At 42.2% G+C, this 288,358-nt stretch overlaps 6 protein-coding genes, 1 long non-coding RNA gene and 1 pseudogene across 9 annotated transcripts; 2 read left to right on the top strand and 6 right to left on the bottom strand.

Moving 5' to 3' along the window:
- Positions 1-2,301: 2,301 nt before the first annotated feature.
- On the bottom strand, positions 2,302-5,133 carry LOC147571163 (testis-specific Y-encoded protein 3-like). The gene is made up of 6 exons (XM_086696568.1): positions 4,519-5,133; positions 3,748-3,825; positions 3,489-3,600; positions 3,251-3,396; positions 3,073-3,157; positions 2,302-2,523 (listed from the first exon to the last, which is right to left on the bottom strand). The coding sequence occupies exons 1-6, from the start codon at positions 5,089-5,091 to the stop codon at positions 2,495-2,497; spliced, it is 1,023 nt and encodes a 340-aa protein (XP_086552694.1). The 5' UTR covers positions 5,092-5,133; the 3' UTR covers positions 2,302-2,494.
- Positions 5,134-17,118: 11,985 nt separating this feature from the next.
- On the bottom strand, positions 17,119-19,748 carry LOC147571162 (uncharacterized). The gene is made up of 2 exons (XM_086696590.1): positions 19,614-19,748; positions 17,119-17,903 (listed from the first exon to the last, which is right to left on the bottom strand). The coding sequence occupies exon 2, from the start codon at positions 17,867-17,869 to the stop codon at positions 17,195-17,197; it is 675 nt and encodes a 224-aa protein (XP_086552716.1). The 5' UTR covers positions 17,870-17,903; positions 19,614-19,748; the 3' UTR covers positions 17,119-17,194.
- Positions 19,749-58,840: 39,092 nt separating this feature from the next.
- On the bottom strand, positions 58,841-197,686 carry LOC147571160 (cullin-4B-like). 3 transcript variants are annotated; one of them, XM_086696565.1, is made up of 20 exons: positions 197,569-197,686; positions 192,205-192,320; positions 188,295-188,398; positions 187,967-188,036; positions 185,264-185,337; positions 184,462-184,624; positions 184,271-184,360; positions 182,978-183,060; positions 182,155-182,222; positions 171,364-171,482; positions 146,778-146,970; positions 145,874-145,978; positions 145,290-145,400; positions 116,061-116,146; positions 115,375-115,473; positions 114,130-114,243; positions 94,387-94,492; positions 94,136-94,308; positions 61,011-61,163; positions 58,841-59,356 (listed from the first exon to the last, which is right to left on the bottom strand). In XM_086696565.1, exons 2-20 carry the CDS (start codon positions 192,238-192,240, stop codon positions 59,261-59,263), a joined length of 2,043 nt encoding a protein of 680 aa, XP_086552691.1. In that variant the 5' UTR covers positions 192,241-192,320; positions 197,569-197,686; the 3' UTR covers positions 58,841-59,260. The 3 variants fall into 3 exon arrangements, with proteins under 3 accessions (XP_086552691.1, XP_086552688.1, XP_086552689.1); XM_086696562.1 differs by lacking the exon at positions 197,569-197,686 and adding an exon at positions 196,000-196,220; XM_086696563.1 differs by lacking the exons at positions 187,967-188,036; positions 188,295-188,398; positions 197,569-197,686 and adding an exon at positions 196,000-196,220.
- Positions 177,616-178,711, bottom strand: LOC147571161 (cyclin-A2 pseudogene; annotated as a pseudogene).
- Positions 197,687-218,163: 20,477 nt separating the features above from the next.
- Positions 218,164-221,506, top strand: LOC147571159 (testis-specific Y-encoded protein 3-like). Its single transcript, XM_086696602.1, has 7 exons — positions 218,164-218,190; positions 218,916-219,287; positions 219,981-220,058; positions 220,206-220,317; positions 220,410-220,555; positions 220,649-220,733; positions 221,285-221,506. The coding sequence occupies exons 1-7, from the start codon at positions 218,164-218,166 to the stop codon at positions 221,311-221,313; spliced, it is 849 nt and encodes a 282-aa protein (XP_086552728.1). The 3' UTR covers positions 221,314-221,506.
- Positions 221,507-227,669: 6,163 nt separating this feature from the next.
- LOC147571158 (testis-specific Y-encoded protein 2-like) lies at positions 227,670-230,721 on the top strand. Its single transcript, XM_086696601.1, has 3 exons — positions 227,670-228,353; positions 229,580-229,720; positions 230,677-230,721. Exons 1-3 carry the CDS (start codon positions 227,670-227,672, stop codon positions 230,719-230,721), a joined length of 870 nt encoding a protein of 289 aa, XP_086552727.1.
- A 15,094-nt stretch (positions 230,722-245,815) lies between these two features.
- Positions 245,816-247,810, bottom strand: LOC147571157 (testis-specific Y-encoded protein 2-like). The gene is made up of 2 exons (XM_086696600.1): positions 247,127-247,810; positions 245,816-245,914 (listed from the first exon to the last, which is right to left on the bottom strand). Exons 1-2 carry the CDS (start codon positions 247,808-247,810, stop codon positions 245,816-245,818), a joined length of 783 nt encoding a protein of 260 aa, XP_086552726.1.
- A 7,450-nt stretch (positions 247,811-255,260) lies between these two features.
- Positions 255,261-256,123, bottom strand: LOC147571156 (uncharacterized). Its single transcript, XR_015247657.1, has 3 exons — positions 256,036-256,123; positions 255,433-255,553; positions 255,261-255,285 (listed from the first exon to the last, which is right to left on the bottom strand). It is a non-coding gene; the product is annotated as an uncharacterized LOC147571156 (long non-coding RNA).
- Positions 256,124-288,358: the final 32,235 nt, after the last annotated feature.

Below are 288,358 nucleotides of genomic sequence, written 5' to 3'. Positions count from 1 at the left end.
GCTGGTGTTGTGGTGGAAGAGGCCGCTAGGCAGCACATACAGTTGTGCAGGGGGGTTAGCAGCTCCTGGACCCTGGGGCTCCCCAGGGAGTGCTGCGGCTACGGGAGGACACCCGGGGCTGCAGGGTGTGCAGCCTGAGGGCTGTAATCCCTCGGACACAGAGCACCCAGGCCTCTGACCACGGTCCCTGGACACAAGTGTCCACATTTGAGGGTTTGGCTCTGGGGGCCCTGAGGGCTTTCCACACCCACACCTTGTCCGTACCTTCTCTTTGGGACAGGCCGGGCGGAAAAGTCAGCCTGGCCCCTCAGCAGGTATTGGCGGGAGATATGAACATGTGGGGGACCCTGTGTTCCCCCGTCCCGTGAAGTGTTCCTGCTCGGCAAGACCTGTCAAGTAACGGCCTGCTTGTGCAGAAAGATGCCCCAAAGGGCCCAGCCTCATGACCACTGAGGCCGTATTCCCACTGCAGAGTCATGGGCCATACTTTCTTTGGATGTTCACACCCAAAGACACGGGCCAGCACAGGGAGCTTTTCCAGGGTACCCCGACGTTTGCACATCAAGCAGCTGAGAAGACGTGCTTCTCCAGCCAGTGTGCAGACAGCAGCGAGAGAAAGACCTGCCTTCCCTTCTAGAGAGTGCGACAGCCTCCGCCCTGGAAGAGGTAAGGCTTGGGCGTACAGATCCCCAACTCCACAGCGTGCTGACACCCCGCTAACCATGTTGTCTGCATACTGGTAGGGGCAAGAAGCCTCCATGCATTGGGACTGCCAACGCCTTCTCTGGAATAGAGCCACTGCAGAGAAGGCTCTTGTACTGCAGAGCTGTGCCGTGGGGATCCTGGGGGGCTTGGGCAGCTTGGGAGACAGGAAGATAGTGTGGGGATGTCAGTCTCAGGCACGCTGTGCTGGGGGCCGTGTAACTTGGGGATAGAGGAGGGCCTGCGATGGACAGGGCTGAACTCTGTCTACTGCACTGCTAGCACGGTGGAGCTTTTGCCCCATCCCTAGCACAGACATCTCTGGCAAGCAGCCATCTGCTGTGGAAGGAGTACCCCAGCACTCACCTCTTCCCAGGTGAGGCTCGTCCCAGTCCTTTCTAAGCTCCAGGCCTGCCCGGGACCTCTGCACAGCATGCTAAGGCTGCACAAGTCCATCGTTCCCTATGTGGCCGAGGCAGCCTTTGTCCAGGCACTCGGGCCAAGGAACGCAGGCTGCCTGGGACGAGGCGACCTCCCTGAGGGCCTGCTGGTGTTTGCCCTTGGGAGTCTTCTCACAAGTCTCACATGGCGTGTCGGACACACGGCATAAGCCTGTGGACCCAGAGGAAGAGGAGCACCCGACTCATCACGGCTGATGATGAGAGGGCAGCGGGCACACGGGAGAGGATGGCGTGTCCGTGGCCTTTAAGAGCCCCACCTCCCCGCGACCCTCCCCTCTGTTGCCTTGCAATCTGGGCCACCCATTTGTAACCTGAGGTCATTTCAGAAACAGCGAAGTTCACACAAGGGCATCCGTACTAGGACACCTTCAGGAGTCTTGTGTGTGTGTGTGTGTGTGTGTGTGTGTGTGTGTGTGTGTGTGTGTGAATATGTGAGAGTAAGTGAAGCAGTGTGTGGGAGGCTCAGCTTCAGGAAGTGGAACCAGAAAAGTTGGCTGTGATTTTGGAGTTGCGTGAGACTGTAGTGGGCTGTTTCCTCTGCAGTGTGTACGTTCTCCCTGTCAACTCTGCCTGAAGCAGAACTTCGTCGGTCTTACCCACCCACTCTCCCTCTGGTCCCTCGGTTCCCTCCCCTGGACACCAATCCTACAGCCTGCTCACAAATCCCCCACAAGACAGTCTGCATTCGTAGACATCTGAAAACCAGAGGGTAATCAACCCTGGGAATTCCTCTCTGTGTGGCGGTTCAGTCAACATGACTGAGGATGTCACCATGCGGGATTCTGGGGGCACCATCACGGACATCCCCAAACCCTGAGTATTGGACATCCCTGGCCTGTGCTGGCCTCTCCATTTCCTTGAATTTCCTCATTTTCACAGGAAAGATATGAACCTGGGCGCTGGCCTTTCTCTCAGGTTTGTGCCCTGTCCTCCCTCACTCAACTCCCCATTGGTTCAGTCTTACTGACCTCACATGCAAACCCAATGTGTGACCCATCCCTACGGACAATGTCCTACGTCCCGCCCTTCCTTGGAACTCCAATGTGCAGCACAGAACACTTACACCTCTGGACAGCCGCATGTATACATGGACACGCCCCAGAGCGTACCTGAGCAGAAAACACACACAAACACTTCATGCTGTTTATCTCCCATTCTATATTTCTTCAGATGTATATTCTTCAAATGTATTTCTTCCAATGTATTTCTTCAAAACCCTGCGCCACGTGTCACCACCAGCCTTGTCCTTATTTCGTGGGCAGGAGAATCTTGTGGACCATCGGTGAGCATCGGAAGGGTTTCCACTGGGGTCCATGAAGTGCGATTCTCCTTCATAGTCTTCTCAAGATCGTGCATATATCTGGGATATAAGGGTACACACAGACAGAGACACACAGACACAACCACACCCACATCCATACACACACACACACACACACACACACACACACACACACACACACAGGACAGGTGAGAGTCTTATCTTGGCCCTGTTTAAGGTTGCTTGAATGTTTCCAAACGGAAGGTAAAATGGGAGGGTGTGATAAGCTGTGCCAAAGCTGACAAGTGGCTCCAGAAGCCCGACAACATGTGGGATGGTGGTAGGAGGCCTGAGGGTGGGGTTCATGGTCCTGGAGTGACCGTTGTCACCGTGCTATCTGATGAGCCAGCTTTGGATGTCCCGCTTTGCTCATTCTTGTTGTCTGGCCCACTGCCCAACTTCAGCCTCCCCAAAGGGGCAAAGCCTCTTTGACACGTTACTTCTTAAGACTCCCTGTCTCAGGCCGATGCCCTTTTGACCTGGTGTCACCTCCTGTGCCACTGTGAGTCTCGGTGCCTCCACGCAGAAGAGAATTGCGCCATGGGCCCCACGGCACACATTTCAGTGCCCACACCCTTGGCTGCTCACCTCTTTCCCTCTCAGTGCTCTCTCCTGGGGCCTCCTCCATCTTGAAATACGGCAGGGGGTTGCGCCAAAGATCCTCGATGATTATCTGGTAGGGGAGACAGGCCAGGCCTCAGGTAGCTGTCCCACGCAGTGGGGGAACCCATGAAAATCACCTCCCTTCCTTGTTACAGGGCCCCACCTCAGCAATCCTGCTAGAGCCGGCAAAGCTGTGGTCAGAGAACCAGTTGAAGAAGTTGAGGCTGCTGTTGTCATGCCTGCGTCTGTAGGCCTCCTGTCTGTACCTTGGGTACCACTGGATGGGACTGGAATGAGACGCCGTATACCCTGCAGGAAGACGAGTATGTGAGAAGGCGCCAGAGAACTGATCACAGTCAACCCTCCACCCACTGCCGCCCATGCATTCAGTGGACACTTACCAGCAAGGCCAAGGACATACTCCTTCGTAACGACTTCATTCTGGAAGTAGGAGTTCTTGCCAAAAAACAGCAGGATCTTCCGGCATTCCCTGGGAAACTTGTGTTCCTCCACCTGCCGTGGTAGGAATGTGGGGCAGAAATGTGAAATCTTGTTCCAGGAGACCCGCCCTCCCCTGAGGAAGGAACACACCACTTCTCCCCACCACCTCCCCCGCCCACACAGCCACCCACCCACACCGCCTCGCACTCCCAGGCCGACCTTCAAATTGGTCATGTGGCGAAGCATGCTTTCATCCTGCTTACTAATCAGGGCTGACATCTGAGGGTGGTTCACAAACTGCTGCAGGTCAAAGAGCCTTCAGGTGCTGGGCATGAGAGACCTGGACCCAGAGAACCGGTGTGGACCGCATCCTGGCGTCCTCCCCCAGGGACTGGCGTCCTCCCCCCGGGCCTCACGCCCTCCCCACAGGCTGCATCCAGGCCCACGGGGTCTCAGGATTCCGCAGGGCTCTGCTAGACACGCACAGGAGGCTGTGCACGCCCAGACGCCCGCATCCACGCCTAGCCTTGTGTGCTCATGAGGACACTGAGGACGCTTACTTCCACACAGCCACACAGCACACATCCGGTCTCGCGCCGACCAGTGGGCATTCGCACCGCCTTCCCCGCAGCAAGATGCTTAGCGGGACCCAGAAACGTGCCCCCGCGCGGCTTTGCGTGGGAAGAAGCCCTCGGTCATTTCCCCGTCCTGGCCTGGACCTCCACCGCCACTCCGCACTCTCCCAGCGCTGTTTCCGTGCCAGGTGCGACGTAAAGCACACGTGCCTCCACCACCCCAGCACTGCCCTCCTCCCACACTCACTGCAGAGCCAGGACCACTGGGATGGTATCATGTTTGCACCTTCCCGGCCACTGGAGCGTGGCTTAGCTCCAGTCGCTGTCCTGGGTTCCTCTAAATGTCGCCTCCCTTTCCTTCCTCTTGTGCAAGCCCAGCCCCCTCTGGACCCTCCACCAGCAGCAGGAAGGATACAGCCTTGGCCCAGAAACCACGGATGCCCTGGATAAGGGCACTTCTCTGTTCCAGATGACGCTGCCGCCTCTGCCACATCCTGAGTTTGAGTCGAGCGTGCTCCCGGCTGGCATATGTATTCAAGGGCTGCACCTCAGTCTGAAGAGCCTCGAGCAAGGACAGCAAAGGATGTAGGCTTGCACTTCTCTGCATCTCTTCCTCCTGCTTCACCGGCAGCTCCTGTGCGTTCCCCAGGCACCAGCCATCTTGCTCCTTCCACTTTGGTTCCTCCTTCTCCAGCTCCTCAGCTCCTGCTCTTCGTGCCCCAGCTCCATCTCTTCCTTCTCCTCCTTTCCCAGCTTTGCCTCTTCCTCCTCCAGCTCTTCTTGTAAATCCTGTTGCTCCTGCTCCCCCCCTCCCTGCTCCACAACTTCCCTTAACTCTTCCCCATGCTCCTCCTAATCTCTCTTCTCCTGATCCTCCCCCTTCTCTTTCTGCTCCTTTTGTAAGGCCTCCTGCTCCTCCTGCTGCTGCTGCTGCTGCCCCTGCTCCTCCTCCACCTGATCTTCGGCTTTTGACCTTCTTCCCCCTCATTCTCCTCTTACTCCTAATCCTTCTGTTCCTGTTCCTCCTCCTACTGCTCTTATGATCCTGCTCCTCCTCGTCCTCCCCCTCCTCATGAAGACCATCTTCCACATACTCATCCTCATCCTCATCCTCATCCTCCTCCCACTCCTCCCCTTCCTCCCCCTCCTCATGAAAATCATCTTCCACATACTCATCCTCATCCTCCTCCCACTCCTCCTCGTCCTCCTCCTCCTCATGAAAATCCTCATCGTCCTCCTCCCCCCATTCCTCCTCGTCCTCCTCCCCCTCTTCTTGGTCCTTATTCTCCACTTCGTCTTCCTCCTCTACATAATTATCCTCCTCCCCCTCCTGTCCCTCCTCTTCCTCATGCTTCCTCTGGTCATCCTTCTCATCTGCAAGAGCATGTATTTCTGTGGCCGCCGCCTCAACTCCCTCCTCCAGCAGGCCCAACAGCTCCGCCACCGATATTATGTTGTCCACCGGCAGCCTCAAATCCTCCCTTCGGCCGGACACCTCTCTCTCACGTCGGACCGGATATTCTTGTGCACTTCGGGGCATTCCGGCCCCGACACCATCGTCGTGTGGCGACTCAGTCGCGTCCAGGAATACTGTATGCCCTCGAGCCCCGGTCTCTTGACTACCGCCTTCCATGACGAACGCGACCGCAGTTTACGGGGCACTGCCACATTTTCCAGACACTACATCCTTCGCCATGGGGAGCTGGCCCAGGACCGCAGTTGGGGCAGATTCAAACGAAGCGGCAGGAGGGGAAAGCTCGGGCCTCCCTCAGCAGACCCAGTCAGTGGAGCCCTGACGACAAGGGCTGGCAACGCCCTCCCGCCTTCTGCCGTGGAGCAAGGGCCCAGGGGGCGCATGCGCACAGGCGCTGTACCCAGGAAGCCACGGCGGTGGCTGTCGCTGTGGTGACGCTGCTGCAGAGGCCTTTGTGGTGAGAGAAGTGCGCATGCGGCTTTGAAGCTGCGGGCGTTGCAAACCACGCCCAGACGCCCCAGCCAGGCTCCAGGACCAATCATGAGGACGGCAGTGGGCGTGGCGTCGGTGGCCCCACCTTTCAGGGCGGTGGGAATCTGCTGCCAGCGTGTTACCGCACACGGTGAGCCCGGGGCTTCGGTAGTGCAGCGCCTCCAGGGGCCTCCAACTCAGCCCTCTGTGTGCCTCTGTTTGGCCTCTGTCAATGAAAAGGGGACTTTCACATTCCCCCCCCACCTCGGCGTCCCGTATGGCCTGGGCACGAGGCTATCTACACACACGGGAAAAGGGGGACCTCCACGCTTTTCACGTTTACACCTCCACCTTTGGTCATCGTGCCCCTAGTCGGGCAAATCCACTGAGCGGATCAGCGTAGCTGTCCGTGAAACGCATTTCAGCTGTGCGCCCGCTGTCTGCACCCTGGTTTGCATCTGGTCTGCCTCCTTTGCATACTCCCTACGTCCATCCCTACTCCAAGAAGACATGTATGTCATGACAGCAGGCTAGCAGTGCACCCGCTAGGGAAGGTCGGTGACAAGAGGTGTGTGACGTGGAGAGGACGCCACCTGAGGGGAGGCTGCCTATCATGCGCGATCCCAGGAGCAAAGGGATGGCACTCTCTGAACTTTGGCACCTGAACCACCCCCGTGCGCACCAAATCAGGAAAGCCCCCAGTCTCTTTCCTTTGTTCCCCAACGGCCTACACACACGCACTCAGATACAAAGATGCACGGCCACGCGGCACGTGGACACAGACACACACACGCTGTCAGCACAAACGCAAGGTCTCACGCAAAAGTACTCAAAGGCGCTAGCCACAATACACTCACAGACACTCATCCCGCTCGCGGGGCTAGCTCCTTCCCACGACTCACACTTGCTTTCCCCGCTCACACAACACATGCGGTTGTCCTGGGGCCCAAAGCTGGCTGAACACGAGGGCAGATTCAGTATCTGCATTGGGTCAAGGAAGCTTGCATTGAGATGCAAGGAAAGAGAGCCACAACTGATACCAACCTTCCAGTACCAACAAAAGTGGAACGTGGCAGGTGGAGAAACACCAGCCACGACTAGGTTCCCAGCCTCTCGGCCCCTGCCCTTTCTTCACACCCTCTAAACACTGGGGAGTCCCTTGGGTTTCAGTACCTCCCAGCTGGCTGCAACCTACAGGGCAAGGGCCAAGGGACTGACCTTTCACGGTTCACATTGTATACCCAGCTTGTGTGGGCTGCCTGGAGGCAGTCACGGCTTAGGAGGTCTGGATGTGCTCTGACCCCTGTTACTTACGCGTCCCTTTGTGTGTTCCCTTGCAGCCCTGTGCCATCAGCAGCCTCCTATGTCCATATGGGCATGCACAGCACACGGAAACCCAGATGCACTGATACTGTCCAGGGACAGGACAGAGACAGAGAAAGAGAGACGGAGGTGGGGGAGGGAGAAAGCGTTCCCTAGAGAAAATGATCACAGAGACCAAGAGACAGACAGAGACCAGAGGGATACCGAAGGAGGCAGAGGAAGGAGAGTAAGTCACAACTGGAGATAGTCACAGACAGGAAGTGTGTTTGTGCATCTGTGTGTGTGTGTGTGTGTGTGTGTGTGTGCACGCGCGCATTTATGAATGAGTGTAAGTATCTGGGACTGAGAGAAGGGGTGTTGCTGTGATTCCTGGACCCTTGAACGCCCTCTTCCAGCAAAAGGGAGGCATGGTATTGTCAGGAATGTCAGTGTGTTTTGGACCATGACTCATCCGCTTTGGGGCCCTAGCCCAATCTCAGGCTAGGGACACAGAGCACAAGGAAAGGGAACTTGAGGCACGAGGCTCCAGACTAGGCCCACAGGTGGAGTGTCGAGGCCCAAGGCTTTTACATGCCTGCTGCCTCCTTCCGGAGCCCACTAGCATTTGGGAGGCATGCCCACGGCCCTGTGGCCCTTCGGACACTGCAGTGGCCGTGGCTGACGTGGAGTGGGGCAGAGGCAGAGGCAGAGGCAGTGAACTTTGTGACCATGTGTCCTTGAGGTGAAGGAGCTCTGCCTAGGTCAGACAGTTGGCTGCTGTTCAGGAACAATCAGCAGGAGGGCAGTGGGCGTGGCTCCAGCAATTGAGCCCCTGCCTCCCCTCCCAGGTCTGGAGCCAGTTGTCTGCCTCCCCCTCCAGGGTGGCCTCCCTTTTTGCTACATGTCCTTTTCAGGTTTGTCACCCACCAGGTCTGTCCTGTGGGATATCTGATGTTGGAGAACGGGTACTACAGATCTCACCCCTTTGGGGAGGAGCCAAGATGACAGACAGCATGGAAGCTTCTTAAGTGTCTTGTGTGCATGAAATACAGCCAGACCAACACTAAACCATCCTACACACCCAGGAACTGACTGGAGGATTAACACAACAATCTGCATAACCTGAGCCACAGAATTCAGCAGGTACGTGGCATGGAGAAGGGAACTTGGAGAGCGAGAAGGTGCAAGAAAGGAGGTGCTTTTGTGAGCTGAGAGGCGAAGGAGACTGGGCAGGTGGAAGGGGGGGGGGCGGCGCAGAGAATACAGGGAACCCACCCATCCCCAAAGCAGGTGGAGAGAATGTGGAAAATTGGATATGGCTGCACGGACTAAACTAAAATGGGAGAAAGGAGAAATGAGAGGGTTTAAATTCCATTCAGACTGTAAACAGGGTGCGCAAAGTCTGCAAATCCACAGTTCTATGCCTGGAAGTGCTGTGGTGGGAAGGGCTAATTCTCAGGAACAGCGTCGGTGTAGGAGGTTCTCAGGCCACTCAGAAAAAGGTGGTTCCACTGCTGGAAGGACATTTGGTAGGGACTGTTGAAGCCACCTGGTCCATGCACACCCCAGAAAATGGCCACATTTGCTGGTGCTGGAACAAGGTCGTTAAGCGTCGTGAAGTCTGGTGCCAGATGTGTGTTGTGGTTTTCCATAATCCCTGAAACGCTGCTGTTACACTGACTCGCAAACTTTTTGTGGGGCGGGCTGGCATTGGTCTATAGTGTCGGAGCACTGGCAGCAGCAGGGCCCAGCAAGCGTTCCTAGGTGCAGCCTACCTTCAGCCATTGCTCATTCGCCATTGCTTGGTGAGACCCTTCTGCAGAGGGACGGGACGGGACGGGTCAAAGCCGCAGTCCTTCAGAAGTAAGGGGCCAGGGAAAGCAAGCGCATCTGAGACACAACTCAGGAGAGAGATACTCCCTGGGGCCTGGTCACGGAGAATGCAAAAGTGGGCAGTGGACAGAAGCTGAAGACAGAGGACGGGTCTGTGATTGCTGATCCAGGAGAACAGACTGGGTAGCTGGGTGGCGCCAGTTTCACCGCTCTTGGGCATGTGCATACGCACCAAGGAGAGCGGCAACAATCCACCCCAGTAGGCTGGCAGTGCCATCTAGTGGAGAACAGAGCGGTTACACGGAGCCCCGCCTAACCGGGCCACCTTCGGTCTCAGCAGCACAATTCTCACACCTGGCTTAGTTTATGGACTATAAAGCGGTACATAGACTGACTTCTAGGAGAAAGAGAAATAATTTCAGTCCTACTTCAATCTGTTACCAGGTGCATCTATTCAATTTCCTTTCTTTCTTTCATTCCTTTTTTCCTTTTCTCTTTTACGCTGTTTCTTGAATACAGCAAGAGAGAAAACTCATTTTTATTTTCAATTCTCATTAAATATGTTTTCTTTAATTTTTGTTACTGTTTTGTACCTTTGTGTACCTTTTCTCAAATTCTATTTTACTCCCAATATTGTATTTTAGTGTACTTCAGTTTATTCACCTTTTCAATGTTTCAAATGATTTCCATGTTTCTTTTTCCTTTTTTCTCTTCTTCGTTTCTTTTCTTTTTCTTGATTGCAGAAGGTGAAAATTTTCATTTTCACTTTCAATTTCCTTTAAAATAATTTTTTCCACTTTTTGCTGTATGTTTTGCTTTATGTAATTTTTTCCAAATTCTATTTACTTCCATAATGTGTTTTAGTGTACTCCAGTATATTCCCATTTCAAATTTTCAAACTATTTCCTTTTTTTCCTTAGTTTAAATCTTTTTTGTCTACTTCGTTTCTTTTCTTTTTCCTGAATACAGAAAGAGAAAAGATTCATATTTTTTAATTTTTACTAATTGTCTTTAATTTTTTCTCCTTTATTCTGTAATTTTGTGTATATTTCACTAAATCTGTTTTACTCCCACCATCTCATTTTAGTCTACTTCAGTGTATTCATTCTTCAAATTCTCAAACGATTTCCCATCTTAAAATGTTTTATTATTTTTTTCTTATTTTTCTCCCCCCGTTTTTTTTTTTTTTCTCTACTGTGTCAAACCACTTTCAACACCCATACAAGACATGCCTAGACTCTAGCATCATTTTTCTACTTTTTATATTTATGTGCTTCATTTTTTAATATTAATATTTAATTTGAATTTTTTTCATTTAAGTTTTTCTACCTCATGAATTCCTTTTCTCCCTTCAAAATGACAAAAGGAAGGAATTCAGCTGAAAAGAAAGAACATGAAGAAACGACAGCCAGAGATTTAACCGACACAGATGCAAGCAAGGTGTCTGACGCAGAATTTAGAGTCACGATTGTAAGAACACTAGCCGGAGTCCAAAATAGTTTAGAGTCCCTTTGTGCAGAGAAAACATGAACTAAAAACTGGCCAGAATGAAATTAAAAATGGTATAACTGAGCTGCAATGACGGATGGATGCTGCGGTATCAAGGATGGATGAGACAGAACAGAGAATCAGCGATACGGAGGACAAACTTATGAAGAATATGGAAGCAGGAAAATGGAAGGAGATTAAGGAAAAGAACACGATTGAAGAATTAGAGAAATCAGTGACTCATGCCAAAGGAACCAGATCTGAATCCTAGGGGTACCAGAAGAGGAAGGGAGACAAATAGGGGTAGAAGGGTTATGTGAGCAATCCATAGCAGAAAACTTTGGTAACCTGGGGAAAGACACGGACATCAAAAACCAGGAATCACAGAGGACCCCCATTGGATTCAACAAAAACAACCCTCAGCAAGGTATATCACAGTCAAATTCACAAAATACTCAGGCAAGAAGAGAATCATGAAGGCAGCAAGGGAAACAAGTCCCTAAACTACAAGGGAAGACAGACCACGTTTGCAGGAAACCTATGCACAGATACTTGGCAGGCATCAGAGGAGGGGTGGGACATGTTGAAAGTGCTGAATAGGAGAAGTACGCAGCCAAGAATTCTTTATCTAGCAAGGCTGTCCTTCAAAATAGAAGGAGAGAGAAAAAGTTCCCAGACAAACAAAAATTAAAGGAGTTTCTGGCCACTAAAACAGTCCTGCATGCAATTTTAAGGGGGACACTCTGAGGGGAGACATGATGAATATGAATATATATTCAATATATTCATAATCATATAACCACCAGAAACTCCAACTCCACAAACAACATAATGGCAGTAAACTCCTATCTTTCAGTTCTCGCTCTAAATGTTAATGGACTCAATGCTCCAATCAAAAGACATAGGTTAACATAATGGATAGGAGAACAAGATCCATCAATGTGCTGTTTACAAGAGACCCAGTTTACATGTAAAGACACCTTCAGAGTGACAATAAGGGGGTGGAGATCCATCTGTCATGCTAACGGTCAACAAAAGAAAGCCAGTGTAGCCATAGTTCTATCAGACAATCAAGACATTAAAATAAAGACTGTATCAAGAGATGCAGAAGAGGCTTATATCATAATCAAGGGGTCTATCCTCGCGATAGAAGACCTCGCGATTGTAAACATTTGTGTGCCAAATGTGAGAGCACCCAAATATATAAATCAATTAATCTCAAACATTTTAACTCATCGATAGTGATACCATAATAGGAGGAGACTTCAACACCCCATTCACAGTAATGGACAGGTCATCTAATCAAACAATCAACAAGGAAACAATGTCTTTGAATGACACATTGGACCAGATGTGCTTAACACATATATTCAGAATATTTCAACCCAAAGCAGCAGAATATACTTTCTTCTCCAGTGCACATGGAACGTTCTCCAGAATAGATCATATACCGGGACACAAATCAGCCCTAAGTACGTACAAAAAGGTCGAGATCATACCGAGCATATTTTCAGACCACAACACTACGAAACTCGAAATCAACCACAAGAAACAATTCTGAAAGGGAACAAATAGGTGGAAAATGAAGAACATCCTAATAAAGAATGAATGGGCTAACCAACGGTTTAAAGAGGAAATTGAAACGTATATGGAAGTCAATGAAAATGATAGCACCACAACTCAAAACCTCTGGGATGCAGCAAAGTCAGTCAGAAGAGGAAACTATCTAGCAAGCCAGGCTTTCCTAAAGAAGGAAGAAAGATGTCAGAGACACAGCAACCGTTAGATATTCTTCATAGTTAGACCCTTTAATTATGATATACTTCCCAACTTCACCTCTTCTTATAGTCTTTGGCTTAAAATCTAGTTTGTCCAATATAAGTATGTCTACCCTAGATTTCTTTTGAGGTGCGTTAACTTGATTGTTCTCTATTTCATCACTTTCAATCTGCATGTGGCTTTACATATAAAATGAGTCTCTGGTAACCAGAATATGGATAGTTCTTACTGTTTAATCCATTCTGTTACTTTGTTTCTTTTGTTTGGGGCATTTCGTGCAGTTATAGTCAGATTACCAGTAGATATGACTTTACTGCCATTGTAATTACCTGTAAAATTGTCATTTCTGGAGGTTTCCTCTGTTCCTTTCCAGACTTTGTTGTTTGTGTTCTTTGCTTCGTCACTCAAAGAGTTCCCTTTAATATTTCCTGCAGGTCTGGTTTAGCGGTCACACCTTCATTTAGTTTTTATTAGGGGGACTCCTTATCTCTTATCAGTCCTTCTGTTATGAATAGGGTATTTTTGGTCGAATAGTTTTCCCATTTAGCAGTTGAATATATCCTGCAGCTCATTTATGGCCTACTAAGTGTCTGTGGACAGATTTGCTGTGAATTTGATTTGCCTTCCTTTGTAGCTTTAGGTGTTTTTTTGTTTGTTTTCTTGTTTGTTTGTTTGTTTGTTGTTGTTTTTGTGTTTTTTTTTCTTCCTACTTTCAGGATTCCTTCCTTGTCTGTATAGTTTATAAATCTGACTCTGAAATATCTTGGTGATGGCTCGCTTTGGTTTAATTTAATGGGACTTCTGTGTGCCTCTTGCCTTTCAATGTCTATGACCTTCCCCAGATCAGGGATGTTTTGGGCTATGATTCGCTGAAATCACATTCTGCACTTTTTTCTCTCTGCTCAACTTCTCAGACTCCAATGATATAAATTATATTACTTTATCGAGTCACTGAGTTCCTTAAGTCTACATTTGTGATTCGTTTATATTCTTTCCCCCCTTCTTTTAAGATTCATCATTTTCCATACTTTTTTATCTTTCATATCACTGATTCCTTCCCCTGATTCATCCATCCCCATTGTCATGGCATCCATTCAGGCTTGCATCTCAGTTATAGCTTTTAAAATTTCAGCCTGCCTCGACTTTAGTTCTTGTACATCTGCAGCAAGGATTCTCTGGTGTGTTTTATGCTTTTTTCAGGATAGCAAGTATCATTATGATTGTTTGTTTTATTTTTAAAAATCTGGGATGATGATGGATGAAGATGATGATGATGATAATGATGATGATGATGATGATGATGATGATGATGGTGATGAGGATGATGATGAGGCTGATGATGAGGATGACGACGATAACAATGATTTGAGAGAGAGCATGAACAGTTGGGTGAAGGGGCAGAGATAGAGGCAATGAATCTTTAGCAGCCTCAATCCTTAGTGTGGAGCTCAACATAGGGCTTGATTGTATGACGCTAGGATCATTACCTGATCCAAAATCAAGAGTCAGACATTCAACTAACTGAGCTACCCAGGCACCCTGATTGTTGTTTCAAATTCTAGTAAAGGCATCTTATACCTGCATTGATTAAATCCCTGGACATTACTTCTTCTTCCTGTTCTTTCTTTCAGGCTTCTTGCAGGATTCAGCTTCTTAATCAGTACACTTGTTTTGAGTGAGGGTTTTGTGCTGGTGTTCTGAGGGACGGTGGTTATGTTGGGCTTTATCTCATGCCTTAGTAGAGATGCACCCGTGAGGTGCACAGGGGTGAGTCCTGGTGTAAGTGGCTTTAGGAGCCACTTATTGGCACTGTTTAGCTCACCGAGGTCAGTCACTGATGATAGGTGGGGGCAGGAAATGGCATCTCCCTGGTTTGTCATCCCTGGAATGGAGAGTTGCTCCTGCCATTTTCTGGGAAGCTATCTCAGAAAAGCAAACAACCACCACTCCTGTGTACCTGACTTTCATAAGATCCTTTCCCTCACTCTGTGCCTGAGTCCATCTGCCTGCCAGGCAGCATAGTATCCCCGTGCTTTATCTCAGGGTCACGCTGGATTTCTAAACTCCAAATATTAGGGACTCCCACATCAAAGAACACTGCTTAATCTCACCACCCTTTTCCCATTTTCCAGTTCATCCCAGGAAAGTGATTGATGGCCACACAGTTTGGAGTTCGTGGCAAATTGCAGCAGAAGGCCAACAACGAAGCTTGATGGCCTCAGCCACTGTCTCCGCTTCTACATCTGGGAACAGTGTGGCATGTTGGAGCCATGAGTTTTTCTCATGAGAGAGGCCTTGCTGCCATGCCCCAATGCACTGAAGGAAGGGGAACCTTTTCTACCTGTGCGACAAAGGGGATCGTTAAGCCACGCTGTCTGCACCTGGGTCGCTGCCTTCTTCCACACAGTGAAAAAGTCAGGCAGGCATAACCCTGGTGGTGGCAGACTTCTAAACTTTCAGATTTTGTGCTTTGCTGTGTAAAGGAACTTGTGGAAATCTTTATAAGCAGGGCTCCATCCACAGCATCGACAGTTCTTCTCTGCTCCAAATCAGCTCTACGCAGCTCCTATCGTCCATGAGGTGGACATTTTTCCACTTGTTGACTTGCAGTTTTGTTCTCTTAGCTCCCAGGTTGATTTCCTGGGTGTTCGTAATGATTTGACATTTATCTAGCTCTGCTTGAAGGACAATACGAGCTTAGGGCCCCCCTGCCCCTCTGCCAACTTAACTCATCCTAGAGAGTTCACATGAATGAAATCATGACTATGCAGTCTTTTCGTGGATTTCCTACATAATCATGCTGTCTTGGAAAACTCACACTTTTGTTTCCACCTTTCCAGTCCTTATGCCTTTAATTTCTTTTCATCCTCTTTCTATTTGTCTAGTGGTTATCCTTAACATTGAGCATATATACTCAATTGTATTAAATATCAAGTTACTCAATGACTGAAAATAAACGAGCAATTAAAAAAGCATTAGTCCTAATTATTCCTCTCTTGTCTAACATGCCATATGTGACCTCCATGGTATTGATATGTTAAAATTATCATCAGTGCTGGTTAGATATTCCCATCCGTTCACCAATTTCTTTGTTTATGATTGCTTCTTGATTCAACTCCTTCATTCTGGACTCAATTACTGGCTTCCCAAAGGGCTCCTTTTCTATGTTCTTTATCTGAAAATGTCTTTGTTCTGTCCTTATTGTCAAGTGGTGGGTTAGTAGACACAGAATTGCCAATTGACCGTGATAGTCTATCAGCACCTTGAAGATAACATTTTACTGTTTTTGATCTTTGTTTTGTTGAGAGGTATGGCATTTGTTGGTCTAATTGTAGATCTTTTATCATTTAATTTCTGTTTTCTCTTCTAGTGCCATTGAAGGATTTCTCCATGGGTCTGAAGTTTCTGCATTTTCACTCGGGTAGGTGTGAATCTACTCAAGACTCAGTGTACTTTCTCATTCTGAGGTTGCCCTTACTTCATCAACCCTGGAAAAATTTCAACGTCACTTCAAATGTCAAGTTTTTCACAGTCTGTATTCCGCTGAAATGCCTGGAGACACACACAGAGCCTTCTCATTCTATTTTCAAGGCCTTGTAAGTGCTTCCATGTTTTAAATTTCTTTATCTTTATCTTCCAGGCTCCGTTTCAGGAAACTTCTTCATATTTACCCCCTATCTAGCTAGCTCCCTAACACTACCATGCAGTTTTGGACTTCAAAAATTATATTTCTTGATATTGCCAAATGTTCCATGGTGGAGGGAACAAAATCACTCCCAGTAGACCCTTGAGTTAAAGGTAATGAAAGACCCAGGATGTCATCATATACTGATCCAATACAGTCTTATTCAATATTTTCCTCAAAATCCTCCCAACATGCCATAGCATTCATTACCCAGGGCCTTTGGCAACCTGAAACCCCGAGGTTCTCAATGGGGAGGCATTTTACCCCAAGGATATTGGGAAATGTCTGGAGATTTATTATCCCAACACAAGGGGAGAGGAAGTACCCCTTGCACCAAGTGGGTAGAGGCAACAGATGCGTATACACCTCTTACAAGGTACAACATAGTCCCCCACGCCCAACAAATCTCGCCCAAAATGTCATTGGCGCTGATTTTGAGAAATCCCGTTCTATCCTAACCAATTATAATGCCTTAAAGATCTCTAAGCTCTTGACATGATTATCTTTCTATGTGTATACGGGAGCTTATTTTAAATCTAAGTTTTGGGGCGCCTGGGTGGCTCAGTCGGTTAAGCGTCCGACTTCAGCCAGGTCACAATCTCGCGGTCCGTGAGTTCGAGCCCCGCGTCAGTCTCTGGGCGGATGGCTCGGAGCCTGGAGCCTGTTTCCGATTCTGTGTCTCCCTCTCTCTCTGCCCCTTCCCCGTTCATGCTCTGTCTCTGTCTGTCCCATAAATAAATAAAAACGTTGAAAAAAAATTAAAAAAAAATAAATAAATAAATCTAAGTTTCAACTTAGAGTTTGTTGCATGCATTGTTGTTTGCACCTGAGTGTTTGCAGCATTTGAATATTTTTTCCTAACTTTATTTTTTGACAGTGTATGCACACAACGTGTTTGCCTACACATTTCAGAAACTGAAAGGCTTCAAAGAAAGGAAGTTGTCGGCAGAAAAATGTAGAAGAGGAGAATTAAACGTCAGACACACCCTGAAAAACATAGGTTTTATTTTAGATGATCACAACAATATTATATGTATCTGGGACATTTCTTCAAGGAAATTATTGGCAGCCATTGCAAACAGGAGGACCTTCACTCACACCTTTTATTGGGGGATGTTTGCGTACAGTCATGGGTTTCACTTTACTCCTCTGTTTTATGGAAAATGTTCCACAGGAGAACATGGCAGCACTTATTAGCAAGAGGGTGGCAGTTGTGATTCCTAGTGGGAATACATAGGAGAAGCGTTTCCTTATCAGCATTTCTTTTCCAATGGGAAAACTAAGTGGGAAATCAAGGGTGGTGTGGCCATAAAAATCCACAGCAAAATTCCAGCTCACTGTAATCGCAGTACAACTACAACTACAGATGAGAAAGAAGGCAGAGATGTTGTAACACAATCGAAGGAAATCTGGGTATGGGGCATGGATCCAGCGGACCACAAGTGCCACTGGACCAAAAATCAGGACGACGGAATTCAAAGAATTTACCAACAGTATCAGGCCCTGCCCATACCAGATTTCATCTGAAATGACCCAGCTTCCATTGATCCTGCCATACATAGGCCACTCAACAATTGCACCAGAGATGCTAAATTTTTGAAAGTAGAAAGCTTCCCAGAGTCCAATGTACACAATGGAAACAATGTTGCTGTTAAACTCCCACACGCGCCAGGATCTGCTGTTGGCTAGACTGATGCCCAAAGCCCAGGCCAGATAACTGAAAAACAGGCCCATCAGTTTGAGGTACAGGTGATTCAATTCCCGTTGACTGATGACAGGGTAGAGGCATCATGAAATCAAACCAGGAACACACCAAAGAGAAAAAAGAAACAGAAGGAATGAGTCACAGTTCTGAAAGTGCTCAATATTTATGTCTTGTCCTTCTGGTCTAAGAGTCATATTTAATAGTTTTATATATATATTCGCTTTCAATTATTCTATTTATTTATTTCAATTATTTATTGATTGATTGATTGATTGATTGATTGATTGATTTCAATTGTTCTAAATGTTTTATGTAAGGATAAAATGACCACGGTGACGGTATAAATTTACATGGCATTCTTGGAACACAGTGTGACATATCTCTCAACCACCAAACTGTTCAATATCTCTCGTCTAGCAACTCCAATTCCAGGACTTTTGCCAAGTTATTGCTAAGAGTTTGCAAAAATATACATAGAGAGATGTGCTTTTTTTTTCAGCACCGTTTATCAGGGAGAAAAATTGGAATTAAGTAAATGTCTACTAATAGAGGAATCATTAACTAAATTATAGTACATCAAGGATTATAGTGAAATATTACACGGCCATTACTAAGAATGAGTGAATCCATGTAAATGACCTGAAGAAACCTCCCTGGGAAAGCAAAATGAAAAATAATACATATGGCATGACAATCTGTGTCAAAAGAAAACACACAACTTTCTTTATATATCTACAAGTATAGATATGTACATACATTTTTGAAAGTTTAGAAGGATGCACACAAAAAGAGGAACCCCGATCAACTGACAGAAGTAGAGAATTTCATTCGTATTTTCATTATTTTCTATAATCTGTATGGTGCATAGTTTTAAATGGAAAACAGAATAAACATAACCTTGATGATCTGTAACATGTTGCACACAACAAATCATGCTAAGGGTGCCTGAGTGGCAGAGTCCGTTGTCGGCCTTGTGATCTCAGCTTAGGTCTTGACCTCAGGGTCATGAGAGGAAGCCCCACATGGCTCCTCCACTGGGCACAGAGCCTACTTAAAAGAAAATTCATGCCTATTTACTTTTTTTTAATCCATCCCTTGCTTAAAACTCTGCCTTTAGACGTTGGCTTCTTTTAAGGGTACAACTTAAAAATAGCTTGCTGTGTTTTGCATGAAGCAAATATCTCTTACAAAGCAAAATCTAGATTGTGGACCAACCTGTTTGCATCTGTTTCAGTTTTAATCCTTGGAGTTCGTGGCAAGGATAATCAGAAAATGATACTCCTAGGGCTTCTCCCTCTGCTGATTAGCAGAAAGAATGAGACAGATGGAATGCTCAGAGTGGAGAACATAAACAACCACCCACGTAGAAGAGTTTTAGGACCCTGCAGACTACATCTCCTTGCTATGAAGCCTGATATCCCCAACACTGTATCCTCTCTGTTCCATGATCTTCTGGGGAATGCACTTCCTCACGGCATGAAAGCAGCAGTTTTAGTAAAATTGGAAAAATGAGTTTGGAGCTGACTGCCAGTTTGATGACGTCACTCTCCAGGAATGATATTTCCTTGCCCATAGAGGTCTGAGGGAATGGTCCATAGGACCAAGGAGTTTTGACAGCATGAGGAATCAGGAAGAAGAATGTTACAAATGCAGAAAAGTATGCCAGTTCAAGGAAGTTTGGGTGCATCTGTGTGTGGAACCAGTGGAATGAGAACGTGTTTTTCCTGATGATCAAATTTTAAACACTCCCTGTATCTTATGTTAACATATTACCCATATGCCACGTAGAAGGACTCCAGTGTGCAGAAGATTAAGGAATGGTAAATATTCTTCGTAGCAGCAGGAAATTTGAAACTGGAAGGGGAAAATGTCAAGCCAACCTTAAAAGATCCACAAGGAGAGAGGAACGACCTATAGTAAAAAAAGCTACAATTAATGTAGAGTTTGGGGCTCCGAAGAAAGCCCAACATACCCTGCCTCTTACCAAATATTTATTATACATAGCTTGCATTTTGTAAAGGCCATTCCCTATTCCAGATAACTTACATTAACACATTTCAATTCTCATAGCAGCCCAATGATAGGTATAGAGTTATGACCCCCATTTTTGAAACGAGGGGCTTGAGCTCAGAGAGGTTGAGTAACTTACTCTAGGTCACACAGACATAAATGGCAAAGCCAGACTCTAGAGCTCTTGGTATTGACAGAGTTATTCATGGCTCTCCTGATACCAGATGGCATTTATTCACATCCCAAGAGAATAAAAAATACAGGTCTAGACAGCTCAATCCATGAAGCGTCTGACTCTGGATTCATCTCAGGTCATACATGATCTCACAGTTTGTGAGTTCAAGCCCCAGGTTGAGCTGTGTGCTGGCAGTGCAGAGTTCAATAGGGGATGGGAAGGGGACTTAGTGTTCAATGGGTACCGAGTTTGTTTTGGAACACGAAAAAATTCTGGAGATGGATGGTTGTGAGGGTTGCACAACAATGTGAATGTCGCCAATGCTGCAGAACACTTCAAAATGGTTGAATGAAAAATTCTTTGGATAGATATTTTATTACCATAAAAAAGTGTCACAAAAAGCAGGTATTTTATAATAAAAAAAAAAGTTGTGTTCAATCTTTCGAAGAAATGACACCCTGTGGTTTGGCAACACCGTCCCTGCATTTCTAAGTTACAAGCAGTAACGTTTACAAGTTTGCTTTCCCACAAACACACAGTCATATCACTGTGGCATGGAAAGACAGGTCTGATGGTGGGGATGCCATTACCCCATATTGTGAGTTTTCATTCATAATCAAAGTGATACTCAAATAAACTCAGTTTTCAAAGCTGACGGCATAGAGACTAGTAGGCCACGGTAAAAATGTGAAGATGCTGGGTTATGTCAAAACAACAGGGGCCTGGACTTACTTTCTTTGTTGGACCATCCAGTGAATGACATGTAAGTTCTTCACAGACAAGATGAAATGATTCAACTAAAATGACCCCCAAGATGTCTCAAGGCTCTCCTTGACCAGGGACAAAGAGAAAGCACAGTAGTTTCTCTACTGTGGAAAAAAAAAAAGCCTTTCTAAGGACACACACAGTAGTAGTAGCTGCCAAACTGTAAGGGAAATAAGCCAAATTATTCTTGGGGTGCCTGGCTTGCTCTTGATCTAGGGTTGTGAGTTCCAGCCCCACTTTGGGCCTGCAGGTGACTTACCAAACAAGCAAATGTCCTTATTTTTCCATGACTACAAGTGTGGATCTGTGAATTACGAGTGGCAGGTACATTCCAAGAGATGCTATAAAGCACCAGAGCAGTGAAACACCCCTTGGAGAGGTGACAAATGTTTCTAGAAGAGAAATTTCTTTTTGGAGGACCTACATCAAATAACCACTGCACTTCATGAGAGTCTTAAGTCGGAAAACTATAAGAAGGTCCATATTGAGTTGGAAGAAAGATGTGTCATGACGGGAGCCAAAGTTAGGGCCAACAGGAACGCACCTTCCCTAAGCTTCCGTGGACAGGGATGCATGGATAGATATTGACGTAGGTCTCATATGTGGCCTCTTTCTGTTTTGTTTCGGCTGGAAAGATCAGTTCTATTCTCCCCCCCTTTTGTTGCCAGCTATGCTTACAGTTGTAAACTTATATAATTTTAATCTAAGGCTATGGTCAAAATTATAAAAACTCACACAGTAAGCATGATGTTAAAGTGAACCAGAGCCAGAACTGTGCAGAGAGGAGACACAAGGGTAGAAAGGTTTATAGCAAATAGGGAGAGTGCAGAGAAACTTACACTATCATTTTTTATTTCTTTTTGTTTCATACTTTAGCTGCGGTGTAATTTACAAAGAGTAAAAAATACTCACCTTAAATGTTCAGCTCAGGGAAGATTTACCTATTTTCCACAGTAACTCCCATTTAAAGGAAAAGAATATTCCAGTCCCCCAAACCTCTTTCTTGACTCTTGCTAGTCAATAGCCACGGAGGCCTGCCCCCCCACCACCCATGTGTAAACAACTAATCTAGTTTCCTTTACCATAAATGTGTTTGCATATTATTGTTAAATTTTTAATGTATATTTATTTTTGAGAGAGAGACACACAGAGCGTGAGCAGGGGAGTGTCAGAGAGAGAGGGAGACACAGAATCCAAAGCAGGTTGCAGGCTCTGAGTCGTCAGCACAGAGCCCAGTGTGGGCCTCCAACCCACCAACCATGATATCATGAGCTGAGCTCAAGTTGAACGCTTAACGGACTGAGCCACCCAAGTGCCCCTGTTTGCGTATTCTTAAACTTCACATATATGGAAACACACGGAACGGAACGTATCTTTGCTGACAGCTTTCTTTTGTTTGGCATACTGTTGTTGAGATTCACCTGTGCTGTCGAATGCATCATCACTTTGTTCATTTATGTTGTTGCATAGTATTCTGCTGTTTGGCCATACCCAATTTGTGTACCCATTCTTCTGTAGACGAATATCTGGGTTGTCTCCAGTTTGGGGCTATTATGGGGAGGAGTTTGTTAATATTTTAAAAATAAAGCATGTATTTCCTTTATAAGTCAACTCATTTGCTCAAGCAGCAGTTAGGAAATCTGTGTTTTGTAGAATTAGATTTTTTTTTTTTGAGAGAGAGAGAGAGAGAGAGAGAGAGAGAGAGAGAGAGAGGGAGAGAGAGGGAGCTAGTGTGAGCTGTGGACGTGTAGAGAGTGAGTGGTAGAGGATCCAAAGCAGGGTCTGTGCTGACAGCAACAGGCCTGATGCAGGACTCAAACTCACGAACCGTGAGATCCTGAACTGAGACAAAGTCAGATGCTCAACCAACTGAATCAGCTAACTGCCCCTGCCTGTAGAGTTAGTTTTCTAAAGACATGTGGCAAGTCAGGAATCTAGACGGACTTTTAACACTTCACAGACAACCCACACCCTATTTGCTGCTCCCCTGTTTGGGGGGAGTCTTTTAGAAGAGGAGAAAGCCAGGAAAGACAGGTGGACGGAAACTTCTATTCTCCACAAGACTTGTGTCATTCTTGTAGAGAAAAAGCATATATCCTAGAGAAATATGCAGAGGACATTGAGTTGGGGTATGGAGTCTCTGATAGCACACTCAGTCATGTGAATAATAGCTTTTGGAGCATAAAAATAACTCCCCAGCAGATAATTCTATTATGGTGTCGACTCCTATGTTGGAGGACCGTCAAAAGACCTCAGATGTCATCCCAGCTCATCCTCTGACCAGTGACAAGCCACTTCGAATCTCTATATTTTGATCCCTCATGTGGAGGAGGGGAGCCACCTGCCCCACATCCTTTCTGTGCCACAGGAACTCTGTGCTTCCCGGTGCTTAGGCAATCAAGCACATTCTCCAGGGCTACCAGAAAGAGAAAGGTAAAAGTAATTCATGAACCATGAAACATCAAGTCACTGGGCATTATGATAACTGACACCTCCTGGTGTTTCCTCAGAACCTGAGCTGGGACTACTGGAGAGGATGAGGAGTTGCCAGCATTAGCCTGTGCTACCTTCCCTGCCTTGGTCAGGAAGTGCTGTCACTCTTATGTGGCTCCCTATTTCCCAGTCTCAACAACAAATATTCTGGCACTTTCGATTTCGTCTCCAGCCCAAGTGCCATATGGAATCCCTCTTGCTCCTGATTACCTTGGAAGGATATCTATGAGGGAGAAAGAATGTAAGAAATGCCCCCAGCCCTCATAGCATCCTCTGGTACCTAAGTCAGTGCTAGATACATTCTCATGTCTAATACACAGGATATATTCTTTTTGCTTATTCTTGTAAAAAATAATCGTTCCAAGAGGTAATTTAGGAGGTCTTGAAACTCATTTTTTTCCTTTTCTTCTTTTACCCATCTCCCCCAAGGCAAACCCAGCCACGGCGATCCCCTTGCTTTATGTATCTAAAGTCCTTATGATCCATTGGGTTGTTCTCTCTTGAGACTGCAGGCAAAAGGGCTTCAAACACCCACCAAACACCCACCAAAGGCGATTCAGCCACTCCCCTGTGACCAACAGGTGGCAGGTGTGTCACTCTGTTGGTGGTCACCGTCTCCTGTGAGAGAAGTGGGTTGAGGCAGGCTTTTCTCATAAGCATGTCTTCTACAACCTTACATTTTCCAAGTAACCTGTGGCATTGATCCTCCTAATTTACACAAATCCGCGTTAGAAGCCCCTATCTGTGAGGTTGGCCTTAATTAGACTTATTGCAGTGGAAGGTTTCGTTGGAGGAAACGTGATATTTACCCAGAAGCCACTGTACGAGCCATTAGTTTCCTGGAGAATATGTGGGGCTCAGGCCTAGGCCACGCTGAAAGTCTGAATGGGACTCAGACGTGCCATCATGTCTTTCCAAAGACGTGGGAAGGGAGCCAGGAACTCTTCAACTAAAGGAAAAGGATGTGATTTTCTCCCATTGCCCACTACTTGAGAGCTCAGGGTGTCATGTAAGTAATGGTCAGCAGAAAAATATTAGAATGCTATTAGAATTTTACAAAATCTCAGGGGTGACTGCGTGGCTCAGTTGGTTAAGCATAAGTAAGGCTTTTGCTCAGGTCATGACCTTGTGGTTTGTGAGCTTGAGCCCCACGCCAGGCTCTGTGACATCTCAGGGCCTGGAGCCTACTTCAGATTCTGTGTCTTTCTCTCTCTCTCTCTGCCCCTCCTCAGCTTGAACTCTGTTTCTCTCTGTCTCTCTCTGTCTCTCTGTCTCTGTCTCTCTCTTTCTCTCTCTCTCTCCTAAACATTAAAAAATGTTTTTGTTTTTCTTCCAAAATCTGCATCAAGAGGAAGAATTTGTTGCCCAGAAGCCATAATACAAAGCCTAAAGGCAAAGTGCCTGTTTAACATTCTACCAGAGCACTCAGCCCGCTTGGGTCTACAGGCAGTGTTTTTGGAAAATATATTTAAACAGCTGATAGACTTATGTTACCATGCGGAAAAATTTTCAAACACTATGCCGTCAAAGACTTAACTATTCTTTGGAAAGAAGGACATCCCATGTTAGCCCTCTGATTTCTCTTCTGTGAATTTTGCGTGGGCCATAGACTGTCGCTTTAGACTAAAATGAGTACGTCACCTTAATTTTAACGTTTAACCTATTAAAACCTTATTTTTTAGTCATTTATTTAGTTTAATTGAGGTCATTTAAGCATCTGAAGAGTGTGAATCCTATTAGCAACCAAGCAGCACAAGTAGAACGTAGAAGTCTTATATACTCGGTATCACCAAGGCTCTTGGTTAAATGTTTTGGTGGCACTTTGCATGTGAAAGATATCCAATGAATTTTTGGTGAAAGAATTCATCAGTGGGTGAAGGACTGTCTTAAGCATGATTCTGGAATGCAATCCAATAGAAGGGATTAGAAGTTACCCTGGGAGCTGAAGCTGCCTAGGCCACCTATAGAGTTTGGGAGAAGAAGTCCACAAAGGTCATACCTATTGGGGAGAGTTCTGGAAGAATATACTTAAATTTGTAGAAACAAGACCTATACTCCTAATACAACTTAAAAATAAGTATATTAACTGTTGCATTGATATCACCAAAAGAGAAGAGATCTTTCCCACCCCCAAAGCGTGCGCGCGCGCGCGCACACACACACACACACACACACACACACACACACACACACACACAAATATAAGTGCTGAATAGAAAAAGTAATTATGAACTGAACTTCTAAGAATGAGTGAGACTTAGCTTATGTCTCTTCTCCAAGTCCTACTCCAAGACATCTACTAAGAGAAAGAAAAGTGCATTCGTTCATAAATCCAAAGGCGAGTGTGTATAGTACCTACTCCATAATTGCCTCATTCTGGAAACAACTGAGTGGGGAAGAAAAACTAACTTAAACAATCCTCATAAACAAAGTAGAGGGATGTCTGGGTGGCTCAGTCAGCTGAGCACCCAACTCTTGATCCTGGATCAAGATCCCAGCATCCTGGAATCAAGCTATGCGTCAGAGCTCTGCACTGGGTGTGAAGCCTGCTGGCATACAGTTCGGGCACAAGGTGAAATCTTGTTCCAGGAGACTTGCCCCCGCCTGAATTCAGAAATACATCTCATGCCCTACCACCTTCCGTCCGCAGCCACCCATTCCCCAACACAGCCTCCAGCCCTCCAGCCAGCCTTTCAGGTTCCACAAGGAGCGCAGCGTGTCCTCAGCTGTTTCCTGTTCCATGCTGACATCTAGGGGGGTTCCCAGCCTGGCACTGCTCTCACTCGTCCTCCCCCAGGGACTCACGTCCTCCCCACAGGCTGCACCTAGGCCCACGGGGTCTCAGATTTCTGCAGGGCTCTGCTACACACCCACGGGAGGCTGTGCATGCCCAGACGCCCGCATCCACGCCTAGCCTTGTGTGCTCATGAGTACACTGAGCACGCTTACTCGCAGACAGCCAGACAGCACACACCTGGGCTCACGCTGACCACTGGGCATTCACACCACGCTCCCCGCAGCCAGATGCTTAGGGGCCCCAGAAACGTGCCCCCACGCTGTTTTGTGTGGGAAGAAGCCCCGGGTCTATGCCCCAGTCTGGCCTGGACCTCCACACCCAGTCCCCACACCCCCAGTGGTGCTTCACTGCCAGGTGGGACCTAAAGCACACATGCTTACACCGCCCCTGCACTCCCCTCCCCCCACACTCATTCCAGAGCCAGGACCATTGGATGGGATCCCCTTGGCACGTTCCTGCCCACTGGAGCGGAGGTTTCCACCACTGGCTGTACTACATTCCTGTAAATGTCACCTACCTTCCTTGCTCTTGCACAAGCCCAGTCCCATCTGGACCCTCCACCAGCAGCACCAAGGGCACAGGCGTGGCCCAGGAGCCTGGGTAAGTGCACTCATCTGTTCCCTGTGTCGCTCAGGCCTCTCCTCTGCCTACTCCTCCCCCTCCTCCTACTCCCCCTCCGCCTCTTCCTCCTTCTCCCCCACCTCTTCTGCTACTGCTCTTCCAGCCCGGGCTCTCTTTATCTCCTCCTCTTCCCTCTGCTCTCCTCCTCCTCAACTTCTTCCCCCAGCTGCTCCTGCTCCTTTGGCTCATGCTCTTCCTCCTCCTTGTCTTGGATTCTGTCCTCCTCCACTTGTTCCCTCTCCTGCACCCAGATATTCTCTCCTCCTCCTTCCCGTCCTCGTCCCCCTTCTTCTCCTCCTCTAACTCCTCCCTAACTCTTCCTCCAACTCCATCTCTGCCTCTTCCTCCTTCTGCTCCTCCTCTTCTGCTACTGCTCTTCCGGCCCTGCCTCTATATGTTCGCCTCCTCCCCTTCCCTCTGTTCTCATCCTCCTCAATATCCTCCCCGAATGCTCCTGCTCCTTTCCCTTCTGGCCTCTTCCTCCTTGTCGGGAACCTCCTCCTCCTCCACAATTTCCTTCTCTACACCCAGTCATTCACTCCTTCTTCTCCTCTTCTACACTCCTCGTTCTCCCCCCTCCACCTCCTCTCTCCTCTACCTCCTTCCCCTCCTCCTCCTAATGCTCCTCCTCTAATTCCTCCCACCCTCTTCCTTCAACTCCACCTCCTTGTCCTCCTCCTTCACCTCTTCCACCTCCCCCTCCACCTCTTCCTCCTTGGCCTCTTCATCCTTCTGCTCCCCCTCTTCAGCTACTGCTCTTCCAGCCCTGGTTCTATCTGTTCTCCTCCTCCTCTTCCCTCTTTTCACGTCCTCCTCAATTTCCTCCCCCAGCTGCTCCTGCTCTTTGGCTCGTGCTCCTCTTCATCCTTGTCCTGGACATCCTTCCTCCACTTGTTCCTACTTCTGCACCCAGTCATCCCCCCCCTCATCCTCCCCCTCCCCTTCCTCCTCCCCCTCCTGTTCCTCTTCCTCCTCCTCCTCCTCCTCCTCCTCCTCCTCCTCCTCCTCCTCTGTGGCTTCCTTATTCTCCTGCTCCTCTTCTGCTACTCCTCTTCCAGCCCTGGCTCTATCTGTTCTCCTCCTCCTCTTCCCTCTGCTCACGTCCTCCTCAATTTCCTCTCCCAGTCGCTCCTGCTCTTTGGCTCGTGCTCCTCTTCATCCTTGTTCTGGACATCCTTCCTCCACTTGTTCCTTCTTCTGCACCCAGTCATTCCCCCCCTCCTCCTCCCCCTCCTATTCCTCCTCCTCCTCCTCCTCGTCCCCCTCCTCCCCCTCCCCTCCCCCTCCCCCTCCCCTCCCCCTCCTCCTCCTCCTCCTCCTCCTCCTCCTCCTCCTCCTCCTCCTCCTCCTCCTCCTCCTCCTCTGTGTCTTCCTTATTCTCCTGCTCCTCTTCTGCTACTCCTCTTCCAGCCCTGGCTCTATCTGTTCTCCTCCTCTTCCCTCTGCTCACGTCCTCCTCAATTTCCTCCCCCAGCTGCTCCTGCTCTTTGGCTCGTGCTCCTCTTCATCCTTGTCCTGGACATCCTTCCTCCACTTGTTCCTTCTTCTGCACCCAGTCATCCCCCCCCTCATCATCCCCCTCCCCTTCCTCCTCCCCCTCCCCTTCCTCCTCCCCCTCCCGTTCCTCTTCCTCCTCCTCCTCCTCCTCCTACTCCTCCCCCTCCTCCTCTGTGTCTTCCTTATTCTCCTGCTCCTCTTCTGCTACTCCTCTTCCAGCCCTGGTTCTATCTGTTCTCCTCCTCCTCTTCCCTCTTTTCACGTCCTCCTCAATTTCCTCCCCCAGCTGCTCCTGCTCTTTGGCTCGTGCTCCTCTTCATCCTTGTCCTGGACATCCTTCCTCCACTTGTTCCTACTTCTGCACCCAGTCATCCCCCCCCTCATCCTCCCCCTCCCCTTCCTCCTCCCCCTCCTGTTCCTCTTCCTCCTCCTCCTCCTCCTCCTCCTCCTCCTCCTCCTCCTCCCCCTCCTCCTCTGTGTCTTCCTTATTCTCCTGCTCCTCTTCTGCTACTCCTCTTCCAGCCCTGGCTCTATCTGTTCTCCTCCTCCTCTTCCCTCTGCTCACGTCCTCCTCAATTCCCTCCCCCAGCTGCTCCTGCTCTTTGGCTCGTGCTCCTCTTCATCCTTGTCCTGGACATCCTTCCTCCACTTGTTCCTTCTTCTGCACCCAGTCATTCCCCCCCTCCTCCTCCCCCTCCTATTCCTCCTCCTCCTCCTCCTCGTCCCCCTCCTCCCCCTCCCCTCCCCCTCCCCCTCCCCTCCCCCTCCTCCTCCTCCTCCTCCTCCTCCTCCTCCTCCTCCTCCTCCTCTGTGTCTTCCTTATTCTCCTGCTCCTCTTCTGCTACTCCTCTTCCAGCCCTGGCTCTATCTGTTCTCCTCCTCATCTTCCCTCTGCTCACGTCCTCCTCAATTTCCTCTCCCAGCCGCTCCTGCTCTTTGGCTCGTGCTCCTCTTCAACCTTGTCCTGGACATCCTTCCTCCACTTGTTCCTTCTTCTGCACCCAGTCATCCCCCCCCTCATCCTCCCCCTCCCCTTCCTCCTCCCCCTCCCCTTCCTCCTCCCCCTCCCGTTCCTCTTCCTCCTCCTCCTCCTCCTCCTCCTCCTCCTCCTCCTCCTCCTCCTCCTCCTCCTCCTCCTACTCCTCCCCCTCCTCCTCTGTGTCTTCCTTATTCTCCTGCTCCTCTTCTGCTACTCCTCTTCCAGCCCTGGCTCTATCTGTTCTCCTCCTCCTCTTCCCTCTGCTCACGTCCTCCTCAATTTCCTCTCCCAGTCGCTCCTGCTCTTTGGCTCGTGCTCCTCTTCAACCTTGTCCTGGACATCCTTCCTCCAGTTGTTCCTTCTTCTGCACCCAGTCAGTCCCCCCCCCCCTCCTCCTCGTGCGTGTCCTCTGCTTCTGGATTTGCTTCCTTATACCTCTCCTCTCCAGCCACCTCTTCCTCCGTCACCTCCCTATCCTCTTCCTCCACCCTGATCACCACCTCAGCTGCCACCATTTCGTCACCCAATATCAGCATAGTGTGCTGGTCACAAAAGATGTATGACATCAGTGTAACCTTGAAAATGTTTAATCTTTTGTTGCTTAAAATGTTATCTATTCTAGGGGCGCCTGGGTGGCTCAGTCTGTTGGGCGTCCAACTTTGGCTCAGGTCATGATCTCACGGTCTGTGAGTTCGAGCCCCGCATCGGGCTCTGTGCTGACAGCTCAGAGCCTGGAGCCCATTTCAGATTCTGTGTCTCCCTCTCCCTCTGCCCCTCCCATGTTCATGCTCTGTCTCTGTGTCTCAAAAATAAATAAACATTAAAGAAAATTTTAAAAAGTGTTATCTTTTAAATCTTTTTAAATATTAAATATTAAATCTATATTTAAATCTTTTTAAATATTAAAAAGAAAATTTTAAAAAATAGTCTGTGTGTACTTGGACAGAATATGTGTTCTGCTGTTTTATGATGGTATTTTCTTAATATATCTGTTAACAGCATCTGGTCCAGTGTGTCATTCAAAGTCAATGTTTCCTTCTTGATTTTCTGTCCATTGTAAGGGGGATGTGAAATCCTTTACTATTATTGTGTTATTATGGATTAGTTCCATTTATGTTTGCTGTTTTGTCTTATATATTGGGTATTTCTCTGTTGGTTGCATAAATATTTACAATTGGTACGTATTCTTCTTGTATTGTTTCCTTCATTGTTATATAGTAAGCGTTTTGACTCTTGTTACAGTATTTTTTGAAAGTAAAATTTTCATGTATTAGTATTGCCACCCCAGCCTTCTTATGATCTATTTACATGATGTTTATTTGTCCTTTCACTTTTAACCTGCTGGTATCATTATGTCTAAGTGATTCTCTTGTAGGCAGCATATATGGTCTTCTTTTTATTCATTCTGTTACCCTTCCCTCAGACCACATAGCCCAATTACATTCAGTTAGTGACACATATTTATTTACTGTTTGTTTTTGTTTTTTTATTTTCTGAGTGTTTTGAAGATTTCCTCTGATCTTGCACTTCTCTAATTTGCTGATATTCCTTAGTGATAAATTTAGATTTCTCTTTTATTCTTTACATATTTATTAATGGTTACCATCGGGCTTGCATCCAATCTCTTCTGCATATAACAGTCTATATTAGGTTGGTGTCACTTATTTAAAAAAATAGTTATTTACGGGCATCTGGGTGGCTCAGTCGGTTGAGCATCCAACTTCAGCTCAGGTCATGGTCTCACAGTCTGGGAGTTTGAGCCCCATGTCAGGCTCTGTGCTGACAGCTCAGACCCTGGAGCCTGCTTCAGATTCTGTGTCTCCCTCTCTCTCTGCCCTTCCCCTACTCATTCTCTGTCTCTCTCTGTGTGAAAAATAACATTAAAATTTTTTAAATAGTTATTTATATTCTTATTAGTTAAATGTTAAGAGTGTAGTTTTGGTTTGAAGAGTAGAATTTATTCATTCATCACTTACATATAATACCCACTGTTCATCCCCAAAAGTGCCCCCCTTAAAGCAAATCACCCATTTACCCCATCCTCCACCAACCTCCCTCCAGCAACCTTCCGTTTCTTCTCTGTATTTAATAATCTCCTATGATTTGTCTCCCTGCTTGTTATCTTATGTTATTCTACATTCCCCTTCCCATATGTTCATCTGTTTTTTCCTTAAATGCTACATATGAGTGAAATCATACAGTATTTGACATTCTCTGACTGACTCGTTTCACTGAGCATAATGCACTCTAGTTCCACCCATCCATGTTGTTGCAATTGGCAAGATTTAATTCTTTGTGATCACCAAGTATTAATCCATTGTGGGGTGTGTGTGTGTGTGTGTGTGTGTGTGCGCGCGTGCGCGCGCGCGTGCTCGCGCTCTCTCGTGTGTATTCCTTTCATTATCCATTCATCAGTCAGTGAATATTTGTCTTTTGGGCTCTTTCCAGCAGTTTTAAACATTAGGGTGCCTGTACCCATTTAAATTAGCATTTTTGTATTGTTTGAATAACCTAGTAGTAAAATTTCTAGGTCATAGAATATTTCTATTTTTAATATTTTAAGGAACCTACATGCTTTGTTCTCCAGAGTGACTGTACCAGTTTGCATTACCGTCAATAGAGCAAGAGAGTTCCCTCTTGTCTGCATCCTCACCAACATCTGTTGTTTCCTGGGTTGCTCATTTTAGCCATTTTGACAGGTGTAAGGAGGTATCTCATTGTGGTTTTGATTTGTATTTCCCTGATCATTAGTGTTGTTGAGCAACTTTTCGTGTCTGTTAGCCATCTCGCTGTCTTCTTTGCAAATTGTCTACTTATGTGTTCTGCCCATTTCTTCACTGCATTGCTTGTTCTGGGGTACTGATTTTAGTAGGTTCTTTACAGATTTTAGATACTAACCCTTTATCTGATATGCCCTCTCCAATTCTGCTGTTAGTTCTGTTGATAGTTTCCTTTGCTGTGCAGAAGCTTTTTATCTTGATGAAGTCCTAATAGTTCATTTTTGCTTTCCTTTTCCTTGCCTCCAGAGGCATATTTAGCAAGAAGTTGCCAGGGCCAAAGTCAAGGAGATTGCTGCCTGTTTTCTCCTTCAGAATTTTATGGTTTTCGTATTTATGTCTTTCATCTGTGATGAATTTATTTTTGTGTATGGTGTAATAAATTGGTCCATTTTCATTCTTCTGCATGTACTTTTTGAGTTTTCCCTGTAACACAATTTGCTGAAGAGAGTTTTTTTCCCCCTGGATACTTTTGGATACTTTTTTCTGCTTTGTTGTAAATTAGTTTCCCACAATTTATGGATCCATTTTTGGGTTCTCTGTTCTATTCCGTTGATCTCTGGGTCTTATTTTGTGCCACGTACCATACTATCTTAATGATTACAGCTTGGTAATACTGCTTGAAGTTTGGAGTTGTGATGCATTCAGGTATTGCTTATTTTTTAACACAACTTTGACTATTGGGATGTTCTTTTGTTCCATACAAATTTTATGATTATTTATTCTAGCTCTGTGAACAATGCTGGCATAATTTTGATAGGGATTGCTTTGAATGTGTACACTGTTTTGTGTAATATAGACATTTTAACAGTATTTGTTTTTTAATCAACAAACATGGAATATTATTTATGTTTCCTCTTCAGTTCATTTTTCTAATATGAAATTTACTGTCAGATTGGTTTCCATACAACCCCCAGTGCTGATCTCAACAGGTTCCCTCCTCTGCCCATCACCCACCCTTCCCTCCCTCCAACCCCCACCCTTCAACCCTCAGTTTATTCTCAGTTTTTAAAAGTCTCTTATGGTTTGGCTCTCTCCCTCTGTAACTTTTTGTTGCTTCCCCTTCCCCATGGTCTTCTGTAAGTTTCAGGATCCACATAAGAGTGAAAACGTATGGTATCTGTCTTTCTCTGTATGTCTTATTTCACTTAACACTATCCAGTTGCATCCACGTTGCTACAAAGGCCATATTTCATTCTTTCTCATCGCCAAGTAGTATTCCATTGTGTATATAATCCACATCTTCTTTATCCATTTGTCAGTTGACCGACATTTATGCCCTTTCCATAATTTGGCTATTGTTTAAATGCTGCTATAAACAATGGGGTACATGTGCCCCTATGCATCAGCACTCCTGTATCCCTTGTTGGAATTCCTAGCAGTGCTATTGCTGGGTCATAGGGTAGATCTATTTTTAATTTTGTGAGGAACCTCCCCACTGTTTTCCAGAGAGGCTGCACCAGTTTGCATTCCCACCAACGGTGCAAGAGGGTTCCTGTTTCTCCGCATCCTTGCCAGCATCCATAGTCTCCTGATTTGTTCATTTTAGCCACTCTGACTGATATCTCAGTGTGGTTTTGATTTGTATTCTCCTGATGAGAAGTGACGTTGAGCATCTTTTCATTTACCTGGTGGCCATATGGATGTCTTCTTTACAGAAGTGTCTATTCACGTCTTATGGCCATTTCTTCTCTGGATTATTTGTGTTTTGGGTGTGGAGTTTGGGGAGTTATTTATAGGTTTTGGATACTAGCCTTTATTCAATATGACTTTCTAAGTGTCTTTTCCCTCTCCGTCAGTTGCCTTTTAGGTTTGTTGATTGTTTCCTTCACTGTGCAGAAGTTTTCATCTTGATGAGGTCCCAATAATTAATTTTTGCTTTTCATTCCCTAATCTTTGGATATGTGTCAAGTAAGAAATTGCTTTAGCTGAAGTCAGGGAATTTTTTCCTGCTTTCTCCTCTTGGGTGTTCATGGTGTCCTGTCTCTCACATTCAGGTCCTTTATCCATTTTGTGTTTATTTTTGTGTATGGTGTAAGAAAGTGGTCTAGTCTGATTCTTTTGCACATGACGGTCCAGTTCTACAAGCACCATTTATTAAACAGACTGTCTTTTTTTCCATTGGACACTCTTCCCTGCTTTGCCAAAGATTATTTGGCCGCACATTTGTGGGTCCGATTCTGGGGTCTGTATTCTATTCTATTGGTGTATGTGTCTGTTTTTGTGCCAATACCGTACTCTCCTGATGATTACAGCTTTGTAGAAGAGACTAAAGTTTGGGAGTGTGATGCTTCCCTCTTTGGTTTTCTTCTTAAATATTACTACTGTGACTATTCGGGCTCTTTGTGGTTCCATACAAATTTTAGGATCGTTTGTTCTACCTTTGAGAAGAATCCTGGTGCAATTGGAATCGCATTGAATGTGTAGATTGCTTTGGGTAGTATTGAAAATTTAACAATAATTGTTTTTCCAATCCGTGAGCGTGAAATGTTTTTCCCTTTCTTTGTGTCTTCTTCGAAGTCCTTCATAAGCTTTCTATAATTTCAGCATGCAGAGCTTTTACATCTTTGGTTAGGTTTATTCCAAGTATTTTATGGTTCTTGGTGCAATTGTGAATGGGACCAGTTTCTTTATTTCTCTTTCCGGTGTTTCATTATTGGTGGGGAAAAGTGTAGCCGATTTCTGTGCATTGATATTGTACCCTGCAACATTGCTAAATTCATGTATCCGTGCTAGAAGACCTTTGGTGCAGTCTGTTGGATTTTCCAAATATAGTGTCATGGCATCTGCAAAAAGTGGAAATTTGAGTTCATATTTGCAAATGATGATACCTTTAATTTCATTTACTGTCTGATTACCGATGCTAAGACTTCCAACACTATGTTAAACAACAGGGGTGAGAGTGGCCATCTCTGTCTTGTTCCTGATCTCAGCGGGGATGCTCTCAGTTTTTCCCCACTGAGAATGATATTTACTGTGGGCTTCTCATAAATGGCTTTTATGATGTTTAAGTATGTTCCTTCTATCCCAACTTTCTCGAGGGTTTTTATTATGAAAGGATGCTGCATTTTGTCAAATGCTTTTTCTGCATCTATTGACAGGATGATATGGTTCTTCTCTTTATTTTATTAATGTGATGTATCCCATTAATTGATATGCGAATATTGAACCAGCCCTACATCCCAAGATTGAATCCCACTTGATCATGTATATGCTGTTGAATTCAAATTGTTAGTGTCTTGTTGAAATTTTTGCACCCATATTCATCAGGGATATTGGCCTGTAGTTCTCTTTTTTCGCTTGGTGTCTGTCTGGTTTAGGGATCAAAGTAATGCTGGCTTCATAGAATGAGTCCGGAAGGTTTCCTTCCCTTTCTATTTGTTGGAAAAGCTTGAGAAGGATAGGTATTGTCTCTGCTTTCAGTGTCCGGTAGAATCCCCCAGGGAAGCCATCTGGTCCTGTACTCTTATTTGTTGGGAGACTTTTGATCACCGATGCCACTTCTTTGCTGGTTATGGGTCTTTTGAAGTTTTCAATTTCTTCCTGTTTGAGTTTTGCAAGTGTGTGGGTGCTTAGGAACTTGTCCATTTCTTCCAGGTTGTACAGTTTGTTGGCATACCGTTTTTCATAGCATTCCCTGATAATTGCTTGCTTGTATTTCTGAGGGATTGGTTGTAATAATTCCGTTTTCATTCATGATTGTATCTATTTGGGTTATCTCCCTTTTCTTTTTGAGAAGGCCTGGCTAGAGGTTTATCAACTTTCTTTTTTCAAAAACCAACTCTTGGTTGCATTGATCTGCCCTACAGTTTCTTGAGATTCTATATTGCTTATTTCTGCTCTGGTCTTTATTATTTCTCTTCTCCTGCTGGGTTTGGGGTGTCTTTGCTGTGCTGCTTCTAGTTCCTTTAGGTGTGCTGTTAGCTTTTTGTATTTGGGATTTTTTCTTGTTTCTTCAGATAGGCCTCGATAGCAATACTTTTTGCCTCTCAGGACTGCCTTTGTTTGCTGAATCCAAAGGGTTTGGATTGTTGTATTTTCATTTTCATTTATTTCCATATATTTTTAAATTCCTTCTCTAATTGCCTGGTTGACCCATTCATTCTTTAGTAGGGTGTTCTTTAACCTCCATGCTTCTGGAGGCTTTCCAGACTTTTTCCCTGTGGTTGATGTCAAGTTTTGTGGTCTGAACGTGTGCATGGTATGATCCCATTTCTTTCATACTTAGTAAGGGCTGTTTTGTGACCCAGTATGGGATCTATCTTGGAGAATGTTCCATGTGCACTTGAGAAGAAAGTATATTCTGTTGCTTTGGGATTTAGAGTTCTAAATATATCTGTCAAGTATATCTGATCCAATGTATCATTCAGGGCTCTTGTTTCTTTACTCATCCTGTGTAGATGATCTGTCCATTGTTGTAAGTGGAATATTAAACTCTCTTGCAATCACCACGTTCTTATCCTTAAGGTTGCTTATGTTTGTGATTCATTATTATATATACTTGTGGGCTCCTGTATTGGGCACATAGACATTTGCAATTGTTAGCTCTTCCTGATGGATAGACCCTGTAATTACTATATAACGCCCTTCTTCATCTCTTGTTACAGCCTGTAATTTAAAGTCTAGTTTGTCTGACATAAATATGGCTACTCCAGCTTTCTTTTGTCTTTCACTAGCATGATACATAGTTCTTCATCACCTCACATTCAATCTGAAGGTGTCCTCAGGCCTAAAATGGGTCTCTTGTAGACAGCAAGTAGACGGGTCCTTTTTTTTTTTTAATCCATTCTGATACCCTATGACTTTTGGTTGGAGCATTTAGTCCATTTAAATTCAGTGTTATTATTGAAAGATATGGGTTTAGAGTCATTGTGAAGTCTGTAGGCTTCATGCTTGTAGTGATGTCTCTGGTACTTTGCGGTCCTTGCAACATTTCACTCACAGAATCGCCCTTATGATCTCTTGTAGGGCTGGTTTAGTGGCGATGAATTCCTTCAGTTTTTGTTTGTTTGGGAAGACTTTTATCTTCCCTTCTATTCTGAATGACAGACTTGCTGGACAAAGGATTCTCAGGAACATATTTTTTCTGTTCATCACATTGAAGACTTGCTGTCATTCCTTTCTGGCCGGCCAAGTTTCATTAGCTAAGTCTGCCACTAGAATTATGGGTCTCCCATTATATGTTAAAGCACGTTTATCCCTAGCTGCTCTCGGAATTTCCTCTTTATCCTTGTGTTTTGCCAGTTTCACTATGATATGTCATGCAGAAGATTGATTCTAGTCATGTCTGAAGGGAGTTCTCTTGTGCCTCTTGGGTTTCAATGCATTTCAATGCATTTTTCTTTCCCCAGATCAGGGAAGTTCTCAGTTCAGACCTGAAGTCTGCCCCCAGCCCACCGCTTGGGCCATGGTCAGACTGCTGTGTTCCTTATCTTCCCCTGTGCCAGGGGTAATACTAACTGTGCACTGGTGTGGCCTCTGTATGGCCTACTTGTACACTGCCAGGCTTGTGGTGCTGGTTCCATGGGATCTGGCCAAGGGCGTATTAGCGGGGGTGGATCAACGAGATGCACAGGGGCGGGAGGGGTAGGCTTAGATGGCTTTGCCATTGGGGGTGCCCTGAGGGAGGGGCCCTGAAGCACTGGGAGGGAGGCAGGCCTGTTGGAGGGATGGATCCACAGAAGCACAGCGTTGGGCTTTCTGCACGGTGCAAGCAAGTTCAGTGATGGGAACTGGTTTCCTTTGGAATTTCGGCTGGGGAATGGGAGAGGGAAAGGGCGCTGGCCAGCGCCTTTGTTTCCATGTGAGCTGAGCTCTGTCTTCTGGGGCTCAACAACTCTCCCTCCCAGCGTCCTCTCGCCCTCCCCACTCTCTGAGAGCAGAGCTGTTGCCTTTTAACCTTCCAGATGTAAGTCTCGCTGGCTGTCAGAACTCACAGAGTTCACCCCCTCTGCTTTTGCAAGCCAGAACTCGGGGGGCTCTGCCTTGCTAGGTGGGCTGCCCTTCACCGCCCTGACTCCCTCCCGCCAGTCCGTGGAGCGTGCACCACCTCTCCGCCCTTCATACCTTCTTGTCTATGCTCAGCTCTGGAGAGTCCATTCTGCTAGTCTTCTAGCGGTTTTCTGGGTTACGTAGGCAGATGTGGGTGGAATCTAAGCGATCAGCAGGATGAGGTGAGCTCAGCATCCTCCTAGGCCGCCATCTTCCCCTCTGACCTTTTCAATTTATTTAATAAGCTTTCTATAATTTTCAGCATACAGATATTTTACAAGACTCTTTGGTAGGTTTATTTCTAGGTATCTTGCGGTTTTTTGGTGTGACTCCAAATGGGTTCCATTCCTTGATTTCTCTTCACTATTGGTATATAGAAATGCAGCCAAATTCTGTATGTTGATTTTATATCCTGTTTTTTGGTTGAGTCCTTTGGGTTTCCATTCAGAGTATCTTTTCATCTCTGTAGACTGAAACCTATCCTTCTTCCTTGCCAGTTTGGATGCCTTTGATTTCTTTTTGATTTCTGACTGCTGAGGCCAGGATTCCAGCACTATGTTGAATAACAGTGGTGAGAGTGGACATTCCTTTCATGTTCCTGATTTTAGGAGGAAATCTCTCAGTTTTCCTCCATTGAGGATGATATTAGATGTGTTGTTTTTTTTTTATATATATGGTCTTTATAATTTGAGATACATACTATCTATATTCTCTTTAGGGTTTTTATCAAGAAAGGATGTTGTATTTTGTCAGATGCTTTTTCTGCATTTATTGATAGGAACATGTGTTTCTTATCCTTTCTTTTATTAATGTGGTGCATTATGTTGATTGATTTACAGATGTTGGACCACCCTGCAGGCCATGAATAAATCCCACTTGATCTTGGTAAATAATTTTTTAATGCATTGTTTCATTTGACTTGCTAGTACCTTGTTGGGAATTTTTGCATCCAGGTTCATCATGGAAATTGGAGTTAATTGTCCTTTGTGGTTGGGACTTTGATTTTCAATTCAAGGTAAGTAATGTTGGTATCATAGAATGAATTTGGAAGGTGTACTTCCATTTTTATTTTTGTAGAACATCTTGAAAAGAATAGGCATTAAGTCTTCTTTAGATGTTTGGTAGAATTTTTCTGGGAAGCCATCTGGCTCTGGACTTTTTTGTTGGGGACATTTTTTAATGTTTAGTTTTCAGAGAGTTAGATATAGAGATAGATAGATAGATAGATAGATAGATAGATAGATAGATAGATAGATAATAGATAGATAGATAGATAGATAGATAGATAGATAGATAGATAGATGATAGATAGATAGATAGATAGATAGATAGATAGATAGATAGATAGATAGATAGATAGAGGGAGGGAGGGAGGGAGGGAGGGAGGGAGGGAGGGAGGGAGGAAGGGAAGGGAAGGGAAGGAAAGGGAAGGGAAGGGAAGGGAGAGGGAGAGGGCTATAGACGAGGCACAAAGAGAGAGGGAGGCACAGAACCTAAAGCAGACTACAGGCTCTTAACTTTCAGCACAGAGCCCAAAATGGGGCATGAATCCATGAGCTATGAGCTCATAACCTGATTTGAAGTCAGACAGGCAACTGACTGAGTCACCCAGGGGCCCAGTCCCAGTTGGGAAATTTTTAGTTACTGATTCAATTTCTTTACTGGTTATAGGTAGGTTCAAAATTTCTGTTTCTTCCTATTTTCTTTTTGGTAGTTTATATGTATCTAGGAATTATTTCTTCAAAATTGCCCATTTTGTTGGCACATAATTGCTCATAATATCCTATTATCATTTATCTTTCTGGGGTGTTGGTTGTGTTCTCTCTTCTTTCCATCGTTATGTTATAATTTGGGTCCTCTCCTTTTTCTTTTTGATAAATCTGGCTAGTGGTTATCAATCTAAGAACGACTTTGTTTCCTTGGTGTATTCTACTGCTTTTTAAATTAAATTTCAGAATTATTTATCTTTGCTCTAGTCTTTATTATTTCTTTTCTTCTGCTGATTTGGGGTTTTATTGTTCCTTTCTAGTTCCTTTAGATTAAGTTACATGTATTTGGGAACTTTCTTCCTTCTTGCGAAGCTTGCATTGCAACATAATTTCTTCTTAAGACTTCCTTTGCTGCAGCACAAAAGGTTTGGACTGGTGTGTTTTCATATTGATTGTCATCTATTTTTTTTTTTATTTCTTTTCAACTCCTTGGTTAACCCATTCATTCTTTAGTACAATGTTCTTCATTCTCCAATTATTTGTGCTATTCCCAATTTTTACTATGGCCAGTTATTGGACAGTGTGAATTTAGTGTCATTGAGTTGTGTGTAGACTGTTTGTTTTTTTTTTTAATATTCTCTGGTCTTTTCTAGTCTTTGTTGCTTTTGTACATTTTGTTTTGCTTTGTTTCTCTAAATAATCCCCCTTCAAATTTCTTGCAGGATTGCTCTAATGGTCATGGATCTCTTCAGTTTCTGTCTGGGGAAGGATTTATCTTTTCTTGTATTCCTTTAAAAAAAAATTGTAACGTTTATTTATTTTTGAGACAGAGAGAGACAGAACATGAACAGGGCGGGTCAGAGAGAGAGGGAGACACATAATCCGAAACAGGCTTTAGTCTTCAACCTGTCAGCACAGAGCCCGATGCAGGACATGAGATCATGACCTGAGGCAATCTCAGACGCTTAACTAACTGAGCCACCCAAGCGACCCATCTCTTCTTGTATTCCTAAGGAGAGCCTTGTTGGATAAAAAAATTCTTGGTTGCAGAGTTTCTCCATTCAGCACATTGAATATTTACTGATACTCTTTTTTGGCTTGCCACGCTTCTGTGGATAGATCTGCTGGTAAACTGATCTGATTTCCCATGTAGGTTAAAGACACAACTCACCCTTGCTCTCATAATTCATTCCCCATCTGTGTATTTTGTGACTTTGACGATAACATGCCTTGGAGATGGTTGGTTTTTGTTAAATTTAATGGGAGTTCTCTGTGCTTCTTGGATTTTGATGTGTTTCCTCCCCCAGATTACAGAAGTATTTGCTATTAGTTTCTCACACAAACCATCTGACCCCTTGTCTCTCCACCTTCTAGACCCCTATGATACAAATGTTATTCCTCTTTAATATGTCACTGAATGCTCTAAGTCTTGCATATGTTTTGCCTTTTTTCTCTCTCTCTCTCTCTTTTTTTTTTTTTTTTTTTGCTTCATTGTTTCGCATGATTTTACCTTCTTACCACTGATTCATTGCCTTGCTTCATCTATCCTCGCTGTCATGGCATATATTCCAGTATTCCAGATTGTATTTCGGTATTATTTTTAATTTTGGCCTGACTAGATTTTACTTTTTATCCCTAGGGATTCTCTAGTGTTCTAGGTTTTTTTTTCAATCCAAGCTAGTTATTTTTTAATCGTGGTTTTAAATTCCAGTTCAGACATCTTACTTACAACTGTGTTGATTAAATCCCTGGCTGTCATTTCTTCCTCTTATTTCATTTGGGATGAATTCCTCCATGTTATCATTTTGGAGGAAAAATAAACTCTACACATTACAATCAAACAAACAAACAAACAAACAAACAAACAAATAAATAAATAAATAATAAAAATCAAACAAAGGATACTGGATTCTCAATTTGTTTTGGTCTCCTTACTTTGTTGAGAGAAGCTTGACAGAAAAGAGCAAAAAGAGAGAAAAGAGAAATTTTAAAAATGAAAATTAAAAAATTAAAAAAAAATGGAATCTAAAGTGAAGAAACTGTATCCCAGGAATAAAAAAAGAAATATACAGAAAAACGGAAGTAAAGAAAATCAACAAATGGATAAGCAAACAAAATGAAATCCATAGGAAGCTAGATCCAGTACTGAGAACTAAAACTTTGCAGCACACTGTCTATGGTCCATATACTAAGTAAGTGAAAGAGAAATGTGCTGGTCTTCTGGGGGATGTGCATGGAGGGCGCTGGTGGGTGTAAAAGTTCCATTCTTCACTTGGTGGTGACGCTTAGCTCCCTGGGGTAAATCAGTGTGGGTGTGCTAGATGTGAAGATGGCTTCATCCTGCTCTCTAGTTTCTGGTACAGAAAATTTGTTCCCTCACAGATACGTACTCAATCACCCTTTCTTTGTCTTAGGCTTCCATCTGCCTAAGTTGGTGGTAATTTAAATTAAATTCATTCTTTATTCCTGCATTCCTTACATTTTAGATACATGTTATGTTTTGCATGTTTTATTTTGTGAGTTCCTTGATGGCTTTTTAACAAAAAGCCATGTTAACATTCTGTTAATATTTTAACAGAAATATTCCATTTTTCTAATTCTGTGTTTCCTACATTGAGACTGTCACTTCTGGTCATTCCTGTTCTCCTCAGAGTCCCCTTTAATATTTCCTGCAGGTCTGGTTTAGTGGTCATAAATTCCTTTACTTTTGTCTGTGAAACTCTCTCTCACCTATTCTAAAAGTTAGCCTTGTGGATAGAATGCTGTTGGCTGTAGATTTTTTCCATTGAGCATTTAGAATATAAGATGCCACTCCCTTATGTTTTGCCATATTTCTACTGAAAAACCCCAATAGCCTTGCTGGAATTCACTTCTACTTCTTTGGACTTGCTGCTTTAAAATTTTTCTTTATCAATATATTTTGCCAACTTAATTGTACTATTCCTTGATGCAGGTCTGCTTTTCTGAATTTTGTTGGGCATTCTTGTGCCTGTTGGATACGGATATATTTCCTTACCCAGAATAAGGAAGTCTTAAGCTTTTGATTCCTTCAAATAAATTTTGTTCCACCTTGTCTATCTCTTCTTCTGGGACTCCTATAATGTGAATATTAATGAATATTATAATATTTTGTGGAGTCACTGAGTTCCCCAAGTCTATTCTAATTCTGCATAATTTTTGTTTCAGGGTCATTTTTACTTCAATAAACACATCAAAGCACACCTCGTTGAATGTCGAAATACTCCCCACTGCAATCAAGGAGCTCTGCAGTGGACTGACAAGTGGCAAAGAGCAGACAACACACTACAGCACAGTACACACAGCAAACACCAGAAACACTTCCTGAAGTGCCGGGATCTGGACAGTGTATGTCACCTTCTAATATAGCCGTACTCTTAGATGAAGGAAACATAACAAGCTTTCAAAACATGCAAAAGACAGAATTTACTCAAAATGGCAACATGGAAGAATTCTCTCCAAAAGAAATGCCAGGAAGAAATCACAGAAGAGACTTGCTGCAAACATATAGAAACAGTATATCTGAACAAGAATTTAGAACAACAATCATAAGACTACTAGCTGGACTTGAAAAAGCATACAAGGCACCAGAGAAACCCTTGCTGCAGAGAGCAAAGATCTAAAAACTAGTCAGGATGAATGAGAAAAATAGTAGGATGGAGATGAAAAACAACTGCATCAGTCACAATGAGGATTGAAGAAGCAGAGAATAGGTGAACTAGAAGACAAAATTATGGAAAGTAATGAAGCAAAAAAGAAATCCATTAGATGTAAGGGAAGACTTAGATAACTTAGTGATTCCATGACAAAAAACAATTTCCATACCATACTAATCCCAGAAGCAGCAGCAGCAGCAGCAAGAAATGGGGGCAGAAGGCTTATTTGAAGAAATCGTAGCTGAGATCTTCACTAATCTGTGAAGGAAAAGGGATTCAAGTCAAAGAGGCACAGTGACACAGACACTTCCCTTCACAATCAATAAAAACAGGTCAACACAATGACATACAGTGAGGTTTACAAAATACAAAAATAGAAAAATTTGAAAGCAGCTAGGGACAAAAGAAGGTTAACAGAAGACCTGTCCACTGAAACTTGGCAGGCCAGAAGGGAGCGGCAGGAAATATTCAATGAGCTGAATAGGAAAAAAAAAAATATGACACCAAGAATCCTTTATCCAGCAAAGCTGTCATTCAGAATAGGAGAGGTAAGGACTTTCCCAGACAAAGGAAAACGAAAGAAGTTAATGACCACTAAAGCAGCCCTGCAAGAAATTTTAAGGGGGGCTCTCTGCATGAAGAAAAAAGACCAAAGGAACAAAGGCTACAAAGGACAGAAAACATCATCAGATACACCACAGCTACAGGTAATGCAATGGCACTGAATTCTACCTTTCAAAATCACTCAATGTAAATGGACTAAATGCTCCAATCAAAAGACACGATATATCAGAATGCATGAAAAAATATATATTCATCTATATGCCACCTATAGAAGACTCTATTTAGATCTTAAAACATCTTCAGATTCAAAGTGAGAGGATGGAGAACCATCTTTCATGCCAATGGAGATCAAAAGAAAGCCAGAGTAGCCATACTTATATTAGACATGCTAGATTTTAAAACAAAGACTGTAATAAGAGATGAAGAAGGGCATTACATCATAATAAAGGAATCAATCCATCAAGAAGAGCTAAGCATTGTAACTATACTCCCAAAGTGGAAGCAGAAAAATATATAAATCAATTAATAACAGATATAAATGACAAACTGGACTGGATGGGCTTGACTGACACATTCAGAATATTTTATCCTAAAGTAGCAGAATACACATTCTTCTCAAGTGCACATAGAACATTTTCCAGAATAGATCACATGCTGGGTCATAAATCATCCCTCAACAAGTACAACAAGATCTATATCATACCATGCATATTTATAAAACTATGCTACGAAACTTGAAATCAACCACAAGAAAAATTATACATTTATCAAAATTCTAGAGGAGAAATCAGCAAGTGACCTCTTTTACCTTGGCCACAGCAAATGTTTATTAGATGTGTTTTCAAAGGAAAAGCAAATGGAAGCAAAAATGTACGAGTGAGATCTCATCAGATAAAAATGCTTTGGCACAGCAAAGGAAACAATCAACAAAACTAAAAGGCAACTGATGGAATGGGAGACGATATTTGCAAATAAGATATCAGAAAATGGGTTAGTATCCAAAATCTGTAAGGAACTTATCAAACTCAACATTCAAAGAACAAACACCCAATGAATAAATGGGCAGAAAATATGAATAGATATTTATCCAGAGAAGACATCCAGATGGTTAACAGACACATGCAATGATGCTCAATATCACTCATCATCAAGGAAATACAAATTTCCAACAGTCAGAATGTCCCACCAGTCAGAATGGCTAAAATAACAACTGAGGACACAACAAATGTTGGCGAGGATGTGAAATTGGTATGAACATACACGGGTGCATCCCCTGTGAAGAACAAAGTAGGTAGGTTACTCAAAAATTTTTAAACAGGGGCACCTGGGTGGCTCAGTCATTTGAGCTTCTCTTTTGATTCAGATCATGTTCTCGCTCATAATTTGCAAGTTTGAACCCTATGTCGGGCTCTGTCTGTGCTGGCAGCTCAGACCCTAAAACCTGCTTTATAATCTATGCCTTCCTCTCCTTCTGCCCCTCCCCTGCTTGTGCTCTGTGTCTGTCTCTCAAAAATGAGTAAAACGTTACAAAATTTGAAAATATAACCACCCTACAATACAGCCATTGCACTTCTAGGTATTTATCTGATGGATCAAAAATGTTGATTTGAATCGATACATTGTGCCCCAGTGTTTACAGCAACACTATCCATAATGTCCAAAATATACACAGAGTCCAAATGTCTATCAACTGCTGAATGGATCAAGAAGATGTTGAATATATATATATGTGAATTCACATATATGTGAATATATATATATATATGTATATGTACACACACACATACACAATGGAATATATACGGGAGGTGTGGAATATATACTATCTCTCTCTATATATAGCATACACACAGTACTCACACACACACACACACACACACACACACACACACACACACACACACACTACTCAGTGATGAAAAATAATGAAATCATGCCTCTTGCAACAACGTTGATGGTTCTAGGTTGTTGCAAGAGGCATGGGAAGTTGCAAGGGAAGTAAGGCATAGGAAGGCATGGGAAGTTGTTGCAAGGGAAGTAAGAGACTGACAAATAGAATATGATATGATTTCACTCACATGTGGAATTTAAGAAATAAAACAGATGGACATAGGGGAAGGGAAGGAAAAATAAGATGAAAACAGATAGGAAGGCAAATCATTAAAGACCCTTAAATGCAGAGAAGAAAATGAGGATTGTGAATGGGAAGTGGGTGAGCGATGGTCTAGATGGGTGATGGTCATTAATGAGAGCCTTTGTTGGTATGAGTACTGGGTGTCATATGCAAGAGATGAATTTCTGCTCCTGATATTCTGCTCCTGAAACCAGTATTACACGGTATGTTGACTAACTTGAACTTAAATAAATTAAAAGAGAATAGAAAAAAAAAATGTCTACACTTCCCAAAGCAATCTATACATTTCATGTAATTCCTCTCAAATCACCAAAAGAATTTTCACAGAGCTAGAACAATCAATCATAAAATTTGTATAGAACTATAAAAGACCCCGAAGAGCCAAAGCAGGCTGGAAGCATCACAATTCCAGACTTCAAGTTATGTTAGAAAGCTGTCTTGATCAAGACAGAATGATGCTGGTGCAAAAATAGACACATAGATTAGTAGAAGAGAACCAAAATCCCAGAAATGAATCTACAACTATGTCGTTGTCAATTAATCTTCCACAAAGAATATCCAATAGGAAAAAGTCTCTTCAACAAATGGTGTTGGAAAACTACTCAGCAACATGCAGGAGAATGAAACTGGACCAGTTTCTTATATCACACATAAAAATAAACACAAAATGGGTTAAAAGGCCGAAATGTGAGGCTTGAAACCATAAAAAGCCTACTATAGGTGAACACAGGCAAATTTTGGAAATCCCTCAAAAACATGTAGATTAAAGAACATTCTACTAAAAATGAATGGGTTTACCAGGAAATTAAAGAAGAAATTAAACACACACACACACACACACACACACACACACACACACACACACATACAGGAACATATGAAAGCAAATGAAAATGAAAACACAACAGTCCAAACTCTTTGGATCCGGCGACATCACTCCTAAGAGAGAAGTATATTGCAATTTAGTCCTGTATCAAGATCAAGAAAGGTACTAAAAACATAACTTAACCTTACACCAAAGTAAATGAGGACCAAGGCCAGCAGAGGAAGGAAAATAATAAAGGTTAGAGCAGAAATTGTGGGGGGGGGAAGCTTAGGAATTCCCTGGGCTTACACCAATGGGTTAACAAGGCATAAAGAAGTACAAAGCCATAGGATGCTCACACTCGAGTTTGGGTAAACAAAACTAGGACCCCAGAATAGGGAGGTGCAGAGGCAGAAAGAATAGAGAGGTGGAAAGGCACCCAGTGCATAGGTATATGAAATAAACAAGATTGGGTATTCAGGGTGGAAGGGCCCCCCAATTAATACTACTGCATAAAGATGATTTCATAGGAGGGAAGGACCAAGTTAGGTAAACAGGTAAATGGGGGTACAGACTGCTGCACTGTGGGTTAAGCTGACCAGAGTGGAGCTGATTAGCAAAAGAAAAGGTGCCTTGTTAACCCTGAGGTTGTATCCTCTATCTTACCCCCTAGGCTAGCTAAGATAAACAGACATTGTGCCTCCTGTGTGCCATTAACATCCATCTGCCCATCTGCCTGGTGCCAGGATTTTGTTTTATATTGACCCAAACCACAAACACCATTTTGCCCGCAAGCCCATGAGTTCATGTTCACAGATTCATTCTCTTTCTGTGCACTCCCATCATGTTTGTAAGCATTTTGATCTTAATAAATATGGGCAAGGACCCTTATTTGGGGCAACTGTCTTTTCCTGGACATTAGTCATCTCTCATTTTTCATCCTGCAGAATACTATGAAAAATTATATGCTACCAAACGGGACAATCTGGAAGAAATGTAGAAATTACTAGAAACTCACACTCTACCAAAACTGAAACCGGAAGAAATGGAAAATTTGAACAGGCCCATAAAACCAGCAAAGAAATGAATCAGTTATCAAAAATCTCCCAACAAAGAAGAGTCCTGGGTCAGATGGCTTCCAAGTGGAATTCTACTAGACATTTAAAGAATAATAAGTATTCTTCTTAAAGCGTTCCAAAAAATAGAAGTGGAAGGAAAGCTTCCAAACTCATTCTAGAACTTGATTCCAAAACCAAAGGCCTCATTAAAAAAGAGATATTGCAGACCAATTTCCCTGATGAAACTGGATGCAAAAATGCTCAACAAGATACTTGTAAATAAAGTTCAACAGTACGTGAAAATAATAATTCATCATGATCAAGTGGGATTTATTCCTGGGCAGCAGGGCTCTTTCAATATTTGCAAATCAATCAATGCGATACACCACATTAATAACAGAAAGGACAAGAAACATATGACCCTATCAATAGATGTAAAAAAGCATTTTGTAAAATAAAGCATTGTTTTATACACACACACACACAAACACACACACGTGTGTATATATGTATATATATGTATATGTATGTATATATGTATATGTATATATGTGTATATATACATATATTATATATACATATATATACATACATATATAATATATATGTATATGTATGTGTATACATATACATATATATTATATGTGTATATATATATTATATAATATACACATTATATATTATGTGTATACATATACATATATGTGTATAGATAGATAGATAGATAGATAGATAGATAGATAGATAGATAGATAGATAGATGTGTATATATATATGTATATAGTCGAACAATCGACCGTAAAATTTGTATAGAACTATAAAAGACCCTGAATAGCCAAAGCAGGCTGGAAGCATCATAATTCCAGACTTGAAGTTATGTTAGAAGTATCTTGATCAATGGGGCGCCTGGGTGGCGCAGTCGGTTAAGCGTCCGACTTCAGCCAGGTCACGATCTCGCGGTCCGTGAGTTCGAGCCCCGCGTCAGGCTCTGGGCTGATGGCTCAGAGCCTGGAGCCTGTTTCCGATTCTGTGTCTCCCTCTCTCTCTCTGCCCCTCCCCCGTTCATGCTCTGTCTCTCTCTGTCCCCCCAAAAATAAATAAACGTTGAAAACAAAATTAAAAAAAAAAAAAAAGAAGTATCTTGATCAAGACAGAATCATGCTGGCACAAAAAACAGACACATAGATCAGTGGAAGAGGACAAAAATCCCCGAAATGAACCTAGAACTATATTGCCAATTAATCTTACACAAACCAGTGAAGAATATACAATAGGAAAAAGTCTCTTCTACAAATGGTGTTTGGAAAACTGGACAGCAACATCAGAAGAATGAAACTGGACCACTTTATTATACCACACACAAAATAAATTCAAAATGGATTAAAAGGCCCAAATGTGAAGCCTAAAAACATAAAAATCCTACAGGAGAACACAAGCAATAATCACTTAATGCAGGTTACAGCAACCTTTTTCTAAGTATGTCTCTTGGGGAAACGGAAACAAAGTAAAAATAAATTTTAGGGTTACATCAAAGTAAAAACTTGAGAGCATACTAAATAATCAACAAAACTAAAAGGCAACCTACACAATAGGAGAAAATCCTTGTAAATGGCAAATGCAGTAACGGATTTATATCCAAAATGTACAAAAACTTCTAAAACTCAACATCCAAAAACCTATTATCCATTTAAAAAGGGACATAAGTTTGGGCACACGTTTCTCCCAGAAAGACATCCAGATGGTCAAAGACACATGAAAAGATGCTCAACATCACTCATCACCAGGGAAATGCAAATCAAAAGTACAATGGTATACAACCTTACACCTGTCAGAATGCCTAAAATTAACAACACAGAAACAACGGGTTTTGGAAAGAATGTGGGGACAGAGGAACATTCCTATACTGTTGGTGAAAATGCAACTGGTGTAGTCACTCTGGAAAATAGTATGAAGATTTCTCAAGTTAAAAATAGAACTTATGATTCAGCAATGTCACTACCTTACTACGCATTTACTACTTCCTACTTACTATGTATTTACCTGAAGAATACAGAAATATTAATTTAAGGGACACATACATTCTGGATGTTTACAGCAGCATTATCAACATAGCTAAATTATAGAAAGAGACCAAGCATCCACTGACTGAAGTGGGCATGTGCGCGCGCGCACACACACACACACAGACACACAGACACACAGACACACACACACACACACACACACACACACACACACAACACACACTGATGCACAAACACATATAGAGACAATGGAATATTACTTGGGCATAAAAAAGAAATGTTGTCATTTGCAATGACACAGGTGGAGCTAGACACAATTCTAAGTGAAATAAGTCAGTCAGCGAATGACAAATACCACACGATTTCACTCCTTCGTGTAATTTAAGAAAGAAACCAATTAGGAAAAGGAAAAAAAAAAAAGATTGAGGCAAACCAAGAAAGTGACTCTGAACTATAGAGAACACACTGATGGTTAGAGGGGAGGTGGGTAGGGGGTGGGTAAATAGGTGATGGGGATTAAGGAGTGCACTTGTAATGAGCACCAGGTGTATGCAAGTGTTGAATCACTATATTGTACACCTGAAACTAATATTATAGTGTATGTTACCTAACTGGTATTTAAACAGAAACTTTTAAGAATTGTCTGTATCCCTCCAACATGGGAAAAAAATTGAGTGATATCAATATCAAAAATTATGCATTATTCACAATAGTCAAGAAATTGACACAACCTAAGCACTGCCAATTCATTAAAATATTTATTTTTAGAAAAATGTATTAATTATATAACGTATTAATTATATAGATATTGAGTACATATATGGGAATATTATTCATCCATGAGAAGGAAGGAAATCTGATATTTACAAAAATGTGGATAAAACGTAAGTGTGTGCTGGTAAGTGAATAACTTAAAGACTGTATGCTAGCACTTATATATAGCTTCTAAGAACTCACAGAAACAGAGTAGACCCCATTTTGCTACTTATTGGGTGCTCAAGAATTGAGGAACTGAGAGTGTTGGTAAATGTTTGCAAAATTCCTGTTTATATGATGCCTAAGATATGGGTGATACAAGAAGAGTACTGGGATTATAGCTGACCATAATGTATGATAGTAATCATCTTATATTGTATTATGTTATATATTATATTATCATATCTCAAGGTTGCTAAGTGTAGATACATTTTCACTACAAAAAAAGAAAGAAAAAAAAGAATTAGTTGATGTGTCGCAGCTTTAGCAAATGCTATACTGTTAATAATTTTGCAATATAGAAGTGAAACAAACACATTGTATATACCTTAAAGAGTGTTATATGTCAACTTTAATCACAGAAAAATCCCCAGGATATTAAAACATCATAAACATGATCAAGAAGAATTTATGTCTAGGATCTTTGCCAAATAAGGCACTAACTTTCACTTAAGGAGACACATGGGTTGGGAGTGAACAGATGAAAACATATTAAAAAAATATATAAGCCAAAGAGGGCACAAGCAGCTATGTTTATATAGACAAAAAGACACGAGATAATTTTTTTGAGAGACAAAGGACACGATTAAATAATTGAAAGAGCAATTCACCAGGAAATGCTAATTACAATATGTGTTACTCCAACACCCTCCCCACAGACAGGCTTGAGAAACCTGCCATGGCTGGCATCACTGGGCTGGCTTTTAAAGAAAAGAAAAACCCTAAAATTCATATGTCACCACAAAAAACATATCACAAAGCTATAATAATCTAAATAATATGGAATAGAATAGAGTTGAGAACACAATTGAGAATCCAGACAGAAACTAAAACAATGGGTTCTACAAAGGAGGTAAGAATACACATTGGTGAAAGGACAGTCTCTTCAACACATGGTGTTGAGAAGTGTATGTGAGCCTACAAAATTAATAAATTTGGCCCCACGCCATACATCAAACATAAAAATAAACTGCAAGTATATTAAATTGTGAAGTAACACTTACAACTGTGGAATCCATAAGAGGAAAATTGGGAAAGCCTCTGACAAATTATTGCTGGCAATGATTTCTTGGATTTGACACCAAATGCAGATTTGACACCAAACCAGATATAGACTGGTGGAACTACACTAATAGCATATGACGTAATGCCTTATTTTCATCAAGACATAAACCATTCTGACGGGAAATCAATAAAAAGAAAATATAAAATAAAAAAAAAATTAAACAACACATTAAACAAAATAGACTTAACAGATATATACGGAACACTACACCCAAAAGCATTCTACATATTATGCATTCTTCTCAAGTCCAACAGATCATTTCCCAGGATGAACTGAAGTAAGGCCACTAAAGAATTCTTACAAATTTAATAATACTGACATTACATCAAGCATATACCCTGACAATAGTGGTATGCAATTAGAAATCAATTACAAAAAGAAAGCTGAAAAATTCTGAAATGTGATGACTGAACACTATGCAACTGAGTATCTAGTGGGTCAAAGAAGGAAAAAAATAACTGGTTCAGGCAAATGGAAGTGTAAATACAAAATACCACAAATTATGGGATGAAGCAAAAGCAGTTCTAAGAGGAAAGTGATAAAGGCCTACATTAAGGCACAAGAAAAATCTCAAATAACCAATCTAACTCAACCTAAAGCTCAGATAGTTAGAAAAAAGAACAAAAGAAGTCCCAAGTTATTAGAAGTCCGGAAATAAAGACCAGAATAAGAAATGAATGTTATAAATACTAACATACAATAGGCAGGAAACTAGGCATGAGTGGCAGAAGGATGGACCTTAGATGTTTTGGGAACAGGACCAAGCAAGGACAGCCCAGAAGTCACCCATTCCACCCATCTGGCAGTGGGCCTTTGGACACAACATCCCCAGAGAGGAAGACTTAAATTTGTTATGTTTGTTGTACTTGTGCACAAAAGCAGTCCACTTGTTCTTATTTGACTTGTTCTTGTATCACTTTTTCTAAATTAAAGAAAATTTGCAGTTTCCTACCCATGCAGGCATTTCAAATACATCCCCCTAAAGGACATGCTTACCTGGCTAATTATTATATAACCCAGGCCTGTCAGTCAAATGTTACAAACCTATGACCACCCCGCCCCCACCTCAAAATTGACATAAGCCCAAACCCTGGAGTTCTCTGGGCCTGTCTCTTTTGACTAGTGTGCTCCTACCCTGAAGTGTATTATAATAAAACTATGCTCTGCTTTACCTGCATTTTGGTGTCCTATAATTCCCAACGGTGGCAGCAATTAAGAACCAATGCTTCTTGGGGCGCCTGGGTGGCTCGGTCAGTTGAGCGTCCAACTTCGGCTCAGATCATGATCTCCCCGTTTGTGAGTTTCAGCCCTGTGTCAGGGCTGGCGCCTGGAGCCTGTTTCAGATTCTGTGTCTCCCTCTCTTTCAGACCCTCCCCCCGTTCATACTCTGTCTCCCTCTGTCTCAAAAATAAATAAAGGTTTAAAAAAAAGATTAAAAAAAAAAAAAAGGAACCAATGCTTCCTTCCTTTCTCAGTACTTCCTTACTCTTAGTAACAGAAAGAATCAATATAATAAACTGAGCTCTGCTATTTTAAAGTCAAATCTTAAGTTTGATTCACAAAATCAAACGAATAAAAAACACAAAATAAATCGTAAATGAAAAAGGAGACACAGTTATAACTGACATCACACAAAGAATCATAAAAGTCTATTCTGAACAATTACACATGAACAATTTTGTGGACAGGAAAGAAATGATAAATACCTAAATTATACAATATATGAACAGTATCATGATAAAGCATAAAATGTGAACACCGATGAGTAATCAAAAACTCCCTGAAAAGAAAAATACAGAACCAAACAGTATCACTGCTCAAGTCTACCAAACATTGAAAGAATTAACATGACTGCTTCTCAAACTTTTCCAAAAAATACAAAGGAAGAGAGTATTTTTAAAACACTTTATAAGGTCACCATTGTCCTAAAACCAGAACTATTCATGGTTTCCACAAGATAAGAAAACTGAAGGACAACATCCCTAATGAATATAGATGCAAATATCCTGAACAAAACATTCACAAAATAAATCCAACAGCAATGGAAAAGATCACAATGTGGGATTTATTTTAGAGATACAAAAATTGTTCAACATCTGTGAATCACATAACATGACACACAACTTAAGAAAATGAGCCATACAAGTTACATAATGTTGTCTAGTTCCAGAAAAAAATGATTTAAAAAAATTCAGTGATGATTCATGATAAACACTCTCAAAAAAATGGCACAGAAGAAAGAGCCATAATAATGCCAAAGCCAACAGCTAAGATCATCTTCACTGATGAAACACTGAAAATATTTCCTTAAAAACAGGAACAAGACAAGAATGCCCACTCCCACCATCTTTATTCTTGGAAATTCTAGCTACAGCAAAGATACAAAAGAAAGAAATAACCATGTCCAGATTGAAGTAAACTATCACCACTTTCAGATGACATGATACTATGTGCAGAAAGCCCTAAAGAGTCAAGCAGAAAAACTAACAGACAAAAAATGAATTCAGTTAAGTTGCAAAAATTAATATGCAGAAACCTCTTTGTTTCTATACACTGAAAACAAACTATCAGGAAGGAAAATTAAGAAAATAACCCCATTTACAACTGCATCCAGAAAAATAGCTACAAATAAAGTTATCTGAGGTCAAAGACCTATATACTCTTATAGCTGTAAGGCACTGATGAATAAAACTGAAGCCACTACAAGCAGAATGACCTACCATCTCATAGCCTGGAGGAATAAGTATTGTAAAGTTGTTTACATTACCCAAAGAAATCTATAAATTCAGCTCAATTCCTATTAAAATGTCAGTGTCATTTTTCACTGAGCTAGAAATATTGTAAAATATATAAAATAAACATTTCTGAGTTGCCAAAGCAATACTGAGGAAAACAAAGTTGGAGGCATCACCCTTTCTCATTTCAAATAATATGACAAAGTTACAGTAATCAAGTAAGTATGACAGGATAGAAAGTCTGCAAAAATACCCACACACATTATCATCAACTGATGTACAACAAGGAATCAATAATGTGCAATGGGAACAAAATAATCTCTTCAGTAAACGGTACTAAAAAAATGAAACAGTCACTTGGAAAATGATGAAACTGGACCACTGCCTAAACATCACACATAAATATCAGTTCAAAATGGATTAGGACTTGAGCATAAGACCTGAAACCATTAACATCTAGAAAAAAACAGGCAGTACGCACCTTGAGGTCACCCTTGGTAATGAATATTTAGATGTGAACCAAAGCAGAGGCAAAAAAATAATGATAATCATAAACAAGTGGTACTAAACTAACAGGAAACAAAACCTTCAACTATAAGAGGCAAATTAGTGAATGGCAGAAAATATTTGCAAGTCAGGTGTCAGAGGAGGGGTTAGTATCTCCCCCAAATTATATACATATAATTTACATATGTATTTTAGGATATATTATACATATCCTATGCATGCAGCTCAATACTGAAAACAGAAACTATTAACAAATGAGCATAGGATCTTAGTAGACATTTTTTCCAAGGAAGACACATAGATGGCCAAGAGGTTCATGAAAAGATGCTCAACGTTACTCATCATGAGGGAAATGCAAATTAAAGCCACAATGAGATAACACCTCAAGCCTATTAGACAAACTACTACCAAAAGTCAAAAGTAACATGTGTTGGTTAGAATGTGGAGAAAAGTAAACGCTGTGAGCGGTCATTGTGAATGGGGACTCTACAGTCTTTGGGAATCAATACAGAATTTCCCAGAACCAAAAATATAACTACCCCAAGATGCAGCAATTCCCCTTCTGGCTCTGTATCTGAGGAAATAAAAGCTATATTTTATTTTATTTTCTATCTGCACCATATATCCACTGCAGCATTATTTATACTAGGCAAACTATGGAAACAACCTAGAACCCATCGACAGATAAAGAGACAGCGAAATTTGACATAAATACAAACATAAACACATACATGTATAAAAATAAATGTGCATATAAATGTACATTATATTTTACTGAGCCATACAAAAGGAAGGAAATCCTGCTTTCCGTGACAAAATGGATCAGTAGACATAACCGTGTTAAGTGAAAACAAAATGCCAATTTTTTTTTATATTTTTGTTTTATTTTATATCTAACCTCTTAAAAAGATGAAGAAAGGGAAAAAAAAAAACCCACAAACTCATACAGAAGACATTAGTGGTTGCCAAATAAAGTATTTGGGGTGGGGGATGAAATAGGTGGAGGTGGTGAAAAGGTGAAAACTTCCAGTTATAACATAAATAAGTCCTGTGGATATAATGCACACTATGGTGATTACAGTTAATTATAATATATTGTATAATTGAAGGTTGCTAATGGAATAAATATTAACAGTTCTTACCGTAAGATAAAAAGCGCTCAACATGTGATGGTGGTGAATGTCACCTACGTACCCTGGTGATTTCTAACACATACATATACCGAGAAACAAAAATAAGCTCAAAGTAAAAACTTTTCTAATAACTTAGGCAGAGACACAAAAAAGAAAAAAGGAATGAAGAAGAGTGAGGGCACCTAGGTGGCTCAGAAGGTTAAGCGTCTTAATCACGATTTTGCAATTTGTGAGTTTGAGCCCTGCGCTGGGATCTGTGCTGACAGTGCAGAGGCTGCTTGAGACTTTCTCTCCCTTCTGGGCTCTCTCTGCTCCCCCTCTATCAAAATAAATGAACAGACTTAAAAAAAAAAAAAGAAAGAAAGAAAGAAAGAAAGAAAGAAAAGGGAAGTATATCCAAAGGACTAATGGGACACAATCAAGCAGAACAAAGTATGTATTATGAAAGTCACAAAGAAGAATGTGGGTGTTGGAAGGTTTGAAGAAATGCCAAGAAATCCCCAAACATTAGAAAAATTAACATAAAATTAAAAATTTCACTGAACTCCAACCAGGATAAATCCCTAACACCTATCTATACAGATATTTATCATAAGCCAACTGTCAAAAGACACAAGAAAAAAGAAAGATCGTATCTCCAAGGCTGAAGAGAAAGGCAACCTGTCATATACAAGTGTATTCCTTTTTTTTTTTTTTTTAATGTGTACACAGAAGAGAGACAGAGCATGAGCAGGGAAGGGGCAGAGAGAGGGAAACACGGAATCTGAAGCACATCCAGACTCCAAACTGTCATCACAGAGCCCAACGTGAGGCTCGCATTCAAGAATCACGAAATCATGACCTGAGCTGAATTTGGATTCTCAATGAACTGAGTCACCCAGGCGCCCCACAGGTGTACTACTGTTAAAGTATTCATAGAATGTTCAACAGAGACCATGTAGTTTAGAGGGTGTGGGATGATATATTATGGTGTTGAAAGAAAAATGCTAACAACTAAGAACTTTATCTCTGGCAAAATAATTCTCTGAAATTCAGGAGAAGTTAATACATTTCCAGATAAAAAGCTGACATCATTCACCGCCTGACATGAACTACAAAATGATGATGGTAGTTCTTCAAATTTCTTCCAGGTTAAGTTAAACTTACAGAATATTATAATGTAAGGGTAAACCACGTTAGTCTAATACAGAACTTTAAAAAACAAAAGCATAATGCAATTAAAAATTTAGATTAATGGATCTGTATTTATAATTTTTTTTTATTTATTTTTGAGAGAGACAGAGAAAGTAAGTGGGGGAAGTGCAGAGAGAGAGAGGGAAAGAGACAGAATCCCAAGGAGGCTCCATACTGTCAGCATAGAGCCAGATGTGGGACTCAAAATCATGAACCATGAGGCTATGACTTGAGCCAAAATCAACAGTTGGATGCTTAACTGATGGAGCCACCCAGGTGACTCTAATGGATCCATGTAAAATACATAGTGAATACAGAAGTAATAAAAAGTATATAAGTCAGAAACGTGAAAGAGTATATTTTACATGTGTTTGAAGGTAAACTTGTATCAGTTAAAATAAACTAATTTTAAGATTTTTCATATAATGGAAACGGTAACCAAAAAGGCAACCTCTAAAGAATATGAAAAAGAAATGAGAAGGGAATGAAATCACGTAACTACAAAAATATACGTGAAACATGAGGGAAGGCAAAAAAAGGTGCGAAAGGACAACAAGCTGCAAGACAGAAAATCATTAAGAAAAGAGCAATAGCCATTTTATACCTGTAATTAATTAAATGTATATTACTTAAATTTCCCTAAATAAAAGTCTCCAACTATATATTACCCATAAGAAACTCATGTTTTACCTTAGGACACACACAAGCTAAAATAAAAGGATACAACACATATTACATGCAAACATGTACTAGAAACTAGCAGGGACACTAATACTACTGTCAGACAAAACAGACTACAAGCCAAAAACTGTAAATGAAAGACAATGTCATTAAAATGACAAATTTAATATTATATTTTAGTACAAATACACACACACACGTATATATATATATGTAAAAATATATATATACACACATATATATTTAGTACAAGTTTAAATATATAGCTGACATTGAGGCATCTCAGTGGCTCAGGTGGTTAAGTGCCAGACTTCACCTCAGGTCATGATCTCAGGGTTCATGGGTTTAAGCCCCTCATCATGGTTGTGCTGATAGCTCAGAGCCTGGAGCTTGCTTCTGATTCTGTGTCTCCCTCTCTCTCTGCCCATCCCCACTCACGCTCTGTTTCTCTCTCTCTCTCTCTCTCTCTCTCTCTCTCTCAAAAATAAACACTACAAAAATTTATATGGCTGAACTAAATGTTTTAAGATGTCTAAAATGATTGTTCTATTATAGGTTAAATTTTAACGTGGTTTACACATGTTAAAATTAAATTGTTATATGATTAATTTCACACCGAAAAACCAACATAAGGACAAATACACAGCAAAACCAATATAAGGACAAATAAATGGCTTTAATACTTAATTTCAAATAGAGTTTAAATCATCCAGATGTATACTTCACAGTGCGATTTTACACTTAAACAGTTATGTATATATGTTGCTTTTTATGAAACTTATTCTTTATTAAACTAATGCATACTACATGTCATCAATATATACTGAAATGAAGGACAGACAGTAAACATTACGAAAATTTCCAGGGAGTTTTAGATCATTACGTATAGTTTAATAGCAACATTAAAAATACATGTCGTTCAGAAAACGGCATACTTTAACTGAGAATGCTGATGAAAATTTAATTCTGCATTTGTATTTTAATGCACCGCTTTTATTCATGTGTCAGTGGAATATTTTAATCAATTAACAGGACTATGAGTCAACTACTATAAGTAGAAATAGTAAGGCCAGATGTTCATGCAATATACTTGTACTCGTTTGGATTTTCTTTATCTCTTTCCATGTAGTCTCTGTCAATTAAAGATTCTACTCTCGTCTTCAGATCAGAAGGCTACAAAATAAATTATTAATGTTAATAAAAATGAAATCACAGCATTTTATTTTCTACTCTCATCCCAAATACATCACATTTTGTATCTCATATTTTCATTATTCGTAATTTTCAGGAAACAATAAATTTATTAACTAAAATATTACTATAATCAAATCTGAAATACATTAGAAAGGTGCTAACTAGGAATACAGTACAACTAATACATAAAGAACAGAATAAAATGCATCTGGGATGCATCTTGGTAAAAAAAAATCATACTTTCAATTTCTTTAATAAAAAGAAGTTATACTCATTAACTATGCCACATAAGGAAGGCTCTAAAATATAGAAGACAGCCAATACCTTAGGCACAGATGTTTCTATTATGCACATGGTTAGTTATGGTGTACGGATTGAACTCACTAGAAATCACATTAAAGAAAGTAATTCTGTAATTTACTAAATAATAAGCACCCCAGTTGAGCCATGTGTAGAGCACTGCAGAGAACTCGAAGAGTTTTTTTTTTTTCTCAAGGGAAAAAACAGCTTTTAAATTTAAAAAATCAAGAGTACAACATTGATAAAGTAGCAGCTACAGCTAATAATTCCTTAGCACTTACTATATGCTTCAGGAAACTCTTTTGTCTTAGTAACATTTGAGTAAGTCGTTAATATTATCACCCTCCGTGAGGAAGTGGAGATACACACGTTATGTAAAGTTGGCAAGAGTCAGAAAATGAGAAAGATAGGACGAAGCAGGATTGAAAAAAATCATAGCTGACAGCCTTTGTGAACCAAGCCATAAACATTAGACTAGAAATCGAAGTGTTTGTAGCAATTCTATTTTGATTACTTAGGGTACACAAAACTACAATTTTCATTTTATTTTATGATGACATACGAACCAATAGCTTGACATTTTATTTTTTTATTTTTTTTATAGATGAAATTTATTGTCAAATTGGTTTCCATACAACACCCAGTGCTCATCCCAAAAGGTGCCCTCCTCAATACCCATCACCCACCCTCTCCTCCCTCCCAATAGCTTGACATTTTTAATAAGTATGGCAGAAAAAATTTATTAGAATGTCTAACCTATAAGAATCAGACAAAATAGCTACATATTGTCTTTAAAAAGACTTTTTGAAAATGGTTAAGTAAGCGGTAATTTGCCACATATTGTTAATAATTTGTCAGGTTGTAGTATGTAATAATGTCACAAAGATCAACCGTTATAAGATGTAAAAACAGAGAAAGGACTATCATAGTAAGACCAAAGGCCACTCTGCTAGGAATTCTGAAGTATTTGCTGATAAGCAGTGCAAATAAAGGCAACTTCTAACTGTATTTCATCAAGAAGATACATCAAGGAAGTGAATCTAAACCACGGAGGTACAGTGAAAATACTTAAAATGGATCATGAGACTAATTTCTTTTTCTATTTTTTTGTGTTACCTTTCAAAATGTTACAACTTTTTACTTATAAAATTGATAAAATTTAATAACCTAATACAGTAAACCATAACACAAAAAGGGACCTAAGTCCTGTGATAATCACACTCACAATTTTTACTCCGTATCACAGATACATTTTTACTTGAAATTACTTTATAAACCTATGGTTTTATTCAAAAGTACTCAACGCCACTGGATTTTTGGTAGATTTGTTTACCTGTACTGTAAATTTTAGCTGGTTATACAATTCTGAGAGAAGTACACTGTGGGTAAGTGTTTTCCTTATCTTCATAATGCGAACAATTGCAGCATCAATCTGATATCGTCGATCTTGGAAAACTCTCTGTGTGGTGATGGTACGTTCCTCTATCTAATGAAAATAATTGAAAGATAAAATGACAATACGTAAAATTTCAATAATAATTAAACTGTTATGAAAATTAAAGGTTTCAAAGGATGACTTTTTGTAAAAACAGAACAGTAACAGAAACGATACATAATTCACTTTTGCTTCTATTGGAAACCTTTTATATACTAAACTTTTTGGATTTAAGTTTGTATTAAGTCATCCTCAATTTTAGAGTCCTTTTAGCCAGAAAAGCTATTAATAGGAAAGCACTGTGCTATGGTTTGAGCAGTTCTTTTAAACAAGTTAGTTGTACGACTTCGGTGGTAATAAACACACTCTTGCAATTCTATATGTTTCAAGATACCATATTTAAATGTCATGTCATAGATACAAAGTAAAGCTTATCTTGTACATATAAAGTCACTCCATTATTAATTATTCTATTTATTCAAGCTAAAGCTTTTTTTCTATTTTACTTTACATTAAATCATATATTTCAGAGACTTTTCTTATTTTAACTTCTGGCAATTAGAAAAGGATATGTGTAACAAAGCTTTTTTTTTTTAATTTTCGTATGTATATTATTTTTTTGAATTTTTTAAAATGCTTATTTATTTTTGAGACAATGCGAGAGACAGAGTGCAAGCGGTGGTGGGCGGACAGAGGGAGACACACAGAATCTTAAGCAGGCTCCAGGCTCTGAGCTGTCAGCACAGAGCCCTATGGGGAGTTTGAACTCAGGAACCATGAGCTCATGACCTGAGCTGAAGTCAGACACTTAACGGACAGAGCCACTCAGGCACCCTATAAGTATATTCTATAAAAAAAATAAAAAATAAAAAAAAATTTTTTTTTGAACTTCTAACTGCAAATGTTTTTCATTCATATCCTAAACCTTCAACAGTGATCCTCCAAATCATCTGAGTTTCCAGGAGTATATAATCTTTCGAATTGCCTTCTGGGTTCCAAATTCCAAATAAAGCCTTCCAAAGTCTCAAAGCAAGAGCTGCTTACTTTTAATTTGTCAGTATTTTCTTTATTTTTACTACTTCGTTTTCTGTGTGTGCTTCATCATTACATTTTCTTAAATGCCCATTTCATACTTCTCATTTTTAAGATGATCTCAACTCCTGTTTTACCAGTAAAGCTTTAAATACACTATGTCTAATAAAACTATCTTAGTTTATCTTCTACCATTCATACATACATTTTTTATTGAAGTGGAATCACAAAATACAAAATTAACAATTTTAAAATGGTTTATGGGGCGCCTGGGTGGCGCAGTCGGTTAAGCGTCCGACTTCAGCCAGGTCACGATCTCGCGGTCCGGGAGTTCGAGCCCCGCGTCAGGCTCTGGGCTGATGGCTCAGAGCCTGGAGCCTGTTTCCGATTCTGTGTCTCCCTCTCTCTCTGCCCCTCCCCCGTTCATGCTCTGTCTCTCTCTGTCCCAAAAATAAATAAACGTTGAAAAAAAAAGTTAAAATGGTTTAAAAATTTTAAATATACAGTTGGAAGCATTTAAGTATACTCAAAATGTTGTGCAACCACTATTTCTCTCTAGTTTCAAAACATTTTTGCCACTCAAGAAAACACCCTGTGCACATTAAGTAATCATTCATCATTTCCCATTCACTCATGATGTGGTTACCACTACTCTTCTTAAGTATGGATTTTATGACTTTTCAAATATAATATGGAAAGAACTATACTATAACTGACCTGTTATGTCTGCCTTCGGTCACTTAGCATAAGGTTTTATACACAAAATACTTCTATACACATAAATAATGCTTTTTATACATAATGAAGGGTAATTCTTACTGAAGGATGTATTGGTACTTTGTTTCTTTTATATATATGAGTAATATTTCATTGTATGAGTACAATACAATTTACTTATCCATTTATCCAATGATGGACATCTGGGTTATTTCCATTTTGGCTACTGTAAATAATTCTGCAAGAAATTCTTGTGACAAGCTTCAGTGGACATATATTATTTTCTCTTTAATGGTTAATGAGAATAGCTGAGTCAAATGGTCACTCTGAGTTTAACTGAGAAATCTCAAACTATTTTGCACAGGTGCTGCAATACTACATATTCACACCAGAAACGCACAGGATTCATATTTCTTTTAAAAACCTCTTTGTATCTGATTTGTCGATTCAAGCCATCTGGGAGTAATGTGGAATCTCACTGTAATTTTGACTCAGGTACATTTGAAGACCAATGATGATGAGCATTCTCTCATTTGTTTGTGGACCATCTGAATAACTTCTCTCAAGAAATATCTATTCAAGTTCCTTTTCTTAACGTTTATTTATTTTTGAGACAGAGAGAGACAGAGCATGAGCAGGGGAGGGGCAGAGAGAGGGAGACACAGAATGTGAAACAGGCTCCAGGCTATGAGCTGTCAGCACAGAGCCCGACGCAGGGCTCGAACTCACGGACCGTGAGATCATGACCTGAGCCGAAGTCGGACGCTTAACTGACTGAGCCACCCAGGCGCCCCATCAAGTTCTTTGTTATCGAGATTACTTTTTATTTTTTATATTTTTTATTTTTTTATATGGTTAAGAGTCTGTGAATTGGAACATATATGCAGTTATATGCATACACATACATATGCATATATAATGTGTAGATATATATATATATATATATATATAAATACATAGATACATAAATGTAAGTACATACACACATATAGATGCATACACACATATATATTCAACTGTAAGTAAAAAACTTACAAGAGACCAAAGGATATTTACATTGATGAAATGGTCAATTCACCAGGAAAATAAAATAATCCTAAACATATATATACCAAACTAAAGGGCCACAAAATAAAATGAAACAAATGCTGACAGAATTTAAGTGAGAAAATATTTGAAAATAATTATTTGAGACTTAATACCACACTTTCAATAATACACAGAACATCTGGATAAAAGATTAATATAGACATAGGAGATGTAAACAACACTATAAGCAAATAGATTAGTAGGCTATACAAAACACCCTAAGCAACAAAATAATCCAAATGTCCATCAGTGGATTGCTGTAATATTACTCATGTATAAAAAAGGGAACAAAGTTGAGGCCACCTGGGTGGCTCAGTTGGTTAGCCACTTGACACTTGATTTCAGTTCAGGTCATGATCTTGCCTTTCACCCTGAGACTGACATTTGCTTTTGGTTCCATGCTGGATGTGGAACCTGCTTAAAATTCTCTCTCTCTCTCTCTCTTTCTGTCTACCTCGCCCCTTCCTGCTGCTTGTACTCTCTCTTAAAAAAAAGAAAAAAAAAAAAAAAAGAGGGGCGCCTGGGTGGCTCAGTCGGTTAAGCAGCCGACTTCGGCTTCGGTCATGATCTCGCGGTCTGTGAGTTCGAGCCCTGCGTTGGGCTCTCTGCTGACAGCCCAGAGCCTGGAGCCTGTTTCAGATTCTGTGTCTCCCTCTCTCTGACCCTTCCCCGTTCATGCTCTGTCTCTCTCTGTCTCAAAAATAAATAAACGTTAAAAAAATTTAAAAAAAAGGAAAGAAGTACACCAGGTAACAAAGCAATAATACAGTTTTGTGAGGTCACTTGGGATGTTTTCGAGAACAAACCATATGTTAGGACAAAAAACGTCACTTAAAATAAATTTTAGGAGAGCAAAATCACTAAAAATATTTTCTACAATCAATCAAGAAAGAAAATGACAGGGATATAAATAGCAGACCCTTAAATATCCAATAGACTAAAAACTAAATCATCAGGGGAAACAGAAGATATTTAGAAAAGAATCAGAAAGAATAGAAAGTCAAAAATAAAACTGTGGAATGCTGCATAGCAGTGCCCAAAGGGAAATTTTTTTTTTTCAACGTTTATTTATTTTTGGGACAGAGAGAGACAGAGCATGAACGGGGGAGGGGCAGAGAGAGAGGGAGACACAGAATCCGAAACAGGCTCCAGGCTCTGAGCCATCAGCCCAGAGCCTGACGCGGGGCTCGAACTCACGGACCGCGAGATCGTGACCTGGCTGAAATCGGACGCTTAACCGACTGTGCCACCCAGGCGCCCCAAGGGAAATTTAAAGCTATAAATGCACACCTAACAGAGAGAGGGGGATCTCAAATTGATAACATAAGAAACCAGAAAAAGAAAAGTAAACTCAAGCCAGTGGAAGGAAAGAAATCGTAAGATCAGAGACAAACACAATAAAGAATAAAACAGACAATCAGTGAAACAAGCTGGTTCTTTGAAAATATTTGCAAAATAGGTAAAACTTACTTTCACTACGAAAAGAGATGGATTTCTTTACCAAAGTCTTGCACAACTAGGGGAAGCTGGGCACCGTCTCATCTGGCTTCCTTTCTACCATGGTAGAGCTTTTCAGCTTTTTCTGCCTCTCATCTTGAGTGAAGAGGTGATGCTATCTGTCTTAGCCATTTCACTGCATCCAAACTTACTTTATCTTTGTTTTGCTCTACCATAGAGGTGGAATTAATGTCTCCTGTTAATCCTCGACTTCTACCAAGACTCTTCCATTCCTGGGTATCTCTCTCAATTCTTTTGTTTTCCCCCAGCAGTTTGTTTTACCCCCAGCAGTACCACTGTCATTTGTCTTACTCTTTACTTGCTAAAGCACAGCGATGGAGAAGGGATCATTCTGTTTTTCTGACTCACCGTCAAACTTAAGTTAGCCTTTTGTGCCTGTGTCTTGAAGGTAGCCCCTTTTATTCCATTTTATCCCACTGCAATTGCTAAATATCTTCAAAAGTCTTAAGAGTACAACACTTTTCTACTTCTTTATAGTTAAGAGAAGTTTTCTCTTACATTTTCCCTTTACTGTGTCAAAAGTTAAATGTTTATTGTTTCCCCCTGGTGGTTTAGGATTTTATTTGTAAAAGAAGAGTCCAGGCATTTCTTGCAGTGAAATTTGTGTGTCTCTTTAAGGCTGTTCTGTAGGGGAGAGCTCTCTCTGGTTTCTGTGTAACCTTTCCTCTGAGTTCTCACTTATTGAGATCTGTAGGATAAATCTGAACTCCTACTATGTCTTCATTTCCATATATTTTATATCTCATAGTAATTTTATCAAGCCTTTAACAATATGTTAAAATAATATCATACCCACAGGTATAGAGGTTACTTCCTTTTAGGCTAACGTGAGTCTGTACTTGTGTTTTGCCTCTCTTTAGATTTAGCTCAACTCAATAAAAGTTATATTTTGAAGACTATCCACTTGATTTTTGCTGTAAAGTTAGAGGGATTATAGGCCAATATTCCTGATGAGTACAGATATAAAAATCCTCAACAATATATTATCAAATCAAATGCAACAATACATTAAAAGAATCATAGAAAAAGATCAAGTGCGATTTATTTAAGAGATTCAGGGTGGGTGGTTCAACATCTGCATAGCAATCACTGTAACAAAACACACTGGAAATGCATGATGGGGCATGTGGGTGTCTCAGTTGGTTGAGTTAAGATTCTCTCTCTCTTCTTATATCTTCTCCCCACTCTCTCTCTCTCTCTAAAATAAATGCGATGAAAAATATTTTTAAAATGGACGACAAAGAAAAAAAGGAGTGGCAAAAATCATGATCATATCAACAAGGCTGGAAAAGCATCTGATATAATCCAAAACTTATTTGTGCCCAAAACTCTCAACAAGGTGGACAGAGAGAAATGTACCTCAACATAATAAAGACCATGAATGACAAACACACAGCTAACATCACATTGAATGGTGAAACTTATTCCTGTAAGATCAGGAATAAGACAAGAATGCCTTCTCACCACTACTACTTAACACAGTACTGGAAGTCCTAGCCATAGCAATAAGATAAGAAAAAGAAACACAGGCAATCAAATTATAAGAGAAGTAAACTATCCCTATTTACATAAACCAACACGATACTATATGGAGAAAACCCTAAGGACTCCAGTAAAATATGATTAAAACTAAGTTATGAGTTCAATCAATTTACAAGCAGGTTAAGTGTTATGTTCTATACACTATTAGTTAACTATAAAAAATAGAAAACAATCCACTGACAATTGCACACGAAGCACAAATAAAATAAATGTAAGCATGAAAAAAAAAGCAATCCATCTAAAAAGGGGGCAGAGGAACGGAACTGTAAGATTGGTAAATGAAACTGATGATGACACAAATATATTGAAAGATACACCATGCATTTGGACTGAAAAAAAAATAATATTATTAAAATATCCTGGCCACCCAAAGCAGTCTAAAGATTCAATACAATCTCTATTGAAAACAATGGCATCTTCTAGAAAACTAGGGAAAAAAAATCCTAAAATGTATATGGAACCACAAAGGACCTTGAATGATCAAAGAAATCTTGAGAAAGAAGTACAAGCTGGAGATAATCAGGCTTTCTTATTTCCAACTATACTATAAGGATGCGTTATCAAAGTAGGGTGGTACTAGCACAACAACAGATACATGGAATACACAGTCCAGGGATAAACCCATCTTAACACAGGTAAATTAGTCTTTGGCAAAGGAGGCAAGAATAAACACTGGGGAAAGACTGGCTCTTCAACAAATGTTGTTGGGAAAACTCAACAGCTACTTGCAAATAAAGTTGAAACTGGACTCCTTGCTTACATCATATACAAGATAAACTAAAGGGGGATTAATGAGTTAAATATAAGACTGGAAACTACTAGAAGAAAACCAGGTAGTGAATCCCTGACATCGGTCTCAGCAATGTGTGCGTATATACATATATTTGATCTGTCTCCTCAGAAAAGTGAACAAAAACAAAATAAACAAATGAAACCAAATCAAACTAAAAGTCTTTTCCATGGCAAAAAACAAAAAACAAAAAAACAAACAAACGAAAAAACCACCTAAAAACACAAACAACAACCAAAACCCCACCAACAAAATAAAAAGACATTGTACTGGTTCAGGAAATTTACATATTTGCAAGTGATAGAACTGTAAGGGATTAATAGCTAAAATACATAAAGAACTCACACAACTCAGTATCCACAAACATGCAAACAGTCAATCCAACTAAAAACAGGGTAGAGGGCATGAACAGATATCTCTTCAAAGAAGAAATTCAGATGGTTAAGAGACACAGGAAAAAAGGCTCAACATCAATGATCATCAGGGAAATGAAAATCAGAACCACAATGACGTATCTCCTCACACCTGTCAGAACTGCTATTATCAAAAACACCAGAAATAAAACTAGAAAATTCCCCAGATAGCCAGAGCAATCCTGAAAAAGGAAAACAAAACTGGAGGTATCACAATTCCAGATTTCAAGATTACCAAGTTTTTGTCATCAAGAGAGTATGGTACTGGCGCAAAATACAGACATGTATATCGACAAAATAGAACAGAAAACCCAGAAAGAGACCCACAATTATATGATTAACTCGTCTTTGACAAAACAGAAAAGAATGGAAAAAAGACAGTCCCTTCAACAAATGGGGTTGGGACAGCGGGAGGGGAGGGGAGGGGAGGGGAGGGGAGGGGAGGGGCAGGGAGGGGAGGGGAGGGGAGGGGAGGGGAGGGGAGGGGAGAGGAGGGCAGGGCAGGGCAGGGCAGGGCAGGGCAGGGGAGGGGAGGGGAGGGCAGGGCAGGGCAGGGAAAGGAAGGGAAGGGAAGGGAAGGGAAAGCAAACCGGAACTAATTAATGGGAGTTCATCAAGATAAAAAGGTTGTGCAGAGCAAAAGGGAACAATCAACAAAACTAAAAGGAAGCTTATGGAACCTGGGGAATAAGCTTAGGAATTCCCTGGGCTTGCACTGATGGATTAACAAGGCATAAAGAATTATAAAGCTATAGGATGCGGACACCCAAGTCTGGGTAAATAAGATTAGGTAATTAGCATAGGGAGGGTGGGGCTAAGCCCCCAGTACAGACAGGGTGAGGCAAAGGCCAAATATAGAACAAAGGTATATGAGGTAAACAAGATCAGGTATACAGGGCAGAAACGCCCCCCCCCCCCCCCCCCCAATTTAGTACTATAGCACAAAGTTGTTTTCTCAGGAAGGAAGGACCAAATTAGGTAAACTAGGTAAACAGGTAAACAGGGAGATAAATCACTGTGAGGTGAAGCTGCCCAGACCAGAGCTAATTAGCAAAACAAAGGTGCCTTGTTGACCCTGAGGTAGCATGCTCTTTCTTGTCCCCTAAGCCAGTTTAGGTAAACAGAGGCGATGTCTCATGTTTGCTGTAAACAACCTTCTGCCTGGCCACAGGACGCCAGGGTTTTGTTTTGTATTAGCCCAAACTCCTAACCCCACAGATCTTCAAAACCCCCTTTTCGTCATGTCCATAGTTAATGTTAACAGTCTCATTGTCTCTTTGTGTATGTCCATTACAAGGCTTCTAAGCCTTCAGATCCTAAAAAAACAGAGCAAGGACTCTTAATCAGGGCTCTTGTCTTCTCCCTGACATTAGCCATCTCTCATATTTTAATCCTGCATCCCGCTTTCTTGCTAGACGAGAAAGAGCTCCAGACCCAGAGTCTACAACAATGGAACAGGAGAGGATAGTTGCAAACAATGTATCTGATGAGGGTTAGTATCCAAACTCTATAAGGAAATCATCAAACTCAACACCCAAAAAACAAACAACTCAATTAAGGAAAGGGAAGAAGACATCAATACAAACTTTTCAAACATCACAACCAGAAGGTGAACAGACTCATGAAAAGATGTTCCACATCTCTCATCACCAGGGAAGTACAAATCAAAACCACAATGAGATACCACCTCACACCTGTCAGAATGGCTACAATTAACACAAGAAACAACAGGTGTTGGTGAAGATGCAGACAAAGGACTACCCTCCTGCGCTTGGTAGGACAGCAAACTTGTGTAGCCATTCTGGAGAACAGTATGGAAACTCCTCAGAAACCTAAAAATAGAACTACCCTAAAATACAGCAATTGCACTATGAGGTATTTACCCAAAGGATACAAAAATAAAAATTCAAAGGGTCCATGAAACCTAATATTTATAGCCAAGCTAATTATAAAGCCAAACTAGGGAGAAAGCCCAAGTCAGTTTCACTGACTGATGAAAGAAAGGATAAAGAAAATGTGGTACAGATGTGCCTGGATGGCTCAGTTGGTTAAGCGTCAGACTTTGGCTCAGGTCATGATCTCACAACTCGTGAGTTCAATCCCCGTGTCAGGCTCTGTGCTGACACCTTGGAGCCTGAAGATTCTGTGTCTCGTTCCGTCTCTGGCCTTCACCTGCTTGTGCACGCGCTCTCTCTCTCTCTCGCTCTCTCTCTCTGAAAAATAAACATTTAAGCTAAAAAAAAAACAAAACACAACAAACCAGATGTAGTATATATGTACAATGGAATATTACTTAGAAGGTATTATGCTAAGTGAAATAATTCTGAGAAAGACAGACCATATGATTTCACTCATATGTAGATTTTAAGTGGGAGATGGGCTAGATGGGTGATGGGTATTAAAATGGAAGTTGTGATGAGCACTGGGTGTTGTTTACAAATCGCTGAATTTTACTCCTGAAACCAATACTGCACTGCATGTTAACTAAAATTTAAATTAAAAAAATAACTTCAGTGACTGTAATTTTGGAATACTTACCAATCAAATGAGTAATCTGTGACAGATGACTGTAAAGTAAGACAGATTAAACAGGTAGTGTTTTATGCTAATTAAGTTACTGTCAACAGAATTATCTACTGTTACATCTACAAGATGTTTTATATTAGCCCATTAACTACTAATCAAAAACCCACACTAGTTTCACAAAGGAGAGAAAATCAGACACTGTAACTGTAAAAAATCACCCATTCTCAAAGGTAAGACAGTAACAGATGAAAAACGGATCAATGGTACTATAGGACTACCAGAAACAATGAACAAGATGGCATTAGTTAGTATGTATCAAGAAACAGCATATAGATGGATTGAATTTTCGAATCTACAAAGTGGAAGAGATTGAAAATAAGACCCAATTATTTTCTGCCTTCAGGAGATTCCATTCATTTTAAAGACTTAGATACAATATTAAGTGGCGTTATTCCATACACAGGAATCCAAAAGAAAGACAAAGTGGCTATATTAATATCAAGCAACACAGAATAAGCCAATATGGTCACTGTCAGATAATGATAAAGTAGACAAGTCATTACGAAGATACAACATTGATAAATATATACACATTCAAGATTGATCAGGTCATTTACATATATTATGTAAATAGAGATCTGAAGGGAAAAATTGATAATAATGGAAAACAGAGAATAAGATATAATAAATAATAATAGTGTGCACTTCAAAACCACTTCCAGCAGTGAGTAAATCATACACAAACAGAACACTGAGAGGAAAACACTGACCTTGAAAAATACATTCCATCCATTCCAGTAGTATATTACACATTTCTTTCAAATACATATAGAATATTTTTCAGGACGATATGATAGACCACAAACACATTTTAGCAAATTTAGTAAGACTGAAATATCAAGTACTTATTTGATCACAATGATTATTAACAATATATCAACAACCAGGGGCGCCTGGGTGGCGCAGTCGGTTAAGCGTCCGACTTCAGCCAGGTCACGATCTCGCGGTCCGGGAGTTTGAGCCCCGCATCGGGCTCTGGGCTGATGGCTCAGAGCCTGGAGCCTGTTTCCGATTCTGTGTCTCCCTCTCTCTCTGCCCCTCCCCCGTTCATGCTCTGTCTCTCTCTGTCCCGAAAATAAATAAAAAACGTTGAAAAAAAAAAAAACAAAAAAACAATATATCAACAACTGGAAAGCTTGCAAACTTACAAACAGATAGGAAATTAGCTACACATTCCTTAAGGGGAAAAAAAAAACAAACCAACTATGGACTAAAGAAGAAATCAAGGGGAATTTTTTTTTAAATTTTATCTGTAATTCTTTAAAATTCCAGTATAACTAACACAGTGTTAAATTAGTCTCAGGTGTATTGCATAACGATTCAACAATTCTATACACTATTCAGTGCTCATCACAGTAAGTGTACTCCTTTTCCCCTTCACTGATTTCACCCATTCTTCCACTGAACTGTTCACTGGTAACCATCAGAATATTCTCTCTGATGAAGAATCTCTTTTTTTCTTTGTTCATTTGCTTTGTATCCTGAATTCCTCATATAACTTGTGGAAATCATATGGTATTTGTCTTTCTCTTATTTCACGTTTCTCTTATTTCACGTTAACATTTTACGCTCTAGCTCTGTTTATATGGTTGCAATGGCAAAAATTTCGTTCTTTTTTATGGCAGAATAACATTCACGTGTAGGTGTTTATGTGTGTCACATCATTACCCATTCATCTATTGATGGATCCTCAAGTTGCTTCTGTATCTTGACTGTTGTAAATAATGCAGAAATAAACATAAACACAGAGGTGCATAAATCTTTCTGAATTCGTAGGGTAAAGACAACACTGGAATTCCTAGTTCATGTAGTCATTTTATTTCATTTTGTTATTTTTTAATATGAAATTTATTGTCAAATTGATTTCCATACAACACCCAGTGTTCATCCCAACAGGTGCCCTCCCCAATGCCCATCACCCACATTCCTCTCCCTTCCACCCCGATCAACCCTCAGTTTATTCTCAGTTTTTAAGAGTGTCTTATGGTTTGGCTCCCTCCCTCTCTAACTTTATTTTTCCTTCCCCTCCCCCACGGTCTTCTGTTAACTTTCTCTGGATCCACATAAGAGTGAAAACATATAGTATCTGTCTTTCCTGTATGACTTATTTCACTTAGCATAACACTCTCCAGTTCTATCGATGTTCCATGTTCTATCTCAGTTGCTACAAAAGGCCATATTTCATTCGTTCTCATTGCCATGTAGTATTCCATTGTATATATAAGCCACATATTCTTTATCCATTCATCAGTTGATGGACATTTAGGCTCTTTCAAAAATCTGGCTATTGTTGAAAGTGCTGCTATATACATTGGGGTACAAGTGCCCCTATGCATCAGCACTCCTATATCCCTTCGGTAAATTCCTAGCAGTGCTATTGCTGGATCATAGCGTAGACCTATGTTTGATTTTACGAGGAACCTCCACACTGTCTCCAGAGTGGCTGCACCAGTTTGCATTCCCCCCCACAGTGCAAGTGGGTTCCCGTTTCTCCACATCCTCTCCAGCATCTATAGTCTCCTGATTTGTTCATTTTAGCCACTCTGGTGTGAGGTGATATCTCAGTGTGGTTTTGATTTGTATTTCCCTGATGAGGAGTGATGTTAAGCATCTTCTCATGTGCCTGTTGGCCATCTGGATTTCTTCATTGGAAAAGTGTCTATTCACGTTTTCTGCCCATTTCTTCACTGGATTATTTGTTTTTTGGGTGTGGAGTTTGGTAAGTTCTTTATAGACTTAGATACTAACCCTTTATCCAACACATCATTTGCAAATATTTCCCCCTTTCTCTCGGTTGCCTTTTAGTTTTGTTGATTGTTTCCTTTGCATTGCAGAAGCTTGTTATTTTGATGAAGTCCCAATAGTTCATTTTTGCTTTTAATTCCCTTGTCTTTAGAGACATGTAGAGTAAGAAACTGCTGCAGCCGAGGTCAAAGAAGTTGTTGCCTGCTTTTTCATCCAGGGTTTTGATGGTGTCCTGTCTCACATTCAGGTCCTTCATCCAATTTGAGTTTATTTTTGTGAATGGTGTAAGAAACTGTCCTAGTTTCATACTTCTGCATGCTGCTGTCGAGTTCTCCCAGCAACATTTGTTTAAAAAACTGTCTTTTTTTCCATTGGATATTCTTTCTTGCTTTGTCAAAGATTAGTTGGCCATACTTTTTTGGGTCTAATTCTGGAGTCTCTATTGTCTTCCATTGGTCTAAGTATCTGTTTTTGTGCCAATACCATACTCTCTTGATGATTACAGCTTTGTAATAGAGGCTAAAGTCTGGGATTGTGATGGCTCCCACTTTGGTTATTTTCTTTAATATTACTATAATATTTGGGGTAATTTGTGGTTCCATACATTTTTAGGATCCTTTGTTCTAGCTTTGAGAAGAATGCTGGGGCCATTTTGATTGGGATTGCATTGAATGTGTAGATCGTTTTGGGTAGTATTGACATTTTAATAATATTTATTATACCAACCCATGAGCATGGAATGTTTTTCCATTTCTTTGTATCTTCTTCAATTTCCTTCATAAGCTTCCTGCAGTTTTCAGCATACACATCTTTTACATCTTTGGTTAGGTGTATTCCTAGATATTTTATGCTTCTTGCCACAATCGTGAATGGGATAGTTTCTTTACTTGTCGTTCTGTTGCTTCATTATTACTGTACAAGAATGCAACAGATTTCTGTACATTCATTTTGTTTCCTGCGACTTTGCTGAATTCATCTGTCAGTTCTAGGAGGCTTCTGGTGGAGTCTATCAGGTTTTCCACGTATAAAATGTCATCTGCGGAAAGTGAAAGCTTGACTTCATCTTTGCCAGTTTTGATACCTTTGATTTCTTTTTGTTGTCTGATTGCTGACGCTAGCGTTTCCAACATTACGTTAAACAACAGTGGTGAGACTGAACATCCGTGTTATGTTCCTGATCTCAGGGGGAAAAGCTCTCAGCGTTTCCCCACTGAGGATGATATTAGCTTAGGGCTTTTCATAAATGGCTTTTATGAAGTTTAAGTATGTTCCTTCTATCCCGACATTCTTGAGGGTTTGTATTAAGACAAGATGCTGAATTCTGTCAAATGCTTTTTCTGCATCGATTGACAGGATCATATGGTTCTTTTCTTTTCTTCTGTTAATGTGATGTATCACACTGATTGACTTGCAAATGTTGAACCAGTCCTGTGGCCCAGGAATGAATCCCACCTGATCATGGCAAATTCTTTTTATATGCTGTTGAATTCAACTTGCTGGTATCTTATTGAGAATTTTTGCATCCTTATTCATCAGGGATACTGGTTTGTTGTTCTCTTTTTTTTTTTTTTTTTTTTTTTGCTGGGTCTCTGGTTGGGGAATCAACGTATTGCTGGCTTTATAGAATGAGTCTGGAAGTTTTCCTTCCTTATTTTTTTGGAAAAGCTTGAGAAGGATAGGTATTATCTCTGCTTTAAATGTCTGGTTAATTCCCCAGGGAAGCCATCTGGTCCTGGATTCTTATTTGTTGGAAGATTTTTGATAACTTACCGAATTTCTTCACCGGTTATGGGTCTGTTCAAGTTTTCTATTTCTTCCCGTTTGAGTTTTGGAAGTGTGTGGGTGCTTAGGACTTTGTCTGTTCCTTCCAGGTTATCCAGTTTGTTGCCATATAATTTTTCATAGTATTCCCAGATAACTGCTTGTATTTGAAGGATTGGTTGGAATGATTCCATTTTCATTCATGATTGTATCTATTTGGGTCATCTCCCTTTTCTTTTTGAGAAGCCTGGCTAGATAGAGACTTATCAATTTTGTTTATTTTTTCAAAAACCAACTCTTGTTTGCATTGATCTGCTCTACAGTTTTTTGAGATCCTATATTGTTTATATCTGTTCTGATCTTTATACTTTCCCTTCTGCTGCTGGGTTTGGGGTGTCTTTGCTATTCTGCTTCTATTTCCTTTAGGTGTGCTATTAGACTTTGTGTTGCGGATTTTTCTTGTTTCTTGAGAGAGGCCTGGATTGCAATGTAGTTTCCTCTCAGGACTGCCTTCGCTGCATCCCAAAGCGTTGGATTGCATTTTTATTTCATTTGTTTCCATATATTTTCCAATTCCTTTTCCAATTGCCTAGTTGACCCATTCATTCTTTAGTAGGGTGTTCTTTAACCTCCATGCCTTTGGCAGTTTTCCAGACTTTCAACTGTGGTTGATGTCATGTTGCATAGCCTTGTGGTCTGAAAGTATGCATGGTATGATCTCAATTCTTTTATACTTATGAAGGGCTGTTTTGTGACCCAGTAAGTGATCTAACTTGGACAATGTTCCATGTGCATTCGAGAAGAACGTATATTCTGTTGGTTTGGAATGCAGAGATCTAAATATATCTGTCAAGTATATCTGATCCAATGTATCATTCAGGGCCCTCGTTTCTTTACTGATCCTGTGTCTAGATGATCTATCCATTGTTGTAAGTGGGGTATTAAGGTCCCCTGAAATTACCACTTTCTTATCAATAAGTTTGCTTATGTTTGTGATTCACTGTTTTATGTAATTGGGGGCTTCCAAATTCAGTCCGTAGACACTTATAATTGTTAGCTCTTCCTGATGAAGAGACCCTGTAATTATTATATAATGGCCTTCTTCTTCTCTTGTTACAGCCTTTAATTTAAAGTCTAGTTTGTCTGACATACGTATGGCTATTCCAGCTTTATTTTGTCTTCCAGTAGCATGATAGGTAGTTCTGCATCCCCTCACTTTCGATCTGGAGGTGTCCTCAGGTCTAAAATGAGTCTCTTGTAGACAGCAAATGGATGAGTCTTGTTTTTTTATCCATTCTGATACTCTATGTCTTTTTGTCGGAGCATTTAGTCCATTTACATTCAGTGTTAATCTTGAAGGATATGGGTGTAGGGTCACTGTTACGTCTGTAGGTATCATGCTTGTAGTGATGTCTCTGGGACTTTGTGGTCCTTGCTCAACATTTCACTCACAGAGTCCCCCTGAGGATCTCTTGCAGGGCTGGTTTGGTGAAGATGAGTTCCTTCAGTTTTTGTTTGCTTGGGAAAGCCTTTCTCTCTCCTTCTATTCTGAATGACAGACTTGCTGGATAACGGATTCTTGAGGCATATTTTTTCTGTTCCCCACATTGAAGATTTCCTGTCATTGCTTTCTGGCCGGCCAAGTTTCAGTAGATAGGTCTACTACTACTCTTATGTGTCTACCTTTGTATGTTAAGGCCCGTTTATCCCTAGGTGCTCTCAGAATTTTCTCTTTATCCTTGTGTTTTGCCAGTTTCACTATGATAAGTCATGCAGAAGATCAATTCAAGTTACATCTGAAGGGAGTTCTCTGTGCCTCTTGGATTTCAGTGCCTTTTTCCTTCCTCAGATCAGGGAAGTTCTCAGCTATCATTTGTTCAAGTACACCTTCAGCCCCCCCCCCCCCCCCAATCTCTCTCTTCTTCTGGAATTCCTACGAAGGGATATTGTTCCATTTGATTGCATCACTTAGTTCTCTAATTCTCCCCTCATACTCCTGGATATTTTTTTCCTCAGCTTCCACTTTTTCCATATTTTTATCTTCTAATTCACCTATTGTCTCCTCTCCAGCTTGAATCCATGCTATGGCCGCCTCCATTTTATTTTGCACCTCATTTATAGCATTTTTTAGCTCCTCAGGACTATTTCTTAGTCCCTTGATCTCTGTAGCAATAGATTCTCTGATGTACTCTATGCTTTTTTTAAGCCCAGTGATTAATTTTATGACTATTATTCTAAGTTCTTGTTCACTTATATTGCTTAAACCAGTTTTTGATCAACTTGTTAGCTGTCACTCCTTCCTGAGTTTCTTTTGAAGAGAGTACTTCCGTTTTGTCATTGTGGGTAGTTCCCGCGGTAGTTCAAAATTTCACGGAACTTACCCTGTGCTGTCCGGAGTAACTTTTGGCGGGTGGGGCCACAGTCAGACCTGAAGTCTGCCCCCAGCCCACCACTTGGGCCACGGTCAGACTGGTGTGTTCTTTATGTTCCTCTGTCCCAGGGGTAGTATTCATTGTGCAGTGGTGTGTCTTGCTACTGCCTGGGCTACTTGTCCAGTCAGCTGTCCAGCTCCTGTCTGAGCTACTTGCACACTGCCAGGCTTGTGGTGCTGGTTCCATGGAATCTGGCCAAGGATGCATTAGCGGGGGTGGATCTGCAACGTTCACAAAGAGCAGAAGGGACCGGCTAAGCTAGTTTTGCCATTGGTGGTCCCAAGAGGAGGGGCCCTGCAGCACTGGAATGGAGGCAGGCCCACTGGAGTGACGGATCCACAGAAGCACAGCGTTGGGCTTTTTGCGCGGTGCAATCAAGTTCGGTGACGCGAACTGGTTTCCTCTGGAATTTCATCTGGGGGATGGGAATAGGGAAATGGTGCTGGCCACCACCTCTGTTCTCAGGCCAAGCTCAGCTCTGTCTGCTGGGCCTCCACAACTCTCCCTCCCAGCGTCCTCTCGTCCTCCCCACTCTCCGAGAGCAGAGCTGTTGACTTTTAACATTCCAGATGTGAAGTTCCACTGGCTGTCAGAAATCACAGATTCTGACCTTCTGCTTTTGCATGGCAGACTTCGGGGGCTCTACCTCGCTGGGCGAGCTGCCCCTCCACCACCCCAGCTCCTTCCCGCCAGGCCCTGTAACGCGCACTGCCTCTCTGCCCTTCCTACCCTCTTCTGTGGGCCTCTTGTCTATTCTTGGCTCTGGCGAGGCCATTCTGCGGTCTTCTGGTGGTTTTCTGGGTTATTTGGGCAGAAATCGGTGGAATCTAAATGATCAGCAAGATGAGGTGTGCCCAGCATCCTCCTACACCATCTTCCATGCCTCCTTGAGTAATTTTATTTTTAATTTTTTGAGGAAATTCCATAATGGATGTATGTTTGCATTTCTATCAACACTGCCTGACCATTCTCTTTTTCCCACATCGTTGTCAATATTTGTTGTTTCTTGTGTGTTTGATTTTACCCATTCTGACAGGTAAGAGGTGATCTCTAATTGATTTTTCGTTTTGATGTGCACTTCCCTGATGATGACTGATGTTCAGACTTTTCATGTGTTTGTTAATCATCTGTATGTCTTCTTTGGAAAAATGTTCTTCTGCTCATTTTTTATTTGTATTATCTGCTTTTTTGGTGTTGAGTTGTAGAGTTTGAGTTGTATAATGCCTTACATACTTTTATTTTACATACTTTAGATATTAACCCCTTACTCTACATATCATTAACAAATATATGAATGTTTATAAATTACTTCTCCCAGTCAGTAGCTTTGCAAAATCTTGTTAGTTTGATGACGTCCCAATAGTTTATTTTTCCTTTTGTTCCCCTGCCTCAAAACACACATCTAGAAAAATGTTTCCAAGAAACATAGATATAAAATTCTACCCCCAATTCACCATAAAAGAGAAGTTGACTTGTGAACTCAGTTCTCACTTTTCCATTCTGTGGCCCTTACAAATAAGGCTTGTTCTCCTGAATACTAGGCTTTGATATTGTTTTTTGGCCTTGTAACACCAAACAGAGAAAGGACTCTCAAAGAGAGGCATGGGGTTTCTTCAAGCATCCTCATCCCTTGTTGGGGAAAGGGAAAATTAAACAGAACCTCTTTGGGCACAGAACACAGCTGCAGTTTTAAACAACAACTAGTTTATAACAGAGACAGCCCTAGAACCCTGCCAAATGGCAGAGGACTTGCTAAAACTCCTTCTGGGTCAGAGAAAGTGGACAGAAACATGGTTTACATCCCACTTTGAAAGTGCAAACCAGAGATGAGTAGGGATGTCATAACAAGCCTACTGCTTTAGCAAACTCCAGGTCTAAACTAGTCTATTTCCAGACATAGTCACACTTGGGTATATTAAAACACAAAAACAAAAACAAAATTAAAATCCAGTGGTTTAAAAGAGCAACAAGCACTAGAGAACCACCCTTAGAACTCCTCCAAATAGCAAGTGGACCTACTAGAATTTTCTCTGGGTAGGAGAGGTTGACAGATATGCTCTATACTCCCCCTCCATCTTGAGAGCACAGAACAGTGCTGTCAGGGTACCCTAACTAGTCTGTTGCCTGAGTGAGCCCCAGGGAAACAACCCATACCAGTCCCAGCCATCCTACAAAAGGAATATTGGAATATTCCTGGCTAATTCTTCCTACACTTCTAGACCTCATGAAAAGGTGAAACTGTATGTAGCAAAGCACCACTGAATACTCCAGGACATGCACCACTTACACTTCAAATGGATTCCAAGGGAATTACTGGTGGCGGGGGCACTCTGGGACCTCTCAGTTAATGTCCGCTACAGGTCCAGCTGTCCCATTAAGCACAAAGTGCCCCAGAACCTCAGCCTGTGCCAGCATCAGTTCCAGGCACCATAATAGTACACCGTCTGTGTGGAAAAGTCCTGGCATACTCAAGCTTACATCCACTTCAGTGATCCTGCCAAAGTACCTTCTGTGTGTAGAATATCCCCCACCCCAATTTAGTTTCAGCAATCTGACTAGGGCACCCTCTGTGCTGAGAGCTCAAGAACATCACGGCCTGCCTGTACAACGCTTTAGCTACAGCAGAACTGCGAAGGCATCCCCTGCACAGAGTTCCCTAGGACGCAATCTCAAATTCAGCTGTCTTGTGAGGGTGTATTTAATACAGAGGGTCCTCCTACATTCCAAATAACACCTACTTCACATTCAGCTATCATGCTAAGGAGCCCTCTGGCTGTAGAGCCATAGGACACCTGGCTTTGACCCACTTTAGTTTTTGCTGTTCTGTGAGGACACCCAGTGTGTGGAGAGCCGAGAGGCCACACGGATCTGTGACCAAATCAGCTACGGTAGTTCTTTTGGGGTGCCACTACAAATCATGCAAATTATAGCTCTAGCCAGCCAGCAAAAGTCACCAACTACACAGTCTACATGAGGGATAACTATACAGAAGACCATTTCTTCAAGATTAGAGGTAACTGTTCAAAAGAAAAAAAAAAAATTAAAAGAAGTGGTTGTTCCACCAAATACAAAAAACAAACACAGAAAGTCAGGCAGAATGGGAAGACAGAGAAACGTCATCCAACAGAATGAACAACAAAATTTCAGAAGAACAACCGAATGAAATGGAGAAAAGCAATATGCCTGATAAAGCATTTAAAGTAAAGATCATAAAGATTCTCATGGTGCTGCAAAAGAAGAGTGAAAGATTTCAGTGAGACTCGGTAAGGAGATAGAAAATATTAAAGAGAGGCAATCAAAAGTGAAGAATACAATAAATGAAACTAAAAAACAAAAACATGACAGGGAATCAACAGTAGATCAGAGGAGTTAGGAGAATGTATCAGTGATCTAAGAAAGTAATGGAAAACATTCAGGCTGAACAGCAAAAAGATACAGGATTTCAAAAATGAGTATAGATTAAGATACATCTTGGATGGACAATATCAAGGGACCACACATTTACATTATTGGGGCTTCAGAGAAGAATGTGAGAGAGAGGTGTATTAATCTTACTTGAGCAAAATAATACCAGAAACATTTTCTAACATAAGGAATTAAACAGGTTCCAAATCCAAAAGGCTCACACAAAGATGAACCAAAGAAGCTCTATACCACACACATAATAATTGAAATATCAAAAATTAAAGATAAGGTGAAAATGTCCAAAGCAGCAATATAGAAATGAAAAGTTACCTATAACATAGGGAAAACTAACAAGGCTAACCAGCAGATTTTTCAACAGGTTTTTCAGGCCATAAAGTAGTGGCATGATATATTCAAAGTGATGAAGGGAAATCAAAACAAAACAACTACGATCAAGAATACTTTACCCACTAAGATTATAATTTGGATTTGAAGGAGTGACAGAATTTGCCAAACAAATGAGTTTATCACCACAAAGCCAGCCATAAGAGAAACGTTAAGCAGACTTCTTTCAGTGAAAGAAACAACAGCTATAAGTAGACACTGAATTAAAACACATAACATATGACAATGTGTATAGAAAATATGCAGGATAAGTAAAAAGGTAAGAGACAGGTAAAAATAAAAAAAAATTAATGTGTTTCAACTTAAATGACTATAAAATTAATACAGACTTCTACTTACATAGGACCTTATAGGTACACCTCTTTGTAACCACAAACTACAAACCTATGAGAGATACACAAAACATAAAGAGAAAAGAAAGGCAAATATATCACTACAAAATTCGCCAATCACAAAGAGCACAAGACAAGAAAACAGAAACAGAGAAAAACAAAAAAAAAAATCAAGAAACTAATAAAAATAGCAACAGATACAAAGGTATCAATAACTTAGTTACTTAGCTCTTAAGTAAAATAGGCTTCATGCCAAGCTCAGAGACCAATGCAGGGCTTGCACTCATGACTATGTCCAAAACCTGAGAGGAGATCAAGAATCAGATATTTAAATGATTAAGCCACCCAGGTATCTCTGTCAATAATTACTTTAAATGTAAACAGTGTAAGCACTCCAATCAAAGACAAAGGGTGGCAAAATGAATTTTAAAAGGTTAGTCTATATGCTGTCTAGAAAAGATTCATTTCAATCCTAACGATACATACAGACTGTAAGTGAAGTGCTGGGAAAAAATAATTATACAAACAGAAGCAAGAATAAGCCTGGGTAGAAATACTAATATCAGATGAAATAGACTTTATTTTTTTAATCGTTTTTTATAGTTTTTTTTTTTAATGTTTGAGAGACAGAGCACAAGTGGGGGAGGGGCAGAGACAGGGAGAGAGAGGGGCGTGGGAAGCACAGAATCCAAAGCCAGCTGCAGGCTCTGAGCTGTCAATGCAGAGCCCAACGTGGGTCTCGAACCCCTGAACAGTGAGATCATGAACTGAGCCTAAGTTGGAAGATTAACTGACTGAGCCACCTGGGGTGCTCCAGACCAAACAGACTTTACACGAAGACTACAGCAAAAGAAAAAAAGTGCATTGCATAATGATAAAGGGATCAACCTAATAAGAGCATGTAACAATTAAAAACATCTATGCACCCAACAATGAAGCACTTGAATACAAAAAGCAAATATTAACAGACATAACGACAAATTGATGGCAATTCAATATAGTAGGTGACTTCAACCTACTATAGAAAGATCATCCAAGAAGAAAATCAGTAAGAAAACAATGTCAGACTGAACCAGATGGACTTTAAAAGATATATTAAGCACATTCCACCCCCAAATCACAGAGCACACCTTATTTTCAAGGGCTCATTGAACATTCTCCAGAATACACAGATGTTAGGCCACAACACACATCTCAATAAATTTAAAATGATTGAATTTACATCATGCCACTTTTCCAACCACAAGATAAAACCAGAAAGCAATCACAAGAAAAAAAAAAAAAAAAAAAACAAAACTGGAACAAGCATAAACACACAAAAGTTAAACAATAGGATACTAAATGTGTCAACAGAGTAATCAAAGAAGATATACAAAAATATGTGACAACAAATGAAAATGAAACCAAAATGATCCAAAATCATTTGAACACAGCAAAAGCTGTGTTAAGAGGGAAATATACAGCAACACAAGACAACCTCAATAAATAAGAAAAAGCTCAAATAAACACATAAAACAGACCAGAATCAGTAAAATAAAGACTATGAAAATAGCAGAAAGTTTAAATAAGTAAATCCACGCCTGGATCCTTGAAAATATAAACAAAATTGATAAACCCTTACCCAGGCTCACCAAAAAGGGAAAGAGAGCATAGGGGAGAGAAAGTGGACCCAAATATATAACATGAGAAACAAAACAGAACTTATACGACACAAATATAAAGAATTACAAGAGAATGCTATGACAAAATCCCAACAAAATGAACAACCGAGAACAAATGGATACATTCCTAAAACATACCATCTTCGAAGACTGAATCAGGAAGAAACAGAAAATCTTCACAGCCCAAGTAGTAGTAATGAAATTGATCTGTTAATTACAAGTTACCAAAAATTAAAATCCCAGGATCAGATGGCTTCACAGGGGAATTCTACCAGACATTTAAATAACAGTTAATATCTATTCTCAAACTATGCCAAAAAACAAAACATAACAAACCAAACAAAACACATAAGAGGAAGAAATGCTTCCAAATTCATCCTATGAGGCCAGGTTTACCCTGACATGCAAACCAAAGACACTCCAAAAAAAGAAAACTATAGGCCAATATACCTGATAAACAGAGAGGCAAAAACCCTCAACAAAACATTAGCAAACTACCTTCAATAAAACACTAAAAACATCATTTACTACAATTAGGAAGGATTAACTCCAGAGATGCAAGTATAGTTCAGTATTTGCAATCAGCCAATGTCATACACAACACATCAAAAAATGATCGAAAAAAATCATATGATTGCCTCAACAGATGCATAAAATCCTGACAAAATTCAATCTGTATTTATGAAAAACAACTCCCAACAAAGTCAGTTTAAAGAGAACATACTTCAATATAAAACATCATCTATGAAAAAACACAGCTATCAACACACTGAATAGGGAAAAACAAAGCTTTTCTTCTAGGCAGCTAGGAGCTCAACACGTTTAGTTAGCATAACATAAGAAATTCTAGCTGCAGCAATCACAAAAGACAGGAAAATAAGAGGCACCCAAATTGGTAATGAAGAAAGAAAATCCTAAAGCCTCCACCAAAAACGATTAGAAGTAATTAGTGAGTTAGGTTAGGTGCCAAGACACAAAATCAATACCCATAAAACTGCACTGTTTGTAACTAATAGCAAAGTAGAAGATAAATTATGAAAATAATTCAATTTACAATTGCAAACCCAAACCTATACCATACCTAAGAATAAACTTAGCCTGAAAGTCCTGAATTCTGAAAAACACAGAACAAAAAACACTAAACAGAGAACACTAAAAAAGTTGAAGAGGAGACAAAGAAATGGAAAAACATTCCACACTCATAGGACTGGAAGAATAAATATGGTTAAAATACCTTCACTACCCAAACCAATCTACAGATTTAGTGAAATCCTTATCAAAATACATTTTCACAGAGGTAGAACAAAATATCCTAAAATGTCTTCAAACCACAAAAGACCTCATATAGCTAAAGCAATCTTTAGAAAAAAAGGAAACAAAACAAAGCTATCACAATCCCAGGTTTTAAGACATGTAACAAATATGTAGAAATCAAAAGAGTGCCATACTGGGACAAAAACAGAAATACAGATCAAGAGAACAGAATCAATCCCAAAAATAAACCTATAATTATTTGGCCAATTAACATATGCCTCTAAAAGAGGCACGAACATGCGAATAGGGAAAAGACAAGTGTCTCCAATAAAACGTGCTCAAAAAACTGGGTAACTGCATGTAAAATAAAGACACTGGACCGCTTTCTTACACTATACACAAAAATACACTCAAAATGAATTAAAGAGCTAAACATGAGACCTGAAAGCATAAACATCCTAGGATGGAGCATAGGTGGTAACTTCCCTTGACATTGGCCAAAGCAACATTTTGCTAGATTTATCTCCTCTAGCAAGAGTAATATTATTATAAAGCCAAAACACTATTGGGACTACATGAAAAATTAAAAAATTGTTGCACACTGAAGGAAACCATCAACACAATGAAAAGGCAATACACTGAACAGGAAAAGAGTTATGATATATCTGATAAGGTTTTAGTATCCAAAATATATGACGAAAACAGTAAAAGAGAAACGCAATTAAAAAATGGTCAAAGGAAATGAATAGATATTTTTCCAAAGAAGACCTACAGAAGGCCAAAAGACTCATGAAAACATGCCCAAATCACTAATCATCTGGGAAATGCAAGCCAAAACCACCATAAAATATATTACACCTATCAGAAAAGACAGAAACAAAGACCAAAAGTAAGTTTTCAGTGAGATTATGTAGAAAAAGGAAACTTTGTACACTGTTGGTTGGAATATGATTTGGTACAGCCACTGTAAAAAAAAAAGCATGGATGTGCCTTTACAGGTTAAAATATTAATTCCGTATGATTTAGTATTTCTACTACAGGGTATTTATCCAAAGGAGGAAAAAAAAACCACTAATTCAAAAAGATACGTGCATTCCTATGTTTACTGCAGCATGATTTACAATAGCCAAGATATGGAGGTAACCTAAGTGTCCACTGATAGATGAATGAGTAAGAAATATGTGGTGTGTGTATGTATATAAACATATATTCAGCCATATAAAAGGATGAGTTCTTGCCATTATCAACAGGGATGGAACTAGAGGATATTATGCTGAGTATCATAAGTCACACTGAGAAAGGCAAATGTCACATGCTTTTACTCACAGGTGAAATCTAAAAATCAAATGAATTAAAAAGCAAAAAGCCAGAATCAAACCTATACATTCCACAGAGAATTCAAGGTTGTAAGAGGGTGGAGAATGGGTAGGACGGGCAAACTGCGTGAAAGGGAGCAGGACACACAGGTGTCCAGTTGTGGAATGAATAATTCATAAGAATAAAAGACACAGCGAAAGTAACACAGTCAAAGCCACTGTAATGGCATTGTATGATGTCAAACAATATCTATGCTTGTGGTGAACACAGCATAATATACGGAGTTGCAGAATTACTGAGTTGTAATTCTGAAACTAAAGTAATACTGTGTCAATTATATTCAAATTTAAAAATAATTAAAGAGTTAAATACTTACGATTAAATGGGAGATGAAAGACTTGTATACTAAGCACCAGAAAAACTCACAAAAGACATTTATGCGTCTCTGAAAAGTTAGACTTACTATTAAGATGTCCACACCACCCACAGCAACCTTCAGATTCAAAGCAATCTCTAGCAAAATCAAAATGTCACGTTTTACAGAAAGAGAAAAAAAAGCCTATTAAAAGGTATTTGAAACCACAAAGACCCAGAATATTTAAGAAATATTAAGAACACCTAGGGGCTCCTGGGTGCCTCAGTGGGTTGGATGCTGGACTTCAGCTCAGGTCATGATCTTGCAGTTTGTGAGTTCTAGCCCTGTATTGGCCTCTGTGCTGACAGCTCAGAGCCAGAAGCCTGCTTCAGATTCCGTGTCCCCCTCTCTCTCTGCCCCACCCCTGCTCTGTCTCTCTCTGTCTTTCAAAAATGAATAAAGATAAAAATTTAAAAAAATAAAAAGAACACCGAGATAACGAGTCCCTGATCAAAACATACTAAAAACTACTCTAATCAAAATAGTATGATACTGGAATTTGAGGAATAAACTTAGGAATTCCCTGGGCTCCCACCATGGCATAAAGAATTACAAAGCCGTAACATGAACACACCCAAACTTGGGTAAACAAGATTAAGACCTGAGGATAGAGCAGGGGTGGGTAAAGGCCCCCAGAATAGAGAGGGGGCAAAGCCTCCCAATACAAGGTTATATGAGTTAAACAAGATTAGGCATTCTGGGCAAAAGTGTCCCCCAATTTAGTACTACAGCAGAGAGCTGCTTTCACAGGAAAGAAGGACCAAACTGGGTAAACAGGTATATGGGGCTACAGATTCCTGCTATGCTGGTTAAGCTGCCCAAAGTGGAGCTGATTAGCAAGAGAAAAGGTGCCTTGTTAACCCTGACGTTGCATGCTCTATCTGTCTTATCCCCTCGGCTAGCTAAGATAAACAGACATGGTACCTCCTGTCTGCCATTAACATCCATCTGCCTGGCGCCATGATTTTGTTTTATACTGACCCAAACCCAAACACCGATATCTCCAAAAACCCCTTCTCCTCATGCCATGAGTTTATGTTCACAGATTCACTCTCTCTTTCTGCGTGTCCATCACTTTTGTAAGCTTTCTGATAATAATAAATACGGGGCAAGGACCCCTATTCGGGGCTCTTGTCATTTCCTGGACATTAGCCATCTCCACTTTTCATCCTGAGTCTGCTCTACTGCTGGCCAAGAGAGAACTTCAGACTTAGAGTCTACAACACTGGAATAAAAAGAGATACATGCCAACGGAATAAAACTGACAGACCACTAAATACTCTAAAGCACAAGACTATGCCAGGAGGCCAAGAAAACACAGTGGGGAAAAGGGATCTCTTCCATAACTGTTGGGAATACGGGACATCCATCTACAACAGAATAAAACTGGACCCTTAGCTCAAGTCATACACAAAATGAATTAAAATTAAAGATGTGACACACAAAACAATAAAATGTTGATAAGGAAACAGATGGGGTGGGGGTACCTGGGTACTACAGTTGGTTGAAAGTCTGACTCGACTTCAGCTCAGGTCATGTTCCCATGGCCAAGGAATCAAGTCCTGCATTAGGCTCTATGCTGAACATGGATGGAGCCTGCTTAAGATTCTATCTCTCTCCCTCTGCTCTCTCCCTGACACATGTGCTCTCTCTGTCTCTCTGTCTCTCTCTCACTTCTCTCAAAACTAAGAAAAAGGAAAAGAAAACACAGGGGAGAATCTTGTAGACAGTGGACTGAGCAGTGATATTCTGGATCTGACACTGAAGAACAGACAACGGCAAAAGTAACAAAAAATCTTCTGCACAGAAAGGAAATAACAAAACAAAGAGTAACCTATGGGATTATATAAAATATTTGCAGGCAACATATCTGATAATGGGTTCATATACAAAATATATAAGTAATTTGCATAACTCAAGAAAAATTTTACCCAATTTAAACACGGGCACAAGGACCTGAGATATTTTTCTGAAAAAGCTACAAATGGTTGAAAGTCTAACAAGGTGCTCGTAATAATTACTATCAGGAAAATAAAACTAAAAACATCAACCTGTCAGGATAATCAAAAACCAAAGGACAAATATTGGTGATGATGTGGATAAAGTGAACTCCTGAACAGTTTTGGGGGATGTAAATTGGTACTGCCACTAGGGAAAACTGAAATCTGGATCTCAAAGACATGTCTGAACTTCTACTTTATCACAGGATTATAGCCAAGATATAGAAAAACCTAATTGTCCATCGATAAGTAAATGGATTAAAATGTGGTATATGCATACAATGAAATAACAAACGTTATGCTAAGTAAAAGAAGATAGACAAATACTGAGTAACCTCTCTTGTATTTGGAATCTATGAGACTCAATCACATAGAAGATGAGAATAGAATATAGCGAGATGAGAGGGAGAAACGAGGTGTTCACCAAAAGGTAAAAAAAAAAAAGAAAAAAAGTTTTAGATATGCAAGATGAATGAGTCCTACATATTATAGAGCAATGTTAAATATACTTAACAACTGTTGTATTACATGCTTGAGATTTACTGAGAGTGTAATTTAATATTCTTACCACTAAAATCACACACACAAAAAAGTTAACATATGAGAGAGATTTAAGGATATGTCAAATTAGCCTTATTATGGCAATTATTCCACAAGGTCTAATTATGTCAAAACAGCAAGTGTACAGCACGAATCATACAAGTTTTAACTGTCAACTGTACCTTAGTAAAATGGAGAAACAAGAAATAAAGAAATGTACCACTTTCATAAGCATCAAAATTAAAAACAACAGTTATGAGTTAAACTAGTGAAGTACTGGTAAAAGACACCCACTGAACTACAAAATATTGCTAAAAGAAATACATATGACAGACATAAATGGAAATCCATCCCATATTCATCAACTAGATGAATCTTGTTAAGGTATCAATAACACCTAATCCATCTCCAGATACTTTGTAATGCCTATCAAAATTCTAAATCAAATTTTTGCAGATGCAGAAATAAAACACGATTTTAAAATCATGTGATGTTAAAAGTAAAATGAATAAGGAAAAAAGAACAAAGAAGACAAGAACAAGGAAGAACACAATGGATGACCCCCATTGTGATTTTACAAAATATTACAAAGGCTATAGTAATACAAATAGTATGGGAAAGGGGCAGAGAAATATAGACAATGAAATAGAAACAGAAGATGAAAGGAAACATACTTGCATATATGGTCAAATGATTTTGAACAATATTGAACACCACTCAATGTATAAAGGATACAAGTGTGTTCAACAAGAAAAAAAACAAACCGCTCAGTGAAACCAGGATCTTATTCTCTGAGAAGATAAACAAAATGGATCAATATCTAACCAGGCCCATAAAAAAAAAAAGCACTCAAATTAACAAAACCACAAACAACAAAGGAGATATAATAACCAACACCACAGAAACAACTGGAAGACCATATTATGAAAAATCATATGCCAGCAAATTAGACCCTGTAGAAATAACTGATAAATTACGAGAAACGTAAAATGCCAAAACTGAAATAGGATGAAATAGAAAATTTGATCAAACTGATTACTATCAATGAAATTACTCAATAATCTAAAAACTCTCAACAAAGAAAATTCCAGAACAAGACGGTTTCATAAGTGAATTCTATCAAAACAGAAGGATAATACCACCTCTTCTCAAACTATTCCATAAAATAGAAATGGAAGGAAACTTTCCCAATTCATTCTATTAAGTCCAACATTACCCTGAATCCAAAACCAAAGAAGACAACACAAAGAGAACTACAGGCCAATATCCCTGGTGGACATGGACGCAACAGTTCTCAACCAACTAACAGCAAAGAAAATTCAATAATACATAAAAAAATCGTTCACTATGATCAAGTTAAATATATTCCCAGGATGAAGGATAGTTTGATATTCCCATATCAATCAAGGGAATATGTTACACTAACAAGAGAAAATATAAAACCATACGATCATTTCAACAGATGAAGAAAAAGCATTCTCAAAGAACAACATTCATTCATGACAGAAACCCTCAACAACATAGCTTTAGAGAGAACATATAAAGGTCACCTACGAAACCTGTAACAAACTTCATACTCAATGGGGAAAAACTGAGAGTTGAGGAACAAGACAGGGATAACCCACTCTTACCACTTTGATTCAAATTAGTACTTAGAAGTCCTAGCCACAGCAATCAGACAACAACAACAACAACAAAAATAAAAGGCATACAAATTGGTAAAGAAGGAAAACTTTCACTATTTGCATATGACATGAGGTACTGTATACAGAAAACCCTAAAATCTCCATGAAAAGAAAAACTACTAAAAGTGATAAATGAATTCAGTAAAGTTGCAGGATACAAAATCAACCTACAGAAAAGGCTGCATTTAAATACATTAAAAACGAAGTCACAGAACGAGAAATTTAAGAAAATACTCCCACTTACAACTGCAGGAAAAATAATTAAGTCCCTAGGAATGAACCTGACCAAAGAGGTGAAGGACCTGTACTCTGAAAACACAAAACACTTATGAAAGAAACCGCAGATGACACAAAGAAATGGAAAAACATCCCATACTCAGAGATTGCAAGGAGAAATACTGTTAAAATTCTAAACAACCAAAGCAGTCTATACATTTAATGCAACCCTTATCAAAATACCAAGAGCATTTTTCATAGGACTGAAACCAATGATCCTAAAATCTATGTGGAGCACAAAAGACCCCAAATATGTGAAGCAATCTTGAAAAAGAAGAACGAAGTTGGAGGTATCACAATTCCAGATTTTAAGTTATATTATAAAGGTGTAATAATCAATACAGCAAGGAAATTACATAAAAGTAGACATACGAATCAGCAAAAAGAACAGAAAACCCAGAAATAAAACCATAAATACATTAATATTCAACAAAGGAAGCAAGAATATGTAAAGTCTCTTCAATACATACTGATGGAAAAACTGGTCAGGGACATGAAAAAGAATTAAAATGAACCACTTTCTTACCCAATACACAAAAATACATCCACAATGAATTAAAGACCTAAAAATGAGACTCGAAACCATAAAAATCATAGAGAGAGCATGGGCTTTCCAGATATGTCTCCTAGGTCAAGGGAAAACAAGCAAACAAACAAACAAACAAACAAACAAACTATAGGGACTACATCAAAATAAAAACCTTCTGCATACCAAAGAAAACAATTAACAAATTAAAAGACAATGTACTGAATGGCACAATAAGATCTCTGCAGATGACATAACTGATAATGGGTTAGTGTTCACAACAGGTAAAGAACTGATACAACTCAGCATCCAGAAAATAATCCAATTTAAAAATAGGCAGAAACCTTGGGCAGATATTTCTCCTAAGAGGACATCCATACGGCCAACTGACACATGAAAAGATGCTCAGTATCATACATCATCAAGGGAAATACAAATCGAAACTACAATGATATATCACCTCAAAACAGTCAATGGCTAAAACAAACAAACAAACAAACAAACAAAAAACAAAAAAAAACAAAAAAACAAAACCAGAAGAAAAAGCAGGTGCTGATAAAGATGCAGAGAAAGGGGAATTCTCTTACACTGGTGTAGCTACTTTGGAACACAGTAAGGAGATACCTCAGAAAGTCAAAAGTAGAACTACCCTATAATGCACCAATTTGGTACTTACCCCAAAATGCCAAAACACTAGCTCAAAGGGATACATGCACCCCTATTTTTTGAAGCATTATTTGCAAAAGCCAAATCAAGGAAGTCACCCAAGTGTCCAGGGAAGGATAAAGAAGATGTGATACACGCACACAACCAGAACTACTAAAAAAGAATAAAATCTTGCCATTTGCAACACGGATGGAGCTAGACAAATCCTGTATGATTTCACTCATTTGTGAAATTTGAGAAATAAAACAAACAAGTTAAGGAAAAAAAGCAAGAAACAGACTCTTAACTCTAGAGAACACACTGATGGTTTCCAGAGGACGGGTGGGTGCCTGTGGGAATCGGATATATAGGCGTTGGGAATTAAGGAGGGCACTTGGAAGAGCACTGGGTGTTGTGTGGAAGGGCTGAGTTACTATACCGTCTACGTGAAGCTAATATTCTAATGTATGTCAGCTATAATGGGATTAAAAGTTAAAATTTAATAAAAAATGGTTCGATAGATATTCACATGCAAAAGAATGAAAGTGGACATTTCACTCACACAAAAATCAAATTTAATTAAAACCAGAAAACAAAACAAAACAAAACAAAGAAGACAAATACACAAACAAAAGCTCCTCAAAGAAAACAGGGAAAAAGCTTCAAGACACTGGATTTGACAAAAAGCACAGGTAAAAGCAAAACAGACAAATGTTACTACATTAAACTTTTTTGTGCATCACCGCATAAAGTCAAGGGTTGAAAAGCATTCTACAGAATGAGAAAATATTTGTAAATCATATACATATATGTCATTAATATCTCAGAGGTTATAAATAATTCCTATAATTAAACAACAAAAATATTAAATAACTCAAAATTAAAAAAAAAAGGCAAAGTGCTTGAATACACATTTTTTTCAATGATGATATACGAATGGCCATAATGCACATAAATAGTTGTTCAAACTTATAAATTCTCGTAGAATGCAAATCAAAATGATACTATCACTTTTTTGTCCTTGCAGAATATCTACTATAAAAATATAAATACTAATACTAATACTAAGACGACGACTACTACTACCACTACTAACAATAATAATAATATCAATAGAGAAAATAAGTTTTGCCAAATATGTGGAGAAACTGGAATTCTTCTGCACTGCTGGTGGACTGTAAAACTTAGAAAATTCTATGGAATATAGTATATTGGTTCCTCAAAAGAAAGTTAAAATAAAATGGCTCTATGATCCAGCACACCCACTTCTGGCCAAATGTCCAAACAATTAAGAGCGGAGTCTCAGAGATACTTGTATCTCTGTACAGGCATGTACACTCATGTTCACAGCATCATTATTCACAACAGCCAAGAGGTGGAAGCAACCCAATGATCATCAGTGAATGAATGGATAAACAAAATGTGACATATTCATATAATGGAAGATTCAGCTGTAAATGAAAAAAAATCCTTTTACTTGCTCCTTAGCTACGTATTTAATGAAATTTGAGGACATTATGCTAAGTGAATTAAGCCAGTCACAAAAAGACACATACTTGAAATACTTATGGCTCTTCTTATATAAAGTACCAAAATTAGTCATATTCAAATAAAATAAAAAAAAATGTTATTTACCAAGGCTGGGGTAAAAAGAAAACAGAGTCTTGTTAAAACAGATTTTCTATTTTTTAAAATGAAAAAGTTCTGCATATCTGTTGCACCACAGCGTAGATATATTTAACACTACTAAACCATACACTTCAAAATGCTCATGATGGTAAAATTTTATGTTTTTTACCAAAACACAAAAAACATATTATTCTAATTACTACTGCACCAAAAACAAAACAAAACAAAAAAACAAATAAAAAACAAAAAAACAACTTCTTAAAAGGCATCAGAAAATTAAAGTGACATTAAAGTGAGAAACAAAGTACCGTTTCTTTCATCTGGATTTCATTGATCTTTATCTTGAAGAGTTTGTGTTTGAATTCCTCATTACAAAAAAATACATCACCATCTTCCACATCTCTGCCCTTGGGATTTTTGATAAGAACTCTAGCTCTGCCACAAGCTAATGACTGTAGAGTTCTTCTAAGTTCTCTATCCTCTGAATGAGAAAAAAAAAAAAAAAAAGTTTAGCATTTTTATTACAGCACAGATTTAAACAATTACAATCAATACTTACCTATTCCAGTAGCCACCTTAATTTCTTCTAAGCTGAACCGATTTCCTTCATTAAACATCAACAGCACCAATGTTTGGAAAAGGGTTACCTGAAGTTCTTTTTTGCCCTGTTAAAAGCAACATTCTATTAATTTCTTATAGAAAAATACCAATTTAATGATGATGTAGGTATGACTTTAGCTACTTAAAATCCTCTCTATTTATTATATTAAAATATTAATAGTAATTGAAACGAGTCCTGTTGAGGTCAAAATAGAGCTAAAAGTGGCAGACATTAACAGAAAAAAACAGCATTGGCTGTTTCCACAATAAATAAACATACTTTCCACTTTAGAACTAACAATACATTAGATATTTAAAAACCAGAAAAAATATTTGTGTTATCACCACTCATAATCAAGGTACTAAAAGTGGGTAAACAATTTCCCAACTGCTTCTTTCCCAACCGAAAGAAGTAACAATAAAGATTACAAAATTGTTCTCCTATTTGAGACCGTTCAAAATATTAACTTTAAATTAATTAAATATTAAAGGTGAAATCTGAAGTTTCAAGCATAAGGGGAAAACTCCATGACACTGGTCTTGACAACAACTTTTTGGATATGATACCAAAATATATGATTTGGCGTTTACGAACCCAAAGGATGAACACAGAGGAAGGGAAGGAAAAATAAGATCAAAACAGACAGGGAGACAAACCGTAAGAGACTCTTAAATACAGAGAACAAACTGGGGGTTTGTTTGTTGGGGGCAGTAGGGTGGGGGCATGGGCTAACTAGACGATGGGCAGTAAAGGTGGCAACTGTCAGGGTGAGCTATGGGTGTGATACGTAAGTGATCATTCACTGAATTCTACTCCTGAAACCAATACTATACTATTTTAACTAACTTGAATTAAAATAAATTTCAGAAATAAATAAACAAAAAACAAACAGGTGAGACCAGATCATAATGGAAGTTTTTGTGCAGGAAAGTAAATAAATGTATTCATTATTCATTTCAAGAAAATTAAAGGTAACCTATAGAATGGCAGGAAATACTTGCAAACCCGTCTATCTAATAAGGAGTAATATACAAATACATACAGTACTCATAACTACTCAACAGGAAAAAAAGATCCAAAATAAATCCAAATGAAAACAGGCATAGGGCCTGGACAGTCATTCTTCCAAACAAGATATGTGAATGACCAACTACATGAAAACTGTATAAAACATCATTAGTTAGGGAAATAGAAAATCCAAAAGGGAAGTTCGTCATAAAATTAAAAATGGAACTAACATACAATTCAGCAATTCCACTTCTAAGGATATAGTTGAAAGAAAAAAATAAAATCACTACATCAGAGAAATATGTGCACCTGCTGTTTGCAGGACTGTCTACGGTAGCCATGACATGGAAACAACTTACGTGTCAATGAACAGAAAAATGTATAGAGAAAACGTGATAGATTAGCTTACACAGACAGGTAAGATAGGTATGACCGACACACAGGTAAGATCAGTATATAGAGATATAAATAGAGTTTAAAAAAATAATAATACAGAAACAATGGAATATTATTTATCAATAAAAAAGAGAGAATTATGCCATTTCTGACAACAAAGATGGATCTTGACAGCCTAACTGTAGTGAAATAAGATACAGAAAAACAAACACCATCTCATGGAAAGGGAGAACTACAGACCAATTTCCCTGGTAAATATAGATGCAAAAATTCTCAAGATACTAGAAAACCAAATGCAACAACAGATTTAAAAAATTATTCCCCACTAGCAAGTGGATTTATTCCTGGGCTGCAGGATTGGTTTCATACTCGCAAATCAAGCAACGTGATACAACATACTAATAAAAGGAATGATGGGAACAACATGATCCTTTAAACAGGTGCAGAAAAAGCATCTGACAAAATACAGCACCCTTTGTTGACAAAAAAACAAAAAACAAACAAACAAACAAACAAACAAAACCTTAAGAAAGTAAAAATAAAAGGAACACATATCAACATCATAAAAGACTAATATCCTCAATGGGGAAAACGAGACCTTTCCCCCTACAGTCAAGACCATGACAGGAATGTCCATTCTCACCACTGCTGTTCAACACTGGGTTGGAAGTCCTAGCCTCATCAATCAGACAACAGAAGGAAATAAAAAGCGTCAAAATCAGCAAGGAAGAACTCAAACCTTCACTCTTTTACTCTACATGGAAAAATCCAAAAGACTCCACCAAAAAACTGTTAGCACTGACACATGAATTCAGCAAAGCTGTAAGATATAAAATCAATGGACAGAAATCAATGGCATTACCACACATCGACAATGAAGCAGCAGAAAGAAAAATAAAGGAAGGCCATTTATAATTGCACTAAAAACCATAAAATACCGAGGAATAAAATTAACTGAAGAGGTAAAAGATCTGTATCTTTAAAACTATAGAAACTTTATGAAAGAAATTAAAGAAGACACAAAGAAATGGAAAAGGGTTCCATGCTCATGGATTGGAAGAAAAAATGCTATTACAACGTCAATTCTATCCAAAGCAATCTACATATTCATAGAAGTCCCCATTGAAGTAGTATCAGCACACTTCACAGAGCTATAACAAACAATTCTAAAATTTGTATGGAACCAGGAAAGACTTCAAACAGCCAAAGTAATGTAAAAAAATAAAGCTAAAGCTGGAGGCATCAGAATTCTGGACATCAAGCTTTATTACAAAGTTGTAATTGTCAAGATAGTATGGTCCTGGCACAAAACCAGACACACACAGATCAATGGAACAAAACAGAGAGCCCAGATGGAAGAACTGGAAGATGGTGATGTAGGAGGACACTGGGCTTACCTCGACCTGCTGATCGCTTAGACTCTACCCACATCTGCTTAAATAACCCAGAAAACCACCAGAAGTCTAGCAGATTGGACTCTCTAGAGCCAAGGGTAGACAAGAGGCCCACGGAAAAGGGTAGGAAGGGCAGAGAGGCGGTGCGCACTACACGGACTGGTGGGAAGGAGCCGGGGCAGTGGAGGGCAGCCCGCCTGGCAAGACGAATCCACGAGTCTGGATTACAAAAGCGGAGGGGCTGGACTACGTGAGTTCTGACAGCCAGTGGCACTTAACATCTGGAATGTTAAAAGTCAACAGCTCTGCTCTCGGAGAGCAGAGAGGGCGAGAGGACACTGGGAGGGAGAGGTGTTGAGCCCCTGAAGACAGAGCTCAGCTCGGCATGGGAACAAAGGGCGCTGGCAAGCGCCATCTCCCTCTCCCACCCCCCAGCTGAAATCCCAAAGGGAACCCAGTTCCTGTCACCGAACTTGCTTGCATCTCGCAGATGCCCAACACTGTGCTTTGGTGGATCCATCCCTCCGATGGGTCTGCCTGCCTCCCTCCCAGTGCTGCAAGGCGCCTCCCGCAGGAGACCACTGACAGCAAAGCGAGCTAAGCCTGCCCCTCGTGCCCCATGCACCTTGCGGATCCACCCCGGCTAATACACCAGATCCCACTGAAGCAGCACCACAAACCTGGCAGTGTGCAAGTAGCCCAGACAGGGGCCACTCCACCCCACAGTGAGTCCTGCCCCTGGGAGAGGGGCAGGTAAGGTACACACCAGTCTGACTGTCGCCCCAGCGGCGGGCTGAGGTCAGACATCCGGTCTGACTGCGGCCCCGCCCACCAACACAAGTTACTCCACACAGCACACAGGGGAAGTGCCCTGCAGTTCTGTGCCACTCCCGGGACTATCCAAAATGACAAAACGGAAGGACTCTCTTCAAAGGACTCCAGGAAGTAACGACAGCTAACGAATTTATCAAAACCAGTTTAAGCTATATAAGTGAACAAGAATTTAGAGTAATAGTCATAAAATTAACCACTGGGCTTGAAAACAGCATAGACGACAGCAGAGAAGCTATTGCTACAGAGGTCAAGGGACTAAGAAATAGTCAGGAGGAGCTAAAAATGCTATAAATGAGGTGCAAAATAAAATGGAGGCAACCACAGCCCGGATTGAAGAGGCAGAGGGGAGAATAGGTGCATTAGAAGACAAAATTATGGAAAAAGAGGAAGCTGACAAAAAGACAGAGAAAAAAATCCGGGAGTATGAGGGGAGAATTAGAGAACTAAGTGATGCTATCAAACGTACCAATATCCATATAATAGGAATTCCAGAACAGGAAGAGAGAGAAAAGAGGCTGAAGATGTACTTGCACAAATCACAGCTGAGAACTTCCCTTATCTGGGGAAAGAAAAAGGCATTGAAATCCAAGAGGCACAGAGAACTCTCTCCAGATGTAGCTTGAATCGATCTTTTGCACAACATACCATAGCGAAACTGGCAAATACAAGGATAAAGAGAAAATTCGGAGTGCAGCTAGGGATAAACACACTCTAACATATAAAGGGAGACCCATAAGACTAGTAGCAGACTTAGCTACTGAAACTTGGAAGGTCAGAAAGGAATGACAGGAAATCTTCAATGTGATGCAGAGAAAAAATATGCCCTCGAGAATCCTTTATCCAGCAAGTCTGTCATTCAGAATAGAAGGAGAGAGAAAGGCTTTCCCAAACAAACAAAAACTGAAGGAATTCATCACCACTAAACCAGCCCTACAAGAGAGCCTAAGGGGGATTCTGTAAGTGAAATGTTGCAACGACCACAAAGTACCAGAGACATCACCACAAGCATGAGACTATAGACATCACAATGACTCTAAACGCTATCTTTCTATAGTAACACTGAATGTAAATGGACTATTTGCTCCAAACAAAAGTCATAGGGTATCAGAATGGATAAAAAAAAAAAAGACCCATCTATTTGCTGTCTACAAGAGACTCATTTTAGGCCTGAGGACACCTTCAGATTGAAATGAGACTGAAAGATGGAGAACTATCCTAGTACCAGAAGTCAAAAGAAAGGTGGAGTAGCCACACTTATATCAGACAAACTAGACTTTAAATTAAAGGTTGTAACGAGATGAAGAGGGGCATTATATAACAATTATAGGGTCTATCCATCAGGAAGAGCTAACAATTTTAAATGTCTGTGCACCAAATTCTGGAGCCCCCAAATATCTAAAACAATGAATCACAAACATAGGCAACCTTATTGATAAGAATGCAGTAATGGAAGGGGACTTTAATACTCCACTTATAACAATGGATAGATCATCTAGACACAGGATCAATAAAGAAAGAAGGGTCCTGAATGATACATTGGATCAGATAGACTTGACAGATATAGTTAGAACTCTGCATTCCAAACCAACAGAATATACGTTCTTCTCGAGTGCACATGGAACATTCTCCAAGACAGAGCACATACTGGGTCACAAAACAGCCCTTAATAAGTATAAAAGAATTGAGACCATACCAAGCACACTTTCAGACCACAAGGCTATGAAACTTGACATCAACCCCAGGAAAAAGTCTGGAAAACCACCAAAAGCATGGAGGTCAAGGAACACCCTACTAAAGAATCAATGGGTCAACCAGGCAATTAGAGAAGGAACTGAAAAATATATGGAAACAAATGAAAATGAAAATACAACAATCCAAGCGCTTTGGGATGCAGCAAAGGCAGTCCTGAGAGGAAAATACATTGCAATCCAGGCCTATGTCAAGAAACAAGAAAATCCCAAATACAAAATCTAACAGCACACCTAAAGGAACTAGAAGCAGAACAGCAAGGTCACCCCGCAGGAGAAGAGAAATAATAAAGAGCAGAGCAGAAATAAATAATATAGAATCTCAAAAAACTGTAGAGCAGATCAAGGCAACCAAGAGTTGGTTTTTGAAAAAATAAAATTGATAAACCTCTAGCCAGGCTTCTCAAAAAGAAAAGGGAGATGACCCAAATAGATAAAATCATGAATGAAAATGGAATTATGACAACCAATCCCTCAGAAATACAAGCCGTTATCAGGGAATACTATGACAAATTATATGCCAACAAACTGGACAACCTGGAAGAAATGGACAAATTCCTAAGCACCCATACACTTCCAAAACTCAAACAGGAAGAAACACAAACGGACCCATAAACAGTGAAGAAACTGAATCAGTCATCAAAAATCTCCCAACAAGTAAGAGTCCTGGACCAGATGGCTTCCCTGGGGAACTCCACCAGACATTTAAGGCAGAGAAAATACCTTTCCTTCTCAAGCTTTTCCAAAAAACAGAAAGGGAAGGAAAACTTTCAGACTTATTCTAGGAAGCCAGCATTACTTTGTTTCCTAAACCACACAGAGACCAAGCAAAAAGAGAGAACACTAGGCCAATATCCCTGATGAATATGGACACCAGCAATTTGAATTCAACAGCATTTAAAAGGATTATTCAACAAGATACCAGCAAATCAAATTCAACAGCATTTAAAAGGATTATTCACCATGATCAAGTGGGATTCATTCCTGGGCTGCAGGGCTGGTTCAACATTCTCAAGTCAATCAATGTGATACATCACATTAATAATAGAAAAGGAAAGAAAAAGAAAAAGAAAAAGAAAGAAAAAGAAAAAGAAAAAGAAAAAGAAAAAGAAAAAGAAAAAGAAAAAGAAAAGGAAAGGACCATATGATCCTGTCATTCGATGCGGAAAAAGCATTTGAGAAAATTCAGCATCCTTTCTTAATACAAACCATCGGAAAAGTTGGGATAGAAGGAACATACTTAAAACTTCATAAAAGCCATTTATGAAAAGCCCTAAGCTGATATCATTCTCAGTGGGGAAACACTGAGAGCTCTCCCCCTGGGATCAGGAACACAACACAGATGTTCACTCTCACCGCTGTTGTTCAACACAGTGTTGGAAGCTGTAGCATCAGCAATCAGACAACAAAAGGAAATCAAAGGCATCAAAATTGGCAAAGATGAAGTGAAGCTTTCACTTTTTGCAAATGACATTATATTCTACATGGAAAACCGGGAGACTCCATCAAAAGTCTATTAGAACTGATACATGAATTCAACAAAGCTGCAGGATACATAATTAATGTGCAGAAATCAGTTGCATTCTAATACACTAGTAATGAAGCAACAGAACGACAAATAAAGATACTGATCCCATTCACAACTGCACCAAGAAGCATAAAATACCGAGGAATAAACCTAACCAAAGATGTAAAAGATCTGTATGCTGAAAACTATAGAAAGCTTATGAAGGGAATTGAAGAAGATACAAAGAAATGGAAAAACATTCCATGCTCATGGATTGGAATAATAAATATTGTTAAAATGTCAATACTACCCAAAGCAATCTACACATTCAAAGCAATCCCAATCAAAATGGCCCCAGCATTCTTCTCAAAGCTAGAACAAAGGATCCTAAAAATGTATGGAACCACAAATGACCCCAAATAGCCAAAGTAATACTGAATAAGAAGACCAAAGTGGGAGGCATCACAATCCCAGACGTTAGCCTCTACTACAAGGCTATAATCATCAAGACAGTGTGGTAGTGGCACAAAAGCAGACACATGGACTAATGGAATAGGATATAGATTTCAGAACTGGACTCACAAAAGTGTGGCCAACTAATCTTTGACAAAGCAGGAAAGAAGATCCAATGGAAAAAAGACCGTCTCTTTAACAAATGCTGCTGGGAGAACTGGACAGCAACACGCAGAAGAATGAAACTAGACCTGTTTCTTACTCCACTCCCCCAAATAAACTCAAAATGGATAAAGGACCTGAATGGGAGACAGGAAACCATCAAAATCCTGGAGAAGAAAGCAGGAAAAAAAAACCTCTCTGACCTCAGCCGCAGCAATTTCTTACTTGACACACCCCCAAAGGCAAGGGAATTAAAAGCAAAAATGAACTATTGGGACCTCATGAAGATAAAAGGCTTCTGCACAGCAAAGGAAACAATCAATGAAACTAAAAGGCAACCAACGGAACGGGAAAAGATTATTGGCACATGATATATCAGACAAAGGGTCAGTATCCAAAATCTATAAAGAACTCCCCAAACTCCACACCCGAAAAACAAATAATACAGTGAAGAAATGGGAAGAAAACATGAATAAGACACCTCTCCAAAGAAGACATCCAGATAGCCAACAGGCACATGAAAAGATGCTCAACGTTGCTCCTCATCAAGGAAATACAAATCAAAACTACACTGAGATACCACCTCATGCTAGTCAGACTGGCCAAAATGAACAGCTCAGGATACTACAGATGCTGGAGAGGATGTGGAAAAACGGGAACCCTCTTGCACTGTTGGCTACAAACTGGTGGCAGCCACTCTGGAAAACAGTGTGGAGGTTCCTCACAAAATTAAAAATAGATCTACCCCATGACCCAGCAATAGCACTGCTAGGAATCTACCCAAGGGATACAGGAGTGCTGATGCATAGGGGCAATTGTACCCCAATGTTTATAGTAGCACTTTCAACAATAGTCCAATTATGGAAAGAGCCTAAACGTCCATCAACTTATGAATGGATAAAGAAGATGTGGTTTATACACACAATGGAATACTACATGGCAATGAGAAAGAATGACATATGGCCTTTTGTAGCAACATGGATGGAACTGAACAGTGTCATGGTAAGTGAAATAAGCCATACGGAGAAAGACAGATACCATATGTTTCCACTCTTATGTGGATCCTGAGAAACTTACAGAAGACCATGGGGGAGGGAAGGAAAAAAAAAGTAGAGACAGAGGGAGCCAAACCATAAGAGACTCTTAAAAACTGCGAACAAACTGAGAGTTGATGGGGGGTGGGAGGGAGGGAAGGGTAGGTGATGGGTATTGAGGAGTACACCTGTTGGGATGAACACTGGGTGTTGTATGGAAACCAATTTGACAATACATTTCATACTTAAAAAAATAGAGAACCCATAAATCAACCTACAAATGTTATGGCCTACTGATCTTTGGTAAAGCAGGAGAGAATATCCGAAGTAAAAAGACAGTGTCTTAAGCAAATGGTGACTGGAAAACTGGACAGTGACATGGAGAACAATGAGCCTACACCATGTTCTCATACCACACACAAAAATGAATTCAAACTGGATGAGACACCTAAATGTAAGACAGGAAACCATCAAAATCCTAGAGGAGAAAATAGGAAACAACCCCCCTTTTGTTTGGCTGCAGAAACTTCTTACTGGTCATTGCCAGAGGCAAGGGAAATAAAAGCAAAAATGAACTACTGGGACCTCATCAAGATAAAAGCCTTCTGCGCAGCAAAGTAAACAATCACCAAAATTAAAAGGCAACTAATGGCAGGGTGAACACCTGGGTGGCTCAGATGGTTAAGCATCCTCCTGCTGGTTTCAGCACAGGTCATGATCTTGCAATTGGTTTGTGAGATCAAGCCCCAAATTGGGCTCTGTGCTGACAGCATGGAGCTGGCTTGGGACCCCCTCCTCTCTTTCTCTGCCCCTTCTCTGCTCTTTCTCTCTCCACCCTCTCTCAAGATACATAAATAATCAGTTTTGAAAGAGGCAACCCACAGAATGGGGGGATAGTTGCAGATGACATATCAGATAAAGAGACAGTATCCAAAATCTATAAAGAAATTATCAAACTCAAAAACACATAATCCAATAAAGAAATGGACAAAAGACATGAATGGACACTTTTTTAAAGAAAACACCCAGATGGACAACACACATGAAAAAAACATTCCACAACACTCATCATCAGGGAAATACAAATCAAAACCACACTGAGATACCATCTCACCTATCAGAATGGCTAAAATGGACAACTCAGGAAACAACAGATGTAGGTGAGGATGCAGAGAAAGGGGAAGCTTTTTGCACTGATGGTGGGAATACAAACTGGTGTAGCCACTCTGTAAAACAGTATGGAGGTTCCTCAAATAAATAAAAATAGAATTACCCTACAACCCAGCAACTTCACTACTGGGTATTTATCCAAAGGACACAAAAATGCTGATCTCAAGGAGCATGTGAGCCACAATGTTTATAACAGTGCTTTCAACAATAGCCAAATTATGGAAGGAGCCCAAATGTCCATCAAGTGATAAACATTAAAACAGACTTGGTATATATGTATACATATGTACACACACACACACACACACACACACACACACACACACACACACACACACACACAATGGAACACTCCTTTGTGATGCAGAAAAAAGAATGAAATCTTGCCATTTGCCACAACTGGGATGCAACTGGTGTGTATTATGTTAAGCTAAATAAGTCAGTCAGAGAAAGATAAATATTGTATGATTTCACTTACATGTGAAACAAAACAAGGAAACATAGAGAAGGAAAAAGAAAAATAAGATAAAAACACGGAGGCAAACCATAAGAGACTCTCAGATACAGAGAACCAAACTGAGGGTTGCTGGAGGGGTGTTGTTTGGGGGAATGATCCAAATGGGTGATGGGAAATGAGGAGCACACTTGTTGGGATGAGCACTTACAGTAATATTAATTGATGGATCACTAAATTCTACTCCTGAAATCATTATTACATTATAGGTTAACTTACTTTGATTCAAGGAAAATTTAAAAATTAAAAAAAAATAATTAAAAAATTTTTAATTAAAAAAAGAAAAAAATACTCTATGATCTCATAATGTTTTCCATGGTGTGTACCACTATACATTCCCATCATTCTCAGAGCACGGTCCGTGTCCTACTAATTTCCCAATACTGAGCCTTTTTGCCCATATATGCTAACAGCTGAAGTTTTCAGTACACCTAGCTGAGCTGCCTGGTCTTCCCATGCCAAAGCTGAGGGTCTTCCCATGCCAAAACAAACCGGTGGAGTCTGTAAGAGGAAACTGCTTACTCAAATGTGTAGACAGTAATTCAAGGAATCAAGAATTATGAATAATACAGTGAACATTACACCATGAAAGGCTACTAAACAAAGCTCCAATAACTGATGTGAAAGAAATGAACTCTAAGACAAAGAATTCAGAATAATCCTGCACTATTAGAGAAGTTCACTGAACTACAAAAACATCCTGCAAGACAACAAAAGAAAATTAAGAAAACAATACATGAAACACATATGTTCCACAAAAATATAGAAACCATTAAAGAGAGAAAACAAACTCTCCAGTGGAATAACACAATGACTGATTGAATTATTCAGATTAGAGCTTCAACAGCCATCTCATCACACAGAATAAAGAATCAATGATCTAGGATTATAGGAATCCCAGAAAGAGAGGAGAAAGACACGGGGACAGAAAGTATATTTAAGTAATACGAGCTGAAAACTTCCTACACTGTGCAAGAGATCTGTACATCCAGACCCAAAGCATCCCAAATAGGTTGAACCTTTTAAGGACTATAGTAAGATTCATTAGAGTTACATTATCAAATTTCAAAAATAAAGAGACTTTTGAAACCAACAAGAGAAAAATAACTCATAATATCTAAATGAGCCCAAAAAGGAATACGAGAATTATCACCAAAATTTTGCAAGCCAGGAGAGAGTGGCATGATATACACAAAGTACTGAAATAAACTTTCAACCAAAATGCTATTATTAGCAAAGTTATTCCTTTTAATAAGGAGGACATAAAGATCTTCCTGAACAAAAGCAGAAGTGGTTCATCACCACTGCATCTACGTTATATGAAATTCTAAATGGTGTTCTTCAATCCCAAATAAAACCATGCCAATTAATACCATAAAAATGTAAGAATTTACGATATGTCCTGGTAATTGAAACTACTTTACCAAAGAAAATCCTCTACTATTGTAATGACAGTGCTTAATTTAACATTCTAAAACAAAGTTCACAAACCTGAATATTAAAAATAATAAAGATGTATTAATTTGTTCCATTGAATACACATGTAAATTGTACCTATTAATAATCCAAATGTGAGGGGAGAGACCTAAAAGTATAAAATTACCGTATGCTATCAATATGTTATCAGTTTAATACACAGTGTTAAACACCACATGGTGACCACCAAGGAAAAATATGTAGCAGATAGATAAGGCATTAGGATAAGGAATGAAAGCACCACTAAAAGACTTTATCAAACACAAAGGGCATGCAAGAAGGAAAGTAAAGAATGAAAGATCTGTAAAACATTTGGAAAACAATAAAATGGCAATAATAAGTCCTTATCAATCACTAATTACTTTACACTTACTTAAAAAACTAAATCTCCAAACTAGCAGTAATTATAATCAATATATAAACAATATAATCAATACAATGTATAATCAATAATAACAGAGAGGCGAAAAAATAAGATCCAATGATATGCTGGATACCAAAATACATTTTAGCTTTCAGAGCATATACAGAATGAGAGATAAAAGACATAAAAACATATTTCAAGCAAATGGTGACCAAAAGAAAGCAGGGTAGCTCTATTTATTTTAGACAAAATACACGTTAGGCCAAAAATGGACAGAGAGACAAAATGCTATACAACGATGGGCCAATCAGTCAAGAATGTAACAGTTTAAAATATATATGCAGTCAACACTGGAACATCTAAGTCTATTAAGCAAATAGTGACAGAACTAAAAGGAGAAATAAGTACAACACAGTAATAGTTAAGAACTTTCTTTTCATACATTGTTTCCAAAACAGAGAGTTCATCCAGACAGAAAATCAATTAGGAGACAGATTTGAAAAACAAAACAAAACAAAACAAAACAAAACTACTGAGTTAAGCATACAAAGAATCTTTTCTAGGACCGATCACGCATGCCATAAAAATAATTCTAAAACTGCAAAAAGACACAAATTATATCAAGTCTCTTTTCTGACCACAATGGTATCAAATTAGAAATCAGTGGCAAAAGAAAAATTCACAAATACATGGGAGTTGAATGACACAACCCTGCCTAACTAATGGATTACAAACTAAAAAGGAGAGAGACATTTTTAAATGACTTGAGACAAATGATAGTGGAAACAAATGTAACAAAACTAAAAGGGCTGTACCTAAAACAGAAGTTAGAGGGAACTTAATGGCCATAAATGTCTACATTAAGAAAAAGTAGGATCTCAACTTAACCTAATATTACACTGGAAGAAAGCAGAAAAACCAAAACTAAGACCAAGTTAGCAGGATATAATGGATATCAGAGCAGAAATACATGAAAGAGAATGAAAAAAAAAAAATTAAGTAACATCAGCAAAACAAAAAGCTGGTTCTTTGAAAAAGTAAAAGTGACAAACCTCTTATACACTAACAAAGAAAGAGAGAGAACACAAAATTATAGAGAAGACACTGCAACAGATACCACAGAAATACAAAGAATCACAGAGACATCTATGAACAATCATACACCAAGACATTGGACGACCTGTAAGAATCAACTGAATTTCTAGAAACATACAGCTTACCATCAAAGAAACATAAAGCAACAAAAACTTGAACAGACCGAACTAGTGGTAAGGACAGTGAATAGGTAACCAAAAACCTATCTACAAAGAAAATCCAAAACCGAACGACTTCACAAGAGGAAAACTACCCAAAGAATTAGTGCCAATTATTCTCAAACTTCTCAAACTCAAACTCTCATCTTCTCAAAAGAACTGAAGATGAGGAAACATTACCAAACTCATTTCACTAGGCCAACGTTATTACCTTTATAATAACAAGAAAGTTACAGGCCAATAGCCCTTGAATATATGTGCAAAATTTCTCAGCTAAATACCAGGTAACTGAATTTTTAACAGCTTCTTAAAAAGATTTAGGATTCATCCCTGGATTGCAAAGAGGAGTCAACATATGGAAATCGATCAGTGTCACACATCACATTAACAGAATCAAAGATGCAAATCACATGATCATCTCTAACAGTTGGGGGGAAAAAAAAAAGCACTTGAAAGTAGTTAACATCCATTCCTGACAGAACTTTTAACAAAGTGGGCTGAGGGGGAACATACCTCAACATAATAAAAGCCACAAAGGAGAAGCCCATAGTCAACATTTAACTCTACAGTTAGATGTCAGACTATAAACTTTAACTGGTTTCAACGGCCAGCTTATTTATTATATCTTGATTTCCTCCATTTTTCCCCACCAATTTTCTTTTCTTCCTGCTTCAAATTCAGATATTTCCATTCCTCCAACTTTAAGCCCTCTATGTTAAACAATTTTTTATGTTTTATAATTTTTGAGAGAGAGCAAGTGCATGCGCAAGAGGGGGAGGGGCACAGACAGAGACAGAGAATCGGAAGCAGGCTCCAGGCTTTGAGCTGTCACCACAGAGCCCAACGTGGGGTTTGAACTCACAAACTGTGAGATCATGACCTGAGCCAAAGTCAGGCGTTTAACCAACTGAGCCACCCAGAAGCCCCAAAGGCCTTTACTTTTTGTTACCTCGGTCTTCTCCATTCCCTTTTATCCCCCATTCTCCAGTGGTATCTTTCTGTCTAATGTTTTTCCATGGTCTTCAGACTTTGGTCCAAAGCAGGAATAGAGCCAGCTTTTGTGGCACGTGAATCTTACACAATTTAGAAACCACTCTCAAAGAAAATGATGAAATTTCAAAGTTATACAGCTACGTAAATATATATTGAAACAGGTAAATTATATTTATGGCTGAAAAAATAACATATGGTGATTATGTGTCAGGATCATGATTGTAACTGATTATAACTATAATTTGCATTTACTGCTAAATACTGATTAAACTTTTTTATATGTTTATTTTATGTGCTTTCATTGTTTTTTCTTTTCCATATATCAACGCATCATCAAGCTTTCAAGAAAGGTACTATTTCCTTTCAAATGTATTCAAACAAACCACGATGTAGAAACAATTTTTAATAACCTATCTTCATATTATTATATATTAATAATATCATGTATTATTCACGTTATACTGAATGCAGATTTCCACAGATATGGATATACTAAGTATGAGTTCCATCAAAAACTGCACTAGTTCCCTTTCATCCCAACCCTTGCTTATCTTGGGATGAAACTTTGAAGAAGGTAATGCGACGACTTATATATGCAACAACCTCTGCCCTACACCGAGACAGGGAGAGAAACAAATACTTTCCAATGAAAATTATTTCTCCTTGATAACAGTCTCCAGGAGAACAATAAGAATCAGAAATCTTAAAATTCTGGAACATCTCCATAATCACAATCTAAATCCTTGCTTCTGAAATATAAAATGTAACTAATTCCACACAGGTAATACTCTAGGTATACAGACATCATTTAAGTCTTAAGACTTATTCTTTGATCTAGTCTAAGCAAAATGTGTTCACAAAGCTCTAACCATGCAGAAAGTTATTTGCATTTTATCTACAGTGCCATAACTGAATTTATTTAATCTTTTAGAAGGCGATCTTTCCAACACCCTCTGAACATCGGCTCCCTATGGATTCCCTTTGTGTTTCCACAGATGGACGTCCATTCCTGTATTATAACATCTGTCTTATAATCGGTCATTATGATGCAGTACATTTCCTAAAGTTCCCAGAGAGAGAATAGATGGAAATTATATTTTTATGACTTTTTGTGCCTGATATAGGACAGTTTCAGGTATATATCTGAATAATTATTTTCTTAAGCACATAAATTGCACCTGGACATCATTTTCCTTAGAGAATTGAAGACAATGTAATCATATTCAAGTTCCTGCTACTGAGCAATCAGATGCCTTGCAGCCTCCAGTCATACATTCTATGAGTTTTAGTTTCTCACTCTCTCAAGGCTTTACAAATTTTTCTTTGTCTCTTATCTAAGATTTCATGACAATGTACTTTGATGGGGTCTAGTTTATCTTTTTTTTTTTTTAAAGTAAAATACCAGAGTAAATCTTTTTCAATGTATAAATCATATTCAATTCTGAACATTTTTTATTCAACTGCTTCTTTGTTAATCTTTCTTTCAAATACTTCATTTTCTCTATTCTTCTTTTCTCCTATCAAATATGGCTTCCTATTGAGAGCTTCTAATTTCTCATTGTTTTAAAAGAAAAAAAAAAAAGCTCAATCGTAACTTGATTTAATCTTAGGAACCCAAATCAAAATGTTAGAGAAAGGCATCTTCAGAAATTTTTGGAAAAAAAAAAAGTACTTGGAGCCAACAGTGATATGGTGCAATGAATAATTCTATAGGAAATTTCTAGAAAAAATGAATAGTATTTACTATATTCCAAGGGACATTATTTATATCATGGTAATGAAAAATAGGCTCTAGAACTACTTTCCATATTGCTCTTACAATTTCGCTGTTTACGACTCATACATATTCTTTCAGATGAACTTAAAAAAAATGTTAAGGTTTTATTGATACCAATATAGTTCACAAATTTGGTTAAGATTACATGAACTTCCAAAGTAATTAAGAAGAGCTGATTCTGTTACATCATTAGAATATTATGTAAAATGCTCTACAGTGATGAAAGGTATTTTCCTAGTAAAGAGTCAAATGTGTGTAATTTTCTATGTAAGACAAAAACAAAAACAGAACAAAACCATTATTTACATTTTTTACTGGGAAAATGTAACTCTTCTGAAAAAAATAATGTACTCACAAAATTATAAAGTAAAAATACATGTGGAATTCAAGTGGAACACTGAGGAATTTTAGGGACTTGAAACTAGTCTATATAATGCATGTCATAATACCTTGTCCAAACCCATAAAATGCCAGCCTTGAACACTAAAATAATCTATGGGATTTCAGAGATAATTATGCATCAATGGAATACTAACAACTGTAATAAATGTACTGCTCTGGTTGGAGTTGTTCATAACGAGGGACCCTGTACCTTCTGTTCAATTTTGCTAGGAATCTAACCCTGTTCAACTAGAGAGAATGTATGCGTTGTCTACGTTAGAATCTTTTTTAATAGGGGGTGAGGTGCACCTGGGTAGCCTAGTCAATTAAGAATCCGACTATTGATTTTGGCTCAGGTCATGATCACAAGGTTGGTTAGGAGATGAGTCTCCACATAAGGCTCTTTGCTGGGCATGGAGCCTGCTTAAGATTCTTTCCCTCCTTCTCTGTCTGCCCTTCTCCTTCTTGCGCTTTCTCTCTCTGTCTCTGACTCTCTCTCTGTCCTCTCTCTAAAAAAGAATCTTTCTCATGAAAAGAGGAGCTGTTTTGAAAATATGCTTTCTCAGGATTGCCCGGGTAGCTCAGACAGTCAGGCATCGGATTTATGCTGAAGTCATCACCGTGGCACATCAGTGTGAGCCCAGCACTGGGCTCTCTGCTGTCACCACAGAACCCACTTTAGATCCTCTTCCCCGCCCCCTCCCTCTCCCTTGCCCTCTCCCTCTGCCCCTCCCCTGCTTGTTCTCTCCTCCATCTCTCTCAAAATAAGTCACCTTCAAAAGAAATAGAAAATGTGCACTCTCAAAAATCAAAGCCAAAACATACATGCCTAATCACAAGAAAACGGTTTCTGTCTGGTATTATCGGCATTTAAACACTCAGGAAAATATAGTCTTTCATGATTCCCTTTTCAACTGTATTACAAACAACGCTTACTGTTCTCTAATTGGGGATTTCTACCCCTGAAGATCATTTGAAATATTAAGAAGAATTATAAGAGAGAACAATTAAAAATGGTATCTTCATAGTTTAATTAGCATAGACGCTCATGATGAATCCATTAGAGGGATAAAAAGAAGTAGCAGCGTGACATGTACACTAGTAATCTCGGTAAATAATCAGTAAAATGAGACAAAACTAAGTGTTACATGTTTGCAAAGTCACATAAAACAACATGGTTGTATATAAACTTGTTTATTCATTTCAGGATTCTGAAGTGAAAGGACTGAGATTATTTTTTATTTTTAACTACAACTCTGTACTATTTGACTTGTTCTACTGGCATATACTGAGTTTTCCACGTGTGTTAAGGGCCAAAAGTAATAAAGAATTCACACATATACATGAAAAATTAGTTATGATTAGTTATTATCTTGCTTCAATTCCTCCAGTAATATTAAATACTCAGGTGTAGCCTGAGGATTTAAATCATTTCGGCCCAACTTTACCTTGGGGGAATCAAGTGAATCTCACGTTATTCTAGAGAACCAGAAGCATCTAATTGTCATTGCTTCGGGAACATAAACATAAACATGTTTTTCTTTCCCTCTGCTCGTATCAAACTTTAGTTATTACCTTTCAGCAAGGCCACCCCCAAACTGGCAGAGGCAGAATTAAAAACAAAACCTCTTTTCTCATCCATTAATACTTGGATCACTGAGGCGCCATACTGAAGTTCGACACTAAGGAACAGGTTCAGTCTCTTCTTTGAATGCTGACTAAAACATGTTGGACACACTTATGTATAGATTGTCAGTGCCTGGGGCATCTATGAAAAAACTAAGTCACACAGTAAAGTGCATATGAGGATGTATAACTTCTTGTGGCTGCTGTAACAACTTACCACACACATCGTGGTTTAAAAAGACACAAATATGTATTCTCTCCAAGTGTGAAGGCCAGAAATTCACATCAGCATCCTTGGGGAAGAATCAAGGTGTAGCAGGACTCTAGTCTCTTCAGAGGGTTCAGAGTATCTTCTAGCCTCAGGTTCTATCTTTACATCACCCTTATCTTTCTCTTTCTTTTCTCTGTCTCTCTGTCTCGGGGGGGGGGGGGGGTGGGGCGGGGCAAAGGGGCGGGCACCCTGTATGTGGATTTCTGTGTATAAGCTTGCCAAGCCTCTCTCTCATAAGGAAAGTTGATATGGAATTTAGGGCCCATCATATAATCCAGGATGAGTTCCTCATCTCAAGGTCTTTCATCACATCTGCAAAAACCTTCTTCACAATATAGAAACGTTAGTTCCAAAGCATAGTCAGTTTACGGACTTATCTTTGGGGCCCAATTTTCAACCTACAACACAGGGTAAGAGTCAAAGGTGCTGGATACGAGGAGACATCCAGCCAATTCCTCTGTCATTATTTCAGAAGTTCCAACAATGGATGCCACTAGACACAAAGGGAGTTCATCGCCTATTATATCCCAACAGCTCCTTACACACTAGACATCAAGAAATGATCTCTGGGATATCAGTCTACATTTTTCTTCTGTGCTTCATTTATGCCATTGCATCAGAATGTTACTGTGTTTCTCCATTCCACACAACCCAGGAGCTTTTGTACTGATCTTTTTTTTTTTTTTAATCTTGAGAAATAGTTTTAATAAAACAGTTCACTCAACTATGTCATAACAACATCACACCATTGCCTCAAACTCAGTGCATGGTTCCATTAGCTATGTGAGTCCCGGGTGGTTAACATCCCAGGGCTCTAATGATGACTGATTGGGATTTTGAGACATCAGAGATCAAACAATGTGCACTGGTATCACAGAGATAAAAATGGCAAGTACTATGTTTTAAAAATTCACTTATACACAAATGATTGATCTGTCAGCATATTCCTAATACATAAACGCACCATTATTCAACAAATGAGCTTTCTCCATAAAGTATATATTAAAAATATATTTTATCAGGGACCATGGGTGGTTCGGTTGGTTAAGTGTCATCTGACTCATGATCTCACTGTTTGTAGGACAGAGACCCACATCTAGCTCTGCATTGAAAGCAAAGAGCCTGCTTGGGATTCTCTCTCCTCCTCTTATCCTCTGCCCCTCTTCCCATTCGTGCTCTCTCTCTCTCTCTCTCTCTCTCTCTCTCTCTGTCTTTCTCTCTCTCTCTCTGTCTCTCTCTCTCAAAATAAATAAAATTTAAAGTAAATATTCTTTATCAAGGTAAAATTGTTATAACTTACAAGTCTAAGTAAAATGCTATCTTAAAGATCATTTGCTTGCCTTTTTAAATTCAGCTCTAAGAACACAACGTCCAAGAGTGGACTGCCACTGAAGTTTCCGGCCACTGTGTTTGCTTAAGTAGAAATTCTGGAAATTTTTCTGAAGTCTTTCCATCTGGAGGAAAGAAATAAAGAAAAATTGATATACTGTATACCAATTAAAGTCCTACTTGCAGCCCTAGAATATTATATTTAAAAACATATGTCATGACCATGCATGGTTTCCCCAAGGATATGTAACACATTTCTGTGGAGAAAAGACTGGGTGGGGGCGAAAAAGACTTCTGAAACAAGGAAACAACCTCTGTTGATTCTTCTAGTTCAACATAGTGCATTCGGTAACTTACATATGCTCTTCAGGAAATCCACCAAGATGGCAATACAACTGTACAAATTAAATAAATCCATGGAGAAAGAAAGTAAAGGTAATGGCAACTGAGTTGCCACCAGGTCCCGGTAAGAGGAACAACCAACAGGATGGGTAATTGATTTATGGAAAAGAGACAGCTAAAACCAAAGCTGTATGGTAAGAAAGCTAAAAACCGGTAGCAGCTGGAGAGGGGTTTCCATGATTACTAAGTGGAGCAATCAATAGATACTGAGTGATTTGTTGATGACTTTTTCTACCATGTGTTTATGTGATACATGAGTAAGAGTCTTTACTGATACACAGTAAGAGAAATAGAAGTCAATACCAGTAAATGCAAAGCATAAAAGCAAAAGGAAGCCAGGCTGGTCGATTCAAAATCTACAACTGACTACATGAAAAAGACAGACTATTTAAACTATGAAAAAGACTATTTATACTACTGAATTATTTAACACTGAACTATTTTACCTGTGTGCCCCCCTAAAAAACTGTATGACTACATTTCAAAACAGAGAACAGTAAGGAGACGTTTATATGAACGTACAGTATGGCCTAAAGACTTATTAAAGATTAAAGGCCGGGGTGCCTGGGTGTCTCAGTCAGTTAAGTGTCGACTTTGGCCAGGGTCCTGATCTCATGGTTCGTGAGGTCGAGCCAAGCATTGGGCTCTGTGCTGACAGCTCAGAGCCTGGAGCCTGCTTCGGATTCTGTGTCTCTCTCTCTGCCCCTCCCCTACTCATGCTCTGCCTCTGTCTCTGTCTCTCTCTCAAAGATAATAAACATTAAAAATTTTTACAAAAAAATTAAAAAAGATTAAAAGGTACATGAAAATTAATCTACTATATAATATAATAATGTAAACAGTGAATTTCTTACATCCGGGGGTAAGTGGATCTCCTTAGGGATGTAGGCTGGCCAAAAACTCATCGTCAGAATGTTCACAGTTAAATCAATGTTTCCTGGTATATTTTGGTTCTTCATATACTGCAAAAACGTAGTGATGTAATGAATGTTAGAATTTTAAAACTCTTACATAGCTATAACTCTATGTTAGAAATGCATTACTAAAATTAATCTGAATAATAAATTACTCATTGAAAACACAACCTGCATTTAAATGAAACAGACATTTTATTTTAATAAAATGCTTGAAAAGAACCAAGAACGTGCAGTCTGGTTGCCTCAATTAATTAAACATAGAATTAAGCTTCCACTGTATTTTTTTAAAAAATCCATCTTACCTCAAACGATCTGAAGAAAATTATGAAAAAGATACACACAGAGTCACAAATACTGAACCTAAAATGTACACAGCAAAGCAATGGAAAGCCAAGTAAGAGTAAAAAAAAATAAAAATGGTTACTCAAAATATGTTGTATATAGTTCTTTAAATATGTGGTGGGAAGGTTATAAAAGTATGAACTTTCTTTCAAAAAACACAAAAAAGTGGAGTCTTACTTAAACTTCCTTTAATAGGTCTCTAACGTAAGTATAAATCTTAAGGGAACCAAACCATTCAAGAACTTTATACTACATTAAAAAATCTTTTAGGCTAGGAATACCTGTTTTAACTGAATCATGATATCTTTGGAAAGCTCCATATCTTTAAACATTCCTTGAAGTTTATTAGTGAAAGCAGTTCCACATTCTGTAAAATATTTAAAACAACCAATTATAGGTGGCATTGGAGAACACCACCAAGCAGGGAACTACAAGAGTCCTTTTCCCTGAAATAAACACTGATAAATCTTGTGAAAGTGTCAAGAATATGCCTCATCAAAGTTCTAAGAGATAGCCAAAGGTTCTTATCAACCAAGTGAATATTTAACCAGAATATAGTACATGTGCTATTTTACCTCAGTCAAATTTTACCCATTTTCCTGTTCAAAAGAAATCCTGTACATGACTGTTTGTGCTTCTACAGGGAGTTCCTGGTTCCCAAGGAATCATGTTTGGACTGGATTTAGGTAACCTAGAGTAACTGACTCAACTCTTATCAGTGTGAACATCCATACAAAGAAAGCTTGCCAAGGGGCGCCTGGGTGGCGCAGTCGGTTAAGCGTCCGACCTCAGCCAGGTCACGATCTCGCGGTCCGTGAGTTCGAGCCCCGCGTCAGGCTCTGAGCTGATGGCTCAGAGCCTGGAGCCTGTTTCCGATTCTGTGTCTCCCTCTCTCTCCGCCCCTCCCCCGTTCATGCTCTGTCTCTCTCTGTCCCAAAAATAAACAAACGTTGGGAAAAAAAAAATTAAAAAAAAATAAAAAGAAAGCTTGCCAAAAACATTCACAGACAAATAAGTACACTTTTCCTGTCTGAAACACAAATAACCGTTGGGGCAAAAATTATACATGCCGACAGACTAGGAGGTAAAGCCAGAAAGTGGAATATTCAGGAATAAGAAACATGAAAAGCACAGGCAAGTTAGGGAAATCTAGTAGGCTCACTAGGATGGCCTAGTAAGGTCACTCATAAGCCCAAGTCAGAAAGCATGTTAAGAAAAAATTGGGTCAAAACCTTACATTATCACCTCTTTAAATTCAGGCTCAGTGAAAGCAAAACAGAAAAGCCAGTAAGAAAACATTATCGTAACTGAGAGTAAAAAAAAAAAAATTACCTAACACAGAACCAATTTTAAAAGACCAATGTAAGCTTTTCTTTTTCCTTCTTTTTTCTTTCTCCTTATCCTATCTGTGTCTGTATGTGTGTGTATTTTTCTCTTTTCAAGGGTTTCAGAAAATCTGTCAGTTACCAGTACCTACTGAGATAATTCAAAGGAGCCTTCATTACCACACACCAGAGAAAATATACTCTGAAAAAATGGTAGGAAAATCACAAAACAAGCGGACAGCTTCAGCTCACAAGAGGCAACAACAAAGGCTGGGTAGAGAGAATATCTTCTTTCTAGAGTTACCATTTATTAGTAAAATATAAAATAACTAGCACTGGTCTAAACTACAGTAATAGATACTTCAGAGATATCACAAAAAAGGAATACTATTTTTATTTAAATGGAAAATTGCCATTTTTAACAACAGCTGTAAGACAGCTGTAGAAAGTACGGAAATATGGCAATTTATAAGAAAAAGAAATTAACAGAAACTCTTTGGGAGGGAGTGTAGACATTAGGCTTACAAAAATGACTTTACACCCACTCTCTTATACATAATCATGAAAACCAATCAAATAAAAGCATCCAATGTGACAATCACAAAGAAAAACAATGAAGAAAAATAAGCAGAAACTGTAACACCTCCGGACATGGGTTAAGTGTGCCAATGTATAATTAACGAATCTCAGAGATAAAATAGTGACAAATGGGAAGAAATAATACTTCACATATTACATGGCACACAATAACCTACACATGCAAGAAGCTGAATTTACTCCAAATAGGTTAAATTCAAGCAGTTCTACACTGCACCACATTATAATAAAAATGTCTAAAGACAATTTTCAAAACACCTAGATAAACATGATTTGTTCATAAAAGACCACTCAATAATATTACTGAGATCTCCAAAAAACAGGGACAGTGGGACAATATAACTAATAGAAGGGAAAAACCTCAAATACAAAATCTATATTCATAAAAAGTATTTCAAAAATGAAAGAGACAGTAAGACCAAAAATGGTGAGGGGCTGGATTCAGCTAGCTCTGTCCTACAAGAAATGACAAAGGAAGACTTTTCAAGCTTAACAGATGGTATATCAAAGGTCTAAGAAGAAATAAGGAACTCTGATAAAGGAGGCTACGTAGGTAAATATAAACCCAGCAGTATTATATTTTTGGTTTGGAACTCCTCTATTTCCTACATGATTCACTGAAGAAAGCAATATTTATCATAATATACATTACAAGTATATCCACAACTGTACATAATGTACTATATACAGCATAAACACATGCATAACATACACACAGAGTTACATTTATTACATATACACATATTTCACATACATTACATATACATTTCTACATTATTATATATTACATGGTATATTATATATGCTTTTTGCAATAATTTTCATACTATGTATTTACTACATTTACATATTGAGACATAGTTTTATAAACATATCATAAAATATACAAATATATCATAAAAGTACATATTACAAATACTACATTTATATTTACATATTATGTATATACATACATATTCTATATATGATATTGGCCACGCAATATATGAAGATAACTTTTGTAATAACATAAATACAGGACTAAAATACAGGACTAAAATTTTGGGGTAATATCAGATCTCAGTTCCTGTTAATTTGAACTACTGCACTTTGTAAGGTTAAGATACTAATTTCTTATAAAGTTTATTTACTTATTTTAAGACGGGGACCATGCAAGAGAGGGGACAGACAGAAAGAAAGGGAGAGACAGAATCTCTGGCAGGCTCTACAGACAGCCACACAGGACTCAGTGTGTGAACTGTTGAGAGTTCATGACTTGAGGCGCAAAAGAGACTTGTACACCTAACTGACCGAGCCACCCAGGTGCCCCTAAGATACTCATTTCTATTTCCAAAAGAACACTTAGGAAAATAAAAGATGTAGATAAAACGTTGTGTGAGAAAGAATTCAAAGCACAAAATGAATTCAGTTAAACACAAAATGAAACAATAAGGGAGAAACTGTGAAACAGAAGACACAAAATGCACAGAAAGTAAACATCAAATTGGCAAGATTCCTTAACAAGCAATAATTAAATTTCTCTGTCTGGTCAATTTTGTTTATTTTTTCTTTTCTCCTGCCCCTGTCACTTCTCTCTTTGTATGGGATAAGGCCTATGCCATCAACACTGCCCATTTAGTTTAGCTAGTGTTATTTCGTTGCAGCTAGTGTTTATAGTGTTTTGTTTTTGTTTATGCTTTGTTTTCATGCTTTTGCTTTGTTTCTTTTTTGTTTTTGTTTGTTATTGCTTTATGTTTCTTTTTGTTTGTTTTCCTTTCCAGGGCTACTTCAAGGAACAAAGCAAAGAAAACCTGGTGGAAGGTCCAAAACATCACTGTGAGAAGGGAGACAAAGCAACTAAAGTCACCACAACAGACAGCAAGTAACACTCTCCAAAAAACATGTCATGCAGGGCCAGGCTCTCGGCACGGTATAATCCTTCTATAATATCGTAGCGCTCACAAGTGCAGAGCACGTAACAAGTTTTTCAACCACATAAGAGACAGAAAACTAGCCGAATGATGAAACGGAAGAATTCTCCTCAAAAGAAATTCCAGGAAGAAGTGATAGCTAAACAATTTATCAAAACAGATATAAACAATATAATTGAACAACAATTTACAGTAACAATTGTAAGATTAATCTCCGGGCTTGAAAAATGCATAGAAGACACTAGACACCCATTGCTGCAGAGATGAAGGCACTAAAAAATAGACATAATGAATTAAAAATGCTGTAAATAAGGTGCAAAATAATCTAGAGGTAGTGACTAAGAGACAAAGGGAGAATAAGTGAAATGGAAGATAAAATTATGGAAAAAGATGAAACTGAGAAATACAGAGATAAAAAAAATTCTCAACCACCAGGGAAGAATTAGAGAACTAAGTGATTCAATGAAACATAATGATAACCGCATCACAGGAGTTCCAGAAGAAGAGAGAGAGAAAGGGGCCGAAGGTGTGCTTGAACAAATCATTACTGAGAAACTCCCCAATACGGGGAAGGGGACACACACTGAAATGCAGGAGGTGCAGAAAACTCCCCTCGGATAGAATAAGAATCAATTTTCTGTAGGACATATTATAGTGAAACTGTCAAAATTCAACAAAGAGAGAAAACTGAAAGCAGCTAGGAACAGATGGGCCTTAACCTACAAGGATAAACACATAAGGGTAGCAACAGACCTATCTATTACAACTTTCTAGCCCAGAAGGGAGTGGCACGACATAGTCAATGTGATGAACAAGAAAACTATGCAGCCAAAAACCCTTTATCCAGCAAACCTGTCATTCAGAATAGAGGGAGATATAAAGGTTTTCCCAGACAAACAAAAACTGAAGGAGTTCATCACCAATTAACCAGCCCTACAAGAGGACTGTGAGTGCAAAGGTGCAAAGACCACAAAGGAATAGAGACATCACTACAAGCATGAAACCTACAAATAACAGTGACTTTAAATCCATATCTTTCAAAAACAACACTTAATGTAAATGGACTAAATGCTCCAAACAGAAGACATAAAGTATCAGAATGGATAAAAAAAGAAGACCCATCCTTTTGCGGTCTACAAGACCCATCTATTTGCGGTCTACATTTTAAACCTGAGGACACCTTCAGATTGAAAGCGGGGGATGGAGAACCATCTGTCATGCTACTGGAAGACAAAGGAAAGCTGGAGTAATCATACTTATATCAGAAAAACTAGGTTTTAACTAAAGATTGTAGCAAGAAATGAGGAAACACATTATATTATAATTAAGGGGTCAAGGACGGACAATTATAAATGTTTAAGCACTGAATTCAGAAGCACACGAATATATGAAACAACTAATCACAAACTTAAGCAATCGTATTGGTAACAATGTGGTAACTGCAGGGGATTTTAACACTCCACTTACAACAAGGGACAGATCATCTAGCCAGACAATCAATAAAGAAACAATGGCCCTGAAGGATACACTGGACCAGATGTACTTCACAGATACAGTCAGAACTTTTCATCCCAAAGCAGCAGAATATACGTTCTTCTCAAGTGCACAGGGAACATTCTCCAAGATAGTTCACATAATGGGTCACAAACGGCCCTCAATAAATATAAGAGAATTGATTATCATACCAGCACATTTCAGATCACAATGCTATGAAACTTGGAATCAACCACAGCATAAAGTTTGGAAAAACCCCCACATGCGTGGAGATTAAAGAACATCCTGCTAAAGAATGAATGGGTCAAATGGACATTTAAAGAAGAAATATCTTTAAATATGGAAACAAATGAAAATGAAAATTAACAGTTCAAATGCTTTGGGATGTAGCAATGCAGTCCTAAGAGGAAAATACACCGCAATCCAGACCTATTTCAAGAAATAATAAAAACCCAAATACAAAATCTAACAGCACACATACGGGAACTAGAAGCAGAACAACAAAGAAACCCTAAATCCAACAGAAGAAGAGAAATAATAAAGATCAGAGCAGAAGTAAACAATATAGAACTCAAAAACAAAACAAAACAAAACAAAAACCCCAGATCATCTTAATTTCTTAACCAAATTAAGAGCAGATTAAAAACACAACAAAACAAAATTGATAAACCGCTATCCAGACCTCTCAAAAAGAGAGAGGATCCAAATAGATAAAACCATGAAAGAAAATGGATTTATCGCAACCAACCCCTCAGGAATACAAGCAGTTATCAGAGAATACTATAAAAAATTATATGCCAAAAAAACCGGACACTCTGGAAGAAATGGACAAATTCCTAGACACCCACATACTACAAAAACTCAAACGGGAAGAAGTAGAAAATGTGAACAGTGAAGAAATTGAATCAGTTATCAAAAACCTCCCAACAAATACAAATCCTGGACCAGATGATTTCCCTGGAGAAATCTAGCAGATATTTAAAGCACATTTAATACCTATTCTTCTCAAGGTGTCCAAAAAACAGAAACAGAAGGAAAATTTCTGGACTCATTCTATGAAGCCAGCATTACCTTATTCCCCAACCCGACAGAGACCCTACAAAAAAAGGAAAACTACAGGCTAATATCCCTGATGAACACAGATGCAAAAATTCTCAACAAGATACCAGCAAATCAAATTCAACAGCATATAAAAAGAATCATTTGCCATGATCAAGTGGAATTCATTCCTGGGCTACAGGACTCGTTCAACATTTGCCAATCAATCAATGTGACACATGACATTAATAAAAGAAACGATAATAACCATATGATCTTACCAATAGATCCAAAAAAAGCATCTGACCAAATGCAGCATACTTTCTTAACAAAAACCCTCAAGAAAGTCGGGTTTCATCATAAAAGCCATCATACAAGCCATATATGAAACCCCATAACTAGTGTCATCCTCACAGTGGGGAAAAACTGACAGCTTCTCCCCTGAGATCAGGAGTACATGGATGTACACTCTCACTACTGTTGTTTAACATAGTTTTGGAAGTCCTAGCATCAGCAATCAGACAACAAAATGAAATAAAAGGCATCAAAATTGGAGAAAAAGGAGTCAAAGTTTCACTTTTGCAGATGACATGATAACTCGACATGGAAAACCTGGAAGACTCTACCAAAAAGCTGCTAGAACTGATACATGAATTCAGAAAAATCGCAGGGTATAAAAATGTACAGAAATCATTTGCACTTCTATACAATGCCAGTAATGAAGCGACAGAAAAAATAAAAAAATTGATCCCATTTACAATTGTACCAAGATCCATAAGATGCATAAAAATAAGCCTAACCAAAGATGTAAAAAATATGTATGCTGAAAACTACTGAAAACCTATAAAGGAAACTGAAAAAGACACAAAGAGATGGAAAAATATTCCATGCTCGTGGATTGGAAGAAAACAATATTGTTAAAATTTTAATACTGCCCACAGCAATCTACACATTCAATGAAATCTCAATCAAAATTACACTGGCATTCTTATCAAAGCTAGGACAAACAATCCTAAAACTTTTACGGAACCACAAAAACTCCAAATACCCAAAGTAATGTTAAAAAAGAAAACCAAAGTGGGAGGCACAAAAATCCCAGACTTCAGCCTCTACTACAAAGCTGTAATCATCAACATAGTACAGTATTGGCACAAAAACAGACACATCGATCAATGGAGTAGAACAGAGACTCCAGAAGTGGACCTACAAATGTAGGACCAACTATCCTTTGACAAAGCAGGGGAGAGTATCCAATGGAAAAAAGACAGTTCTTTAGCAAATGGTGCTCGGAGAACTAGACAGCAATATGCAGAAGAATGAAACTGGACCACTTTCTTACATCATACACAAAAATAAACTAAAAATGGTTGAAAGACCTAAATATGAGAAATAAAACCATCAAAACCTTAGAGAGTTTGCCTTAGAGACAACAAGCTCTTTGACCTCAGCCACAGCAATTTTTTGCTCCATACATTTCCAAAGGCAAGGGAATTAAAAGCAAAAAGGACTACTGGGACATCATCAAGATAAAAAGTTTCTGCACCGAAAAGGAAACAATTAACAAAACCAAAAGGCAACTAACGGAATGGGAAAAGATGCTTGCAAATGATGTACAGGATAAAAGATTAGTATCCAAAATCTATGAGGAACTTTACCAAACTCAACGCATGAAAAACAAATAATCCAGTGCCGAAACTGGCAGTAGACATGACCAGACACTTTTTCAAAGAAGACACCAACATGGCCAACAGAAGCATGAAAAGATGCTTAGTGTCCCCCATCATCAGGGAAATGCAAATCAAAACCACACAGAGATACCACCTCACGCTGGTCAGAGTGGCTAAAATGAACAAATGAGGAAACTATAAATGCTGGTGAGGATGTGGAGAAACAGGAACCCTCTTGCACTGTTGTTGGTGGTAATGCAAATTGGTGCAGCTGCTCTGGAAAACAGTGTGGAGGTTCCTCAAACAATTAAAAATAGAACTACCACGACCCAACAATAGCACTACTAGGAATTAATCTGGAGGATACAGAAGTGTTGATTCATAGGGGCACATGTACTCCAATGTTTACAGCAGTTCTTTCAACAATAGCCAAATTATGGAAAGGGCCTAAATGTCCATCAACTGATGAGTGGACAAAGAAGATTTGGTTTATATATACAATGGCACACTACTTGGCAACGAGAAAGGATGAAATCCTGCCTTTTGCAGCAACAAGGATGGAACTGAAGGGTATTATGCTAAGTGTAATGTGTCAGTCAGAGAAAGACAGATACCAGATGTTTTCACTCATAGGTGGAACTTGAAAGGGGGAAGGGGGGCAAGGGGGGAAGGGAAGAGCAAAAATAGTTATAAACAGAAAGGGAGGGAGGCAAACCGTAAGAAACTCTTAAATACAGAGAAGAAACTAAGAGTTAATGGCCAGGGGGGAATGGGTGATGGGCTGGGCACCGAGGAGGGCACTTGTTGGGATGAGTACTGGGTGTTATATGTAAGTGATGAACCAAGGGAATCTATCCCCCAAAACCAAGAGCACACTGTACACACTGTATGTTAGCCAACTTGACAACAATTTATATTTTCAAAACCATGCTATAAATAATGTATATGTAAGTATAATAAACTCTTCAACAGACAGCAGAGACTGACAGATGCATTGAAGAAATCATCCATCAATGATGTATATAAAACACTCTTTCTGAAGAAATGTAGGTTGAAGGAAATAATGGAAAAAGGTATTTCATGCTGATAATATAGGCAAACTTGGGTGACTAACTACACTACATCCTACAGAACGGAGTTTACATAAAAAATTACAACTAGCAACAGAAAACATTATCTATTAATAACAGGCAAAGCCATTAAAACTATATAAAAATGAAAATACACACATAACCAAGAGCCACAAAATACATAATCCTAAAATTACAAAGGGACCCATCAATACTCTGCTTTCAATAATATATAGAACAATTCGATAAAAGACTACTAAAGAAGTAGAACACACACACACATACACAACAACAACAAAAAAAGAATGCAATATATCAACAAAACCAAAAGATGCAGAGATGAGTCATCAAGGAGTAGATGATAGATTCTTTCCAATGGCACTGGAATATCTTCCAGCACAGAGCACACAGTGGGTCAAAAATTGAATCTAAATACAACTTGAAATATTAAAGATACATCAGAGAGATGACAGACTAGGGATATTCAGACCACCAATTAGACACATGGACATAACAACATTCAAAACAAGATACCTTTGTAAGAACTATACAGTACAGAAGATACAACACATGAGTTAGTGGAGAATAAAGAGACCAGAAAAACGGGTAGGAAAACTCATGACATTTTCCAAATTCCTCTGCTACTAGCCAGCATGCCATGATGCAACTTCTGTGGGAACAGAGCTCCTTCTGTGGGATAAAACAAAAGTGTAAGCCATACATCTAGTATTGTGGCTGTCTGGAGGGTAAATGAGGGAGCGGTGTATGTTTCATCTGAATTAGAGTACCAAAAAGACTGTCAGTGTGGAAGTACAGTTGGAAGGTACTAAAAAGAGGCAAACACCACAGCTTAGGTATTAGTATGCTGCAGGCATACTCTGGGGGTAACAGGAAATCACAGTCTTCCAAGCAGAAAATCAACTATCAACTAGGAAATAACAGCGCTGAATGACACACTGGACCAAATGGACTTAACAAATATATTCAGAACATTTCTTCCTGAAGTATCAAAACGCACATTTTTTAAGGCACATACGAACATTCTCCTGAACGGACCACATCCTGGGTCACAAATCAGCCCCCAACGAGTACCAAAACATTAAGATCTTAGATGCAATATCATATTTTCAAACCACAACATTATAAAACTCAAAATCAACCAAATAAAAACTTTGGAAAAGTCCTCAATTATCTGGACCTTAAGGTATCATCCTACTAAGGAATGACTCGGTTAACCAGGAAATTAAAGAGGAAATTAAAAAGGAAACAGAAGTGAAAATGAAAAAACAACAATCCAAAATTTGGGATGCCGCCAAGGCAGTCATAACGGGGAAGCACATTGCAATTCATTCAGGTCTATCTCAAGAAGCGAGAAAGGTCCCATGGATACAACCTAACCTTTTCTAAAGTTGCTAGAAAAGGAGCAGCAAATAAAGCCTAAAGCCAACAGAAGGTGGGAAATAATAACTATCTGAGCAGATATAAACAATATAGAAACAAACAGAAAGAATCACAGAACAGATGAAGGACACTAAGAGCTGGTTTTCTGAAAGAATTAACGGAATCGATAAGTCCCTAGCCACTTAAATAGAAACAAGATAGGACCCAAATAAATAAAATCATGAATGAAAAGAGAGAAATCGCAACCAACACCACAAAACTACAATTATAAGAGAATATTATGAAAAATTATATGCCATTGGACTGGGCAATCTGGAACACATGGAAAAATTCCTAGAAACACATAAACTAGCAAAACTGAAACAGGAAGAGATAGAAACTTTTAACAGACCCAAAATCAACAAATAAAGTGAATTAGCGATCAAAAATCTCTCAATAAACAAGAGTCCTGGGCCAAATGCCTTCCCAGGGAAACTCTACCAGACATTTATTTTATTTTTTTTTTTTTTAAATTTTTTTTTTCAACGTTTTTTTATTTATTTTTGGGACAGAGAGAGACAGAGCATGAACGGGGGAGGGGCAGAGAGAGAGGGAGACATAGAGTCGGAAACAGGCTCCAGGCTCCGAGCCATCAGCCCAGAGCCTGACGCGGGGCTCGAACTCACGGACCGCGAGATCGTGACCTGGCTGAAGTCGGACGCTTAACCGACTGCGCCACCCAGGCGCCCCTCTACCAGACATTTAAAGAAGACTTAATACCAACTCTTCTCAAACTGTTCCAGAAAACCAAAACCAAAAAACAGAAACAGAAATGGAAGGGAAACTTTTAAACTCATTCTCTGAAGCCAGCATTACCTTGGTTCCAAAAATGACAAAGACCCCACCATCAAGGAGAATTACAGGCCAGGATCCCTGATGAACATGGATGCAACAATTCTCAACAGGATGTTACCAAATAAAATCCAACAGCACATTACAAGAGTTATTGAACACGAATTACTGGGCTGGTTCAATATCTGCAAATCAACGAACGTGATACACCACATTAACGGAAGAAAGGAAAAGAACCATATTATCCTGTCAACAGATGCAGAAAAACCATTAGACAAAATACAGCATTCTTTTGTGATAAAAACCCTCAACAAAGTAGTGACAGGTGGAACATACTTCAACATCATAAAGGCTGTATACAAAGGACCCACAGTTAATATCATCCTCAATGGGGAAAAACTGCCAACTTTTGCTGTACAGCTAGGAAAAACACAACGATATCCATCCCACCATTACTATTTCACATAGTACAGAAATCTTAGCTTCAGCAACAAGACAACAGAAAGAAATAAAAGGCATCCAAATTGGCAAGGAAGAATTCAAATTTTCACTATATGAAGACAACACGATACTTTATGTTGAAAACCCAAAGGTCTCCACCAAATGGCAGAGCTAATATACGATTCAGCAAAGTCACAGGATATAAAATAAACATGCAGAAGTCTGCTGCATTCCTCCACACCATCAGTGAAGGAGCTGAAAAAGAAATCCAAGAATTGATCCCATTTACAATGCACCAAAACCATACATAACACACCTACGAATAATTGTACCTAAGGAGGTAAAAGACCTGTACTCTGAAAACTACACAGCTCTGATGAAAAAATGGAGGATGACACAAAGAATTTGAAAAACATTCCATGCTCATGAACTGGAGAACAAACATGGTTAAAATTTCAAAGCAATCTATACAGTTAATGTAATCCCTACTAAAATATAACCAGGAATGGGGACAGCATGGAAGTGTTTTGTGTATCTCGACTCCATGAAATACAATCAGACCAACACTAAACCATTCTGCACACCTAGAAAACTGATGGGAGGATTGACACATCCATCTGAAAAACCTGAACCACAGAATTCAGCAGGAATTCACCCCAAAAGAAAGAGCACGAAGAAACGACAGCCAGGGATTTAACCAACCGATACAAGCAAGATGTCTGAACCAGAATTTAGAATCACGGTAATAAGAATACTGGCTGGAGTCAAAAACAGATTAGAAATCCTTTCTGCAGAGATAAAAGAAGCAAAAAATAGAATGAAATAAAAAATGCTATAACTGAGCTGCAATCACAGATGGATGCTGTGGCGTCAAGGATGGACAACGCAAAACACAGAATCACAGATACAGATGACAAACTTATGGAGAATAATGAAGCAGAAAAAAAGGGAGATTAGGGCAAAAGAGCACGATTGAAGAATTAGAGAAATTGGTGACTCATTAAAAAGGAACAACATCAGAACCATACGGGTCCCAGAAGAGGAAGAGAGAGAAATAGGGGTAGAAGGGTTAGGTGAGCAAATCATAGCAGAAAACTTTCCTAACCTGGGGAAAGACACAGACATCAAAATCCAGAAAGCACAGAGGACCCCCATTAGATTCAACAAAAAATGACCCTCAACAAGGCATATCATAGTCAAATTCACAAGGAGAGACAAAGGAGGAGATTCTCTGTCAGGCAAGGAGAGAATCATGAAAGCAGCAAGGGAAAAAAAAAAAGTCCCTAAACTACAAGGGAAGACAGATCAGGTTTGCAGCAAACCTATCCACAGAAACTTGGCAGGCCAGAAAGGAGTGGCAGGATATATTCAATGTGTTGAATCAGAAAAATATGCAGCCAAGAATTCTTTATCCAGCAAGGCTGTCATTCAAAATAGAAGGAGAGAGAAAAAGTTTCCCAGGCAAACAAAAATTACAGTTTGTGACCACTAAAACATCCCTGCAATAAATTTTAAGGGGGACTCTCTGAGGGAAGAAAGGATGAAAAAAAAAAAAGGACCAAAACCAACAAAGACTAGAATGGACCAGAGAACACCACCAGAAACTCCAACTCTACAAGAAACACAATGACAATAATTTCGTATCCTTCAGTAGTCACTGTAAACGTCAATGCACTCAATGCTCCAATCAGAAGACACGGGATACAAGAATAGATAAGAAAACAAGATCCATCTATGTGCTGTTTACAAGAGACCCACTTTAGACCTAAAGACACCTTCAGAATGAAAATAAGGGGATGGAGAACCATCTATCATGCTAATGTTCAACAAAAGAAAGCCGGAGTAGCCACACTTCTCAGACAATCTAGACTTTAAAATAAATCCTGTATGAAGAGATGCAGAAGGGCATTATATCATAGTCAAGGGGCCTATCCACCAAGAAGACCTAGCAATTCTAAACATTTATGCCCCAAATGTGGCAACACACAAATACATAAATTAACTGATCACAAACATAAAGACACTCATCATAATAATACCAGAACAGGAGGAGACTTCAACACCGCAATCACAGCAATGGACAAAACATCTAATCAAAACATCAATAAGGAAACAATGGCTTTGAATGACACACTGGACCAGATGGACTTCAGAACATTTCATCCTAAAGCAACAGAATATACATTCTTCTCCAGTGCACTTGGAACATTCTCCAGGGTAGAGCATATACTAGGACAAAAATCAACCCTAAGTAACTACAAAAAGACCGAGATCATGCCATGCATATTTTCAGACCACAATGCTATGACACTCTAAATCAGCCACAAGAAAAAAATTTGGAAAGGTAACAAATGCTTGGAGACTGAAGAACATCCTACTAAAGAATGAATGGGCTAACCCAGCAGTTAAAGAGGCAATTAAAAAGTATATGGAAGTCAATGAAAACGATAATACCACAACCCAAAACCTCTGGCAGGCAGCAAAGGTGGTCATAAGGAGAAAGTATACAGCAATCCAGGCCTTCCTAAAGAAGGAAGAAAGATCTCAGAGACACAACCTAACCTTACGCCTCAAGGAGCTGGAAAATGAACAGCAAATAAAACCCAAAACCAGCAGAAGACAGGAAATAATAAAGATCAGAGCAGAAGTCAATGCATTCGAAACCAAAAAAAAACAAAAAAACAAAAAAAAACAAAAAACAAAAACAAAAACAAAAACTAACAACAAACAACACAAAACAAAACAGCAAAAAAACCCTCAGTAGAACAGATCAATGAAACCAGAAGCTAGTTCTATGACATAAGTAACAAAATTGATAAACCACTAGACAGTTTGATCAAGAAGAAAAAGAAAAGAACCCAAATAAATAAAATCAAGAATGAAAGAAGAGAGATCACAACCAACACAGCAGAAATAAAAACCATAATAAGCGAATATTACGAGCAATTATATGCCAATAAAATGGGCAATCTGGAAGACGTGGACAAATTCCTAGAAACATATACACTACCAAAACTGAAACAGGAAGAAATAGAAAATTTCAACACACCCATTACCAGTAAGGAAATCGAATCAGTAATAAAAACTCTGTCGAAACCAAGAGTCCAGGGCCAGATGGCTTTCCGGGGGAATTCAACCAAACATTTAACGAAGAGTGAACACCTATTCTCTTGAAGCTGTTCCAAAACATAGAAATGGAAGGAAAACTTCCAAACTCTTCCTATGGAGTCAGCATTACCTTGATTCCAAAACCAGAGACCCCACTAAAAAGGAGAACTATAGACCAATTTCCCTGATGAACATGGACGCAAAATTCCTCACCAAGGTATTAGCCAACAATACATTAAAAATACATTAAATACATTAAAAGAATACATTAAAAAGTATGAACATGGATGCAAAACTCCTCAACAAGATAGTAGGCAACTGGATTCAACAATACGTTAAAAAAAAGTATTCACCACAACCAAGTGGGATTTATACCTGGGGTGCAGAGCTGGTTCAATATCCACAAAACAAATAATGCGAATCATCACATCAATAAAAGAAAGGACAAGACCCATACGATCCTCTCAACAGACTCAGAGAAAACATCTGACAAAATCAGCATCCTTTCTTGATAAAAACCCTCAAGAAAGTAGGGATAGAAGGAGCATACCTCGAGATCAAAAAAAAAAAAAAACAAAAACCATGGATAAACGACCCAGCGCTAATATCATTCTCAATGGGGAAAAACTGAGAGCTTTCCCCCTAAGGTCAGGAACAAGACAGGGATGCCCACTCTCACCACTGTTACTCAACATAGTATTGGAAGTCTTAGCCTCTGCCATCAGACAACACAAAGAAATAAGAGGCTTCCAATTCAGCCAGGAGGAGGTCAAAAATTCACTCTTCACAGACGACATGCTACTCTATATGGAAAACCCAAAAGATTCCACCAAAAACCTGCTAGAATCGATTCATAAATTCAGCAAAGCTGCAGGATATAAAGTCAATGTACAGAAATCGGTTGCATTCCTATCCAACAAGCATGAAGCGACAGGAAGAGGCATGAAGGGATCGATCCCATTGACAGTTGCGCAAAAACCCATAAAATACCTAGGAATAAATCGGTTAACCAAAGAGGTAGAAAATCTATACACTGAAAACAATAGAACGCTTATGAAAGAAACTGAAGACACACACACACACACACACACACACACACACACACACAAAATGGAAAAGATTCCATGCTCCATAGGAAGAACAAATATTGTTAAAATGTCAATACTACCCAAAGCAATCTATATAATCAATGCAATCCCGATCAAAATAACACCAGCATTCTTCACAGAGCTAGAACAAACAATCCTAACATTTGTATGGAACCAGAAAATACCCCAAATGGCCAAAGCAATCTTGAAAAAGAAAACCAAAGCAGGAGGCCTCACAATCCCAGACTTCAGGCTATACTACAAAGCTCTAATCATCAAGACAGTATGGTACTGGCACAAGAACAGACACTCAGATCAATGGAACAGAAAAGAGAACCCAGAAATGGACCCACAAATGAATGGCCAACTAATCTTTGACAAAGCAGGAAAGAATATCCAATGGAATAAAGAGCGTCTCTTCAGCAAGTGGTGCTGGGAAGACGGGACAGCGACATGCAGCAGAATGAACCTGGACCATTTTGTTACATCCTACACAAAAATAAACTCAAAACGGATGAAAGACCTCAATGGAAGAAAGGAAGCCATCAAAATCCTCGAGGAGAAAGCAGGAAAAAACCTCTTTGATCTTGCCCGCAGCAACTTCTTACTCAACGCAACTCCAGAGGCAAGGGACACAAAAGCAAAAATGAACCACGGGCACCTCATCAAAATAAAAAGCTTCTGCAAAGCGAAGGATACCATCAGCAAAACTAAAAGGCAACCCACAGAATGGGAGAAGATATTTGCAAATGACATATCAGATAAAGGGTTCGTATCCAAAATCTACAAAGACCTTATCAAACTCAACACCCAAAAATCAAATAATCCACTGAAGAAATGGGCATGAGTAGACATGAGTAGACACTTCTCCAAAGAAGACATCCAGATGGCCAACCAACACATGAAAAAATGCTCAACATCACTCATCATCAGGGAAATACAAATCAAAACCACAATGAGATACCACCTTACACCTGCCAGTATAGTAACGTTACCAATTCAGGCAAAAACCGATGTTGGTGAGGTAGCAGAGAAAGAGAATCACTTTCGCATTGTTGGTAGGAATGCAAGCTGGTGCAGCCACTCTGGAAAGCAGTATGGAGGTTCCTTAAAAGACTAAACATAGAACTACTGTATGACCCAGCAATTGCACTGCTAAGCATTTATCCAAGGGATACAGGTGTGCTGTTTCGAAGAGACACATGCACCCCCATGTTTACAGCCACACTGTAACAACAGCCAAAGTATGGAAAGAGCCCAAATGCCCATCGATGGATGAATGGATAAAGAAGATGTGGTATATACATAAAACGGGGTATGACACTGCCATCAAAAAGAATGAAATCTTGCCATTTGCAACTATGTGGCTAGAACTGGAGGGTATTATGCTAAGTGAAATTAGTCAGTCAGAGAAAGACAAAAATCACATGCCTTCACTCGTATGAGGGCTCTTAAGAGATAAAACAGATGAACATAAGGAAAGGGGAACAAAAATAATATAAAAACAGGGAGCGGGAGTAAACATAAGGGATTCCTAAATAAGGAGAACAAACTGAGGGTTAGGGGAGGGGCTTGGGGAGGGGGGATGGGCTAAATAGGTAAGGGGAACTAGGGATCTACTCCTGAAATCATTGTTGCACTATACACTAACTAATTTGGATGTAAATTTAAAAAATAAAAAGGAAAGGAAAGAGAACCAAAAATACTGTTAAGATGTTAAATATATATATATTTTAAAAACATATTATATAAATATAAATATAAATATAAATATAAATATAAATATAAATATAAATATAAATATAAATATAAATATAAATATAAATATAAATATAAATATAAATATAACTGTGTGTGTGTGTGTGTGTGTGTGTGTGTGTGTGTATAAACACATACATATATATACACATACATCTAAAACCAGGACTTTTCACAGAGCTAGAGCAAATATTCCTAAAATGTGTACAGTACCAAAGAAGACCCCAAACAGTCATAGAACTGGAAAAAGAAAAGAAAAGAAACGTGAAGGCATCACAATCTAGACTTCAACTTGTATTACAAACCTTTCGTCATCAGAACAGTTAAGGTCCGGGCACAAACACACACACAGATAAATGAAACACAATAGAAAACCGAGAAACAGACCCACAACCACAGTACGGTTAACTAATTTTTGACAAAGCAGGAAAGATATCCAAAGGAAAAAGTCCCTGTATCACACGGTACTGGCAAATGGGAAAGCAAGATGCAGAAGAATGAGTGTACCACTTTCTTACACTATACACAAATATAATTTCAAATGGATAAAAGAGCTAAATGTGAGACATAAACCATAAAAATTCTTGAGGAAAACATAGGCAGCAGCCACCTCTTTGACCTCAGCTGTAGCAACTTCTTTCTAGACACATTTCTGGAGGCAAGGGAGACAAAAGCAATACGCAACCACCGGGACTTCATCAAGATAGAAAACTGCATAGTGTAGGAAACAATCAACAAAACTAAAATGCAGCCTACAGAAAGGGAGGATATTTGCAAATGACATATCAGATAAAGGGTTATCTATAAAGAACTTATCGAGCTCAACATCCAAAAAAGAATATAATCTATTAAGAAATGGGTGGAGGACAAGAAGACTAAACTCTTCTTTGGAAGAAGGTATCTGGTTATCTTTTTTTGGATAAAGATGGCTAACAGACACATGAAAAGATGCTCAATGGCACCCATCACAAGGGAAATACAAATCAAACCCCAAAACGAGACACCTTCTAACACCTGTCAGAATGGCTAAGATGAACAATTCAGGAAACAGATACTGTTGATGATGTGGACAAAGGGGAACCCTCTTGCACTGAAGGTGGAAATGCAACCTGGTGCAGCCACTCTGGAAGCAATATGGAAGCTCTTCAAAAAATTAAAATTAGGGACACCTGTGTAGCTCAGCTGGGACATCTGACTTCGGCTCAGGTCATGATCTCACTGCTTATGGGTTCAATCCCCACACTGGGGGTCTGTGATGACAGCTCAGAGCTTGGACCCTGCCTTGGATTCTGTGTCTCCCTCTCTCTCTGCCCCTCGCCCGTTCATGCTCTGTCTCTCTCTGTCCCAAAAATAAAAAATAAAAACGTTGGGAAAAAAAAAAAAAAAAAAAAAGAAGGACACTTGCTGTGAGGAGCACTCACTGTGATGAGCACCATGTTGTGGTGAATCACTGAATTCTATTCCTGCAACCAATAATGCACTGTATGTTAACTACCTGGAATTTAAATAATAATTTGGGAAAAAAAGAAGTAATAGTCTGAAAAAAAATAACTAAAAAAAAAAAAAAAAGTAATCCCCCAAAACAAAACTGAAAGGAATAAAACCAACATAGCAAAGAATTTAAAATTAGTGCGATGAGCATTTATCAATGAGTTAAAAATGTAAAAACTAAAGAAAAACAAAAACAAAAGAATGCATGAAGAAAAGAAGACCGTCACCACAGAGATAGAAAAGCTAAAAATGAACTAAGAATAAACTCCCATTTCAAATATTCAGTAACTGAATTGGAAAATTCCTGGGTGGCTCATTGGTTAAGCATCTGACTGTGCTCACGTCAGGATCTCGCAGTCTGTTAAGTTCAAGCCCTGCATCAGTCTCTGTGCTGACAGCTCAGAGCCTGGACCTTACAAATTGAACAGCATTAAGAGAAACAATCTGCTCATCAATGCAATGGGAGTTCCAGAAGAAGCAGAGACGCAGAGAGGGTGCAAAGCATAAAGAAGTAATGGCCGAGAACTTCCCAAACTTTCGGAGACATCTGAATATCCAGTTAATGAAGCTGATATGCAACCCCATAATTTTAATCCAAAATGATGTCAACCAATTAATTTATACAGTATACTAATATAAATAATATAAACAGTTTTATGTATGTCATAATGTAATCTAAAGTCAAAGAAAGGAACTAATTTTAAATAAAAGAAAAATATAAAAATATGTATTTACATGTATACTTACATGTATATAATAAATAACAAGTAAAATAAAAATATAAAAATATGTATTTACATGTATACTAACATGTATATAATAATTAAAGTTTAAGCCAATTTCCGTATATTGCCAAATTTGTCAACAAAATCCTGGCAAACTGAATTCACCAACACATTTAAGGGATCAGTCACCATGACCAGTGAGATTTATCCTTGGAATGTGAAGACAGTTCCAAATAAGGAAACAATAAATGTGACACACAAATAGGATGACAAATTAAAATCATGTGTGATCATTTCAGCAGATGCGGAAAAAGCATCTGGCATATTAAGTACAGTTTACTGTGATAAGAACCCTCAACAAATTGAGTGTAGAAAGAATATGCCTCAATCTCATTAAGGCCATCTAGAAGAAACCAGAGCTCACATTCAACATTAAAATTCCTCCAAGTTTCTTTCTCTGTGTTCAGGAACAAGAAAATGGTGCCCACACTCACCACTCTTTCAATGTAGTACTGGAAGACCTAGCCAGAGCAATTAGTTAAGAGAAATTTTAGAAAGGCATCAAAATAGGAAGAAGGAAGCCAAACTGTCATTTTAAGTATATGATGTGATCTTACATACAGAAAATCCCAAACACTTCAGCAAAAAACTGTTCTACGGAGGAGCATTAAAGATGGCAGAGTAGGAGGACCCTATAGGAGGACTCATAACTCACTTCATCCCACATTTACAACTAGATGCCATCCACATCCAAGTCGATAAAGCAGACAGTGACCTGAAGACTGGACAACAAACTCCACGGCTAAATATAGACACAAAACTGCATCTGAAAGGATAGGAAGGTCAGAAAGATGGAAGGAGGCTGCCTGCAGGTAGGATGGAGCTGCATGTGCAGAGGGTAGAGAAATAGGCCTTCACACCAGGGAGCTGACATGGGGAGGACTTACCCCATAACATTTGGCTTTAAACACCAGACAGGCTGAATTCTGTCAATTTATACAAGTGGGACTTAGAGCCGGGAGCTATAGAGGTCAGATGACTCAGCACTGGGTGAACTGAGGGGATGAGTGATAGCTGGTCAATGCCCTTAAGGACAAGGCCCTTGGAGAGATCACATAAAATGGCAGTTTATACAATACTAGGGAAGCAGAAAGATCTGTTGATAGTGATTTTGGAACATGCTGGGGAATACTGAAGACAAAGGACCTGGTAGGCCCCATTTTTCTTCCATGCTCTCCAGCACAGGCACAGAGACAGGAGGCAGGGATCCACAGATACTTGTCACCTAATCCGCTAGCAGTGTCATTCCAGGAGTTTACTAAAGCCAAGTTGCGAGAACCCAAATGTTAAAAAATAATAACATAACTGAATACACTGATAACAAGACAACAACAGTAAGAGACTTTAGCAGCCCACATCAATGGACAGATCATCTAAGCAGATAATTAACAAAGAAACAATGACTTTGAATGACACACTGGACCAGATGGACTTAACATGTATACTTTTAGAACATTTCAATCTAAAACAGCACAATGCACATTCTTTTCAAGTGCCCATGAAACAGTCCCCAGAATAAATTGCATATGAGGACACAAATCAAGCCTCAATACACACAAAAAGGTTAAATGATTCTATGCATCTTTTCATGAAACTTAAAGTCAACCACAAAACAAAAATCCAGAAAGACCACAAATACATGGAGATTAAAGGACCCTCTACTAAACAATGAATTAGTCAGCCATGAAATCAAAGAAGAAATTTTAAAAAAAATACATGGAAACAAATGAAAATGAAAACATGACAGTTCAAAACCTCTGGGATGTAGAAAAGGCAGTCCTAAGAGGGAATTATATTATAAAACAGATCTACCTCAAGAAGAAATAAAAAGCTCAAATGCACAAATTAACCTTACAACTAAAGGGACGAGGGGGGAAAATGTAAAGCCTGAAGCCAGCTAAAATAATAAACATGAGACAATTAAAGCATTCAGAAATGAAAAAAACGTACATCAGATCAATTAAATGAGTTGTTGGTTCTCTGAAAAAACTAGCAAACCTTTAGCCAGACTTTACCAACCAGAGAAAGCAAGAACTCCCACAAAGAAAATTTTAAAAATTAGAAACGAGAAACAAGAAACACCACCACAGAAATCACACGCAATTATGAAACAATTATTATGAAAAACTAAAGGCCAACAAATTGTACAACCTAGATAATATGGATAAATTCCTACAAACATAAACTACCCACACTTATATACTAAGAAAAGTTGAACAGTAAGACATAGAAAACTTGCAAGGAAACTGAATCAGCAATAAAAGATCTCCCAACAAATAAACGTGCAGGACCAAATGGCTTCACTGGCAAATTCTAGCAAAAACTGAGTGAAGAGTACAAACCTATTCTCAAACTATGCCAAAAACCATAGAAGGAAGGAAAACTTCCAAATCCATTGTATGAGGCCAGTATTTTCCTGAAAACAAAACCAGAGAAAGACGCCACTGAAAAAGAGAACTATACACCAATATCCCTTACGGACACAGATGCAAAAATCTTCCTTAAAATACGAGGTAACCAAATACAACAACACATTGAAAAAAATCATTTACCACAGTCAAGGGGGATTTATTCCTGGCATTGCAAGGGTGATTCAGTATTTGCAAAACAATGTGCTACATCACATCAATAAGAGAATGGATAAGATCCATATGACTGACTCCTTTCAAAAACTACAGCATTCACTAGTGATAAAAACCCTCAACAAAGTAGATTTAGAGGAGACATACCCCAACATAATAAAGACCAATATGAAAAACCCACAGCTGCTATCTATCTCAACTGGGAAAATATGACAGCTTTTCCCATAACTCCAGGAACAGGACAAGGATATCTACTCTATCCACTTTTATTCAGCATAGTACTGAAAGTTCTAGTGAGACCAATCAAATTTAAAAAAAAGAAATAAAGTTATTCCATAAGTAAGTAATAAGTAAAACTTCCACCATTTACAGATAACATGATACACTATATGAAAAAAAAAAAACAAAACAACAACAACAACAACAAAAACCAAAAACCAAAACCAAAATGCTCCAGACCTGATTTACAAATACAGTAACACTGCAGGATACAAAATCAACACACAGAAATCAGTTGCTTTTCAAAACACCAATAATGAAAGCAACACAGAAGGAAATTAAGAAATAACTCCCATTACAATTACATCAAACATCGTAAGATACCCAGGAATAAACCGAACCAAGGAGGTGAAAGACCTGTACCCTGAAAACTGGAAAACACTGTTGAAAGAAACTAAAAATGACACAAAGAAATGACACATTACATGCTCACGGACTGGAAAACGAATATTGTTAAAATGTCTATACCACCACAGTAATCTATACTTAATGCAATTCTTATCAAAATACCAACAGCATTATTCACAGGGCTACACTAAACAATCCCAAAATATGTATGGAACCACATAAGACCGCAAACAGTAAAAGCAGTCTTGAAAAAGAAAAGCAAAGCTGGGAGAACTGAAATTGCTGAGTTACAGTCATATTACCAAGCTGTGGCAATAAAGACTGTATGGTGATGGCACAAAAACATACACTAAGATCAAGAGAACAGAAAACTCATAAATGAACCCACAACTATAAGGTCAACTAATCTTTGACAAGGCAGGAAATACTACCCAATGGGGAAAAATACCTGTCTCTTCAATAACTAGTGTTGTCAAAAATGAAATTAGACCACTTTCTTACACCATACATAAAAATAAATTCAAAACGGATGAAAGGTCTGAACATGAGACTGGAAGCCATGAAAATCCAAGAAGATAACACAGACTGTAGCCTCTCTGACCTTGGCCATAGCAACTTCTAACTAAATATATCTCTGAGACAAGAGAAACAAAAGGAAAAAGAAACTCTCTGGACTTCATGAAGACAAAAGGCTCTGCACAGCAAAGGGAATAATCAACAAAATGAACAGGCAATTTATGGATTAGAAGAAGATATTTGCAAATGACATATCTGCTCAAGGGTTAATTTTCAAAATCTATGAAGAAGTTATAAAACTCAAAACCAAAATTAACAAACCAATTAAAAAATCAGGAAACATGAAAAGACATTTTCCCAAAGCAGACATATAAATGGCCAACAGACAGAAGTAAAGATGCTCAACATCACTCATCATCAGAGCAATAAAAATCAAAACCACAATGAGATACCACCTCACATCTGTCACAATGGCTAAAATCAACAACACAAGATACAGCAGGTATTGGCAAGGATGTGGAGAAAGGGAAACCCTCTCCCATTGCTGGTGGTAATACAAACTTGGGCAGCCACTACAGAGACCAAAATAGAGGTTCCTCGAAAAAATTAAAAACAGAACTACCCTATGATCCAACAACCGCAGTACTAGGTATTGACCCAAAGGAAGCAAAAATACTGATAGAAGGGATACATGCACTCCTATCTCTGCAGCAGCACTGTCAACAGCAGTCAAATTATACAAAGAGCCCAAATGTCCATTAACTGATGAATCAATAAAGGAACAATGATATATAAATACAATGGTATAATACTCGCTCATAAAAAAGAATCACTCATTTCAGACATAAAGACACCTGCAGACTGAAAATGAAGGAATGGAGGAAAGGTTCTCATGGAAATGGATATCAAAAGAAAGTTGGAGCAGCAATACTTATGTCAGAAAAACTAGGTTTTTTTTTTAAATTTTTTCATGTTTATTTGTTTTTGAGAGAGAGAGAGAGAGAGAGAGAGAGAGAACAAGCAAGGGAGGGGCAGAGACAGGGAGACAGAAGATCCAAAACAGGTTCTGCAGGAGATCATGACCTGAGCTGAAGTCAAGAGTTGGACGCACAACGGACTGAGCCACCCAGGTGCCCCTGAAAAACTAGATTTTAAACCAAAGGTTGTTAACAAGCAATGAAAACACAGTATCATATAGACGGGCCTATTCAACAATAAGATCTAACAACTGTCAATGTTTATGCCCTCAACTGGCTCCCCCAAATATATACTCCACCTAACAGCAAACATACAGGAACTCACTGACAAAAATACAATAGTAGCAAGGGACTTTAACATCCCACTTTTACAGCAATGGACAGATCATCTATCCAGAAAATCAACAAGGAAACAATGGTTTTAAATGACACACCGAACCAGAGGAACTTAACAGATATATTCACAACATTTCATCCTAAAACAGCAGAACACACATTCCTTTTGAGTGCATATGGAACATTCTCCAGAAAAGATTCCATACTGGGGCACAAGTCAGGTCTCAACACATACAAAAAGAATGACATCATATAATGCATATTTTCCGACCATAATGCTATGACACATGAAGTCAAACATAAGAAGATATTTGGAGAGACAACAAATACATGGAGGCTAAAGAACATCCTACTAAAGAATGAATGGATTAAATAGGCAAAGGAAGGAATAAAAACATACATGGAAGCAAATGAAAATGAAACTAGGACAGTTTAGAACCTTAAAAGGAGCAAAAGCAGTCCTAACAGAACTATACTGCAATACAGGCCTATGTCAAACAGCAAAAGAAGGCTCAAATATAAAACCTAAGTTTACACCTTAAAGGAGCAAGAAAAGGAACAGCAAATAAAGGCTGAAGAATAAAGGGAATAACAAAGATTAAAGCAGAAGTAAATTATACGCAAATGAAAAAAATAAATAAATAACAACAGTAGAACAAACCGATCAATGAAACCAGGATCCGGTTCTTCTAAAAAACAATACTGATAAACCCCTAGCCAGACTTATCAAAAAGAAAAGAGAAAGGGCACAAATAAATGAAATAATCAGTGAGAGAGGAGAGATCACAAATAACACGGAAATGCAATTATAAAAAAGAGTATTATGAAAAATTAAATTCCAACCAATTGGACAATCTGGAAGAAATGGATACAGTCCTAGAAACATAAAAACTATCAAAACTGAAACATAAATTAAAAAAAAAAAAACAAAACAAAACTGAAGAGACCAATAGCCAGTGAAGAAACTGAGTAATAAAAAATCTTCCAAAAAACAAAAGTCCAGAGGCACATGGCTTTGTAAGGGAATTTTACCAAACACAGAAAGACGAGTTAGTAACTATTTTGCTCAAACTATTAAAAAAAATAGAAATGGAAGAAAACTCCTAAACTCATTGTATGAAGCCAGTGTTACCTTACTCAAAAACCAGACAAAAACTCCACTAAAAAGAGACCTATAGGCCAGTGTCCTGATGAATATAATGCAAAAAGTCTCAATAAAATACTAGCAAATGGAGTATCACAATATATTTAAAAAACCATTCACCTTGATCAAGGTGGATTTATTCGTGGGCTGCAACGGTAAGCTCATTATTCACAAATCAATCAATGTGATACACCACATTAATAAAAGAAAGTAAGAGAAGTATATGAGCTTCCCAGAAATGCATAAAAAGCATTTGACAAAATACAATACCCATTCATGTTAAAAACCCTCAACAAAGTAGGGATACATGGAACATGCCTCAATATAATAAAGGTCATACCAGAAAGACCCACAGCTAATATCATCTCAATGGGGAAAAACTGAGAGCTTTTCCTCTATAATCAGGAACAAGGCATGTCCACTGCCACCATACTTATTTAACATAGTAATGGAAGCCCTAGCGTCAGCAGTCAGACAATTCACAGCAACAAAATGAATCCAAATTGGCAAGGAAGAAGTCAAACATTCACTATTTGCACATGACATGATTCCCTACATAGAAAAACCCAAAGACTCTACCAAAACAATTGTTAGAACTGATAAATGAATTCAGTAATGTCATAGGACACAAAATCAAAGTACAGAAATCTGTTGCGTTTTCTATACGCGAATAACAAAGCTGCAAAAAGAGAGACAAAGGAATTGATCCCATTTATAACTGCACCACATACCTAGGAGTAAAGGTAACCAAAAACATAAAAGATCTGTACTCTGAAAACTATACAGCTCTGATATAAGAAACTGAAAAGGACACAAACATATGGAAAGGCATACCATGCTCATGGATTAGAAGAACAAACATTGTCATAATGTGTATACTACCCAAAGCAATATACATATTTAATGCAATCCCAATCAAAATACCACCAGCATTTTTCAGAGCCTAAACAAACAATACTAAAATTTACATGTAATCACAAAGATCCCCAAAGCCAAAGAAATCCTGACAAAGAAAAGCAAAGCTGGAGGCATCACAATTCTGGCTTCAAATTGTACTGCAAAGCCTGTAGTAATCAAGACAGCATGGTGCTGGCAACAAAACAAAACAAAACAAAACAACAATAACAACAAAAAAAAAACCCCGACACATGTATTAATGAAACACCACAGAAAACCCAGAAATATACCCCACAAGCACATGGTCAACTGTCTTTGACACAGCAGGAAATACTATCCAATGGGGAAAAAAAAACAATCTCTTCCACAAATAGTGTTGTTAAAACTGGACAGCATCAAGTAAATGAATGAGACTGGACTACTTTATTACACCATGCACAAAAATAAGTTCAAAATGGATGAAAGATCCACATGAGACATGAAACCATCAAAATCCTAGAAAAAAAAAACACAAGCAGCAAACCCTCTGACCTCAGCCATAGCAACTTCTTACTAGATATGTCTCCAGAAGTAAAGGAAACAAAAGCAAAATAAATTATTGGACCTTCATAAAGAAAAAAAAAAAAAAAACATTGTGAACAGTGAAGGGAATAATCAGCAAACTAAAAGGCAATCTATGGAATGGAAAAAATGTTAGCAAAAATACATGCATGCTAAACAGTGAGTATTCAAAATACATAAAGAACCTATACAACCCAACACCAGAAAAACAGCTCAGTGAAAAAATAGGTAAGAGACAGGAATCTACATTTTTCCAAAGATGACATCCTTATGTCTAACATACACATGAAAAGATGCTCAACATCACTCGTCATCAGGTAAATACAAAGCAAGACCACAATGAGATACCACCTCACACCAGTCATAATAGCTAAAATTAACAACTGAAAAAAAAAAAAAAAAAAAAAAAAACCAAAACAAAACCCAGCAGGTTATCGGTGAGGATGCAGAGAAAAGGGAACCCTCTCGCAGTGCTCATGGGAATGCAAACTTGTGCAGCCTATCTGGAGACTAGTGTGGAAGTTCTCAAAAACTTAAAAACAGAACTGCCTTGATCCAGCAAGTGTACTAATAGGTTTTACCCAAAGGATACAAAATTACTGATTTGAATGGCTACCTGAACCCCTATATTTATAGCATCACTATCAACAATAGCCAAATTATGGAAAGCATCCAAATGTCCACTGACAGATAAATGGACAAAGAAGATCTCTCTCTCTCTCTCTCCTTCCCTCTCTCTCTCTCCTTCTCTCCCCCACCCCCCTCTCTCCCCACCCCACTGACGTGTGTGTGTGTGTGTGGGGGGGGGGGTCTGCAATCAAAATGAATGAAATTTTGCCATTTGCAGCAACATGTACGGAGCTAGAGTGGATTATGAAGTCAGAGAATGACAAATACTGTATAATTTCACTAATGTGTGGAATTTAAGAAACAAAACAGAGAAACATAGTAGACGAAAAAAAAGATGGATGGCAAATCAGACTCTTCACTATAGAGAACACAATGATGGTTACCGGAGGGGGAGGTGGGTGCGAGATGGGTTAAATGGGTAATGCGGATTAAAAAGGACACTTATTTTGATGAGCCGTGGGTGTTGTATGGAAATTACGAATCACTAAATTGTACACCTGAAACTATTATCACACTGTATTTTAACTAACTGAAATTTAAATAAAAACCTGAAAAAAATACAAAGAAAAAAAGAAAGAAATCAGTACTTCTACAACTTATTTCAAATTCTTTAAATAATCCTGCTTCCAGGGTACAAAACAGTATCACAGACAACGTCTCCAAGGTCAAGCAAAATCTTACACCTATTAACTTTTCAGTTTAGCCTTTAGGACAGCTCTTGTGTGTTCTTCTCTGATTATTCTGATTCCCCAGCGTTTCAAATTGCTAAACTCTTTCTAGCATGGACTAACTTCTGCTATCACCATCAACATTTCTGTATCTCCACATTGTATTTCAATCATGCTTCCTTAAAGAAACTGTCCTCAATTTTCTGACTAGGTTAAATTGCCTTTTTATACATCTTCATGCTTCTCTTACTTTTTACTTATGTTTGTGGGATGATCCCACCTTATCCAGAGTTTAGCCAATGTCCTAAATTTATAAATCCAAATCTTAAAATAACCTGCCTGTGGGAACACATAAAGATGATGACAGAGCTGCCAAATGAGTGCATACACTTTTGGATAACCACATTAAACTAGTAGTTTGTAAAATGATGTGTAGAACAACAAGCTCTTGACCAAATGAGAGGTAAACAGTGAAATGAAATCATAGTTCTCCACCCAGATTCAGGAAACACAAAAGCCAAAATAAAAATATGACTGAAACAGACAATATACCTGTCAAGACACACACCTTGTTTAAGTTTGCACAGCATTGACTTTTCTGCATCAACTGAAGCACTCTTATCAAGTAAGAGACGTTTTGCTAAATCTTTTTTGTAGAAGGCTTCAAAAACATCTTTCTCTGTAACATTTAAGGAAAAACACCTTAACGTCAAAGATGGAAAATGCAAAATGGCAGAAAATTAAATGAGACACTATATTCAATACATCTGAAAATAGCAACTGAAACGGATGGTTACGTATTATCTGAATGCATTTACATAAAGTATCTCGGAACACTTAAGTTCAGATAGACAGCAGTCAAATTTTTGGTTTCCAGAAGCTGAAGGCAAGAAGGAAGTGAGAAATGACTGCTTAATGTGTATGGAGTTTATACTGAAATTTTTGAGATTAAGTAATTGTGATGGCTGCACAATCATCATGTGAACATACTTATTGCCACTGAATTGTTAGCTTTTTAAAGTTACCAGTTTTACCACCAGAAAACATTATTTGAATTCAATTTAGGTTGGGATCTGCACTTAGTGCTTTCTACTTCCACAATGTTATCATTTTTTTAAACTTTTAAATAGACATTTAAACCAAATTACTCACCATGAATAAACCTAAATAAAATTACCACTTTAGCTAATAATTCTTCAAGTTCTTCATCCGTAGCTTCTTTGTTACCTGTGCGAAGTTTTGAATCCACATACTTTGCTAAAATGTAAAAAAATAATTTTCTAAGTAATGCTATATTTTCAAATATGTATATGAACAAAAACCATTTATTCAAGCAAATACTTTCCCCCAGAGTGAGGTGCATTACTTTTCACGAAACAAAAAATGAATACGTGACTTAACGGACAGATGAGTGGCAGAAAAAGATAAATTACTTCCTGTAAGTTCTACACTGATATTTTTATATTTCTGTAACCTCAATGATCAAATATTACAATACAGTCATTTCCTCACTACCATGCCCCTAATCTATTTAAAAAAACAAAATATTGCAAGATATTGCATGAAACTGAGATTATATTAATCCCAAAGTCTTAAGGACTTATTAAGTGTTGATTATACTCATTTAAATAATTTATTGTTCTTGAAAAATCAAATTGATAATTTGTTTCAAGTTTTCTTGAACTATCAAATTGATACTGTGTTTCAAGTTTTTATGTCAGCAAAAAGATATCCCTTATAATATAAAATCATTAGGTTTCATGACAGTAAGGAAAGCTTTCATTTATTTTAAAATGAGTCTTATCTACTGATAAGAAAAACTGATAATTTTATAGGACGCTAAAGACACGTGAGCTTCCAAAGGGCTGGGTTACTATTAAACAAAGGAACCAAGTCTTGTGAACACTAAAGTTGAGAGAAATGGTTTATTACAAACATTGATAGTCAATCTGGCAATATTATGACAAATTAGGAGGTCAAACTGAACTCTTCTTACGTAATTTAAAACAACAAAATAAAAAATAAAATACGTATTTCATAAAATTGAAAACCATACCTAGAAGCTCAGCTGGTTTGTTAGGTCTTTTATTAATAAATGTTTCAAAAGCATCTTTCATAGCAACAATAATTTTCTCATTTTTCAGAAAAGACGCTTCAATAATAAAATCTATCTTATCTTTAAAATCCAGAAGCTCTTGCACCATTGTCTTATCTTTCATAGGGTTAATAACTATGCTGCTACCAAATTTCTGGAAAATAAAAGTAATTCAGGTTATTATATTTACACAGCAAGCAAAACACCTTTAAGTTAAATAGAAAATTTTACATCATTTACAAGGAAATCTCAGAAATGCAAATATGCAGTAAATTTCAAAAGAAAAATTCATTCCTACATAAAGACAAGATAATGTGGAAACGAAGCCAACATAAATACACGTAAATCAAAAGTTCATCTGAGTGGAGAATTATTTAGGAACATATCAGAAATGCAAGTCTACGGTGCCTAATAAATCAAAAAGAAGGGTGAGTATATAGAGTAACAGGGACATATAGCAGAAGAAAAGTATCTGAAAATGAACCAAAAAAAAAAAAAAAAAAAAAAAGAAGAAGAAGAATAAGAAGAAAGGAAAGTGAAAGGGATCACCAAAAATGGATTGCATTAAAAGAATCATAAAGCTATCAAAACTTGTCAGTATCAAATTTTCCAAATTTCCAAATCGGCAATAAAATCAGGAACTTAAAACTAGGGAAAACACTTAAGGAAGAAAGAAACTATGAAATAACACAACTTCTTGACATCTCACCTTCAACATCTAAATGTTCTCAGAAGCAGTTAAGGGAAGCAATTCAATGGATCCTCAATAATAATAAACCCCATTAAATGTGTGAAAGTCAAAAGGCAACAGGATAACATCTTTAAAGTGCTGGGCGGAAAAACTGTCACCAAAAATTCTATATCCAGAAAAACCATTCTTTAGTAGTGAAGAAAAATTAGGAAATAAGAAGATAAACAAATGTTGAGATAGTTCTTTGCTAGTAGACCTGCCCTCCAAGAAAAACTAACGGGATTTCTTAGTGTTGAAATAAAAGAACAACACGTAATAGTTTGAAGACATATTAAAAATGAACAAAAACATTTGTAAATATATTAGCACACATAAATATAAAGGCCAGTTTCTTCTAAGTATAGATTATAATTCCTTTTTACTATATATGATTTAGGAGACAAATGTAGTAAGCAATAAACATAAACCTATATTCATAAACATGGATGTGTAGAGATTCAATGTGAGACAAAAGCATAAAAGTGAAGGAATGGAACTGTATACAGCAGAGTTTTTGCATACTACTGAACCTAAGTCATTATTATTTCAAACTATATTTAATAACAAAGATTCTCCTTACAATCCCCAAATCAATCAATAACAAAAGAATTTTAAAATACACAGACAATTAAATCAGAGATGAATCTAAGGAGTGCACTGGAAAAAGTCAGCAGTAAAATCAGGCTGTAATGAAAGAACTTACATATACACATAAGACACATGGAAAGCAAACATTATAATGGCAGAAGGCCTTTCTTGTCAATAATTAAGTGTACATGGAATAAACTCCCCGGTTGAAAGGTAGATATTGGCGAAACAAATTTTGAGAACCTAATCTACTATTTGGACTCCCTTTTGATCCAAAGACACAAACAATATTCAAAGAAAAAGGAAGGAACAAGATAGGCACACAAGTCATACTAAAAGAGAGCTGCAGTGGCCATACCACTATTAGACAAACTTGCCTTTGTTATAGTAGAAAAAGAAAAATATTGTATTTTAAAAAGGGTCAGTTTAGAGGTGCTTGGCTGGCTTAGTCTGTAGAATAGCGGACTCTTGACCTCAGGGTTTTAGTTCAAGCCCCACAATGAGTATAGAGATTACTTTTAAAAAAGAGTCAATCTGTCAAGCAATAGAACAATTACAAATATATATACCTAAGATAGAGCTTTAAACCTTCTGAAGCGAAAATTCACACAAATGGGGGAGGAAGTTGTACAATAGTGGGATACTTTACTGGCCCACTTTAATAAACTGATATAACAAGTGGACAAACATAAAGAAAAAATAGACAACAAAACAACATTTAAACTAGACCTAACAGATATATTAATAATCCACAGAACATCAGAGTGTACATTTTTCTTAAATTCACCCAGAACACTCTCAGGATTTTAGGCCACACAACTATCTGCAATAAAATGTAAAAGACTAAAATTACACAAAGTATATTATCTCACCACAATGGGACAAAACCAGAAATGATTTTCAGAAGGAAAAAGTGGAAAATTACAATTATGTGCAAATTAAACACATTCTTTAACAGCCAAACAAGTCACGTAGGAAATTAGAAAACAGATACAAATGAAAATTACAACACCATATGCCAAAACTTATAAAACGATGCAAGAGAGAGAAATTTATATCCATATATGCTTATATGAGAAAGACCTCAAATCAAATAGCTAGCTTTATGCTTCAAGGAACCAGAAAAAGGAGAGAAAACTAAACAAAACTAGCGTGGGAAGCAGAGAAGAAACAAATCAAAAGATAAAATCAAGAAAATGAAAGGAAATGAAAACTGAAATGAAAAATCAAGAGCATAGAACCAAATGCTTCACAGCAAATATAAACAAAACCGATAAATGATAATGAAATCAGCAACACTCTGGAATAGGTGGTCCTGGACCCTAGTCTCTCCACATAAAAACACAGATTAACAACCAACAGTCTAGTGTATTCTATAGAAAAATTTGAGAGGAAAACTTGGCAACACAAGAACACACTTTTGAAAACCCTAGAACCTCTTGGGTGAGTCTGAAGTGCTCCTTTCTGCACAAAAACTGGGAAAAGCTGCATCAAACAGTAATGCCAGCAATTTCACACTGACTATACATACTGTCCTCCCCCAGGCCGGACTAGTACCACACTGAGAGATGTACTCTGGACCTAGTTTTTCCAGTGGTAAAAAGATAGTTTAAGGCTGACACTTAGCTTTGCCAGTATTCATGGGTGGCCCCAGGAAGAAAACTACTCTCTATCATTTCCTAGGGAACACTGACAGACCACCTATGGTAAAGGCTGGACCATGTGTAAGCTAGTCACAAAGAAGGACACAGAGCTCACAGTAGTCAAAGGTCAGATTATGGCAGAGGCACTGCATCCCAGACAGCACCCAGACAAGCAAATGCAACTGACTAACGAGTACAGCTGAGGTCACCAACCAGTGATTTGGTTTGGCTTGGAGCTGGGTCTGTGACCCTTCTGGGCAGAAAACCAGGCAAGCTGCCCACTGAACCACAGACTAGAACTTGAAGCCCCAGTCATCCAGGAAACTTGACCATGCAGCACAGACTTTGACTCCGCCCAATCACACCCAAAGCTAGCCACCAGCCTAAATCTAACTATCTTATCTGGGAGACTGGTCAGCCACCCTGCTGAAAAATAACACACAGTGGCTCTGGTCTAATACTCCTCTCACCTAATGCAGTGCACAATCTGAAACACCACTTCAGCCAGGTAAAAGAGCTGGTGGTCCCACTCAACCAGTGGCAAAGGTAGAGAGCCCAGCCAATGGTCTTGCCTGACAGTGGATTCCCACTTGGTGGCCTCTCCTGATCATGAAGCCCAGCATACAACGCTATCTAGCCACACAGTAAATCCAATCCTGGCAAAGGAGCACATCCTGTCTTTTGCCTAACCACAGAGGCATCTCAGCAGCCCTCAGAATAGTCAATGGATGTGCCCTGATGCAAGTCCAGCCTGTCCTCAGTGTTGGTGGTAACCCTGCCTGAGCAGAGACACCAGAAGTAGCCCTAATCACCCATGGATGTTCTACGCTGGCCTGTTCAGAAACCTCATATACATGGACTGGTAAAAACCTTCCCACCAAAGTAAACTTGTAAACCTTGTATGAGCTCATCACTTTCAAATACGCAGGTCTCACACACAACAATAAAAGAACAAGGAACAAGGGGCATGTGACAACACCACAGAAGTTTTTAATGAAGTTAAATGAAGACAGGAAAACTTACATAAATGGGAGAATCAACACAAATAGAGAAATGATTTTAAAACCAAACTAGAACACCTAGAGCTAAGGAATGCAATTACTGATTTGAAAAACTCAGCAGAGAGTTTAAACAACATATTCAATCAAGCATAAGAAAGAATCTGTGAGAGTCCTGGGAACATGGTGGAGTAGGAGGATCCCCGGCTCACCTCATCCCAAAGACACACCAAGAAAACGGCCACATCAGTGGAACTAATCTGAAAATTACACAAAGACTGGCATCAATATTTTCCACAGTTTATCACAGACGAGGCCAACGCAGAAAACACAGGAGAATGAAGACTTTATTAGGACCAAACCTCTGGTGAGACTAACCAAAAAATGGAAGAACACCATAAGCATGGAGAAGCAACAAGAGTAGGCACATACTAGGCACCCACAGCACAGGAGACCTGCACTAGAAGATAACTCACTATAACCTGTAGCTTTGAAAACCACTGGGTCTTAACTTTTAGCTACTATCTACATGGGCTTAACTCCAGGTACTTTTAAAAATCAGTCGTCTTGGGGCGCCTGGGTGGCTCGGTCGGTTAAGCGTCCGACTTCGGCTCAGGTCATGATCTCACGGTCCGTGGGTTCGAGCCCCGCGTCGGGCTCTGTGCTGACAGCTCAGAGCCTGGAGCCTGTTTCGGATTCTGTGTCTCCCTCTCTCTGTGACCCTCCCCCGTTCATGCTCTGTCTCTCTCTGTCTCAAAAATAAAAATAAACATTAAAAAAAATTAAAAAACAAATCAGTCATCTCAGTTACGGGAGAGCCAGAAAAGTAGCAATAAATTGAGTGTGCTGTGCCTTTGTGACTCAGTTGGCTGGGCATCTGACTCTTGATTTTGGCTCAGGCCATGATCTCTGAGGTCATGAGACTGAGTCCTGTGTCAGGCTCAGCACTAACTGTGGAGCCTGCTTAAATTCTCTCTCTTCCTCTGCTTCTCACCTCACTCACGCTCTCTTCTTCTCTAAGAAAGAAAGAAAGAAACTGAGTCTCTATCTTGAAGAGCAAGTATAAACAATAACCTGGATAAGATATAGCACAGAAGCAGGACTTCTGAAAGAGCCTGAGGTATATGGGAAGGAGATTTATTTACTAATCTCAGAATATGTCCTGGGAGTGGAGCAGAAATTTTAGGATGCTATGCCAAGAACGTAAATGTTAACAGATGCCATTTCTTTCCCATTCCCCGGTCGAGATACACAGACGTTTATAGGAACTAGTGTGAACACTCTGCACCTATCTTTCTATCAGAAAGAGTTCCCCTGCCTCCGAGGGAAAGAGCTCCCCTGCTTCCAAGTTCCACTGTAGATCCACTCCATCCAACCTTCCTCACGTAGCAGGCATTCCTCCAAAGCAGCTCCTACACAACACACCCTGTCTCATCCATGAAATGCAGCTACATGAACATCAAAGATGAGCATCAAACCATTTTGAACACCTAGGAAATTTATCTGAGGATTAATGCAATAGTCTGCATAATTTGAGACAGAGAACTTAGCAGGTACATTGTATGGAGAGATTAACCAGCGGAGAGATGCCACAGAGTCTCCTATGTGGAGGGAAGGGAGAAAAGAGAAAAGGGGACAGTGTAGCATATCAGGATCATGCAAGAAAACCAACCCCCACCCCCCCCCCCGCCCAAAAGTAGCTGAAGAGAAAAAAAAGAGTGAAAAAACTCAGAGAGGACTGGACAAAAATTCTGTTTCCCAAAACCACTGACGGAGAGAAACGAGAGGGTTTCAATACCACAGTATTCTATAGAGTGGAGCACAGTGTCTGAGGTTTGAAGCTTAATACCTGGCAGTGCTCTGGTGAGAACGTCCATGAGTAGACAGAGGGGTCTGATGGGTCCACGTGCCACACGGGGAAAAGTGGCACCCCAGCTTGGAGGGCATTTGGTAGAAGCCATACAGCCTCCCCAGAGGCAAAAGTCCCAGCAGACCCTGGAGAGCAGCCACATTTGCTGGTATTGCAACAAAGATACCAGAGTGCGGTGAAAACGGGCACCAGCTGTATGTCGTGAATATGCCATTAATTCTAAATATACACTGCTGCACAATCACATGGATGTCTTGTAATTGAGCCAGGGTACTGGCCATTGCTCAAAGAGAACTGCCCCAGGGAATCAGTACAAACAGACCCCAAAGGCACCAGGGTCTCTGAAATGTGGGGTTTTCAACACAGCCCCATCTGAGATAGAAGTCTGGAAGGAGACACCACCTGGCAGGCAGGTATCCTGGACTCAGAGTAGAGGTGGGGAGTGGACAAAAGCACCAGACAGAGGAAGGATGCTTGACTGTGGGACGTGAGAGCGTGAAGTTTGCCTTCCAGAGACTAGGCAACTGAATAAAGCCATTTTTCCCCTCTAGAGCATGTGAAAACTCACACACAGATCAAGCCCAGTAGGCTAAGCAGTGCCATCAAGTGGAGAACAGAGCTGTTATACCAAGCCCTGCTAACTGTGCTCTCCATATACATCCTCAAGAAGACCAGCACAAATTCCTTCTACCTTCTCATTAGACTACAGACTATAGTGTTCTGCACCAGGGAAACTAGATGTAACTTCATTCAGGTTTCTTTCTGTTTGCTGTTTCGCTTATTGGTTGACTTTCTTTCCTTCTGTTTTTGTTTGTGTTCTTTTTTCTATTTCTATATCAGAAACAAATTATTTTTTATTTTAAAAATTTTTATTCTACTCTATTATTTAATTTTTTTGAGTTTTTAATTTTTTAACTTTTTCCCTTTCTTTTTTTACTCTATTCTATTAAGCTTTTCTCAACAAGAAGGCCAAAACACACCTAAGATCTAGATCCCTTTATTTATTTCCTTTTTAAATTTTTAATTTAAATTTTTTATTTTATTACATTTTTTCTTCCTCTAAAATGACAAGACAGAGGAACTCACCCCCAAAAAAGAACAGGAAAAAAATGATGGCAGGGATTTAATCAATACAGGTATAAGTAAAATGTCTGCACTAGAATTTAAAATCATGATTATATGAATATGAGCTGAGTGGGGGAAAAAAAAAAAAAAAAAGCATGAAACACAGGAGAATCCCTTAATGCAGAAAGAAAAGCACTAAAACCTAGGCAGGCCAAAACTAAAAATTCGCTAACCAAGATGCAATCTCACATGAAAGCCGTGACAGCTGAGAATGGATGAAGCAAAACAGCATACGGAAGATAAAATTATGGAAAATAATTAAGCAGGGAAAAAAGGTAAACAAAACCAAAAGATCACTACAAAGACTTAGAGAAACCAATAACTTATTAAAAAGGAATAACATCTGAGTCAAAGGAGTCCCAGAAGATGAAGAGACAGGAAAATGGGCAGAAGGTTTATAGGAGCAAATTGTATCTGAACACTTCCCTAATCTGGAGGACAGACATAAAAATCCAAGAAGCACCGAGAACTCCCATTACATTCAAGAAAAACTGACCATAACACACGCATATCATAGTCAAAATCACAAAATATAAGACAAGAATTTGAAGGCAGCAAGGGGAAAAGTGTTTAACCTACATGGGAAGACATATCAGGTTCCCAGCAGGTATGTCACAGAAACATGGAAGACGAGAAACGAGTAAAAGGATATATTAAATGTGCTGAATACCAGATATTCTTTATACAGCAAAACTGTCATTCAGAATAGGAGAGATGCAGAGTTTCCCATAAAAACAAAAACGTAAATGACTTTGTGAACCACTAAATCAGCCCTGCAAGAAATTTTAAGGGGGGCTCTGAATGGAGAAAAAACAAACCAAAACAAAATAAAAAGACCAAATCAACAAAGACTACAAAGGCACAGAGATCGTCACAAAAATACCACTTCTATAAGTAACACTATGACACTAAATTGACACCTTTCAGTAATTATTCTAGACGTAAATGGACCAAAATGCTCCAATAAAAAGACGTATGGTATCAGAATGGGTAAAAAAACAAGACCCATCTGTATACTGCCTACAAGAGACTCACTTTGCTCCTAAAGACACCTACACGCTGAAAGAAGGGGGCTGGAGAACCATGTATCAAGCTAATGGTCATTAAAAGAAAGCTGGAGTAGGCGTACTTATGTCAAACTAGATTTTAAAACAAAAACTATGAAAAGAGATGAAGTGAATTATAATTAAGGTACCATTCATCAAGAAGACCTAACAATTGTAAATATTTACGCCACCAGTGTGACAGCACCCAAATATGTAATGTCATTTTAACGACAAATGTAAGAAACTCGTTGAGAAAAGCACCGTAATTGTAGGGGATTTTAACACTCAACCTACATCAATGGACAGATGATCTAAGCAGAAAATGAAGGAAACAATGGCTGTGAATAACACACTGGGCTAGATGGACTTAACAGATACATTCAGAATATTTCATCCTAAGGGAGCAAAATACACATTCTTTTCAAGTGCACATGGAACATTCTGTAGAACAGATTACATAATGGGTTACAAATCAGCCTTCATGAGATACAAAAAAAAAAAAAAAACAAACAAACAAAAAAACACCGAGTTAAGCCCATGCGTATTTTTCAGATCCCAACACCATGAAACACAAAATCCACCACAAGAAAAATTTGGTGCGACCACAAAACCTGGAGATTAAAGAACATCCTAAAGAATCAATGGCTTAGGGGAGGAGAGGACAACATGGTGGAGAAGTAGGCAGATCCATACTTCCTGCGACTCTCAAACAAAGAAGTGCACAAGCCGAGGGACTTTGAACGCCAAAGCCTGGAGGAAAAGAGGCTGAATCTACCAGGAAGAAAATGGGAAAGTTGGAGAAAAACATAGGTGGGTGACTGTGAACTGAGAGAGATAAAAAAGCCGACGTGGGCATGGAGGGGAGGGACCCCCTTCTGCGGAGAGACAAAGGGAAAGGAAAGAGCAGCTAGGGAAGTGTAGGACCATATCCGGACAGGAGAAAGACCTCAGACTGAGATGGAGAGGGATCTGATCTCTAAATGTGGGGTTTTCTTCGGACTGGGGCTGGCTCCCTGTTCCCGGACAGGGGGAGGAGGGCAGCCAAGGCCTGGGTGTGGTGGTTAATCAGGGGCTCAGTCCCCAGTTGGGACCAAGTGGTTCCCTCCCTGGAGGGCTGAGCGATAGTACAAAGCCTGCCTGCAGCTGCCACCCCCAGGCTCAGTGGCTAGGCTGAGGACACAGTCTGCAGTAGGAAAAGGCGGCTGTCTCCCTGGAGTGCTGTGGTAAAGACAAAGCCTGCCTGTGTCTGCCTGAGTCTGCAAGGGCGGTGGCTCAGTCCGCAGTAGGAAAAGGCAGTCCTCCCTGAAGCGTGGCGGCACAAAGCCAGCTGGAGCCACATATTGGACCACACTGAGAGGCGCTTCCCCAGTGCCAGAGCGCAGGGAAGCAGGACTTTGAATCCTAGCCAAGCACAGGGTCGGGGGAGTTAGTGGAGCAAGAAGGACCGCCCCATCTATGCCAGCGGCACAGTAAGGAGGACTCAAACAAAGTCCACTGAGTCTGGTCCCTGGAGAAGAGACTGGGGGATTGCCATTCCCCCCGCCGCCACCACCACCACCACCACCACCACCACCACCACCACCACCACCACCATCAAGGCAGGGCCTCAAGGATCACCCCTGGGGCCCATAGTGGAGGGAGGTGGGTCCAGATTATACCAAACCACACTCCTTAGCACTGGGTAACCACCAGAGCGGCACAGAGCCTGTGGAAAACTCCCCCCGACAAGCACTTCAGCACTGCCTGGATTAACTCTAGATCAATTCTGGTGATATAGATATATTCTCCCCCCACCTCCATTTCTCCTCCTTATCTCTTCCCTCCCCTAGGCTGGTTACTCTGTTTATTGGTGTGTCTAAACAGACACATTTAATCCATTGTCTTGATACATGTTCTACACCTCCTTCTTTTTACATCCCTTTCTCTCTCTCTCTGGAATAATCAAGCCATATAGTTTCTCTGTCTGGGTAACTGTATCTTCGTTTCGTTTCCCTGCCTCCTCCTTTATTTTCCTTTCTCTCTATGGATTAAGCCTTTTAGTCTCTCTGCCTAGTCAACGTTTAGTTTTTCTTCCTCCCACACTCCTATCACTTCTCTTCTTGTATGTGCTCTTCCATCATCAACGCCTCCACCCTCTAATTTATTTCTAGTGGGTCATTTTCAGTTTGTTTTTTTAGTCTTTAGTTTTTTGTTTTTATTTGTTTCTTTGTGCTGTTTGTTGGTTTCTTCTGTGCTTGAGTGGTTTTGTCTCCTGTTTGTCTGTTTTCCTTTATCGGTTACTCAAAGGAACAAATCAAAGCACGCCTGGTGTAGGGTCCAAAATATCACTATCAGTAGGGTAATAAAATAACCAAAGTCACAACAACAGAGAGCGAGTAACAATCTCCAGAAAACACCTCCTGAAGGGCCAGACCCTGGACAGTGTATGACCCTCCTTTAATATAGCAGTGCTCCCAGGTGCAGAGCACACAACAAGCTTTTAAAATGCATAAGGGACAGTAAAATACCCAAAATGAGGAAACAGAAGAATTCTCCTAAAAAGATATTCCTGGAGGTAGAGACGGCTAACGAATTGATCAAAACCGACTTAAGCAACGTAACTGAACAAGAATTTAGAATAATAGTCATAAATATTGCTAGCTTGAAAAAAGCAGAGAAGACAGCAGAGACTCTATTGTTACAGAGATCAAGGGACTAAAATATAGTCATGAGGAATTAAAAATGCCCCCTACCAATAAAAAAGGAATTAAATGAAGTGTAAAACACAAGGGAGGCAGCCAGAGAGCGGACTGAAGACAGAGGGGAGAAAAGGAGAAGTAGAAGATAAAATTACGGAAAAGGAGGAAGTTGTGAAAAAGAGAGAGAGAAAAAATCCAGGACTATGAGGGGAGAATTAGAGAACTAAGTGACGCAATCAAATGGAACAATATCCATATCATACGAATTCCAGAAGAAGAAGAAGAGAGAGAAAGGGGCTGAAGGTGTCCTTGAACAAATCATAGCTGAGACTTCCTTGCTCAGGGGAAGGAAACAGGCACTGAAATCCAAGAGGCACAGAGAACCCACTTCAGACATGACTTAAATTGATCTTCTGCGCAACATATCACAGTGAAACGGGCAAAATACAAGGATAAAGAGAAAATTCTGAAAGCAGCTAGGAATAAACATGCTCTAACATATAAAGACAGACCGATGAAACTCATGACTGATCTGTCTACTGAAACTTGGCAGGCCAGAAAGGAATGGCAGGAAATCTTCAATGTGATGAACAGAAAAAATATGCAGCCAAGAATCCTTTATCCAGAAAGTCTGTCACTCAGAATAGAAGGAGATATAAAGGTTTTCCCAAACAAACAAACAAACAAACAAACAAACAAACAAACAAAATGAAGGAATACATCACCACTAAACCAGCCCTACAAGAGATCCTAAGAGGGTAAGTGAAATGCGGCAAGGACCACAAAGGACCAGAGACACCACCACAAGCATGAAACCTACCAATAACACAATGACTCTAAACCCGTATCTTTCAAGAATAACACTGAATGTGAATGGAAACACACAGGGTATCAGAATGCTTGGGAAAAAAAAACAAAAAAACAAAAAAACAAGACCCATCTATTTGCTATCTACAAGAGACTCATTTCAGGCCTGAGGACACCTTCAGATTGAAGTGACATTGAAAGATGGAGAACTATCATGCTACTGGAAGTCAAAAGAAAGCTTGAGTAGCCATACTTATATCAGAAAAAACTAGACATTAAATTAAAACCTGTAAGAAGAAATGAAGAAGGGCATTATATAATAATTACAGGGTCTATACATAAGGAAGAGCTAACAATTATAAATGTCTATGCACCACATTCTGGAGCCCCCAAATATCTAAAACAATGAATCACAAACATAAGCAAGCTTATTGATAAGAATGTGATAATGGCAGGGGGAGTTTAATACCCCACATACAACAAAGGATTGATCATCTACACAGGATCAAAAGGAAAAAAGGGCCCTGAATGATCCATTGGACCAGACGGACTTGACAGATATATTTAGAACTCTGCATTCCAAAGCAACAGAATATACTTTCTTCTCGAGTGCACATGGAACTTTCTCCAAGATACATCACATACTGGGTCACAACACAGTCCTTAATAAGTATAAAGATCATACCATGCACACTTTCGGGTCATAATGCTAGGAAACTTGAAATCAACCATAAGAAAAAGTCTGGAAAACCACCAAAAGCATGGAGGTCAAGGAACACCCTACTAAAGAATCAATGGGTCAACCAGGCAATTAGAGAAGGAACTGAAAAATATATGGAAACAAATGAAAATGAAAATACAACAATCCAAATGCTCTGGGATGCAGTGAAGGCAGTCCTGAGAGGAAAATACATTGCAATCCAGGCCTATCTCAAGAAACAGGAAAAATCCCAAATACAAAACCTAACAGCATACCTAAAGAAACAAGAAGCAGAACAGCAAAGGCACTCCAAACCCCGCAGAAGAAGAGAAATAATAAATATCAGAGCAGAAATAAACAATATAGAACCTAAAAAACTGTAGAGCAGATCAATGCAAACAAGAGTTGTTTGTTTTTTGGAAAAAGAAACAAAACTGACAAACCTCTAGCCAGGCTTCTCAAAAAGAAAAGGGAGATGACCCAAATAGAGAAAATCATGAATGAAAATGGAATTATGACAACCAATCCCTCAGAAATACAAGCAATTATCAGGGAATACTATGAAAAATGATATGCCAACAAACTGGATACCCTGGAAGAAATGGACATATTCCTAAGCACCCACACACTTCCAACACTGAAACAGGAAGAAATAGAAAACTTGAACAGACCCGTAACCAGCAAAGAAATTGAATCAGTTATCAAAAATCTCCCAGCAAATAAGAGTCCAGGACCAGATGGCTTCCCAGGGGAATTCTACAAGACGTTTAAAGCAGAGATAATATACATCCTTCTCAAGCTGTTCCAAAAAATAGAAAGGGAAGGAAAACTTCCAGACTCATTCTATGAAGCCAGCATTACTCTGATTCCCACATGAGACAGAGATCCAGCAAAAACAAAACAAAACAAAAGAAAACAAAACAAAACAAAACTACAGGCTAATATCCCTGATGAATATGGATGCACAAATTCTCAACAAGATACTAGCAAATCAAATTCTACAGTATATAAAAATAATTATTCACCATGATCAACTGGAATTCATTCCTGGGCTGCAGGGCTGGTTGACATTCGCGTATCAATCAATGTGATACATCACATTAACAAAAGAAAACAAAAGAACCACATGATCCTGTCAACCAATGTAGAAAAAGCATCTGACAAAATTCAGCATCCTTTCTAAATAAAAACCCTCGGAAATGGCAGGATAGAAGGAACATACTTAAACATCATTAAAGCCATTTATGAAAAGCCCACAGCTAATATCATCCTCAATGGGGAAACACTGAGAGGTTTCCCCCTGAGATCAGTAACAGGACAGGGATGTTCACCCTCACCGCTGTTATTTAACGTAGTGTTGGAAGTTGTAGCATCAGCAATCAGACAACAAAAGGAAACCAAAGGCATCAAAAGTGGCAAAGTTAAAGTCAAGCTTTCACTTTTGCAGATGACATAATACTCTACATGGAAAACCCAAGAGACTCCACCAAAGGCTGCTAGAATGGATACATGAATTCAGCAAAGTCGCAGGATACAAAATCGATGTACAGACATCAAGTGCATTTTTATACACCAATAATTAACCAACATAAAGAGAAATAAAGAAACTGAACCCATTCACAATTGCACCAAGAATCATAAAATACCTAGGAATAAACCTAACCAAAGATGTAAAAGACGTGTATGCTGAAAACTATTGAAAGCTGATGAAGGAAACTGAAGAAGATACAAAGAAATGGAAACCATTCCGAGCTCATGGATTCGCAGAATACATATTGTTGAAATGTCAATACTACCCAAAGCAATACTACCCAAAGCAATCTACGCATTCAATGCAATCCCAATCCCAATCAAAATTCTTCTCGAAGCTAGAATAAGGAATCCTAAAATTTGTACGGAACCATAAAAGACCCCAAACAGCCAAAGTAATATTGAAGAAGAAGACTGAAGCGGGAGGCATCACAATCCCAGACTTTCGCCTCTACAAAGCTGTAATCGTCAAGACAGTATGGTATTGGCACAAAAACAGACACATAGACCAAGGAAATAGAATAGAAATCCCAGACCTGGACCCACAAATGCATGCTCAACTAATCTTTGACAAAGCAGGGAAGAATATCCAATGAAAAACAGACGGTCTCTCTAACAAATCGTGCTGGGAGAACTGGACAGAAACATGCAGAAGAATTAAACTAGACCATTTTCTTACACCATTCACAAAAATAAACTCAAAATGGGTGGAGGACCTGACTGTGAGACAGGAAACCATCAAAACCTTAGAGGAGAAAGCAGGAAAAAAAACCTCTCTGACCTCAGCTGCAACAATTTCTTACTCAACGCATCTCAAAAGGCAAGGGAATTAAAAGCAAAAATGAACTATTGGGACCTCGTGTAGACAGAGCGCTTCTGCACTTCAAAGGAAACAATCAACAAAAATAGAAGGCAACCAACGGAATGGGAAAAGATATTTATAATGACGTATCGGACAAAGGGCTAGTACCCAAAATCTATAATGAACTCACCAGACTCCATACCTGGAAAACAAATAATCCAGTGAAGAAATGAGCAGAAGACATGAATAGACACTTTTCTAAAGAAGACATCCATGTGGCCAACAGGCACATGAAAAGACGCTCAACATGACTCCTCACCAGGGAAATACAAATCAAAACCACACTCAGATACCACCTCTCTCCAGTCAGAGTGGCTAAAATGAGCAAATCAGGAGACTACAGATGCTGGAGAGGATGTGGAGAAATGGGAACTCTCTTGCACTGTTGGTGGGAATGCAAACTGGTGTAGCTGCTCTGGAAAACAGTGTGGAGGTTCCTCAAAAAATTAAAAACAGAACTACCCTATGACCCAACAATAGCACTGCTAGGAATTTACCCAAGGGTTACAGGAGTAATGATGCATAGGGGCACTTGTACCCCAACGTTTATAGCAGCACTTTCAACAATAGCCGCATTATGGAAAGAGCCTAAGTGTCCATCAACTGACAAATGGATAAAGAAGATGTGGTTTATATATACAATGGGATACTACTTGGCAATGAGAAAGAATGAAATCTGGCCATTTGTGGCAAGGTGGATGGAGCTGGAGAGTATTATGCTAAGTGAAATAAAGTCAGGCAGAGAAAGACAAACACCATTATGTTTCACTCATATGTGGATCCTGAGAAACTTAACAGAAGACCATGGGTGATGAGAAGGAGCAAAAAAAGTTACAGGGAGGGAAGCAGGGAAACCATGAGACTCTTAAATACTGAGAACAATCTGAGGGTTGATTGGGGGTGGGGGAGAGGGGAAAGTGGGTCATGGGCATTGACGAGGGCACCTGTTGGGATGAGCACTGGTATTGTACAGATATCAATTTAAAAATAAATTGTATACATATGTATAAATGAATATAATTATATATGTATGTATAAATAAATATAAATGTGTAAAAATATATATTTATTTTATACATAAATATATATTCACAAATACATAAAATATAAAGAGAATTCATAAATTATATATTTATAAATAGAATTCAAGTTATATATATAACTTGAGAGAGAGGGAGAGAATCAAAGGGTTAACCTAGAAATTCACGACCAAATTAAAAAGCAAATTAAAAAGTATATGGAAGCCTAAGTACATGAAAAGACAACAGTTCAAAATTCTGGGATGCAGGAAGCACATAGCAATTCAAACATTCCTAAAGACGGAAGAAACATCTCAAAAACACCTTATACCTAAAGGAGTTGGCTAAAAGAAATAATGCTCAAAATCCAGCACAGGAAGAGACATAATAAAGATTAGAGCAGAAATCAATGGTACTGAAATAACAAAAAAAGTACAACAGATCAACAAAACCAGGAACTGGTTCTCTGAAAGAATTAACACAACTGATAAAGCCCAGACTGGTCAAAAAGAAAACAGAAAGGACCCAAATACATAAAGTCACAAATAAAAGAGGAGAGATCAAAATCACAAATGAAAGAGGAGGTATCACAACCAACACCACAGACACGCAAATAATAATTAGTGACTATTATAAGAAATTATATGCCAACAAATTGGGCAATCTGGAAAAAAATGGACAAATTCCAATAAAGACACAAACTAACAACACTGAAAGAGCAATAGAAAATTTGAACCAAATCATACCCAGTAAAGACACTGAGTAAGTAATAAAAAATCTCCCAAAAAACCGGAAGTCCAAAGACAGATGGCTTCCCAAGGGCATGCTACCAACATTTCAAGAAGAGTTAATACGGAAAACGTCCATATGCATTCTATGAATCCAGCATCACCTAGATTTTAAAACCCTAAAAAACAAAAAACACTAAAAAGGAAAACTACAGATTAATTTCCCTGACGAACATGGGTGCAAAAACTCTCAACACGACACTAGGAAAACAAATGCAATAACACATTAAAAGAACTATTCACCATGATCGAGTGGAATTTATTCCTGGACTGCAAGACTGGCTCACTATCTGCAATTATCTCAATGTGATACACTCCATCAAAAAGGGAAAGGATAAGAACTACATGATCCTCTCAACAGATGCAGAAAAAGCGTTTGACCAAATACAACATCTTTTCTTAATGAAAACTCAAAAGAAAGCAGAGACAGAATTAACATTCCTCAACAATCTAAAGGCCATAAACAAAATATCCACACCTATTATCATCCTCAATGGGGAAGAACTTAGGGTATTCCCCCTAAAGTCAGGAACATGACAGGGATGTCAGCTCTCACCACTGTTGTTCAATACAGTGTTGGAAGTGCAAGCCTCAGCAATCAGACAACAGAAAAGAACAGACGGCATACAAACTGGCAAGAAAGAAGTCAAAATTCACTTTCACAGATTACATGACACTCTATGTGGAACTCTTGAAAATCTCCACCAAAAAATGTTACAACTGACTGGAATTAAGCACAGATGCCAGATATAAGTCAACGCAAAGAAACTGGCTGTATTTCTATACACCAATAATAAAGCAGAAGAGAAATCAAGGAATCAATCCCATATACAACTGCACCAGAAACCATAAAATACCTAGGAATAAACCAAACCAAATAGGTAAAATATCCAACATGATGAAAAGTATAGGAAGTTGATGAAAAGAAACAGAAAACACAAAGAAATGGAAAAATATTCCATGCTCCTGAAGTGAGAAAACAAATGTTGTTAAAATGTCGATTCTACCCAAAGCAATCTACGCAGTCAATTCAATCCCTATCAAACTAACCCCAGAAACATTCAGAGAGCTAGAACAGACAATTCTAAAATGTTTACAGGACCAGAAAAGACCCCAAATAATCAAAGTAATGTTGAAAAAGAAAACCAAAACTAGACGTATCACAACTCTGGACTTCAAGGTATACTGCCAAGCTGTAATCATCAATACAGTATGGTACTGCACAAACACAGACACACGGATCAATGGAGTAGAAAAGAAAACCCATAAGCGGACCCATAAATGTATGGCTAACTAATCTTTTACAAACAGGAAATTGTATCCAATGGAAAAAAGACAGTCTTTTCAGCAAATGGTGTTGGGAAAACTGGACAGCAACATTCAGAAGGATGAACCTGGACCTCTCTCTTACTGTAAATACATGAAAATGAACTCAAGTGGATGAAAGACCCAAATGTTAGACAGGAAGCCATCAAATCCTAGAAGAAAACGCAGGCAACAACCATTCTGACCTTGGCTGCATCAACTTCTTAGATATTTTTCCAGAGGCAAGGGAAACAAAAACAAAGCTGAACTACTGGACCTCACGAAGATAAAAATCTTCTCCACAGCGAGGGAAACAATCAACAAAACTGTAAGGAACACAGTGGAATGGAAGAAGATATTTGCAAAGGACAGAAAGGGTAATATCTAAAATGTATAAACAACATCAAACTCAACACCAAAAAAACAAATAATCCAGGGAAGAAATGGGCGAAGGACATGACAAAAGACACTTTCCCAAAGAGGCCATCCAGATGGCCCCTCCGTTTGGGAGGGGTTTGTTCTGGGAGTTTTCTGGTCAATGTCTGGGATATTTAGGATTATTTGATAATTATTTAGTTGTGTTCCTGTGTTGATGGGAGCCTGAAATAAATAAATAAATAAATAAATAAATAAATAAATAAATAAATAAATAAATAAATAAGTAACTAAATATATTTAAATATATATAAATATATTTAATACTGAAATATAAATAATACATTAAATAAAGAAGTAACTTAAAAATGAATAAGTAACTTACAAAAAGAAGAAAATCCTGCCATTTGCAAAAAACGGATGAACCTGGAAGATATATGCTAAGTTAAATAAGCCAGAGACATAAAGAAAAATACTTTACGGTATCATGTATATGTGGAACCTCACTAAAAAATAGAGCTCAAAGAAATACAGAGTAGAACGGTGATTTCCAGAAGTTGGAGTTGGAGGAAATGTAGAGATGTTGGTCAAAGAGTAAACAATTTCACAACAACAAATTAGATAACCTAGATGGACAGGGACCCATTTTGAGAAGCACAAAATCTACCAAAGTGGAAAAAGGAAATAAGCTAAACAGACCTAAAGTAAGAGATTAGTCAGTTAAAAAAAAAAAAAAAAAAAAAAAAACAACTGTAATCAAAGGAAAGCACAGGATATGCAGATGCCTTTTTCCTCCAAATACAAAAAAGACATAAGAAAAAATGAATTCCAATACATCTTCAACCTTTTCAACAAATGGAAGAAAAGGGAAAACAGCACCATGGCAATAAAATATGTTACACCTCCGTAGAAAAGAGTCTAACGATTATTCAATTACAATGTAACATAGCAATTCCACTTTTTAGACTGTGACAGAACAATTCCATTTCCAGGTATGCACAGAAAACACCATTTATTCAAACAATATCAAGAGATATTTGTAGATCTCACATAAATACAAAAGCTCCTAAGAACCTATTCCCAGTCTTGGAGGAAGACAGAAGCAGAGCAGGAGGACCTCAGGCTCCCATCAACACAGGAACACAACGAGATAATTATCAAATAATCCTAAATATCCCAGACACTGACCTGAAAACTCACAGAACAAACTCCACAACTAGAGGGAGAGAAGAGGCCACACTGAGTAAGGAGGAAAGTGCAGAGATGTGGTTTAGGGTAGACATGGAAAGAGGGTGCTACAGACGTCCTGGTCACAGAGAAGAATGAGAGAATGGAGCTGCAGAGGAAGACTCCCAAAACCACTGTCTGGGAAAATGAGGGTCTGAATTTTCTGAGTTCTTGCAACCAATGGGGCTCAAATATTAAAGGTCAGAGCAGCTGGCTGAGATGGGGCCCAGGGGTACTGCACTGCTCCTGGAGAAAGTACAGGCAAACAACTTGCAGGTAGATGGCATGGAAACAATGATTAGAAGGTCACCTGAGGCATGGGGAGGGGGGGCGCGGGCATTATTCAGTCACTGAATGGATAAAGAAATTGTGGTTTGTATACACAATGGAATACTACGAGGCAATGACAAAGAAAGAAATATGGCCTTTTGTAGCAACATGGATGGAAGTGGAGAGTGTTATGCTGAGTGAAATAAGTCATACAGAGAAAGACAGATACCATATGTTTTCACTCTTATGTGGATCCTGAGAAACTTAACAAAAGACCACGGGGGAGGGGACGAAATAAAAAAGAGGTTAGAGAGGGAGGGAGCCAAAACATAAGAGACTCTTAAAAACTGCGAACAAACCGAGGGTTGATGGGGGATGGGAGGGAGGGGGTGGTGGGAGGGAGGGAAGGGTGGGTGATGGGTATTGAGTATGAGTCCTGGGTGTTGTATGGAAACCAATTTGACAACAAATTCATATTAAAAAAATACAAAAATAAAAGAGTTAATACCTATTCTTCTCAAACTATTCCAAAACAAAGAAAAGGAAGGATAACTTCCAAACTCATACTATGAGACCAGCTTTATCTTGATTCCAAATAAGAGGAAGACTACACTGAGAAAGAACTACAGGCCACACCCCTGATGGACATGGATGCAAAACTTAGCAATAAAATACTAGCAAATATAATCCAACAATTTATTAAAATAATCATTCACCAGATTATTCCTGGGTTTCAAGGTTGGCTCAATATTCCCAAATCTACATGACACTCCACATTAATAAAGAAAAGGATAAGAACCATATAATCATCTCAACAGATACAGAAAAGCATTTGCCAAAAAAAAAAATCCACTCATGATAAAAATCCTTAATAAGACTATTTACAGGGAATATACTTCAACATAAAAAAGGACAATTGTCGGGGGCGCCTGGGTGGCGCAGTCGGTTAAGCGTCCGACTTCAGCCAGGTCACGATCTCGCGGTCCGTGAGTTCGAGCCCCGCGTCAGGCTCTGGGCTGATGGCTCGGAGCCTGGAGCCTGTTTCCGATTCTGTGTCTCCCTCTCTCTCTGCCCCTCCCCCGTTCATGCTCTGTCTCTTTCTGTCCCAAAAATAAATAAACGTTGAAAAAAAAAAGAAAAAAAAAAAGAAAAAAAAAAGGACATTTGGAAAAACACATAGCTAGCATCATCCTCAATGAAGAAAAACTGACAGGTTTCCCTTTACAAGACAGCGATGTCCACTCTCCACTAATGTTATTTAGCACGGTATTAAAAGTCATACCTCAGTAATCAAAAGGAAAGAAAAAAAAGAAAGAAAGAAAGAGAGAAAGAGAGAAAGAGAGAAAGAGAGAAAGAGAGAAAGAGAGAAAGAGAGAAAGAGAGAAAGAGAGAAAGAGAGAAAGAGAGAAAGAGGAGAAAGAGGAGAAAGAGAGAGAGAGGGAGGGAGGGGGGGAGAGAGAGAGAGAGAGTGAGAAAGAAAGAAAGAAAGAAAGAAAGAAAGAAAGAAAGAAAGAAAGAAAGAAAGAAAGAAAGAAAGAAAGAAAGAAAGAAAGAAAGAAAGAAAGAAAGAAAGAAAGAAAGAAAGAAAGAAAGAAAGAAAGAAAGAAAGAAAGAAAGAAAGAAAGAAAGAAAGAAAGAAAGAAAGAAAGAAAGAAAGAAAGAAAGAAAGAAAGAAAGAAAGAAAGAGAGGGAGAGAGAAATAAAAGGCATCCAAATCAGCAAGGAAAAAAAACAAACTTTCTCTATTTGCAGGTGACATGATAACTCTACAAAACCCAAAACATTCCACCAAAAACTGCTAAAACTGATACATGAATTCCGTAAAGTCACAAGATACAAATCAATGTACATAAATCTATTGCATTTCTATACACCAATAATGAAACAACATAAACAGAAATTAAGGAGGAAGCACTCCCATTTGCAATTGCAGTAAGATACCTAGGAATATACCTAACCAAAGAGGTGAAAGACCTGTGCTCTGAAAACTATAAAACACTGATGAAAGAAATCGAAGATAATACCAAAAAATGGGAAAAAATCCCATGCTCATGGATTGGAAGAACACATATTGTTAAAATGTCTATACTACCCAGAGAAATCTACACATTTAAAGTATTCCCTATGAAAGTACCACTAGCACTTTTCACAGTGCTGAAACAAACAATCCTAAAAAGAATGGAACCACAAAAGACCCTGAAGAGCCAAAGCCACTTTGAAAAAGAAAAGGAAAGCTAAAGACATCACAATTCCAGACATCAAGTTATACTGCAAAGCTGTAGAGATTAAAAAGTATGGAACTGGAACAAAAATAGCCACAAAGATTGTGGAGTAGAACAGAAACCCCAGAAGTGAATGCATAATTATATGGTCAATGGACTGTCCACAAAGAAGGCAAGAATCATGAATTAGTCTCTTCAACAGATGGTATTGGGAAAACTGGATATCAACATAAGAAGGATTGAAACTGGACCACTTTCTCACACCAGGTACATAAATAAATTCAAAATGGATGAAAGACCTAAACGTGAGACATGAAGCCATTAGGATCCTAGAAGATGGCACAGGCAGTAACCTCTTTGACATTAGCCTTAGCAAATTTTTTTCTAGAATGTCTTCTGAGGTAAGGTAAGAAAAGCAGAAATAAACTATTGGGAGCACCTAAAAATAAAAAGCTTCTGCACGGTGAAGGAAACAATCAATAAAACTTGAGAGCAACCTACTGGAATAGAGAAACTATCTAAAAACGACAGAACTGTTAAAGGGTAGTATATAAAGACGTTAAAACTGAAGAGCAAAACATGGGTAATCCAACTACAAATGGCAGAAAATATAAACAGACATTCTTCCAAAGACAGTAGAGGGCCAAAAGCTCAATATCAGTCATCATGAGAGAAATACAAATCAAAGCTACAATGAGCTATCACCTCACACCTGTCAGAAGGGATAAAATCAACAACACAAGAAACCCTAGGTATTTCTGATGATATGGAGAAAGAGGAAGAACTGTCTTGCACTGTTAGTGGGAATGCAAAGTGGTGAAGCCACTCTAGGAAACAGTATGCAGATTCTCAAAAAGGTAAAAATAGACTATATAACCCAGCAACTGCACTACTGGGTACCTACGCAAACAATACAAAAACACTATTTCAAAATGATGCATGCACCCCAATGTTTACACCATTTATTATTACTATTATTATGATGATGATTATGATTATTATTTATAACAGCCAAAATATGGAAACTGTCCATATGTTCACCAACTTCAAGTAAAAAAGTAGTTGTATACGTAGGGAAGCATGGGTGGCTCAGTCGGTTACACATCGGACTTTGTCTCAGGTCATGATTTCGCAATTTGTGAGTTCAAGCCCTGCATCAGGCTCTGTGCTGACAGCTCAGAGGCTGGAGCCCGCTTCAGATTCTGTCTCCCTCTCTCTCCGCCCCTCCCCAACTTGTGTTCTCTCTCTCAAAAATAAACATTAAAAAATTAAAATAATTTAATTTAATTTAATTTTTAAAAAAATTTAAATTTTAAATTTAAAAAGAATTTAAAAAATTAAAAGAATGTAGTGATCTACATACAAAATGGAATATAAGCCATAAAAAAGAATAAAATCTTGCCATTTGTAATGACATGTTTGGAGCTAGAAGCAAAATAAGTTAGTCAGAGAAAGGGAAATACCACATGATTTCAACCATATGTAGAACTTAACAAACTAAACAAATGAGCAAAGGCAGAAATGAAAGAGAAACAGACTGGAAATAGATTTCTAACTCTAGAGAATAGAAAAGAGGTGGTAAGGGAGGTAGGTATGGCTTAAATAGGTGATGGGCATTAGAAAGGTACTTGTGATGAGCACATGTATCGTACAGAAGGACTGAATCTCTATACTGTACACCTGACACTAATATTATAGTGTATGCGAACTACCTGGAAGTTATATAAAACTTTAAATTAAGAACAATTCCCAATACCTGTCCCCCCCCCCCCCCCGCCCCATAGTAAAGGTGGGAATCAAAAGGTGGAAACAATCCAAGTGTGCATCCAGTTACAAACTGATGAACAAAATGTAGTACAGATATACAGTGGAATGTTATTTTGACACTAAAAATGATAAAAGACTCCTATAACATTGATGAAAGATCATCCTATGTAAAGGAATGCAGAAACAAAAACCCACATATCACACGATTTAATTGCTAGGAAATAACCAAAACAGAAAAATCAGTATTCACAGAAAGTTGATTAGTAATTGCCAAAGCCTCCAGGGAGAAGGTAAGTAATGTGACTGCTCAATGTGTACTAGGATTCTGTAAAAAGTCATGAACATATTCCAGAGCTAAATAGGGAGGATGCTTGTGGAAACCAGCAACGCTTACGCAGCTGCTCCTTTCATTTCCCCTGTTAGCCTCTGGCATCTATTAAGCTACTTTCTGTCTGTCTCTACGTCTATTGTTTGTATCTATGAATTAACTAAATTTCACCCAATTTCCTATCTCTAAATGGTTAAAATAATAAATTTCATGTTAGTCGACCACTTACAAAGTATTAGTTAATTACTCACTGAAAGACATTGAACTTACGAGGACACTCGGCTGGTGACGACTCTCTCCCCGCTGTTTCTCTGAGACAATTTATGCTTACAGACTTTTTCAATAACAAATTCTTGTTTTGAAACAGAAGAGTAGAAATTTAAGGTGGTAAAAGAAATGTGAGGCACCAAAAGAAAATGTTACAGCAATAAATAATGTCCCCACTCTTCCCCTTCAAAAAGCAAGTATTATTTGGGGGAGAAAGACTTTACATATACAGAGAAATAAGAGTTTCAAGAAGGCTTAGAACATAGATTCTTCATCAATTTCAAGCTAAACATGTCTTAAAGATAGAAAGTTCTAAATTAAAAACAATACATCATTAAAGGGGGAAAAATTAGCCACATATAATCTAAATTACTTAATGCAGCATCTTCTTTAAATAAATACCTTGATATACTCAATCCAATGCTGGAGAAGAACTTGAAATCCACATTCTATCCTACTATATACTTGGTAGACTAAAGACAAATCCTCAATTCTGTTTTCATCAAGAAGAAAGTTTAAGCCTGAATATTAGAAACATGAAAGCAAAATTAGCAATACAAATACCCACCTCAGATATACGTTAAATGATACATTAATTTGAGATTGTTACATTCAAGACATTTACTATGGATTAAAAATGCTACAGTCCTAAACTTTGCAAGTAAGTGTAGTATCAGTAAGTGTTTATTAAGAAATAATTAGATGGATGGCAGAAAAAAGAGTGTAATTTATTCCTCTGGACTATTTGTTTTTCCACTGTCACAATGCTGTCTTGTAACACACTGTGTATTTCGTATTATTGCCGCAAAACATACATCACATAAATTTATAGTAAGTAAGTCTGTAATATAGATATTACTGTGCATGAATTAGAAAATTACACATTGTAAACAGAACTTTAATTAGAAACATTAAATATGATAAGTGCCAGATACTGATTTTTACATAAGAACAGGAAGGTATACAATATACCGAAATATACGGACACATATAATCATTCGATAAATAAATAAACAAGCATAAAAGCCCCAGAATGCCAAAGACATATGGCAGTATATTTGCTTCTAAAAAGCCACGTGTTCAGCATCAGAATACATCAATATCAACATGTTGCTTTTCTCTATTCAACATTACCTGAAGAACCCTCACCGTCCAAAGAAACTTTCTGCCAACTCTATCCTAGAAATATATATACCATACAGAACATATAAAATAAAGAAACTAAGGTTAATAAAATATCATAATTTACTAGTATCTGCCAATTTATAAATTAATAACTTTTCAGCATTCCTCAACTTCGGTGATCTAAAATCTATGCTATTGCAGTTCACCTCTCACTTCCCAGTAACTGTGGTGATAAATTCCTACATTTTAATCAATCCATACTACCAGTTTACCATTTATTATTATGGTTTACGTGAAGTATAAATCGTTTTCTGTTCAAATTTAAATTCGTTATAAAAACAGAAGATGAAAAAAGCTATGAACAGATGACATACTCGGTTGTAGATTTTTTTACTGGCATTTCTAAGCATTAAAACTGTAACGGTGAACTGAAAACTGTCAATCATTAAAAAGTTGTTCTAAACTGCACAGGGGCAATGACTGCACATTGTCATTAATATACTAAAAACCAATCAAATATGTTTGTTAAAACAGATAGATTTTATGGCATGTAAATTATATAACAATGTTTTAAAGAGATTAGGACTTTGGGTAGTGAAGTATTTCTTAAATCCAAAGATAGGACTTGAACAGAAAAATATCTTAGTTTTCTACATTCGGGGCCTCATTATGTACAAACCTCTATTTTCAATTTACATTATAAAATATTATTGTTGAGATGAACACTGAACCATCCTACACACCTAGAAAACTGATTGGAGGATTAACACAACACTCTGCACAACCTGAACCACAGAATTCAGCAGGAATTCACCCCAAAAGAAAGAGCACGAAGAAACGACAGCCAGGGATTTAACCAACACAGATACAAGCAAGATGTCTGAACCAGAATTTAGAATCACGATAATAAGAATACTGGCTGGGGTCCAAAACAGACTACAATCCCTTTGTGCAGAGAAAAAAGAAGTAAAAAATAGCCAGAGTTAAATTAAAAATGCTATAACCGAGCTGTGATCACGGATGGATGCAGGGGCAGCAAGCATGGATGAGGCAGAAAAGAGAATCAGCGATATAGACGACAAATTTACAGAGAATAAGAAAGCAGAGAAAAAGAGGGAGATTAAGGCAAAAAAGCACGATTTAAGAATTAGAGAAATCACTGATGCATTAAAAAGTAACGACATCAGATTCATAGGGGTCCCAGAGGAGGAAGAGAGAGAAACAGGGGTAGGAGGGTTAAGTGAGCAAATCACAGCAGAAAACTTTGCTAACCTGGGGAAAGACACAGACATCAAAATCCAGGAAGCACAGAGGACCCCCATGAGAGTCAATAAAAACTGACCCTCGGGGCGCCTGGGTGGCGCAGTCGGTTAAGCGTCCGACTTCAGCCAGGTCACGATCTCGCGGTCCGTGAGTTCGAGCCCCGCGTCAGGCTCTGGGCTGATGGCTCGGAGCCTGGAGCCTGCTTCCGATTCTGTGTCTCCCTCTCTCTCTGCCCCTCCCCTGCTCATGCTCTGTCTCTCTCTGTCCCAAAAATAAACAAAAAACGTTGAAAAAAAAATTTTTTTTAAAAACTGACCCTCAACAACGCATATCATAGTCAAATTCACAAAACAGTCAGGCAAGGACAGACTCATCAAAGCAGCAAGGGAAAAAGGTCCCTAAACTATAAGGGAAGACAGAACAGCTTTGCAGCAGACCTATCCACAGAAACTTGGCAGGCCAGAAAGGAGTGGCAGGATATTTTAATGTGCTGAATCAGAAAAATAGACAGCCAAGAATTCTTTATCCAGCAAGATGGTCATTCTAAATAGAAGGAAAGATAAAGATTCCCAGACAAACAAAAATTAAAGGAGCTTGTGTCCACTAAACAAGCCCTGCAAAAAAATTTAAGGGGGACTCTCCGAGTGGAGAAAAGATGAAAAAAAATGTATGTATACACACACACACACACACACACACACACACACACACACACATATACATATACACACACATATACATATATGTATACATATATACAAATATATATACACACACACGCACACATACATATGCACCCACCTACCTACCTACCTACATACATACATACATACATACATACATACCGAAAGCAAGAAAGAAAGGACCAGAGAAGATCACCAGAAACTCCAATTCTACAAGCATTACAATGGCAATAAATTTGTATCTTTCAGTACTCACTCTAAATGTCAATGTACTCAATGCTCCAATCAAAAGACATACGGTAACAGAATGGGTAAGAAAACAATTACCATCTATATGCTGTTTACAGGAGACCCACTTGAGACCTAAAGACACCTTCAGACTGAAAACAAGGGGATGGGGAACCATCTATCACGCTAATGGTCAACAAAAGAAAGCCAGAGTAGCCACACTTCTATCAGGCAATCTAGACTTTAAAATAAATAATGTATCGAGAGATGCAGAAAAGGCATTATGTCATAACCAGGGGGCTACCCACCAAGAAGACCTAACAATTGTAAACATTTATGCGCCAAATGAGGCAGCACCCAAAGATTTACTTCAATTAATCACAGACATAAAGAAACTCATTGATAGTAATACCGTTATAGTAGGAGACTTCAACACCCCAATCACAGCAATGGACAGATCGTCTAACCAAAATATCAAGAAGGACACAACGGCTTTGAATGACACACTGGACCAGATGGACTTCACAGATATATTCAGAGCATTTCATCCTATAGCAATAGAATATACATTCTTCACAGATGCACATGGAACGTTCTCCAGAAGTGACCATATACTGGGACACAAATCAGCCCTAAGTAAGTACAAAAGTATAGAGATCACACCGTGCATATTTTCAGACCACTACACTATGGAACTCAAAATCAACCACAAGAAAAAAAAATTGGAAAGGTAACAAATACTTGGAGACTGAAGAACATCCTACTAAAGAATGAATGGGCTAACCCAGCAGTTAAGAGGGAAATTAAAAAGCATATCAAAGTCAATGAAAATGATAATACCACATCCCAAAACCTCTGAGATGCAACAAAGGAGGTCATAACAGGAAAGTATACAGCAATCCAGGCCTCCCTAAAGAAGGAAGAAAGATCGCAGAGACACAACCTAACCTTACGCCTTATGGAGCTGGAAAAAGAACAGCAAATAAAACCTAAAACCAGCAGAAGACAGGAAATAATACAGATTAGAGCAGAAACTAATTGTATCGAAGACAACCAAACAAACAAACAGTAGAACAGATCAATGAAACCAGAAGCTCCTTCTTTGAAAGAATTAACACAACTGATAAACCACGAGCCAGTCTGATCAAAAAGAAAAAGGAAAGGACCCAAGTAAATAAAATCAAGAATGAAAAAGGAGAGATCACAACCAACACAGCAGAAATAAAAACCATGACAAGCGAATATTATGAGCAATTATATGCCAATAAAATGGGCAATCTGGAAGACGTGGGCAAATTCCTAGAAACATATACACTACCAAAACTGAAACAGGAAGAAATAGAAAATTTCAACACACCCATTACCAGTAAGGAAATCGAATCAGTAATAAAAACTCTGTCGAAACCAAGAGTCCAGGGCCAGATGGCTTTCCGGGGGAATTCAACCAAACATTTAACGAAGAGTGAACACCTATTCTCTTGAAGCTGTTCCAAAACATAGAAATGGAAGGAAAACTTCCAAACTCTTCCTATGGAGTCAGCATTACCTTGATTCCAAAACCAGAGACCCCACTAAAAAGGAGAACTATAGACCAATTTCCCTGATGAACATGGACGCAAAATTCCTCACCAAGATGTTAGCCAACAATACATTAAAAATACATTAAATACATTAAAAGAATACATTAAAAAGTATGAACATGGATGCAAAACTCCTCAACAAGATAGTAGGCGACTGGATTCAACAATACATTAAAAAAAAGTATTCACCACAACCAAGTGGGATTTATACCTGGGATGCAGAGCTGGTTCAATATCCACAAAACAAATAATGCGAATCATCACATCAATAAAAGAAAGGACAAGACCCATACGATCCTCTCAACAGACTCAGAGAAAACATCTGACAAAATACAGCATCGTTTCTTGATAAAAACCCTCAAGAAAGTAGGGATAGAAGGAGCATACCTCGAGATCATAAAAGTCATAAATGAATGACCCAGCACTAATATCATCCTCAATGGGGAAAAACTGAGAGCTTTCCCCCTAAGGTCAGGAACAAGACAGGGATGTCCTCTCTCGCCACTGTTACTCAACATAGTATTGGCAGTCTTAGCCTCTGCCATCAGACAACACAAAGAAATAAGAGGCTTCCAAATCAGCCAGGAGGAGGTCAAACATTCACTCTTCACAGATGACATGATACTCTACATGGAACACCCAAAAGATTCCACCAAAAACTACAAAAATTAATTCATGAATTCAACAAAGTTGCAGGATATAAAATCAACACACAGAAATCAACTGCATTCCTATACACCAACAGTGAAGCGACAGAAATAGAAATCAAGGAATTGGTCCCATCTTCAGTTGCACCAAAAACCCATAAAATACCTAGAAATACATCTAACCAAAGAGGTAGAAAATCTATACACTGAAAACAATAGAAAGCGTATGAGGCAAATTGCAGAAGACACAAAAAAATGGAAAAAGATTCCATGCTCCATAGGAAGAACAAATGTTGTTAAAATGTCAACACTACCTAAAGCAATCTACATGTTCAATGCAATCTCTATCAAAATAACACCAGCATTCTTCACAGAGCTAGAACAAACAATCCTAAAATTTGTATGGAACCAGAAAATACCCTGAATGGCCAAAGCAATCTTGGAAAAGAAAACCAAAGCAGGAGGCCTCACAATCCCAGACTTCAGGCTATACTACAAAGCTCTAATCATCAAGACAGTATGGCACTGGCACAAGAACAGACACTCAGATCAACAGAACAGAAGACAGAACCCAGACATGGACCCACAGACGTATGACCAACTCCAGGATATTAGTTCCAGTCTTTTGAACTCATTATTTAGGGCAGCTTTGTCCTGTGGCTGTGTGGAGTGTGAAATGAAAGGCTGCTCTAGTAATGGCAAGTACTTTAGGTATGGTATCTATCAAACTTAATTCTCACAGAAACATTGCTAAACTTTCAACTTTGCAGTTTGCAGACTGCTGGTGGACAGGTTATGGTGGAGAACTGATTTACTGTTGGTGCAAGTAGGTACATTTCTTCAAACTTTGAGGCTAACAGCATGGAAGTGTGCCCAGAACGTGAAGATTTCCTGCACAAACACACTGATGAAAGAAATCTATCAATAGAGTTCACAGCCAAATGCAGGGTCTCATTCTGTGCTTTGTACTATTCTCCTATTTAAACCAGTCCACAAGCACAGCCGTCAAACTGTTTATGAGGTCTTACAGATTTCTTCATGTAACACACTTGAGGCCTGCATTTAAAAAAATGTTAACATTGAATTCATTTTTGAGATACAGAGAGACAGAGCACAGGTGCAGGAGGGGCAGAGAGAGAGGGAGACACAGAATCCGAAGCGGGCTCCAGGCTCTGCTCTGTCAGGACAGAGACCTAAGCGGGTCTCGAACTAATGAACTGCAAGATTATGACCTGAGCCCAAATTGGACACTTAACGCTCCACTGACAGAGCCACCCAGGTGCCCCTTTAGGTTTACATTTAATCTCCATTTCCCTAAGGTATGTGTCAATATCCTCATGATAATCTAGGACTTCTTGAACATTCATTGGGTTTCCATCTTCTAGTACAATTGATATGTCCGTAACGTGTGGTGACTCAAAACTACTATCCATTGGATAATCAAGAGATACCAGTGGTTTTCTTGGTCAAGGTAAAGTAAAAGCTAAATTGAAAGCCAGCACATTTTCATGATTTTTTTTTTTTTTTTTTTTTAGATTCATCTGGCCTTTTTCAGTCTATTCTTGTGTTTTATCCACCTGGTAAATGGAGGATGCTTACTGTTTGCTTCCCAGGGAGGTACAGCAGCATGTTCATCATGCATAGGAAGATCCTTAAGAGGTGCAATCTGTTGTGTCTCGGGCCTTTGCTGTGACACCGCAAAGCATGGTTCCTGGCCTTCAGTACAGCCACGCCTTCCCAAGTTTATTGAGCAGGCACCACCTTCTCTTGGTTGATGTTCCTCTGGTCCTCTTGGGTTGTCATGTGCTACAGTTATCAGCAGCCCCTCTGGTTCTAGGCCTGGGCATGGAGCTGCCCAACATCACTGCTTCTGGGATCTTGGTGGGATAAGTCTGTGGTGCAAAGCAGTGTGTACTCTTTCCCGGGCCAAGAAACACTCCACCCACATCCAGCTGCCCCATCTCTAGGCAGCTTGCCCGCTAAGGATAACGCAGTACCAAGGAGGTTGCAAAAGGCATATGCAAGCACTTCCCACAGTGCGCAGGGATAAAGATGCTTCCAAGATGCAGCAAGCAGCCCACTGGAGTGGCAGCTGGCTGTTCCTGCAGTTCAGGTAGTTAATACACCAAATAACTCAATAAGGCATTTTCAGAGCCACTTGCCATATTTTCTGCACTGTAACTACATTTATATTGAAAATAGTTAACAATTTAAAATGCAAGCATCAAAATATTTAGAGTGCATTGTTTAGCTCATACACGATTCCTATTCCTAAAAGGTTCCGCAGGTGGATGGTCCTGATGGCTCCAAATATTGTGAGTGAAATTACTGCCACTGAAATGTATGCTTAAAAATAGTGAAAACGGTGAAGTTTAAGTTATGTGTGTTTACCAAAACAGGACATTTACAATCTGAAGTAACAGTACTTCACTGTTGGCTTATAAATGTATACTTCCTATACCTCTCAGACATAATTTTAGATTAATAAAACAAGGCTGCATCTTGTAGACTTTCTGGTTTGGAAAACAATTTTCTTCAGAATGTTGAAAGATTGTGCTCATTTCAGCAGCACATATCCTAGAATCTTGAAAGACTTTTATCTTTTAATTTTTGCCATTATTATGACCTCCGTGTAGATGAACTCATGGGATGGGTTTTGTTTTGTTTTGTTTTGTTTTGTTTTGTTTTCTCTGGATCCAACCATTTCTCTGAACCTTCACTTTGCAGTAAATTGTACCCTAAATATCTTCAGTCAGTATTTAGTGAATACTGAAGGTAGGGGGAGATATGGGACTTCATTTTAGCTAGAAAAAGTTACTAAAAATGCATGTATTTAATATAAATGTGGGGATCTACGTAAGACTGCACATAATTACAAATGCTTCAACTGAAACCCTGAGATACAATGGACCTATAACATTTCTAAGGAGAAATTTACTTTTAAGTAAGGAAATCCTATAAATAAGCCAAGATTTGTAAGAATATTTGTATTAAGATGATCCAGAAATCACTTCTAGTTCATAACTTCTCGGGGATACCATATGTTCTAATGGGTGATTTGTCTTCTGAAATGTCTGCCTAACATCCATGTTAGAATCAGTCTTCGTTCCCTGAGCATCAGCTTAATTATTGCGAGGACTGCAAGCCCAGAAGAGATGTAGGTATGAAAGGATACAGAGAACGTACACAATGGTTAACCCATAAATAGGCATCCATGAAGTTTACTACTATCTGGAATCCTAATAAACAAGAATTTTTCTTTCCACTAATAAGCAACAGTTCACAAATTTTCTCCAATCCAATATATGTCCATCTGTCCATTCAGCAGTGAAAAAACTATAACATTTCCTCATTCTTACTGAGAATCCTCTCCTTAATTCAGGTGCTTCACAAACTATGTGGAAAGCCTTGTAGATATGCACATTTTTCTGTTACCACAGAAACAATAATCTATTTAGTAGGTCAAACAAACAAACAAACAAACAAAAACCACTGGTTTTCAAGGACAAACACCTGTTATACCTGTAGAAACCCATCCCAAAGACGTTTCCTAGAAGAGTGAAAATGTCCGTAAGTCATATGTGGGGCTTACAGTATTACTCTATTCTAAGACCAAGATTAGAAACACAATTATTTTAATTTTATCTAATTCCATTCTATTATTGTGCAGTAAAGGGTATCTCTTGCTTAAAGAAAAGTCTGGCCTTTACACAGCTTCTGGAAGGTAATCAGTAAACTCTCTGAATACCACGCAGCAAAAAATTTTATTTACTGGGGGGGGGGGGGGCAATGGGCCATGCTACACAGTTCATGGTAAAATGTGACTCATGGTGGGGGGTTTGGGCCAGGAAATACCAGCCTGATCTCTGAAGGGACTGGACACTAAGATCAGTCATGCTGAAAGTCATCCGTGTGATGTGAGTTTCCCTACTTGGCAACACTATATGCATGCTGTCAATCACAATTTCTGGGAGAGTTAAGCTCTGTCCGTACAACCCTAGTGGGAGAAGACAACTGAAAGTTCATGCCTGGACTTTGTTCTATGATCCTCTTCTCTTTGATGATTTCAATTTACATTTTTCATCGTTATCTTTTCTGAATTCTTGGGAGTACTTTTTAGCAAATTGCTGAACTTGAGGGCGATCCTGGACACCTCACCCAGCTGCATTCATATTCCAAATAATAATAATAATAATAATAATAATAATAATAATAATAATAATAATAATAATAATGATAATAATAATACGATAGAAAAATTTTAAATTATGAGTTCTTCTGACTCTATTTCATTTTAATTTCAAAGATCTGAAATACCTTTCTGATGATATGAATTTCCTTCTAATAGAAAAATTCACCGTATTGGTGCTCTCCCCACTCTATATTTCTGTTGTCAAATAAATAGTTAGGGGTGCCTGGTTGGGTCAGTGAGCTGAACATCCAACTCTGGATTTCAGTGGCTCAGGTCACGATCCCAGGGTCATGAGACTGAGCTTGTATCAGGTTCAACAATAAGTGTAGAGCCTTCTTAGGATTCTCTCTCTCTCCCTTTGGCCCTCTCGTCAGGGTCACTCTCTCTTCAAGTGAAATGAAATGAGATTAAATGACATGGAAGGAAATGAGATGGAAAGACATGAAATAAGATAAATTAAAATCTAGTTAAGTTTTATGTATTTAAAGTTAGTTTATTTACAAGGCACTTCAAGTGATAAGGAAAAATAATAACCAAATGTATACTGTGGACAGGAATAAAACTTAAAATTATACAATACTCTGGATTAACATATGAAAAAGTCCTTTCCCAACGATAAAATTACCTTAATTAATAAGACATTCTCCCTTCTTCAACCATAAAATCAAGGCTCCGTCTCTCTAAAAAGTTACTACGATATTCTCCTACATGCTCTTTATGCTCAAAAAGATTTTAATCATATCTAGAATACAATCCAAGTTTTCAAAAGGCCAATGTGATCAACTACACTTACTCTCTCCAGTTTAAACTAACATTCACTATTCCCTAAAGCCTTGTTCAGTATACTTCAGCAACACCAGGATTCCCTGTTTATGATCACGCCTAAATCTTTTCCTTGTGGGAGGTCACTGGACACAGACTCTCCTTTCAATAATGTACTTCTTTTCAACGTCAGGTTTTAGTTTACATGCACTCATTTAATAAGGTTTTCTAAAAAAGTATGTCCTGTATGGAATCCATTTATTTTGCACCACGAAGCAAAAGCTCATCACAAATTTCTTGAACAAATGTTGCCCTTACGTGAAGAAAAGGGAAAATACCAGAAGCAAAACATGTGCTCGAGAGCCCTAACCTACAATCTAAAATTTTAAAACACCAGAAACAAAGGTAACAATACAGACTATTTTTAAAACATCAGCCAAAAATAAAGCTTTAGCACATTACTATCTCAAGGTATATGTGTAACTCTCATTTAGTATTCTTATAAAAAAATCCCTGAATATACTACATGACACAAACTGCTTTGGCAAATGAGAGAATGAGAAAAAAAATTGTATCTGGTTTTATCAATCATTTTAAAGGAAGACTTGACTTACACACAGAACGCATTAATAATTAAAATTATTTAAAAATGTAAAAAAATAAAATTATTTTCTTTCATAATGCCTTCTCAAAACATACATATTCTCATTTACCTTTCTGAAGAACTGCTGATAAGTGTTCACCTAGAAGCTGCTTTTCTAGCATAGTGATCAGTTGTTTCCTGTTTAAAAAAATGAGTTTAGAATCACTGCAAGATTCTCATAATGGAGAGTTAAAACGGTTTTCCAAAATCCTTCTGCATATCTTACTGTCATCTGTCCTGATTTCTGTTTTACATTGTTATGCATGTATGAGTGTCATAAAATTTGTAGTTTGGTCTTCAGGAGATTGAATTTCATTGCATGAACTGCTGATTTCAGAGTTATAATTATCATTACATAACTACAGGAAATTATATGATAATAATAAACACCTAGTTTACATAAAAATTACTATTTTATCTCTAATTAAACAAGACCAACAACAAATTTTCTAAAGTTTCCCACTCATCCAAAAAACTAAAAAATAAACTTATGAAGAAATTTTTATTTGTCAGGCTTTCCCATCTTTTTGATACAAATGAAGAAAGGAGAAAGGCAGGAACTAAGCAAAAAAGGTGAACTATATTATTTAAGCCCATCATACGACAATCTAAAAGTTGTTTAACATTTACTTTTGAGATACAGTGAGAGAGAGAAAGCATGCACACGATCAGGGTAGGGGCAGAGAAAGAGGGAGACACAGAATCCAAGGCAGGCTCCATGCTCTGAGTTATCAGCACAGACATGACCTGAGGCGAGGTGAAGTCAGACGCTTAACTGACTAAGCCACCCAGGTGTCCCTGATAATTTCTGATCTAAGTAAAGCAAAATCAAAGTGTATATAAATATGGCATATAGAAATTACATACACAAATACAAAATACGTAATTCTTACTGTGTGTTAAGGCATAGGTAGGTTCTAACTCCGTCTACTTCTCCTTCTAGGAGCTTCTTGATGTGGTAAAGACACCCAGGAATCTGAAAATAAAATTTTTACCTTCCTATTTTAAGAATCGTGGGACTTAAAGAACAGAAGTTACAAAGTGTTTGTAGCAAGCAAACAAAAACTTTCGTCGTTTAAATCAATTTAGTTTCATAACCTTGAAAGGCACAGCTATATGGTCAGTTTGTTTCTATCAAGTCAGAATGTCAGGAATTATTAAACTGGTTACAGCTTGTAACTGGAATCCATGGTTTGAAAATTTAATATAACCAAACAAAAATATAAAATACATAAAGCAAAGGGCTGTTATAAATGAAGAGAAACACTGAAAATTCAACAAAAGCTGATGACTTGGCTACATACAGATCTATGATGTACAGTACATACAGAACGTACACGATACATAAAAGAACATATATTATATCCAAGATAATGGATAGAGTACTCAGACAGAAACCAGCAAGTTAACGTAATACTTTAACAACACTAAACACGAAAAAGTATTTATAGAACACTCCACCCAACAACAGAATACACTTCTGCTCAAAGTGCACACAGAATATTCTGCAAGACAGACTCCATCAAGTCACAAAACAAGCAAATAAATTTTAAATGAATGAAATTATAAAAAACTGTGCTCATTCATCAAAATGGAGTGAAACAAGGGAAAATAAGAAAATTTGAGAAAGTCACAAATATGTGGCAATCATACAACACATTTCTCAATAATCAAGGTGTCAATGAAGAAATCAAAGAGAAACTACAAAGTACCTTAAAGTAGGTGAAAATGAGGCTAGAACATACCTAAATTTAATATGGCAGCTAACACATTACTTATAAGAAAATTTATGGTTATAAATAATTACATCAGAAAAACAAACACCTCAAAACAAAATAAATTAAAAAAAAAAAAACCCCTACTTTCTACCTAAAGACACTGGAAAAAGATCAAAGTAAACCTAAAGTAAATGAAGAAACAATATTTAGCATAGAATTTAATGAGAGAGAAATGAGAAAAAAACAATAGAAAAAAATTCACCATACCAAAAGTTGCTTATTTGAAAAGATCCACAAAATAGACAAATCTTTAGCATAACTGACCAAAAAAAAAAAAAAAAAAAAATTGTCAGGAAGAAAGGTTTGTCAAAATTTATAGGAATTATAAAGAAACATGGTCTTCACATTTTAATAATCTTTTCTATGGATATTGAAAGAATTTATAATTATCATCTTGATTTCAAATACCTCTTTATTTTGCACTAGCTTCCTTCCCTCTGCTGCATAGAACCTGCTTGTTTCTTCTAAGAATTTACTCTCAAAAGATTCTTGGTAAATCTAATAATGGAATATGTAAAAAAAAACTTAGTTAAATGTTATCTTTAAGATATCACATTAGAAGTCAGTTTCAATTTAATGAAAGTTAAGAAATTACTTACCCGCAAATCAGAAAGCATAGTTACAAGCCTTTGAATCAGACATCGATCAACCATTTCGCCATTTCTTTCTTTCTCAATCAACACAAGAATTCCATCTATGGTCCTGCTACGAACATTCTGATCACAAATTATGTATGATTTAAATAATTCAAGGCCCATATCCCTAAGACAAACAAAAAATCTGCCTAAATTTTGGCTTATATTTTTCCCATCAGTTACACTTCTGTGTATATAATGCATTTCCCACAGTCAAAACAAGATATAACTCGATGTTAAATTCACTTATCTACAGTTGGATAAATATTTGTTTTGTTTTTTGATGGTCTGAAATCAATAAATAAGATTTCAGTGTAAATAAGGCACAGTGGATGACATGTATAATTCAGTAATTTCTTAAAAATTAAGCAAAATTTAGGACGCTAAAGCTTCTAAACTTGCCTTAGATTTTTAGCCTTCATAATAAGCACAATGGTATTAATAATTTCGACATTAATATCAACTTAGTGACCTGCTAGTTTTTTATAACGAAGTATTTCAGACGTGATTCCGTATCCTAGATTAGATTCTAGAACTTCTATGTTTCCTATAAGACAGGTTTTTAAATTGAGGTAAATTATAAATTAACACTTAAAACTGTGTTACCATGTACTCAAATATCATTTTAAAAAAGTCAAAGTTTTATGATACAAAGAAATACACATTTTGAAAATGATTTTTCTCTTATTGTGTTTTCTCTCAGAAGATAAAGGAAGTGACTATAAATCACATGTAACAGTTTTTTAAGTAATTATTTGTATCTTACCAAATTGAAGACATCATCAAATATTGAAAAACATAAGTTCTATCTAGGAACAGAAAAATGTTCCTAATCATGCTCTGTTAGAAATAAAAAAATAAAGGTAAAACATTACGTCTCAAAGATTTTTGGTTAAATTATCATTCCATCAAACAAAAACTTAACTCTTAAGAAAAGCACGTAATTTGTAACATTCTTCTCAATCAAACATGGGCAATAATGTATTTATTTCTCTTGTAAAGATAACCTTTCAAATTTTTCACTCTTTTCTACACTGCTAGTTCTTAAATAATAAAGGGTAATAGAAATATATAAAGAAAATGTATTCATGGGTTATTTTATGTAAAAACTGCTGATATATGAATATTACTGGTAAGTATAGTTTGCTCAAGAAATCTTTGAAATCCAAACGCCTACATATATATTTTCAGCAGACTGAAAACATAAGAAATAGCCGTACCGTAAAAGAAGAGGAAATATGAAAAATTAACAGCAATACTTACGAAGACCAAGGCCGTGTACAAATATAACATTTCACCGCTTTTATTTAAAAACGCACACAGCAGGAAGAGAATTCTTTATAATGAATATACTGGTTATGTACAAACTTCTTTATTATGAATATACTGGCTGTGTACAAATTAACTGCGATGTGAGCATATACAAGAAGAGCAGTTCTCACACATTATTGTCTCAAGTCCCCTTCATATTTTTAAAAAGTATTGACGAAACCAAAGAATTATCACCAGTGTAAATATCTGCTAATACTTACCGTACTAAAAAACTAAACTGACAAAACTTTAGGTATTAAATTCAAGTTATACTACTATATTAATGAAAATGTAATTAATTTATAAAGAAATAAGGTTTTAATCATTTACATTTTAAAATAAGTTGCCAAAGGGCATGAACTTTCACTTGTAACATGAATAAATTTTGGAGATCTAATGTAAAGCATGGGGATGAAGGTAATCACCATATGTGCTGGAAAGATACTTGGCAGTTGCTAATAGAACACATACTTAACTGGTATCACCACAAAAAGTTAACGGTAATGATGAAAAGTGGTAATTGAGGTATTAGCTAATTCTACCGTAGCAATCATTTTGCAGTATACAAACGTTATCAAATCATCACACTGTACATCTTAAACTCGCACAATGTGATGACTCTATTACACCAAAAAACTTGGCAAAGAATTCATAATCTACAAAAGGAAATAGAGCATTAATGCTTTAAACACACCTTTTAAGGGCTATATTACAAACACGCTTTTAAGTGCTATAGTACAAAGAGATGGGAGAAAGCAAATGAGAAGCAAAAGAAAACTAGGGTGGAATAAAAACCAGAGTGGAATGGCCTAGAAAGCATGAAAGAAATGATCACCTTTGAACTGTATCCTAAAAGAGTAAGAATTTTCCAGGAAATATTTTTCAGAATGATTTTTACATATTGCATGGAATAATGAACATGCATGGCATATTATTTCACACACTTTTAATTTTGTGGCAAGTTCACCATCATTATAAGTGATGTAATCAACCGTGTAGGATTTAAAATATGCTTGTACAATTAACATCAGCAACAACTGTAGCCATAAGTACTATGTTTTTAGAAAATGTCTACTTTTTTTGCTTCTAACTTAAAACATTCATGGCACCTCTTTTGCTGATTCCTCTTTTAACACTACAGAGGACATCTGGAAATGTCGTGGGAAGGGGTAATTATGCTGTTGAGAGAATTTTGCCATGTTAACAGTTTTGGGGAGGTTAACAGAAATTGGTATTTGTATGGATTACAGCCCTCATTTTTAACCAAGACCCACAACTACTTTCTTAAACAAAGAAAACTAGAAAGATGGGATGTGGGAGCCATCAATGACTTAGGACACATCTTATTGGAAAGGAGTGAGAATAACAACTCCAAATACAAAGAACTAAATCAGCCAATATGATTGGCAATTCGTTAAAAACAATTAGATAAATACTTTCATATCATAATTCATGTGGGGACCTCCTTTTATATTTTAAAATTATAAACTCTTCAGTATCACTATTTTATTGAACTGAACTGTTTAGTCTATTCTAGTTTTTATTCTTTACATATGAAACTGAGAGAAATGTTTTCCATTAGTGAAGATTTAAACTCACAGCAGTTTTGTTTTTATACATTATATAAACTTTTAAATCTAATAATAGTATCAACATATCATATTATCGTATGCTTTATTCTGCCAAATAGAAAAGCAAACACAATTTACATATTTTCATTTTCAAAATATAGGCATATTTTGCGTTGAAGTATTTATAAGTTTATTTATCTTATTTAGTATAGCTTTGTTATAGCTCTGCTATACATTCCTCTGTATATTCAAAACTCAGATGATAAATTACTAATTTCACACACTATTTAGTAAGACTAAATCTGACATATATTTCGTGCCTCTTGTTTAAGCTCCTATTAATGTGAAACTCAATTACATCTAAAGTATAATTATCTGTTTGGAAAAAAACCACCTAATTGTCAGCGGATAAATAAATTAAAATTAAAACGTTAAAGAACTGAAAATTTTGGTCTACCATAAAAGTACTTCCAGAAGCTTTTAAATAAAGTATGGGCTAACTACAGTTTGAATTTTTTCATTTACAGAACCATTTAACACATTCCATGATAATTCTCTGAACTAAAAATATAATTTCTATACTCTACCATTTGTCTGCTATGATTTTGCCAGCATTTATCCATTTTCTTTAGAAAAGGGCCATTGTCCACAGAATCCATGAGGTAACGTTAAGAAAAACTTTACATTCTAACATTAACACACATTCTGCAAATGGAAGATATGACTTCTAAAAGACAGTATTTAAAACTGCTTAATGATAACCTTAGGTCCAAGGATGTCTGTCTTAAACAGAACACAAAGATAACAAAAATAACATTAATCCCATATACCAAGTAAATTATTCCACTCAACAGATACTGACATGGAAAATTTGACAAAAGACAGGAAACAACTCAAAGAGGAAAAAAAGGATATTCTCTGAATTGATGAATTTGTGCTTTGAGGTGCTGTTCACAAAGCTGCTTCAACTGTTTATACAAGTTTGCAGATAAATTGTAGGAGCAAAGGTTTTCAACACTCTGAAAAAATGAAATTTTTGTGCTTAAGTTGAAAAAATGCAAAATAAAGTTACTTTGTCTACAACTGTTGATGATATACTGACTACTGATTATGAACTTATTTTATATGATTTAATAAGTGAATAGGAATGTCATGAATATAGTCATGACTATTAAATGAGGAAAAGCTATTTCAAAATTTGCAGTATCTGAACCCAAAGAAAAAGAATTTAAAGTCTTCCATCTCAATCAGTATGTACAAACCCATTCTTTATGAGTAATTCTAAGCACCAAGACATTCATAGTAACCAGCTTTCTTTAATTTAAAAATAATTCTCTGAAATTAGCTGTTCAAACCATAAGTTAAACCATGTCTTAATTTTCAGAATTTTTAAAAGATTACGATCTTTCTTTAAAATTTTAAAATTAGAAAATAAATTTTAAAAATGTGTACGATACAATGAAACACAATTTTATTAAGTGTGACTTACAATACCTATAACAAACAATAAAACAAACCATTTGTTTACATTGAAATACACCCTACTGACCACTGCAGCGAAGTCACCAAAAATAGTGCAAAGCTCTCACTCCTCATTAAACAAAGAATTCACCTGGCAAAAATGTTCAGAACCAACCTTATAAGAGTTCTAGAGTCTAACCAAAACTTTATGACCAAAGGCACATTTAATAAAGAAAAAGGATGCTACATTTCAGTAATACAGCCTTTTGGATGCTTAATTGTCAGAGCTACATAAGTATGCCTAGGTTCTTTTTAGCGGTGAGAGGTCCACTCTCACCACTGTTGTTTAACATTGTGTTGGAAGTGCTAGCATCAGCAATCAGACAACAAAATGAAATGAAAGGCACAAAATTGTCAAAAGAGTAAGTCAAACTCACTTTTCACAGATGACATGATACTCTAACATGGAAAACCTGAAAGTCTCCACCAAAAAGTTACTTGAACTGATACATTAACCCAGCAAAGTCACAGGACACAAAATCAATGTACAGAAATCAGTTGCATTTCTATACACCAATCATGAAGCAAAAGAAAGAGAAATCAAGAAATCAATCCCATTTACAACTGCACCAAGAATCATAAAATACCCAGGAATAAACCTAACCAAAGATGTAAAAGATGTGTATGCTGAAAACTAGAAAACTTGTGAAGGGAAGTGAAGAAGACACAAAGAAATGGAAAAACATTTCATGCTTATGGACTGGAAGAATAAATATTGTCAACATGTCAATACTACCCTAATCAATCTACACGTTTAATGTAATCTCATCCAAAATCACACTGGCATTCTTCTCAAAGCTAGGACAACCAATCCTAACATGTGTATGGAACCACAAAAGACCCCAAACAGCCAGAGTAATGTTGAAAAAGAAAACCAAAGCAGGAGGCATCAAAATCCTAGACTTCAGCATTTACTACATCAAGACAGTATGGTACTGGCACAAAAACACACACACAGACACTGGAATAGAACAGAGAACCTAGAATTGGACCCAGAAATGTAGAGCCAACTAATTTTTGACAAAACAGGAAAGGGTATCCATTGGAAAAAAAGACAGTCTCTTTAGCAAATGGTGGTGGAAGAACTGGCCAGCAACATGCAGAAGAATGAAACTGGACCACTTTCTTACACCATACATTAAAAACAACAACAACAACAACAACAACTCAGAATGGATGACAAACCTAACTGTGAGACAGGAAACCATCAAAATCCTAGAGGAGAAAACAGGCAACAACCGCGCTGACCTCAGATGCTCAACAGGTCTCCAAAGCCAAGGGAATTTTTTAATAGGAAATTTATGGTCAAATTAGTTTCCATACAACACCCAGTGCTCATTCCAACAGGTGCCCTCCTCAATACCCACCACCCACCCTCCCATCCCTCCCAGCCCCCACCAACCCTCAGTTTGTTCGCAGCTTTTAAGAGTCTCTTACGTTTTGACTCCCTCCCTCTCTCTTTTTTTTTCTTTCCCCTCCCCCATGGTCTTCTGTTAAGTTTCTCAGGATCCACATAAGAGTGAAAACATACGGTCTCTCTCTTTCTCTGTATGACTTATTTCACTTAGCGTTAACACTCTCCAGTTGCATCCACGTTGCTACAAAAGGCCATATTTCATTCTTTCTCATTGCCACGTAGTATTGCATTGTGTATATAAACCACAATTTCTTTATCCAGTCACCAATTGATGGGCATTTAGGCTCTTTCCATAATTTGGCTATTGTTGAACGTGCTGCTATAAACATTGGGGTACAAGTGCCCCTATGTTTTCAGCACTCCTGTATCTCTTGGCAAGGGAATTAAAAGCAAAATTGAACTATCGAGACCTCATCAAGATAAAAAGTTTCTGCACTGCAAAGGAAACAATCAACAAAACTAAAAGGCAACCAACAGAAAGGGAAAAGATATTTGCAAACGGCATACGGGATAAAGGGTTAGTAACCAAAACCTATAAAGAACTTAGCAAACTCAACATGTGAAAAACAAGTAATCTGGAGAATTGAGGAGAATGAATGAACAGACGCTTTTCCAAAGAAGACATCCAGATGGCCATCAGACACATGAAAAGATGCTCAACATCACTCATCATCAGCTAGATACAAATCAAAACCACAGTGAGGTACCACCTCATACCAGTCACAGAGGCTAAAATCAGCAACTCAGGAAACTACAGATGCTGGCGAGGATGTGGAGAAACATGAACCCTCTTGCACTGTTGGTGGGAATGCAAACTGGTGCAGCTGCTCTGGAAAACAATGTGGTGGTTTCTCAAAAAATTAAAAATACACCTACTCTATGACCCACCAATAGCATGATTAGGAGTTTATTCAAAGGATACAGCAGTGCTGATTCATAGGGGCACATACATGTACCCCAATGTTTGTAGCAGCACTTTAAACAATAGCCAAATTATGGAAAGGGCCTAAACGTCCATCAACTGATAAATGGATAATGTAATGTAATGTAATGTAATGTAATGTAATGTAATGTAATATAATATAAATTATATATAAAAGGTTATATTATATAATAATTAATACATATTATAATAATACAATTAGTATTAATATATTAATAACATATAATACACACACACACACACACACACACACATGTTGGCAATGAGAAAGAATGAAATCCTTCCATTTGCAGCAATGTGGATGGAGCTGGAGGGTACTATGCAAAGTGCAGCAAGTCAAACTGGAGGGTATTATGCCAAGGGAAGCAAGTCAATAAGAGAAAGAGACATATATGTTTTCACTCATGTGTGGTACTTGAGAAACTAAACAGAAGACCATGGGGTAAGGGTAGGGGGAAAAATAGTTACACACTCTCTTAAATACAGAGAACAAACCTAGGGTTTATTGGGGCACTAGGGGAGAGGGGAAAATGGGTTACTGGGCACTGAGGAGGGCACTTTTTGGGATGAGCACTGGGTGCTGTACGTAAGCAATGAATCACAGGAATCTACCCCCAAAACCAAGAGCACACTGCATCCACTGTGGGTTAGCCAACTTAATCATAAATTATATTTAAAATTTAAAAATTAATAAATTAAAATAAGATACCCTGAACAATAAGAATATATACATAAAAGTACCTAATTATACACAACATAATTGTAACTAAGTAAATCAATCAAATATAAATACAGAAAGTGTACTGCATGATTGTAATCTTGGTGGATCCCATGATTACAATGCATGATGATAAAAATTATCCAAGGAATTATAATTCAATTATTACTATAAACCCTGATTCCATTATGACTGGTGAATACCTGTATCCAAAAATAACACACACCTGATAGAGTTCTTCCAAGCTGTATTTAACAGACATACTATTCTGGATAGCCTGTACAGCTTCTTTTAACTTTTGCCATGTTTCTTCAGTGTAGTTTTCCAGTGGCAGGGGTTTATCTAATAAATAAATGAAAGCTTATAGAATAACTGTTTGGGAGACAATGTCAAAATACTATAATATGTAACATATCCTCATACATTTATAATATAATGAATTTATTTTAAACAAAGCTTGTTGAGGCCATTCAGTGGGTTAAGAATAGTCACTTCAGCAAACGGTACTACGACAAGATACCCACATATGAAAGAATGAAGTCAGTGTCATCATGAAAACATAATTCAAAATGGATCGAAGACATAAATGTAAATATGAAAGCAAAATCTATAAAACTTTTAGTAGGAAACAAAGGGATAAATCTTCATGACCTTGGACCTTGCACTAAATTCACACATGACACCAAAACATAAGTGACAGAAGATAATTTATTGGGGTTCATTCAGTTAAAATGTAAAATTTTTGTGGATCAAAGGTAAGAAATAAAGAAAGCAAAACACAACCACCGGGATACAATAAAATATTTTCTAATAACTGGTAAGCAGGAAGCATCCAGAGTAAAAAACTGTTGCAGTTCATCCACAAAAAAGAGTATCAACCAATTAATAACTAGGCAACGGATTTGAATAGATTTTTTCAAGAACATATACAAGTGGCCAAGTAACCCATGAAAGGCTGCCCAACATAGTAATAGATTAATACGAGTCAAAATCATGACATACGACTTTATACTTAATAGGAAGGATATAACAAGTTTTTTAGAGGACGTGGAAAAACCAGAACCCTTCTACTTCTCTGGTAGGAACATAAAATTGTATGGAGAATGTGGAAAATTTAGCAGTTCTTCCATTAACCATAAAATTACCATATGACCCCACAATTCCCTTCCTAGTGTATATCCAAAAGAATTAAAAACAGGTATTCATAGAAAATAGTGTATATAAATGTTCACGGCACTATGTACATCCATATGATAGGATTTTACTTAAGCCATAAAAATGAAGCATTCACACATACTACAACCTGAATGAACTCCATAAACACTATGCTAACTGAACTCAGCCAGGCGCAAAAAAGATTATAGAATGAAACATCCAGAAGAGGAAAATCTATAAAGACAGAAATCAGAGAGCTGACTGCCTTGTAGACAGAAGACAGAAATGAAAGGAAAAGGAGTGGGGCAGAGAAATCATAATGCTTGTGAACACAGGTTTTCATTTTCTACCTATTAAAGTATTTCACAATTAAACTGAGGCAGTAGTTACATAATACCGTCAAGTGCTAAGTGTACAACTGTATGCTTTAAAAGTTAACGTCCAATTCATTCTTTGTGAATTTCTCCTCAGTAAAAATATCAGCACAAAATTAGTAAAAGAAAGTCTCAACAAAAAACAAGAAACTTCTATGTTTTAATTACTAAACAAAAATAATCTTGCAAATAAATGATAAGGTTATACTTAAGAAGTTGGCAAAGATAAAGGGAATCTAAGATAAGAAGAAAAATGATACAAAATTAAGCACAAATTAACTGAGGTAGAAAACAATCATAACCAAGATGTGGGCCCTTCAGAAGGGAAACTATGTAAGTTGACATATAATATATGTAAAGTTATATTATATATAATATATATTATATATTAATTATTAATATCCATTAATAATTATATATAACTAAATTTACCTTACATTTAATATAATATAATTAATATGATTAATATGATTCCATTAATCATTATATATGATATATATTAACATATTATATATTAGGGCTTATATATAATATACGCAAAGTTATGTTATATAGAATATATATTATACAATTATAATTACGTGTGTGTGTGTGTGTATATATATATATATATACACACACATACATATTAAGTTTATTTTTCTTTGTACCACATTCACTCTCTCACTCTCAAAAAAATTTACTATTATCCAAGAAGGTAACCGTTCCTTCTTCTATGCAGAATTTAATACAAACTTTACCCTGAAATAAATGAGTTATTTTAAAAATCTGAAAAGCATTATTAATCATGTCACGGAAAAAGGAATATGAGTGTTGCTTCAAATCTAGTTTACATAAAAACGTTAGCAAAAAAACCTGAAAGTCAGATATCGGATGATGACGATCTACAGAACTATTTCAATATTCCATCCCACTAAAACAGAATATTTTCTAAGTTTATTTGTAGTATTTTAATACATGAAACAGATCAGCAAATTTTGTGTATCCTTTATGTAGGAATATTAAATTTGTAGAGGCAACTGGGTGGGTCGGTTGGTTACGCTTCCAACTCTTGATTTTGGCCCAGGTCATGATTTCATGGTTCATGAATTCCAGTCCCGTGTCAGGTTCTGTGCTGATAGTGGGAAGTCTGCTTGGGATTCTCCCTCTCCCTCTCTTTCTGCCCCTTCCCTGCTTGTGCTCTCTGTCTTAAAATAAATAAACTTAAAAAAACAGTCAAAATTATTTCAATAACTTTAAGAGATATTTGATACAGCTCTGCCCTGAGTATGAGAACCCAGATCAAATTAGTAATATTGACTAAAACAATGAAAAAAATATGCATACACCAAAGCATTTCAGTTCCTTAAACTCACCCTAATGCTGAAATATACCAAAAAAGATTGGAAAAAGTAAAATTTTCAATCTATGCAACAATGCATGAGTATAACATGAATTCAAATAATTCATGCTATTTGAAATCTTACTTAGCCACTAAAATAAGATTGCTTTTTGAAACTTCAACAATCTAAAGTCAAACTTCTGCATAATAAATCTAGCATGCACTAGGTTCTGGATAAGGAGAAAAGGTAAAAAGCAAAACACCAAGGGGCAAAATGTTACAAACATTTACTTTTGAAAGTTCTAGAAAATTTGACGTCTTATTCATAAATTTTGGATTGTTTGATATTTACTTAGAAAACTATTTTTTGAGCAGAAAATAACTGAATACAAAAGTTTTTAAATAATATTAATTAAAATTTTAAAAAACTTAATTTTTTCTTGACAACTAAAGATGGCAACATGGTTGGAATATGCCCTTTAAAACCTGTAAACTAAAAAATGAGAATCTTGACAAGATATCGAAAACATTGGTTCATAAAATGCCAAAATACCATGCAAGGATTCTGTTTTATGAATTCTATATGAAAATATTATATGAAAAATTACACTAATTCTATAAAAATTGTATGAAAAAACAATGATTATCATGAGTTTTTAATTTTTATATTAATATTTTTTCAAAATTTAAAATCTACTCCTAATAAAGGATCTTATTATGGTTTCACTGTTTATGTCCAAATGCACAATTTTTTACCACCTGTTCTGTAACTTATTGAAAATTTAAATTGTTGCCTTTTGACTCCCTACATAAGAACTTTTCTCAGTAATTTTATAGATCCACTCACTAAAAAGATGGAAGACAATGTATTCTACAACGGTGTGGCAACCTAGAGTATTTCAAACAGTAAGGGAGGGCATAAATGTATTTTAGAGAGAAACAAAGTACTGAAGAGTGGAGTAATTTTCCAAAGGTCTCGAGTTACTCCATGGTTAAACTGGGGCCCAGGATTCAGGTCTTCAGACTGTAAAATCAATGTTCCCAATCTTCTAAAAATTAACTACCTCGAAAAATGTTAACTGTATCTCTCTGAATTTAAAGTAAAGAAAAGCAGCAACAGGGTATGAAAAAAGATAAAACTGAGGTCTTAAAAAAATTATCATTAAGTTACCTTTAAAGTTTTTGATTACCAACTTCTTGACAGAGCCAGTGCCAAGCATGTTACTGGCAAAACTAGACAGAGTTGTTGGGGCTTTAGTCAAGTCGTTGTTGTGACGGTCTGCAGCCACAGAGAAAACTATCAACTTTACGTTTTTAAGTTGCTCTGGTTTCTGAGAGGCAGCAGCAGCAGCTGAAGAGGATGATGAGTCTTGCTGAGGCATTTTCACATGAAGTCCTATGAGATCCGAGAAAATTCAGGTTTATAATTTTATCTAGTAGAAGACTTAAGAATGTTTTGGTGACAGGAAAAAGAAGCAAAAGGAGGTAAACACGAAGAGCATTTAGTAATATTCCTGACCCTTGTTCCTATATTTTAATCATTTTTTTCCTTAACACAACATGGAAGCAGATGCAGGGAGACCATCAGCAGGTAGTTATAATCTCTTGAGAAATAGTCAAAACACTAATGACCAGATGAGGAGATGAAATACTGTGAAAACGAAGAGAATGAAAAAATGAATAATCGTCAAAAGAAAAAGAGGAAAATAACCAAGCACAAAGGGAAAAAGTGAGACTGCTGAAATAAGAAGTGAGTTTCAGTACAGCATAGTGGCAAATGACAAAATGACTGTAGAAGTGTTTTTGGAATATGTAAGGGCAAACATGGGAAGGAAACACAAGAGATTAGAAAACAAGAGAAAACTGGGAAACAGAGGGGAAAAAAATGAAAAAGATAGAGACAGAAAGAGAACAAAATGTAAATACCAACTGCAAAAGAAAAAAAACAAAAAACAAAAACGTACAAGGCACCTATATCAGAATATTTCACAACCTCCTGCAACACAGAGCTTACCTGGGGGGGGGGGGGGGGTGGGGGGCGGGGAGACACAAACACAAACAGAAACCACAGAAACAGCTAAGAGAGAGAAATCAATCAGACAAGAAGTGAAGTACAGAAAGTCAGAAAAGCCAGAATATAATACATTTGCTTACTCTGTACCACTTTACATCACGGTTGGCTATACAGACGTTTGTAATATACAGCAAACAAGAGACAAAGCTCTGCACTCTCATGGAACATTCACTATAAAGGTCCAGAAAATCTAGCAAGTCTGATGCCCAAGGTGCTAAATGATAAAATAAATAAAAACACACACATGGGGGGAAAGAGTTAAGTTTAATGAAGGATTAAAGGTAAGAAGAAAGTAGAGGTAAGAAGAAAGTAAAAAAGGGGTATGTAAGAAAATGAAGGGCAAAGCCTGCAAAAGAAAATAAAAAGCAAGGCAAATTACGCTACATAATGACTTAGGCACAAATAAACAGGGATTTTAAAAAATCATGGATATTTTGGATATCCCTCCGAAATCACGGCAAAACATGAGAGAAGTTTAGGTGAAGAGAGAGACGCAATGGTAGCACTAGGCAACATATATTCACACATAATTCCCGTTACAAAGTCGACGCTAGAAGCCTCCTGACTGCTAGAACTAAAAACAGCAACACGGCACCCTTACGATCAAGGCATAAGAAACCAGTAATAATTTACACATTTTCTGGTTGTTTGGTGCAAAGTACTTGCCTCTCTGAAACCGGAGAAAGTACTCAGAAACGACGGTTGACGTCCCCCACAGCCTCGCCGTCTCGCGATGCGACACCTCAAGATGTCTCCACCGGAAATGACGGAGTCCAAACTTCTGATTATGATTTACGCTTGCATAGCACAAGTACCCTCTGCGCTGCCAGGTGAAAGAGAAGAGGAGCTAGAGCCATGTCCGGAGAAAGATATTGTAGAGAAATACAAGATCAATTAACACTGCGTGGAAAAACACATTTTTTTTTTTTTTTTAGCAGATTGCAGTAGATCACTTAGCCCTCAAATGTATGCAGTTATTTAAATAATCTGAATGTGGAGCATAAATGTATCAATCTTGTATATCCTTTCCTTGGGAGGCAGGTCGTCAAGCCGTTCCATCCACGGCTTTTAAAGCAATGTATAAAAGCTGTCAGAAGCTATCATTGACGATGTAGGGAAAAATAACCATTAACCAGCTTTATTAAAGCTATAACGTTCTTACGGAAGGAATTATTTTTTCTGATTAGTTTTTTTTTGTTTGTTTGTTTGTTTTTTATGCTGTAAGTCCTGGTACTTTTATTGAAATTAACCTCTATGTAGAATGCATAAAGTGAACGTTATAAATTTTGGTGTAGATGCATAGATGAAAATGAATTTCTCGGGGCGCCTGGGTGGCGCAGTCGGTTAAGCGTCCGACTTCAGCCAGGTCACGATCTCGCGGTCCGTGAGTTCGAGCCCCGCGTCGGGCTCTGGGCTGATGGCTCGGAGCCTGGAGCCTGTTTCCGATTCTGTGTCTCCCTCTCTCTCTGCCCCTCCCCCGTTCATGCTCTGTCTCTCTCTGTCCCAAAAATAAATAAATGTTGAAAAAAATTAAAAAAAAAAAAAAAAAAAGAAAATGAATTTCTCTTCTTCATCCTATTTTGCTGTAAGGCTTAGCTCATGTTCTGAGTTATTCCATTCCCCCTTGCACATCTGTGAATGGCGTTTGGTAACTGGTACTTTCACCTTTTATATTGCTACATTGTGTTGCTAAATCCTCTAAATTAATGAAAGTTAATACATTTAAACAAATCTTCACTAGACATATGTCCACTACGGACATTTACTTATCAAACATATTTCAATTACTATGAGGTACACCAGACTAATACTATACATTATATTAACTAACTGGAATCTAAATAAATTTGTAAAAAAATATTTTTGACTACCTTTTTTCACCTAACTCGTTTGTGTTTGTTTGGTTTTTGTTGTTGTTGTTGTTGTTGTTGTTTTCTTTTTTACTAACCTTAACAATTCTGTGAATTATTTAAATGCCTTCAGGCCCACTCTCCTTTGTAGCTGCAGAGGAGTTAGTATAATAAACATTAACACAGTGCCAAGTATTACATTAGTGCTTCCTTGAAGTTAGTTCGTTTAATGTTGTTGCCAATCTTATGAGGTGTAGAAACACTAATTATTTCAGTTGTTCACAAGAACTTGAGAGACGTGCAAGAAAGTTAAATAGGCTACTTTTGTTTATAGTCTGATGGAAGAAAATTTACCTGTTCTTACAATACTGTAGAAAAACCTTGATTTTTTTACAGGTAGTGATGAAAAATTATGACAGCAAAGGCAGTACGAAATATGAGATTCATAAGCACTTTTGTGCCTTCTGTTACCATGTACATACTCATTCCATAGAATACTACTTACTACAATAAATATTTGCTAAATGAAGTGAATCATTAAGCCTTAAGAAAGATGGATTGAAATACTGATCCCAATGATTCACAAAGAGTAAAAAAGGGTCAGATTGTAAAACAACTGATTTTGCTTTAAATCTACTAGAAATGTTTGGCTACTATCTTAAACCATTAATATTAATGTCCCTTAACAATGACCTATTGATCTTCTTTATGTTTAGATGATAGAGGTAGATATTAGAGAGTTCTGTAAATGAGTGTTCTCCAGAAAGATGAATTTGCAAGGTTTAAATAAAGGTTACAGCGAGTCAACAGTATTCTCCAGTCAGTGATAGACATGTTTCTATACTTGGACAATTATTGTCATATTTTCAACAATTTACCTTAACTTACTTTCAGTAAAGCAATGCATTGCTCCAAATAGTGAGCTTCATTTCTTCCCTGACCAGGTCAAAGAGAGAATAAAATGCCACTTAAACTGTCTCTTTCCTCAGAATCCAAACGAAAGAAAGACACCACCATCTTCCTCTTCTTTGTATAATTAATAAATGGTAAAACTCTCGCTTCCTCTTAACAAAATCTAAAATATGTATGTTTTCCGCTTCCAATTTTAACAGATGTTGGTAAGCTACAACATGACTTTGAGCAAGAAACAACTATACTACCTTGTACTAATTATATAGTTAGGTAGAAACTTGATTTTTCTTTCTATATGTCGTATATATGCCCATACTCTCCGGAAAGCCTACAACCAAGTTTTTAATCCTTTGGGAATCGTATCAGGTTCTTTTATCTGTTATATACTGCCACAATTACATAACCTCTTTGGCTTGCTGATATTATCAGAATATCTTTCCTCCATGCTCTGTCAGATTAACTATAATCGAATTCTCTGCCACCTAGTAATAGGATATTTTGATCCAACCTTTTTTAGTAGACCAACACAAACACCCATTCATTAATCTTTCCACTGCACTCTAGTCTTACACTCTTTGGCCACAAAAGAATCTGACAAAACAGTACTAATACTGGTTCTCGGTTTGACTTACCCAAGGTGGGAAGAGACATAGTTTGGACTATCAGCCACTCACCTAGTGTAAAAGATTCCAGAATAAGTGAACTTCATAGTCTTTATAAATGTTCCCTTGTGAATGGTCATCGGGTATCTATATCAAGGGTAACTTCAAATTATTATATATATATATATATATATATATATATATATATATATATATATATATATATATATATATATATATACGCACACACACACACACACAAACACACACACACATATATATATGTATTTTTTTTTTTTACTTTTTATCAGTTTGTAGAATTATTTTGAATGGGTACATAGGCTTTGTTTGGAATGATGAAATAACTCTGTGAATGCATAGTGGTTACTGTTGTTCAACATTTTAAATGTACTTAATGCTACAGAATTGTACATTTAAAAATGGTTAGGACTGACATCAATATCATGGCTGAATAAGTCATCTTTTGGTTTTGTTCTCTTCCCTCATTCGCAAAAAAAACTGGCATCTATCCATACACAAAAGTGCTTCTGTAAGAGACATTGGATCCAGCACCATATATCAAGGGACCCAGGAGGGTCTTAATTAACCAGGTGTCAGGCAATATGCAGACAGACCTCAGACCTGGCTATAGACCGTGTCCTGTGAACTGCTTTAGCTAAAGTTCAGGACCCTGAAAAGCACTGTCTTAGAGAAGTGATCACGGGAAAGAAACTCTTATGGACGGCGAGAGAAAAAGTTCTACCACATACTTAAACAAATGAAATACAAGTTTGGATATATTAGAGAGGGTAAGAGGAACAGATTATACCCCTTCTCCCCCAACGAGCTCAGTCTAAGACCAAGAAAAGAATGAAACCATGGGAGTATACACTCAGTTTCCCCAACTTTGTGGGGTACTGCCAAAGAGCCTCAATTCTCTTTCATCCGATCCAGAGTACTGATTCATGAGGTGTTTGGTGAGCTGTTTGGAAAAACGTTGGCAGGATGACAGAACACTGAAGGTATTAAAGTGATGTGGATTCTATTGACCACACCGTAGACTCTATCAAGAAACAATGCTCATGGGTGATGATTCACCCACAAATCGTCAACTGGCCCAAAGGAACCACCAAGCCTCTGCATACCTCACCCACACCCACCCACCACCTAGTGGCCGGCTTCTTGTGTGTGCTCCTGGTAAGAGCACCTTACGTTGCAGACAACAATTGAGTATGTGCAGAATGGAGCTCTGATTCTACAGACTTCAATGAACGAAACCACTAAGTGGAATTTAGCATCGTGCCTTTAGGAAAACAAAAAAGAAGTTTTTTTAGCCCCAAGTCTGGTTGGTGGTAGGATCAAGAAAAGGCATATAATCTTAAGAAGTCAGCCTTAGGAGGAATAGGGAAGATGGCAGCGTAGGAGGACACTCGGCTCACCTCCATCCTGCTGATCACTTAGATTCCACCCACATCGGCCTAAATAACCCACAAAACCGCCAGAAGACTAGCAGAATGGACTCTCTGGATCCAAGCATGGACAAGAGGCCCAAGGAAGAAGGTAGGAAGGGTGGAGAGGCGGTGTGCGCTACACGGACTGGTGGGAGGGAGCCCGGGCAGCGGAGGGCAGCCTGCCTGGCAAGGCATAGCCCCTGAGTCTGGTTTGCAAAAGTGGAGGGGCTGGACTGTGTGCATTCTGACAGCCAGGAGGACTTAACATCTGGAATGTTAAAAGTCAACAGCTCTGCTCTCAGAGAGCGGGGAGGGCGAGAGGGCACCAGGAAGGAGAGTTGCTGAGTCCAGGAAGACAGGGCTCAGCTCAGTGGGGAACAAAGGCACTGGCACGCACCATGTCCCTCTCCCATCCCCCAGCCGAAATTCCAAAGGGAACCAGTTTCCATCACCGCACTTGCTTGCACCCACAAATGCCCAATGTTGTGCTTCTGTGGATCCATCTCTCTGACTGGCCTGCCTCTCTTCTGGTGCTGCAGGGCCCGTCCCACAGGGAACCACTGACAGCAAAGTGCGCTAAGCCTGCCCCGCCTGCCCCTGTGCACCTCGTGGATCCACCCCAGTTAATACGCCAGCTCCCACTGAAGCCTGGCAATGTGCAAGTAGCCCAGACAGGGGCACCCCACTCCACAGTGAGTCCTGCCCCTGGGAGAGGGGAAGAGAAGGTACACACCAGTCTGACTGTGGCCCCAGAAGTGAGCTGGGGATAGACAGCGGGTCTGACTGTGGCCCCGCCCACCAATACAAGTTACTCCCGACAGCACAGGGGAAGTGCACGGCAGTTGGGAGCCACCGCAGGGACTGCCCAAAATGACAAAATGGAAGAACTCTCCTCAAAAGAAATTCCAGGAAGGAGTGACAGCTAACAAACTGATCAAAAACGATTTAAGCAATATATCGGACAGTGAATTTAGAATAATAGTCATAACATTAATCACGGGGCTTGAAAAAAGCGTAGAGGATAGCAGAGAATCTACTGCTACAGAGATCAAGGGACTAAGAAATAGTCATGAGGAGCTAAAAACGCGATAAATGAGGTGTAAAATAAAATGGAGGCGGCCATAGCATGGATTGAAGGGGCAGAGGAGAGAAGAGGTGAATTAGAGGATAAAATTACGGAAAAAGAGGAAACTGTGAAAAAGAGAGAGAAAAAAATCCAGGAGTGTGAGGGGAGAATTAGACAACTCAGTGACGCAATCAAACAGAACAATACCCGTACAATAGGAATTCCAGAGGACGAACAGAGAGAAAAGGGGCTGAAGGTGTACGTGAGCAAATCATAGCTGAGAACTTCCCTGATCTGGGGAAGAAAAAAGGCATTGAAATCCAAGAGGCACAGAGAACTCCCTTCAGACGTGACTTGAATCAATCTTCTGCACGACATATCATAATGAAACTGGCAAAATACGAGTATAAAGAGAAAATTCTGAAATCAGCTAGGGTTACACAGGCTGTGACTTACAAGGGGAGACCCATAACACTGGTGGCACACTTATCTACTGAAACTTGGCAGGCCAGAAAGGAATGACAGGAAATCTTCAATGTAATGAACAGAAAAAAATATGCCCCCGCGAATCCTTTATCCAGCAAGCCTGTCATTCAGAATAGAAGGAGACATAAAAGACTTCCCAAACAAACAAAAGCTGAAGGAGTTCATCACCACTAAACCAGCCCTACAAGAGAGCCTAGGAGGGATTCTGTGAGAGAAATGTTGCAAGGACCACAAAGTACCAGAGACAGCACTACAGGCATGAAACCTACAGACATCACAATGACTCCAAACCCATTATCTTTCCATAATAACACTGAATGTAAAAGGACTAAATGCTCTGACCAAAAGACATAGAGTATCAGAATGGATTAAAACAAACAAACAAACAAACAAACAAACAAACAAACATCTATTTGCTGTCTACAAAAGGCTCATTTTAGGCCTGAGGACACCCTCAGACTGAAAGTGAGGGTATGGAGAACTGTCTATCATGCTACAGGAAGTCAAAAGAAAGCTGGAGTTGCCGTACTTATATCAGACAAACTAGACTTTAAATTAATGGCTTGTAACAAGAGATGAAGAAGAGCATTATATAATAATTACAACGTGTATCCATCAGGAAGAGCTAACAGTTATAAATGTCTATGTGCCGAATACCAGAGCCATCAAAGATATAAAACAATGAATCACAAACATAAGCGATCTTAGTGATAAGAATGTGGTAACTGCAGGGGACTTTAATACTCCACTTGCAACAATGGATAGATCATCTAGACACAGGATCAATAAAGAAACAAGGGCCCTGAATGATACATTGGATCAGATGGCCTTGACAGATAGAGTTAGAACTCTGCCTTCCAAAACAACAGAATATAGTCTCAAACTGAGGGTTGATGGGGGCTGGGAGGGATGGGAGGGTAGGTGATGGGTATTGAGGAGGGCACCTGTTGGTTTGAGCACAGGGTGTTTTAAGGAAACCAATTTGGCAATAAATTTCCTATTAAGAAAAAAAAGAAGGCTGCCTTAGGAGAGAGCAACAAGAATGGAGAAGGTGTATGCATAAGGTCTAAGGAAACTTCAGAAATTCTAGCAGGGCTCAAAGAAGGTGTCTCCCTACTGAATACAGTTAGTAAACAGTAGAAGGGGTGGCTGCTATTTCCAATGGCAATAAAACAATGCAAAACTTCTAGGAACATGAAAAATAAGGACCCATGACAAACCAGAAGAGCACAATAAACTGTTGTAGCCAACTTAAAGGCATAGAAGAGACACGTGGGTTTAACCAAGAAGAATTCAAAAATCACTTTGTTAACAAAGTCAATAGGCTACCAAAACCCCCAAGGACATTGCAACAAATCAAAAACCTTATAACAAAAATGAAAATTTAGTGAAGAGATAGTTGTCATAAAAAAGAACCAAACAGGGGCGCCTGGGTGGCGCAGTCGGTTAAGCGTCCGACTTCAGCCAGGTCACGATCTCGCGGTCCGTGAGTTCGAGCCCCGCGTCGGGCTCTGGGCTGATGGCTCAGAGCCTGGAGCCTGTTTCCGATTCTGTGTCTCCCTCTCTCTCTGCCCCTCCCCCGTTCATGCTCTGTCTCTCTCTGTCGCAAAAATAAACGTTGAAAAAAAAAAAATTTAAAAAAAAAAAAAAAAAAAAGAACCAAACAAATTCTGGAACTAAATAGTTCAACGAATAAAACCAATATCCAATAAAGAGCATAAACAGCAGAATCAAGAACATTCTATCTGGAACATTTAGTCTTCAGAAATGGAAAGATAAGAACTTTCCCAGTAACACAAAGGTGAGAGAATTCACCACTAGATTTGCCTTAGGAGAAATGCTAAAAAGAGTTCTTTAAGCAGAGATATAAGGACATTCACTATTCACTAAGGGGACTAAAAGTAATATAAAAACACAGCTAAAAGTAAGTTTGTACTGAAGTGCAAAAACTGTGGCATATAACACGACGGTTACGAACACAATTCTAGTGTAACGATTAAAAGACAAAAATATAGGGACGCCTGGGTGGTCAGCTAGTTAAGCATCTGACGCTTGGGTTCATGAGATCGAGCTGCACGTTGGGCTCCAGGCTGACGGTGCAGAGCCTGCTTGGGATTCTCTCTCTCTCTCTCTCTCTCTCTCTCTCTCTCACTCCCCCCCCCCCACTACTCTGCCTCTCTCTCTCTCAAAATAAATAAACTCTTTTTAAAAAGACAAAAATGTTAGAAGATGGCATCAGTGTAGGAAAACCCTAGGCTAGTTACATCCCACAAACACAACTGTATAACTATCCTATCATCCTAAATATCCCAGAAAACAGCTGGATGACTGACAGAACAAACTCCACACCTAGAGAGAGAGGAAGCCACATCGAGGAAGGTAGGAAGTGTAGAGATGTGGTTTGGACGAAATGAATTGTGGATGCTACAGAGGGGAAGGATCCCTGGTCACAGAGAAGAATGAGAGAGAGAGAGAGAGAGAGAGAGAGAGAGAGAGAGAGAGAGAGAGAGAGAGAGGGAGAAGAGTTAGGGAGGGAGGGAGGGAGGGAGGGAGGGAGGGAGGGAGGGAGGGAGCGAGGGAGGGAGGGAGGGAGAGGGGGAGCGAGGGAGGGAGAGGGGGAGAGGAGCACATAGGGGATTTCAAAAGCAGAATGGTTCCTCAAAGCCATTGGTAGGAAAAAAAGAAAGGCTGATCTTCATGAGTTCTTACAACCGGTGGGGCTTGGAGCTTGGGGTTTCATAGGTCAGAATACTGGGCTGCGATAGAGCCCTGAGGGCACTGCCCTACTACTAGTATAGGCAGTTAGTGCGATCTGAGGCATGCCTAGGGCACACAGTGGGGATTATTCACTCTTCTTGGATGGAATCACTGTGAAGTAACAACATTCATGTAGATTCCTCTCTGGAAACAAAGTAACTGGCTGGAAACATTTCCCTCCCTATCCCTGCAGCATAAACACACAGCTGTATGAGGGAAGAAGCGCAGAGTTGAACTAGCTGCTAAATGAATGATACACCAGGTCCCACACCTTGCGTTGTGGTGGAACTGCCCTTTCCAGTATGCTAGCCTCAGTCACAGAATGTGCAGGCCCCTTCCCCAGAAGACCAGCACAAAGTCCTGCCCATGCCATGTCCTGACCAGAAAGAACTCTTCAGGGCCTTCGTTCTAGTTGAAGGCGCATCAGGTCTTATTTCACTAGCAGACCAGAGTACACCTAGTTAAAACTCACCACATTCTGTCAAAGGACCAAACACTGCCCAGAGCAGGGAAGGACAGCTGTGCGGACTACTGGCCTGAAAGATGGAACAGCCACAACCCAGCAGCAGAGTTAAATCAGCACACACACGAGATTACTCCGGGACACTACATGACCTGTTCTTCATAAGGCCATTACTCTCAGGAACAGGACAAACAACTGGTTTCTCTAACACAGATAGAGAAGCAGAGACCTAGACAATGCAAAGAAGTAAGACTTTATCACACATGAAAGTACAAGATAAGGCCATGGTCACAGATCTAAGTGAAACAGATATACGTAATCTGCCTGATGGAGAATTTAAAAGAAGGATCATAAGGATACTTACTGGAGTTTAGAAAATAATAGAAGATGTCAGGGAAACCCTTACCACACAGATAAAATAGTTAAAAACAATCCATTAGAAATTGAAAATACAATAAACTACATTGGAAACAGGCTTGATGTGGTAAACATCAGGTGGAGAGAAGGAGATAAATAAATTAGTAACCTAGAAGAAAAATTAATGGAAAATACCAACTAAGCAAAAGAGAGAAAGAAGAATTATGATACATGAAAATAGACTTTGGGAACTCCCTGGCTCTTTCTACTGTAATAACATTTGTATCATAGGAGTCTCAAGAAGAAGGAAGAAGAGGAAGAGGAAGAGGAACAAGAAGAGGAAGAGGAAGAGGAAGGAGAAGGAGAAGAGAAGGCGAAGGAGAAGGAGGAGTGCATGACTGGGTGCAAGAAAGGAACAAGTGCAGGAGGAGTATGACCAGGAGGAGGAGGAGGATGAGCATAAGCCAAAGGAGCAGGAGCAGCTGGGGGAGAAAGTTGAGGAGGAACAGAGCAGAGGGAAGAGGAGGAAGAGAAAAGACAGAGCCAGGGCTGGGAGAGCAGTAGCAGAAGAGGAGGAGCAGAAGGATGAAGAGGCCGAGGAGGAAGAGGTGGAGGAGGAGGAGGAGGAAGAGGTGAAGGAGGGGGATGAGGAGATGGAGGTGAAGGAAGAGGAGTGGGAGGAATTAGAGGAGGAGCATTAGGAGGAGGAGGGGGAGGAGGTAGAGGAGGAGGGAAGAAGAGGAGGAGGAGGAGAGAGGAGGTAGAGGGGAGAGGAGGAGGAGGGGGGAAGAGAGAAGAAGGAGAGAATGACTGGGTGTAGGAGAAGGAACATATGGAGCAGGAGGAAGTCCAGGACAGGGAGGAAGAAGCCAGGATCCAAAGGAGCAGGAGCATTGGGGAAGGATGTTGAGGAGGACGAGAACAGAGGGAAGGGGAGGAGGCGAACATATGGAGGCAAGGCTGGAAGAGCAGTAGCTGGAGAGGAGGTGCAGAAGGATGAAGAGGCCAAGAAGGAAGAGGAGGAGGATGAGGAGGAAGAGGTAAAGGAGGAGGACGAGGAGGTGGAGTTGAAGGAAGAGGAGTGGGAGGAATTAGAGGAGGAGCATTAGGAGGAGGAGGGGGAGGAGGTAGAGGAGGAGTAGAGGAGAGGAGGAGGAGGAGAGAGGGGGTAGAAGGGAGAGGAGGACGAGGGGAGAAGAGGAGAAGAAGGAGTGAATGACTGAGTGTAGGAGAAGGAACTTGTCGAGGAAGAGGAAGTCCAGCACAAGGAGAAAGTGGCCAGGAGCCAAGGAAGAGGAGCATTGGGGAGGATGAGAGCAGAGGGAAGAGGTGTAATTAAATATAGCCAGCGCTGGAAGAGCAGTAGCAGAAGAGGAGCAGGAGAATGAGGAGGAGGAGGAGGAGGAGGAGGAGGAGGAGGAGGAGGAGGAGGAGGAGGGAGAGTTTGGGAGGAGTTAGAGGTGGAGGAGAAGGAGGTCCAGGAGGAGGAGGAGGAGGAGGAGTCAATATCTGGGTGCAGGAGACGGAACAAATGGAGGAGGAGGGAGTCCAAGACAAGGAGGAGGAAGAGCATGGGCCAAAGGAGCAGGAGCACCTGGGGGAAGAAGTTGAGGAGGAGGAGAGCAGAGGGAAGAGGAGGAGATAAAGAGAGCCCAGGCTGGAGGAGCAGGAGAAGGAGGAAGAGGCAGAGATGGAGTTGGAGGAAGAGTTAGGGAGGAGTTAGAGGAGGAGAAGAAGGGGGACGAGGACGGGAAGGAGGAGGAGAGAATATCTGGGTGCAGGAGAGGGAACAAGTGGAGGAGGACAGAATCCAAGACAAGGAGGAGGAAGAGCATGAGCCAAAGGAGCAGGAGCAGCTGGGGGAAGAAGTTGAGGAGGAGGAGAGCAGAGGGAAGAGGAGGAGATAAAGAGAGCCCGGGCTGGAAGAGCAGTAGCAGAAGAGGTGGGGGAGAAGGAGGAAGAGGCGGAGGGGGAGTAGGAGGAGGGGGAGGAGTAGGCAGAGGAGAGGCCTGAGCGACACAGGGAACAGATGAGTGCACTTACCCAGGCTCCTGGGCCACGCCTGTGCCCTTGGTGCTGCTGGTGGAGGGTCCAGATGGGACTGGGCTTGTGCAAGAGCAAGGAAGGTAGGTGACATTTACAGGAATGTAGTACAGCCAGTGGTGGAAACCTCCGCTCCAGTGGGCAGGAACGTGCCAAGGGGATCCCATCCAATGGTCCTGGCTCTGGAATGAGTGTGGGGGGAGGGGAGTGCAGGGGCGGTGTAAGCATGTGTGCTTTAGGTCCCACCTGGCAGTGAAGCACCACTGGGGGTGTGGGGACTGGGTGTGGAGGTCCAGGCCAGACTGGGGCATAGACCCGGGGCTTCTTCCCACACAAAACAGCGTGGGGGCACGTTTCTGGGGCCCCTAAGCATCTGGCTGCGGGGAGCGTGGTGTGAATGCCCAGTGGTCAGCGTGAGCCCAGGTGTGTGCTGTCTGGCCGTCTGCGAGTAAGCGTGCTCAGTGTACTCATGAGCACACAAGGCTAGGCGTGGATGCGGGCGTCTGGGCATGCACAGCCTCCCGTGGGTGTGTAGCAGAGCCCTGCAGAAATCTGAGACCCCGTGGGCCTAGGTGCAGCCTGTGGGGAGGACGTGAGTCCCTGGGGGAGGACGAGTGAGAGCAGTGCCAGGCTGGGAACCCCCCTAGATGTCAGCATGGAACAGGAAACAGCTGAGGACACGCTGCGCTCCTTGTGGAACCTGAAAGGCTGGCTGGAGGGCTGGAGGCTGTGTTGGGGAATGGGTGGCTGCGGACGGAAGGTGGTAGGGCATGAGATGTATTTCTGAATTCAGGCGGGGGCAAGTCTCCTGGAACAAGATTTCACCTTGTGCCCGAACTGTATGCCAGCATTTGGAGGAACTCAAGCTTCCTGGAATTGCTGTAGGACCCCACTCTTCTTTGGCAAGAACTCCTACTTCCACAATGAGGTCATTGCTATGCAGGATGCCCTTACCCTTTCTAGCAAGAGACCTCCAGCACCTTCTCACATACGCGTCTTCCTGCAGGGCTCTGGGCGTCTCATTCCATCTCATCCAGTGCTACCCAAATAAGAACACAGGCAGGACAACAGCCGCCTCCCCTTCTTCAACAGGGTCTGGACCCACAGCTTTGCCGGCCCTAGCAGGAGTGCTGAGGCGGGGCCTTGTGACAAGGGAGGTGATTTTGATGGGTTTTCCAGCTGCTTGGGATACGGATCTTAGCCCTGGCCTGTCTCCTCTGCCAGAACATGATAAAGGAACATTGGCCCGAACCCCTGCAGTATTCAAGAGGACAAAGGCCCCGGGATTGGGAATGAGAGGGAGACATGTGAGCAGAGGAGCGAATGGGCACTGAAATGTGTCCTGCAAGTTCCATGGCATGGTTGTGTTCCACATGGGGATTGTGAGGCTTGCAGGACAAACGGGATTGACCCTAGGTTAAAGAGCGTCTGCCTGGGACAGGGAGTCTTCAGACATGAAGTGACATCGAAGTTTTGTGTCACTGGGGAGGCTGAAGGTGGACAGTGGCTAAGCAACATGAAGGATCACGTTGGACATCAAAATTGGGTCATCAGATACCTCTGTGACAACTGTGATTCCAGGACCATGAACCCCACCCTCAAGACTCCTAACGCCATCTTACATGCTGGCTGACCTGTGGTGCCACCTGTCACCATTGGCACAGTTTACCACCCCATCTCATCACGTTGTTGGTGTGAAACACTCCAGGAGCGTTCAATATGGCCAATATTGGACACTCACCTGTTGAGTGTGTGTGCATGCGTGCGTGCGTGTGTGCGTGCGTGCGTGCGTGTGTGCGTGCGTGCGTGTGTGTGTGTGTGTGTGTGTGTGTGCCACATATTCCAGGGATCTGCCAGATCTTGCGAAGACTATGAAGGAGCATCACACTTCCCCACCCCCAGTGGAAACCCTTCTGATGCGCACAGATGGTCGGCAAGATTCTCCCGCCCACGAAATAAGGACAAGTGTGGTGGTGAAACGTGGGGCAGGGTGGGGCTCCAATACATTTGAACAAACATGGAATGGGAGATAAACAGCATGAAGGGTTTGTGTGGGTTTTCTGCTTGTGTAGCGTTTGGGGTGTGTCCATGTATACATGCAGCTGTCTGTAGGTGTATGAGTTCTGTGCCTGCACATTGGAATTGCAAGGAATGGCCGGACTAGGACATTGTCCATATCCATGGGTCGCACGTTGCTACTGCATGTGAGGACATCAAGATCTAACCAAGAGGGAGTTGAGTGAGGGAGGACACGGCAAAAACCTGAGAGAAAGGCCAGTTTTCAGGTTCATACCTTTCCTGGGAAAGTGAGCCTTTTCAAGGGAAGGGAGAAGCCAGCACAGGCCAGGGATGTCCAAGACTCAGGGTTTCGACAGGACCATGAGAGTGCCCCCAGAATCCCGCATGGTGACATCCTCAGGCACGTTGGCTGAACCGCCACAGAGGGAGTTTTCAGGGTTGATTCCACTGTGGTCTTCAGGCAGCTGTGAATGCAGAGTGTCTTGGAGAGAAGGTCAGCATCTCAGGACCAGCCATATTTGAGGGAGGCTGAGCAGGCTGTCGGATTGGTGTCCCGGGGAACGAACCGTGGGACCAGAGGGACAGTGGGTGGGTAAGACAGATGATGTTCTGGTTCAGGCAGAGGATACAGGGAGAGAGTACACGCTGCTGAGGAAACAGCCACTGGAGCCTCACGCACCTCCAGAAACACACCCAAAATGTCTAGTCCCCCTTCCTCAACTCAGGCCCCACACACACTGCTTCACTGACTGTCAGGTACTTACCCACATACACACAACCGCACCATAGAGACAAACAGTCACTCCGTCTCACACTCACACTCACACTCACACTCACACTCACACTCACAAGGACCCTTGAAGGAGTGGTAGTGCTGATGCCCTTGAGAGAGGTCCGCTGTGTCTGCAATGGTCTCAGGTTAAGAACTGGTGGCCCAGAGTGCAAGTGGACACAGGGCAGGGTCGTGGGGACAGGGGGCTCTCAAAGGCCAGGAACAGGCCGCACACTGCCATGTGCCCTCTGCCCTCTCATCATCAGGCATGATGAGTCGGATGCTGCGGTTCCTCTATGTCACACAGGCTTAAGCCCTTTGCCCAACACGCCATACGAGGGAAGACTCCCAAGCGCAAACACCAACAAGAGGAACTCATTGATCTAGCATTGTCCCAGGCAGCCTGTGTCCCGCAGCGTACTTGACTAGACACAGGCTGGTTCCCCATGTAGGCACCAAGAAACTTCTGCGGCCTTTGTCTTCTGTGCACAGGTCCTGGGAAATCCAGGAACTCACAGTGCACCAGGGAAAACCTCACCCTGGAAGAGGTGAGCGCTGGGGTGCTCCTTCCACAGCGGAAGGCGGCTTCCACACATGCCTCCGGCTAGGGAGAGGCAAAAGCCCTATTGTGCAAGCAGAGCAGTAGACATATTTCTGCGCTGTCCATAGGAGGCTCTGGTCTCTCCACGAGAGTTCCTCTTTGCGGGAGTCCTCATTTTTGTTGAAAGCTAGAGTATTGGACCAGAGAACGTTGGTATCCCCAAACACCTACCTCCCAACCTCACTGGGGCTCCATAAGGAGTCCAGTCAGGCACCAGGCGCCGGAACTTGTCTGGGCTGTGCTCTTTGCTCATGTCAGTGCAAAATTTTCTATTAGCTCTTTTCATGTAAGGCCATGGAGGTGGGGTGGGGCTGCGGCGAATGACCCTGGATCCTGGTGGCGCCCACGGCATCCTGGTCCCCACCGTGAAGGCAAAGAGGAGAAAAACCCTGTAGACAGCGGTGTGGCAGCTACACCTAAGGACTCCCCAGTGCGGCAGTGAGACTTGTGGTCTTGGGCGCAAAGGTGGCCCAGTTGGGAGGGACTCAGTGTAACCACGCTGTTCTCCACTAGATGACACTGCCAGCCTACTGGGGTGGATTGTTGAGGCTCTCCTTGCCGTGTATGCACATGCCAGACAGTGGTGAAAATGGTGTCACCCAGCTACCTCGTCTGTTCTCCTGGGGTCAGCAATCATGCACTGTCCTCTGTCTTCAGCTTCCGTCCACTGCCCGCTTTTGCACTCTCCATGACCAGGCCCCAGGGAGTACCTCTCTCCTGCGTTTTGTCTCGGATGTGGTTGTTTTCCCTGGCCCCTTTCTTCTGAAGGCCTGCGGCTTTGACCCGTTCCGCCCCTCCGCGAGAGGGTCTCACGGAGCAATGGCCGAATGAGCAATGGCTGGACATGGGCTGCACCTAGGAATGCTAGCTGGACCCTGCTGCTGCCGATGCCCGGAGACTAAGGCCCAATGCCAGCCCGCCCCACATAAACTTTGCGAGGTAGTGTAGCAGTAGCATTTCAGGGATTATGGCAAACCACAACACACAGGCTTCATTCTTAATGACCTTCTTCCAGTAACAATGAATGTGGCCATTTTCTGGGGTCTGCTGGGTGTAGGTGGCTTCACCTGTCTCTACCAGATATCCTTCCAGCAGTGGAACCAATTTCCCCATGTGGACTGAGAGCCTCCTACACCGAACCCTGTCCTGAGAATTTGCCCTTCCCACCACAACACCGCCAGGTTTTGAACTGCAGATTTGCGGATATTGCACTCCCCTTGTTGACAGTCTTACTGGAATTCAAACCCTCTCCTTTCTCCTTTCACCGTTTTTAGTTTAGTCCCTGCTGCCATTTCCATTTTCCACGTTCTCTCCACCTGCCTTTGGGATGGGTGGTTTCCCATATTCTCTGCCCCCCCTTCCACCTGCCCAGTCTCCTTCACCTCTCCGCACACGAAAGCACCTCCCTTCCTGCCCCTCCTCACTCTCCAAGTTCACTTCTCCATGCCATATACCTGCTGAATTCTGTGGTTCAAGATATGCAGATTGCTGTGTTAATCCTCCCATCAGTTTCCAGGCAGGGTAGGATGGTTTAGTGTGGGTCTCGCTGTGTTTCAGGCACACGAGACACTTAAGAAACTTCCATGCTCTCTGCCATCTTGGCTCCTCCCCAGGGAGGTGAGATCTGTAGCACCAGTTCTCCGATATGAGATATCCCACGGGACAGTTGTGGTCGATGACAAAGCGGATAAGGACATGGACCAAACAGGGAGGCCACCCTGGAGGGGGAGGCAGAGAACTGCCTCCAGACCCGGGAAGGGGAGGGAGGGGCTCAAATGCTGGAGCCACACCCACTTCCCTTCCTGCTGATCGTTCCTGAACAGCAGCCAACTGTCTGGGTCTGGTCTGGAGATCCTTCACCCCAAGGACCCACGGTCAAAAAGTTCACTGCCCTGCCTCTTCCCCACCTCCACCACAGCCACAGCCACAGCCACAGCCACAGCCACAGCCACTGCAGTGTCCGAAGGGCCACGAGGCCATGGGCGTGCTTCCCAAATGCTGGTGGGCTCCAGAAGGAGGCAGCAGGCATTTAAAAACCTTGGGCCTCGACGCTCCACCTGCTGGGCCAGACTATCTGGAGCCTCATGCCTCAAGTTCCCACTCCTTGTGCTCTATGGCCCTCCTAGCCTGAGGACGGGCTAAGGCCCCAAAGCAAATGAGTCATGTTCCGGAAAACGCGGAGATTCCTGAGAATACCGGGCTTCCATTCTGCTGGAAGAGGGCGTTCGAGGGTCCAGGAATCGTGGCCACACCCCTGTCTCAGTCCCAGACAATTTCACCCATTCATACACATGCACACGCACAGGCACCGGCACACACACACACACACACACACACACACACACACACACACACTCCCCCTCTGTGGCTATCTCTAGTTGTGACTTACTCTCCTTCCTCTGCCTCCTTCCATGTCCCTCTGGTCTCTGTCTGTCTCTGAGTCCCTGTGATCATTTTCTCTAGGGAACGCTTCCTCCCTCCCCCACCTCCGTCTCTCTTTCTCTGTCTCTGTCCTGTCCCTGGACAGTATCAGTGCATCTGGGTTTCCGTGTGCTGTGCATGCCCATATGGACATAGGAGGCTGCTGATGGCACAGGGCTGCAAGGGAACACACAAAGGGACGCGTAAGTAACAGGGGTCAGAGCACATCCAGACCTCCTAAGCCGTGACTGCCTCCAGGCAGCCCACACAAGCTGGGTATACATGTGAACTGTGAAAGGTCAGTCCCTTGGCCCTTGCCCTGTAGGTTGCAGCCAGCTGGGAGGTACTGAAACCCAAGGGACTCCCCAGTGTTTAGAGGGTGTGAAGAAAGGGCAGGGGCCGAGGAGGCTGGGAACCTAGTCGCGGCTGGTGTTTCTCCACATGCCATGTTCCAGTGCCATTGGTACTGGAAGGTTGGTATCAGTTGTGGCTCCCTTTCCTCGGCGTCTCAACGCAAGCTCCCGTGACCCAATGGAAGTCCTGAATCTGCCCTAGTTTTCAGCCAGGTTTGGGCCCCAGGACAAATGCGTGTGGGGTGTGAGGGGGGAAAGCAAGTGTGGGTCGTGGGGAGGAGCCAGCCTCGTGAGTGGGGTGTGGCAGAGGGCATGCGTGAGTGCAGAGGTCCAGTAGAGTGTCCGTGAGTGTATTGTGGCTGGCGCCTGTGAGTACTTTTGCCTGAGACCTAGCGTTTGTGCTGGCAGCGCGTGCGTGTCTGTGTCCACGTGCCGCGTGGCCGTGCATCTTTGTGCCTGAGTGAGTGTGTGTAGGCCGTTGGCTAGTGAAGGAAAGAGACTGGGGGCTTTCCTGACTTGGTGGGTAAGGGGGAGGCTCAAGTGCCCAAGTCCAGCGAGTGCAATCCCTTCGCTCCTGGGATCGACACGGAGCTAGCCGATCACCTTTCATGACGGGAGGAAAGCCTGGATTTTGCCTGGGTCCGCTCGTCCTGTGTTGCCTTGGCCAGGGGCAAGTTGGGGTTGGGCCTTCCATGGCCCAGCGGAGGAGGACCAACGTTCCCTGCAAGGAAGCGGGGATTAGTGGAGGGAGGCAGCAGATAGCGTGAGTAAGTCTGGTCCTGCTCCTGGACCGGCCTAGGGGCATCATCGCAAGGCCTTGTGGTCCCAGCCAGGGTACGGGTCTCGGTGAACATCCTCCTGGATGACCCTGCAGAGACAGGCCTGGCTGGTCTAGGGCCCCTTGCGAAGTTGGGGCCCGGCCCCTGGGCCCCAATATTGTGGTAGGTGTTGTTCAAACTGAAGGGCATTGCCTGCTTGTCCCAGGCAGTCCCTGCACCTGGGACCCAGATTTGCTCCCACGTTCCTGCCACGGGGTCTCCCAGCGATGCATGGGAGTTTGACAGGCCCCATTTCTCTGGAGGGAGTGAGTTGCATAGGTCAGGTGCACCAGGCTCTGGGCCTGCTTTCCTGGCGTGCCCACCCCCTACATCCTCTGCTGAGGGCAGCTTGAGGGCTGACCACTGGACCTGGTCGTCTCCCTTTCTGGGTAAATGTTGGCCTCTCTGTCTGTCACAGTGGCCACCCCCTCTCAGCCCCCTACCACCTGTTCAGCCTCTCCCCATCCACCTGCGTTTCTATGCATTGCTGTCACCTGAAGCTGTGGTGTGCTGCCTCATATATCACAGCCACCCTGGAGCATTTCTGTACCCCGTACGTATCCTGACGTGGCCCAGCGAGTCTGGAGGAACCTCTTCTGTGTCACGGAAGCAACATGTTGGCCAGAGGGCCCGGCACACCAATTTGGCAATCCTGGAATCCCCCGCCTGCCTGGCAGCCTCCTGGTCCCATAAAGAGGGAGGGGAACAGTGCATTCCACCAAAGGGAAAAGGCAATGCACGAGTGTGGTGCCTGGCCAGGCAATGCATCTCGAGCCTCCAATCCTGCAGTGGCTCTGTGTGGTGTGTGTGTGTGTTGCTGTTGCTGCTGCTGTCTGAAGGAGACAGGCAGGGAGTCCACATCACCACTGCCCTGACAGGGAGGGAGACCACATCATTGCCCTCACTTCACACCTTCTGCAGCTTATTGGTTCCCCAAAGTGGTAACGTGGCTTCGTGGAGACCCTGGGGCGTGTCCCTCACTTGCGTCCCAAAGCTACATCCCCCAACCCCCTGATAACTGTCGGAGGCCCTTGAAATCATGCTGTCTGTGGCACAGGGGGACAGTGTTTTGAGTCAGCGCCCACGCTCATGGCAGCCTGCCGCCTAAGTGAGTGGTAAAGGAAATGGGACCAGGATGAACAGACATACGGCCAACGAAGGCCTGGGGAGGGTCCCTGTGAGAAGACGGCCAGGCACTGTGGGAGGAAGGGGACCGCTGTCCGTGAGACAGACACAAGCTCCAGGAGTCCCAGGGCCCATGGCCACGGGTCTTTCCTGTGCACGGCCACACACGGGAGGAATGGGCAGCCGAGCATGAGGGGGGCGGTGTGTGCGTGCCAGCGTGTCACTTTCCAGGCAACGGGGACAAACGGCAAGAGCAGCGCGCATGCTACGCAGCCTCCCCTAGTGTGGCGTCCTCTCCACGTCACACACCTCCTGTCACCGACCTTCCCTAGCCGGGGCGCTGCTAGACTGCTGTCATGGCATACATGTCTCCTTGGAGCAAGGATGGACGTAGAGAGTATGCAAAGGAGGCTGAGCAGATGGAAATCCAGGGGGCACAGACAGCAGGCGCACAGCTGAAATGCGTCTCCCGGACAGCCAAGGTGATCCGCTCCGTGGAGTTGTCGGACTAGGGGCACAGTGAACAAAGGTGGCGGTGTAAATGGGAAGAGCGTGGAGGTCCCCCTTTACCCGTGGGTGTAGATAGCCGCGTGCCCAGCGCACCGTGGAATGCAAAGGTCACTTTCGCATGGCCAGACGCCAAACAGGACACCCAGAGGGCACGGAGGGCCGGCTGCAAGCCCCAGGGAGGAGTTGCACTGCATGGGGCCCAGAGCCTTCCTGCCTAGGCAACAGACGCGCCCCAGTTTCCGGGTGACCTAGGGGCGGGACCGCCATAGCCACGCACACCACCCTCCCTATGATTGGTCCTGAAGGCAGTGAAGCAGCCTGGGCGTGGCTTGGAGCTCCCTCAGCCTCAAAGCCGCAGGCGCACACCTCTCGCCACAAAGGCCCCCGAGGCAGCCGCAGCATAGCGCTAGCCACCGCGAGGCATCCTGGGTACAGCACCATGCGCATGCGCCCCCTCGACGTTTGGGCTCTGGGAGGAAGGGGGAGCGAGTTGCCAGCCATTGCCCTCAGGGCTCCAGTGACTGGGTCTGGGGAGGGGGGGCCGTGCTCTCACCTCCCGCTTCGTCTTCGGTAGGAGCCACAGTTCGTGTCTCGGGCCGGGGCCGCATGTTGCGCGACTCGTGTTTCCGAAACCCTGGGGCTGCCCGGAGGCCCCATGCCGCCTTCGACCGGGAAGGGGGCGGTCGAGAGACGAGGGCCCGTGGGGACAGTGGGTCTCCGGCAGGGCCGGAGGTGCCGCAGGCCGAAGGCTTGCAGGCCACCAGCGAACAGCCTGTGCAGGAAGGCCAGGCCCGACCCGAGGGGCAGGTGGGGGGCCCCAGCGAGCTATCAGTGCCGCCTGGGCATGGCGTAGTGGCGGTGGAGGCGCTGTGGGGCCTGGTGGAGGAGGAGGTTGAGGTGGCGGCCGCGGAAGAGGACGCGCCTGGGGAAGAGGGGCATGACCAGAGGAAGAAGGGGGAGGAGGACGAGGAGCAGGAGCCGGGGAAGGAGAAGGTCCAGCTTCGCGAGGAGGAGGACCTGAAGGACGAGGGGGAGCAGCAGGAACAGAAGAGCAGGAGGAGGAGGAGGAGGAAGAGGAGGAGGAAGAGGGGGAGAGGCAGCAGGAGTAAAAGATTAGAAGGAGGAGGAGAAGCAGAAGCCCAAGCAGAAGGAGGAAGAGCGGAAGGAGGAGGAGTTGGCGGAAATGGAAGGGGAGGAGCAGGAGCACCAGGGTATACAAGCGGCAGCGGCGGCGGCGGCAGGGGTGGCGATGGCAGGGGCAGCGGCGGCGGGGGCGGGGGCGGCGGCGGCGGCGGGGGCGGGGGCGGCGGGGGCGGCAGTGGCATGGGAAGAGGACCAGGAGGAGGAGCGGGAGGAGGAAGGGAAGGCGTGGGAGCCATTAAAGGGAGAGCCGAATTGCAAACCGAGGAGGAAGAGGAGCAGGAGAAGGGAGCGCTGGAGGAGCAGCAGCAGGGCCAGGAGGAGGTGGAAGGAAAGGAGGACAAGGAGGAGCGGGAGGAGGAGGAACAGAAGCCGAGTGAGCAGGAAGGCCGATGGGTGGAAGAAGCCCAGGAGCTGCACGTGAAGCAGGATAAGAAGGAGCAGTTCGAGACAGGCCTCCGTCCTTGCCCTTCCCCACTGGAGGCTCTGGAGGCCCTTCAGATAGAGCTACAGCCCGTGAATAAACAGGCCAGCCGGGAGCACGCTCGACTCAAACTCAGGATGTGGCAGAGGCGGCGGCATCATCTGGAACAGAGAAGTGCCCTTATCCAGGGCATCCGTGGTTTCTGGGCCAAGGCTGTATCCTTCCTGCTGCTGGTGGAGGGTCCAGAGGGGGCTGGGCTTGCACAAGAGGAAGGAAAGGGAGGCGACATTTAGAGGAACCCAGGACAGCGACTGGAGCTAAGCCACGCTCCAGTGGCCGGGAAGGTGCAAACATGATACCATCCCAGTGGTCCTGGCTCTGCAGTGAGTGTGGGAGGAGGGCAGTGCTGGGGTGGTGGAGGCACGTGTGCTTTACGTCGCACCTGGCACGGAAACAGCGCTGGGAGAGTGCGGAGTGGCGGTGGAGGTCCAGGCCAGGACGGGGAAATGACCGAGGGCTTCTTCCCACGCAAAGCCGCGCGGGGGCACGTTTCTGGGTCCCGCTAAGCATCTTGCTGCGGGGAAGGCGGTGCGAATGCCCACTGGTCGGCGCGAGACCGGATGTGTGCTGTGTGGCTGTGTGGAAGTAAGCGTCCTCAGTGTCCTCATGAGCACACAAGGCTAGGCGTGGATGCGGGCGTCTGGGCGTGCACAGCCTCCTGTGCGTGTCTAGCAGAGCCCTGCGGAATCCTGAGACCCCGTGGGCCTGGATGCAGCCTGTGGGGAGGGCGTGAGGCCCGGGGGGAGGACGCCAGTCCCTGGGGGAGGACGCCAGGATGCGGTCCACACCGGTTCTCTGGGTCCAGGTCTCTCATGCCCAGCACCTGAAGGCTCTTTGACCTGCAGCAGTTTGTGAACCACCCTCAGATGTCAGCCCTGATTAGTAAGCAGGATGAAAGCATGCTTCGCCACATGACCAATTTGAAGGTCGGCCTGGGAGTGCGAGGCGGTGTGGGTGGGTGGCTGTGTGGGCGGGGGAGGTGGTGGGGAGAAGTGGTGTGTTCCTTCCTCAGGGGAGGGCGGGTCTCCTGGAACAAGATTTCACATTTCTGCCCCACATTCCTACCACGGCAGGTGGAGGAACACAAGTTTCCCAGGGAATGCCGGAAGATCCTGCTGTTTTTTGGCAAGAACTCCTACTTCCAGAATGAAGTCGTTACGAAGGAGTATGTCCTTGGCCTTGCTGGTAAGTGTCCACTGAATGCATGGGCGGCAGTGGGTGGAGGGTTGACTGTGATCAGTTCTCTGGCGCCTTCTCACATACTCGTCTTCCTGCAGGGTATACGGCGTCTCATTCCAGTCCCATCCTGTGGTACCCAAGGTACAGACAGGAGGCCTACAGACGCAGGCATGACAACAGCAGCCTCAACTTCTTCAACTGGTTCTCTGACCACAGCTTTGCCGGCTCTAGCAGGATTGCTGAGGTGGGGCCCTGTAACAAGGAAGGGAGGTGATTTTCATGGGTTCCCCCACTGCGTGGGACAGCTACCTGAGGCCTGGCCTGTCTCCCCTACCAGATAATCATCGAGGATCTTTGGCGCAACCCCCTGCCGTATTTCAAGATGGAGGAGGCCCCAGGAGAGAGCACTGAGAGGGAAAGAGGTGAGCAGCCAAGGGTGTGGGCACTGAAATGTGTGCCGTGGGGCCCATGGCGCAATTCTCTTCTGCGTGGAGGCACCGAGACTCACAGTGGCACAGGAGGTGACACCAGGTCAAAAGGGCATCGGCCTGAGACAGGGAGTCTTAAGAAGTAACGTGTCAAAGAGGCTTTGCCCCTTTGGGGAGGCTGAAGGTGGGCAGTGGGCCAGACAACAAGAATGAGCAAAGCGGGACATCCAAAGCTGGCTCATCAGATAGCACGGTGACAACGGTCATTCCAGGACCATGAACCCCACCCTCAGGCCTCCTACCACCATCCCACATGTTGTCGGGCTTCTGGAGCCACTTGTCAGCTTTGGCACAGCTTATGACACCCTCCCATTCTACCTTCCGTTTGGAAACATTCAAGCAACCTTAAACAGGGCCAAGATAAGACTCTCACCTGTCCTGTGTGTGTGTGTGTGTGTGTGTGTGTGTGTGTGTGTGTGTGTGTGTATGGATGTGGGTGTGGTTGTGTCTGTGTGTCTCTGTCTGTGTGTACCCTTATATCCCAGATATATGCACGATCTTGAGAAGACTATGAAGGAGAATCGCACTTCATGGACCCCAGTGGAAACCCTTCCGATGCTCACCGATGGTCCACAAGATTCTCCTGCCCACGAAATAAGGACAAGGCTGGTGGTGACACGTGGCGCAGGGTTTTGAAGAAATACATTGGAAGAAATACATTTGAAGAATATACATCTGAAGAAATATAGAATGGGAGATAAACAGCATGAAGTGTTTGTGTGTGTTTTCTGCTCAGGTACGCTCTGGGGCGTGTCCATGTATACATGCGGCTGTCCAGAGGTGTAAGTGTTCTGTGCCTGCACATTGGAGTTCCAAGGAAGGGCGGGACGTAGGACATTGTCCGTAGGGATGGGTCACACATTGGGTTTGCATGTGAGGTCAGTAAGACTGAACCAATGGGGAGTTGAGTGAGGGAGGACAGGGCACAAACCTGAGAGAAAGGCCAGCGCCCACGTTCATATCTTTCCTGTGAAAATGAGGAAATTCAAGGAAATGGAGAGGCCAGCACAGGCCAGGGATGTCCAATACTCAGGGTTTGGGGATGTCCGTGATGGTGCCCCCAGAATCCCGCATGGTGACATCCTCAGTCATGTTGACTGAACCGCCACACAGAGAGGAATTCCCAGGGTTGATTACCCTCTGGTTTTCAGATGTCTACGAATGCAGACTGTCTTGTGGACAAGGTCAGGATCTCAGGAGCAGCCACACATATTTGAGGGATTGTGAGCAGGCTGTAGGATTGGTGTCCAGGGGAGGGAACCGAGGGACCAGAGGGAGAGTGGGTGGGTAAGACCGACGAAGTTCTGCTTCAGGCAGAGTTGTCAGGGAGAACGTACACACTGCAGAGGAAACAGCCCACTACAGTCTCACGCAACTCCAAAATCACAGCCAACTTTTCTGGTTCCACTTCCTGAAGCTGAGCCTCCCACACACTGCTTCACTTACTCTCACATATTCACACACACACACACACACACACACAAGACTCCTGAAGGTGTCCTAGTACGGATGCCCTTGTGTGAACTTCGCTGTTTCTGAAATGACCTCAGGTTACAAATGGGTGGCCCAGATTGCAAGGCAACAGAGGGGAGGGTCGCGGGGAGGTGGGGCTCTTAAAGGCCACGGACACGCCATCCTCTCCCGTGTGCCCGCTGCCCTCTCATCATCAGCCGTGATGAGTCGGGTGCTCCTCTTCCTCTGGGTCCACAGGCTTATGCCGTGTGTCCGACACGCCATGTGAGACTTGTGAGAAGACTCCCAAGGGCAAACACCAGCAGGCCCTCAGGGAGGTCGCCTCGTCCCAGGCAGCCTGCGTTCCTTGGCCCGAGTGCCTGGACAAAGGCTGCCTCGGCCACATAGGGAACGATGGACTTGTGCAGCCTTAGCATGCTGTGCAGAGGTCCCGGGCAGGCCTGGAGCTTAGAAAGGACTGGGACGAGCCTCACCTGGGAAGAGGTGAGTGCTGGGGTACTCCTTCCACAGCAGATGGCTGCTTGCCAGAGATGTCTGTGCTAGGGATGGGGCAAAAGCTCCACCGTGCTAGCAGTGCAGTAGACAGAGTTCAGCCCTGTCCATCGCAGGCCCTCCTCTATCCCCAAGTTACACGGCCCCCAGCACAGCGTGCCTGAGACTGACATCCCCACACTAATCTTCCTGTCTCCCAAGCTGCCCAAGCCCCCCAGGATCCCCACGGCACAGCTCTGCAGTACAAGAGCCTTCTCTGCAGTGGCTCTATTCCAGAGAAGGCGTTGGCAGTCCCAATGCATGGAGGCTTCTTGCCCCTACCAGTATGCAGACAACATGGTCAGCGGGGTGTCAGCACGCTGTGGAGTTGGGGATCTGTACGCCCAAGCCTTACCTCTTCCAGGGCGGAGGCTGTCGCACTCTCTAGAAGGGAAGGCAGGTCTTTCTCTCGCTGCTGTCTGCACACTGGCTAGAGAAGCACGTCTTCTCAGCTGCTTGATGTGCAAACGTCGGGGTACCCTGGAAAAGCTCCCTGTGCTGGCCCGTGTCTTTGGGTGTGAACATCCAAAGAAAGTATGGCCCATGACTCTGCAGTGGGAATACGGCCTCAGTGGTCATGAGGCTGGGCCCTTTGGGGCATCTTTCTGCACAAGCAGGCCGTTACTTGACAGGTCTTGCCGAGCAGGAACACTTCACGGGACGGGGGAACACAGGGTCCCCCACATGTTCATATCTCCCGCCAATACCTGCTGTGGGGCCAGGCTGACTTTTCTGCCCGGCCTGTCCCAAAGAGAAGGTACGGACAAGGTGTGGGTGTGGAAAGCCCTCAGGGCCCCCAGAGCCAAACCCTCAAATGTGGACACTTGTGTCCAGGGACCGTGGTCAGAGGCCTGGGTGCTCTGTGTCCGAGGGATTACAGCCCTCAGGCTGCACACCCTGCAGCCCCGGGTGTCCTCCCGTAGCCGCAGCACTCCCTGGGGAGCCCCAGGGTCCAGGAGCTGCTAACCCCCCTGCACAACTGTATGTGCTGCCTAGCGGCCTCTTCCACCACAACACCAGCGTGCGTGGGCCCCAGAGTGCTGTCCCTCGACAGGGGACACCCTCGGCAATTCCGGAGCCTTCTGACTTCCATGTCTCTGAACCACACGTGTCTCTCATTGGCCTGTCGGGATCGTCCTGTTGTTCTCTGTGTACAGGAAATGTCTCGCATTGCCTGTACGCCTCTGTCCCCCCTGAGTGAGCCCTGGCGTGTCTGTGTCCTTTCCTGGCTTTGCCTGTGCCAACGCCTCTCTGGTGATGCCTCCTTGCCCGGCCCAAGTGGGCACAGCTGTACCCGTGTAACCGCCTTCGTCTCTGCGCACCTGCGTGTTGTGTCAGCTGCGGCTCTGCTGGCCTGTCTTGTCTTTGGTGTATGCTTCTGCGCTTGAGTGTGTTTCCCTCTGAATTCAACCCCTTTCTACCACTGACAGATCCAATTGCTGTCCTGCCGTCAGGTGGAGGGGCTTCTGCGTGTTCTCTTACATGTTCCCGGAGCCAGAAATCCATCCCTGCCCGTAGGACCTTCGTCAGAGGATTGGCCATGCACTCACTGCCAGCCAGTTAATGTCCCCAAGTGCAGCTGCCTTGCTGTGAGCATTAAGTCGCACCTCTATTTTCCGTCCTTCTGTTTTCAAACCCTTTGGACCCTAGGGGCTCAAACGTCACTGGCTTGCACGTTGCAGATGCAGGCGTAAAGTGTGAAAAGCGGTCTAGCCACGTTTTCCCACTTACGCTTTTGCCATGTGGCATGTTCCTGGCCGGGAGAGACTTCCCCCTGCCAGCGTGTGTCTCGTTTCCGTGTGCCTCCTGTGTGTTCTGGTCCCTCATTTGTCCGTTACTTCCTACCTGGGAGTCTGATTCATGTTTGCGGGAACCATGCAGACACCTTTGACTGCAGGGGACTGAGCTCAGCTTAGTCCACCAGGACTAGTGCGTGACTGAGGTACACAGCGGGCAGTCACGGAGGTGCCCGTATCCTTCACGTGCGAGCGCTCCGTCCAGCCACCTTCACCGGGACATTTCTCAGCAAACCCTCTATGTTTGCGGTGAGAGCACTTAGCTCTGAGGAACCTGACGAGGCGGTGAAGCGTTGCTTACGGCTGCCCTGTGCAAGTTAGATCTCCAGAACTCATGCACATGGCATGACTGCCTCTTCACACCCTAGGCCCGACACCTCCTCATGGCACCCTCCCCTGCTTAACAGCACTCTACTCTCTGGTGGACTGCATGCCTTTAACTGCTTTTAATCTCCTCACGAGTCCATCAGGCAGGGGTCACCACCACTGTGTTTCTGTCAGGGGTTGGCCTCTTTCAGGGAGCCCAGTGCTTTCTGCACTGATGCTCAATGCACCCGCGGGAGGGAGAGCCACACTAGGCCCGACGGCGAACCCTTTGGCCCTACGTTTCCCACATATGTGCCCGGTGGCAGAGGTGCACAAGGAGCCCGCCTGCATGCGTCTCCCAGGTCCTCCACAGGGTACAACGTACCGCCTCAGGAGGCTCATCCGCATCACATGGGCATAGCTCTGCTTGCACGGGTTAGCCTTTCATATCATACGGGCAGCCCAGACTTAGAAATCCAGCTCCCTGCTTACAACTCTCCAGCCCTCGTGCTTGTGCAGACGCTCTGTGTCTGTACAGACATTTGAGTCACGGTCTCGTGACCTGTCAATACAGCTCGACGGTCTGTCCTTACCTTACAGCCTGGGATGCGGTTCTCACTCGTTGTCCTCCCCTCGGGTGCGAGTTTCCTCCAGCACTGTGGTGGAATGTAACCTTTATCACCATACGTTGGCTTGAGATTACTGGGCGGATCACCTGTCTGCGTCCGGGGATGCGAAGGAGACCTTGGCTCTTTTGCTCACGGTGCACCCTTTCTCTGTGATGAGTCGCTTTGGATGAGAAGCTTGCGAGAGGCGAGGGGCCTCAGAGTGGAGCACATTTCCTGGGCATCTGTGAGAACCTCGTGGCTTCCACTCGGAAAGCATTGACTTCCATGGATGTGCATCCTCTGCTTTTGCTTGAATTTGCCGAGCTTGGGGACGTGATTCCTTCCCGCACGTGCTGTCCCTAGGTCGCTGCGGTCTCTTTCCGGCAGTCCCGTTTCCTGCCTGCTGCTGGTAAGTACAGGGCTTCCAGCAGCCCTGTGGGGATCGGGTCCTTGCTTTCTTCCCTGCGGTGCCCTCTTCCTCACCCAGAATGACCTCACTGCAGCTTCCTTCTAGTTCAGGGATCGTTCCAGACTGCCCTTAAGGTCCAGGTGGGAACGGTGCCTTTAGTGCTGACGGCTGACCACTGTACAGCATTCGTCTCTGTGGAAATTGCACAGGTGAACTTCACCAGGTGAAACTGCACACTGCAGTTGCCCTGTCGTCAGAGTCAGCCCACCTGTCTCGGCCTCGGCTGCCCCTGCTCTCCTTCCTCCTTCCCTCCCCTTGCCTCCCCCTCCCTTGTCTTCTTCCTGTCCTTCCCTCCGACCTCCCTTCCAGCTCTCTTTGTTTTCGTCTCCCTCCTCTCCCTCACTAATGCCTCCCCCTGTCTCCGCCCGTCTTCCTTGTAATAGGTGCCCCTCTGCCTCTTCTTGTCTTGCTCCTCCTCCCTGTCTCTCCCGCCAATCTCCCTGTGACTCTCCCTCTCCAGGCCGGTCTTCCCCTCCACTCGTCCTTCCTCCCTCTGCTTGCATGTGTCTCTCTCTCTCTCCCTCTGTATCTCTGTCTCCCTGTGTGTCTCTTTCTCGCTGTCTCTCTCAGTGGACATTCTGTGTCTGGGTGCACGCTTCTTCAGAATTCTCGTTGGCGCCTGCCAAATGTGGAGGGAACTCGTCTGCTTTCGTGTGTACTAGTGACAGCAGGCACCGGGCTTTCTCAGAGACAGACACAGACAAGTTTGTAATTCTCGGTGAAGGGGGCCCCTAGGCGCCCTGCTTGGAGTCGTCCTCCTTTGAGTGGAAGGTTAGATTTCCGGACCGGAGGAAACTGCTAAATCCTACTACCCCATCTCCCTGGTGCTCTGTACGGAGATCAGTAGGGCACCAGTGGCAGATGGGGCTCTGGGGGTTGTTGTTTGCTCTGAATTGCAGTGCAGTGAGTTCTAGTGAGCTGCTTTCTTGCAAGGACACGGCGGTGGGGTGGGTCTAGGGTGGGTGTCACTGGTTCTGGGTGGGCACCCACCTTACCGCCGCCCTCAGCCTGATGGCCAAGGAGGAGAAACCGTGCGGACGGCCATGTGGCCCCGGTAGGCGCCACACCTAAGGACTTCTCCAGGCCTTGCCCCAGCTTCATGAAAAAGGGGCAAGGGGACGGAGCAGGCAGTGGCTCACGCTGTGGACGTTCCTGGGCTGAATGCTCTGCTGCCCGGAGTGGGGCCTCTGGGGAAGAGGTGTGCAAGGGAACACAGACACTGTGTGACACCGGGGACCTCGCGAGTCAGGCCTGGAAGGTGACAGCGCTGAAGAGAACATGCGGCAAAGCGGGGTCCACGCTGGCGGCTGGGCCCTTGCTCCAGAGCCCGGACCGGCCGCTGGCGCGCGCTAGCCGGCGGCCAACACCCCGTCTTGCTGTCTTGCAACCGATTGTTCCGCCAACCTGGCCAGCGGGCCTGCCCTGCCCTGGAACCACTTCGCCCCCAGGCCGCATGCGCACACCCTTCCCTGCCTCTGTCTCAGCCCCTCCTCCACAGCAGCCACAGCCAATGCGGAGTCGTCAAATCCCAGAGCCTGTGCGCCTGCGCCCCACTTGGGCGGGCTGCGGCGGGAGGCAGCAGGGAGCTGCAGGCCTTGCGGCCAAGGCTCCGTCCACCTGCTGCCATTTCCCTGTCCTTGTCCTGAGGCTGCCCTAGCTGCACTGGGGCCGGCCGGGGCCGAGCGTCATGGCCAGCGTGTCGCGGTCCGGAAAAAGCGGTGATTCCCGTCGACCCTGGGCCCTGATCGTCCTGGATGAGAAAGGTCGAGAGTCCCCGGCCCGCGGGAATGGAGGGGCGCTGGAGGGCGCGGGCTGGCCGCAGTCCCCAGGTTCAGGGGCGGCAAGCGCCCATCCTGTGCAGGAAGCCCAGGCCGGGTGTGAGATACAGGTGGCAAGCCCAGCGGAGGAATTGGTGGTGATACTGGATGACGGAATGGTGGCGGCTGAGGTGGTGATCGGGGTGGAGGAAGAGGACGGGGAGGCGACCGAGGAAGAGGTGGCTGGAGAGGAGAATTGTGAGGAAGCCAAGCCAGAAGCAGAGGACACGGCCGAGCAGGAGGAGGTGGAGGAGGAGAGACAGCAGCTGGAGGAGGTTCCGGAGCAAGAGGAGAAGCCCGAGGCAGATGCAGAGGCGGAGGAGGGGCCCCAGCTCTCACAGGAGCTGCAGCAGCAAGAGCCAGTGCTGCGTCCTGCCTCAGCCCAGGACCCGCTGGCAGCGCTGGAGCGTCTTCAGCTGGAGATCAGCGCTGGGAATGCCCAAGATTCCAGGGCCTTATGGCGGCTGAAGCGCAGGATTCTTCGGAGGCGCGTTTCTTACCTGGATCACAGAAGGGCCATCATCAAGCACATCCCTGGCTTCTGGGCCCAGGCGGTATCCTTCCTTGTGCTGGTGGGTGCTGGCGGGGGCTGTTGTGCAGGAGGGCTGGGCCCTGAGAGCAGGGTGCCTCAGGGCGATGGCCCCCAGGGAGGAGAGCTGGGCAGTGGTCCCTGGCCCTGGGTTGGTGTGGTCTGGGATCCAATGTAAGGCCTTGGACAGGGGCGGTTGTTGGGGATGGGGGGACTTGGGGACTTGGACCTGCTTCCTCTAGGTCTCCGCCAGCGTTGGCCTGCAGGCTGCTCTCAAACATGAAGGTAGCACAAAGCAGCCTTCACTCAGAGCAGATAGGGCACGGAAACGTTTCGCTGCCAAATGGGAGAGTTACACAGGCCGCACACCCACCTTCACATTCACACGTTTTCTAGCAGTTCCGTCAAAAGGCTGTGCACGTTTTCTAGCAGTTCCGTCAAAAGAGAGCATTTCAGACACACACTCACGGCCTTTAGTGGAACCATGCCACCCCCCTGTTCCAGACAGTGGGACGACTCAGACCGACTCCGAGCGGGGTACAATGTGCCTCCACAGACCCTCTCACACACACACACACACACACACACACACACACACACACACACACACACACACACACACACACACACAGGATTCTCTCCTGGTATCTCCACCCCTGCTTCCCTCTCTGTCCTCAGGCTCCGGCTGGGTCCCACCCATGTCTTTCTCTCCTGACTGGCTGTGTCACTGTGTCTACTTTCATTTCCCTCTTCTCCCCTCCTTGTCCGTGCTTCTCGATCTCTTTCTCCCTCCCACACCCTATGTTTGCATCGTAAGTGTGCAGTCGGTTTCTTGTAAGCCGTGTTATTCCTTCTGGACTCAGAAGGCCGGTGACAACATTGGTCTTCACAGGAATATGCCAAGACACCCAGCCGTGAGGAGGGGTCAGAGCACATGCCGACATCACAAGCTATGATGGGCTGCTGGCAACCCACACAGGTCAGGTATATGAAGGAACTGTGAGGAGTCCAGGCAGTGGAGTCTCTCCGTGCTGTGTGCAGACAGCGTGGGAGGTACGGGAAGCCAAGGGACAGCCCAGTGTCGAGGGTGTCTGATGCATTTGCAGAGGCTGAGGAGTGTGGGGGCTAGTGTTTCCTGGTCTTTCTGCACATGCCCTGATCTAGTCCCTTGCTCTTAGCCTGGGAGGGTTGGGGGGTGGGCTGTGTCTGTTTCCACAGCATCTGAAGGCACAGCTCCTTGACCCAGCACAGATTCTGAATCACCCCCAGTTGTCGGCCATGATCGGTGCCCAGGACAAAGACGTGCTCAGCTACCTGGTCGACTTGGAGGTCAGACCGGGGAGGCTGTGGCTGGGGGCCATCCCGTCGGGTGTGGGATTTGGGCAGGAGAGGGTGAGGCAAAGGTGCTCACCCTCACAGCCAGGCTAGGAGGTCAGGACCCCGAGGGAGGACACTTGCCCCCTCCTGTCCCATTGCTCACCGCAGGTGGAGGAAATGGGCCATCCCAAGTACCGCTGCAGAGTGATGTTCTTCTTTGTGGAGAACCCGTACTTCCGGAACCCAGTGATCATTAAGGTGTATCAGCTTAGCTTTGCTGGTAGGGTGTGGGTCCCATGATGGTGCGGGGCAGGGGGCTGATGAGCATGCATCAGGGCCAGGAGGGAGGGGGAGGGGGAGGGGGAGGGGGAGGTGGGTGGGGAGGAGGCCATCAGGTTGTTCCTCAAAACCTCTCTTCCTGCAGGCTACAGGGCATCACGTGCCACTCCAGTCCAGTGGTTCTGCGATTATGAACATGGAGCTCCCAGTCGCAGGCATGACCCCACCAGCCTTCACTTGTTCAACTGGCTGTGTGAGCACAGCTGCCCAGGGACAAACAGGATTGCCGAGGTGGGGCCCCTGAGGCCTTCGTCAGCAGTGGGGATGTGGGTGGCCCCCGGCCAGAGAGGAGAGTGGGCTATGCCCAATGTGGCGCCGGCCTGTGTCCCCTACCAGATCATCATCGAGGACCTGTGGCCCAATCCCCTGCAGTACTACCTGAGGGAGGAAGGGACCAGAAGACAGTGACCTGACGTGCGCACGTGTCGGTGAGAACGCCAGTATGCGGTGTGTTGACACGTGTGTTGTATGGGCAAGGGAGCGTGGGCCAGACATTGGCTTGGAAGTGGAAGGTCCGCCGAGACTGGGACCCAGGTAGCATTGGAGCGGGTGGGAGGATGACAAGGGACCTGCAGGGACTCAGCTGCAAACACAAAGAGGGTCGATGCCTGAAAACCAAGATGCCTGAAAACCAGATGCTCTGCAACTGTGTGGGCGTGAACGGTGCAGAGCTTGTATGTTTGCCCATGCAGAAACAATGGAGGATGCGACCAGCGTTGGAAGAGATGGGTGGATGAGTCTCCTGTCTTCCACCAGCCCCGGAGACAAATGGGGAAGTTATCACATGTGGCAGCCTTAAGAGTTGCCACGATGTTTATGTGGACACATACAGAAAGCTAAAAACCCTTCTGTTTCTGTGTGTGTGTGTGTGTGTGTGCGTGTGTGTGTGTGTGTGTGTGTGTATGTGTGTGTGTGTTTATGGGGGACCCGAGGAGGGACGACGAGGACGGGACCTGAGTGTGACTGTCCTAGCCGCTGCCAGGGTGATTCTGTGTGTGCAGGAGAGGTGCAGTACTGGTGTGGGGCAGGTGTTGCCATGTGCACAGAGGCCTGCCTTCCTGGGCAGGCAGAGTCTGGAAGGAGGAGGAGGAAGAGACAGACCTGTTACGTGGAGACTTGTTGTATAGGCCAGAGCCGAAAGGCAGGGAAGGGGATTGCACAGCGGAACCAAATTGGTCCATTGGGTCCTGGCACAGTGTGGCCAGGACTTGGGGATATTCAGCCAGGACCCTTGCTCCCAGGGGGTGTCGTCTCCTTGGTGAGAGAGAATCCGGTGAGCAACGCCTCCAGTGAGGATCAGAGCTAAGGCCCCGTGTTTCCTTCAGGCCTGCCAGTTTCTCTGGATAAGTCTGCGGCAAACCTGATCTATCTTCTCTTGTAGTTTAGGGACTCGTTTCCCCTTGCTGCCTTCATGATTCTCTTTGCCTGAGTACTTTGTGAGCTTGAATATGATATGCCTTGCTGCCTTGCTGCCTTGCTGAGGGTCAGTTTTTGTTGAATCTAATGGGGGTCCTCGGTGCTTCCTGGATTTTGATGGCTGTGTCTTTCCCCAGGTTAGCAAAATTTTCCACTCTGATTTGCTCACATACCCCTGCTGCCCCTATTTCTCTCTCTCCCTCTTCGGGACCCCTATGATGCTGATGTTGTTCCTTCTGCATGAGTCACTGATTTCTCTAATTGCTCAACCGTGCTCTTTTCCTTAATCTCCCTCGATTTTCCTGCTTCCATATTCTCCATCAGTTTGTCCTCCGTATCGCTGATGCTCTGCTCTGTCTCATCCATCCTTGACACCACTGCATCCATCCGTCATTGCGCTCAGTTATATCATTTTTAATTTCATTCTGGCCAGCTTTTACTTCATGTTTTCTCTGCACAAAGGGACTCTAATCTACATTGGACCGCAGCTAGTATTCTTATCATCGTGCTTCTAAATGCTGCTTCAGACATCTCGCTTGTATCTGTGTTGTTTGAATCTCTGGCTCTCGTTGCTTCATGCTCTTTCTTTCTGGGTGAATTCCTTCCTTTCGTCATTTTGAAGGGAGAAAAGGAACTCATGAGGTAGAAAATTCAAATGAACTATCCAAAGTATAAAATGTTAAAAGTAAAAAATTAAAAACACACACGTAAAAAAGGGAACGAATGATGCTAGATTCTAGGCATGTTTCATCTGGGTGTTGAAAGGGGTTTGACACGAGAGAAAAAAAAGTGGGAGTGGAGAAAATTTTAGAAAGTAAAAAATATTACAAAGGGAAATGTTGTGAGAATTTGAAAAATCAAAACACTGAAATAGACTAAAAGCAGAATATGGGAGTAAAATAGAATTTGTGAATATAGACACAAAAGGAAAGAATAATGTAGAAGCGTATTAAAGAAAATTAGTAAAATTTCCACCTGCGCAGTCTCCTTCGCCTCTGAGGGCACAGAAGCACCTCCCTTCCTGAGCCTCCTCGCTCTCCAAGTTCACTTCTCCATGCCACGTACCTGTTGAAGTCTGTGGTTCAGGATATGCAGATTGCTGTGCTAATCCTCCCGTCATTTTCCTGGGTGGGTAGGATGGTTTAGTGTTGGTGTGGCTGTATTTCATGCACAGGAGACACTTAAGAAACTTCCATGCTGTCTGCCATCTTGGCTCCTCCCCAGGGAGGTGAGATCTGTAGCACCAGTTCTCCGATATGAGATATCCCACGGGACAGTTGTGGTCGATGACAAAGCGGAAAAGGATATGGACCAAACAGGGAGGCCACCCTGGAGGGGAGGGCAGTGAACTGGCTCCAGACCTGGGAGGGAAGGCAGGGGCTCAAATGCTGGAGCCATGCCCACTGCCCTCCAGCTGTTTTTTCCTCATCAGCAGCCAACTGTCTGGGTCTGGCCTGGAGCTCTTTCACTTCAAGGACCCACGGTCAAAAAGTTCACTACCCTGCCTCTGCCCCACCTCTGGGCCCCATGTAGTGCAACTCCTCCCGGCGGCTTGCAGCCGGTCCTCCGTGCCCTCTGGGTGTCCTGTTTGGCGTCTGGCCATGCAAAAGTGACCTTTGCATTCCACGGTGCGCTGGGCACGCGGCTATCTACACCCACGGGTAAAGGGGGTCCTCCACGCTCTTCCCATTTACACCGCCACCTTTGTTCACTGTGCCCCTAGTCCGACAACTCCACGGAGCGGATCACCTTGGCTGTCCGGGAGACGCATTTCAGCTGTGCGCCTGCTGTCTGTGCCCCCTGGATTTCCATCTGCTCAGCCTCCTTTGCATACTCTCTACGTCCATCCTTGCTCCAAGGAGACATGTATGCCATGACAGCAGTCTAGCAGTGCCCCGGCTAGGGAAGGTCGGTGACAGGAGGTGTGTGACGTGGAGAGGACGCCACACTAGGGGAGGCTGCGTAGCATGCGCGCTGCTCTTGCCGTTTGTCCCCGTTGCCTGGAAAGTGACACGCTGGCACGCACACACCGCCCCCCTCATGCTCGGCTGCCCATTCCTCCCGTGTGTGGCCGTGCACAGGAAAGACCCGTGGCCATGGGCCCTGGGACTCCTGGAGCTTGTGTCTGTCTCACGGACAGCGGTCCCCTTCCTCCCACAGTGCCTGGCCGTCTTCTCACAGGGACCCTCCCCAGGCCTTCGTTGGCCATATGTCTGTTCATCCTGGTCCCATTTCCTTTACCACTCACTTAGGCGGCAGGCTGCCATGAGCGTGGGCGCTGACTCAAAACACTGTCCCCCTGTGCCACAGACAGCATGATTTCAAGGGCCTCCGACAGTTATCAGGGGGTTGGGGGATGTAGCTTTGGGACGCAAGTGAGGGACACGCCCCAGGGTCTCCACGAAGCCACGTTACCACTTTGGGGAACCAATAAGCTGCAGAAGGTGTGAAGTGAGGGCAATGATGTGGTCTCCCTCCCTGTCAGGGCCGTGGTGATGTGGACTCCCTGCCTGTCTCCTTCAGACAGCAGCAGCAACAGCAACACACACACACACACCACACAGAGCCACTGCAGGATTGGAGGCTCGAGATGCATTGCCTGGCCAGGCACCACACTCGTGCATCGCCTTTTCCCTTTGGTGGAATGCACTGTTCCCCTCCCTCTTTATGGGACCAGGAGGCTGCCAGGCAGGCGGGGGATTCCAGGATTGCCAAATTGGTGTGCCGGGCCCTCTGGCCAACATGTTGCTTCCGTGACACAGAAGAGGTTCCTCCAGACTCGCTGGGCCACGTCAGGATACGTACGGGGTACAGAAATGCTCCAGGGTGGCTGTGATATATGAGGCAGCACACCACAGCTTCAGGTGACAGCAATGCATAGAAACGCAGGTGGATGGGGAGAGGCTGAACAGGTGGTAGGGGGCTGAGAGGGGGTGGCCACTGTGACAGACAGAGAGGCCAACATTTACCCAGAAAGGGAGACGACCAGGTCCAGTGGTCAGCCCTCAAGCTGCCCTCAGCAGAGGATGTAGGGGGTGGGCACGCCAGGAAAGCAGGCCCAGAGCCTGGTGCACCTGACCTATGCAACTCACTCCCTCCAGAGAAATGGGGCCTGTCAAACTCCCATGCATCGCTGGGAGACCCCGTGGCAGGAACGTGGGAGCAAATCTGGGTCCCAGGTGCAGGGACTGCCTGGGACAAGCAGGCAATGCCCTTCAGTTTGAACAACACCTACCACAATATTGGGGCCCAGGGGCCGGGCCCCAACTTCGCAAGGGGCCCTAGACCAGCCAGGCCTGTCTCTGCAGGGTCATCCAGGAGGATGTTCACCGAGACCCGTACCCTGGCTGGGACCACAAGGCCTTGCGATGATGCCCCTAGGCCGGTCCAGGAGCAGGACCAGACTTACTCACGCTATCTGCTGCCTCCCTCCACTAATCCCCGCTTCCTTGCAGGGAACGTTGGTCCTCCTCCGCTGGGCCATGGAAGGCCCAACCCCAACTTGCCCCTGGCCAAGGCAACACAGGACGAGCGGACCCAGGCAAAGTCCAGGCTTTCCTCCCGTCATGAAAGGTGATCGGCTAGCTCCGTGTCGATCCCAGGAGCGAAGGGATTGCACTCGCTGGACTTGGGCACTTGAGCCTCCCCCTTACCCACCAAGTCAGGAAAGCCCCCAGTCTCTTTCCTTCACTAGCCAACGGCGTACACACACTCACTCAGGCACAAAGATGCACGGCCACGCGGCACGTGGACACAGACACGCACGCGCTGCCAGCACAAACGCTAGGTCTCAGGCAAAAGTACTCACAGGCGCCAGCCACAATACACTCACGGACACTCTACTGGACCTCTGCACTCACGCATGCCCTCTGCCACATCCCACTCACGAGGCTGGCTCCTCCCCACGACCCACACTTGCTTTCCCCCCTCACACCCCACACGCATTTGTCCTGGGGCCCAAACCTGGCTGAAAACTAGGGCAGATTCAGGACTTCCATTGGGTCACGGGAGCTTGCGTTGAGACGCCGAGGAAAGGGAGCCACAACTGATACCAACCTTCCAGTACCAATGGCACTGGAACATGGCATGTGGAGAAACACCAGCCGCGACTAGGTTCCCAGCCTCCTCGGCCCCTGCCCTTTCTTCACACCCTCTAAACACTGGGGAGTCCCTTGGGTTTCAGTACCTCCCAGCTGGCTGCAACCTACAGGGCAAGGGCCAAGGGACTGACCTTTCACAGTTCACATGTATACCCAGCTTGTGTGGGCTGCCTGGAGGCAGTCACGGCTTAGGAGGTCTGGATGTGCTCTGACCCCTGTTACTTACACGTCCCTTTGTGTGTTCCCTTGCAGCCCTGTGCCATCAGCAGCCTCCTATGTCCATATGGGCATGCACAGCACACGGAAACCCAGATGCACTGATACTGTCCAGGGACAGGACAGAGACAGAGAAAGAGAGACGGAGCTGGGGGAGGGAGGAAGCGTTCCCTAGAGAAAATGATCACAGGGACTCAGAGACAGACAGAGACCAGAGGGACATGGAAGGAGGCAGAGGAAGCAGAGTAAGTCACAACTAGAGATAGCCACAGAGGGGGAGTGTGTGTGTGCGTGTGTGTGTGTGTGTGTGCCGGTGCCTGTGCGTGTGCATGTGTATGAATGGGTGAAATTGTCTGGGACTGAGACAGGGGAGTGGCCACGATTCCTGGACTTTCGAACGCCCTCTTCCAGCAGAATGGAGGCCCGGTATTCTCAGGAATCTCCGTGTTTTCCGGAACATTACTCATTTGCTTTGGGGCCCTAGCCCATCCTCAGGCTAGGAGGGGCATAGAGCGCAAGGAGTGGGAACTTGAGGCATGAGGCTCCAGATAGTCTGGCCCAGCAGGTGGAGCGTCGAGGCCCAAGGTTTTTAAATGCCTGCTGCCTCCTTCTGGAGCCCACCAGCATTTGGGAAGCACGCCCATGGCCCCGTGGCCCTTCGGACACTGCAGTGGCTGTGGCTGTGGCTGTGGTGGAGGTGGGGCAGAGGCAGGGCAGTGAACTTTTTGACCGTGGGTCCTTGGGGTGAAGGATCTCCAGACCAGACCCAGACAGTTGGCTGCTGTTCAGGAACGAACAGCAGGAAGGGAAGTGGGCGTGGCTCCAGCATTTGAGCCCCTCTCTCCCCTTCCCGGGTCTGGAGCCAGTTCTCTGCCTCCCCCTCCAGGGTGGCCTCCCTGTTTGGTCCATGTCCTTTTCCGCTTTGTCATCGACCACAACTGTCCCATGGGATATCTCATATCGGAGAACTGGTGCTACAGATCTCACCTCCCTGGGGAGGAGCCAAGATGGCAGACAGCATGGAAGTTTCTTAAGAGTCTCGTGTGCCTGAAATACAGCCAGACCAACACTAAACCATCCTACCCACCCAGGAAACTGACGGGAGGATTAGCACAGCAATCTGCATATCCTGAACCACAGACTTCAACAGGTACGTGGCATGGAGAAGTGAACTTGGAGAGCGAGGAGGCTCAGGAAGGGAGGTGCTTCTGTGCCCGAGGAGGCGAAAGAGACTGGGCACCTGGAAATTTTACTAATTTTCTTTAATATGCTTCTACATTATTCTTTCCTTTCGTGTCTATATTCACAAATTCTGTTTTACTCCCATATTCTGCTTTTAGTCTATTTCAGTGTTTTGATTTTTCAAATTCTCACAACATTTCCCTTTGTAATATTTTTTACTTTCTAAATTTTTCTCCACTCCCACTTTTTTTTCTCTCGTGTCAAACCCCTTTCAACACCCAGATGAAACATGCCTAGAATCTAGCATCATTCATTCCCTTCTTTACGTGTGTGTTTTTAATTTTTTACTTTTAACATTTTATAATTTGAATAGTTCATTTGAATTTTCTACCTCATGAGTTCCTTTTCTCCCTTCAAAATGACGAAAGGAAGGAATTCACCCAGAAAGAAAGAGCATGAAGCAACGAGAGCCAGGGATTCAACCAACACAGATACAAGCGAGATCTCTGAAGCAGCATTTAGAAGCACGATGATAAGAATACTAGCTGCGGTCCAATGTAGATTAGAGTCCCTTTGTGCAGAGAAAACATGAAGTAAAAGCTGGCCAGAATGAAATTAAAAATGATATAACTGAGCTGCAATGACGGATGGATGCAGTGGTGTCAAGGATGGATGAGACAGAACAGAGAATCAGCGATACGGAGGACAAACTGATGGAGAATATGGACGCAGGAAAATCGAGGGAGATTAAGGAAAAGAGCACGGTTGAGCAATTAGAGAAATCAGTGACTCATGCAGAAGGAACAACATCAGCATCATAGGGGTCCCGAAGAGCGAGAGAGAGAAATAGGGGCAGCAGGGTTAGGTGAGCAAATCAGAGTGGAAAATTTTGCTAACCTGGGGAAAGACACAGCCATCAAAATCCAGGAAGCACCGAGGACCCCCATTAAATTCAACAAAAACTGACCCTCAGCAAGGCAGCAAGGCATATCATATTCAAGCTCACAAAGTACTCAGGCAAAGAGAATCATGAAGGCAGCAAGGGGAAACGAGTCCCTAAACTACAAGAGAAGATAGATCAGGTTTGCCGCAGACCTATCCAGAGAAACTTGGCAGGCCTGAAGGGAGGGGTAGGATTTGTTCAAAGTGCTGAATTAGAAACTTACGCAGCCAAGAATTCTTTATCCAGCAAGGCTGTACATTCGAAATAGAAGGAGAGAGAAAAAGGTTCCCAGACAAACAAAATTTAAAGGAGTTTGTGACCGCTGAATCACACCTGCATGCAATTTTAAGGGGGGACACTCAGAGGGGAGAAATGATTATCTATCTATCTATCTATCTATCTATCTATCTATCTATCTATCTATCTATCTATCTACCTATCATCATCTATCATCTCTCTATGTATATGTATATGTGTATGTATACTTATAATTATATTTTTATTTATTTATATTTATTTATATTTATAGATAGAAATATATAATTAGATATATAGAGATATATAGATGTAGATATAGATATAAAGATATATAGATTTTTTTTCTCCAACTCTTCAAAGAAGATAATGGCCATAAATTCATACCTTTCAGTACTCACTGTAAATGCCAGTGGACTCAATGCTCCAATCAAAAGACATAGGGGAACTGAATGGATGAGAGAACGAGCTCCATCGATATGCTGTTTACAAGACACCCACTTTAGTTGCAAACACAACTTCAGAGTGAAAATAAGAGGATGGAGAATCATCTGTCATGCTAACCGTCAACAAAACAAAGCCAAAGCAGCCATACTTCTATGAGACAATCTAGACTTTAATGTAAAGACTGTGTCAAGTGATGCACAAGGGCATGATGTCATAATCAAGGGGTCTATCCACCAAGAAGACCTAGCAATTGAAAACATTTCTGTGGCGTATTTGAGAGCAACCAAATACACAAATCAATTAATCACAAACATAAGGAACCTCATTCTTAGTCATGCCATCATAGGGGGAGACTTCAGCACCCCACTCGCTGCAAGAGACAGATCATCTAAACAAAAAATCAACAAGCAAACGGGGGCTTGGAATGACACACTGGACAAGATGGGCTTCACAGATATCTTCAGAACATGTCATAATAAAGCAGCAGAATATACGTTCTTCTCCAGTGCTCATGGAATATTCTCCTCTCTAGATCATATCCTGGGGGAAAAAGTCAACCCTAAGGAAGTTCAAAGAGATCGAGGTCACACCGTGCTAATTTTCAGACCACAACACTACGAGACTCGAAATCAACTACAAGAAACAACTTGGAAAGGTAACAAATACTGGGAGACTGAAGAACATCCTACTAAAGAATGAATGGGCTAACCAAGGGTTTAAAGAGGGTATAAAAAGTATATGCAAGTCAATGAAAACGTATATGGAAGTCAGTGATAACACCACAACCCAAAACCTCTGGGACGCACCAGAGTCGGTAATAAGAGGACCTATCTAGCAAGTCAGGTCTTCCTAAAGGAGAAAGAAAGATCTCAGAGACACAACCTCACCTTACGCCTTAAGAGGCTGTGAAAACAACACCCTATGAAACGCAAAACATTCAGAAGACAGGAAGTAACAATGATAAGAGCGGAAATTAATGCTGTGGAAACCAAAAGTCAAACAAAACAAAAACAAAAACAACCTCAAACAAACAAACAAACCAAAATAGGAGAACAGATCAATGAGCCCAGAAGCTGCTTCTTTGAAGGAATTAACAACATTGATAAGCCAGTCATCAGTCTGATGAAAAAGAAAAAGGAAAGGGCCCAAATAAATAAACTGAAGAATGAAAGAGGAGAGATCACAAGCAACACAGCAGAAAGGCAAACAATAATAAGAGAACATTAGGAGCAATTATTTGCCAATAAAATGGGCAATCTGGGAGAAATGGACAAATTCCTAGACACATATACACTACCAAAGCTGAAAGAGGAAGAAGAGGAAAATTGGAACAGACCCATAGCCAGTAAAGAAATCAAATTACTAATCAAAAACCTGCCGAAGGAAGAAGACTGCAGGGCCAGATGGCTTTCCAGGGGAGTGCCAGCAAACATTTCAGGAAGCGTTAACACTTATTCTCTTGAAGCTGTTCCCAAAATAGAAATGGAAGGAAAACTTCCAAACTCTTTCTATGAAGCCAGCGTTACCCTGATTCCAAAACCAGAAAGAGACCCCACTAAAAAGGAGAAGTATAGACCAATTTCCCTGATGCACATGGATGCCAAACTCCTCAACAAGATATTAGACACTCGGATCCAACAATACATTAAGATGCTATTCACCACGACCCGGTGGGATTTGTACCTGGGAGGCAGGGCTGGTTCAACATCCACAAAACAATTCATGTGATTCATCACATCAATAAAAGAAAGGACGAGAACCACAGGATCCTCTCAATTGATGCAGACAGAGGGTTGACAAAATACAGCATCCTTTCGTCGTAAAAACCCGCAAGAAAGTAGGGATAGAAGGAGCACACATCGAGATCATAAAGCCACCTATGGACGACCCGACCTTACTATCATCTCAATGAGCAAAAGCTCTCAGCTCAAGTCACGAACGAGACAGGAATGTCCACCCTCTCCACTGTCATTCAACATAGTATTGGAAGTCTTAGCCTCAGCCTCTTCATCCTTCTGCTCCCCCTCTTCAGCTACTGCTCTTCCAGCCCTGGCTCTACCTTGTCTCCTCCTTCTTCCCTCTGCTCACGTCCTCCTCAATTTCCTCCCCCAGCTGCTCCTGCTCCTCGACTCGTGCTCCTCCTCTTGCTCCTCCTCCTCCACTTCTTCCCTCGCCTGCACCCGAACATTCACTCTTCCTCCTCCTCCTCCTGTAACTCCTCCCAATCCTCTTCTTCCATGATCCTCCACCTCCAACTCTTCCTCCTAGGCATCTTCCTCCGTCTCCAGGTCCTCTCCTGCTACTGCCCTTCCTGCCCTACCTCTGACTTTTGACCTCCTCTTCTTCCCTCTGCTCTCGTCCTCCTCAACTCCCTCCTCCAGCTGGCCCTGCTCCTTTGGCGCCTGATCCTCGTCTTCCTCGTGCTGGGCATCATCCTCTTCCATTTGTCCTTCTCCTGTACCCAGTCATTCACTCCCCCTCCTCCTCCTCCACTTCTTCTTCTAACCCCTCCCAATCCTCTTCCTCCAGCTCCTCCCGCTCCTCCTCTTCCTCCTCGGTCTCTTCCTCCTTCTGCTCCTACATTTCTGCTCACTCTGTTCCAACCCTGGCTCTACCTTTGCTCCTCATCCTCGTCCCTCTACTCTCGTCCTCCTCAAATTACTCCCCCAGCTGCTCCTCCTCCTTTGGCTCGTGCTCCTCCTCATCCTGGACATCCTCCTCCTCCACTTGTTCCCTCTCCTGCACCCAATCATTCACTCCTCTCCTCTTACTCTAACGCCTCCCAATCCTCTTCCTCCAACTCCTCCTCCTCCTCGTCCTCCTCCTCCTCCTCCAATGCTGCCTCTGGTCATCCTACTCTTCCCCAGGCACATCTTTGTCCCTTAAGACCACCACAATCTCCTCTAAGAATGGGAGCAAAAGCTCTCGCACTGCCCCCAAGCCATCCGCAATGAGCACCGGACCCTGGGGCATGGGCCCTCACAAGCCATCGTGTCCCTGCAAAAGGAGCCTGGCAACCTCCCAGGCCCCCCGGGGAAACCTGGTAGTGGGAACCTGGGAGCAGCGACAGGGACCCCGGTGCAGCGACACCCAAGGGACGATCGTATCGTGCTCTGTCTTTTCAACAACACCTATAGCAGTATCGGATCTAGAGGTCAGGCCCCAACGGGCCTCACATGCGACCCCTGACCAGCCAGCCCTGTGTCGACAGCGCCATCCAGGAGGAAGCTCACCGACACACATGCCATGCCTGGGACCCCAAGGCGCTTCGATCACCCCCTAGGCAGATAAGGTCAGAGCTAGGTTACTCCATGGGACCTGATGCATCCCTACAGTCGTCCCCAATTCCTTGTAGGACAGGTCGGACTTCCTCCATTGGGCCATGGGGTCTCCATGCTGTCAAGCTGGCAGCAGCCAACACATGACCAGCGGTACTGAGACACAGTCCAGCCTTTCCTCTCATGCTGGACGGTGGCCCCGTCTTTACCGAAAGCCCTGTATGGGGGCAAAGGGCTGTGGGGAAGGCAGGTAGGCGGGTAGCCAGGCACAGATGAGACCACCCGCTGTGATCCCGCAGGGTCACTGGGACTTCACTTCCATGTGGCCCACACGCAAATGCTAGGGATGGGGCTTTGGGGGCAGTGCGGACGCCTTGCAGCTTCAGCGTCAAGGAGCTGGGCACACACACCTGTGGGCACAGCCGGCAGCAGACTGGGACCAGTGTTCCTCCCTAGGCCCCCTTGACCCTCCACCACCTGAGAAGAATACGGGGGGTGGGCTGTGAGGCTTTAGACTCCCCAAAGCGCACACACAGTGGGCCACGTGCTGCCCGCTGCGGTTTGGGGCGAGGCGGGGGAGCACGGTGGGGATTCCCGACTCCCATGTCCACAGCATCCTCCGTCGACATGCAACTGCTGAGACACTGAGAAAGAAACCCAGTTCCCCATGTTACATGAGGCCTGGAGTCGACAAAGCCTGAGGCTAATCAGGGTCGCCCGCACAGGGACCGAGAGGCTCATGCTGGCACCACTCACATGCAAGGGGAACAGAGTTCTGGGACACTCCTTGAAATGTCCCGAGCCCAGCTGCAGCGGCAGGGGTGATCTTGTGCTGCGGGGAGAGGTGTTGCTGGCAACGAACTGTCCCCTAAGAGAGCAGCTGGCAGGCTGCTCACCTGCCCATCCACACACGGATCCCCACACACCACACTGCTGCGGCACTCCAGGGCGACGCAAGTCACCTGAGGTCTAGGGTCCAAGCTCCTCCCTTTCCCTGGGCCTGGTGCACAGGAAGCAGAGAGAGGAGCCCTGAGGAAGAGCTGACTGGTGACAAAACATGGCACGTCTGCCTAGAGCAGAGATTCTTGCTGGAAGCCTCCCTCCAGCGCATTACCTCCGCCCTCTGCACACAACGTAGCCTGACAGCTTGGGTTCCTTAGCCACTCTGTGCACAAGGCCTGGGCACAACCTTGTAGCCCCTCAGTATTTGCTACTGTAGGCCCACCAGGGCAACTCAACACACACACAAACACACACACACACACACACACACACACACACACACACTCACTCACTCACCACTCTCACATAGACACACACTAACACACACACCAGCACACTCACTCACAAGGGGTCCACTGGCCACTGGGCACAGGCTTTCCTCCCCTCGGTCCCCGTCTTGACCTTGCACCAATTTCCCTTTTGCATCCTGACTTGAGCCCCCTGGAAGAGCAACAGTTGCACCCATCCCAGCGATTACCATCAGGACTCAGGAGGGAAGGGACTGCTCTCTTGTATTCTGGCACCTGACCGTTCCACATAAGCACCTCAGCCACAGAGACCCCTGTGTCTCTCCTTGTCTCGCCAGCGGCCTACACACCCACTCCCGCACACACAGTGACACACGGCTACGCAATCGCACGAACATATGCACGCACACAGTGCCAGCACCACCACGGATCTCAGGCCCAGTTTGCCACAGACGCCCACACACACTCGCAGACTCTCACGCTGGATCTCCGCCCTTGCGCGTACTCTCTCCATGAAATCCCACTCATAAGCCTCGCTGCTGCCCACAACCCACACCTGCCTCTTCCCCTCACACATCTCCCATCCTCAGCCAGTGTCTCAGGACAGGGCTCGGGGTCAAAGGGACCCCGGGTGTGGGAGGCAGCAGCAAGGTATACTGGCATCGACTCTGAGAAGCCTGCCTACTCCTGAGTTCTCAGGGACACGGGGCCTTAACTCTGTCCTCACTGGAGGCGTTGCTCACCGCATTCTCTCTCACCAAGGAGACGACACCCCTCTGGGAGCAAGGGTCCTGGCTGAATCTCCCCAAGTCCTGGCCACACTGTGCCAGGACCCAATGGACCAATTTGGTCCCGCTCTGCAATCCCCTTCCCTGCCTTTCGGCTCTGGCCTATACAACAAGTCTCCACGTAACAGGTCTGTCTCTTCCTCCTCCTCCTTCCAGACTCTGCCTGCCCAGGAAGGCAGGCCTCTGTGCACATGGCAACACCTGCCCCACACCAGTACTGCACCTCTCCTGCACACACAGAATCACCCTGGCAGCGGCTAGGACGGTCACACTCAGGTCCCTTCCTCATCGTTCCTCCTCGGGTCCCCCATAAACACACACACACACACACACACACACACACACACACACACACACACACAGAAACAGAAGGGTTTTTAGCTTCCTGTATGTGTCCACATACACATCGTGGCAACTCTTCAAGGCTGCCACATGTGATCACTTCCCCAATTGTCTCCGGGGCTCGTAGAAGATAGGAGACGCATCCACCCATGTCTTCCAGCGCTGGTCGCGTCCTCCATTGTTTCTGCATGGGCAAACATAGAAGTTCTGTGCCTTTCACGCCCACACAGATGCAGAGCCCCTGACGCATATGGGCACACGCAGACACATTCGCGTACACGCACACACACGCACCCCCACGCAACAGACACCAAGAGTGATACGGGATATTTGCAAATACATCCCAGATGGTTTCACACTTGTGCCTCGCCCTTTTGTGATCCCTCTTGCTTTCTCACCCAGGGATTCATTTCCAGCCCCCAATGGCCTTGGACTAGTTCTAAGAATGGCTGTCAGGTTGCGGGAGAACATGGCGTGGTGGGGCACATGGAAGGAAGTGCAAGATTCTCACCCCAGTGGCGCCTGGGGACACGGCAGCTCCGGTCCCAAAGACTGGCAGGCAAATCCAGACTGAAGGAGCAGGGGGAAGCCCGGGAGAGGGCGGACATCCACGGGGAGCATTTGTGGTGGAGAAGCATTGCTCCTCCCGAGTTGCTCTGCAAAGCCCCAGCCCACAGCACAACTGCGTTTGGTTTGCAGGCATAGACCCACTGTGTGTTTGCAGCTGAGTCCCTGCAGGTCCCTTGTCATCCTCCCACCCGCTCCCCATGCTACCTGGGTCCCAGTCTCGGCGGACCTTCCACTTCCAAGCCAATGTCTGGCCCACGCTCCCTTGCCCATACAACACACGTGTCAACACACCGCATACTGGCGTTCTCACCGACACGTGCGCACGTCAGGTCACTGTCTTCTGGTCCCTTCCTCCCTCAGGTAGTACTGCAGGGGATTGGGCCACAGGTCCTCGATGATGATCTGGTAGGGGACACAGGCCGGCGCCACATTGGGCATAGCCCACTCTCCTCTCTGGCCGGGGGCCACCCACATCCCCACTGCTGACGAAGGCCTCAGGGGCCCCACCTCGGCAATCCTGTTTGTCCCTGGGCAGCTGTGCTCACACAGCCAGTTGAACAAGTGAAGGCTGGTGGGGTCATGCCTGCGACTGGGAGCTCCATGTTCATAATCGCAGAACCACTGGACTGGAGTGGAACGCGATGCCCTGTAGCCTGCAGGAAGAGAGGTTTTGAGGAACAACCTGATGGCCTCCTCCCCACCCACCTCCCCCTCCCCCTCCCCCTCCCCCTCCCTCCTGGCCCTGATGCATGCTCATCAGCCCCCTGCCCCGCACCATCATGGGACCCACACCCTACCAGCAAAGCTAAGCTGATACTCCTTAATGATCACTGGGTTCCGGAAGTACGGGTTCTCCACAAAGAAGAACATCACTCTGCAGCGGTACTTGGGATGGCCCACTTCCTCCACCTGCGGTGAGCAATGGGACAGGAGGGGGCAAGTGTCCTCCCTCGGGGTCCTGACCTCCTAGCCTGGCTGTGAGGGTGAGCACCTTTGCCTCACCCTCTCCTGCCCAAATCCCACACCCGACGGGATGGCCCCCAGCTACAGCCTCCCCGGTCTGACCTCCAAGTCGACCAGGTAGCTGAGCACGTCTTTGTCCTGGGCACCGATCATGGCCGACAACTGGGGGTGATTCAGAATCTGTGCTGGGTCAAGGAGCTGTGCCTTCAGATGCTGTGGAAACAGACACAGCCCACCCCCCAACCCTCCCAGGCTAAGAGCAAGGGACTAGATCAGGGCATGTGCAGAAAGACCAGGAAACACTAGCCCCCACACTCCTCAGCCTCTGCAAATGCATCAGACACCCTCGACACTGGGCTGTCCCTTGGCTTCCCGTACCTCCCACGCTGTCTGCACACAGCACGGAGAGACTCCACTGCCTGGACTCCTCACAGTTCCTTCATATACCTGACCTGTGTGGGTTGCCAGCAGCCCATCATAGCTTGTGATGTCGGCATGTGCTCTGACCCCTCCTCACGGCTGGGTGTCTTGGCATATTCCTGTGAAGACCAATGTTGTCACCGGCCTTCTGAGTCCAGAAGGAATAACACGGCTTACAAGAAACCGACTGCACACTTACGATGCAAACATAGGGTGTGGGAGGGAGAAAGAGATCGAGAAGCACGGACAAGGAGGGGAGAAGAGGGAAATGAAAGTAGACACAGTGACACAGCCAGTCAGGAGAGAAAGACATGGGTGGGACCCAGCCGGAGCCTGAGGACAGAGAGGGAAGCAGGGGTGGAGATACCAGGAGAGAATCCTGTGTGTGTGTGTGTGTGTGTGTGTGTGTGTGTGTGTGTGTGTGTGTGTGTATGAGAGGGTCTGTGGAGGCACATTGTACCCCGCTCGGAGTCGGTCTGAGTCGTCCCACTGTCTGGAACAGGGGGGTGGCAGGGTTCCACTAAAGGCCATGAGTGTGTGTCTGAAATGCTCTCTTTTGACGGAACTGCTAGAAAACGTGCACAGCCTTTTGACGGAACTGCTAGAAAACGTGTGAATGTGAAGGTGGGTGTGCGGCCTGTGTAACTCTCCCATTTGGCAGCGAAACGTTTCCGTGCCCTATCTGCTCTGAGTGAAGGCTGCTTTGTGCTACCTTCATGTTTGAGAGCAGCCTGCAGGCCAACGCTGGCGGAGACCTAGAGGAAGCAGGTCCAAGTCCCCAAGTCCCCCCATCCCCAACAACCGCCCCTGTCCAAGGCCTTACATTGGATCCCAGACCACACCAACCCAGGGCCAGGGACCACTGCCCAGCTCTCCTCCCTGGGGGCCATCGCCCTGAGGCACCCTGCTCTCAGGGCCCAGCCCTCCTGCACAACAGCCCCCGCCAGCACCCACCAGCACAAGGAAGGATACCGCCTGGGCCCAGAAGCCAGGGATGTGCTTGATGATGGCCCTTCTGTGATCCAGGTAAGAAACGCGCCTCCGAAGAATCCTGCGCTTCAGCCGCCATAAGGCCCTGGAATCTTGGGCATTCCCAGCGCTGATCTCCAGCTGAAGACGCTCCAGCGCTGCCAGCGGGTCCTGGGCTGAGGCAGGACGCAGCACTGGCTCTTGCTGCTGCAGCTCCTGTGAGAGCTGGGGCCCCTCCTCCGCCTCTGCATCTGCCTCGGGCTTCTCCTCTTGCTCCGGAACCTCCTCCAGCTGCTGTCTCTCCTCCTCCACCTCCTCCTGCTCGGCCGTGTCCTCTGCTTCTGGCTTGGCTTCCTCACAATTCTCCTCTCCAGCCACCTCTTCCTCGGTCGCCTCCCCGTCCTCTTCCTCCACCCCGATCACCACCTCAGCCGCCACCATTCCGTCATCCAGTATCACCACCAATTCCTCCGCTGGGCTTGCCACCTGTATCTCACACCCGGCCTGGGCTTCCTGCACAGGATGGGCGCTTGCCGCCCCTGAACCTGGGGACTGCGGCCAGCCCGCGCCCTCCAGCGCCCCTCCATTCCCGCGGGCCGGGGACTCTCGACCTTTCTCATCCAGGACGATCAGGGCCCAGGGTCGACGGGAATCACCGCTTTTTCCGGACCGCGACACGCTGGCCATGACGCTCGGCCCCGGCCGGCCCCAGTGCAGCTAGGGCAGCCTCAGGACAAGGACAGGGAAATGGCAGCAGGTGGACGGAGCCTTGGCCGCAAGGCCTGCAGCTCCCTGCTGCCTCCCGCCGCAGCCCGCCCAAGTGGGGCGCAGGCGCACAGGCTCTGGGATTTGACGACTCCGCATTGGCTGTGGCTGCTGTGGAGGAGGGGCTGAGACAGAGGCAGGGAAGGGTGTGCGCATGCGGCCTGGGGGCGAAGTGGTTCCAGGGCAGGGCAGGCCCGCTGGCCAGGTTGGCGGAACAATCGGTTGCAAGACAGCAAGACGGGGTGTTGGCCGCCGGCTAGCGCGCGCCAGCGGCCGGTCCGGGCTCTGGAGCAAGGGCCCAGCCGCCAGCGTGGACCCCGCTTTGCCGCATGTTCTCTTCAGCGCTGTCACCTTCCAGGCCTGACTCGCGAGGTCCCCGGTGTCACACAGTGTCTGTGTTCCCTTGCACACCTCTTCCCCAGAGGCCCCACTCCGGGCAGCAGAGCATTCAGCACAGGAACGTCCACAGCGTGAGCCACTGCCTGCTCCGTCCCCTTGCCCCTTTTTCATGAAGCTGGGGCAAGGCCTGGAGAAGTCCTTAGGTGTGGCGCCTACCGGGGCCACATGGCCGTCCGCACGGTTTCTCCTCCTTGGCCATCAGGCTGAGGGCGGCGGTAAGGTGGGTGCCCACCCAGAACCAGTGACACCCACCCTAGACCCACCCCACCGCCGTGTCCTTGCAAGAAAGCAGCTCACTAGAACTCACTGCACTGCAATTCAGAGCAAACAACAACCCCCAGAGCCCCATCTGCCACTGGTGCCCTACTGATCTCCGTACAGAGCACCAGGGAGATGGGGTAGTAGGATTTAGCAGTTTCCTCCGGTCCGGAAATCTAACCTTCCACTCAAAGGAGGACGACTCCAAGCAGGGCGCTTAGGGGCCCCCTTCACCGAGAATTACAAACTTGTCTGTGTCTGTCTCTGAGAAAGCCCGGTGCCTGCTGTCACTAGTACACACGAAAGCAGACGAGTTCCCTCCACATTTGGCAGGCGCCAACGAGAATTCTGAAGAAGCGTGCACCCAGACACAGAATGTCCACTGAGAGAGACAGCGAGAAAGAGACACACAGGGAGACAGAGATACAGAGGGAGAGAGAGAGAGACACATGCAAGCAGAGGGAGGAAGGACGAGTGGAGGGGAAGACCGGCCTGGAGAGGGAGAGTCACAGGGAGATTGGCGGGAGAGACAGGGAGGAGGAGCAAGACAAGAAGAGGCAGAGGGGCACCTATTACAAGGAAGACGGGCGGAGACAGGGGGAGGCATTAGTGAGGGAGAGGAGGGAGACGAAAACAAAGAGAGCTGGAAGGGAGGTCGGAGGGAAGGACAGGAAGAAGACAAGGGAGGGGGAGGCAAGGGGAGGGAAGGAGGAAGGAGAGCAGGGGCAGCCGAGGCCGAGACAGGTGGGCTGACTCTGACGACAGGGCAACTGCAGTGTGCAGTTTCACCTGGTGAAGTTCACCTGTGCAATTTCCACAGAGACGAATGCTGTACAGTGGTCAGCCGTCAGCACTAAAGGCACCGTTCCCACCTGGACCTTAAGGGCAGTCTGGAACGATCCCTGAACTAGAAGGAAGCTGCAGTGAGGTCATTCTGGGTGAGGAAGAGGGCACCGCAGGGAAGAAAGCAAGGACCCGATCCCCACAGGGCTGCTGGAAGCCCTGTACTTACCAGCAGCAGGCAGGAAACGGGACTGCCGGAAAGAGACCGCAGCGACCTAGGGACAGCACGTGCGGGAAGGAATCACGTCCCCAAGCTCGGCAAATTCAAGCAAAAGCAGAGGATGCACATCCATGGAAGTCAATGCTTTCCGAGTGGAAGCCACGAGGTTCTCACAGATGCCCAGGAAATGTGCTCCACTCTGAGGCCCCTCGCCTCTCGCAAGCTTCTCATCCAAAGCGACTCATCACAGAGAAAGGGTGCACCGTGAGCAAAAGAGCCAAGGTCTCCTTCGCATCCCCGGACGCAGACAGGTGATCCGCCCAGTAATCTCAAGCCAACGTATGGTGATAAAGGTTACATTCCACCACAGTGCTGGAGGAAACTCGCACCCGAGGGGAGGACAACGAGTGAGAACCGCATCCCAGGCTGTAAGGTAAGGACAGACCGTCGAGCTGTATTGACAGGTCACGAGACCGTGACTCAAATGTCTGTACAGACACAGAGCGTCTGCACAAGCACGAGGGCTGGAGAGTTGTAAGCAGGGAGCTGGATTTCTAAGTCTGGGCTGCCCGTATGATATGAAAGGCTAACCCGTGCAAGCAGAGCTATGCCCATGTGATGCGGATGAGCCTCCTGAGGCGGTACGTTGTACCCTGTGGAGGACCTGGGAGACGCATGCAGGCGGGCTCCTTGTGCACCTCTGCCACCGGGCACATATGTGGGAAACGTAGGGCCAAAGGGTTCGCCGTCGGGCCTAGTGTGGCTCTCCCTCCCGCGGGTGCATTGAGCATCAGTGCAGAAAGCACTGGGCTCCCTGAAAGAGGCCAACCCCTGACAGAAACACAGTGGTGGTGACCCCTGCCTGATGGACTCGTGAGGAGATTAAAAGCAGTTAAAGGCATGCAGTCCACCAGAGAGTAGAGTGCTGTTAAGCAGGGGAGGGTGCCATGAGGAGGTGTCGGGCCTAGGGTGTGAAGAGGCAGTCATGCCATGTGCATGAGTTCTGGAGATCTAACTTGCACAGGGCAGCCGTAAGCAACGCTTCACCGCCTCGTCAGGTTCCTCAGAGCTAAGTGCTCTCACCGCAAACATAGAGGGTTTGCTGAGAAATGTCCCGGTGAAGGTGGCTGGACGGAGCGCTCGCACGTGAAGGATACGGGCACCTCCGTGACTGCCCGCTGTGTACCTCAGTCACGCACTAGTCCTGGTGGACTAAGCTGAGCTCAGTCCCCTGCAGTCAAAGGTGTCTGCATGGTTCCCGCAAACATGAATCAGACTCCCAGGTAGGAAGTAACGGACAAATGAGGGACCAGAACACACAGGAGGCACACGGAAACGAGACACACGCTGGCAGGGGGAAGTCTCTCCCGGCCAGGAACATGCCACATGGCAAAAGCGTAAGTGGGAAAACGTGGCTAGACCGCTTTTCACACTTTACGCCTGCATCTGCAACGTGCAAGCCAGTGACGTTTGAGCCCCTAGGGTCCAAAGGGTTTGAAAACAGAAGGACGGAAAATAGAGGTGCGACTTAATGCTCACAGCAAGGCAGCTGCACTTGGGGACATTAACTGGCTGGCAGTGAGTGCATGGCCAATCCTCTGACGAAGGTCCTACGGGCAGGGATGGATTTCTGGCTCCGGGAACATGTAAGAGAACACGCAGAAGCCCCTCCACCTGACGGCAGGACAGCAATTGGATCTGTCAGTGGTAGAAAGGGGTTGAATTCAGAGGGAAACACACTCAAGCGCAGAAGCATACACCAAAGACAAGACAGGCCAGCAGAGCCGCAGCTGACACAACACGCAGGTGCGCAGAGACGAAGGCGGTTACACGGGTACAGCTGTGCCCACTTGGGCCGGGCAAGGAGGCATCACCAGAGAGGCGTTGGCACAGGCAAAGCCAGGAAAGGACACAGACACGCCAGGGCTCACTCAGGGGGGACAGAGGCGTACAGGCAATGCGAGACATTTCCTGTACACAGAGAACAACAGGACGATCCCGACAGGCCAATGAGAGACACGTGTGGTTCAGAGACATGGAAGTCAGAAGGCTCCGGAATTGCCGAGGGTGTCCCCTGTCGAGGGACAGCACTCTGGGGCCCACGCACGCTGGTGTTGTGGTGGAAGAGGCCGCTAGGCAGCACATACAGTTGTGCAGGGGGGTTAGCAGCTCCTGGACCCTGGGGCTCCCCAGGGAGTGCTGCGGCTACGGGAGGACACCCGGGGCTGCAGGGTGTGCAGCCTGAGGGCTGTAATCCCTCGGACACAGAGCACCCAGGCCTCTGACCACGGTCCCTGGACACAAGTGTCCACATTTGAGGGTTTGGCTCTGGGGGCCCTGAGGGCTTTCCACACCCACACCTTGTCCGTACCTTCTCTTTGGGACAGGCTGGGCGGAAAAGTCAGCCTGGCCCCTCAGCAGGTATTGGCGGGAGATATGAACATGTGGGGGACCCTGTGTTCCCCCGTCCCGTGAAGTGTTCCTGCTCGGCAAGACCTGTCAAGTAACGGCCTGCTTGTGCAGAAAGATGCCCCAAAGGGCCCAGCCTCATGACCACTGAGGCCGTATTCCCACTGCAGAGTCATGGGCCATACTTTCTTTGGATGTTCACACCCAAAGACACGGGCCAGCACAGGGAGCTTTTCCAGGGTACCCCGACGTTTGCACATCAAGCAGCTGAGAAGACGTGCTTCTCCAGCCAGTGTGCAGACAGCAGCGAGAGAAAGACCTGCCTTCCCTTCTAGAGAGTGCGACAGCCTCCGCCCTGGAAGAGGTAAGGCTTGGGCGTACAGATCCCCAACTCCACAGCGTGCTGACACCCCGCTGACCATGTTGTCTGCATACTGGTAGGGGCAAGAAGCCTCCATGCATTGGGACTGCCAACGCCTTCTCTGGAATAGAGCCACTGCAGAGAAGGCTCTTGTACTGCAGAGCTGTGCCGTGGGGATCCTGGGGGGCTTGGGCAGCTTGGGAGACAGGAAGATTAGTGTGGGGATGTCAGTCTCAGGCACGCTGTGCTGGGGGCCGTGTAACTTGGGGATAGAGGAGGGCCTGCGATGGACAGGGCTGAACTCTGTCTACTGCACTGCTAGCACGGTGGAGCTTTTGCCCCATCCCTAGCACAGACATCTCTGGCAAGCAGCCATCTGCTGTGGAAGGAGTACCCCAGCACTCACCTCTTCCCAGGTGAGGCTCGTCCCAGTCCTTTCTAAGCTCCAGGCCTGCCCGGGACCTCTGCACAGCATGCTAAGGCTGCACAAGTCCATCGTTCCCTATGTGGCCGAGGCAGCCTTTGTCCAGGCACTCGGGCCAAGGAACGCAGGCTGCCTGGGACGAGGCGACCTCCCTGAGGGCCTGCTGGTGTTTGCCCTTGGGAGTCTTCTCACAAGTCTCACATGGCGTGTCGGACACACGGCATAAGCCTGTGGACCCAGAGGAAGAGGAGCACCCGACTCATCACGGCTGATGATGAGAGGGCAGCGGGCACACGGGAGAGGATGGCGTGTCCGTGGCCTTTAAGAGCCCCACCTCCCCGCGACCCTCCCCTCTGTTGCCTTGCAATCTGGGCCACCCATTTGTAACCTGAGGTCATTTCAGAAACAGCGAAGTTCACACAAGGGCATCCGTACTAGGACACCTTCAGGAGTCTTGTGGGTATGTGTGTGTGTGTGTGTGTGTGTGTGTGAATATGTGAGAGTAAGTGAAGCAGTGTGTGGGAGGCTCAGCTTCAGGAAGTGGAACCAGAAAAGTTGGCTGTGATTTTGGAGTTGCGTGAGACTGTAGTGGGCTGTTTCCTCTGCAGTGTGTACGTTCTCCCTGACAACTCTGCCTGAAGCAGAACTTCGTCGGTCTTACCCACCCACTCTCCCTCTGGTCCCTCGGTTCCCTCCCCTGGACACCAATCCTACAGCCTGCTCACAATCCCTCAAATATGTGTGGCTGCTCCTGAGATCCTGACCTTGTCCACAAGACAGTCTGCATTCGTAGACATCTGAAAACCAGAGGGTAATCAACCCTGGGAATTCCTCTCTGTGTGGCGGTTCAGTCAACATGACTGAGGATGTCACCATGCGGGATTCTGGGGGCACCATCACGGACATCCCCAAACCCTGAGTATTGGACATCCCTGGCCTGTGCTGGCCTCTCCATTTCCTTGAATTTCCTCATTTTCACAGGAAAGATATGAACCTGGGCGCTGGCCTTTCTCTCAGGTTTGTGCCCTGTCCTCCCTCACTCAACTCCCCATTGGTTCAGTCTTACTGACCTCACATGCAATCCCAATGTGTGACCCATCCCTATGGACAATGTCCTACGTCCCGCCCTTCCTCGGAACTCCAATGTGCAGGCACAGAACACTTACACCTCTGGACAGCCGCATGTATACATGGACACGCCCCAGAGCGTACCTGAGCAGAAAACACACACAAACACTTCATGCTGTTTATCTCCCATTCTATATTTCTTCAGATGTATATTCTTCAAATGTATTTCTTCCAATGTATTTCTTCAAAACCCTGCGCCACGTGTCACCACCAGCCTTGTCCTTATCTCGTGGGCAGGAGAATCTTGTGGACCATCAGTGAGCGTCAGAAGGGTTTCCACTGTGGTCCATGAAGTGCGATTCTCCTTCATAGTCTTCTCAAGATCGTTCATATATCTGGGATATAAGGGTACACACAGACAGAGACACACAGACACAACCACACCCACATCCATACACACACACATACACACACACACACACACACACACACACACACACACACAGGACAGGTGAGAGTCTTATCTTGGCCCTGTTTAAGGTTGCTTGAATGTTTCCAAACGGAAGGTAGAATGGGAGGGTGTCATAAGCTGTGCCAAAGCTGACAAGTGGCTCCAGAAGCCCGACAACATGTGGGATGGTGGTAGGAGGCCTGAGGGTGGGGTTCATGGTCCTGGAATGACCGTTGTCACCGTGCTATCTGATGAGCCAGCTTGGATGTCCCGCTTTGCTCATTCTTGTTGTCTGGCCCACTGCCCACCTTCAGCCTCCCCAAAGGGGCAAAGCCTCTTTGACACGTTACTTCTTAAGACTCCCTGTCTCAGGCCGATGCCCTTTTGACCTGGTGTCACCTCCTGTGCCACTGTGAGTCTCGGTGCCTCCACGCAGAAGAGAATTGCGCCATGGGCCCCACGGCACACATTTCAGTGCCCACACCCTTGGCTGCTCACCTCTTTCCCTCTCAGTGCTCTCCTGGGGCCTCCTCCATCTTGAAATACGGCAGGGGATTGGGCCAAAGATCCTCTATGATTATCTGGTAGGGGAGACAGGCCAGGCCTCAGGTAGCTGTCCCACGCAGTGGGGGAACCCATGAAAATCACCTCCCTTCCTTGTTACAGGGCCCCACCTCAGCAATCCTGCTAGAGCCGGCAAAGCTGTGGTCAGAGAACCAGTTGAAGAAGTTGAGGCTGCTGTTGTCATGCCTGCGTCTGTAGGCCTCCTGTCTGTACCTTGGGTACCACTGGATGGGACTGGAATGAGACGCCGTATACCCTGCAGGAAGACGAGTATGTGAGAAGGCGCCAGAGAACTGATCACAGTCAACCCTCCACCCACTGCCGCCCATGCATTCAGTGGACACTTACCAGCAAGGTCAAGGACATACTCCTTCGTAACGACTTCATTCTGGAAGTAGGAGTTCTTGCCAAAAAACAGCAGGATCTTCCGGCTTTCCCTGGGAAACTTGTGTTCCTCCACCTGCCGTGGTAGGAATGTGGGGCAGAAATGTGAAATCTTGTTCCAGGAGACCCGCCCTCCCCTGAGGAAGGAACACACCACTTCTCCCCACCACCTCCCCCGCCCACACAGCCACCCACCCACACCGCCTCGCACTCCCAGGCCGACCTTCAAATTGGTCATGTGGCGAAGCATGCTTTCATCCTGCTTACTAATCAGGGCTGACATCTGAGGGTGGTTCACAAACTGCTGCAGGTCAAAGAGCCTTCAGGTGCTGGGCATGAGAGACCTGGACCCAGAGAACCGGTGTGGACCGCATCCTGGCGTCCTCCCCCAGGGACTGGCGTCCTCCCCCCGGGCCTCACGCCCTCCCCACAGGCTGCATCCAGGCCCACGGGGTCTCAGGATTCCGCAGGGCTCTGCTAGACACGCACAGGAGGCTGTGCACGCCCAGACGCCCGCATCCACGCCTAGCCTTGTGTGCTCATGAGGACACTGAGGACGCTTACTTCCACACAGCCACACAGCACACATCCGGTCTCGCGCCGACCAGTGGGCATTCGCACCGCCTTCCCCGCAGCAAGATGCTTAGCGGGACCCAGAAACGTGCCCCCGCGCGGCTTTGCGTGGGAAGAAGCCCTCGGTCATTTCCCCGTCCTGGCCTGGACCTCCACCGCCACTCCGCACTCTCCCAGCGCTGTTTCCGTGCCAGGTGCGACGTAAAGCACACGTGCCTCCACCACCCCAGCACTGCCCTCCTCCCACACTCACTGCAGAGCCAGGACCACTGGGATGGTATCATGTTTGCACCTTCCCGGCCACTGGAGCGTGGCTTAGCTCCAGTCGCTGTCCTGGGTTCCTCTAAATGTCGCCTCCCTTTCCTTCCTCTTGTGCAAGCCCAGCCCCCTCTGGACCCTCCACCAGCAGCAGGAAGGATACAGCCTTGGCCCAGAAACCACGGATGCCCTGGATAAGGGCACTTCTCTGTTCCAGATGACGCTGCCGCCTCTGCCACATCCTGAGTTTGAGTCGAGCGTGCTCCCGGCTGGCATATGTATTCAAGGGCTGCACCTCAGTCTGAAGAGCCTCGAGCAAGGACAGCAAAGGATGTAGGCTTGCACTTCTCTGCATCTCTTCCTCCTGCTTCACCGGCAGCTCCTGTGCGTTCCCCAGGCACCAGCCATCTTGCTCCTTCCACTTTGGTTCCTCCTTCTCCAGCTCCTCAGCTCCTGCTCTTCGTGCCCCAGCTCCATCTCTTCCTTCTCCTCCTTTCCCAGCTTTGCCTCTTCCTCCTCCAGCTCTTCTTGTAAATCCTGTTGCTCCTGCTCCCCCCCTCCCTGCTCCACAACTTCCCTTAACTCTTCCCCATGCTCCTCCTAATCTCTCTTCTCCTGATCCTCCCCCTTCTCTTTCTGCTCCTTTTGTAAGGCCTCCTGCTCCTCCTGCTGCTGCTGCTGCTGCCCCTGCTCCTCCTCCACCTGATCTTCGGCTTTTGACCTTCTTCCCCCTCATTCTCCTCTTACTCCTAATCCTTCTGTTCCTGTTCCTCCTCCTACTGCTCTTATGATCCTGCTCCTCCTCGTCCTCCCCCTCCTCATGAAGACCATCTTCCACATACTCATCCTCATCCTCATCCTCATCCTCCTCCCACTCCTCCCCTTCCTCCCCCTCCTCATGAAAATCATCTTCCACATACTCATCCTCATCCTCCTCCCACTCCTCCTCGTCCTCCTCCTCCTCATGAAAATCCTCATCGTCCTCCTCCCCCCATTCCTCCTCGTCCTCCTCCCCCTCTTCTTGGTCCTTATTCTCCACTTCGTCTTCCTCCTCTACATAATTATCCTCCTCCCCCTCCTGTCCCTCCTCTTCCTCATGCTTCCTCTGGTCATCCTTCTCATCTGCAAGAGCATGTATTTCTGTGGCCGCCGCCTCAACTCCCTCCTCCAGCAGGCCCAACAGCTCCGCCACCGATATTATGTTGTCCACCGGCAGCCTCAAATCCTCTCTTCGGCCGGACACCTCTCTCTCACGTCGGACCGGATATTCTTGTGCACTTCGGGGCATTCCGGCCCCGACACCATCGTCGTGTGGCGACTCAGTCGCGTCCAGGAATACTGTATGCCCTCGAGCCCCGGTCTCTTGACTACCGCCTTCCATGACGAACGCGACCGCAGTTTACGGGGCACTGCCACATTTTCCAGACACTACATCCTTCGCCATGGGGAGCTGGCCCAGGACCGCAGTTGGGGCAGATTCAAACGAAGCGGCAGGAGGGGAAAGCTCGGGCCTCCCTCAGCAGACCCAGTCAGTGGAGCCCTGACGACAAGGGCTGGCAACGCCCTCCCGCCTTCTGCCGTGGAGCAAGGGCCCAGGGGGCGCATGCGCACAGGCGCTGTACCCAGGAAGCCACGGCGGTGGCTGTCGCTGTGGTGACGCTGCTGCAGAGGCCTTTGTGGTGAGAGAAGTGCGCATGCGGCTTTGAAGCTGCGGGCGTTGCAAACCACGCCCAGACGCCCCAGCCAGGCTCCAGGACCAATCATGAGGACGGCAGTGGGCGTGGCGTCGGTGGCCCCACCTTTCAGGGCGGTGGGAATCTGCTGCCAGCGTGTTACCGCACACGGTGAGCCCGGGGCTTCGGTAGTGCAGCGCCTCCAGGGGCCTCCAACTCAGCCCTCTGTGTGCCTCTGTTTGGCCTCTGTCAATGAAAAGGGGACTTTCACATTCCCCCCCCACCTCGGCGTCCCGTATGGCCTGGGCACGAGGCTATCTACACACACGGGAAAAGGGGGACCTCCACGCTTTTCACGTTTACACCTCCACCTTTGGTCATCGTGCCCCTAGTCGGGCAAATCCACTGAGCGGATCAGCGTAGCTGTCCGTGAAACGCATTTCAGCTGTGCGCCCGCTGTCTGCACCCTGGTTTGCATCTGGTCTGCCTCCTTTGCATACTCCCTACGTCCATCCCTACTCCAAGAAGACATGTATGTCATGACAGCAGGCTAGCAGTGCACCCGCTAGGGAAGGTCGGTGACAAGAGGTGTGTGACGTGGAGAGGACGCCACCTGAGGGGAGGCTGCCTATCATGCGCGATCCCAGGAGCAAAGGGATGGCACTCTCTGAACTTTGGCACCTGAACCACCCCCGTGCGCACCAAATCAGGAAAGCCCCCAGTCTCTTTCCTTTGTTCCCCAACGGCCTACACACACGCACTCAGATACAAAGATGCACGGCCACGCGGCACGTGGACACAGACACACACACGCTGTCAGCACAAACGCAAGGTCTCACGCAAAAGTACTCAAAGGCGCTAGCCACAATACACTCACAGACACTCATCCCGCTCGCGGGGCTAGCTCCTTCCCACGACTCACACTTGCTTTCCCCGCTCACACAACACATGCGGTTGTCCTGGGGCCCAAAGCTGGCTGAACACGAGGGCAGATTCAGTATCTGCATTGGGTCAAGGAAGCTTGCATTGAGATGCAAGGAAAGAGAGCCACAACTGATACCAACCTTCCAGTACCAACAAAAGTGGAACGTGGCAGGTGGAGAAACACCAGCCACGACTAGGTTCCCAGCCTCTCGGCCCCTGCCCTTTCTTCACACCCTCTAAACACTGGGGAGTCCCTTGGGTTTCAGTACCTCCCAGCTGGCTGCAACCTACAGGGCAAGGGCCAAGGGACTGACCTTTCACGGTTCACATTGTATACCCAGCTTGTGTGGGCTGCCTGGAGGCAGTCACGGCTTAGGAGGTCTGGATGTGCTCTGACCCCTGTTACTTACGCGTCCCTTTGTGTGTTCCCTTGCAGCCCTGTGCCATCAGCAGCCTCCTATGTCCATATGGGCATGCACAGCACACGGAAACCCAGATGCACTGATACTGTCCAGGGACAGGACAGAGACAGAGAAAGAGAGACGGAGGTGGGGGAGGGAGAAAGCGTTCCCTAGAGAAAATGATCACAGAGACCAAGAGACAGACAGAGACCAGAGGGATACCGAAGGAGGCAGAGGAAGGAGAGTAAGTCACAACTGGAGATAGTCACAGACAGGAAGTGTGTTTGTGCATCTGTGTGTGTGTGTGTGTGTGTGTGTGTGTGTGCACGCGCGCATTTATGAATGAGTGTAAGTATCTGGGACTGAGAGAAGGGGTGTTGCTGTGATTCCTGGACCCTTGAACGCCCTCTTCCAGCAAAAGGGAGGCATGGTATTGTCAGGAATGTCAGTGTGTTTTGGACCATGACTCATCCGCTTTGGGGCCCTAGCCCAATCTCAGGCTAGGGACACAGAGCACAAGGAAAGGGAACTTGAGGCACGAGGCTCCAGACTAGGCCCACAGGTGGAGTGTCGAGGCCCAAGGCTTTTACATGCCTGCTGCCTCCTTCCGGAGCCCACTAGCATTTGGGAGGCATGCCCACGGCCCTGTGGCCCTTCGGACACTGCAGTGGCCGTGGCTGACGTGGAGTGGGGCAGTGGCAGAGGCAGAGGCAGTGAACTTTGTGACCATGTGTCCTTGAGGTGAAGGAGCTCTGCCTAGGTCAGACAGTTGGCTGCTGTTCAGGAACAATCAGCAGGAGGGCAGTGGGCGTGGCTCCAGCAATTGAGCCCCTGCCTCCCCTCCCAGGTCTGGAGCCAGTTGTCTGCCTCCCCCTCCAGGGTGGCCTCCCTTTTTGCTACATGTCCTTTTCAGGTTTGTCACCCACCAGGTCTGTCCTGTGGGATATCTGATGTTGGAGAACGGGTACTACAGATCTCACCCCTTTGGGGAGGAGCCAAGATGGCAGACAGCATGGAAGCTTCTTAAGTGTCTTGCGTGCATGAAATACAGCCAGACCAACACTAAACCATCCTACACACCCAGGAACTGACTGGAGGATTAACACAACAATCTGCATAACCTGAGCCACAGAATTCAGCAGGTACGTGGCATGGAGAAGGGAACTTGGAGAGCGAGAAGGTGCAAGAAAGGAGGTGCTTTTGTGAGCTGAGAGGCGAAGGAGACTGGGCAGGTGGAAGGGGGGGGGCGGCGCAGAGAATACAGGGAACCCACCCATCCCCAAAGCAGGTGGAGAGAATGTGGAAAATTGGATATAGCTGCACGGACTAAACTAAAATGGGAGAAAGGAGAAATGAGAGGGTTTAAATTCCATTCAGACTGTAAACAGGGTGCGCAAAGTCTGCAAATCCACAGTTCTATGCCTGGAAGTGCTGTGGTGGGAAGGGCTAATTCTCAGGAACAGCGTCGGTGTAGGAGGTTCTCAGGCCACTCAGAAAAAGGTGGTTCCACTGCTGGAAGGACATTTGGTAGGGACTGTTGAAGCCACCTGGTCCATGCACACCCCAGAAAATGGCCACATTTGCTGGTGCTGGAACAAGGTCGTTAAGCGTCGTGAAGTCTGGTGCCAGATGTGTGTTGTGGTTTTCCATAATCCCTGAAACGCTGCTGTTACACTGACTCGCAAACTTTTTGTGGGGCGGGCTGGCATTGGTCTATAGTGTCGGAGCACTGGCAGCAGCAGGGCCCAGCAAGCGTTCCTAGGTGCAGCCTACCTTCAGCCATTGCTCATTCGCCATTGCTTGGTGAGACCCTTCTGCAGAGGGATGGGACGGGACGGGTCAAAGCCGCAGTCCTTCAGAAGTAAGGGGCCAGGGAAAGCAAGCGCATCTGAGACACAACTCAGGAGAGAGATACTCCCTGGGGCCTGGTCACGGAGAATGCAAAAGTGGGCAGTGGACAGAAGCTGAAGACAGAGGACGGGTCTGTGATTGCTGATCCAGGAGAACAGACTGGGTAGCTGGGTGGCGCCATTTTCACCGCTCTTGGGCATGTGCATACGCACCAAGGAGAGCGGCAACAATCCACCCCAGTAGGCTGGCAGTGCCATCTAGTGGAGAACAGAGCGGTTACACGGAGCCCCGCCTAACCGGGCCACCTTCGGTCTCAGCAGCACAATTCTCACACCTGGCTTAGTTTATGGACTATAAAGCGGTACATAGACTGACTTCTAGGAGAAAGAGAAATAATTTCAGTCCTACTTCAATCTGTTACCAGGTGCATCTATTCAATTTCCTTTCTTTCTCTCATTCCTTTTTTCCTTTTCTCTTTTACGCTGTTTCTTGAATACAGCAAGAGAGAAAACTCATTTTTATTTTCAATTCTCATTAAATATGTTTTCTTTAATTTTTGTTACTGTTTTGTACCTTTGTGTACTTTTCTCAAATTCTATTTTACTCCCAATATTGTATTTTAGTGTACTTCAGTTTATTCACCTTTTCAATGTTTCAAATGATTTCCATGTTTCTTTTTCCTTTTTTCTCTTCTTCGTTTCTTTTCTTTTTCTTGATTGCAGAAGGTGAAAATTTTCATTTTCACTTTCAATTTCCTTTAAAATAATTTTTTCCACTTTTTGCTGTATGTTTTGCTTTATGTAATTTTTTCCAAATTCTATTTACTTCCATAATGTGTTTTAGTGTACTCCAGTATATTCCCATTTCAAATTTTCAAACTATTTCCTTTTTTTCCTTAGTTTAAATCTTTTTTGTCTACTTCGTTTCTTTTCTTTTTCCTGAATACAGAAAGAGAAAAGATTCATATTTTTTAATTTTTACTAATTGTCTTTAATTTTTTCTCCTTTATTCTGTAATTTTGTGTATATTTCACTAAATCTGTTTTACTCCCACCATCTCATTTTAGTCTACTTCAGTGTATTCATTCTTCAAATTCTCAAACGATTTCCCATCTTAAAATGTTTTATTATTTTTTTCTTATTTTTCTCCCCCCGGTTTTTTTTTTCTCTACTGTGTCAAGCCACTTTCAACACCCATACAAGACATGCCTAGACTCTAGCATCATTTTTCTACTTTTTATATTTATGTGCTTCATTTTTTAATATTAATATTTAATTTGAATTTTTTTCATTTAAGTTTTTCTACCTCATGAATTCCTTTTCTCCCTTCAAAATGACAAAAGGAAGGAATTCAGCTGAAAAGAAAGAACATGAAGAAACGACAGCCAGAGATTTAACCGACACAGATGCAAGCAAGGTGTCTGACGCAGAATTTAGAGTCACGATTGTAAGAACACTAGCCGGAGTCCAAAATAGTTTAGAGTCCCTTTGTGCAGAGAAAACATGAACTAAAAACTGGCCAGAATGAAATTAAAAATGGTATAACTGAGCTGCAATGACGGATGGATGCTGCGGTATCAAGGATGGATGAGACAGAACAGAGAATCAGCGATACGGAGGACAAACTTATGAAGAATATGGAAGCAGGAAAATGGAAGGAGATTAAGGAAAAGAACACGATTGAAGAATTAGAGAAATCAGTGACTCATGCCAAAGGAACCAGATCTGAATCCTAGGGGTACCAGAAGAGGAAGGGAGACAAATAGGGGTAGAAGGGTTATGTGAGCAATCCATAGCAGAAAACTTTGGTAACCTGGGGAAAGACACGGACATCAAAAACCTGGAATCACAGAGGACCCCCATTGGATTCAACAAAAACAACCCTCAGCAAGGTATATCACAGTCAAATTCACAAAATACTCAGGCAAGAAGAGAATCATGAAGGCAGCAAGGGAAACAAGTCCCTAAACTACAAGGGAAGACAGACCACGTTTGCAGGAAACCTATGCACAGATACTTGGCAGGCATCAGAGGAGGGGTGGGACATGTTGAAAGTGCTGAATAGGAGAAGTACGCAGCCAAGAATTCTTTATCTAGCAAGGCTGTCCTTCAAAATAGAAGGAGAGAGAAAAAGTTCCCAGACAAACAAAAATTAAAGGAGTTTCTGGCCACTAAAACAGTCCTGCATGCAATTTTAAGGGGGACACTCTGAGGGGAGACATGATGAATATGAATATATATTCAATATATTCATAATCATATAACCACCAGAAACTCCAACTCCACAAACAACATAATGGCAGTAAACTCCTATCTTTCAGTTCTCGCTCTAAATGTTAATGGACTCAATGCTCCAATCAAAAGACATAGGTTAACATAATGGATAGGAGAACAAGATCCATCAATGTGCTGTTTACAAGAGACCCAGTTTACATGTAAAGACACCTTCAGAGTGACAATAAGGGGGTAGAGATGCATCTGTCATGCTAACGGTCAACAAAAGAAAGCCAGTGTAGCCATAGTTCTATCAGACAATCTAGACATTAAAATAAAGACTGTATCAAGAGATGCAGAAGAGGCTTATATCATAATCAAGGGGTCTATCCTCGCGATAGAAGACCTCGCGATTGTAAACATTTGTGTGCCAAATGTGAGAGCACCCAAATATATAAATCAATTAATCTCAAACATTTTAACTCATCGATAGTGATACCATAATAGGAGGAGACTTCAACACCCCATTCACAGTAATGGACAGGTCATCTAATCAAACAATCAACAAGGAAACAATGTCTTTGAATGACACATTGGACCAGATGTGCTTAACACATATATTCAGAATATTTCAACCCAAAGCAGCAGAATATACTTTCTTCTCCAGTGCACATGGAACGTTCTCCAGAATAGATCATATACCGGGACACAAATCAGCCCTAAGTACGTACAAAAAGGTCGAGATCATACCGTGCATATTTTCAGACCACAACACTACGAAACTCGAAATCAACCACAAGAAACAATTCTGAAAGGGAACAAATAGGTGGAAAATGAAGAACATCCTAATAAAGAATGAATGGGCTAACCAACGGTTTAAAGAGGAAATTGAAACGTATATGGAAGTCAATGAAAATGATAGCACCACAACTCAAAACCTCTGGGATGCAGCAAAGTCAGTCAGAAGAGGAAACTATCTAGCAAGCCAGGCTTTCCTAAAGAAGGAAGAAAGATGTCAGAGACACAGCAACCGTTAGATATTCTTCATAGTTAGACCCTTTAATTATGATATACTTCCCAACTTCACCTCTTCTTATAGTCTTTGGCTTAAAATCTAGTTTGTCCAATATAAGTATGTCTACCCTAGATTTCTTTTGAGGTGCGTTAACTTGATTGTTCTCTATCTCATCACTTTCAATCTGCATGTGGCTTTACATATAAAATGAGTCTCTGGTAACCAGAATATGGATAGTTCTTACTGTTTAATCCATTCTGTTACTTTGTTTCTTTTGTTTGGGGCATTTCGTGCATTTATAGTCAGATTACCAGTAGATATGACTTTACTGCCATTGTAATTACCTGTAAAATTGTCATTTCTGGAGGTTTTCTCTGTTCCTTTCCAGACTTTGTTGTTTGTGTTCTTTGCTTCGTCACTCAAAGAGTTCCCTTTAATATTTCCTGCAGGTCTGGTTTAGCGGTCACACCTTCATTTAGTTTTTATTAGGGGGACTCCTTATCTCTTATCAGTCCTTCTGTTATGAATAGGGTATTTTTGGTCGAATAGTTTTCCCATTTAGCAGTTGAATATATCCTGCAGCTCATTTATGGCCTACTAAGTGTCTGTGGACAGATTTGCTGTGAATTTGATTTGCCTTCCTTTGTAGCTTTAGGTGTTTTTTTGTTTGTTTTCTTGTTTGTTTGTTTGTTTGTTTGTTTGTTGTTGTTTTTGTGTTTTTTTTTTCTTCCTACTTTCAGGATTCCTTCCTTGTCTGTATAGTTTATAAATCTGACTCTGAAATATCTTGGTGATGGCTCGCTTTGGTTTAATTTAATGGGACTTCTGTGTGCCTCTTGCCTTTCAATGTCTATGACCTTCCCCAGATCAGGGATGTTTTGGGCTATGATTCGCTGAAATCACATTCTGCACTTTTTTCTCTCTGCTCAACTTCTCAGACTCCAATGATATAAATTATATTACTTTATCGAGTCACTGAGTTCCTTAAGTCTACATTTGTGATTCGTTTATATTCTTTCCCCCCTTCTTTTAAGATTCATCATTTTCCATACTTTTTTATCTTTCATATCACTGATTCCTTCCCCTGATTCATCCATCCCCATTGTCATGGCATCCATTCAGGCTTGCATCTCAGTTATAGCTTTTAAAATTTCAGCCTGCCTCGACTTTAGTTCTTGTACATCTGCAGCAAGGATTCTCTGGTGTGTTTTATGCTTTTTTCAGGATAGCAAGTATCATTATGATTGTTTGTTTTATTTTTAAAAATCTGGGATGATGATGGATGAAGATGATGATGATGATAATGATGATGATGATGATGATGATGATGATGATGATGGTGATGAGGATGATGATGAGGCTGATGATGAGGATGACGACGATAACAATGATTTGAGAGAGAGCATGAACAGTTGGGTGAAGGGGCAGAGATAGAGGCAATGAATCTTTAGCAGCCTCAATCCTTAGTGTGGAGCTCAACATAGGGCTTGATTGTATGACGCTAGGATCATTACCTGATCCAAAATCAAGAGTCAGACATTCAACTAACTGAGCTACCCAGGCACCCTGATTGTTGTTTCAAATTCTAGTAAAGGCATCTTATACCTGCATTGATTAAATCCCTGGACATTACTTCTTCTTCCTGTTCTTTCTTTCAGGCTTCTTGCAGGATTCAGCTTCTTAATCAGTACACTTGTTTTGAGTGAGGGTTTTGTGCTGGTGTTCTGAGGGACGGTGGTTATGTTGGGCTTTATCTCATGCCTTAGTAGAGATGCACCCGTGAGGTGCACAGGGGTGAGTCCTGGTGTAAGTGGCTTTAGGAGCCACTTATTGGCACTGTTTAGCTCACCGAGGTCAGTCACTGATGATAGGTGGGGGCAGGAAATGGCATCTCCCTGGTTTGTCATCCCTGGAATGGAGAGTTGCTCCTGCCATTTTCTGGGAAGCTATCTCAGAAAAGCAAACAACCACCACTCCTGTGTACCTGACTTTCATAAGATCCTTTCCCTCACTCTGTGCCTGAGTCCATCTGCCTGCCAGGCAGCATAGTATCCCCGTGCTTTATCTCAGGGTCACGCTGGATTTCTAAACTCCAAATATTAGGGACTCCCACATCAAAGAACACTGCTTAATCTCACCACCCTTTTCCCATTTTCCAGTTCATCCCAGGAAAGTGATTGATGGCCACACAGTTTGGAGTTCGTGGCAAATTGCAGCAGAAGGCCAACAACGAAGCTTGATGGCCTCAGCCACTGTCTCCGCTTCTACATCTGGGAACAGTGTGGCATGTTGGAGCCATGAGTTTTTCTCATGAGAGAGGCCTTGCTGCCATGCCCCAATGCACTGAAGGAAGGGGAACCTTTTCTACCTGTGCGACAAAGGGGATCGTTAAGCCACGCTGTCTGCACCTGGGTCGCTGCCTTCTTCCACACAGTGAAAAAGTCAGGCAGGCATAACCCTGGTGGTGGCAGACTTCTAAACTTTCAGATTTTGTGCTTTGCTGTGTAAAGGAACTTGTGGAAATCTTTATAAGCAGGGCTCCATCCACAGCATCGACAGTTCTTCTCTGCTCCAAATCAGCTCTACGCAGCTCCTATCGTCCATGAGGTGGACATTTTTCCACTTGTTGACTTGCAGTTTTGTTCTCTTAGCTCCCAGGTTGATTTCCTGGGTGTTCGTAATGATTTGACATTTATCTAGCTCTGCTTGAAGGACAATACGAGCTTAGGGCCCCCCTGCCCCTCTGCCAACTTAACTCATCCTAGAGAGTTCACATGAATGAAATCATGACTATGCAGTCTTTTCGTGGATTTCCTACATAATCATGCTGTCTTGGAAAACTCACACTTTTGTTTCCACCTTTCCAGTCCTTATGCCTTTAATTTCTTTTCATCCTCTTTCTATTTGTCTAGTGGTTATCCTTAACATTGAGCATATATACTCAATTGTATTAAATATCAAGTTACTCAATGACTGAAAATAAACGAGCAATTAAAAAAGCATTAGTCCTAATTATTCCTCTCTTGTCTAACATGCCATATGTGACCTCCATGGTATTGATATGTTAAAATTATCATCAGTGCTGGTTAGATATTCCCATCCGTTCACCAATTTCTTTGTTTATGATTGCTTCTTGATTCAACTCCTTCATTCTGGACTCAATTACTGGCTTCCCAAAGGGCTCCTTTTCTATGTTCTTTATCTGAAAATGTCTTTGTTCTGTCCTTATTGTCAAGTGGTGGGTTAGTAGACACAGAATTGCCAATTGACCGTGATAGTCTATCAGCACCTTGAAGATAACATTTTACTGTTTTTGATCTTTGTTTTGTTGAGAGGTATGGCATTTGTTGGTCTAATTGTAGATCTTTTATCATTTAATTTCTGTTTTCTCTTCTAGTGCCATTGAAGGATTTCTCCATGGGTCTGAAGTTTCTGCATTTTCACTCGGGTAGGTGTGAATCTACTCAAGACTCAGTGTACTTTCTCATTCTGAGGTTGCCCTTACTTCATCAACCCTGGAAAAATTTCAACGTCACTTCAAATGTCAAGTTTTTCACAGTCTGTATTCCGCTGAAATGCCTGGAGACACACACAGAGCCTTCTCATTCTATTTTCAAGGCCTTGTAAGTGCTTCCATGTTTTAAATTTCTTTATCTTTATCTTCCAGGCTCCGTTTCAGGAAACTTCTTCATATTTACCCCCTATCTAGCTAGCTCCCTAACACTACCATGCAGTTTTGGACTTCAAAAATTATATTTCTTGATATTGCCAAATGTTCCATGGTGGAGGGAACAAAATCACTCCCAGTAGACCCTTGAGTTAAAGGTAATGAAAGACCCAGGATGTCATCATATACTGATCCAATACAGTCTTATTCAATATTTTCCTCAAAATCCTCCCAACATGCCATAGCATTCATTACCCAGGGCCTTTGGCAACCTGAAACCCCGAGGTTCTCAATGGGGAGGCATTTTGCCCCAAGGATATTGGGAAATGTCTGGAGATTTATTATCCCAACACAAGGGGAGAGGAAGTACCCCTTGCACCAAGTGGGTAGAGGCAACAGATGCGTATACACCTCTTACAAGGTACAACATAGTCCCCCACGCCCAACAAATCTCGCCCAAAATGTCATTGGCGCTGATTTTGAGAAATCCCGTTCTATCCTAACCAATTATAATGCCTTAAAGATCTCTAAGCTCTTGACATGATTATCTTTCTATGTGTATACGGGAGCTTATTTTAAATCTAAGTTTTGGGGCGCCTGGGTGGCTCAGTCGGTTAAGCGTCCGACTTCAGCCAGGTCACGATCTCGCGGTCCGTGAGTTCGAGCCCCGCGTCAGTCTCTGGGCGGATGGCTCGGAGCCTGGAGCCTGTTTCCGATTCTGTGTCTCCCTCTCTCTCTGCCCCTTCCCCGTTCATGCTCTGTCTCTGTCTGTCCCATAAATAAATAAAAACGTTGAAAAAAAATTAAAAAATAAATAAATAAATAAATCTAAGTTTCAACTTAGAGTTTGTTGCATGCATTGTTGTTTGCACCTGAGTGTTTGCAGCATTTGAATATTTTTTCCTAACTTTATTTTTTGACAGTGTATGCACACAACGTGTTTGCCTACACATTTCAGAAACTGAAAGGCTTCAAAGAAAGGAAGTTGTTGGCAGAAAAATGTAGAAGAGGAGAATTAAACGTCAGACACACCCTGAAAAACATAGGTTTTATTTTAGATGATGACAACAATATTATATGTATCTGGGACATTTCTTCAAGGAAATTATTGGCAGCCATTGCAAACAGGAGGACCTTCACTCACACCTTTTATTGGGGGATGTTTGCGTACAGTCATGGGTTTCACTTTACTCCTCTGTTTTATGGAAAATGTTCCACAGGAGAACATGGCAGCACTTATTAGCAAGAGGGTGGCAGTTGTGATTCCTAGTGGGAATACATAGGAGAAGCGTTTCCTTATCAGCATTTCTTTTCCAATGGGAAAACTAAGTGGGAAATCAAGGGTGGTGTGGCCATAAAAATCCACAGCAAAATTCCAGCTCACTGTAATCGCAGTACAACTACAACTACAGATGAGAAAGAAGGCAGAGATGTTGTAACACAATCGAAGGAAATCTGGGTATGGGGCATGGATCCAGCGGACCACAAGTGCCACTGGACCAAAAATCAGGACGACGGAATTCAAAGAATTTACCAACAGTATCAGGCCCTGCCCATACCAGATTTCATCTGAAATGACCCAGCTTCCATTGATCCTGCCATACATAGGCCACTCAACAATTGCACCAGAGATGCTAAATTTTTGAAAGTAGAAAGCTTCCCAGAGTCCAATGTACACAATGGAAACAATGTTGCTGTTAAACTCCCACACGCGCCAGGATCTGCTGTTGGCTAGACTGATGCCCAAAGCCCAGGCCAGATAACTGAAAAACAGGCCCATCAGTTTGAGGTACAGGTGATTCAATTCCCGTTGACTGATGACAGGGTAGAGGCATCATGAAATCAAACCAGGAACACACCAAAGAGAAAAAAGAAACAGAAGGAATGAGTCACAGTTCTGAAAGTGCTCAATATTTATGTCTTGTCCTTCTGGTCTAAGAGTCATATTTAATAGTTTTATATATATATTCGCTTTCAATTATTCTATTTATTTATTTCAATTATTTATTTATTGATTGATTGATTGATTGATTGATTGATTTCAATTGTTCTAAATGTTTTATGTAAGGATAAAATGACCACGGTGACGGTATAAATTTACATGGCATTCTTGGAACACAGTGTGACATATCTCTCAACCACCAAACTGTTCAATATCTCTCGTCTAGCAACTCCAATTCCAGGACTTTTGCCAAGTTATTGCTAAGAGTTTGCAAAAATATACATAGAGAGATGTGCTTTTTTTTTCAGCACCGTTTATCAGGGAGAAAAATTGGAATTAAGTAAATGTCTACTAATAGAGGAATCATTAACTAAATTATAGTACATCAAGGATTATAGTGAAATATTACACGGCCATTACTAAGAATGAGTGAATCCATGTAAATGACCTGAAGAAACCTCCCTGGGAAAGCAAAATGAAAAATAATACATATGGCATGACAATCTGTGTCAAAAGAAAACACACAACTTTCTTTATATATCTACAAGTATAGATATGTACATACATTTTTGAAAGTTTAGAAGGATGCACACAAAAAGAGGAACCCCGATCAACTGACAGAAGTAGAGAATTTCATTCGTATTTTCATTATTTTCTATAATCTGTATGGTGCATAGTTTTAAATGGAAAACAGAATAAACATAACCTTGATGATCTGTAACATGTTGCACACAACAAATCATGCTAAGGGTGCCTGAGTGGCAGAGTCCGTTGTCGGCCTTGTGATCTCAGCTTAGGTCTTGACCTCAGGGTCATGAGAGGAAGCCCCACATGGCTCCTCCACTGGGCACAGAGCCTACTTAAAAGAAAATTCATGCCTATTTACTTTTTTTTAATCCATCCCTTGCTTAAAACTCTGCCTTTAGACGTTGGCTTCTTTTAAGGGTACAACTTAAAAATAGCTTGCTGTGTTTTGCATGAAGCAAATATCTCTTACAAAGCAAAATCTAGATTGTGGACCAACCTGTTTGCATCTGTTTCAGTTTTAATCCTTGGAGTTCGTGGCAAGGATAATCAGAAAATGATACTCCTAGGGCTTCTCCCTCTGCTGATTAGCAGAAAGAATGAGACAGATGGAATGCTCAGAGTGGAGAACATAAACAACCACCCACGTAGAAGAGTTTTAGGACCCTGCAGACTACATCTCCTTGCTATGAAGCCTGATATCCCCAACACTGTATCCTCTCTGTTCCATGATCTTCTGGGGAATGCACTTCCTCACGGCATGAAAGCAGCAGTTTTAGTAAAATTGGAAAAATGAGTTTGGAGCTGACTGCCAGTTTGATGACGTCACTCTCCAGGAATGATATTTCCTTGCCCATAGAGGTCTGAGGGAATGGTCCATAGGACCAAGGAGTTTTGACAGCATGAGGAATCAGGAAGAAGAATGTTACAAATGCAGAAAAGTATGCCAGTTCAAGGAAGTTTGGGTGCATCTGTGTGTGGAACCAGTGGAATGAGAACGTGTTTTTCCTGATGATCAAATTTTAAACACTCCCTGTATCTTATGTTAACATATTACCCATATGCCACGTAGAAGGACTCCAGTGTGCAGAAGATTAAGGAATGGTAAATATTCTTCGTAGCAGCAGGAAATTTGAAACTGGAAGGGGAAAATGTCAAGCCAACCTTAAAAGATCCACAAGGAGAGAGGAACGACCTATAGTAAAAAAAGCTACAATTAATGTAGAGTTTGGGGCTCCGAAGAAAGCCCAACATACCCTGCCTCTTACCAAATATTTATTATACATAGCTTGCATTTTGTAAAGGCCATTCCCTATTCCAGATAACTTACATTAACACATTTCAATTCTCATAGCAGCCCAATGATAGGTATAGAGTTATGACCCCCATTTTTGAAACGAGGGGCTTGAGCTCAGAGAGGTTGAGTAACTTACTCTAGGTCACACAGACATAAATGGCAAAGCCAGACTCTAGAGCTCTTGGTATTGACAGAGTTATTCATGGCTCTCCTGATACCAGATGGCATTTATTCACATCCCAAGAGAATAAAAAATACAGGTCTAGACAGCTCAATCCATGAAGCGTCTGACTCTGGATTCATCTCAGGTCATACATGATCTCACAGTTTGTGAGTTCAAGCCCCAGGTTGAGCTGTGTGCTGGCAGTGCAGAGTTCAATAGGGGATGGGAAGGGGACTTAGTGTTCAATGGGTACCGAGTTTGTTTTGGAACACGAAAAAATTCTGGAGATGGATGGTTGTGAGGGTTGCACAACAATGTGAATGTCGCCAATGCTGCAGAACACTTCAAAATGGTTGAATGAAAAATTCTTTGGATAGATATTTTATTACCATAAAAAAGTGTCACAAAAAGCAGGTATTTTATAATAAAAAAAAAAGTTGTGTTCAATCTTTCGAAGAAATGACACCCTGTGGTTTGGCAACACCGTCCCTGCATTTCTAAGTTACAAGCAGTAACGTTTACAAGTTTGCTTTCCCACAAACACACAGTCATATCACTGTGGCATGGAAAGACAGGTCTGATGGTGGGGATGCCATTACCCCATATTGTGAGTTTTCATTCATAATCAAAGTGATACTCAAATAAACTCAGTTTTCAAAGCTGACGGCATAGAGACTAGTAGGCCACGGTAAAAATGTGAAGATGCTGGGTTATGTCAAAACAACAGGGGCCTGGACTTACTTTCTTTGTTGGACCATCCAGTGAATGACATGTAAGTTCTTCACAGACAAGATGAAATGATTCAACTAAAATGACCCCCAAGATGTCTCAAGGCTCTCCTTGACCAGGGACAAAGAGAAAGCACAGTAGTTTCTCTACTGTGGAAAAAAAAAAAGCCTTTCTAAGGACACACACAGTAGTAGTAGCTGCCAAACTGTAAGGGAAATAAGCCAAATTATTCTTGGGGTGCCTGGCTTGCTCTTGATCTAGGGTTGTGAGTTCCAGCCCCACTTTGGGCCTGCAGGTGACTTACCAAACAAGCAAATGTCCTTATTTTTCCATGACTACAAGTGTGGATCTGTGAATTACGAGTGGCAGGTACATTCCAAGAGATGCTATAAAGCACCAGAGCAGTGAAACACCCCTTGGAGAGGTGACAAATGTTTCTAGAAGAGAAATTTCTTTTTGGAGGACCTACATCAAATAACCACTGCACTTCATGAGAGTCTTAAGTCGGAAAACTATAAGAAGGTCCATATTGAGTTGGAAGAAAGATGTGTCATGACGGGAGCCAAAGTTAGGGCCAACAGGAACGCACCTTCCCTAAGCTTCCGTGGACAGGGATGCATGGATAGATATTGACGTAGGTCTCATATGTGGCCTCTTTCTGTTTTGTTTCGGCTGGAAAGATCAGTTCTATTCTCCCCCCCTTTTGTTGCCAGCTATGCTTACAGTTGTAAACTTATATAATTTTAATCTAAGGCTATGGTCAAAATTATAAAAACTCACACAGTAAGCATGATGTTAAAGTGAACCAGAGCCAGAACTGTGCAGAGAGGAGACACAAGGGTAGAAAGGTTTATAGCAAATAGGGAGAGTGCAGAGAAACTTACACTATCATTTTTTATTTCTTTTTGTTTCATACTTTAGCTGCGGTGTAATTTACAAAGAGTAAAAAATACTCACCTTAAATGTTCAGCTCAGGGAAGATTTACCTATTTTCCACAGTAACTCCCATTTAAAGGAAAAGAATATTCCAGTCCCCCAAACCTCTTTCTTGACTCTTGCTAGTCAATAGCCACGGAGGCCTGCCCCCCCACCACCCATGTGTAAACAACTAATCTAGTTTCCTTTACCATAAATGTGTTTGCATATTATTTTTAAATTTTTAATGTATATTTATTTTTGAGAGAGAGACACACAGAGCGTGAGCAGGGGAGTGTCAGAGAGAGAGGGAGACACAGAATCCAAAGCAGGTTGCAGGCTCTGAGTCGTCAGCACAGAGCCCAGTGTGGGCCTCCAACCCACCAACCATGATATCATGAGCTGAGCTCAAGTTGAACGCTTAACGGACTGAGCCACCCAAGTGCCCCTGTTTGCGTATTCTTAAACTTCACATATATGGAAACACACGGAACGGAACGTATCTTTGCTGACAGCTTTCTTTTGTTTGGCATACTGTTGGTGAGATTCACCTGTGCTGTCGAATGCATCATCACTTTGTTCATTTATGTTGTTGCATAGTATTCCGCTGTTTGGCCATACCCAATTTGTGTACCCATTCTTCTGTAGACGAATATCTGGGTTGTCTCCAGTTTGGGGCTATTATGGGGAGGAGTTTGTTAATATTTAAAAAATAAAGCATGTATTTCCTTTATAAGTCAACTCATTTGCTCAAGCAGCAGTTAGGAAATCTGTGTTTTGTAGAATTAGATTTTTTTTTTTTGAGAGAGAGAGAGAGAGAGAGAGAGAGAGAGAGAGAGAGAGAGAGAGAGAGGGAGAGAGAGGGAGCTAGTGTGAGCTGTGGACGTGTAGAGAGTGAGTGGTAGAGGATCCAAAGCAGGGTCTGTGCTGACAGCAACAGGCCTGATGCAGGACTCAAACTCACGAACCGTGAGATCCTGAACTGAGACAAAGTCAGATGCTCAACCAACTGAATCAGCTAACTGCCCCTGCCTGTAGAGTTAGTTTTCTAAAGACATGTGGCAAGTCAGGAATCTAGACGGACTTTTAACACTTCACAGACAACCCACACCCTATTTGCTGCTCCCCTGTTTGGGGGGAGTCTTTTAGAAGAGGAGAAAGCCAGGAAAGACAGGTGGACGGAAACTTCTATTCTCCACAAGACTTGTGTCATTCTTGTAGAGAAAAAGCATATATCCTAGAGAAATATGCAGAGGACATTGAGTTGGGGTATGGAGTCTCTGATAGCACACTCAGTCATGTGAATAATAGCTTTTGGAGCATAAAAATAACTCCCCAGCAGATAATTCTATTATGGTGTCGACTCCTATGTTGGAGGACCGTCAAAAGACCTCAGATGTCATCCCAGCTCATCCTCTGACCAGTGACAAGCCACTTCGAATCTCTATATTTTGATCCCTCATGTGGAGGAGGGGAGCCACCTGCCCCACATCCTTTCTGTGCCACAGGAACTCTGTGCTTCCCGGTGCTTAGGCAATCAAGCACATTCTCCAGGGCTACCAGAAAGAGAAAGGTAAAAGTAATTCATGAACCATGAAACATCAAGTCACTGGGCATTATGATAACTGACACCTCCTGGTGTTTCCTCAGAACCTGAGCTGGGACTACTGGAGAGGATGAGGAGTTGCCAGCATTAGCCTGTGCTACCTTCCCTGCCTTGGTCAGGAAGTGCTGTCACTCTTATGTGGCTCCCTATTTCCCAGTCTCAACAACAAATATTCTGGCACTTTCGATTTCGTCTCCAGCCCAAGTGCCATATGGAATCCCTCTTGCTCCTGATTACCTTGGAAGGATATCTATGAGGGAGAAAGAATGTAAGAAATGCCCCCAGCCCTCATAGCATCCTCTGGTACCTAAGTCAGTGCTAGATACATTCTCATGTCTAATACACAGGATATATTCTTTTTGCTTATTCTTGTAAAAAATAATCGTTCCAAGAGGTAATTTAGGAGGTCTTGAAACTCATTTTTTTCCTTTTCTTCTTTTACCCATCTCCCCCAAGGCAAACCCAGCCACGGCGATCCCCTTGCTTTATGTATCTAAAGTCCTTATGATCCATTGGGTTGTTCTCTCTTGAGACTGCAGGCAAAAGGGCTTCAAACACCCACCAAACACCCACCAAAGGCGATTCAGCCACTCCCCTGTGACCAACAGGTGGCAGGTGTGTCACTCTGTTGGTGGTCACCGTCTCCTGTGAGAGAAGTGGGTTGAGGCAGGCTTTTCTCATAAGCATGTCTTCTACAACCTTACATTTTCCAAGTAACCTGTGGCATTGATCCTCCTAATTTACACAAATCCGCGTTAGAAGCCCCTATCTGTGAGGTTGGCCTTAATTAGACTTATTGCAGTGGAAGGTTTCGTTGGAGGAAACGTGATATTTACCCAGAAGCCACTGTACGAGCCATTAGTTTCCTGGAGAATATGTGGGGCTCAGGCCTAGGCCACGCTGAAAGTCTGAATGGGACTCAGACGTGCCATCATGTCTTTCCAAAGACGTGGGAAGGGAGCCAGGAACTCTTCAACTAAAGGAAAAGGATGTGATTTTCTCCCATTGCCCACTACTTGAGAGCTCAGGGTGTCATGTAAGTAATGGTCAGCAGAAAAATATTAGAATGCTATTAGAATTTTACAAAATCTCAGGGGTGACTGCGTGGCTCAGTTGGTTAAGCATAAGTAAGGCTTTTGCTCAGGTCATGACCTTGTGGTTTGTGAGCTTGAGCCCCACGCCAGGCTCTGTGACATCTCAGGGCCTGGAGCCTACTTCAGATTCTGTGTCTTTCTCTCTCTCTCTCTGCCCCTCCTCAGCTTGAACTCTGTTTCTCTCTGTCTCTCTCTGTCTCTCTGTCTCTGTCTCTCTCTTTCTCTCTCTCTCTCCTAAACATTAAAAAATGTTTTTGTTTTTCTTCCAAAATCTGCATCAAGAGGAAGAATTTGTTGCCCAGAAGCCATAATACAAAGCCTAAAGGCAAAGTGCCTGTTTAACATTCTACCAGAGCACTCAGCCCGCTTGGGTCTACAGGCAGTGTTTTTGGAAAATATATTTAAACAGCTGATAGACTTATGTTACCATGCGGAAAAATTTTCAAACACTATGCCGTCAAAGACTTAACTATTCTTTGGAAAGAAGGACATCCCATGTTAGCCCTCTGATTTCTCTTCTGTGAATTTTGCGTGGGCCATAGACTGTCGCTTTAGACTAACATGAGTACGTCACCTTAATTTTAACGTTTAACCTATTAAAACCTTATTTTTTAGTCATTTATTTAGTTTAATTGAGGTCATTTAAGCATCTGAAGAGTGTGAATCCTATTAGCAACCAAGCAGCACAAGTAGAACGTAGAAGTCTTATATACTCGGTATCACCAAGGCTCTTGGTTAAATGTTTTGGTGGCACTTTGCATGTGAAAGATATCCAATGAATTTTTGGTGAAAGAATTCATCAGTGGGTGAAGGACTGTCTTAAGCATGATTCTGGAATGCAATCCAATAGAAGGGATTAGAAGTTACCCTGGGAGCTGAAGCTGCCTAGGCCACCTATAGAGTTTGGGAGAAGAAGTCCACAAAGGTCATACCTATTGGGGAGAGTTCTGGAAGAATATATTTAAATTTGTAGAAACAAGACCTATACTCCTAATACAACTTAAAAATAAGTATATTAACTGTTGTATTGATATCACCAAAAGAGACGAGATATTTCCCGCCCCCAAACCACACACACACAAATATAAGTGCTGGCTAGAAAAAGTAAATATGAACTGAACATCTAAGAATGAGTGAGACTTAGCATATGTCCCTACTCCAAGTCCTACTCTAAGATATCTACTAAGAGAAATAAAAGTACATTTGTTCAGGATGGAGAGGGAAGATGGCGGCGTAGGAGGACACTGGGCTCACCGCGCGTCCTGCTGATCACTTAGATTCCACCTACACCTGCCTAAATAACCCAGAAAACCGGCAGAGGATTAGCAGAACAGAGTCTCTGGAGCCAAGCGCAGACGAGAGGCCCACGGAAGAGGGTAGGAAGGGCCGCGAGTCGGTGCGCGCTCCACGGACTGGCGGGAGGGAGCCAGGGCGGAGGGGCGGCTCAGCGGCCAAGCAGAGCCCCCGAGTCTGGCTTGCAAAAAGCGGAGGGGCCTGACGGACTGTGTTCCGACAGCAAGTGCGACTTAGCGGCTGGGAGGTCATAAGTTAACAGCTCTGCTCAGAAAGCGGGAAGGCTGGAGGACAAAGGGAAGGAGAGCTGCTGAGCCCCCTGACGACAGAGCTCAGTTTGGTGGGGAACAAAGGCGCTCGCCAGCGCCATCTCCCCCGCCCATCCCCCAGCCAAAATCCCAAAGAGAACCAGTTCCTGCCAGGGAACTTGCTCGCTCCGCGCAAACACCCAACTCTGCACTTCTGCGGAGCCAAACCTCCGGCAGCGGATCTGACTCCCTCCTGCTGCCACAGGGCCCCTCCTGAAGTGGATCACCTAAGGAGAAGCAAGCTAAGCCTGCCCCTCCTGCCCCTGTGCACCTTGCCTACCCACCCCAGCTAAGACGCCAGATCCCCAGCATCACAAGCCTGGCAGTGCGCAAGTAGCCCAGACGGGCCACCCCACCTCACAGTGAATCCCGCCCCTAGGAGAGGGGAAGAGAAGGCACGCACCAGTCTGACTGTGGCCCCAGCCGTGGGCTGGGAGCAGACATCAGGTCTGACTGCGGCTCCGCCCACCAACTCCAGTTATACACCACAGCACAGGGGAAGTGCCCTGCAGGTCCTCACCACGCCAGGGACTATCCAAAATGACCAAGCGGAAGAATTCCCCTCAGAAGAATCTCCAGGAAATAACAATAGCTAATGAGCTGATCAAAAAGCATTTAAATAATATAACAGAAAGTGAATTTAGAAAAATAGTCATAAAATTAATCGCTGGGCTTGAAAACAGTATAGCTGACAGCAGAGAATCTCTTGCTACAGAGATCAAGGGACTAAGGAACAGTCACGAGGAGCTGAAAAACGCTTTAAACGAAATGCATAACAAAATGGAAACCACCACAGCTCGGATTGAAGAGGCAGAGGAGAGAATAGGTGAACTAGAAGATAAAGTTATGGAAAAAGAGGAAGCTGAGAAAAAGAGAGATAAAAAAATCCAGGAGTACGAGGGGAAAATTAGAGAACTAAGTGATACACTAAAAAGAAATAATATACGCATAATTGGTATCCCAGAGGAGGAAGAGAGAGGGAAAGGTGCTGAAGGCGTACTTGAAGAAATAATAGCTGAGAACTTCCCTGAAGTGGGCAAGGAAAAAGGCATTGAAATCCAAGAGGCACAGAGAACTCCCTTCAGACGTAACTTGAATCGATCTTCTGCACGACATATCATAGTGAAACTGGCAAAATACAAGGATAAAGAGAAAATTCTGAAAGCAGCAAGGGGTAAACGTGCCCTCACATATAAAGGGAGACCTATAAGACTCGTGACTGATCTCTTTTGAAACTTGGCAGGCCAGAAAGAATTGGCACGAGATTTTCAGTGTGCTAGACAGAAAAAATATGCAGCCGAGAATCCTTTCTCCAGCAAGTCTGTCATTTAGAATAGAAGGAGAGATAAAGGTCTTCCCAAACAAACAAAAACTGAAGGAATTTGTCACCACTAAACCAGCCCTCCAAGAGATCCTAAGGGGGACCCTGTGAGACAAAGTACCAGAGACATCACTACAAGCATAAAACATACAGACATCACAATGACTCTAAACCCATATCTTTCTATAGTAACACTGAATGTAAATGGATTAACTGCGCCAACCAAAAGACATAGGGTATCAGAATGGATAAAAAAACAAGACCCATCTATTTGCTGTCTACAAGAGACTCATTTTAGACCTGAGGACACCTTTAGATTGAGAGTGAGGGGATGGAGAACTATTTATCATGCTACTGGAAGCCAAAAGAAAGCTGGAGTAGCCATACTTATATCAGACAAACTAGACTTTCAATTAAAGGCTGTAACAAGAGATGAAGAAGGACATTATATAATAGTGACAGGGTCTATCCATCAGGAAGAGCTAACAATTATAAATGTCTATGCGCCGAATACCGGAGCGCCCAAATATATAAAACAATTACTCATAAACATAAGCAACCTTATTGATAAGAATGTGGTAATTGCAGGGGACTTTAACACCCCACTTACAGAAATGGATAGATCATCTAGACACACGGTCAATAAAGAAACAAGGGCCCTGAATGACACATTGGATCAGATGGACTTGACAGATATATTTAGAACTCTGCATCCCAAAGCAACAGAATATACTTTCTTCTCGAGTGCACATGGAACATTCTCCAAGATAGATCATATACTGGGTCACAAAACAGTCCTTCATAAGTTTACAAGAATTGAAATCATACCATGCATACTTTCAGACCACAATGCTATGAAGCTTGAAATCAACCACAGAAAAAAGTCTGGAAAACCTCCAAAAGCATGGAGGTTAGAGAACACCCTACTAACTAATGAGTGGGTCAACCAGGCAATTAGAGGAGAAATTAAAAAATATATGGAAACAAACGAAAATGAAAATACAACAATCCAAACGCTTTGGGATGCAGCGAAGGCAGTCCTGAGAGGAAAATACATTGCAATCCAGGCCTATCTCAAGAAACAAGAAAAATCCCAAATACAAAATCTAACAGCACACCTAAAGGAAATAGAAGCAGAACAGCAAAGGCAGCCTAAACCCAGCAGAAGAAGAGAAATAATAAAGATCAGAGCAGAAATAAACAATATAGAATCTAAAAAAACTGTAGAGCACATCAACAAAACCAAGGGTTGGTTTTTTGAAAAAATAAACAAAATTGACAAACCTCTAGCCAGGCTTCTCAAAAAGAAAAGGGAGATGACCCAAATAGATAAAATCATGAATGAAAATGGAATTATTACAACCAATCCCTCAGAGATACAAAAAATTATCAGGGAATACTATGAAAAATTATATGCCAACAAGTTGGACAACCTGGAAGAAATGGACAAATTCCTGAACACCCACACTCTTCCAAAACTCAATCAGGAGGAAATAGAAAGCTTGAACAGACCCATAAGCAGCGAAGAAATTGAATCGGTTATCAAAAATCTCCCAACAAATAAGAGTCCAGGACCAGATGGCTTCCCAGGGGAGTTCTACCAGACGTTTAAAGCAGAGATAATACCTATCCTTCTCAAGATATTCCAAGAAATAGAAAGGGAAGGAAAACTTCCAGACTCATTCTATGAAGCCAGTATTACTTTGATTCCTAAACAAGACAGAGACCCAGTAAAAAAAAGAGCACTACAGGCCAATATCCCTGATGAATATGGATGCCAAATTTCTCAGTAAAATACTAGCAAATCGAATTCAACGGCATATAAAAAGAATTATTCACCATGATCAAGTGGGATTCATTCCTGGGATGCAGGGCTGGTTCAACATTCGCAAATCAATCAACGTGATACATCACATTGACAAAAAAAAAGAGAAGAACCATATGATCCTGTCAATCGATGCAGAAAAGGCCTTTGACAAAATCCAGCATCCTTTCTTAATAAAAACCCTTGAGGGGGCGCCTGGGTGGCGCAGTCGGTTAAGCGTCCGACTTCAGCCAGGTCACGATCTCGCGGTCCATGAGTTCGAGCCCCGCGTCAGGCTCTGGGCTGATGGCTCAGAGCCTGGAGCCTGTTTCCGATTCTGTGTCTCCCTCTCTCTCTGCCCCTCCCCCGTTCATGCTCTGTCTCTCTCTGTCCCAAAAAAAATAAATAAATAAAAACGTTGAAAAAAAAATTAAAAAAAAAAATAAAAACCCTTGAGAAAGTCGGGATAGAAGGAACATACTTAAAGATCATAAAAGCCATTTATGAAAAGCCCACAGCTAACATCATCCTCAACGGGGAAAAACTGAGAGCTTTCTCCCTGAGATCAGGAACACGACAGGGATGCCCACTCTCACCGCTGCTGTTTAACATAGTGCTGGAAGTTCTAGCATCAGCAATCAGACAACAAAAGGAAATCAAAGGTATCAAAATTGGCAAAGATGAATTCAAGCTTTCGCTTTTTGCAGATGACATGATATTATACATGGAAAGTCCGATAGACTCCACCAAAAGTCTGCTAGAACTGATACATGAATTCAGCAAAGTTGCAGGATACAAAATCAATGTACAGAAAGCAGTTGCATTCTGATACACTAACAACGAAGCAACAGAAAGACAAAGAAAGAAACTGATCCCATTCACAATTGCACCAAGAAGCATAAAATACCTAGGAATAAATCTAACCAAAGATGTAAAGGATCTGTATGCTGAAAACTATAGAAAGCTTATGAAGGTAATTGAAGAAGATTTAAAGAAATGGAAAGACATCCCCTGCTCATGGATTGGAAGAATAAATATTGTCAAAATGTCAATACTACCCAAAGCTATCTACACATTCAATGCAATCCCAATCAAAATTGCACCAGCATTCTTCTCGAAACTAGAACAAGCAATCCTAAAATTCATATGGAACCACAAAAGGCCCCGAATAGCCAAAGTAATTTTGAAGAAGAAGACCAAAGCATGAGGCATCACAATCCCAGACTTTAGCCTCTACTACAAAGCTGTCATCATCAAGACAGCATGGTATTGGCACAAAAACAGACACATAGACCAATGGAATAGAATAGAAACCCCAGAACTAGACCCACAAACGTATGGCCAACTCATCTTTGACAAAGCAGGAAAGAACATCCAATGGAAAAAAGACAGTCTCTTTCACAAATGGTGCTGGGAGAACTGGACAGCAACATGCAGAAGGTTGAAACTAGACCACTTTCTCACACCATTCACAAAAATAGACTCAAAATGGATAAAGGACCTGAATGTGAGACAGGAAACCATCAAAACCTTAGAGGAGAAAGCAGGAAAAGACCTCTCTGACCTCAGCCATAGCAATCTCTTACTCGACACATCCCCAAAGGCAAGGGAATTAAAAGCAAAAGTGAATTACTGGGACCTCATGAAGATAAAAAGCTTCTTGCACAGCAAAGGAAACAACCAACAAAACTAAAAGGCAACCAACGGAATGGGAAAAGATATTTGCAAATGACATATCGGACAAAGGGCTAGTATCCAAAATCTATAGAGAGCTCACCAAACTCCACACCCGAAAAGCAAATAACCCAGTGAAGAAATGGGCAGAAAACATGAATAGACACTTCTCTAAAGAAGACATCCGGATGGCCAACAGGCACATGAAAAGATGTTCAGCGTCGCTCCTTATCAGGGAAATACAAATCAAAACCACACTCAGGTATCACCTCACGCCAGTCAGAGTGGCCAAAATGAACAAATCAGGAGACTATAGATGCTGGAGAGGATGTGGAGAAACGGGAACCCTCTTGCACTGTTGGTGGGAATGCAAATTGGTGCAGCCGCTTGGAAAGCAGTGTGGAGGTTCCTCAGAAAATTAAAAATAGACCTACCCTATGACCCAGCAATAGCACTGCTAGGAATTTATCCAAGGGACACAGGAGTACTGATGCATAGGGGCACTTGTACCCCAATGTTCATAGCAGCACTCTCAACAATAGCCAAATTATGGAAAGAGCCTAAATGTCCATCAACTGATGAATGGATAAAGAAATTGTGGTTTATATACACAATGGAATACTACGTGGCAATGAGAAAAAATGAAATATGGCCTTTTGTAGCAACGTGGATGGAACTGGAGAGTGTGATGCTAAGTGAAATAAGCCATACAGAGAAAGACAGATACCATATGGTTTCACTCTTATGTGGATCCTGAGAAACTTAACAGGAACCCATGGGGGAGGGGAAGGAGAAAAAAAAAAAAAAAAGGTTAGAGTAGGAGACAGCCAAAGCATAAGAGACTGTTGAGAACTGAGAACAAACTAAGGGTTGATGGGGGGTGGGAGGGAGGAGAGGGTGGGTGATGGGTATTGAGGAGGGCACCTTTTGGGATGAGCACTGGGTGTTGTATGGAAACCAATTTGACAATAAATTTCATATATAAATTAAAAAAAAGTACATTTGTTCATAAATCCAAATGCAAGTGTGTATAGTACCTTTCTCCATAATTGCCTCATTCTGGAAACAACTCAGTGGGGGGAAAAGACTATCTTAAACAATCCTCAAGAAACAAAGTAGATGGATGTCTGGTGGCTCAGTTAGTTAAGCGCCCACCTCTTGATCCTGGATCAAGATCCCAGCATCCTGGAATCAAGCTATGCATCAGAGCTCTGCACTGGGTGTGAAGCCTGATTGAGGTTCTGTCTCTCTTTGTCCCTCTCCTTCGTTCATGCTCTCTCTCACTAAAGTAAAAAATAAGTAAACATGGGTTCTGTGTGACTCAGTAGTTTAAAAATCCAGCCATTGTTTTCAACTCATGGCTCATGAGTACAAGCCCCACATCAGGTTCCATATTTACAGTGCAGAGCCTGCTTTGGATTATTTCTCTCCTCTTCTCTCTGCCCTCCACTGCTCATGCTATCTTAAAATAAATAAGACTTTCAAACAAAGTCTTGAGAGAGGAAACTGGAGAGAGGAAAAGACATACCACGTTCTTGAATAAGGGGACTCATGTTATAAATATGTAAGTTATCCTTCAGTTGACTTACAAATGTAGCAGGATCTTAATTTAAAAAAATCATGTTTTTTTCTCAGTCTGGAGTAACACAAGTTGAGTATAAAATTCATATGTAAAGATAAGAGGGAAAGGGGTACCTGGGTGGCTCAGTCAGTTAATAGACTGATTTTGGCTCGTATTATGATCTCACAGTTCCTGGGTTTGAGCCCCCCATCAGGCTCTGTGCTGACATTTTGGAACGTGGAGCCTGCTTCGGATTGTGAGTCTCCCTCTCTCTCTGCCACTCCCCCACTCATGATGTGTCTCTGTCTCTCAAAAATGTATAAACATTAAAAATTAAAGATACGTGGGAATAATTAAGAAATCCTAAGAATGGGGAGAGAATAAGCATATTACTTGCAATAGCATTTTATTTAATTAGGGCTTTAAAATTAAAAAAAAGTGCATTATTGACACGTCATACACTGATGCCCTAAAGGATTCCAATAGACTGTCCATACATGGACCCAATATCTATGGAATTTAGTTTATGAAAATAAGACAGCATCCAAATCAGTGTAGAAAAGATACTTGTTTTTGTCTGTTTGTTTGTTTGTTTGTATTTTGTCTTCTTTATTAGGTGATATGGCACCAAAGGAGAGTCATTTTAAAGAGGTAAAACTGGCCTAATATCTTGCACTACACATCAGGATAAACTCCAAACGAATACAATAAAAATGAAATGTTAACATAAAAAATGAAGAAAAACTTAAACAATGCCTTTAGAGCATGGGAATAGAGAAATATATATCATGACTCAAATACCACAAGCAATAAAAGATTGATAAATTTGACAATATAAACTCTACCAAAAGCATTCATATGACAAAATGCAATAAGCAAAGTTCCCAAGTAAAAGCCAAGTTAAGAATAATATTTGTAAGTGAAGGCTCAAAAGGCAAAGGGCAAATACACTTACTATATTAATTTCTCCTAAACATCAAGAATATCAACAACTCAGGACAAGAACGGGTCAGGAATATGAGCAGGTTACTGGTAGGCATTTTGTGACATGGACTCCAGTGATCCCCTCCTTTCCCATATTCATGTCCTCACCTTCTCCCCTGCAGTGTGAGCTGGAGCTAGCACTTGCTTCTAATGAATAGGAAATGACAACAGTGATAGCATGTGATTCTATGATTAGGTTATACAAACATAGCCACAAACAATCAAACAAAAAAACAAACAACAATCATGACTTCCATCCTACTGGCATTCTCTCTTCCTCTCTCAATTACCTGCTCTGACAAAGGCAGCTGCCATGTTTTGAGAAGCTCTACTGAGAGGGCCATCTGGGAAGGAACTGAAGACTGTAGCCCATAGCTAATGAGGAGCTGATGAGATGAAATGTACTTACATTACAACAATGTAAGTAAGCTATAAGGTGGATTCCCCACTGAGCCTTCAAATGAGTGCAAGGCCTGACTGGCATTTGGTGAGAGACCATGAAGGAGAGGATCTAGCTAAGCTGTTGTCAAACTACTGATCTACAGAAGTTGTAAGATCATAAGTAAAATAAATCAAATTAAAACGTGCTTTAAGCCACTAAGTTGTAGGCTAATGTGTTACACAGATACAGATAAAAGACATATCACCAAAGAAATGAAAAAACCGCCTTAAAACATTTGGAAAAATATTCACCCTTACTAACAAGAAAAATATACATTGGAAATAATATAGAGATACCATTTGTCACCTATGACACCAAAGATAAATTCAAAAAATTTGTGGTGTTTTTGTTGTTGTTGTTGTTGTTGTTGTTGTTGTTGTTGACAAAGCTGTGAAGAATAAGGCATTCTCACAGATTTCTCATGGGAATGTGAATTGTATCACCCCTTGGAGAACTGCAATCATCCTAGGAACCTAACTTAAACACACGCTGGCAAAACTACAAAAGTATGTATGCACAAAGTTATAATACAGATATGCATATATGCAGAGTTACCTAGCTGGCTGAATAAACTAGGGTAAAGCCACACAATGGAATACCATGCAGCCATAAAACAGTGAGAAAGATCTCTATATCCAAGACAAAGTGATCCTGCAGGAAGTTATTGATACACACACACACACACACACACACACACACACACACACACACACATACACACACATATATATGATATATATATATATGGTTGCCTTTTGAAAAAAATAGGATAAATACAAACACACAACCCCTGTATTTGCAAAAGAAAATTTTGGATAATAAACAAAAAATGCTTAAGTTACCTAAGATGGCAGAGAATAGGATGTGAATAGGAACAGAAGTTTATTCAGACAAACTTTTTTTTATTAAATTTTTTTTCAACATTTATTTATTTTTGGGACAGAGAGAGACACAGCATGAATGGGGGAGGGGCAGAGAGAGAGGGAGACACAGATACGGAAACAGGCTCCAGGCTCCGAGCCATCAGCCCAGAGCCTGACGCGGGGCTCGAACTCCCGGACCGCAAGATCGTGACCTGGCTGAAGTCGGACGCTTAACCGACTGCGCCACCCAGGCGCCCCTCAGACAATCTTTTAAAGTAAATTTGACTTTGAAAATATGTAAATATTTCACAAATGCAAAAATAAAACTGTGTCAAAACAACAAACGTAAAAATGCAAAACAGGATGAAGGTACCGGCGTGGCTCAGTCGGTTAAGTGTCTGACTTTGGCTCAGATCATGATGTCACGGTTTCTGACTTTGAGCCCCACGTTGGGCTCTGTGCTGGGAGCCTGGAAACTGCTTTCGATTCTGTGTCTCCCTCTCTCTCTGCCCCTCCCCTGCCCACACTCTGTGTGTCTCTCAAGAAAAAAATAGAAAGATTAAAACAATTTGAAAAGAAATTAAAAAAAAAATTAAAAAGAAAAGATGAAATGAATAAATCTAATAACTTATCAACCATATATAACTATACAACCATCATTAATCATTAATGATATTAATGATTCATGAGCAAAATATTGTATAATGTATTTTGATGATATGTATCTTTATCTTATACAAAAAATTTTAGAGACAAAGAGCTCTTTTTAATTTTTTCTATGTTGATTTATTTTTGAGACAGAAACAGAGCATGAGTTGGGGTAGGGGCTGAGTGAGAGGGAGACACAGAATCTGAAGCAGGCTCTGAGCTGTCAGCATAGAACTCAACGAAGGGCTCGAACTCACAAACTGTGAGATTATGACCTGAGCTGAAGTCGGACACTCAACCAACTGAGCAACCCAGGCATCCCTGAGGCAAAGAGCTCTTAAAAAAAAACCTTTTTTCTTAAAAAAAAAAAAAAAAGAAAAAAAAAAAAAAAAAAAAAGCTTTGTTCAGTAGTCTTGTGGCTAATAATGATTATTGGTAATATTGTCAAAATTTTATATATCACAGAATAAAGCAAATAAGTACGTTAATATCACTGGGTTTTTTATCTGGGAGAAATGCAATATAAAATTGTAGTTAGGCAAAAATTCTATGAGATTGAGTTAAATATATATTTCATCTATATGTGATGATTTTTTTTCATAAAAATTCATGTATCCTAGTTCTTCCCACTAAAATACCTACATATAAAGACAAGCAAAGAATGAGCACTACCAGTGCCTAAACTGTGGTTTCTAAATACCATTCCCATGTCTAGGGATCAGGAATGGCATGCGGGTTCAAGATCTTGGGCCTCAGATGTATGTGATTCACTTGGGACATCTTGTTGAGGCACAAAAAGGCCTCAAAGACTAAATGGGACTGCATAATGGGGTTTCTTTTTGGGTGATAAAAATGCTCTGTAATCAGGTAAGTGTAATGGCTGTACAGGTATATGGATATACCAAAAAGCACACACTTGTAGTTGTTAAAGAGTAAATTTTACAGTATGTGAAATAACAGAGAAATTGCTATTAAAATATTATTAAAATAAAGTATTTTGAATAACAGAAATAGAATGGAAACTACCATCACTACAACTGTGCAGGCCACAAGAATCATGATTCTTCATAGGAAGTCTCTCTTAATTGATAGGGATGGTCAGAGAATTAATCAGCTGGTAAACAGTTTCATTAAATACTGCAACTCTGCATTCCAGAGGAGGAATATGGATAATACCCATGTGTGCTGAGCATACTGACACAATGTGGGTTTTCAATGTGCAGAACCTTGCTGGTATATAATGGAAATCTCAGAGAATTGGAAAGTTACAAAAATTTTACTATGACATAGAATGTAGCATAGCTGAAGAAGATGAAAAAAAATACTGAATACAAAAACATATTTTTCAAGCAAAACAAGTATGGTATAAATAGCCAAGAATCCAATGTTTTTGCAGAAGTATTCT

This window comes from Puma concolor, unplaced genomic scaffold (assembly GCF_028749965.1).
Source record: "Puma concolor isolate L17-30 unplaced genomic scaffold, mPumCon1.1.hap2 unalloc_scaffold_5, whole genome shotgun sequence".
Classification (NCBI taxonomy): Eukaryota; Metazoa; Chordata; class Mammalia; order Carnivora; family Felidae; genus Puma; species Puma concolor.
Note: the sequence above shows the minus strand (reverse complement) of the source record. Positions and strands in the feature narration are given on the sequence as shown.

Bases quoted from the DNA above. Each gene is read 5' to 3' on its own strand.
- LOC147571159 (XM_086696602.1), top strand. From the start codon at position 218,164: ATGCCGCCTTCGACCGGGAAGGGGGCG. The intron at 220,059-220,205 runs GTCGGCCTGGGA...CTACCACGGCAG, and splicing joins GCCACATGACCAATTTGAAG to GTGGAGGAACACAAGTTTCC. The intron at 220,556-220,648 runs GTGGGGCCCTGT...CTCCCCTACCAG, and splicing joins GCTCTAGCAGGATTGCTGAG to ATAATCATCGAGGATCTTTG.
- LOC147571162 (XM_086696590.1), bottom strand. From the start codon at position 17,869: ATGGGCCTGTTTTTCAGTTATCTGGCCTGGGCTTTGGGCATCAGTCTA.
- LOC147571160 (XM_086696562.1), bottom strand. From the start codon at position 196,210: ATGCCTCAGCAAGACTCATCATCCTCTTCAGCTGCTGCTGCTGCCTCT. The intron at 188,037-188,294 runs ATATCCTTTTTT...ACGTTACCTCAT, and splicing joins CAAATTCATCAATTCAGAGA to GGATTCTGTGGACAATGGCC. The intron at 116,147-145,289 runs GTGTGTGTCTTG...AATATTTTACAG, and splicing joins GCTGTGCAAACTTAAACAAG to AATGTGGAACTGCTTTCACT.
- LOC147571163 (XM_086696568.1), bottom strand. From the start codon at position 5,091: ATGAGGGGGAAGAAGGTCAAAAGCCGAAGATCAGGTGGAGGAGGAGCA. The intron at 3,601-3,747 runs GTCGGCCTGGGA...CTACCACGGCAG, and splicing joins GCCACATGACCAATTTGAAG to GTGGAGGAACACAAGTTTCC. The intron at 3,397-3,488 runs GTAAGTGTCCAC...GTCTTCCTGCAG, and splicing joins GTATGTCCTTGGCCTTGCTG to GGTATACGGCGTCTCATTCC.
- LOC147571158 (XM_086696601.1), top strand. From the start codon at position 227,670: ATGGCCAGCGTGTCGCGGTCCGGAAAAAGCGGTGATTCCCGTCGACCC. The intron at 228,354-229,579 runs GTATCCTTCCTT...GACCCAGCACAG, and splicing joins CTGGCTTCTGGGCCCAGGCG to ATTCTGAATCACCCCCAGTT. The intron at 229,721-230,676 runs GTGAGGCAAAGG...TTGCCCATGCAG, and splicing joins TGGGATTTGGGCAGGAGAGG to AAACAATGGAGGATGCGACC.
- LOC147571157 (XM_086696600.1), bottom strand. From the start codon at position 247,810: ATGGCCAGCGTGTCGCGGTCCGGAAAAAGCGGTGATTCCCGTCGACCC. The intron at 245,915-247,126 runs GTATCCTTCCTT...GACCCAGCACAG, and splicing joins CTGGCTTCTGGGCCCAGGCG to ATTCTGAATCACCCCCAGTT.